At 42.0% G+C, this 288,358-nt stretch overlaps 3 protein-coding genes, 2 long non-coding RNA genes and 1 pseudogene across 8 annotated transcripts; 4 read left to right on the top strand and 2 right to left on the bottom strand.

The window, feature by feature from the left end:
• The first annotated feature begins 464 nt into the window (after window positions 1-464).
• On the top strand, window positions 465-4,312 carry LOC129531722 (uncharacterized). Its single transcript, XR_010129792.1, has 3 exons — window positions 465-528; window positions 1,856-2,001; window positions 4,189-4,312. It is a non-coding gene; the product is annotated as an uncharacterized lncRNA (long non-coding RNA).
• A 44,373-nt stretch (window positions 4,313-48,685) lies between these two features.
• On the bottom strand, window positions 48,686-54,463 carry LOC129531720 (14-3-3 protein beta/alpha-like; annotated as a pseudogene).
• Window positions 54,464-72,755: 18,292 nt separating this feature from the next.
• Window positions 72,756-217,841, top strand: LOC115933254 (ankyrin repeat domain-containing protein 18A). 2 transcript variants are annotated; one of them, XM_055378618.2, is made up of 22 exons: window positions 72,756-73,196; window positions 169,447-169,561; window positions 169,724-169,897; window positions 174,175-174,281; window positions 175,091-175,228; window positions 178,002-178,069; window positions 180,582-180,635; window positions 181,203-181,346; window positions 182,297-182,350; window positions 185,037-185,110; window positions 189,845-190,762; window positions 192,339-192,488; window positions 197,634-197,746; window positions 199,968-200,097; window positions 208,121-208,402; window positions 209,005-209,216; window positions 210,568-210,790; window positions 213,139-213,184; window positions 214,209-214,262; window positions 215,073-215,152; window positions 216,817-216,912; window positions 217,011-217,841. In XM_055378618.2, the coding sequence occupies exons 1-20, from the start codon at window positions 72,991-72,993 to the stop codon at window positions 215,090-215,092; spliced, it is 3,282 nt and encodes a 1,093-aa protein (XP_055234593.2). In that variant the 5' UTR covers window positions 72,756-72,990; the 3' UTR covers window positions 215,093-215,152; window positions 216,817-216,912; window positions 217,011-217,841. The 2 variants fall into 2 exon arrangements, with proteins under 2 accessions (XP_055234593.2, XP_055234587.2); XM_055378612.2 differs by lacking the exons at window positions 215,073-215,152; window positions 216,817-216,912; window positions 217,011-217,841 and having other exon boundaries at window positions 214,209-214,327.
• LOC129531741 (forkhead box protein O1-like) lies at window positions 73,207-120,470 on the top strand. The gene is made up of 2 exons (XM_063695524.1): window positions 73,207-74,621; window positions 118,684-120,470. The coding sequence occupies exon 2, from the start codon at window positions 118,733-118,735 to the stop codon at window positions 119,987-119,989; it is 1,257 nt and encodes a 418-aa protein (XP_063551594.1). The 5' UTR covers window positions 73,207-74,621; window positions 118,684-118,732; the 3' UTR covers window positions 119,990-120,470.
• A 23,806-nt stretch (window positions 217,842-241,647) lies between the features above and the next one.
• LOC115935822 (uncharacterized) lies at window positions 241,648-268,100 on the top strand. Of its 3 annotated transcripts, XR_010129870.1 has the most exons (7): window positions 241,648-243,993; window positions 244,739-247,174; window positions 247,357-247,420; window positions 256,686-256,827; window positions 263,003-263,154; window positions 263,536-263,670; window positions 264,791-268,100. It is a non-coding gene; the product is annotated as an uncharacterized lncRNA (long non-coding RNA). The 3 variants fall into 3 exon arrangements; XR_010129868.1 differs by having other exon boundaries at window positions 241,648-247,174; XR_010129869.1 differs by lacking the exon at window positions 263,003-263,154 and adding an exon at window positions 264,023-264,061 and having other exon boundaries at window positions 241,649-247,174; window positions 264,798-268,100.
• Window positions 268,101-276,478: 8,378 nt separating this feature from the next.
• Window positions 276,479-278,945, bottom strand: LOC101134109 (UDP-N-acetylhexosamine pyrophosphorylase-like). Its single transcript, XM_055378625.2, has one exon. The coding sequence runs from the start codon at window positions 278,533-278,535 to the stop codon at window positions 276,970-276,972; it is 1,566 nt and encodes a 521-aa protein (XP_055234600.2). The 5' UTR covers window positions 278,536-278,945; the 3' UTR covers window positions 276,479-276,969.
• Between the last annotated feature and the right edge of the window lie 9,413 nt (window positions 278,946-288,358).

Here is a 288,358-nt window from a genome sequence, read left to right as displayed (position 1 = left end):
AGGTGATTGGAAGATGGGTCCAGGAGGAAGAACACCGGAAGCAGATTCTTAAAATCTTTATCGAATACCCAAAGCTGTTTTCAGTTTCAAGCTTCTTCTTACCTCAGGACACTTACACATGCTGTTCCCTTCACGTGGGAAGCTCTTGCTGCCCCTCTGATGACAGCATCATATTCTACTATTATACATATAAGTGTAATATAAATAAAATACAAATTATTCCATATCATAAATATAAATTCTTCTCTGAAGCTTTTTTTTTTTTTTTTGAGATGGAGTCTTGCTCTGTCGCCCAGGCTAGAGTGCAGTGGCGCGATCTCCGCTCACCACAAGCTCCGCCTCCCGGGTTCACGCCCTTCTCCTGCCTCAGCCTCCCGAGTAGCTGGGACAACAGGGGCCCGCCACCACACCCGGCTAATTTTTTTGTATTTTTGTAGAGACAGGATTTCACTATGTTAGGCAGGATGGTCTTGATCTCCTGACCTCGTGATCCGCCCGCCTCAGCCTCCCGAAGTGCTGGGATTACAGGTATGAGCCACCGTGGTCAGCCTCTTCTCTGAAGCTTTTTCTAAACTACTCTCTCGCCCCTAATCCTTTGGGTGCCCCAGGAAAACCCAGCTTGCACGGGATCATAGGGACTTTGTAGCTGTGGAGTAAGGGACCAGGTCTCTTTCCAGTCTCCAGCCAGGGCTGAAGCACTTCTCTGAGCAGGAGCTGCCAGCAGGGAGGGAGGGATCTGTTGTGCAGGCATTTGCATCCGCCTGCCTGATGGCGCTCCTAAGATCTGGAAAGTGAGCCACGTTAAGGTAAAAAGCAAACAATTTTGGGTTACATATGTATCCCTTCATAGGATGTACATACATATGCTGAACAAGCTTGCCCTGGACATACCCATTTCCAAATGCAGTGGGCACTTCGTGTGAGCAAAGAGGATCTGTAGAGCAAAAAGCACTGGCTCTGAAGATGGACAGACCTAGGTTCAAATGCCAGCTCCTGCATTTTCAGTGATGGCCACAAGCAGATTCTCTCTCTAGTTTCCTCATCTGAACAGTGAGTGGAGACAGAGCTGTAGTGAGCATCAGATGGCACAGTGTGTAAAGCGTGCCCGGCCCACATCGGGTCCTCGATAGACAGCAGAGGCTCTTGCTATTCTGTGAGGAAGGTTGGAAAGAGCACACAGTTTACTGGGTGTTGGCCATTTGTCATGCATGAGGCTTAGCGCTTTTGTTGATGATGTGCATCTTACACATGCACACACACACACAACTGAAGTAACTGTTAAAGGATAGTTTTTTAAGAAAGCTAAAATAATGAATCATTCAAATATAAAATGAAGATTATCAAATATTTTATTTAACTTATAAATAAGGAAAAAACTAGTAAGATATTACAACTGAGTCAAAAGAAAATTTTAAAAATACATCAGTGAAAAAATTGATATTCGTAGGTAGAGCAATTGCATTCCACTGCACAGAATTTCTTTGGATTTCTCTGTTCATGAACATTTTCATTTCTATAATTTTTCTATAATTTACAAAATTGTCAAATAGCTCAAAGACAGTGAAAAGGGCAAGCCTTAAAATCAGATAATTTGGAAGAGTTACCAGATACCCTTTTTGGTTTTGTCTAATTCAAAATTTTTCATGATGTTTTCTGGCATAGCTATTATTATTCCCATTTGCAGTTGAGGAAACAGACTCAGAATACAAGTGTGTGATGTGTCTACAGTCACCAAAAAAAAAAAAAAAAAAAAGTGTAAATGGCAGTGTCTACATGCAAGCTCATCTTTCTATCACTCCAAACCTAGAGTGGCTTTATTTAAAGAACTGGGATTTGCTTTACTTGTATATTTCAGGGGATGAACAATCAATACATCCGTCGAGAAGTCTTCTGCTGTGGAACTTGTCATGAGCTCAAAAGCTTCTGGGAAAAAGAAATTAGCAAACAGACTTTTTACCGAGAACTGGAGGAAGATTGTCAGGAAAGAAGCGCCCTAAAAAAGTATGTGAATTGTTTCTCTGTTATTACTTTTAAAGTGGATTTTCCAGAGATATGCCAGATATGAAGACTCAGGTAGGGAATTCTCTTTGGTACCCAGTGCTGTAGGAAGGTACATATGCTGTACATGAAAGCATAAATTCTGTGCAGTGACAGGAGGAAATGCGAGCTCTCATGAGGAAATGGGAGCAAGACTTGGAAGGAAGAAGTTCACTGTGCTCACAGGTCCCAGAGGAGGGATAACACATGCATGTCCCACAGGGCCAGAGGGGAAGCTCCTGGTTTTGGTCAGGTGGGAGAAGAGCTAGTGGGAACCTCTTAGCCAGAGTCTTTATTGGGGTTTCTATGAAAAAGGCAAGGCAGTGCAGAGTGTATAATTCAGGACCAGTTAGTTTGAGTCATTCTGGCAGGATTTGGGCTATAGGAGTTGTTTCCAGTTGCCTGGTACCTGGCCCCAGGATAATCAAGTGCAGGGGAAATAGTGGCTCAGTGTATGAGAGTTAGACAAGGAAGTGGCTAGGGCTGCAGACTTGAGATCAGTTGGTCTGGAGATTGGCCAAGCCTTTTGCTATCTCTAAAATAGGGCTAGTCCTAGCAGGGGCAGTCTCTCCCTAGCCAGCAAACTTTGTAAGATGTCAAAACATCATAAAACACAGAAAATAGAAAACATCACCAATACATCCACTCATTCAGTCTTGAGAGTATACCAGGGTTTTTCCACCTCAGCGCTATTGACATTCAGGGCCAAATAATTCTTTGTTGTGGAGGGTTGTTCTGTGCTAAGATGTTTATCAGCATCCTTGGCCTCAAAGCATTAGCTATCTGTAAGATCTCCACACACATTTTGAGAACCAAGGCCACCTGGAGGGCAAAGTCATCCCCGATTGAGAACCAATGACTTACAGATATGGACAAGACTTTTTTTAATATAAAAAATGAAGTTATGTTATTTATGTCTTGATAAACTAAAACAATCTGTTCGCTACCCTTTCTCTGTTACAATCTTTAGCACATGTGGTTACACTAAATTTCAGGGTTAGGTTGATGGATGTGTATATGTGCGAAAAACTAGTGAAATAAAAAGATCCCTCATCTGGGATAATATGTATCAAGATTCTTGGGAGAAGAGTAATGTGGTCTTTCCCTTACTGGCAAGTGAACTTGTTGTTCTATTCCAAGGAGTCTGCTGAGAGATGAAGTTTTGCTTATGTGGGAAGATGTGTCATATGTGTCAGCCTCAGTCTGAATGCCAGGGCCAGCACCTACCCTCACACGTCAAATGCCTTGGAGCAGAAGGATCAGCTCAATTCTTCTGGGCCTGTCCGGGTTCTCTGTCCCTAAAATGGGAGAGGCTAGCCAGGCTGTCTGTTTGCTGGGACGTCCGCTCACAGGTGGAATGGTAGTCATGTGTTCTCCACAGCAGAGCACTGTGATTCCATGTTTCTGTGTCTGCCTATGCATGCTGAGCTGAAAACATGAGTAATTCACATGAGTAAAACTCAAAGTTAATTTTTAAAACAAAATCCTTTCTTAAGCCAGAGAGGACCCTCCTTCCATAACCAGAGAAGAGCTCTGCCAACATTCCAGCCACACTCCTGGTGGCCTAATGGACAAAACTAGGCCTTCCTACATGCTAGAAGAGTCTCATATTAGAGCATCCAATCCTGTAGATTCTCAGGGAAGTGAAGAGAGTCCGTTGTGTGGTCCCCACCATCTTCCGTTCCCCAGTCCTGGCCCACTAGCCCACTGGAAGCCAGATCCCATCTTGAGCCCTGTGCTGTATCTTCCCTTCCAGAAAGCAAAACTTGCAATATGATCTTATTTTTGTCAAGACAGTAAAACTTTTATATATATAGTATGTAAAGGAAAAAGATTAGAAGAAAATATACTAAGATACTGAAAGTGGTTATTTTTGACTAATAAGATGACAGATTGTGTGTGTGTGTGTGTGTGTGTGTGTTCTCCTATTTTTTCCAAAGTTTCTGTGATGATCCTGTGCCATTTTTAAGTAAAAAATAAGTTATAAAAATGGCAATCAATTGCAAATTGTCCATAGAACAAAATGCATTAATTCTCCAGGCTCCCATGTTCCCTAGAAATGACCCCCTCTTCTAAAGTTTGGAGCAGTTTTCTCTACCTTCTATGACTGAAAGAATAAATCTTTGTGCTCATCATGAAACATTTCATCAGTCTCCCCCAGCGAACTGTTTGAAGACATGATTGCAGCAGCCACAGGACTCAAAACCAGGATACCACCAGGAGCTGGGGAAGCGAGGCTCCCTGTGGTCTCTCCTTCAGCCTCGAGGCCACCCACCAGAGCCATCACGCTGATCAATTGTGAATTAAAATTCTCAAAAGCTTTTTTCATTTGGCAAACAATGAATTAAAACCTCGTGGTTTTACTGTGTTTACTGTTATTTTTGCTGAACAAAAAAGCGTTTCATATTTCTGCAGAACAATGTGAAGGCATTAAATGGCACTGTACTGTACACTTACAGTGCTTAAACTGGTACATTTTATGTTATGTATGTGATAATATATATCACAATTTTTAAAAAGAGAGAATGGGTGGAGTTGCAAAAGCCCCATTGCAGGCAGAGGGAGCATCAGGTCCAAGTGTTAGTGAACCGAGAGGAAACCCAGCAGCCAGGACTTGTGTGCTGAGATTTGTGGGGTGGCGTGTGGCCCAAGATGAGACTGGAATTGCAGAACCTGGTTATCGGTCTTTGTCTCAAGGCCAGTGAAAGATTACTGAAAAGCTTTTATTAAGGCAGTGACATAATTTGTGTTAAAAAAAAATATCCCCCTGGACCAGGGTGAGAGTGGTTGGAGGGGCAGTGAATGTGGCTGACCAGGTAGAAAGCTGTCAGAGTTCTTCAGGAGAGAGATGGCTGTCACTTGGAGTAAGGTGCTGGAGTTGAGATGTAGAAAAGTGGGTAGATTTGAGAAAAGTTGGAGAACAAATGGCTGAACTTGTTGATGGGTTGCTGTGGGGGTGAGAGAAGGGACTCGTTGGGGCGGATCTCCATGTTTCTGGGTGGACGGTGGTGCCAGTAACTGGGGCAGGAAGCACAGAGAGAAGGGGTTGGAGGATGGATAAAGGTGCTTGTTTTGGGCATGGTGTTGAGTTTGCGCCTCAGTGAGGTTTGCAGCTACCAGTGGGGGAAGATTCTGTGCACGGGTCGTTGACTCAGGGCTCACTAAGGCCTGCACTAATTTCTGGTGGAGTCTCTGGTGATTCTACCTGCTTATGTACTGCACTGTTTTCTGAGGCATGTCTGTCACGGGACACGTTAGGACTCAGGACCACTCCCGAGAGAAAACAGATGGAACACCCCATCTGCCATGTGCAGCAGCCGGGCCTGCTCCCAGGGCAGCTGACAAAAATTCTCCCTTCTTCTTCTGAAAGGCTGCTCCCAAAGAAACAACACTGGCCTCATGACAGCATCCTGACTGGACTGTCCGTGGCATGTTGGTATTTTAGGCCTGCCAATTAACCGTGTGTCCAACTCTGGGTCCTTTAGACCCCAGGGTGGGCAGCTCTCAGAGCACTTCTGAAACATCGGCTTACGAGGCAGACACTGTGCTGAGTGATTGAAGCTAAATGTTGCTTCAGTTGCAGGGCTTGACTCTCTGGAACAGCTGCCGTTTCATTTAACAATTTTGGAAAATGAAAACATACCAGCTGGGTGTGATGGCTCATGCCTGTAATCCCAGCACTTTGGGAGGTTGAGGCCGGTGGATCACTGAGGTCGGGAGTTCAAGACCAGCCTGACCAACATGGTGAAGCCCTGTCTCTACTAAATACAAAAAATTAGCCAGGCATGATGGTGCGTGCCTGTAGTCCCAGCTATTTGGGAGGCTGAGGCAGGAGAATTGCTTGAACTCGGGAGGCAGAGGTTTCAGTGAGCCGATATTGTGCCATTGCAGTCTAGCCTGGGCAACAAAAGCAAAACTGTGTCTCAAAAAAAAAAAGAAACAAACAAACAAACAAACAAATCATACCCAGTTGAGATCCATCAGAGGCAGAAGTGGCCTTGTATTTGTGAGCTTCTCTCCTCCTCCCTCCCTCCAATTCCTCTGCAATCCCTGGGCCTATCCTAGTGCCATTGTGAAGGAACGTCATTCTTTATTCATGCCCTGCTGCTGAAAGGTGTATAAAGGCTTCGACTGAACAATCAAATATCAAGAAAACAACATTTAGGACATACCACCCAGACCACTAAGCATGTAATAAAAACCTGCAATTAGTCACACATGCCTCGAGGAGTAAACATGGGCTGGAATGAAGGATGGCTTTTTAATTATGCCAACAGATGAAGTCTTCATACTATGTACAGAAGCATTCAGGCCAAATTCTGGGGTAAGTTCAGAAATTTAACCCTCTAAAAGTGGCTGGTCATAATTGATTCAGAACTGGATAAGAATATGAGTTAAATCATTTTTAGCAATGACTCACTCTCACATTTAAGGGTAAACATGTACTGAAAGAAACTTGTTAATCTGTGAAGGTCAACCAAGATGATCTTGATATGTCCTCAAGGAAACACAACATGATATATGTAAGGTTGCATAGAAACAAATATGATAAGCCTGTCTAAGGACAACATTCTGTTTTGAAAATGAAGGTAAGTCGTGCACCCAGAGTATTGGAAAAGGGCTCCAAAGTGAGAATGTGTGGTGTTCTGCAATGCTCCAATTCCACACTCACCAAGCACCATTCTCTTATACATTTGCTCTGCTTGTTGGCTTTGCTGCAGATGGAAGAAGGCATTAACAGGCTGGTACAAGGATTCTGAATTGCCTAATCAAAATATTCCTGACTATAAATTGCTACATTGTAATTTAGATTTATACAAACTCCTTAGGTTAGTGCTGGCCAGGTAGGTATTCTCCAAACTGCTTGGATCTTTCCTATGAGCCCACAGCCTATGGGGTGGCAGGAAGTGTCACACTTGCCAATTAACAGCATTTTACTTTAAATAGAACATTCTGAATTTGAGCATTTGTTCTATTTAGAGCTCCATTTCATATCAGGGCTGGCTTAAATACTCTCTTACATATGGCTCTTAGATGAAAGCTGTCTTTGAGATGGCAGGATCCTATTTTTCTCTTTCTGGACATGGTGTCCCAGAGTATAAGGCTTGTTGGATCATAAAGAATCTGACTAGCCATTGTCCTTATTTCCTGGGAGGCAGACTTTCAATCCTTGGAATTTCCTGAGTCATTTGACTGTCTTAGTTTACCTAACAAGATGACTCAGAATGCGGCTGGTCACCATAAAGACCAGACATGTGATTAGAGGGTTGGGGCTTTAAGCCAGCCTGGCCCCCAAGGAGGGGAGGAGAGCTGAAGGCTGAGTTCACACACATGGCCAATGTTTCAGTGATACCTTCACAGAGAAACTCTGATAAAACCTGGACATTTAAACTCAGTGGCACTTTGTGGTTTGTGAACACATTGACGTATTGGAGGGTGATGCGCCTCCAATATAATAAACCTCCTGCACCTTCCTTTATAATAAAACTGTTATTCCTAAGCATAGTGCTTTCCTGAATTCTGTCAGTCATTCCAGTAAATTAGTAAAACTGAGGGGAGTTATGGGAACCTCCTGATCTTACAGCATTTGGTCAGAAGTGTGGGTGGCATGGGGATCCCAAAACTTGTGGCTGGCATCTGAAATAAGAGCAATCTTGTTGAGTATCCTGCCCTTTAATCTGTGGAGTCTGCTGCTAACTCTGGGTGATTAAAATCAAAATTGCAGGTGATAGCAGTCCAGAAAGGTTACCCTCCTGGCAGGGGAAGAGGCATCAGCGGCCTGCTCAGAGGTCCTGTGGTCCTGGCATGTGTGTGCCATATTTCACAATAAACGGATGAGAGGGGAATGTGTGACACACATCCCTCACGTGAGATTTGTCTCTCTTAACTTCATTTCATACCATGTCTTTTGTCTCTAGAGGCGTATGTGTTTTGAGAAAGACTCATAAATGTGTATACCAGCATTTTCATTTATTGTTATATCATTGAAACGCCTTGTAACTTTTCTAAATAGTTAAAAAGTCAGAATTTCTCAGGTCTGGAAACCATATTTGCAACCATTGGTGTCTGTGCATCCAGTATGTAGCCTGCTATCCAGGATGATGCTGAGCCAAGTGATGTCAGTGCCCTTCTTTGAAAAATTAATCCCAGGATTAATCCTTAAAAGGGACAAGGGACAGATTCATGAACACAGAAGTGCTGCTGTCTCAAGAAACCAATTTCTCTCAACTTTTCATTCAGAGGAGGCAGAGTTGGGGATCAGCCGCCCCCATTTCTACTCCTCTCAGCCTGCTCCACAAAACTGTCAGCTCAGGGTCTGCTGAAGGCCCTTCTGCTCCACCCCTGGGATAGCTGTTCTCCTTGGGGGCCTCTGACAGCAGCTTTCACCTCCCACCTCAGCACTAGTGCAGGTTCCACAACCCTGGCTGCAGGTTAGAATCATCAGGGAGGTTAAATAAAATGCCCATGCTGTCTCCACCATCAGAAATTCTTGCCTCTCAGGCTAGGTGATTCTCCTGGGCTCTGCTGGGTGTGGACTTGCAGAGCACAGTGTCTTGCATTTGCCTGCAACCTGCTAGTTTGATTAACATCTCCAGGAAAGGTGGCTCCATGGCTGTGTCTCCAGATGCATTCTTGGGCCGGGCACCTTATGTCTCACTCTTTACTTTTACAACTAGGAGAAGAGTTGTCATTTTGAAACACTTCATTTAGTTTTGCAGTTCTAATTAAGCATCTCCAGGTTAATATTCTTGAAACAAATAAGTATCTCATTTAATGAGAACTCATACAGTACTAAAGGTTTGAAGCACATTTTCTTTTTTTCAGTCTTTTTATTGTGAAATATGGCACACACATAACAGAAATAGTTTACAAAGCAAAAATATACAATTGAGTGAATTATCAAAAGCAAATATTGGTATACCATCACTTACATTAAAAAAGAAACACAATACGGCTAGCATCCCAGAAATCATGTCCATTCCCCTTCCTTGCCACTAGCCCCTCTTTCCTCATGAAAGGCAGGTAATCACTTCCCTGACGTTTAGGGTAACCACTTCCCTGTTGCTTTTGATTGCCAATCACCAAATATGCATCTCCAAAGTTGAATTTTGTCTTGCGTTTTGTGAATTTCAAATATATGGGACGTATGTGTTGTGTCCAGCTTTTTCTTCTCAATATTTGGAATTCATCCATCTTGCTGCATAGAGCTGTGATCCATTCATCTTCATTGCTGTTTAACATTCCACTGCATGACAAACGATCCACCTCTCCACTCTATTGCTGAATAACATCTGAGCCAGTTCCTGATTACGGTTATTGTAACTCATGGTAACAGTGCTGCTCTGAACACTCTTGCACATGCCTCCTGATGCCCACAGGAACTGCTGGGCCATAGGCCATGTGCAGCATCCTCCACTCCAGTAGACAAAGCTGAGCCATTTTCCAAAGTGGCTGCATTAGTTCACGGTCCCATGCTTCATACTCTCTCCAACATGGGATGTTGCCAGTTGTCCTCACATTAGCTCTCCTGTGGGTGTATATGGCAGCTCTCTGTGTTTTGCCTGGCATTTTCCATTGTCTGTGAGGTTGAACACTCCTGTCTTCCATGGCTACCTGAGTATGCTCCTCTGAAAAGTGTGCATTTGGTTTCTTTGTTCATTCTTCCACTGGGTTATCTGCTCCTGCTTTATGACCCTCAGGACATTCTAGATGCCAGCCTTCTCTGATATATACAGCATCCCCTTCACTGTGAGGCCTGACTCCTCATTCTCCCAATGATGTCTCCACATGAACCAAGGCTCTGATTTTACAGTAGATCAGGTAGATCTTCTTATGCCATCCTCCCCAAATTCCTGTGAAGTAGAATTATTGCCCCATCCCGAAGGTGTGGAAACTGACGTTTAACGCTTACAGAAGTTAGACAATGTGCTAATAAGTGGCAGCCCTGAGATTAGCTCCCAGATCTGCCTGACACCAAAGCCCATGCACTTAATTCCCAGGCTCTACGAATAACAATTGGCTATTTGTATTTGAGTCTTGGTCACAGTCCCAGCAAGCAACCAGTGAAAGCCAGATTTGTAGATTTCTGTTTCTTTATTAGCCACTCTCCCACCCACTGCTCCACAATGGATAGAGGCACATAAACTGTTGACTGCTAATTACTACATATTTGCTTAAAAATTGGAATTCAGTCCTGGGAAAAGTCTTGGAAGAGAAATGTTATCAGGCCATACTTGGTAAAAAGTTAGCTCTTTAATCTCTTTTATTTATTTTTTAACCAAATTTTAGCACCCAAACTCAATCTCTTGGCCTGGTTCTCCCATGCATGACTTGACAGGGGAAAGATGAAACATGGGAATTAAAGTGACCTCTTTGGGTCTCCAGATACGCACTCAGCATCACAGGTAGAGGTGCACAAGGAACCTGGCAGGAACCCTGTCCTGCACTGCACTTGGAAGCATTTTGCTGTCCCGCACGTGGCTGAGTAGGCAGTAGAAGCAAAGAGTGATGTTCACCCATAGTGCGTCATCTCTGTGTACAATGCGGGTCAGTGGAAAATAGAGAGATGGAAAAAGAATCCAGGCAAATGCCTAGCAGAGGAAAGCCACAGTAGAAATATTAATATCAGAATAACAAGAAACATTCCCCAGCCTGCCTGTCAGCCACATTGCTCATTCTTTGGTGCTCACCCAGTGGGAGAGTTCTTGCATTCTAATATATTGTCCAGTGGTCTTTCAAGAAAGGGCTTAAGGATAAAGGAGGGCAACGTGCCCTCCTGACTTGGCCACTTTTCTAGTGCTAGGCCATGAGAAGGTTCAGTTTTGATTTGACCTTGAGGCATCACTATTGGCTCAAGTACAAGGAGGCCTCCCTGGACACCTGTGCCTGGAAATGGACGTGACTCTTAAGGAGACAGTTCCATATTTAGTGCACAGGGGGCGATGCTCTGGGGCATCAAGTACGTGTCTGAAGAGGTAAGAATTTTATCCCTGGGAATAACTGTTCCATATTTTGGTATGGGGGTGGGGGTGGGGGTGGGGGCGGGGGTGGGGGGAAGCAGCCCAGCCAAAACCAAACAAACGCTGTTTAAAATAAGGATCCCTTGCCAGAAGTTCACAGGCAGAGTGTCTTGTGTTTAAGACCACCGCCACGGAGGGGTCCTTCTGAACTGCAGTTTGAGTGCCAACGGCCCCCTCTCTTGTCCACTTGCCTCTTCCTCCCCCAGGAGATCAGGGCGTGTGGGGTCGGGGATGCCAAACACCTCTATTTACTCTTGTTACTCCAGGGCGCACCATTCCAATAAAAAACAACATTCTGAGGCTGAAAAAACAAAAGTGCCCTGAACGCCAGCCCTAAGTAAACCCAGGGGAGAAGAGCAGCCCCGCAGGAAGGCCCCATCCCGGCACTGGGACTGCAGCCCATCCACGAAGAACTCCAGCAGGGCTAAGAGGACAGTGTGGAGGCCAGACACACCCGAGTGCAAACAGAATGCAGAAGAGCTTGCATTCCAGTCAGGAAGACAACAGTCCTCAGACGGGGCAAGGATGGAAAGAGGACACTCTAGACGTTAATGCTAAAATATTAATAGCTAACATTTATTGCAGACTGTTTGTTTCCGGTGCTCTTCAAGCACTTTGCATACGTAATGTTCACAACAGCTGTATGAGGTAGGTGCTTTAGGAAGGAGGGAATGGAGGCTCCGAGAGGTTAAGCTACTTGTCTGAGGTCTCCAGCTCGAGGCACTGCCTGGCACTCTCACCCGGAAGCCTGCAGGCTGGCCGGCCCCAGAGCCCGCCTCCTGCTCTGCACACTGACCACACTGGGCCTTTGGAGAGTCCTGATGCAGATTAGCATGGTAGTGACTCTGAGAAGTCCAGCAGAAAATATTTAAAAATGAAGTTGTTTCTATTCTGTACTCCAGAGTTCGTCCATTTAGTTGATGAGTCATGCTTTGTTTTAAGTGGGGTGATCAGACCTCAGGACACAAAAGCGGGTGAGCCCGCGCCGCCGCAGGCTCTTTGCGCAGGCGCCTGGGAGAAGCGTCTCTCCTGGCTCGGGGGCGGGGTGTCTCTCTGTGCCCGGCTCCGCTCAAGTGTCCCGACGGGGATCAGTCGCTAAGGCCGATGGCAGGGCAGGAAAGATCACTAGATGCAGGCAGGGTCCGGGGGCAGAGGCCTCTGTACTGGGGCCAGTCTCAGTGAATGACTTTTCCCCTGGTATCCAGGAGTTTTAAATTACAAGAGATAGACAACTACAATGATTTAAGAAAAGAAAATTAAAAGATTTAAGAGATAAAGTTGGCTCCAAATCGCTTGGGTCCAGGGACTAAAACTCTGTGTGTCTCTCTTTCATCTCTCTCTCTCTCCCTGAGCTTTGCCTTCCTGTGCTGGCTTCATTCCTGGGTAACACTCTCCCGGGGTGACTGGCAGCAGCTCCAGGCTCCATCATCTTTACTGCCGACCCAGCAATCTCCTTCCCTGTAGCTCCAGCCCAAGCCTGGGCCCTGGCTCTTCCTGGACTCAATTGGGTCAGGGGACCATCCCTGAGCCAATCGCTGGCACTGGGAGGCTGTGGCATTTCAATTGGCCAGGCTTGTATCAAGCACCTGTCCTCACCGCAGGGAAGGTGAGTTGAGTTGGGTGTCGTCCTCCTCGCTAACCGTTACAGTCTGTTGTAAGGGAAAGGGCGGACTAGACACTGGTCAGGCACAACCTACAGTGTCCACAGTGCGGGGACAGGGAGAGGTGGTTGTGTGCTAGGAGCTGTCTATTCTGTGGCTCGCCTTCTGACACAGCAGTTCTACTTTTAGACTTTATCCAAAACAGACAATTGGATAAGCATGTGTGTATGTATACACACAGTGAAAAACCAGAAAGTTGGCCGGGTGCGATGGCTCACGCCTGTAATCCCAGCACCTTGGGAGGCCGAGGCGGGCGGAGCAGGAGGTCAGGAGATGCAGACCATCCTGGCTAACACGGTGAAACCGTCTCTACTAAAAATACGAAAAATTAGCCGGGCGCCTGTAGTCCCAGCTACTCAGGAGGCTGAGGCAGGAGAATGGCGTGAACCCGGAGGCGGAGCTTGCAGTGAGGCGAGATCATGCCACTGCACTCCAGCCTGGGGGACAGAGTGACACTCCGTATAAAAAAGAAAAAAAAAAGAAATATTCTAACAGGGCACACACAACCTTTCTATGTTATCATGTCTGCAATAACATTTTCAAGGAATTCTTTGTAAATTCTAGTAAAGTAGAATATGCTTAAGTTTTGTTAAACTCTGAAATTTTATTAAAGTTTTATTAAAAACGAGTTGTTAAAGCCGGGCGCGGTGGCTCACACCTGTAATCCCAGCACTTTGGGAGGCCGAGATAGGCGGATCACGAGGTCAGGAGATGGAGACCTTCCTGGCTAACACGGTGAAACCCCGTCTCTACTAAAAACACAAAAATATTAGCCGGGCGTGGTGTCGGGCACCTGTAGTCCCAGCTACGCGGGAGGCTGAGGCAGGAGAATGGCGTGAACCCGGGAGGCAGAGCTTGCAGTGAGCCGAGATCGCGCCACTGCCCTCCGGCCTGGGCACAGAGCGAGACTCCGTCTCAAAAAAAAAAAAAAAAATTGTTCAAATAAATCATTCACATCTAAATATTATGCAGCCAACAAAAAATTATGTAGATCTATATGTATCAGTTTTAAGATGTCTACAATATATTACTGAATGGAAAAACAGTAAGGCCTCAGTTTAAAAAAATTATTTATCTTTTTGAGTAGGTTTGACTAGAGAGATGTTAGATAGTTTTCAAAGTATTAGGAGTGTTTATTGCTGGGTGGTGGCAATGTGGGTTATTTTTACATTCTTTCCTTTTCTGAACTTCTACCACAAACATTTTTATAATCAGAAAAAATCAATTTGTTTATTATTTTCAAAGAAAACTCATTATTTTCTAAGCTAATGGGAGAGTCTCAGTGTGGGAGAATCCTATCTTCTTCCCTTAGAATCTGCATGTTTTCAAGGAAAATGTTACAATTGCCCTGGAGCTCCTTCCCCTGCTGTTGCTGCTGCTGCCACTATTGTTGTGATCCTCCTGGGAAGCCTGGCTTTGTGCCTCGTTTGCACTTTAGCACTGCTTCAGTTCTCATGGCGTCTGGGGGAGGTGGCTTAGTGTTGCAAATAATCCTCTGATTTGCCAGACTGTCTTCGGGTGCTGCCCATCTCGTCCGCATGCCTAGGACAGTAAATCTTTTCTAACCAGTATCTCTCTCCCTTTCCCTCTCCCTCACCCCATCTGTAATGTCTCCCGTAGCAAAGCCTCCAAGTGCCATTGTGTCTCCCGGGCTGGGCACGCGCATTTCATCTCCTCTGCACCAAAAACAGCCTGAGGACTTGTGAACTGGTCTGGAAGTCGAGAGCTCTTTTTGATTTCATCATTAAATTGCTTTGCAAAAAGGGACACTTTCTGGTTTAATTTTTTCTGTCAATAATACTGAATCGTGTAGCCGTCCAAAAGAAAGAAGGATCTGTTGTTGCTATTCCTTGTCAAACATAAAGTTATGGTTTAAATTCAGTGAAGTTTTTTGAGCAGCTGAGGTCACCTTTCAGTTGGTAGAATAATTTTGCCATTTTTCAACCTGTGTTTCACACAAGGTTATTAAAGGAAAAGTGCTAACAACTTTGAAATGAGAAGCTGGAAGTTTAAACGTGTTTGTCTTGAGTCATAGCATAAGGCACAATTGCAATGCTTTGCTCTCTGTATCTTATCACTTAGACCACATTCTTATTTTTGTACTTTTACTCACCTTGACCAGAGTAGAGGATCAGATAAACGGTATATTTTCCAAATAAAGCTGTTTGGATCATCATAGTTTTAACAAAGACAATCCCTAACATCTGTAGAGTGCATTCTCCACACTGCTGCCAGGGTTGTTTGACTAAGTCACTAAGACAAGTTCTTAGCACGTTACTTGCTTGCTTTAAAAACCTTTGATGAGCCTCCATTGCCTACGGGATAAAGTCCAAACTCCTTAGCTCAGCATTCAAGGGCCTTCCCCATTTAACCCCAACTTTGCCTCCCTCCACCCCCTACAGGGACAGCACAGAGGCCACTTCCTGGCTTTACACAGCTGGTTCTTGTGTCCGGGATGTCCCTTGACTCTACCTCAAGGCTTGATCTCACCCTCTCTGGGAGACATCCATGCTTCCCCCCAGAGAACCACCATGCTCTTCTGAAAAACTTAACCAAGCAGACACAGTTTATATCATGTTGTCTTCTCCACTAGATTCTGCACCCTCTGGGGAATCAGTTTCCAAGTCTGGCTAAGCATCTTGTCTCCTGGGCAGCGTGATAAAAATACCATCCCTGAGCCCCACACCAGATCAACAGAACTAGAACCTCTGGGAGCAGAGCCCAGGAATCTGTGAATTTAAAGCAGTTTTCCTGGTGATTCTGACTGGCAAGTAGGCCTTGTAACCACTGCCCAGGATGAGTGTGCATTTTCCATGGGCCCAGCCAGGTGACAGCTAGGAGGGAGCAGAGAGAGAAGGAGGAGGCTGAGAGCTCAGGTGCACTGAGGGCCCGCCTTGTGCCAGGTTCTGCTCTGGGAGCTTTGATACCTGCTCATTCAATTTCAACCACCTCAAGAAAGAGATGATGGTATACGTATGACTCCAGATGAGGAAACTCAAGCTCAGGGGGTTTGTCTGAGGTCTCCACTAGTACATAGTGGAACTGTTAACAAAACCGGCTCTGCTTATCTCTTTGGACTCACATTCTTCTTTCTTAGCCCATGTTAAATAAATGCTAGGTAAAATACATGAATATCTGTGTTTGTGGATGCTCTGTGCCTCACTCCCCTGCATTCAGTCAACCTGCAAGATCTATCCATTCTGTTTGCTCACGTCCATTCTCTGTCATGGAGACCTGGGAAACAACCTCCTAATCCATCTCCCACCATCTCCTACCATCTCCCCTCAAATTCATTCTCTCAGCTGTGGTGGAGTGATCATTTAAACTTGCAAATCTGCCAAAGCTACTCTGCTTATGGTACATTTTACTACATATAAGCTTTTCATTTTTCTATAAATAAATGTCTATTTCTGCCTTGATAGCTTTAAGCTTTTCAAACTTAATAATGAGTATTTAAGCAGGCCTTCCCAGCCCTCTAGATTTCTAATGTAAATGACAATCCAGGGGTTACATTTTATAATATATTAAGAGTTTGTACACATTGACATGAAAGACACATCTTAGAAAAATGGGCAATAAAGTAGGCATAAGCGATTCACAGATGAGAAGATTCACCTAATCCACAAACAAATGAAGGGACTCCAATTACTGATGTCACTCAATACCCCTCAGACTACAGAAAATTTAAGCTAGCTATGACACTTAATGCTCTCAGCAACGTGGGGAGAGCATACTCTCGTAAACTGTCTGTTCAAATGGGAATTTCTCCAGCCTTTCTGGAAAGCCCATGTTAAAAGTAAAAATCGCAAATACCATCTTCTAATTTTCCATTCCCTGGAATCTATTTTGTAGTATCAAACCCCTGGGATAAAGGACCTCCAGACAAGAGTATTTACTGCTGCATTGTTCAAATGCAAAACCTGGAAATTATGTGACTGTCTATGTCTAAAAGAATTGTTAACTTTATTACGGAGCATCCACATCATGGGATAATATGGCCCCATTAAAAATGTGAATTGGAATTAAATTGACCTGGGCGCATTTGTATGAGGTATGGTTGAGTGAGGAACACAAAATACACAAAAGAATATGATCCTTTGTAAGATTTTACCCCATGAACACATCCACACAAAGCCTTTTAGATATACAGTGGGTGTGAGTGTGTGTGAGTGTGTATGTGTGTGTTTGTACATGTAGAAAACTAGGTGAGGTTGTTACTGAGACATGAGAGTCACTGACAGTTGAGAGTAGAGGAAAAAGGGAGGGAGTAAGTCCCAACCACAGACACGAAGGAGAAAAGGTTAGCAAAAAATTTTAATGAACCCTGTCGGCGTGCATGATAGGATCATATCTGTACACCTACACGAAGTTACATGCACACGTATATGTGTGTTTGAAAAAATTAACAATGCACACCTAATCAGCTCATTCCTCCACCTGAAACCTGTCAATGGCCTGCTGTTACCCTGTGGTTAGATCCAGAGTTTCTTGTCTGGCTGCGGAGGCCCCTGCACCCCTCCCCCTCCTATGGACTAGTCCTCTCCCCAGTCTCTGGGCTACAGACACATCTCCCCAGGGACCTCGGGTCCCCACCCCCTGACTATCTCCTGCTCCTCTTTGGTTCTTCACACTTGCTTTTGTCCTCTGCCCAAGACATCCTCCCTGATGCATTTTCCTGGATGATTCTTACTTGTTTGTATTTCTTTATTTATTCTATATATGTAGGGTGTACACCATGATGTTCTGATGTACACATGCATAATGAAATGATTAATACCACCTAGACCTCAGCTTAAGCATCCATTTCTCAGGGAGCTTTCCCTTTTCCTTGACCCCCAGATGTGGTTAGCCTTCCTGATGTTCATTCCCATGGCCCTCTGCCCTTGCCAAAGTTCTATTTCTTTTTTCTTTCTTTTTCTTTTCTTTTTTTTTTTTTTTCAGATGGAGTCCCGCTCTGTCGCCCAGGCTGGAGTGCAGTGGCGTGATCTTGGCTCACTGCAAGCTCCGCCTCCCGGGTTTACTTACGCTATTCTCCTACCTCAGCCTTCTGAGTAGCTGGGACTACAGGCACCCGCCACGACGCCCGGCTAATTTTTTGTATTTTTAGTAGACACAGGGTTTCACCGTGTTAGTCAGGATGGTCTGGATCTCCTGACCTCGTGATCTGCCAGCCTTGGCCTCCCAAAATGCTGGGATTACAGGCATGAGCCACCGCGCCCTGCCAGGTCTATTTCTTTATTAGTCTCCACCGTTTCTGAACTTTGTGCAGATTTTCCCAGCTGTAGTTTGCTGCTAATTTGTTGCATCTGAATTAAGTAAGAGCCCATGGCAGGGACCAGTAGGGCACCCTGGATCTCATCACGGTGGGCAGGGTAGAACACTTCAACCCTTCTTGCCACCCGTGGCTCTGTCAGCTGAAATGAGGTCGTTTAGTTTCCTGTGGAAGCAGAAGGAAGCAGTTATGCCAGCGCATCTCAACTGCGAGGGCTGGGATCCCGTCTAGCACCGTCTCAAACTATGCCCCCACTGCACCCTCTGTGTCTCTCTGGCTGTCTGTGCTTCTTGGCCCCCCAGAGCTCCCCGTTTACATCCCTCTGCTGTAGCCTTGCAGGGAGGAACCCGGGCAGTGGAAGCCCCATCATTACTGCCCCCATAGAAGGCCACCTGCCCTGTGATCGTGTTTGGGGCCTGAGAGGAGGCTAACGTGAGGGTGACTTAAAATTCCAGAACGTGTCTGGACACTTGCTGCGCCACCAGAGAACTAACTCAACAAGTGTGACGGGAGTTCACATGGGGGACTTGACGTTGAGGGCGCGGCAACCAAGTTTATCCGCATGCTCTCATTGCAGTTTTCTAATTAAACCCGTTTATGAAGAAAAAGCAACACATTTACAGGAAGAAATAAATTGAGTTCTTTTTCAAGCCATATTGTTAAATTCTTTTTATAATAATAGCTTTATTTCTGCAAGCAGTTACATGTCTGTGTTCACAAAAAGCGGGGAAAGAAGGACAAGATTTTATGACTCTTTTTCCAGGAGACCTGGCAAAGCCAAATTTTCATCAAGGTCATTGCCCTCGGTAAGCCTAGAGAAAACACTTCAAATGTCTCAAGACTTGAAACATTTCAAAATGAGAAGGAAATGTGGAAATATACTAGGCTACACGGGTCTGTGAGACCTGGAGAGTGCTAATTCCAAGAGCTTTTTTATTAAATAGCCCAAGTGTCCTATCCCACTTGCGGTCATCCTGTCCTCTGTGCGGAGGGGATTGAGCAGGATAATAACTCCCATTAGCACTGGGGGAGGTTTCACATGTAAATCCCCTAGCAAATGGAAGCACAAATAGAGAGCGTCCTGTTTAGTAAATCAGCATACCTTGAGTGTTAGTTTTTTCCCCCTAGAAAAGTGGTCGCTTGCTATCTTTGAAGTCGGTGAGGCAGGCAGAGCTCAGTCCGCGGTGTGTGCCGGCTTTTCCTTCTCAACAGGGTTGTCCAGCATCCTCAGCCTCCTCTCCAGCCTCTGCCTCCATTCTTCTCTGAGTCTGCGGAGGGGAAACCGTGCACATGCTCAGTGCATTTGTCTCCAGCTATGCGGGTCGACTGAACCGTGGCTTTTTCTTCTCAAATATATTTTTAAAAGAAACCCATTGTGTGTTCCCCTCCCTGTGTCCATGTGTTCTCATTGTTCAACTCCCACTTATGAGTGAGAACATGTGGTGTTTGGTTTTCTTTTCCTATGTTAAGGGGAGGGAGAGCATTAGGACAAACACCTAATGCATGCGGGGCTTAAAACCTAGATGAGGCCGGGCGCGGTGGCTCACGCCTGTAATCCCAGCACTTTGGGAGGCCGAGGCGGGCGGATCACGAGGTCAGGAGATCGAGACCATCCTGGCTAACACGGTGAAACCCCGTCTCTACTAAAAATACAAAAAAATTAGCCGGGCGTGGTAGTGGGCGCCTGTAGTCCCAGCTACTCGGGAGGCTGAGGCAGGAGAATGGCGTGAACCCGGGAGGTGGAGCTTGCAGTGAGCCGAGATCGCGCCACTGCACTCCAGCCTGGGCGACAAGGCAAGACTCCGTCTCAAAAAAAAAAAAAAAAAAAACCTAGATGAAGGGTTGATAGATGCAGCAAACCACCATGACACATGTATACCTATACATTCTGCACATGTATCCTGGAACTTAAAGTAATAATTTTAAAAACCCAATGCTGCTAGGCACGGCGGCTCACGCATGTAATCCCAGCACTTTGGGAGGCCGAGGCGGGCGGATCACGCACGAGGTCAGGAGATCGAGACCATTCTGGCTAACACGGCAAAACCCCGTCTCTACTAAAAATACAAAAACAAAATTAGCTGGGAGTGGTGGCGGTGCCTGCAGTTCCAGCTACTGGGGAGGCTGAGGTGGGAGAATGGCGTGAATCCGGGAGGTGGAGCTTGCAGTGAGCTGAGATCGTGCCACTGCACTCCAGCCTGGGCAACAGAGTAAGACTCCGTCTCAAAAACAACAACAACAACAACAACAACAACAACAACAACAACAACAACAACAACAAACCAATGCTTTTTACAAATGAATAAAGAAAAAAATGAATAGTCACAAGGGCATAGTCTATGGACAGATGGCTTTATCCCAAATGTAATCCTTCCCAAATTGATAGGTGGATTCCATGTAATGCCAATCAAAATCCCAGCAAGAATTTTCTGTAGCTATCAAGAAGATGATTCCAACTTCTATATGGAAAGGCAAAAGTAGATTAGCCTTAAGAAGTTTGAAGAACACTGTTGAAGGACTCACACTACCTGATTTGAAGCTTAACATAAAGTTACCATCATCAAGGCAGTGAACAAATAGATTATTAGCACAGAATATAATAGAAAGTCCAGAAATAAACGCACAGTAATGTGGCCAGTTGATTTTTGACAAGCGGTTAAGGCTACTCAGTGGAGGATGGATAGGCTTTTTAACAAATGGTGCTGGAACATTATGTATCTATATTCAAACAATGGGCTTGGAATCTGCTACAGTCTGAACGTGTGTGTTTCCCCTCAAATTCATATATCTAATTCCTAACTTCCAAGGGGATGGTATTAAACTCTGCTCGATTATGGGCCCGGGAAAGAATGGGAAGATTCTGGAGTCCTGCTCTGAGGTCCTGGGTTTAGATAATATGCGCATATTACAGGAAAATCAGAATAAACAGAAAAGAATTTTAAAAATTGATTCACTTTCATCTTTCATTCTTATAAATAACGCCCCAACGAGTATAATACCTAATACTCTTTCCACATCCCAGTCTATTTTCCTCGGAGTGGCTCCCAGGTGAAATATTACCACTTAGAAGGTATAAATATTTTGAACGCTGTAGGCACCTATTACCAGATTGGCTTCAGGAAAACTTCTTACTTACAACTCTGCTTAATTATGGGCCCAGGAAAGAATGGAAAGAATCTGGCACACGGGCCTGTTCCTGGGTGGTGCCTGTTGCATAAACACATGAGCAAGCAGGGCCTGAAAGTTGAAATACTGTTAGAGAATGAGGCACATGGGGCAGTACCGTCAAGACATTCACTCTGGGAGGCCGAGGCGGGCAGATCACGAGGTGAGAAGATCGAGACCATCCTGGCTAACATGGTGAAACCCCACCTCTACTAAAAACAAAAAAAAATAAATTAGCTGGGCATGGTGGCGGGCGCCTGTAATCCCAGCTACCCGGGAGGCTGAGGCAGGAGAATCACTTGAACTCGGGAGGCGGAGGTTGCAGTGAGCCGAGATCGCACCACTGCACTCCAGCTTGGGCGACAGACGGAGACTCCGTCTCAAAAATTTGAAAAAGTGATGATTTATTGAGCTTATATGACCTTCTACTTTGATATCCACAGATTAGTAATTTTCATAATTATATTTCTGTATCATGGTTATTAAGTATTTATCCTATATTTTAAGTTGTAATCCACCTCTCCAACCTGGAGAATACCCAGGTTCACAAGCTTTTTTTGTTACACATCTCTGAAAGCCTCTGTAACTAAATCTGCCATCAAATACATGACTTTTGTCACCTAGGATCTTTTAAAGCTCACTAATAAGGGCTGCTGCCTGGGTGTTTCATTGAACTTGATGCACTTAATCTAATGTGGATTCATTCGTTAACAAAAGGGACTGTAACTTTTACTGAGTGTGGTGGCGATGAAAATGCGCCACTCAGATGTAAGGAGCAAAGTTGACTGGTGGCTGCAGCTTCTTTCCGTTTGTATTTGCCTCAGATCAATGCCAAGGCCAAACTTCTTGCAGGCTGCTCTAAGACAGTGACTGGGCATGGCCGTGGTATTAATGCAGGCCCGTCCCAGCAAACTGCAGAACTTCTTTAACAGGTGGCTTTGGCTCACTGACTCCCCATTACTCAGGCCAAAACTTATCAGGGCTGCCCTGCTGTCTTCCCAATCCTAACTCCTTCTTTTTCTCCTTCACGGAGGTCAGACCCGCATCACAGTCTGATGACTTTCCTTCATTTCTCTGGCTTCGTGGTGTGCTGTCGCTGGCTCATAACAGTTCATGACAACCAATTATTAACTTTTCAGGAATTTTATGAGCTAATTTTTAAATGTAGACATTATTAAAAGTAAATTATATAAACTTATAATTAAATTATTTTAAAACAAGGACACTGACTATGCAAAATTCATTACTTCCTAATTATTTTACTACATTTTACAATGTATGCTCTTCAGATTACTTAGGTCTATTTCACCTGTTATGGTGAAAGTACTACATGATGAGGTGTTACTACCAAACACCTCTTCTGAACTTGTTTTCATTGACATCTCATTGGTAGCTTGAAATAGACTGTGGTGGGAATATTTACATCATGGAAGTTGGCAAACACTATAAATCATACATGACTTGATGTATCATTTTGTTCATTGTCTCAACTAAGGTTTGGCCCTAAGGCCAAATCTGGCCAGCTACCCATTTTGTAAATAAGGTTGTATTGAAATATAGCCCTGCCCACTTGTTTACGTATTTTATTTACATATGGCTATGGCTGCTTTCACACTACAGTGGCACAGCTGAAGAGCTGCAATGCAGATCATATGACCTAAAAAGCCAAAAATATTTACTGACTGGTTCCTTTTATGACCCTTGGTCTCGACTTAAAAAAATGATGGACAAAATGTTAACATGGATTAAATTTAGAAGTGTGTGTCATGTCTGTAGCTAATACATTATAAATAGCAAAAAAAATTGAGGAAATATTCTTTCAGTACTAGAAAACTATTATCTTCAGTGACATGACTTCTTTTCTGAATTGGATAGTAATCAAATGTTTACTTGTTCTATGATTTTTTCAAATTATGGTTGAATTGCAACCACCAGTTGGCCCAGATACAAGAGGTTGGCAAAAATGAATAAAATCACATTTCATTATTATTCTCTGTGAGAATCAGGTGACTATATGGGATTTATAATGGGCATTGTGCATTTTCTTATTATTTATAAATTGTGTGCTACACAGCTTTCATATCAGTCAGACTTGTAAACATATGTATGTATATACACAATACATTTTTCCTCCAGAGAGCCAGGTAAACATTCATCAGCACACCAGTTTCCTTCCAATTTTTCATTCACAGGTGCTTCCTCCAAAAAATCTCATACACATCTACTCTCCTCTTGCCCTCTGCTTCTTAGAGGACCTGAGTTAACACATTTGGTATGATGCATTCATTCTAGGAAAAAAAATAGGAATCTGGGGTTCATAATATATTAATTCACTTTTCACAGCAGTTATACACTATTGCCAAATGGTAAGGAATTCAGGTCTCCATCTATCCAAATGTCTTTTAAATCTTGTTTTATGAATATTCAGACACTTTGCTGTTCCTTTTTGGTTGATATCTTTCATTACTGTGTTGCTTCTGTTTATTTTGGGGTTCTCAGTAAACCGGTGAATAAAAATTTATATGTAGGGCTTTCCTTTTGAAGTAGGGAAGGTCCATAGGAGGAAGATAATGCTTAAAACTTGGCTTACAAATTCAGATACATCAGAAGAGCCATATGACTGGCATTAAAGCTCAGAGAGAACATTTTTACCTTCAGCCTAGAAATATTGCCTCACTTTTCAAATTGAGACCAAGTAATGTTTACTATTTCTTGTTCTAGATTCTTCTGATTTGTGGAGGAGTTGTTAATTCCTAGGAGCACAGATTCTCCTTGATAAGTCCGGGGCTTACCTAGAAAGCAGGATGATATTTGTGAGACTCTTAAGTCATAATCATGATGTTATTCCTGGAGTGGGTGCGGACAACTGGATCTATAATTATATTTTTCCTATCTTATGCTAGGCACTAAACATATGTGTCAGTTTGGGTCCTCCAAGAAGCAGATTTGTGGGAAACACCTGCGAAAAGTAAAGAAGGGAGGAAACTGAAGCAGTCAAGAATAGCCTTTAGACTTCAGCGCTGGTCTGACATCTGTGAAAAGAGAGGGGGGAAGTAACGATTGAGTAGGAAGAACCCAACCCACAGCACAGTTCTGAGGAAGCTTGAGCTGGGCTGGTGGGGAGTCCCTGAGCAAATGCTGCCCACAGGGGAGCCATGTCATGCAGGAATTGCCTGGAACTAGCACCCCTGCCACCCTCAGTAATGGGCTGGGAGCGGCCTGGGGGAAGTATGGCTTTGGCTCATACACGATGGTGGATCCAGAAAGGGAGCAGCCGGCACTATCAGTCAACTATGCTCCCAAAGCAAATAATCCTGAAGGTCCTCTGAGTGGGCACTTTTGTGGCTACCACGCTATGTAAAGAAGAGCAATTGAATACTCCCTGTCCTCAAGGAATTTAGAGTTGACTGAATTCTTGATCTCCCATTTCAGATCTCAGTACTCCAATCTTGATCCCTGTGCTTTTACTTTAGTATGAAAAGTCAGATGACGATTTTGCTACACCTACTCCATTCTCGTAGGCAGGAAGCATGCCTTGACAATTGTTTTTTCATAGTGGGAAGAGGCGGGCCTGAGTCTGGTTTCCCTGTGGCCTGCAGCTCACTGGCTGCATCTCTGGTCAAGAGGCAGAGCTCAGTGTGTTCACACAGGCTGACAAGCTTTGGCATACTCATTTGACCAACTCAGTTTACCAGCTGCATTTCCTATCCTTTCAGTTTGAATGAAAAATCTAACTAAAAATGTTCTCCCTGCTTATTCTTTGTAGACTAACTCTTGTCTTATAAAAAGTTTGAAATAGCGATTTCATCTGGCTAGTAGATTCTGAGTCAAATATCTTATTGCCTGAAGCTGAAAACATCCTAATTGATACAATTGATAAGCAGCCTTCAGAGCAAGAGAGAGGTGAGTGGTCTTGGGGTGAGGCTTGATGCACCCTCAGATTTAATGTCTACCTGACACTCTTGAGATCTGCTAAATTATGAAGCAGAATTTTGAAGACCACACTTCTTGCCTGAAAACATTAGTAGTTCATATAAGCACTGTCCAGTTTCTTAGTTATAGCTACTGGCTGGGCACTTAGGTGTCCATAAGACTTATTATCTAAACTGAGATACTTTTGAAAATAAAAGAGACTGTAGTCAATGATTATACCAAACTGATAGGTGTCCATCCAAACTGCCCCAGGCAAACCAGGAGGTATGGTCACACATCATGCCTATACGACACTCGACTCTTCTCGAATTGCCTCGATCAGTTGTTTGCAAACACTTTCTAACTTCTTTGGGGGACTAACCCATCCATGTTCTGTTGCTTTTCTCTATCCAGACTCAGAGAAATTAAAGAAGTACCCAGTTCTGGGGCCACCCACTTGGTCTTGTGATCTCACCCTGGGACCTCTGCCAGATACAGCATATCAGTTCCTAGGAAAAATGGATTGTCTCCATCCCCAGCCTCCTTCTCTGAGTCACTGAACCCACAGGTGTGTGCTTAACACACTTCACCCAGCTCTGGAACAACATCTTGCCAGATTAGCCCAGCAGAGGGAGAGGAACGTAAGACATTACTGGATTTGTTCTCCTGTCAACAAAGGGATTTGGTGGGAAATTTGGAGGTTTTTTGGTCTCTACTGCTCACTCATACATTTAGAACATTTCTTGATTGCATAGTGGATTGGATTTGCCTTTTATAAATGCAGGGTAGAATTTAAAAAGGTCTGTGTGTGACGTGTGTGTGTATGTGTACATTGGAGGGTGGGCATTTGCGTATAGTGGAGTTGGGGGAGGCAGAGCCCACAGGGGTGGAATAGGAACTCGGGGGTCTCTGATATTCATTGGTCTGCAAGTATATGTTGGGAGATTATTACTTTGTTAGGACAATGTTTCAAACTATTTGCTCAGATCAGCGGGGATTTAAGCAAAGGGGGGCTCTGACATTTTGGTTCTAATTTAAAAATTCTAGATTTTTTGTGAAACTTGGTGAACTTGGTTCATGTGGAATGTCTCTTATTCTTTTGACTGGAACTATGAATGAGCCTGATATTCTCATCACCCCACAGCAAACTGGTCCAGTTTGGAAGTGTTTCCAAGCTTTCCAAAATTATCATGTTTTACATTTATTACAGAAAACACTTCAAATGTTATTTATATATTTTTTCTATTTCTGCAAATTTTCACACATACAGAAGCTTTTTAACACTGTTGACCAGTACCTGCATTCAGGGATTTTATTCATAACTGTGTTTTTTAGTGACAAGTTTCCATCTCTATTTTTTTAGACGGAGTCTCGCTCTGTCACCCAGGCTGGAGTGCAGGGGCATGATCATGGCTCACTGCCAGCTCCACCTCCCGGATTCATGCCATTCTCCTGCCTCAGCCTCCCGAGTAGCTGGGACTACAGGCGCCCGCCACCATGCCTGGCTAATTTTTTGTATTTTTAGTAGAGATGGGGTTTCACTGTGTTAGCTAGGATGGTCTCGATCTCCTGACCTCATGATCCACCCACCTCAGCCTCCCAAAGTGGTGGGATCACAGGCGTGAGCCACCGCGCCCGGCCAAGTTTCCATCTCTTAACAAGGACCTCAAAGGAGGCAGAAAGAACCACTCTCCACTGACCTGAGGGATGACAGGGAAAGAGAGAGAGATGGAGAGAGGGAAATGACTCACAAAAAGCATGTTGGTGTCTCTTCACAACTATGTCTAAGCTCATCCATGTGGCTTTGCCTTCTTTTCTTGTAACAGTTTCTTTCACAGAGCAGAAGTTTTAATTTCGATAAAGTCCAACTTACCTGTTTTCTCCCCTCATGGATTATGCTGTCGATGTAGCACAAAAACTCATCATCAAATCCAAAGTCATGCAAATTTTCTCCTGTGTTATCTTCTAGAAGTTTTATACTTTTATGTTTTATATTTAGGCCTATGACCCATTTTGAGTTCAGTTTGTGAAGGGTGTAAGGTCTTTGTCTAGATCCTTTTTTTTTTCTTTTGCATGTGATGTCTAGTTGTTCCACCACCATTTGTTAAAAAGACTGTACCTTTGGGCCAGGTGCGGGATTACACCTGTAATCCCAGCACTTTGGGAGGCCAAGGCTTGTGGATCACTTGAGGTCAGGAGCTCAAGACCAGCCTGGCCAACATGGTAAAACCCTGTCTCTACTAAAAATACAAAAATTAGCCAGACGTGGTGGTAGGCACCTGTAATTCCAGTTACTTAGAAAGCTGAGTTAGGAGAATTGCTCAAACCCAGGAGGCAGATGTTGTAGTAAGCTGAGATCGCATCATTGCACTCCAGCTGGGCAACAAGAGCAAAACTCCATCTCAAACAAAGCAAAACAAAACAAAAACCAAAAACCAAAAAACAAAACTGTCCATTTATCCGTTGAACTGCATTTCTTCTTTGTCAAAAATCAGGTGACTATACATTTACATAGGTCTATTTTGGGGCTCTCTATCCTCTTACATTGACTTATTTGTCTATTCTTTCACCAATACCAGACTCTTGATTACTGTAACTTTAAAATAAGTCTTAAAGTTGGGTAATGTCATTCTTTCTTCTTCTTCAATATTTTATTGATCTATCCACAGATCTTTTGCCATTTCATGTAAACTTTAGAATCAGTATGTTGATATCCACAGAATAATCGGCTGAGATTGTGACTAGAATTGCATTGAATCGGCCGGGTGCGGTGGCTCACGCTTGTAATCCCAGCACTTTGGGAGGCCGAGGCGGGCAGATCATGAGGTCAGGAGATTGAGACCATCCTGGCTAACACGGTGAAACCCTGTCTCTACTAAAAATACAAAAAATTAGCCAGGCTTGGTGGCAGGCCCCTGTAGTCCCAGCTACTGGGGAGGCTGAGGCAGGAGAATGGCGTGAACCCGGGAGGCGGAGCTTGCAGTGAGCCGAGATCACACCACTGCACTCTAGCCTGGGAGACAGAAAGACTCCATCTCAAAAAAAAAAGAATGGCATTGAATCTATAGATTCCCAGATGGGAAAACTGACCTCCTGGCAATATTGAGTCTTCCTATCTACAAACATTAAACATCTCCCCATTTCTTTAGATTTGTTATTTCTTTCATCAGAGTTTTGTAGTTTTCCTTCATATAGATCTGATACCTGGTTTGTTAAGTTATACCTAAGTGTTTCACTTTTTTACTGCTAATGTAATTGGTGTTTTGCTTTTAATTTCAATTGTTTATTGCTGATATATAGGAAACCAACTGACTTTTGGATATTAATCCACATTAAATTTGGTTTAAATTTAAACCAATTAAAGGTTTCGCATCCTGCAACCTGTCTTTAATGATGTATCAGTTCCAGGAGAATTTTTGTTTATTATTTGAGATTTTTCTACTGAATAATGTAGAATAATGTCATTTTTAGACAAAGATAATTTTGGTTTTTTTTTTTCCCAATCTGTATACCTTTTATTTCCTTTTCTTTTCACATTGTATTAACCAGGACTTCAGTATAATGCTGAATAGGAGTGATGAGAGGGGACATCCTGTCCTTATTCCCAATTTTAGAAAGAAAGCATTTAGTTTCTCACCATTAAGTATGATGTTAGCTGTAAACTTTTTGTAGATGTTCTTTATCAGTTTGAGCAATTTTTCCTCTATTCTTAGTTTGCTAAGCGTTTTTAATATAAATGCATGTTAGATTTTGTCAAATGTTTGTTCTGAATCTATTGATATGATCATTTGATCTGATTCTTCTTCAGCTTGTTGATGTGATAGATTGCACTAATTGTTTTCTGAATGTTGAGATTGCATACCTGACATACACCTCACTTGATAGTGGTTTATACACACATATTGTGTTTTTTATATACTATTGGATTCAATTTGTTAATATTTTGTTGAGGATTTTTGCATCTATGTTCATAAGAAATATTTGTCTAGAGTTTTCCTTTCTTGTAATATCTTTATCTGGTTTTGGTATTAGGGTAATGCTGGCCTCATAGAATGAGTTGGGAAGTATTCATTCTACTTTGATTTTCTGGAACAAATTATGAATAACTGATATCATTTATTCCTCAATTGTTTGGTATAATTCACCTTTGAACCCCTCTAAACTTGGTGCTTTCTGTTTTGGAAGTTTGTTAATTATCAATTCGATTTCTGTAGTCCATATAGGCCCATTCAGATCATCTATTTCTCTTTATGTGACTTCTAGTAGGTTCTGTCTTTCAATGAATTGGTTCTTTTCATCTAAGCTATACAATTTATGGGCATAGAATTGTTCATAATATTCATTTATTGTCCATTTAACATTCTTCTGATCAGAAATGATGATCCCTGTTTCATTTCTGGTATTAGTAATTGTGTCTTCTTTCTTTCTTCTTAGCCTGAATTGAGAAATTTTAAGATTATTTTCACATAAAAACATACATGAGCACATTTGCAAAGACATCGCTCAGTTGCTGCAGTGCCAGCTCCACCCTCAGTCTTTCCAGCAGCCTGCAGTTCTGCTCTTTTACAGGAAACTTGAGGAGTACCTAAACATCTGACTCTCTGCGTGTTACATTTCATCGCTCCTCTGAACTAGGGCACTGAGGGAAATTTTTCTACTGAAAGGTACCATCTTAATTTCTTTGCAAATTAGCATAGAAGAGAGAATCTTGCACTTCACACTAATGAGAACAGTGTGTGGTTTTGTGATTTGGGAACCTGGCAAGGCCATGCAAGCTTCTTACTGAGCAGCAGTACCGCACTGCCACCACCAACCCTTAACATCCCCAGCCTCGAAAGTCAAAATAAAAGTCAGAGTGGACAGGTGAGTATTGGGTGGAACGATGAGAAGGGATAGGGGAATCCATCTAGCTCACTGCAGGATGATGAAACAGAGACACAGATTTGAGTGTTATTCAAGGTACCAGGAATTTGACTTATACTTGCTTCCTCTCCACAGAATACTGTGAATACACACAGAGCCTGGGCAGAAACGAGATGTTACACAACCCCCAAGATATTTCTACAAGTCATCTCTCTTATCCATTCTTTCTTTTCATGCCAAAGATAAATCTGTGGCATAAAGTTATATAAACAAGTATTTGAAGGAATTTAAATATCTATTAGTAACAAATGGTCTACATATTATTAATATCCATATGGAAATAGCCATATAAGATTTACATGTAAATGACCACATTTCATCAGTATTATAAGGATTTTATTGATTCATTCATATTATGTTAGAATAATGTGCCTATCTAGCACAATACAATCTGAGCACATTTAATTGAATACATAAACTGAATTTTGTCTTCCAAATCTTAAAGTTCATTGATATATATGACGAAAGCTTACTTATACCATTATCTTGCAACCGTTAGCATAAGGTGATTTTACCTTATCTCAGGGAGTATTCAATTCTGTAACCTCTTTTTTTTAGGTTTTAAAAATAATCTTTATTTTTTTAAGTTACTATGTGCATTATAGGAAACTGAAAAACACAAGAAGCAACGAAAAAGGTCATCCACAATCACAAGCAGTTTACAGTTTAACATGTCCTTCTAGGTCCTGTGTGGGTGTAGATACAAAAGTCAATTTTATGGGACTGAGATCATATAGTATGTATCATGCTTTTTCACACGTCCTGAGTATTTACCAATTCAAAATCTCAAAGCTATGTGAGTATTTTGATAATCAAGAATACACTACACCCACTCAATCTGCTGGAAAAACAGTGTAATCCTGCCTTTCTTGGGCCAAATTTTCATAAAAGACAAAAATTGGCAACACGCCTCTAAATAAAAGCATTGGCAGAGTTTTTATTAAAATACTGCATTCCTTTAGTGCTCACTTTAAAATGAAATATACAGCAATAGAATACACTAAGTATAATGTTTCTAAGAGAATCCATTAGCAGATCTATACTATTCAAATATTAGCAAGGTATGTCTTCATTGAAATACCTAATGTATTCCTATAGTATAGCTAAAAGAGATGCACATACAACAATGGCTATCATCAAAATGTAAATATCGACACATCTGCATACATCTCTCTCTTTATACTTCCTTTTGCCTCTCTGCTGCCAATCTAATGAACAAGTCCTGGCATAAAAAGCTCAGAGACGGTTTAACAATTCCATGTCCAAGTTGCATCTTTTCTATAAATTATAACAAGAAAAAATTTGCAAATTGGCTAATTCCCTAGTTCTACTTTTTACCACACGTTATCACCCCAGGACATTCATAAAGCTTAGATAGTACAAAATAATAAACTTTGTCCAGAATTACACACAGGCATTTTACTAAAAATGCTCATGTAGACCTATGGTTATCATCTAAAACCATCTTCTAGATGTGGAGATACCAGCAAAGACCTCTTTCCTTCATCCTTCCTTTTCTCCCTCTTCCACCATCCCAGTGACTAGGTATAGGACTATGCCTAGCTCCAAGAGGTGGAATAACAAAGGTCACTCCCAGAAGACAGGCCTCCTAAAATGTAACAAAAGAACATTTATAGACGGATTGTTTTACTACATCTATTTTTAACATACTTTGAGCATTAAGACTTGTTTATCTTTTAATATCCACTATTGGCCAGGCGCGGTGGCTCACACCTGTAATCCCAGCACTTTGGGAGGCTGAGGCAGGCGGATCACCTGAGGTCAGGAGTTCAAGACCAGCCCGGCCAACATGGTGAAACACCGAATCTATTAAAAATAACCAAAAAATTAGCCAGGTGTGGTGGTGTGCACCTATAATCCTAGCTACTCAGGAGGCTGAGGCAGGAGAACCACTTGAACCCAGGAGGCAGAGGTTGCAGTGAGCCTAGATCACACCATTGCACTCCAACCTGGGCTACAAGAGCAAAACTCCATCAAAAAAAAAAAAAAAAAAAAAAACACTATTAACTAAAATGCATATAGAACAATGGTTACACCATGTGAACTAATCTAACGCATGGGCACAGAACCCTTCCCTTTGCACACTTCCTCCTCCTACACCCACCATCACCCTATGAACAGTCCAAAGCATCAAGTTTAACCATTCCATTTCCAAATGCAAACACTCTTAAAAAGTAATAAAGAAAATGCTGAAAGGGTGTCACTTTAGCCCTCTACTTCTAACCTATGTTGTGCACTTTTAAACATTTAGAAAGACTAGATGTTTCAAAGAGGACTTAGGTTTTCCACTATATACACAGTAGCATTGAATAAATGGTGCATATACATAACATAGACTGTAATTTGAAAGTGTCTTCTAAATAGGAACATTCTGCCCTAGCACCCCTCCCCTGAACATTTTGGCCTAGAACCCTTCCTGTTCCAACCTCTGTCCACCCTGTGGACAGCTATAAGCCAAATGTATTGTGTAGAAAGGATTCTAACAACCTCTGCCTCCTGGGTTCAAGCAATTCTCCTGCCTCAGCCTCCCAAGTACCTGGGATTACAGGTGCCCGCTGCCATGCCCAGCTAATTTTTGTATTTTTAGTAGAGACAGGGTTTCATCATATTGGTCAGGCTGGTCTTGAACTCCTGACCACAGGTGATCTGCCCACCTCAGCCTCCCAAAGTGCTGGGATTACAGGCGTGCGCCACCGTGCCCTGCCCACTTCTATGTTTTTAACAACAGTCTTCCCTATGAATTTTAACACAAAATGTACTCAGTGTTTTAATTCACTAAATCTACTTTTGTCACACACTGGACCTCTCTAACATCTACAAAGACTAGATGATATAGATTAGGATTGATTTGTCCTCTTATGTACGCTATCTACACAGCACAAAGAAAATGCAGACTTAGATCAAGACCATCCTGGCAAACATGGTGAAACTCCGTCTCTACTAAAAATACAAAAGTTAGCTGGGGGTGGTGGTGCACACCTGTAGTCCCAGCTACTCCGGAGGCTGAGGCAGGAGAATCGCTTGAATACAGGAGGCAGAGGTTGCAGAGAGCCAAGATTGCGCCACTGCACCCCAGCTTGGTGACAGAGCAAGACTTCATCTCAAAAAAAAAAAAAAAAAAAAAAGAGATAATGGTCAATGTGCCTCACCATAAACACACTGGTGAAAAGCCCTTTGTACTTTCTGCTCCTCCTTCCTCCCCAAACGGACACAAATGTAATAATGTGTACGGCTCAGGGAATTGGTTTGCTCAATTTCCAAAAGACAATATTTCACATCAAAAGGATATCTACAAAATGTGTTATTTACCTCTACTTTTAACATACTTTGTGGACTTCTAAACATCTAAAAAGACTAGATGATGTTTTAAATACGATTTGTTTGTCTGTTATATACACAGTAGTGTTGAATAAACTACACACATGTAACAGTGGTTATATCCGAAAGTGTCTTCTCAATAGGAACCTTCTGTCCTAGAATCCTTCATTCCTTTCAAGTCCTCTTCACCACCAACCAGGTGGATATAGGTACATGAGTCACTTAGAGCTGATGTTATTTCACTCCCAAAAGTCCTTTTCAGAAGACAGTCTTTCTATGAATTTTAACAAAGTGTACAACATATGTTAGTTTACTAACTCTCTTTCTGTCATACATTGGCAACCTCTTTACTCTCTAGAGACTCGACTAGATATTATAAAATTAGGACTCATTTGTTCAGTATATACACAATATATACAGTACAGCAAAGGTAAATGAAACGCATGTAACATACAGGCAATGGATTAAGCTGAAATTTTCTTTTTTTTAAACCTTTTTTTAAAAGTTTATTATTATTATACTTTAAGTTTTAGGGTACACGTGCACAACGTGCTAATAAACACCAGCAAAGCAACTTTTGCAATTTCTTTCCTCTCACCACCCTCAACCCAATGAACAATTAGAGAGAGTATACTGTTCGCAGAGGTAGTTCAACAACTCCACTTCCAAATATTATTTCCCATCCATTTTTAAAAAGCTATTTACAAAAAAATGTGATTATACTACTTCTGCTTTTAAATAATCACCTGCCAGGCGCAGTGGCTCACACCTAAAATCCCAGCACTTGGGAGGCTGAGGCGGGTGGATCATTTAAGGTCATGAGTTCAAGGCCAGCCTGGCCAACATGGTGAAACCGCATCTCTACTAAAAATACAAAAATTAGCAGGGTGGTAGTGGCACATGCTTGTAATTCCAGCTACTCGAGAGGCTGAGGCAGGAGAATCATTTGCACCTGGGAGGCGGCGGTTGCAGTGAGCCGAGATCACACCAGTGTACTCCAGTCTGGGTGACAGAGTGAGACCCTGTCTCAAAAATAAAAATAAATAAATAAATAAATAAATAATCAAGCACTTCCACGTATCTGGAAAGATTAGATATTTCATGTAACTTGTCCACCATGTACACAGCACTGTTAAATAAAATTGCACACACATAGCAATGGTTATAATGTGAGGTGTCTTCTAAATATGACCATTTTGGCCTCAAATCATTCTCTCCTCACTTCCTTCTCTCTGCCTTCAATCCAGTGGACAAGTACAGACACATGTAATGCTTAGAGATGAACAAATTTCTATCCAAAAGTAATTTGCAGAAGACAAATTTTCCTATTAATTTCAACACAAGGCATAAAAATATGCTAATTTTCTAAGTTCTTTGTCATACATTGCCAATGTCTTTAACACCTAGAGACTAGATGTTGCAAAATTAGTGCTCATTTTTTCATAACATACACTATATACAGAGGAAAACAAAATGCACAAAACATAGAGAAAAAATGGTGTCTGAAGACGTCCAAGTATGAACACGCTAGCATATTACCTTTTGCAGTTTCTTCCCTCCCACCTCCTCTAAGCCATTGAACAAGTATAGACAGTACTCTACTGCTCACAATGGTGGCTTCACAATTCAATTTCCAAAAGACAGTATTTCCTATCAGTTTTAGCAAAAAGATATTTACAAAGCGCTATGTTGCCACCTCTACATTTAACATATATCAGGCACTTTAAACATCTAGGTAAACTAGATGTTTCAGGTAAGGAGTTAATTTGTCCACTATGTACACAGTAGTCTGGAATAAACTGCACACATGTAACCATAGTTATAATTTGAAAGAGTCTTTGAAATATGGACATTCTGGCCTAGGACCCTTCCCAGCTCCATCAACCCAGTGAGAAAGAATGCTCAGATTTTCAGAAGACAATCTCTCCTAGGAATTTTAAAACAAAATGTACAAAATACATTAGTTCACTAATCTACTTTTGCCATACACTGGCAACCTCTTTAACATCTAGAAAAACTAGATGTAAACTGGACTCGTTTGTCCTTTATATACACTATGTACAGAGATAAGTAAAACAAAATGCACAGACATAGAGATAATGGTTCATCTTGCCTCACTGTGAGCACAGCGGCACAGAGCTCTCTCCACTTCACCCTTCTCCCGACTCCCCTGAACAGGGGCTCAAACGCACTATGTATTATTCAACAGGTGGTTTGGCCATTCTTCCCCAAAAACAACATTTCATATGAATTTTAACAAAAAGATATTTGCAAAACATGTTATTTTACTACCTCTAATTTTAACATATATCAGACACTTCAGAACATCATGGCTACAATGGCAGAGCCCTCTAGGATTCTCAGCAACACCAGGTACAAATCATCTGTTACCAATGAACAACAATGACAAGCCGGCACAACTCACACAATGCCCCTCAAATCCATGGGTGCAATGCACCACCATTAATTAATCTTTATGTTTCATGCTTTGACTAGGGGTCAGCAGGTGCTTTAGCAAAAGAGCTCAGGCTAATTCTAGCCTACTTGAATTAATCCCGATAACACCTACAGGTAACTGGTGTTTCTGGGTCATAAGACAGGCATAGGTCTAGCTTTAGCAGGTAGTTCCAGTTTTTCAAAGCAGTTGGTCCACCCTTTGCCCCGTGCAGCAGCAGTGTGTGAGAGTTCTGTATACTTGGCATCCCTGCCAGAACTCAGCATCATCAGTCTTTTTAATTTTATTCATTCTGTGGAATGTACAGTGATTTTTCATGGTGAGTTTAATTTGCATTTCTCTCATGAGTAATGATATTAAACATATTTCCATATGTTTCTTGCCTATTTTGTATATCCTCTTTGGGGATGTGCCTGTTAATTCTTTTGCCTTAAAAAATTGTCTTTTATTAATTTGAACATGTTCTTTACATACTTAGAACATGAGTCCTTTGTTGGACATATGCATTGTGATTATATTCTCCAAGATTTTGGCTTGTGTTTCCACTCAATAGTGTATATCAAAGAGTAGAATTTCATAATTTTAATGAAGTTCAATTTATCACTTCTTTATTGTTAGTGCTGATGGGTCGTGTCTATGGGAGGAATCTTTGCCTATCCCAAGGTCATGAAGATGTTCTTTTATATTTTCTTCTCAAATCATTGTTTTAACCTTCAACTTAAGATAGTGATCCATGTCAAATTAATTTTTGTAAATGGGCTGAGCTAAGAGCTTATTCCACATTTTCCATATAGATATGCAGTTGATGTAGCATCATTTATTGAAAATAAATTCTTCACTCACTAAATTGCAAGAGTGGCTTTGTGTAGATTCTGTGACTGTTTATGTGCAGTGTATTTCTGGATTCACCAGCCTCTTCCATTCGACTATTTGTTTTTGTGTCAATACCACAGTGTCCTCATTAACAAAGTTTCAGTGCAAATCTTGAAATCTGGCATTGAGAGTTCCTCAACTTTGTTTTTATTCTTTAACATTTGCCTTGACTATTCAAGATCCTTTATAATTCTATACAAATACAAAGCAATGTATTTCTGAACAGGCTACAACTTCATGAGTAAACACAGCCCATTACACTTAGAAAGTGTTTCTCCCTTTGGGTGTTCTAGGGCAGTTTCACGAGAGTGAAATACTCAGGTGGAACACACCTAGAACAGGAGTTAGATGAAAATTGTGGGCAGGACCATCAACAAAGACATGCAGTCCCACAGTTGGGGCTGGGGATGGGGGAACAAGGAAAAGGTCAGGTTGGGGCCAGCCTGAGAAGGATTGGTCCCTGTGGCAGAATCTGCTGGTGCTCTCCAATACCCATTCCTTCCTCTTCTCCCTGGACACAGAGATGGACGACATTTCCCAAGCTCTGTCACTGTTAAGTGGGGCCGTGTGCACAGGTTCTTGGTAATGGCATGTGAGTGGAAGCAACAAGCTCTTTACTGGCTCTTTCCTCATCCCGTGGCTGCATGGAGAGGACTCCCAGTTACAATGTGCCAGAAGCCTATGTCCCTGAGTGGCTGTGCAGAGCAGCACAGATTTTTCATAGGAAGAGACCTGGGGCAAGAAGAAGAGGAGCTGTGAAGTTATTGCAGTGGTCTAGAATGAGGCAATGAGAACCTGCACCCAGGTGGTGGCAGAGGGGATGGAGGGGCCTCCTCCAACCCTTGTTGATTTTATCTAATGTTCCCTGCTTCAAAATATGTTTCTGACAATGATATTTTGTGCAGGGCATAAAACTCATTCAAAATGTTCACATTGGTGACGCTGATTAATTAAAGGGTAATAGAATGAGAAGCACCTTTCAGAAAATATGCAGACAAAAGCAATGATTCTGGTACATAGAGGACAGAAAGGCTTTATTTCACCGTTACCAGGAGTAACCATTTGAGTGTGAGAGCCAAGCCCCAAAGTGGACTCACCTCTCAGATTAAGTTCAGACCCGTTCACCATCACTAACACGGTAAAATGTTATATTTGCTGTTTGTTTTCCCTGCAAACTTAGCCCAACTGGCCCTATTCTACCAGGAAAAGGGGAGCCCAGGCTATTTCCTCTGGGGCTCACTAGAGTCCCCTGCCACCCTTTTGGTTCCTGTCCAAATTTTTCCTAGACCCTCTGTTCTGCTTGCTTCACCCACCACCTCCCATCAGAAAAAAAATCAATAAGATCTTTCTCAGTAAGATATAATGAAGACTTCAGCTTTTACATTCTCACAAAGGACAAAACCTTATAATTGATGAAAGCTATGGGAAGGAACAAATAATTTATAGCATTGCAGTCTTCAGAAAGCCAGACTTGACAAAATTTCTGTGAAACTGGCCCCAGAAGGCCGGGCGCGGTGGCTCACACCTGTAATCCCTGCACTTTGGGAGGCCGAGGAGGGCGAATCATGAGGTCAGGAGATCGAGACCATCCTGGCTAACATGGTGAAACCCTGTCCCTACTAAAAACACAAAAAATTAGCCGGGCGTGGTGGCGGGTGCCTGTAGTCCCAGCTACTCGGGAGGCTGAGGCAGGAGAATGGCATAAACCTGGGAGGTGGAGCCTGCAGTGAGCCGAGATCATGCCACTGCACTCCACTCTGGGTGACAGAGCAAGACTCCGTCTCAAACAAAACAAAACAAAACAAAACAAAATAAAAAAACTGGCCCCAGAAGACACAAGCACAGCCTCGTCTTTGATACCAATGTGAAACATTCTCCATCTTTACCCCTCCAGAGTTCTCTTCCAAGTTGAGTCATTTTGAGAGTGATTAAGCGTACTGGAGTCAGCAGTGTTGCTAATAACTGCTGGAGAAATCAATAAAGGTCCTTGGTGCAGATGGGACACAGCAGCAGCTAAAACTGAGGACAAACTCCAGGGTTTGGAGTCAGTCTGGCCCCTTTGCGTGTGTAATTCGGATGAAATGTTAACTTCACTGCTGTGTGTATGTAAAATGCCGCATTATTTTCTCTAAAACAAATTAACTTTCATTCTGGGCTCTGTCGCACCAGGCTCAAAATACAGTCATGATTGGGACAACCTCCCCGTTCCCTCCTCAAAGTGGAGGGAAGTGCAAGGGATCTGAAGCCCACACGGGCACACACATGCACACACACAGACCTGAGGGTGGTTCTTTTTCATGGAGTTCTGCCATATGCATTTTGTAAAAATGCTGCTTTTTATTTAAAATACATCAGGGACACCACTCTTAGACAAGACATGACCTTGGAGAAGTGTGGGTGGTAGAGCTGTCATCAGTGGGAAGCAGTAAATGGCAGAAGTAGAAAGTGGGGACAACACTGGCCAGGCTGCTGCTGTGTCTTGGGCCAGGCTCCCCTGAGCAGAGAGGAAACAGCATCATGCAATTCCATGCAATGGAATTCCACATGCTGCTCAGTAGTACTTGGATCCTGTCCCCATTGCTTCTAACTACATGACTTTGAACCTGTTTTCACATCCCAAGGTGGGAATAATAATAGTCCCACCTCCTAAGGTTGTTTTGAGTATTAAATAAGAAAAAAGTCACGCCTATAATCCCAGCACTTTGGGAGGTGAGGCAGGTGGATCATTTGAGGTCAGGAGTTCAAGACCAGCCTGACTCCGTCTCTATTAAAAATACAAAAATTAGGTTGGGCATGGTGGCTCACGCCTGTAATCTCAGCACTTTGGGAGGCCGAGGAGGGTGGATCACAAGGTCAGGAGATCGAGACCATCCTGGCTAACACGGTGAAACCCCGTCTCTACTAAAAATACAAAAAAAAAAAAATTAGCCAGGCGTGGTGGCAGAAGACTGTAGTACCAGCTACTTGGGAGGCTGAGGCAGGAAAATTGCTTGAACCCGGGAGGTGGAGTTTGCAGTGAGCCGAGATTGCACCACTGCACTCCAGCCTGGGCAACAGAGTGAGACTCTATCTCAAAAAAAAAAAAAATACAAAAATACAAAAATTAGCTAGGTGTGGTGGCGTGTGCCTGTAATCCCAGCTACTCGAGAGGCTGAGACAGGAAAATTGCTTGAACCTGGGAGGTGGAGCTGGCAGTGAGCCGAGATAGTGCCACTGCACTCCAGCCTGGGCAACAGACCCAGACTGTGTCTCAAAAAAAGAAAAAGAAAAAAAGAAAAGAAAAAGTAAAAAAGAAAAGAAAAGAAAAAGAAAAAGAACGTAATGTGCCTGGAAACAACATGAGCACAAATAAATGTTAGTGCCTGCCCCTTATGGTAATGATATTTTTGGTGTGACAAATACTGGGGTGATTATGGGGACATTAGAGCAGTCTCCTTGAAGTCAAGGCTGTTCTGGAATACTGGGGCCTCTGCAAACCCTTTCTGCTTTCTCCTCTGTCTGCTCTTAAGCCCTCTCTGCAATGAAGAGCTTGATTTCTTTTACCCGCATAATTTCAGAATATACTTCATTTTTCTACATGCTCTGCTTGTTAGAGCCTGTTGCAAATGTCATCAACTTAAAAGAGGTCTGGCAAGTGCCATCCTGGGCTGTATCCCACACGAATAACCCTCTTCATGAAACTGTGCGCACCTCCAATCACCTGAATCTTATTCTCATGATCGTCCTTTTAAACGCTCTGGCTGTGCTGCTGAAAATTGCGGCTCTGAAAGACATACTCAAAATCCCTGCCTAAGAAAACAGTGCATCATTGGGCTTGCATGAAATAAAATCTACAGGTGCTAAACCCTTGCACTTAAGATTCCTCAACAGCTGGCTGAAGGGAACACACCCAGAGTAATTTGCATTTACCTCCTGGATAAACTGTCTAATCAAAAGTACTTTGGTATGAAGCATATTGAAATAGGCTGCATTTGCAGTGGGTGGGGTTGATTTATTCATCTGCCTATGCAACGTATGCTGCTTATGCAGTGCTTTACGACAATCGCAAGTTTGACTGTTCTATTTTTCTCTAGCCGGTGTTCTAGTGGGCTGCTTGCTTTTTATTATCACAGTGCTCAGAGCTGGAGGGTTCACTGTTTCTATGATTGCTGGCTTCGGGGTTAGAATGGCTTTTCTTTTGGTTATTAGTATTACAGAAGATACCATTTATCAAATATGAAGCAATCTTGTGATCTTCTCAAATGCCAACATCATGAAGACCTCAACTAGGAGGTCATGCATGACACCACATGCAAATTTCCTCAACCTTTACCACTCAAAGGACCCACGGTTCACACAACAGAACATTGACTTCTATGGGAGTGTGCTCTAAAGGCAGATTCACAGGCCCCACCCAGGGCGACTGAAGCAGAATGTGCATTTTACAGGATCTGCAGGTGCTTTGTGCACATTAGTGCCTGAGTGGCACCATCCTCAGCCACCCTGGAGTTTGGGACTCTTTTGAGGCATTACTCCAGTGCTTCGACAAACAGGATCCCATTCAATACAGCAACCTAGCAGCAGCTGCTATCCTCCTCATGTCACGTGGCAGGAAAAGGAGGCTCAGCAAGTGACCCGTACGGGGTGGAAAGCACTAACTTTTGGAGGAATTAGAATTCAGTCCAGGCCTCTGAGGGGCTCTCCATCCTGCCTGTGCACCAGAAAGAAACCGTGATTATTTAAAAATCAGTTGCTTCATTCCCTTTGACCCACTGACTTAGAATCTCCTGGGACCATGGTCCTGGTGTCTGTTTTGTTATAAAGTTCCCAGCCTCATGTAGCCAGGCTAGGGGCCTGCATGCAAAATAGTCACCCCATCCAGTCACCCACTGAAGCCCTTGGAAAAAATGAGATGTCAAGCAGCTGCTAACATTGATTTGGCAGCTAACACTGTGGCTGGGGGATTTAAAAGTATACGTCATTGTGTTCGGTTCCCACACAACCCCTACTCTGAGATGTGCAGGAAGGTGACAACAGATAGACATTTCAGCTTTGTGTTCACAGGGCCTGACGCTTAGCAGGTGCTCTGTAAGTGTCTGCTGATGAGTGATGGTCGTCAGTGGCCCCCACCTGACCTGGCCTCCCAGCAGCCCCAGTGCTGTCAGCCACTCCCTATTCCTGAATGTTCTCCTCCCTGTGCCTCTGAAATCGCCCCTCCCCGACCTTTGTCTCTCTGATATAGCCCCACATCATCTAACGTCTTTTTTTGAGACAGAGTTTTGCTCTTGTTGCCCAGGCTGGAGTGCAATGGCATGATCTCGGCTCACTGCAACCTCTGCCTCCTGGGTTCAAGCGATTTTCCTGCCTCAGCCTCCTGAGTAGCTGGGATTACAGGCATGCACCACCATGTCAGCTGATTTTGTATGTTTTTTTTTTTTTTTTTTTTTTTTTTTGAGACGGAGTCTCGCTCTGTCGCCCAGGCTGGAGCACAGTGGCGCGATCTCGTCTCACTGCAAACTCCGCCTCCCGGGTTCATGCCATTCTCCTGCCTCAGCCTCTCCGAGTAGCTGGGACTACAGGCGCCCACCACCACGCCCGGCTAATTTTTTGTATTTTTAGTAGAGACGGGGTTTCACCGTGGTCTCGATCTCTTGACCTCATGATCCATCCGCTTCAGCCTCCCAGAGTGCTGGGATTACAAGTGTGAGCCACCATGCCCGGCCTAATTTTGTATTTTTAGTAGAGACGAGATTTCTCCATGTTGGTCAGGCTGGTCTCGAACTCCTGACCTCAGGTGATCTGCCCACCTTGGTCTCCCAAAGTGCTAGGATTACAGGCGTGAGCCACCGCACCTGGCCTATCATCTACCTTCTTTTAGGCTGCTCCTTCTCTACCCTACATGACATGCAGAGCTCACCAAGACTCAGGCTTGAATCTACACCTCATCACCCTGAACTTTCTTCACAAGGCAACCTGCTGATGTTCCCACTCTTAAATCTCAAACCTACACCTCCGAGCTCAAGACTTAGACATCTTCCTGCATGCACAGGATTTCCAGTAAAGTGACTCGTAGTCTTAGGTTGCTTGTGCATTGTTTCAATGCCAGTCCCTTCAAGACAGAACCCCTGATCTTTCCCCATTAACCTGGTCCTCGTCTCACATTCCTTGACTCCACAAATGGCACCAGTCTATGCAGTGTAGAAGACAGACACCTAAGAATGCTCTGTAACATTCTCTTCCTTTTCTCTCATATTCAACCCATCTCTAAGCTACTACCTGTCAATTTTACCTTCTAAGTGTCTCTCCAACATATCCACCTGGTGTCCATTGTCACCACAGCTCCTGGCCTCTTCCAGGCTACAATCTGCAATCCTCTTGCTTGGACTCCTGCAGGAGCCTTTGAATTCTCTCTACATTCATCTGGCCCCTCCAATCCATTCTCCACACTGCAGTAGGCAGCATCTCCACTGGCACCCAGGCGTTCCCACCCCCTGGCATTCACTCCCTGGTACAATCTCCTCCTGAGTGTGGGCCGTTATCAGGTGACTTGTTTCTATGAATAGAATATTGTAAAAGTGACAGAATGTCACATTTCAGATTAGGTTACAGAAAGAATGTTTTTTCTCTCTCCTGCCTTCCCATTCTGGGGGAAGCAAATTGCCATGTTGTGAGAAGCCTTAGGGAGAGGCCCATGAGACAATGAAGAAATGCCTCCAGCCGGCAGTGAGCAAAGGCCTTAGGTCTGCCAACAGCCACTTGGTGACCTTGAATGTGAATCCTCTCCCTAGGCAATCCTTGAGATAGCTGCAGCTCCCGCTGACACTGGATGGTAACCTCACGGGAGACCCAGAGACAGAGGACCCAGCTAAGCCATGACCAAGTTCCTAGCCCAAAGAACTGTGAGATAATAATATAAGTTGTTCTATACCACTACCCTTTGGGGTAATTTGTTACCCAGCAATAGATAACTGATACACCTATTACACCACACTCTTCTTTACTTCAAGATCACCCATTCTTTAAGAATAAAGACTAAAACCCTTGACACCTAAGGGCCTTTGTGACCTGGACTCTGCTGACCTCTGCACCTCACCTGGCCACTAGGCTCCCCTACTTTCAGGGTTCCAGACATCTCATCTTATGGCAAGTCCTTGAAGAAGTTTAGCTTCCTCTGGACACAGGGCCCTTGCACAGGCCCCTTTGCTTCAGATCCCTTTGACTCAGCAGAAGTGTCACTGCCTATGGGAAGCCTCCCCTGACTCCTCAGGTCTACGCTGGGCTCCATTGATGAATACCCTTATGGATGCCTGTTCCTTGACTTCACAGGGTTGACCTGCTGCCCTCAGTTTGTAATTGTACACTCATGTCTGTGGCTGTTTTACTACAGTCTATCTCCCTCACTAGGCTGTAAATTCCAGAAGAACAAAAAACACGTGGCAAGGCTCATGTCTGTTTAGGTCACCACTGTCTCCCCAGTACCAGGCATATCAAAAGCTCTTAAACAATATCTGACTAAACAATGAGTAGGTCTGGCGTTTGCTATTCTGCCATACAGGAAAGTTTCCCATCTCCCCTTTCCCAGTCCAGACATCCACACTTCTCTGGAGTCATTTCCAAGAACTATGGGGAGGCTGAAGGGGCTGAGGCTAGTCACACAGCTGTGTGAGCCACAGCAAAGGATACGCCTTTGATTCTAAGTACACTGAGCACCTTCCCTGTGCTGGACATTGGGCTTGGTGGTAGGAATACTGCGATGAGCAAAATGGGCTCAGCCCTCGGGCTCACAGGGTTCTAGTCTGGTTGGGGAGAAAAATGATAACCAAATTCTCACACTAATAGCCACAGCAACCCTCCATAATGGCAACATGCAGGAGTTCTGAAAACACATCACGATGGAGCCACACTAATCTAGCAGCAAGGGGTCCCCCTTTTGTAAGTGATCCCCGTCTTTGAACAAAGCCAACGAACTCCACCATTTACATAGGTTTGCTCTTTATTTTTTATTTTTTAGAGACAAGGTCTTGCTCTGTCACCGAGGCTAGAATGCAGTGGCACCATCAGGGCTCACTGTACTCTTGAACTTCTAGGCTCAAGGGATCCTCCCACCTCAGCCAACCAAGTAGCTGGGAACACAGGCACCACCATACCCTGGTAATTTTTATTTTAATTCTTATTTTGTAGAGACAGACTTGCTATGTTGCCCAGGCTGGTCTGAGCTCCTGGCCCCAAGTGATCCTCCCCGCTCAGCCTCCCAAAGTGTTAGGCTTGCAGGCATGAGCCACCATGCCTGGCCTGACTGTTATAAGGCACACCTCGTCAAGACCAGCTCTCGAGATTTCCATCCCTACACTTCACTCTCCCCTCACTTTTCATTCCACATCATTCACAAATGCCATGAGCAATTAAATTGGCATGTTACAGGCAGGGCACATTTGCCTTGTCCTCACCATATATTCACCTGGTAGATTTTAAAGACTCCAAAGAGAGAAAAATATGTATAATGGGGCAAGATCCAAACAAAGTCTTCATACTTTGCAACAATACACAACAGGACACCTAGCTTTGTCTAGTGAATAACTTCCCTAAAATTCATAATCCAAAACCTCTTAATGGGATACCTTTCCACTCAGATTTTAAAACTTGGGCAGCCAATATCATCAAGAAATATGTTTTCTTTTAAATGAACCTAATAGTACAGTAAGTGCAGGAGAGTAAGACGGCTTTCCATCTTCTGTTTTAAATCATAAACTCATATGATGGAAAAAGTAGAAAAATATTTCTTATTTAAAAGTAAAGGGGAAAGCCAGGCATGGTGGCTCATGCCTCTAATCCCAGCACTTTGGGAGGCCAAAGTGGGAGGATCACTTGAGGTCAGGAGTTCGAGACCAGCCTGTTCACCAACATGGTGAAACCCCATCTCTACTAAAAATACAAAAATTAGCCAGGTGTGGTGGTGCATGCTTATAATCCCAGATCCTTGGGAGGCAGAGGCAGGAGAATTGCTTGAACCCAGGAGGCAGAGGCTGCAGTGAGCCTAGATCGTGCCACTGCACTCTAGCCTGGGCAACAGAGGAAGACTCCATTTCAAAAAATAAAATAAAAATAATAAATAAAAGTGAAGAGGATATCCCATTTGCCTTGCTGCAATGCATTGATTGCATGCCTGTATCAAAATATCTCATTACCCCATAAATATATACACCTATTATGTACGCACAAAAATTGAAACTAAATTTTTTAAATGGATGTAAGGAAGTCAAGCCTTTTACTCAACAGGTTAATTGGCTAACATCCACATGTAATAATAGAATATATAATTGAAGCGTTCTAAGTGCCACCTAAAAGGGAAAATTAAAAGTCTCTCTTAACTGATAAAATTTTTATTTCACTTTTGAATTTTTACACTTTTCTTGATTATTCCATGTAAGGTGAAACAATAACTGTTTAAAAGACTTACACACACCTAGTACCTCAATAACCAGGCATTTTTTCTTTTCTTTTCTTTTCTTTTGCTATTCTATTTTCCCAAAAACAGGTATGCTTGCTAGGCAATAGAACCATCACAGAAGCAAACATTAGGCAGAAAACTGGTAAGGAAAAACAAACCTACCAGGTACACAAGACAAGCTTGGGTGCACATTCACTACTCATTTTCCAGCAGCAGGTATTAACCGAAAGCACATTTTTTTGTTCAGCTAGAAAGGAGAGCCGGGCGCGGTGGCTCATGCCTGTAATCCTAGCACTTTGGGAGGCTGAGGAGGGTGGATCACGAGGTCAGGAGAACGAGACCATCCTGGCTAACACGGTGAAACCCCGTCTCTACTAAAAATACAAAAAATTAGCCGGGCGTTTGTGGCGGGCGCCTGTAGTCCCAGCTACTCGGAAGGCTGAGACAGGAGAACGGCGTGAACCCGGGAGGCGGAGCTTGCAGTGAGCCGAGATCGCGCCACTGCGCTCCAGCCTGGGCGACAGAGTGAGACTCCGTCTCAAAAAAAAAAAAAAAAAGAGGGATTTTTAATGTTGTTTTTTCTTTTTCTTTCTTTTTTTTTTTTTTTTTTGAGGTGGAGTCTCACTCTGTCGCCCAGGCTGGAGTGCAGTGGCGCGATCTCGGCTCACTGCAAGCTCCGCCTCCCGGGTTCACGCCGTTCTCCTGTCTCAGCCTTCCGAGTAGCTGGGACTACAGGAGCCCGCCACCACACTCGGCTAATTATTATTTTTTTTTGTATTTTTAGTAGAGACTGTTTTTTCTTTTTTGGTTTAAGTCAGTGCATGAATTTTTCTTTTCTTGTTTCCGCAGATGGACAAACAGATGGACCCTTTAGCCAGGTGGAATGTCAGAGGTGGAGGGGAAACCCTGGGAGACTGATGGGCCTGGATGCTCTCCAGCCTCTCCCCTGCAGTGTCCACACAACTGCCCTGAGTGGTAGCGTCTTGTTTAGGCACTTCTGAGAGCTGAGCTGGATGAGTGCACTTGGGACACTTGGTGACAGGTACTTGCAAGCATGATCAGGGTCAGCCTCAATACAGGCAGAAATCCTGGGTATTTAAAAATACTTTTTTGATTCAGATCATGGTGTGATTGCAGAGCAACACTGTGTTGAGAACTGGAGGAAGGCAGAGCTGTGGTGCGGGCAGCTCTTCTCAACTCTTTAAAGCAAGGTTTGCTCACCAAGGTGCTCACTCATGTCTCTCACCCCTGCCCATATATAGCATTACAAAGTGAACAGGCCAGGTGTGGTGGCTTACGCCTGTAATCCCAGCACTTTGAGAGGCCAAGGCGGGCAGATCACGAGGTCAGGAGATCGAGACCATCCTGGCTAACACAGTGAAACACCATCTCTACTAAAAATACAAAAAAAAAAAAAAAAAAAATTATCCAGGCTTGGTGGTGGGCGCCTGTAGTCCCAGCTACTCGGGAGGCTGAGGCAGGAGAATGGTGTAAACCTGGGAGGTGGAGCTTGCAGTGAGCCGAGATCGCACCACTGCACTCCAGCCTGGGTGACAGAGAAAGACTCTGTCTCAAAAAAAAAAAAAAAAAAAAAAAAGTGAACAAAAGGCCAGGCACAGTGACTCATGCCTGTAATCCCAGCACTTTGGGAGGCCAAGACAGGCAGATCACGAGGTCAGGAGTTCAAGACCAGCCTGAACAACATAGTGAAACCCCATCTCTACTATAAATACAAAATATTAGCTGGGCATGGTGGCACGCACCTGTAATCCCAGCTACTCAGGAGGCTGAGGCAGGAGAATGGCCTGAACCTGGGAGGCGGAGCTTGCAGTGAGCCGAGATCGCGCCACTGCACTCCAGCCTGGGCGACAGAGCAAGACTCCATCTCAAAAAAAAAAAAAAAAAAGATAAATCCCCATCTCTACTAAAAATGCAAAAATTAGGTGGCCTATGGTGTCACGTGCCTGTAATTCCAGCTACTCAGGAGGTTGAGGCGGGAGAATTGCTTGAACCCAGGAGGCAGAGGTTGCAGTGAGCCAAGATTGTGCCACCGAACTCCAGCCTGGGCCGCAGAGGGAGACCCTGTCTCAAAATTAACTAATTAATTAATTAATAAGTAAATAAAATAAAACATAATATAATAATAAATAAAAGCCCCAATCTAGGAAGAACATGAAAACTGAGCATTCCTGAAGTGAAAGGCAATCTCTACAGAACATTCTTCTGTTTTGTTGGAGTCAAGGTCTTGCTATGTTGCCCATGCGGGAGTGCAGTGGCTATTCACAGGGGCAGCCACAGGACACTATGGCCTTAAACTCCTGGGCTCAGGTGATCCTCCTGCCTCAGCCTCCCAAGTATTTGGAACCACAGGTACACACCACCATGCCTGACTCAGAACATTATTCTTAAAGGTATTATCCAGGAATGTGGGGCAAAGGCATGTGGGGGAGGGGACATCTGTGCTGTAATGAGACTGGCTAACACTCAGTGAATGCCGTGTATCTGCTGGGGTTCTGAGCACTTTGTATGCATTATCTTATTAAATTCCTCACACCAAAAAAAAAAAAAAAAAAAAGGAGATACTAGCCAGGAAACAGAAAAGAGCATTCATAAAACAGACAGCATTTCCAGCATTAGCTCAATGTTAACAATGAAAAATTATTCCATTATTGAGGCACAAGTTTCAAATCAGTAACATATTCCTACTGCTGTAGGAAGGGGGGTTTAGTCAGGTGTGTCATATGAGCACCAGAACTTTTCAAGGTGTCACAGCCAGTTATCTGTCACAAGGAATTTCAGCTTCAGGATTTGCAGTTCCTCAGAGGAAGATGCTGTGGACATTTGTGGTCATGAACTTTTTACTGGCAATAGCCCAAACAGGTCCAGTGTCTATAAGCTCTGAACAGGCAGCATCACTGTGAATTACCATTAAACTTGAATGCCAAATGATGGTGTCTCACTCCACATCCCAGCATCACGACATAACCTCTGTAACTTTCTGTACAACTTTACAATGAAATTGTATTTCAGTGACTATTTTAATATTGGATTAAACTTTCCAAAGACTTACATAACATTCAGGTCTATTTTTCTTATCAGTAAGAATTATGCTGAATTACAAAACCCATCACCACAGTGTTCAGCTTTAAGAAAATTAAACACACAGTAATCTTGCCAATGTCAATCAAAACCAAAACTTCAGAATGCCATGGTGTTTATGCAACCAATCTAGGTTTTAGATACAAGTGCCAGCTGTTTATCCCATGAACCATTCTTGCTAGGCTGAGGCTGTGAAAAATCGCAAGACAATGTACAATTCTTTTTTTTTTAATCTCACAAAGGGATTTATGTGGATGGTACAGGGTGACACTGAACAGATTGTGGGGCATGGCAGACACAGTTCTCTCCCTCCCCAGCATCTCCTGCATCTCCCTGGTTTCCCGATGTCCACAGAGTGAGATTGTCCCGAAGTCACTGCATGGTGGGAGTGCTGTCTTTATAGGACTCTTCATTCAGTGTATCCCACTCAGCAATTGCTTCATCAAATGCCATGTTTGCCAGGCTGCAGGCCTTTTCAGGAGAGTTTAGAATCCCGTAGCAAAAGACTGAGAAATTAAGTGCCAGGCCCAGTCAAATTGGGTGTGTTGGCTGCATATCTTTCTTACTAATTTCAGATGTTTCCTGGTAAGCCTGCTGGGAGTTCAACAGTGTGGTTTGTTTATTGTCTCCAGACGCCACCCCAGAAAGATACCTGAAACAATCTCCTTTCATTTTCAAGCAGAACACCTTGCTTTCAGGTTGTGTAGCATGGGGAATAAGAGACTTGTCCAACAGCTCTGGAACCTCATTGCAGATGTCCAGCAGCTCTGCCTCTGTCTTCCATGGTACTCTTTGCCCATCTGCTGCTTCTCATTCCTCCTGTTCTCTGCTCAGTGCTGGAGATGAGAATCCAGGAAGAACAGTGGGCCGCACCGTATTCTTGTAGGCGGCAGAGGGCAGATTGCTGTCTTCAGCTGGGGGCGCATGCCCCTGTGGCATGGCTGCCTTCCCGGCTGCAGCCATATCATCACCGCACTCAGCCTGCTCAGCGGGCCTGGCTTTCTGTACCAGCACACTTTTATCCATTGTCACTTCCAAGCACAGCTCTGAGCTTGGTGACCACTACCTTCCCAAGCTGACTCCTTAGGCCGCTGCAGTGGCTGTGGCAGCGGCAGCTACCCCAGCTCCAAGATCAGTGGTGGCTGCTCCACTTCCCAAAAACAGCCTCTCTTTGATGAGCTACTATCATGTCTTGCCCGGAGCACAGCACATCTGAAAAACTAAATAAAAAATGAGCAGAAACAAATGAGCCCCAAGTTGCCAACTCTCTGGAAAATTCTGAAGACTGCCAGCAGGTGTCATTTCCAGGTGCGAGAAAAATAAAAGTGTCTGGAAAAGGATGGGATGTGGCAATGAGGATGGCGAACTCAAAGGGAACCAGGCATGCCAGGGCAGCTGGTAGCCAAGGCAGGGCGAGGGTGTGGGTGGTTCCTGTGTTCCTCTGAGTCCCTGTCTCACCAATAGGCCACACAGGATGGTCTGCCTCTAAATGTTAATCTCGAGGTGACAAGAGTGGCATTCGGACATCAGAGCACTGATGGTGGGCCATTTCCTGCAAGCCCCACTCACCCCTGCATCTAATAAGCCCCACGGCTCTGGGCTGATGGTCATTCCTAAGTGATCCCAGCTCACTACAGGGAAGGGGTCCACACTCCATCTGTCCTAGAATAGCTGCCACCTCTTGGGCAGCCCAGGCTAGGAACACCCCGCCAGAGTGCACATGTCTGACCATATCATAGTCTGTCATGGTAGGAATAATTGAACTAGCTTTCCTTGGGCCTTTTTTGGATTTTCAGAAAGATTAGGGCATTCCATGTTTTTATTTCCTCCTTTCCCATTTCTCAAATGTGAAATTCAATTCTCTACCCTATGCAGTGTGAATTGTATAATGCAAGCCAACAGCCCCATGTAGTGTACTCCTCTCCAACTTCTGCAAAATGACTCTGTGGCCAGTCCTCCCAGACAAGGAGAGGTGCCAGATATGTGCTTTTATTGCCCTGTCAATCAGACATAAGAAACATGAGGAGAGATGGGAGGATGGCTTGAGCCAGGGAGGTTGAGGCTGCAGTGAGCCATGATTATGCCACTACACTCCAGCCTGGATGACAGAGTGAGACCTAGTCTGGAAAAAAAAAAAAAGAAGAAGAGAAGCATGAGGACCTAATTCATTTTTCAGTGTTAGAATAAATAGCATTTATTTTCTGATAAAATTGCACATAACCCTTGAGCTGTACCCCATGTACCCTTTGTTTCCATGGTTAGCACTAATGGTGGTGGACCACACCTGTTCTGTCCTGAGGCACATCAGGCATTCCCCGGAGCCCCCAGCTCTAGGAGGTGGGTCACAGGGGTCATCACAAGGTCTGCGCTCTGAGAGAGAAAATCCCCCATGGGGAATATCATGATTGACCCCAAATCACCATCGTGCTCAGCTCAGAATGCATTTGAGAGTTCAAGGGGGCACTTTGGGCTAAAGTGAAAGATCCATACTAGAGCCAGATCAAGTCGAAGAGGGATTTTTGTGTCAAGATCCAAGCATGCCTCACCAGGCCTGATGATAATGCTCTGAAGTTATGTTCACTTTCTTATCTCCGTGTGCTGGCTTTACTTCTCTTCGTCTCTTGGTCAGCTGAATTTCTGTGTTTCCTGAACCACAAGGGAGACCTGGCTTTCCACAGCTCCCGGGTTCCCCAGGGCTCTCTCTGTTCTGGGAAGTGAACCCTGGGGCAGGAGTAGGGGAGACAGCGGCAGACAGCACAAAGTTAGGCACTAACTCAGTGCAGAACTCAGCAGAGTGCTAGCCCAGAGTGTTTTCTCTCTCCTTTCACCCCTTAGAGACTCCCACTCCTGGGAACATCACACACCACGGCCTGTCAGGGGGTGGGGAAAAGGGGAGGGAGAGCATTAGCACAAATACCCAATGCACGTGGGGCTTAAAACCTAGATGACGGGTTGATAGGTGCAGCAAACCACCATGGCACATGTATACCTGTGTATATAACAAACCTGCATGTTCAGCACATGTATCCCAGAACTTAAAGTAAAATCTAAAAATAAAAAAAAAAAAAATAAAGACCCGCTTGTGCCATAAATGGTTCCTGCAGTCCACAGGCGTGTAAAGTCGGTGTTTCCTCGGTCCTCTCAGCTTCCCTTTCCTCAGTACCGGCTTCGTTTACTCCTAAGGCCTCTGGGCTTCCCCATCAGAGGGGAAGGTGACCACTCTGATACCAGATCCAATGCCTCCAAGCTCTTGAACCCCCGCAGAAAGGAAAGATGGCCAGAAGCCAAGTGGAAAGCAGGCTTCTTTGGATGCCCTTCATTTTTACCGAAAGCTTATTTTTAAATCATCTTTCGCATTAATCTGAAAGCATAGACTTATAAAGCATCAGGAGAATCATAGGATTTTTCTTACTTTGAAAACTGAAAACAAGCAACATGCAAAACTGGCCAATCAGAGGAGGCTTAAAGAAACGAAATACATCCTGGTTACAGACAAAAAGAATTCCCGAAGATCTCTCACTTTCTGATCTGAGGGGAAGGAAAATGAGCCCCTACAGGTGAGAAAGAGGAGGATGAATTCCCTCCTATATTTCTGCTTTCCTTTCTTTATAACCTAAGCGATACCGTGGTGGTGATTCAGTGGTTGCAGCTGGGCAAAGAGCAACAGCTATCAACAAGAAGCATCTACAACCCTGAAGGAAGAAACTCTTCTCTCTTACCTGAGAATCTATGGTTCCAGGAGTTCAGAGTGAATCTTCACTGCTCTTTTTCTCTGTGTGCTTATACCACATGGCTCTGAACCACAATAGAACTACAGCCCACCGGAGGAATTTGCATATTGAGTCTGACCTAACCGATTGCCATTGAAAACAACAGTAAAAGACATTGTCCTGACGTTTTAAACAAAACCCAGAGTCTCATAAGATAATATCCAAAATATTCAGGATATAATCCAAAATGGTTCAGCATGTAAAGAACAAGGAAAATCTCAACCTGCAAGTGAAAAGACAGTTACACTTCAGAACTAAAAATAAAAACACTGAAATTAAAAATTCACAAGATGATCTCAACAGCAGAATAGAAATGACAAAGGAAAAAGTCCATGAACTTAAAGATGGATCAATAAAAAGTAATCAATATAAGCAACAGAGAGGAAAAACGTTTGAAGAAAAATGAGCATAGCCTTAAGGATCTGTGTAACAATACAATGACACATTTGTGCCATTGGAGTTCTGCAGAGAGAAGCATAAGAACAGAGTAAAAAATATATGAAGCCATGGATCTCTTAATGACAGTAATACATTCCGAGACATGTGTCGTTAGGCAATTTCATCACTGTGTGAACCAGAGTGCACTTCCGCAAACCTAGATGATAAAGTCTACTACACACCTACGCTATATGGTATATCCTGTAGCTCCCAGGCCATATGCCTGCATAGCATGTTACTATACGGAATACTGCCGGCAATTGTATTACAATGGTAAGTGTTTGTATATCCAAACATATCTAAACAGAGAAAAGGTGTAGTAAAAATATGGTAGAAAAGACAAAAAATGGTACACCTATATAGGACACTTACCATGAATGGAGCTTGCAGGACTGGAAGTTGCTCTGGGTGAGTCAGTGTGTGAGTGGTGAGTAAATATGAAGGCCTAGGACATTAATGTACACTACTGCTGACTTTATAAACACAGTACACTCAGACTACACTGAATGTATTTTAATTATTTTCTTTAGGCTGGGTAAAAATTTGACAAAACCATTAATAGAGGTCCCCAAGTATTGGGAAAGTGTTTCAGGAAGTGCAAGCATATGACAGTTAAAATATATGGCAGTGTGGACAGAAAGATGGGTTAGGTGCTTAAGATTTTTATGATAAAGTGTAGGAAGTTGCAAGGTATGACCAGTGATTTCATATCTTGCATCTTGATGTCACATCTTGAAGTGGAGTGGAGAGAAAAGTTATTGGGTCAAAAGAGTCGAGGAACCATGAGTCACTTTACAAGAATTATCAGACTGCCCATGGGGAGCAGTGACAAGAAGCCCAGGGCTACAGGAAAGGAGAGGACTATGATGGACATCAGTGGAGTCACGTTGCATGGTAGCATGAGTCTCAAAAGTCAAAGACGTGTAACAAGGGAGAAGCGAGTGGAAGTGGGGAACGCAGATCTGACTGGCCGGGTGTGGTGGCTCACGCCTGTAATCTTAGCACTTTGGGAGGCCGAGGTGGGCAGATCACGAGGTCAGGAGATCGAGACCATCCTGGCTAACACGGTGAAATCCCGCCTCTACTAAAAATACAAAAAATCAGCCAGGCGTAGTGACGGGCGCCTGTAGTCCCAGCTACTCAGCTGGGGCAGGAGAATGGTGTGAACCTGGGAAACAGAGCTTTCAGTGAGCCGAGATGGTGCCACTGCACTCCAGCCTAGGAGAAGGGAAAAGGACTCTCTTCCCGTAATTCCACATGTGACCCAGGTTCCACGAATATATTACCATGTAGGGAAAAATCAATGGCTATGAACACTTTCTTCTTTAAATGTATAATAAAACAATACTTTTTTTTTTTTTTTAAACAATCTCACTCTGTTGCCCAGGCTGGAGTGCAGTGGCACAATCTCAGCTCACTGCAACATCTGCTTTCCAGGTTCAAGCGAGTCTTCTGCCTCAGCTTCCCGAGTAGCTGGGACTACAGGCGCATGCCACCATGCCAGGCTAATTTTTGTATTTTTAGTAGAGATGGGGTTTCACCATATTGGCCAGGCTGGTCTGAAACTCCTGACCTCATGATCTGCCCACCTTGGCCTCCCGAAGTGCTGGGATTACAGGCATGAGCCACCACATCCGGCCAAAAATACATTTTCTTTCTTCCCTCTTCTTCCACCCAAAGGCACGAATTTGACTTAAGATACATTTTTTTCCTTTATATATTCACATAACTTAAGGAATAGTAAACCAAAGAAGGAAAGAAAGAAACAGAAACTAAGCCAGATAGAAAAATGAGCAACTGGGGTCAGGCTCAGTGGCTCACACCTGTAATCCCAGCACTTTGGGAAGCTGAGGAAGGAGGAACACTTGAGCCGTAGGCAACGTGGCAAAAACCAATTTCTACCAAAAAAGAAAGAAAAAAAATTAGCTGGGTGTGGTGTCACATGACTGTAGTCCCAGCTACTTGGGGGGCTGAGGAGGGATGATTGCCTGAGCACAACAGGTCGAGGCTGCAGTGAGCTGTGATCATGCCATTGCACTCCAGCCTGGGTCACAGAACGAGGCCTTGTCTCAAAACAAAACAAAATGGTGCCAGGCATGGTGGCTCACGCCTGTAATCCCAGCACTTTGGGAGGCCGAGGCGGACGGATCACAAGATCAGGAGTCGGAGACCAGCCTAACCAACATGTTGAAACCCCGTCTTACTAAAAATACAAAAAGTTACCCGGGCATGGTGGTGGGCGCCTGTAATCCCAGCTACTCGGGAGGCTGAGGCAGGAGAATCGCTTGAACCGGGAGGCGGAGGATGCAGTGAGCCGAGATCGCGCCACTGCACTCCAGCCAGGGCGACAGCGAGAGACTCAGTCTCAAAACAAAACAAAACAAAAAATTGTAACTGGAACCCCTCCCCCCGCCCCAAATATCTCAGACCTAACTCCCACTGAGAATAGTTTTGAAATCTGAATATAATGATAACAGAAAAGCAAATCTCTTAAGGTCTAGGAGAATGATAAAAGGCAGACAGGATTTTTAAAGTCAAAAAATCAAGACACAGGCGGCCGGGCGCAGTGGCTCACGCTGTAATCCCAGCACTTTGGGAGGCCGAGGCGGGCAGATCGCGAGGTCAGGAGATTGAGACCATCCTGGCTAACACGGTGAAACCCCGTCTCTATTAAAAATACAAAAAATTAGCTGGGCGTGGTGGCGGGCGTCTGTAGTCCCAGCTACTCTGGGAGCTGAGGCAGGAGCTACTCTGAGGCTGAGACAGGAGAATGGCATGAACCTGGGAGGCGGAGCTTGCAGTGAGCCGAGATTGCGGCACTGCACTCCAGCCTGGGCGACAGAGAGACTCCGCCTCAAAAAAAAAAAAAAAAATAAAAAAAAATTAAAAATTAAAATAAAATCAAGACACAGGCATATCTGCATATCTATTAAGATTATTTTCACATTTTGCAAATCATTTTCCTTTCAGGGGATTTGCTGCTGAGTTTCAGTTTAGGGCATTGCAGTCAAACAGGAATCTGCAGCTCAGATAAAGTGGTTTTGGGAGACAGAGGATATGAGAGCCCCTGAACTGGGCTATCAAGCAGTGAGAGTTTGAAGGACCTATTATCTAGGAAGAATTACAAGAGAGTGAGCCTGACATCTGCCTGGCTTTCGGTTCTTGATAGATTTACCCAATCCTATTTTTTTTCCTAAGATTAGAAGCAAAGGAACCAAATAAAAGAGGTGCTTTCAGTGGTCTAGAAAGCTTAACAGAGCATTTGGAATTGTGGGTCCTGGGAGACAGAGGTGGGAGTTCACGGCCTATCTTTCAAAGGAGATCTGCTTGGAAAAATCACAGTCTCTGGAGTCGTGACTTAAAAAGAGATAAGCACTGGGAAAGTCACTGGGCTGAAATGTAGTCTTGATTCACTCCCTTGACTGGCTGGATCAAGGCGGTCCTTTGACTGTCAGAAGAAAACCAAGTCCTCACTGGAGAAGACAAGAATGCACAGCCAAGCTTGGGAATCAACGCAAACTCGCCTGAAACATCCAGAAACAGCATCCCGTGACCCAACACCAAGAGAGACACAATAAGAAAGGAGCAGGGGCCGGGCGCGGTGGCTCACGCCTGTAATCCCAGCACTTTGGGAGGCCGAGGCAGGCGGATCACGAGGTCAGGAGATCGAGACCATCTTGGTTAACATGGTGAAACCCCGTCTCTACTAAACATACAAAAATTAGCCGGGTGTGGTAGCAGGCGCCTGTAGTCCCAGCTACTCAGGAGGCTGAGGCAGGAGAATGGCGTGAACCCGGGAGGCGGAGCTTGCAGTGAGCCAAGATTGCTCCACTGCACTCCAGCCTGGGCGACGGAGCGAGACTCCGTCTCAAAAAAGAAAAAAAAAAAAAAAAGGGAGCAGGGTATCTGGATACCACTGTTATCAATAATAACAGGAAGTTTAATAGTTAACTATGATTCATGTGTTTTAGAAAAGAAACAAACGATCCAGAAAACTGGAAACCATAATGAATCAAATAGAAATTCAGAATTGAAAATAAATATCTGAAATACAAAATGCATACATATGGGTTGAGTTGGAAGATAGATTAGTAGAAAACATTTTAACTGAAGCAGAAAAAAATTGATAGTATGTACAGAAAATATTTGTGTAATTGAAGTTCCAGAAGAAAGGGAGAGAGGAATTGGGACATAAGCAATATTTTAAGACAATATCACCAAGAATTTCCCCAAACTGACAATAGACAGTAAAAGAGAGATTTAAGAAATTCTACAAAGCAGGCAAATTAATTTAAGAAAAACTTCACCTAGTACATTATAATAAGTATGCAGAAAAACAGGGCAAGGAAAAGATTTTAAAAGCAGCACAAACAAAGAAATGTTATTTTCAAAAGAGAAAATATTAATATAAGGCTGACAGACAGTGTCTCAATACACACAAAGGAGGTAAACAGAATGGCGTCCTTGAAATGTTGGGAAAGTGAAACAAGCTAATAGACAAAAAAGATAATTAAAAAGAAGTTTATTAATCAAAAAGAAAAAGCAACAAAAACCTCTAATTTATCAGTAATTACATTCTAAATAAATAGTAAAACTGATTGGGTGAAAATAAAACAACTCTTTTATACTTACAAGAAAGAAACATTAAGTAGTCATACATAGAATAGTTGAAAGTCAAAGGTTAGAAAAAGATATTCTTTGTAAAGACCAAACAAGAGAAGAAAAACAATGTATAGCTTTATAATCATAAGTCAAAGTTGACATTAATGCAAGATATATTGCTAAAAAGAAAAAAAAAAGAATAACAGCCATCAAAGAGAGTGATATGACAATCCTAAATTTGTAAGCTTTAAATAATAATATATTCTCAAAATGTGTAACACAGAAATTGACCAAACTGCAAACCAAAATAAGAACATTCAACATTATAAAGATTTTAACTTACCTCTCTAAAACTGATGCTCCAGACAAAACAATCAATAGAAATGTCAATTTGAACAACTTGATTACAAACTTGACATACAGAAAGCCCTGCAACCAATACTTACAGAATATAATTTGTTGTAAGTGCATGTGGGACCCTTACCAAAATTGACCGTATTTAAATAAAAAATACTATTTTCTGACAAAGGACTAGGATCTATGCTACAATATATAAAAAGAGCTCTTGATATTTAGAAAGAAGAAAAGAGGATCCTCTCATTAAAGAGGAGGTATAGATGGAAAATAAACATGTGAGACAGTGTTTTAAATCATTAGCGATCAGTTAAATGCACATAACTATTAGAGAAACTTAAAAAAAATGCTGACACCACCAAATGCCTGTTGAGAATACAGAGAATGTGGGGTGCTCACACATTGCTGGTGGGAATGTAAGATGGTACAACCAGTCTGGGGAATAATTTGGTAGATTCCTTAAAAACTAAGCATGTGATTTATACAATGCAGCCATTGCACTCTTGGGCTTTTATCTCTGATAAATGAAGATTTACATTCACACAAAAACCTGCACAGACGTGTCCATAGCAGCTTTAGGTGTCATCTGTCAAAAATAGTATCAGCCCAAATATTCTTAATCAGGTGAATGCTTCAGCAAGCTGTGGTGTATCCACAACATGACATACTTACCCAGCAATAAAAAGGAACAAACTATTGGTATAAACAAGAACTGGGGCAAATCTCCAGGGAATTAAGCCAAGTAAAAAAAGTCGAATCCCAAAATGTTAAACACTATGATTTCATTTGTATGACATTTTTTAACGCAAAATTTAGAGATGGAGACAGATTAGGGGTTGCCAAGGATTAGGGACAGTGGAGGGGGCATTGCAAGGGGGTCGGTGTGATTTTCAAGGCACAGCACCAGAGAATTCTGAGGGGATAGGCTGCCCTGGGTTGACTGTGGTGGTGGATTCAGGAGCTAAGACGTGTGGCATAGTTATAGAGAGCTATGTGCACACATGTACACACAAAATACAAATAAAACACGGAAAGTTTTAACAAGGCTGGTAGATTGTATCAATGTCAATGTCCTGGTTGTTATAGTTTTGCAAAATGTTACCATTGGGGGAAACCAGGTAAAGAATACATGTGATCTCGTTGTATTATTTTGCACTACCTACTGCATGTGTATTTACAATTATTTCAATAAAAATTTCAAGAATTTAAAAATATTAACCATCCCCTACTTGTATTTACACACAATGGGAATTCTATGTAGATACTGAAGTAAACGAAACACTACTACAAACAATAACATGAATATAATTCACTAACATAATGTTGAACAAAATAGTATACATAGGGCGATTTCACTTATAAAAAGGTTTAAAAAAGATATAAAACTAACTTATAGTTTAGCAAGATGGGAGGAAAGAATTGTGACTGGGAGAAGACACAAGAAGGCTTTGAAGGGTGCTGATAATTCTCTTAAGAGTTAATCTGCGTGGTGGTTCACCTTGGAAAAATACGTGGAGCTAGACATTCATGATCTGTGCACTTTTTAGTTTGCTACACTTCAATAAATGTGCATATAGGGAAGAAAGAAAAACATATCATCAAACGAATAAGCAAACAAAACAAGCAAACAAAAAATAACACTCTTGCCAACAAAAACAAATCTTCAGAAAGAAATACATATGCCAGGCACAGTGGCTCATGCCTGTAATTTGGGAGGCTGAGGCAGGCGGGTCACGAAGTCAGGAGTTCTAGACCAGCCTGGCCAACATGGTGAAACCCCATCTCTACTAAAAATACAAAAATTATCCAGGTGTGGTGGCGAGCGCCTGTAGTCCCAGCTACTCAGGAGGCTGAGGCAGAAGGACGACGTGAACCAGGGAGGTGGAGCTTTCAGTGAGCCGAGATAGCGCTACTGCACTCCAGCCTGGGCGAAAGAGCGAGACTCCATCTCAAAAAAAAAAAAAAAAAAAAATTGATTTAGTTACTGCACATCATTCACAGAAATACTTTTCCTTTTTCAATCGGTGTGTAACATTGCACGAGTTATTCCCATGTAATGACGGTTGTTCATCTTCCTTGAAGAATCTGGTACTCTGTGCTGCCTAAGGTGAGAACGTTGGGTTGATAGACAAATCATATGATTGAGGGGTTAAATCATGTGTTCATTTTCCCGAAATTACTTTGCTGAAAGCCAAGCTTCCTATTTGATTAGGGACATTTGTTTTGGTTGAATTGACTTTTTCTTACACATTGTCTATTTCAGCATGCCTTTCTGTCAGCGTGTTGAGTTCAGTCAATAGATTTAGTATTTCTTTTCACTGGCTGACAGCAGCCCCTATGTGACTATTTTCTTTGTGTGACCCAGACTTTAATATGCAGAGGGAGTGTTCAATAAATAATGCCAAATATATTTCAGCTATGCATACTGTTCTTTACAAAATTCTCTTAATGTATAATTACCTATATTTTTAAAAGGAGAATTTGTGATGAAGATACATAATATTTCTAGACTAGACAAAACATTTTGTGAATGAACCCATACAATTTCTCATTGTAGAGATGCTTTCCCTTCGACAGTGCGATGCTGTACAATGCTACAGCAACAGTGCCCATCTCTAGTCACATAGATGGACATTCCCGCAGATTATCTCTCCAGTGTTTCCTCTTCCCCCCATCCCTTAACATCTCTTCCACATTTCCCAATTCTTGTCTCTTTATTGTGCATGCTGGTTAATTATTTCAGAGCTCTGTTCTTCTTCTTCTTTTTTCTTTCTGAGACTGAGTCTTGCTTTGTCACCCAGGCTGGAGTGCAGTGGTGCGATCTCGGCTCACTGCAAGCTGTACCTCCTGGGTTCACACCATTCTCCTGCCTCAGCCTCCCCAATAGCTGGGACTACAGGTGCCCACCACCATGCCCGGCTAATTTTTTTGTATTTTTAGTAGAGACGGGGTTTCACCGTGTTAGCCAGGATGGTCTCGATCTCCTGACCTCGTGATCTGCCCGTCTCGGCCTCCCAAAGTGCTGGGATTACAGGCGTGAGCCACCGCTCCCGGCCATTTCAGAGCTTTCTTCTAATTTGCTGAATCTCTTCATGTACATTTGATCTGCTGTTTCAGAATCCACTAAATTCTTCATTTCTGTAATTCAATTTTCATTCTAAATACTGTTCTTTTTCAATTTTACTTGATAATTTTGATATAAAAAAATAAGTCTCTTACTATTTCCATTTTCCCTGTTATCTCTTTAGACATATAAAGTGTGTTTATATTCTAAATCAAAATTATTTCCAGTTGTTGCATGCGAATGGGGAAGGCTGGGAGAAGTGGGAGGGAAAGAGAAGCAAGGAAGTGCTTAGAAATGATACGTATAGCTGGGCACAGGGGCTCACGCTTGTAATCCCAGCGTGATTTGGGAGGCCGAGGTGGGTGCAGCGCTTGAGCCCAGGAGTTCGAGACCAGCCTAGGTAACACAGGGAGACCCAGTGCCTACACACACACCAAACAAACAAACAAACAAACAAACAAACAAAAGACACAAAAATGAGCAGGGTGTGGTGGCACACTCCTGTGGTCCCAGCTACTGGGGAGGCTAAGGAGGCAGGATCGCTTGAGCCTGGGAAGCAGACATTGCAGTAAGCCAAGATCATGTCACTGTAGTCCAGCCTGGGTGACAGAGCCAAACACTCTCCCCCCATCCTCCCCCCAAAAAAGAAAACAAGAAATATGTTGGTAATCTTGATGGTTGTAATGGTTTCAGAGTTCTATACCAAACTTAAAACTTACCAGATTGAACCTTTTATTATTTATTTAGTAAAACACAGGATCTCATTCTGTCTCCCAGGCAGGATGCGTGGAGTGCAGTGGTGCAATCATGGCTCACAGCAGCCTCGACCTCTCGGGCTCAAGCTATCCTCCCACCTCCACCTCCCAAGTAACTGGGACCACAGGCGCGGGCCACCATGTCCTGCTCATTTTTGTATTTTTTGTAGAGAGGGTTTTTTTCTGTGTTACCCGGGGTGGTCTCAAACTGCTGGACTCAATCAATCATCCTGTGTTGACCTCTCAAAAGTGCTGGGATTACAGCTGTGAGCCACCGCCCCCAGCCTGCACATTTTCAATGTGCGCTTTTCTGTATATGTCAAGTAAACCTCAACAAAATCTCAAAAAAATATTTAGTGCAGATGCTATTAGTCTTGGCAATGTAATCATGGTACAACACTCCAATTAGTCAGTTAGGAAGCAAAAATCCTGAGACACTGCACCCCAAATGGAAAACAGAGATTTTATATGGAATTTGTACAGCACCTAGCTAATTTTACAAAACTATTAATTTTTTTCAGTTTATAATCTCATTTCTATATGCTTGCCTTTTCTATCCTTTTTCTTCTGTATGTTGATATAAACAGAAATCACTGAAGACTTCAGTCTTCTAGGCTAATTCTCTAACTCAGTGTCCTGCACATGTGGCTTATTAATAGTCTTTGTCCATCTTAATGAAAACATAATTTGCAGCAATAATATTGAGATTCACCTGGTGTATTAATATTTTAACAGAAATTTAATGAACTGAATTACAAGCTATCAGGTAAATCAAGTAGGCCACAGGTTCAGTAAAAAGGAAAGCACCTTCTGAAAGTTGATTCTAATACCTGTGAGCATTCACGCTCTGAAATTATAGCTGAGTGCACACTGTGTGCCAGATGCGGTCCTACATGCAGGGATGTACAATGCCCAAGGAACTGCCGGTGCCAGGATCTGGGCTTGTCAAAAGGGGCCTGCAGTGTATGTGAGGAGACCTACCATGGGGGACACACTGGAAAAACCACCAAGATGGTCCAGCGCAATCAGTGAGGCAAATGCATGGGGAGGTGGGGAGCGAGAGCTGCAGAAGGAACAGAGGCTCCATAGGGAGCCCAGAGTGGAGAGAAGTCCCTGGAGGGAGGGGCTATGGAGGTCCTGGTGGAAGAAAGCCTGGGGAGCCCGGTGGGTGTGGATTAGGGTCAGGAAGGGATCAGTGAGTGAAGAGAAGCGTTTCAAGGAGTGAGTGTGATGTGGGTGAGTGTGGGTGTGGGTGGTTTGTGTTTATGTGGCGTATGTGAGTATATATGGAGTGTAGTGGGCTTGGTGTGTGGGTGTGATTTGAGTGTATGTATGGGGTGTCCATGGTGTGTGTGTGGAGTGTGTGGTGTGTGTGTGGTATGTGGGTGTATGGGGGATGTTTGTGGTGTGTGTGTGTGAAATGTGTGTGAGTAGATGGTGAGTGCGATGTGAGGTGTGTGTAAGTGTGCGATGTGTGTGTGGTGTATGTGAGTGGTATATGTGATGACTGTGGTATAAGGACCTGTGGTGTGTGTGTGTGGAAGGTGTGTGTGGTGTGTTTGTGGTATGTTAGTGTGAGTGTATCAGGGATGGCGGTGGTGTGTGTGGTGTCTGTGTATGTGGTGTGTGTGTAGGAGTGGTGTGTGAGAGTTTGTGTGATGTGTGTGGTGTGTGTGATGAGTGTGTGTATGTTCACGGTGTGTGTGTGTGGAATGTGTGTGTTCTATGTGTGGTACGTGAGTGTGAGTGTATAGGGAGTGGTTTTGGTGTGTGTTTTATGCATGTGGTGTGTATGGTGTGTGTGTATGTGGCATGTGTGTGAGTGGAGGTAGTGAGTGTTGTATTTGTGAGAGTGTGCGTGATGTGCATGTGGTGTGTGTGGGGGTGGTATGTGTGGTATGTGTGGTATGAGTATGTGTGTATTGGGGTGTCTATGGTGTGTGTGTGGAATGCATCAGTGCGTGGTATTGTGTAATACCGTGAGTGTGAGTGTATGTGGGAGTGTTTGTGGTGTGTGTGTGATGCATGTGGTGTGTGTATGTGGTGTGTGTGGATGTAGGAAGTGAGTGCGGTGTGTATGAGTTTGATGTGTGTGGTGTGCATGTGGTATGAGTGTGCGTGTATTGGGGTGTTCAGAGTATGTGTGTGGAATGTGTGTTTGGTGTGTGTGTGGTATGTATGTTAGTGTATGTGGTGGGTGTGATGTGTGTGTGGTGTGTGTGGTATTTGTGGTATGAATATGTGTTTGCTGGGGTGTTCATGTGTGTGATGTGTGTAGAATGTATGAGTTTTTGGTGTGTGGTGTGTGAGTGTATGGGGGGTGTTTATGGTGTGTGTGTGTGTGTGTGTGTGTGATGTGTTGTGAGGGAAAGTGTGAAATGTTTTCCTGGGAAAGGAAGATCTTCAGGTAAGAGAACTGTAGCAGGGTTACTGTAGCAGCAGGACAGCAAATAGATCATGAGGTGCGTTAGAGATGGGGAGACCAAAGCAGTTACTACTGGCAAGTTGACCCAGATAACTGAAATCTGCAAAGCTTATGATTGACAGAGGAATTATAGAAAGTCAAAATACACACATGCACAGTACGACTTTCTGATTCTGTACCAGAGGCTTCTTTTCAATATTTTAATTTTGTAACATTATCTTAATAGCACATTATTATTAATAATATTTTGAATAATGAAAATACCCGGTACAAACGTTTTCCCTAAACTATTGCTTATCTTGTGATTCCACCCAAGGTCAAGGACCAGGGTCACATTTCTGTTTCTATACTTCAGGTCAATAGGAGCAATAACAATGGCTAACATTTACAGAAAATCGGCTGGGCCCGCTGGCTCACGCCTGTAATCCCAGCACTTTGGGAGGCCGAGGCGGGCGAATCACGAGGTCAGGAGATTGAGACCATCCTGGCTAACACGGCGAAACCCCGACTCTACTAAAAAAATACAAAAAATTAGCCGGGCATGGTGGTGGGTGCCTGTAGTCCCAGCTACTCGGGAGGCTGAGGGAGGAGAATGGTGTGAACCCAAGAGACAGAGATTGCAGTAAGCCGAGATTGGCCACTGCACTCCAGCCTGGGCGACAGAGTGAGACTCCGTCTCAAAAAAACAAAAAAAATTTGCAGAAAATTTATGTTCCAAATCTTATTTACATATATAAATTAATTTAATCTTCATAACAGTCTATAAGGTAGGTCATTATTATTAGCTGTTTTTAGAGAATAGGAAACTGTGACACAGAGAGGGAAAGTAAATTACTCACTGTCACACCGCATGAAGCTGTGGAATGAGAATTCCAACCCAGACATTCTGCTTGCAGCCACCCCACCCCAATGTCTATCAGAAAATGTGGTTCAGTATTTTGAAAGAATGCTGGTGGATCTTCATTTATATACCTCCACTGTGCCTCTTGTATGTAATTCTGAACATAAAATTAGAAACAATCTTCACCTGAAAATAGAGATATTCCCTCAGCAATAGCATAGGCATGTCATCATGCCCTTGAGCTAGCTAGTCACAAAAATACTTACAGATCACGCAGCAGGTTTTGTAGATAATAATGACCAGCCATGGGCAGACACAGAATTCCCCAGCCCAGACTAGTAAGGTCAAGTCTGCAAGCACAATGGAAGCTCCTTCTTGCTGGGACAGGTGACTGGAAACAAGACCACAGTTCCCACGCCCAGAGGCAGTTGCGACTCAAGTGTGTTTAGTCTCCTGGGCCTGGAGGAGAGTAAAGGGCAGCTCGCTGGGCTGTGATGGCCATCTGCCCACCTGCAGTCTCCGCCCTGATGTGCATGGTCCCTTCCTTCCTAGCCAGACCGTGTTCCAATCACCTAGTTCTAATCAGCCTAGAACCTCTAATCAGTTCTAATCATCTAAGGTGCATCAGATGCTGCTTCAAGTTTCAATTACACTGTATAAACCAGGTTTCTGGAGAATTCCAGCCACACAGTGATCCCAGGCACTCACCCCAAACCCTGCATATGGAACCTGACTCAGATCTATGTTGGATTCACAGTACCCGCCTAGTGATGGCAATTTTGTCCAACAGCACATGCCTCCCCTCTCCAGCTCTTTGCTCTTGGGTAGTCTCCCTGACACCTGGCCTTTGTGTCTACCTCAGGAGCTCCCAGCAGTGCTGGTAACAGGCACCAAGCTTCTGAGTAAAGCCTTGGGCCGTAAGTCATGTCATTCATTTTACTACTGGCGGAAGATAAAACACCAAAAATCAGCCAAAGAACTGTTCCTTGGAGAAGTGGCTCAACATTTGGAAGGGTGAGGTACACTCACAGAAAATTTCATTTTTATTAGGCTTCCCACAAAATATTAATGAAATACTCATAGTGATTCTCCATCTTCCATTTATATTAAAAACAGTATATTTTAAATGTATCAATTTTGGCTGGATGCAGTGGCTGACATCTATAATCCCAGCTCGCATCTATAATCTCAGGCTGAGGCAGGAAGATCGCTTGAGTCCAGGAGTTCAAGACCAGCATAGGCAACAAAGTAAGACCCTTCTGTTAAAAACAAACAAACAAACAAAAATAACCAGCCAGGCATAGTGGCACATGCCTGTGGTCCCAGAGGTTGAGGTGGGAGAATTCCTAAATCCTAGGATGTTGAAGCTACAGTGAGCTATGTTCATACCACTGCACTCCAGCCTCAGTGACATAAATTAAGCCCTTTTTCTTAAAAAAAAAAAAAGAAAGAAAGAAAATGCTGGAAAACAAAATGCTACAACAGAAATGAAGAATGTCCTCAATAGGTTTATCAGTGAACTGAACACGGTCAAGAACAACATCAGTCATCTTGAAGATATGTCAATAGAGACTTCCCAAACTGACATGCAAAGAGAAAACAATGGGAAAAAAGAACAGAATATTCAATAATTGTTGTAGCATGTAGCACATGCACAATGGGATCGCTAGAAAGAGAAGAAAGAGGAAAAAATGCAGATAAGTATTTGAAGTAATACTGACTGAGAATTTTACAACATTACGTGTTGAAACCACAAATACAGGAAGTCCAGAAAAATACCAAAAATATATACCCATATGCAAATTATATTTCAACTTCAGAAAATCAAAGACAGACAAATTGTTGAAAGTGAATGGAATAAAATACTTGATTTACAAAGAAGCAAGAATAGGATTTACATAGGACTTCTTGTCAGAAACCATCCAATCAAAAGAGAGTAAGTTGAAATATTTAGAATGCTGAAAGAACAATATAATCAACTGATATTTTTGTATCTAGTAAAACTATCCTTCAAAAGTGAAGGAGAAAATATACTTTCTCATACAAACAGAAACTGAAGAAATGTGTCACGAGCAGACCTACTTCGTAAAAAATTTCAAAGAAGAGTTTCAGGAAGAAGAAAAATTATAAGAAATTTGGATCTACATAAAGAAGGGAGAGCTTAGAGAAGGAATACATGAAGGTAAAATAAAATCTCTATTTTGCTTACTTTTATATAATCTAATGGATAAGAAGAAGACAATGAAGAAGGAGGAGGAGGAGAAGGAGGAAAAGGAGGAGGAGGAGGAGAAGGGGATGAAGAAGAGGCAGAAAGAGGACGGGAAATGGAGGAGAGGAGACAAATGAGAAACAGAGACAGAAGACAAAAATTACTAGTATCAGAAATGAAAGGTTATCAGTATTGATGCCATGGGCGTTAAAAGGATAATAAATGAATAGTATAAACACTATGTGCTCTCAAATTTGATTACTTGGACAAAATGGATCCATATCTTGAAAGACACAAACTACCAAAACTCCTTTAGTTTGTTCAGGATGCTATACCAAAATGCCATAAACTGGGTGGCTTATAAATACAGAAACTTATTTCTCATAGTTCCAGAGGCTAGGGAATCCAACATCAATTCTAGGCAGCAGCAGATTTCATGTCTGCTGAGGACTCAATTTCTGGCTCATGGAAGCCATCTTTTCAATATGTTCTCACATAACAGAAGGGGTGAGGAACCTTTCTAGAAAAAACCACTAATCCCACCTATGAGGGCTCCATCCTCATGACCTAATCACTTCTCAAAGGACCTCAAATACCATCACATTGAGGATTGGTTTTGGCACATGAATTTTGGGGAGACACAAAAATGTAGTTCATAGAACTTACAAAAGGAGAAATAGATAATTCAAATAACTCTTTATCTAGTATAGAAATATATGAATAATTAACAACCTTCCAAGAAAGAAAGCAACAGGCCTAGATTGTTTCACTAGCGAATTGTATGAAACATTTAAGGAAGAAAAGATACCAATTATTTACAATTGCTACCAGAAAACAGAAGCAAAAGGAACATATCCCAACTCATTTTATGAAGTTCTAATACCAAAAGCAGAAAAAGACATTTAAAGAAAAATGTTCAGACAAATGTCTCTCATCAAAAATTCTCAACAAAATATTAGCATGCTGAATCTAGCAATACGTTGTTGAATTACACACCAAGACCAAGTGAGATTTATTCCAGGTATGCAAGCCTGGCTTAACACAAAATAGTTAAGGCAATCCCTCAGATAACTAGCTAAAGAAGAAAAGTTATTTGATTATATTAATAGATCAAGAAAGCATTTTACGGAATCCAAAGCCCATTCATGGTTAAAACTCTCAGCAAATTAGAAATAGAAGGGAAATTCCTCAACTGATAAAGAACATATACGAAAAGAACACCCTACAGACAATATCATACATAATGTGAAAAATGGGATGTTTTACACAAAAGAAGCAAGGAAATGTTATCCCCTCTCACTGCTCCTATTCAACATCATACTAAAATCCTAGCTAATGGCAATAAGACAAGAAAATAAAATAAAAGGTATACAGATTGGAAAGGGAGCATTAAAATGCCCTTTGCTTGCTGATAACTTGATTTTCTATGTAGAGAATCTCCAAGCATCAGCCAAAACCCCTTCTGGATTATAGCAAGGTTGCACGGTATAAGGTTAATATACAAAATCAATTGCTGTCCTACATCCAGCAATGAACAACGAGAATTTGAAATTAAAAGCCCAATACCATTTTCATTAGCATCAAGAAAATGAAATAGACACAATCTAGCAAAATATGGGCAAGGTCTATGTGAGAAAAACTATAAAATCTGTTGAAAGGGATTAAAGATCTAAATAAATGAAGGGACATCTGTATTCACAAAATAAGACCCAGTGTTGTTAAGATGTCAGTTCTCTTCAATGTGATTTACAAATTCATGACAACTCTCGTGAAAACATGAATAAATTATTGTGTGGAAACTGACAAACTAATTCTAAAGTTTATATAGAAAGACTAACAAGAATAGCCAACAATATTGTGGGGGAGGAACAAAGTTCAAGGACTTGCAAAGTGATCAATGGAACAGAATAGAGAACTCAGAAATAAGAGTGCACAAACACAGTCAATTGATCTTTTACAAAAAGGTAAAGGCAATTCAAGGGAGAAAGGGTAGCTTTTTCAAAAACAGTGATGAATCCATTGCATGTATGTATATATACATATATGCAAAAAAAAAGAATTGAGACACAGACCTTGCTCCTCAAAAATTAACTCGAACGACACATTTTTAAGTTAATAATATTTTAAATTGTCAAACCACAATTGCATACATTTATGGGGTACAATGTGATGCTTGGATATGTGTATAAAATGAGGAATGACTACATCGAGGATAAAATATCCATCACCTCATGGCGTGAACCCAGGAGGCGGAGCTTGCAGTGAGCCGAGACCCTGCCACTGCAGTCCCGCTTGGGCGAAAGAGCAAGACTCTGTCTCAAAAAAATAAATAAATAAACAAATAAATAAATAAAATAAAAAATACCCATCACCTCAATTTTATTTTTTGTGGATATTTGAAATTTACTTTTTGTTATTTAAATATACAGTACATTACTATTGACTATAGTCATCCTACTGTGCAATAGATTTCAAAACGCATTTCTCCGGTTTAACTGAATCTTTGCATCTGTGAACAACTTCCCATTTTTCTCCCCAGCAACACAGCCTCTGGTAAGCATCATTATACTCTCTACTTTTATGAATTCAATTTTTAGACCTAAATTTAAATCCAAAAGCTGTAAAACTTCTGTAAAATAACAAAAGGGATATTTAGGTAACTTTGGGTTTGGCAATTACTTTGTAGATACAACACTAAAGTACATAAAAGACAAATTTCTACCATGAAAGAAGATATTGGTATGAAGTCGTTACAATTAAAAACTTTTGCTCTGGGAAAGGAAATAAGAGAATGGAGAAACAAGCCACAGACGGAGAAAATATTTGCAAAACACCTGTCTGGCATCCAGACCATTAAAAACCACTTACAACTCAACAATAAGAAATCAAACAACCCAATTAGTAAATGGATGAAAGATCTAAAGAGGCTCCCATCAGAGATGGCATATAGAAGGGGAAAAGCTTATGAAAAGATGTTCGCCCTCCCAACGCTTTTCCCTCCCTGCGTCCCTCTCTCCCTCACACACCCTCCGCTGCAGCGGAGTGGGAGCGGGTCAGGGGCGCTACGCGGTGACGGTGACGTGCTGTCTCTCGGGCGAGGCGTGGGATTTAAGCGCATTATAAGCCGTGGGTTCCGGGGAATCCGAGAGGCTGAGCTTGGAGCCCAGACTGACCCGCCTCTCTCATGGTCCCGGCCCACTGCCCTGCAGAGCCCGCCTTACTCTTCCTCTCCACAGGTCTGCTGGCCGCGGCGGGCCTTGGCTCCACCAAGCCTGGTAGGCCCACAAGGAGCTGCATCCAGGAGGAGCCGCCGCCCGGGAACAAGCTACCCGCAGGCTCTGGGGACAACCGCCCGTCTGATGAGCTCGGCTGAGCGTGCACCCAATGTTGAAATCAAGGACGCCTGGATGCTTTTCATGGCAGAGTGACAAAAGTTTACCAACAAGAAGAGGAGCAGGGCTGCTGAAAGGTGCGTTGCCGCGGCGCCAGAATGCGGGATCCTGAGCCCTGCGTGCGAGTCTTCGTGGGGCCGATCGCTGCGAGCCTCGCTTAGGTCCAGCCGCCTCCAGGGAGGGCAATATCCACGAGACGCGGGGAGTGAGGGCGGTGCTGGCCGCACCCCTGGTCCTGGGGCTGCGGGAGCCGTGCTAGCAGGCTGCCTTCCACTGCCGCCTACGCCGGTCGGGTTGCTGCAGCGGTGCCCGCTGCAGGAGCTCCGCGCCTGCTGCTTCTCCGACGTCAGGGCGCCGCCAGGATGACAGGTGCAGGAGGCTCGGCTGTGGGCAGATGTGGTTTCCAGCCCCAGGTCCCGGCGTCCCCTGGCTTCCCAGTCCGCTGTCCTGTGGGCAAGAAGATGAAGAAAGTCACCCCATCAGCAGGTCAGCTGCCCCGCCTGGCAGCCCAGCCAGACAAGGCAACCGAAGTTCATCCTGTCTGAGTTGACTCTGTGCAGGCAGCGGGCCGGCGCCCAGGATGCTGGGGAGCCCTGCACGCCGGAGGCCGACAAGCCGTGGGGCCCAGAGGCGCCACAGGGCGAGAAGGCACCCGCCTCCCAGCGCTTTCACCCCCTGGCCCGCCCGACCCGCTAGGTGTAGCAGTGGCTTCGGCCAAGCCAGGCATTCTGCCCGGCGGCGGCTGCACAGGCGCGAAAACTGAGAACCCCTGCTCAACCCCATCCGGGGTGACTGCCAAGTGCCCATGCCAGCGACCCCGATCCCCCTCCGGTGGAGGAATGGGCGGGAGGCACGGCCTGGGGACCCTCAGGCTGGGCGCGCTGGCGATCCCGAGGCCTACCAGGCCATGCACCTCCAGCCCGCCTGGGCACCCAAGCTGCAGCCGCCTTCTGTGTGCAGGCAGCAGCCTCCAGGCAACCCCCGAGCCCGCCAGCACTCCCCACATCTCAGAACCGGGGCCAGATGTCCCTGTGGCTGCGGCTGAGCTAGGTGGTCTGCCCTGCGGCGGGAACTGGCTCTCAGCCCCATTCCCCGTGGCTGCAGAGGGCCACTGGCTAGAGGTCCCGAGCTTCAGCACAGGAGGAGCCGAGCAGGGGCAGGGCCTGGCGGGCTCTCTGGCCAGGTGCACTCGCGATCCAGAGGCCGCCTAGGCCGTGCTCCACCACCTGGGCGCCCAAGCTGCAGGCGCCCTCTACCTGTTGGCGACAGCTGCCTGGCAACTCCCAAGATGGCTGGCGGTCCCAGCCTGGCAGAACCGGGGCTACATGTCGCCCTGGCTGCGGCCAAGCCAGGCGGCCTGCCCGGCGGCGGCTGCACCGGGACGGGAACCGACCCCCCAGTCCCATCCCCGGTGGCTGCGGAGGGCCCCCATCTCAGCGGCCCCGATCTCTCTTCGGAGGAGGAGCGGGTCGGGAGTCAGGGCCAGGCAGGCCCTCAGGCGGGAAGGGATGCACTCCTGGGATTCCGGGACGTCCCGCGGGAGCCCAGGAGAACCCGCAAGCCAGCGACGCGTGCGCCCGAGCTGCAGGTGCCCCCTGCCGGCCACGAGGGCTTGGGAGCGGCTTCCGGAGTTCCGGCTGGCGCTGAGTTGTAGGCGCGCGCCTAACTGGCATGGCGGGGACTCACTAGGTCTGAGAGTTCGGAGCGCTGAGGTTCAGGCGCGCGCCTAACGGCTTAGCTGGGCTCGCTCGGTCTGAGAGGTCGGAGTCTGCGAGTGTCGCTGCTGAAGGCTGTGGTGGACCGGGCTGGATCGCGGATTCTGAGCTACATTGCGGGTTTGGGGGTGGATCGCGGGTTGCGGGGGGGATCGCGGATTTGGGGCTGAGTGGGGGTGGAAAGGCCACGAGGAGCAGCCGCGGCTCAGGAGCGGGTGGTGGGCGTCTGAGAAGTCGCCACCATGAGGAAGCTCTTCAGCTTCGGGAGACGCCTGGGCCAGGCGCTCCTGAGCTCCATGGACCAAGAGTATGCGGGTCCCGGTTACGACATTCGGGACTGGGAACTGCGGAAGATCCACAGGGCGGCCATCAAGGGCGACGCTGCGGAGGTGGAGCGCTGCCTGACCCGCAGGTTCCGGGACTTGGACGCCCGCGACAGAAAAGACAGGTAGCTCGGGGACTCAGCCCACGGTGGGAGGGGGCCCCAGGCCCGGCTTCCCTGCAGCCCTGCAGCGGGAGGTGGGTTCCTTGAATGGGAAGACTCAGTTTTCTCCAAATGTGAACTGTTTCCATGTTTATCAGTTTTACATAAACTGAATGAAGATATCAAGGTTTTATCATTTTTGCATGACACTTGCTATCTATCTTACCATTGTGATGACATTTAAAAATGTTTATAATGGAGTGAAAAGACTTGCTCCTCTAGATATCAAAATGTGCTATTAATTCCCACAATTAATTATTTACTAACAGCTGAAAACACAGATAAATAAATGGAACAGAACAGGAAATCCAAAAACACTGAAATATATGTAAGATATATGCATAGGGATGGATAATGGTAACGTTTCAGATGAGTAGGAAAGGATGAGTTATTAATAAAAGGCCTGCTGTGTGAAGAAAACTAATGAAACTTTATGTCGCAAAAATGAGTTCCTGATGGAATTCAGACTGAAATTTTTACACATGCAAAATGAGAAAAAGTACCAGAAGAAAACGCAAAGACTTATTTATACAGGTATATTTTCCGTTAACAAAGGCCTTCGTAAGAATGACCTCGCAAGCAGGCATTCTGAAGGTTGATTTAGCAAACTAAAAATTAAAATCCCCTGTGTATCAGAAAAAAATTAACAAAAGATAACACTCGAAAAATATTTCCTATGTATATTTTTACTAATATATAAAAATATATATTCAGATGAAAAGTGTATCTTCATCCTACAGGGAATTTATTCTTTATTATATATAATACACATTACTGATCATATGCATAAGAAATTGTATATATTACTAATATAATATGTTATATATATATATCAGTTATATATATACAGATAAAAAGCACATCTTTATTTTACAGGGAATTCTTTCCAATCAAATCCACAAGAAAAGAATTCTAGAAGTGAGCAAAGCACTTTTTGCAGATTCACAAGTTACTTATGTACATAGGAAAAAATCCTTAGTGTTTCTCATAAGGTAATTTAAGTTAAAAGAGGAGTGAGCCTGTGTTCTATCCACAGTGTTTGTGAGAATGAAGAGCAGTGGTACTTACACTGCTGCTAGAAGTTTAAGTTGCTGATGACTTTTCAAGTGGATAATTTGGAGATAACTAGCACAGTTTTGGGTAACAAATAAGATTGCATTCTGACATGGTGTCATAAATCATATCTAAAAGCCGTGAGGTCACATAGAACTTGTTTATGTAACAGGATAGAACAAGACTCATTGTTCTGAGAATATATTGCTCACTCATTTTATCCTCAGTCACGATGAGTTTTACAGCCTATGTGCAGTATTGATGCCACTGAATAAGCATTTATTTTTGATGAAGATACAACTTTTCTCCTCATGTTCAGTTGAGAGTTTGCAACAAGTAAGACTTTGCATTCTGGAATTTATGTAGATGTATGTGTATAAATACATGTGGTTTTTAAGGCCTGGCAAGCTTAATGAATACTGGTAGAAGATTTTGGCTGTCTTTTAACAGCATTACCACGTGGTTGACCATTTAAATAAGCTGCAGTTTATCTTGATGTAGTGAATGCATTTAATTGGTTATCTTGGCAAAGCACGGTATTCATTGGTTACAAGCATAATTTTCTGAGTTTATATTATTTTTCCTTCTAGATATTTGTGAGCTATTGTTTTTATAGCCTATATTGAAAACATGCTTTTTCTTTTTAAAATGGATTGTAGTATAGAGCTTTGTTAATAAAAAAAATTTAAAATAAAAATGGTAAGGCAGAATGACTTAGTTATTTTTATATTTTCCTGTAAAAACAGCCTCAGTTAAGTGAGCCACAATGAGCCATGATGTATTTCCTCCATCAGGATGGAAAATAAGCCATTTATTATTTCAGGTCTGACTCACAGTGAACCTGCTGACACTGGGATGTTTTAAAATCATAATCATAAGGAACAGGTTAGGGCAGAAACTTGGACGCTGGGCCTAGGATTACCTGCTTATTACAATGTTTTACAACTTGGATGCTTTAGGTTTTCTGGCACAATGTCCTAAACCTCACACACTAAACACCCCCTTGTTGTACAATTATTGCTTGCTGGTTTTAGATGGTGCCAAATAGACAGATGCCTCATCATAATTACCATTTTTTAAAATTTCACTGTTATAGACATATATAAATAGGTTGTTATCTCCTCTCCCTTCCCTCAGTACAGTATGCTCATGCTTCCACAAAAAGCACCCCGGATGTCCTTAGTTAACAAAAAACGGGCAGCTGAGGAGTGAGGGTGTGGCAGGTGGATGCAGCGTGTCCTCAGTGTTGCAGGGTACATAATATTAAATTACATGTGATTGCAAAGGAAAACAGTTACGTCGAATACAGTTGTGAAAATTGTCATAGGGTAATAGATGTGCTTCTTTATCAATACATTAAATAATATTTAGTGGCAGGTCACCATAATTTTGAGGTGGAGATGAATAAACAATATTTTGAGTTTTTGACAGCAACTGTAATGTGAAGGCATCCGATTTCTATTGGTGTCAAAGTCACAGGTACTGCCAATACTGTGATGTGTTGCCTACATTCGTAATTGGAAGAAATGCTAAATTTTAATGAGCGGCTCATAAAAATGTGTTTTTTCCTATCCAAGGTCGTGAATCCCTTGAGTTCTGTCCATGGGCTCCAGGTTAAAATCCTGAGCCTTGAGGAATTTTTTTTCCCCCACCCTGAAGAATTTCTTTAGGCGTGAGTTTGAATATATGCAAATAAAGTTTTCCTTGAAGACAGTGCTATTCTACTGGCCTTGGTTCAAAAATAGGAAGACATGTTTAACTCTTGTTTTTATAGTCAATTCTAATTATCTATAGTCCAGAATTGAAGAAATTTGCCTTCATTTTCCTGAGAAAATCACATACTCCTTTGACATCAAAAGAAGGATGCACTGAAACCTGTATTTTCTATGGTTTTGAGTAAACAGACTTACATTTACAAATACTCATGCATAATTCTATACACATTCTAGGCATATTAATACAGTGTAGACTGATATAAAAAAATTACATCCTTTCCAAAGTAAGTGTATGCCTCTCCTTTGTAAAACAGAAGGAAGAATAAAGAAAGCAAACAAATTAACCTTGTCATGGCAAGCAGAAGAAAAAAGAAGCAGTAGGCTCCCAGTTTGGTATTCTACCCTCCAGATGACTTTATTGCATAATATGTTTTGTCATCCAAACGTAATTTTATTTCAGGTCTACTGAGCTTCAAAAATTACAAATGATAACGATAATTAATTAAATTTGAGTAGTTTTAATGACATTGAGCTGTGTGCTGGAATGGGAAAATGGCACAATTGAAGGACATTTACATTGAATGTCATTGTTTAAAGTTACCCTGATTTGGAGGCCCATTAAAAATACCAAAAGTCATTGTATTTTAACATTTATTTCAGCTGAAGGTTTTAAAACAGCTTTTAAAAATCTTTAGTACCTGCAGTGAAGATACACGTACCCCCTTCCCACCCATCTCTAGGATCCATCATATGAGTTGAAAATTATCTTTAATAAATTAACCATGATCATGACAAATCTTACTTTACTGCTTTGAAGGAAAAAGGAGGCATTTTGTGACGTGACACTGAAAGGATAACATTTGTTGCCACCCTCTTATATAATACCTACCTTAAGAATCAGGAAAAGCCTTGGAGATGACACTTCAATTTGTAGACAATGTTCTTTTCTGAAGAGAATCTGAAAAAAAGATAGTCTGGAGAAATTAATAAAATGTAAAATAGAAAAAGAATAAGGTGATTGATACTTTAACAACAAGCTAATACTCTGAGGGGGTTACATTAGTGACAGACAAGGAGAAATATGCATTTTTGACTTGAAGGATAACACATTGTATCAGTTAGCTTTTGCTCCATAACAAATAACCCCAAAAGTCTCAGTGGCATGCAACTGTATGTATTTATTTCTTGCTCACATGTATGAGATTCCCTGCATCAGCCTACTCCATGTGTCTCACTTTGAGGCCTTGGCTGGAAGGTGAGCGACTAGGGTAAGTTCTTCTCATGGTAGTGTCATGTGCAAGAGGGCAAGCCTGACTGTATGAGTATGTTTCAAGTCTCTGCCAGCATCAGATTCCCTAGCATCCCATTAGCCATAGCATCTCTTGAATCAAGAAGGAGGAAAGTGTACTTTACCGACAAGAGGCCATAGAAATACAATTACCGGGGAGTGAAGAATTGGGACCAATAATTCTGTCCTACCACAAATGCTAAAAATGTTAGCAGCTGAGGGTAGCTTTTGGTTATGAGATTATATGGTGCTGTCTTATTGCCTTTGGCTTTTGTCATTTCCTCTGCCCCAAGAAACACTAGTTCAGTTTTTCATATGGATGTGGACTGAATGTAACACACCATGAGAGACATGTTACTAACAGCTGGGTAAGGGACAAGAAAGAGGGTACGTGAATTGAGGCAAGACTTAAGAGATCTGGGTTCAAAATCTGTTTCAGCAGTGTACCAATTGGGGGAACCCCAGGCAATTCATGTAACCTGTTTCTGTCATGGACCCCTTGTTCTGTAAAATGAAGATACTGGGCTAGCCTGTTTCCTTAGTTCTTTCTACCACTAGAATTGAGGTTTGATTTCTTATCTGTAGATAACAGGTTTCATTTATTGGCACCTCCATTCCCACCTTTGTGTTGGTGTAGGCTCAAGGCAACAGAATGACTTTAGTAGGCAAATGGGGTTAAGTAAAAACATTGAGTGTATAGAGACGTATTACCTATGTGTACAATACTAAATAGTGTGGAGTAATGACTGTCGAATGCTGTGTTTGGGGTTATAGAATCTCCCCTATAGGCTTTAAGCTCCCTGATAACTTTATTTCCCTCCCTCCCTCCCACCCACCTAGTACAGTGCCTGACTTGTAGTAAAGCACTCTAGGAACAAATGGTTGAAGGAAGAAACCCCAAGTGGGAAATTAGTAGGGGAACAATTCCCTAGCCTGAAAGTGTATCCAAGAAGAATGATGGTTTTCTGGTGCTTATATTTATTGCCTAGGATGGACAGCTTTCTGCTTCAGAGGATTGGGAGTGTTCATCCAAGCAAGATTGACATAGACATTTGACCCCTTGCTGTGTCCCCAGCATTTTGCTAGGCGCTCCGGGTGTAGCACGAGGAAGCATGGTTGCAATGCCCTCCGGTTTTTGTCTGGAAGACAGATGTGTAAACAGTTGCACTGTGCCTTCTGTACCAGAGGCCCAACCAAGGCATAGAAGAGCCACGTGGGAGACATAGGGAGATCTCACTTGGAAGAAACCTGGGTCTGGTCTTGATTGAGGAGTGGGGAGAAGTTGGGCAGATGTGCGGGTTTATAGAGAGCTTTCTGGGAAGGGTGAAGTGGCACAATATTTTTTGGGGGCCTAACTACAAAGTCTGAAGGGAAAGGCAGGGTGAGACAAAGCTTCAGAGGCAGACAGGGTTAGATCTGAGAGCATTGCATGATATGACTTTGGTCTTTAGCTGATAGAAAAAGGAAGTTACTGAGGAATTTAAAGCAGGGTCAGGGATGTGATGAGATAGAAATGGCAGTGAGGAAGTTGGATGTGGGAGTTGCAGGGACCTGCAGGCTGCACTATGACTTGGGGAGGATGGAGGGACAGCAGAGGGGCATGAGATGGGCTGACATCTGGCAAGTAGTGTCTAGTATGGACAATCACTCTTACAGCTCTCCTCAGTGGCTTTTGGCACCCTGCCTCTCCCCCAGCCCCACCATAGAAAATAACATGCTGTGCTGTCACTTAAAACCCCCTTTTCATGGCCGGGCGCAGTGGCTTACACCTGGAATCCTGGCATTTTGGGAGGCCGAGGTGGGTGGATCACTTGAGGTCAGGAGTTTGAGGCCAGCCTGGCCAACATGGTGAAACCCCATCTCTACTAAAAATACAAAAATTAGCCAGGTGTAGTGGTGGCACGTGCCTGTAATCCCAGCTACTCAGGAGGCTGAGACAGGAGAATCACTTGAATCCAGGAGGCAGAGGTTGCAGTGAGCTAAGATTGCACCACTGCACTCCAGCCTGGGTGACAGAGTGAGACTCCATCTCAAAAGAAAAGAAAGAAAGAAAGAGAGAGAGAGAGAGAGAGAGAGGGAGGGAGGGAGGGAGGAAGGAAGGAAGGAAGGGAAAGAAACACAGAAAGAAACACAGAAAGAAACAACAGAAAGAAACAGAAAGAAAGAGAAAGAAAGAAAAGAAAGAAAGAAACCATGTTGCTGGTCCCTGAACTAGTCCGTTTTAGGCTATATAGCTCTGGGTGATGAGAGAGATATGGTGTAGTCTGTGTTGAAGAGTGATAGAAACTCAGTTTGGAAAACTGTCAACTTGATAGGTTTAAAACCACCTTGGTCACTAAAGTGGTGGAGGTTATTTTGAGCTTCAATTTTTACATTTGCTTTATCTTGCTAGATAACATTTGGAAAAATTGTTATTCTACAGTATTTTGGTTAAGTAGAACAAGCCTTTCAGTAAATTCCACTACATTATTGTTATAATTTTTTTTTGTCGTCCCAGATTTGTTGATATTTGTATTATTACTTGGTCGATGTACGTTTTCTAGATTATTAGGCTCATACCTACTACTTTTCAATACTTGTCAGCTGATAATCAAGAGGTATGTCTTAGTGGTTAGTGTCAGCAGCATTACTGGTATAATTTGTGGCCTTCTTTCACACACTAGTTTTCCACACCTCCAAGCAGGTTCAGGGCTTACGTAGCTACTGATTCATACGTACTGCTGGCAACTGACTAGAGAGGTGGAAAAGGGAGTACCTTGGGGGTTTAGGGGCTAGAAAAGGTCACCATTGGGTTGGAACCAGGAAAAAACAGAGCGCACACCTATGATGAGCACTGTAGTTTAGGTAGAATTTCAACAGGCTGAGGCTGTATTTTTGGGCCAGATTGAGAGGAGATTCAGGAGGAGGAGCAGCCTGGACAAAGGGGAGGAATTGAGAAGTACAGTGTGGTTGGATTCGTGTGATTGGAGTTAAGGCTGGAGAAGTGGGAGCCATGTCCCCATCATTTCTTTTTGAGAGTAGGGAGCTATCGAGTAGGAAATGTGTGTGTGTAATGCTGACAGTAATACTGTTAGGTTGAAGTTTTAAGCACCAACTGTGAGCGCTGGAGTGCTTAGTATTGTAACAGAGCATCTCCAGGTACTCTGGAATTCTCTCAAAATATCCTGGAATTTTCCTTGATCAGGAAAAAAAAATGATATGGTCAAGCAGTGAATTTTAAGAATTTTATTTTTCTATTTATTTACTCCTATAAACATTTGTTAGTAACTGTGTTTTATTATAGAGTTGCCCACACGGTGTGTGGTTTTGGTGACCAAAAATGAGGACTGGATGACCATTGACTAAAAATATATATTTATATGTATTTTATATATGTCAACATACACATATATATGATATATATCAGGTTTTTAAAAGTAAATGATGAAGAACATCACTAATTTTATTTTATTTTTAGTAAATCAGTAAATCAAATATGTACCAGTTTTTAAATTCTGGAAACAAAGATTCCAGGTTTCTATAGCGTTTAACAAATTATTATTCATAGCAAAATCTGCATTCCTGAGGCTGGTAACTAGAGGAAAGGGTTTGTGTCAAATAGGAACCAATTGAATTTTAGAAAGGATGTTAACATATAGCTGTTTTACTGTCTATAATGTTAAATGAATACACTTTTGGCCTCTGTCTAGAAAAAAATAACATCTTAATCTAGTGTGTGATTCTTATACATAAGACTTTTTAGGGATGACAATAATATTTACAAATAGGTAAAAAAATATAGAGTTGTCTGGTTTAGACTCCTGTTGTCACGGCATGTTTAAAGAAGAAAGCTTCCAGCAGAGAAAGGCTTGTGATGAAGTAGCATCACCTTTCAGTTAGTTCTCTGTAGTATAGATTATGTGTATGTGTCTGTCTGGTCATAGATGCTGGTAGCTAGGTGTCCTTGCCTGATGCCAATATGATTCTGGGCTGAATGCATATTAATCCATTCTAATATAAGTGTAAATAGCACACGGGAAGATAAACCTACCAAGAGAACCACATACAGATCTTATGGTTTATTCCAGAGGCAAGAATAATTAAAAAAAAAAGATCTGACACCAGACTAATTATGAGATAGTTGAGTGCACTCAGTCATATGTATGCTTTAAATAACATGTAGGTACATGCACATACATATACAGTATCACTATCTAGATTTTTCAAAAGATTGACTTGTAAGAACAAGTGACACACATTTAAAGTGTTAATAGTGCTTCTAGGTGGCATGTCTTGTCTTTTTTTTTTTTCCTTAGTGGAAATTGCAAAATTTAGGCTAATTCTGTCACATTCAATATAAATCACACAGTTAAAAAGCCACTCTGTAGTTTTCCCAGTCTTTGTCCCATTTTGGCACATAATTGTTTGGGATAAATTTCTGTGGCGACACCATCATCTGCTCTAGCTAACCTGATCTTTGCTTCCCCAGCACATCACATCAACCCCAGTTCTTAATTCCCTTGACAAAACACACTTCATGATTGTATATGGCACTCTGACTGCTAAAGCTAAGCTCTAGTACAGTAGTTGAGTTATAGTTTTCTTGAAACTCAGTTGTGCTTTTTCAGATGTGTTTGTGCAGTAGTACTTGTTTTCCTAAGAAAAAGTTAGTTATTAAATATGAATGTGAAAATAATTATCTTTAGGAAAAACTAAGTTGAACCCCTTGAAAGACTTAAGCTGCTGATAAATTAGTTGCAGTCAGACCCTGTAAGATTAGGGGAAACCATGAAGAACTCTGTAGTTGGATTGATATGAAAGGGGTTCAGTTGGATTCCTCTTACACTTGAAAGAAACCCAAATTGTAAATCTGTGGTGACAATATACTGTGGGTTTAGGGTTTATAAGAAAGAATGGAAGCCTAGCCAGAGTATCTTGGTTCAAAGGTTTGCTGTACCTCAAGCACAGTTTCCTGTATATTTTTAAGGCAAATGTTTAAGGAATACATATATATGCACACACACGCGTACAGACACACACACATATATAAGGTATACATACTTTTTATTTATAATATATATATATATTTAAAATCCTGTGCTTTAACTCAACCTTTTTTTTTTTTTTTTGAATTCATCTGCCAACTAGGGTCTCCATCTGGTTTGGGTTGGATTGAGATTGGATAACACCTTTCCACCTAATAGCAGCATTAAGAGCATTGACTGCCAAAAGCCATAGCTAACCTACTTTCTTTAGGATACATATTGTTTCTCCTCATTACCCTGTAATAAAATAAGATTTATCTTAAGCATGTCCTGAGAGAAGCCTAAAATGGAAATACACGGTACAGGCATCGTAAGCTGGGAGAGACCTTAAGGACCATTGCCAGCTCCCTGAATTGTAACTGAGGAATTGGCTCCGTCAGATTGAGATCTGCATTAGTGGCCTAGCTGTGGAGTGACGTAGGCAGTGAGTGTATGAGCAGAGCATGTGTGGTGTTCATTCCCATCCATCCATCACTCATCCTACATGAAGTTGCCTCTGGATTGGGACCTTGAACTCTACTAATTTTATGGTAGTGTAACTTGCAGAAGACTTACCAGGTAGGTGAGCTTGGTAGTATGTTTTGTTTTGTTTTGCATTTGGGACCATCTTCACATGTGTCAACTAAGAAGGATTTGCTGCTAACCTATACCTAAATCTCTGACACAAATCCTGGAAAAGCCTTAAATGATTGGCAGGTAGTGTTGAAAGGTGCTGTATCAGGGTTTTGTAAATCATGCCACTAGATAGAATGCATTGTGTTGGAATGAAATTAAAACAACCATTTTAAAAAGTGTAAATGACCTTGGGTAGAAAAACACGAGCATTAAGCTGTATTAGCAGGTGAAGATAAATCTCTCCCCCTTCATGTTTGAAATAATCTTTTACATTGTTTATGTGAATTTCTTTCTTTTTTTCGGGTACATTGATTATGCATCTTCCCCCACCCTCCACATTTAATCCCCTAAGGGATCGGTATTAATGAGTTTTATGCTTTGAATTTTAAAATTTTCTTGCCCTCAAAAGTGAGACTGGGGAAAAAGAGAAAAGACTTTAAACATTTTCTTTGAAAGCTTTTAGTTATCTCATATACCTATTCCTTTTGAAAATTTCTCTGTGGATAGCCGGCCTAGTTTCTTGCAAATGACTAATTTAAATGCCATAGAACATGTTTAGATTCACTGTCACATGGTTGTTCTTGCTACATTTCTTTTGCTCAGATTCATCTTCAGAAAGTGAGGGAGGGGGAAAGCATATTAAGCATATTATTCCTGCAATTAAGGCATAGATTGGCTACTTAATTTGTAGTTAGTAAAAAACTACTGTGATGGAACTCAAAATATTAATAAATTAAGAAAACCAGAATGCTTGTCTTTTGCTTTAGTGATGGGACTAAGGTTTACATGAATCTTTCTATGTCGTGTAGTTTCAGCTAGTGCCTCTTGGCTCTGAAAGCTATGCATATGTAATTTCATTATTATTGATAACATAGGTACCTCTCTAGAGAGTTCTAGTTACTGTATTTTTAAAATGCGAACATTTGAAAATGTAGATACAATTCTATTTTTAAAATTAATAGGTCTGAACTGGGATCTTTGGTGATACTACCATTTCAAAGTATTTATCAAATCAAGACATTAGTGGTAAAACAGTACTAGTACAAAGATGCTTAGGTATTGCTCTATATTTTTCAAAAGAATAACAAAGCAAGAACAACATCTTTTAGAAACATGTGTCTAAAAAGGTGCCAATGTGACCAAAAAACCCATTTCATCACTGAGAATTTTAACAGAAATTTTTTAAAGTATTATATTGCAGGATCAATATTTAGTATATTGGACAATTCAGAAGATTTATTCAGGTTTGCTTGGGGATTGAGAACAAATACGTGTTTAAATCTGTATGTATAATTTAAAAATATTAAAGAAAATTTGAAAAATAGGGAAGAGTCAGCCATATTGTTTTAATTAAACAAAATGACCGCTACTGTTTTAGCAGTGCTTCCACTTTCTTTTCTATGCGTTATCTTTTTGAAGCCACCGGTTAATGTATGTATAAAGCTTGCCAGCTTGTTTTTGATTAACAAAGTTCAGTCAGTGAATAATGTAAAATACTATTATTGACAGCATAACTGGAAAGTGACTTGAGCACATAAAAATCACCTTTAAGTCCAAAGTTAAATTCTTGTTTTTATGTTATTTATTGTTTTCATTTAGAGAAGAGATACGTGCCTCATCTTAGGAATTCTCATTTAATATCCTTCAAAGACTGGGCTTTAATGAACAGATTTGTCATGTGGCAGAAGTTACTGTAGTCTGATGAAAGGGAAGATGGCTGCAAAGAAGAGAAAACGGGTGGTGGGGGGCAATGAGGTATAATAATCTGTGGCTGTGGGATGGTTTTCGACAGACCAGTCATAGCCCAGACTCATGTTTCCAAACATACATTAACTGCAAACCTTGATCTCAGGTTTTATGTTTTTCCATCACTTTTTAGCTTTAATTTGTAGTAGATTGCTTGAGGAAAGACCCCTGTTGATTGGTTGTAATCATCTAAGATTTATGATGATTAGGAAGTCTAAATAAAAGTCTGTTAGATCCAATTTGGACATAAATTTGAATGCCCAGTTTATTGGATTGCCTTGAAATTCTAATTGGTAATATGCAAATCGAGTTAGAGTCTTGACTATCAGAATCACCTTAGGACTAAGTTAGACAGTTTGGAAGCTCCATTAACTCTTTCAGAGTACTGAACTACTATTTAGTCTACCCAAACAGTAATTTACTAAGTTTAGCATACCCAGACAGTAATTTGCAAAGTAATACTTTGAAGATGCTGGAAGGAGTTAATGAAGCTTCTGAAATATTGTGTTTTTTGGGAGAATCTGACTCAGCATTTGCAGTAGTTGGAGTTGAGAAAGGGCGTCTTTAAATTTTGGATGCCTAATTGGCAGGAATTGTTGCTAATGCTACAGTCTTTGATTTTTATCATACTCCTACCCTCTTCCTGTCATGTTGCAGACTCCTTTTACTAATCTGTGTGAGTGCCCCCCAAGGTAAAGCCCCTGTGCACTTCCGTGGTGATGCCTTCTGACTGGTTCAGCCTGTCACCTTGACACACACACAGATGGTTTCTGGAGGCCGATTTAATTCCAGCTATCTTGTTCTTCACCTCTCGTGTCCATTTCTCTCCATCTTTTCTCCTGAGCTTTGGTCTAATTTGTCAACTCAGTGGGGACCAGATGGCTGGCCGTTGCCTTAAACTTGTCTTCCTCTTTGAAATGGGTTTCTCCTGCTGAAGTCATCAGGTTTTGAATAGCACTTACCATCATTTTTTAGGTGAGGATAGCTTTCAGTGCTGGGTCAGTGGGAAAAACTCCAGTTCAACTCTATTGCCTCCACAGTAGAGCATGGAGTTGAAGCTTCTTGGAATTTTCCTCTTTCTCTTCCCCTAGTTGGCTGGAACCATTTCATCATTTCATACTTGGGTCACTACACTGGTCTTTTCATCGGCTTGCTGCCTCCAGTTTCCTCCTTCACTCTGCTGTGGGCAAGGTGACACATCGCTTTAATTATAACATTTCACCTACTGAAGCATCTTCAGACACTCTGCTACTTTGAGGATAAAATCTAAATCCTTTTGCTGGGCATCAAGACCACTCACCATCTGAAAGGCCCATCTTTCCAGCTTCCTTTCCTACAGATTCCTCTACCACCCCTCCGAGGCCGGAGGAGGGGCACTCCCTCCCTTTGAGGTATTTTACACTTTTCTGTGCTCCTAGCAGGGCATCCCTTTTCCGTACCCACCCTATCTAGAACCACTCGATGAAAAAAGCCAGGCTCACAAAGACACATGCCACACAATTCCATTTGTATAAATTTCAATAAACAAACAAAACGAACATAAGTGCTAGTAAGTGACAGTACCTGTGAGTGGTGGTTTCACAGGGTACACGTACAAAACTTCGTCCAGCTGTACACAGCCCATTTGAGCATTTGGCTGTGTGTAAATTAGACCTCAGTAAAACAGTGCCAATCGTGTAAGGCTGTGGTGAGGCTTAAATTATATAGTGTAGTATATAAAATGCTGAGGGCAAGGCCTGGCATGTGGGGGAAATCCCATCTCTTTTAGACAGAAGCAGTCACTCTCACTCTGAATTGTATAGTAGATAAATTCTTCCCTGACAAGACTAACTCTGCAAACAGACCTTGGAAGCTTTTTTTTTTCCAGCGTGTTTTTCACTTGACTTTTATTGCCATGTTTTGTTCAGTTGGTATCTTTGGTTTAATGTGGATATACTTGTTTTTTTTTTCTTGTTTATAGTGTAAATTTTTGATCAATAGAAATAATGGCAGTAGGGTGTGTTGTAGAAAGCTCTTAATGGAATAAGCAATTCTCCCTTCCCCCAAAACATTGTACATATCAAAAAGAACCTTATCTTAAAAGTGTTTCATACAACAAACAAGATTTATTTTCCCAAGTCATCTAGTTACCAGAGAAGCATCCATAAATGGTACTTAGTAGGAAGACATATGACTAAGGAAGACTTTCTTAACTGAGCTGTGAAAATGAAATAATAAACCATTTTGCGAGATGGCAAACTTCAGTGTATATATTAATCACCTGGGGATCTTGTCAGTTCTGATTTAGTAGGTCTGGGCTGAAGCCCAAGGTCCTGCATTTGTAACCAGCTCCTAGTGATGCCAGTGCTGCTGGCCTCAGAACCACACTGGGAGTAGAGCAGAGCTGGGGGTGTATTCAGGTTCAGAGATGGGACATTAGGAAGGGCAAAACAAGAACTTAGCTCATAAAAACCACCCCACAAATTTGGGTGGGTAGTGACCTTGTGAACCACATATACGTAAATATTCCTGAAAGAATCCATTCAAGAAAGTATCAACTTGTCTTTTAAAGTTTTGATGTTGTGTGATTTTTTTTTTATGCTAGTGGAAAAGACTGGTTGATTTCATTAGTTTGTTTTTGTTCATTCGTTTGTTTTTGTTCCCTCTTGCAAATAATATATCAGAAATGGTCATGAATTCAATCAGAATTTTAGGGAAAGAAATTTATTTGTGTGAATGCCCCTTCTTTAAAGAAATAGTAACAACATCAACAAAAAAGCCCCAAAAACTGAACTAAAAAGTACCATCCTGCCCATTTGTTACTGTATTTCATGCATCATACTTGACAAAGTTGCTACCCTGTGCCATATTCCATCTGAAGAGCCAGTTTCGCCGGTGTTCTGTCTGCTCACTTAACCATGAGTAGATTTCCGTTTCCCTCCTCTGAACTGGGGCCTCTTTCATTCGCTTGTTCCCTTTTGCCTATCACAGTCTTGACTTGGTAGAGGATTTTATTCCCTGTCAGTCTTCAACCTCTGTTAGCCTATGATTTGAAACTGAGAAAAGTCCAAGTTGGAAATTGAAAACGAGAGCCCGATTCTCTGAGGCTGGGAAAGCCTCTGAGGACTTGGCCCGAGCACCGCCCGCCACCATAACAGGTTAACAGGAAGAATGTGGCTCTGCCTGCCGGCTCCTGGACACATTCCTTTCTGTTTGGGGACTGAAGTACTGGACACACACATTATTAAATTACTTAATGAAGATGTTGAAGCACACCTCTAATCCCTTTGAAAAGGCCCTTTGAGCTGGAGAAGGGTGTGTGGGCGGTGAGAGAGAGGCGCCTTCACACTGGCGAACAGGGCCCCTTAGAAGCTCCCAGGGTGCGAGTCAGCAGCGTTCCAAGGCTGGCCATTACTTTCTGCCCTGAATTGGCAGAAGAGACTTAGGGGAAAGTTCTTTCTAGGGCAGGACCCTTCACCGAGGGAAGATGTAGGGTTTAGGCTCCAACCTTGACTCAGCATTGCCATTTACCATTTTGGCACAGGACCTTGTTGAAGCCATGACTAAGGGCTTCCAGGTGGTGGGTTGTCCTTTACAGGTCCTGATCACAGTTAGGGATGCAGCTCGGACTGATAAAAATGGGCCTTGGGCTCTGTCAGAAATGTGTGTAGTTGAATTACATAGGTGATTCTGATAATAAAGATGTTTTTGTGTTCCCACTACCCTCTTATTGGGAAGAGGTCTGCCTTAGAAAATAAGAGAACAGGCTCCAAGGCTGGGTGACCAGGAACTCATCTCTGGCAACAAACTCCAATAGCCTTTGTCTTTATCTGTGGTAATAATAATTATAATAGTCCTAATACATTCCGGGGTTATGGTGGTGATTGATTGAGAATGTATAAGGAAAGACTAGATATTAAAGCATTAATCACATGTAACTGTCTGTAAACAGCGGTTTTGTAGTTTTTTGCTTTTAGTAAATAGGCTCCCCCGTGTTTTCAATACTAAACTGACAGCAAAAGAGCAGTCCATTCTTATTAGACCATGCTTGGGGAGATGAGTTGCTGCTGGCTCATGAAGGACACATTCTTCTTGATGTAGGGAGGTGGAATGAGGATTTAGGCGCTGTCTTCCTCCCCTTTGGGGTAGGGTACCTTGCTGTCTTTTGACAGAATGAGGATGAGAGGAGGTGGTAGGAAGGTGGGGGAGGATCAGTGATGAGATGGCACTGGGGACAGTGGAGAGAATGGTTGTGCATATGATTTACGGTCTTTCTTTTCAGTATACTACAGTGCTTAGATGTGTATGCAGAAATCAAGAGTTATCAGTGATGTTTGAAAATTAGATGTTGCTGGCATGGAACTTCCGTTTTCATTGAGAACAGAGCGTGCTTAGTGACATGTATATTTAGTACAGTAAGACAGTTGCAGAAGGATGGCCCTGATGGTGACAGTGATAATTCTAACCCTAGATGCTCACTGGCTGGGCACAAGTACAGGATCTCACTGGAACCTCACCTAGGTATCTGTTGTCCTCCTTTTATAGTTGAGAAACAGAAAGCTTAAGTAATTTGCCCAAGATCATGTAACTAATAACTGGCAGGGATTTGAGTCAGGATCTCCAAAGCTACATCTCTTCCTAAAGCTAGTTTTAAAATTTCATTTCTCATATATGGAGTAGCCCACAAAGGCTGTATGCAAGGTAGTCTTCAGAAAGCTTACATCTTCACCAAGGCACATGAGACTGCAGAAAGAAGCAATGTTAGGCGTTCCTGATAATAATTATCTGCCTGGATGACAGCAGTCCTGCTCTATGGTCACAGACCCCAGCTTTCTGCCAGAACATGGCTCAGGACTCCTGAAAATCATCCCATTCGGGAGCAAGTGGGTTTAATTTCCTTTTCATGAAAGGAAAGATTAGCTTTCATGCAAACACTTGGTCCATTTGGCTATTTAATAAGAAGACTGAAGTCTCATGTTCCATAACTTTATCAGCCTAAAAGTCCCTTTGTTGTATCATAAACACATAGGCTGAAACCCCTGTCCTTCCAACTCAGAGCAAATTCTGTTGTATTAAATAACCATGCCATGTACTGAATGTTTTTACACTTATTTATTGGACTTGACTCCTACCTCCTTCCCGCAAAAAAAAAAATAAAATAAAATAAAATAAAAAATAAAAAAAAAATTAGCTGACATTTCTACAGGGCCTACCACTAACCAGAGGGAAAGAGACTCACATGTCACTGTTTGTAGCCAGCAGTCCAAATTGTGAAATAAACATACTTTGAAATGTGGTCATAAAATACCTCCTGTATTTTATGGCCCACAGAGAAATGACAAATGTTTGAGGTGATATGCTCAGAAGAGCATAGAAGTGATCAGGGTGGGTCATTTTGTTAACTGTTCAAGGATGGAGATTCTGTGTTCAAGGAATCAGAGGAAATTGTGAATTTATTTGAATTTCTGTTACTGTTCACTTGATAATTTTATAGTTGTCTTAGTGGCCCTTCTAACAGAATATGCCCCTTTATGAAATATTACCACCCCTGCCCCGTTTTACCCTGATTTGATCATTATACACTGTATACATGTATCATAGTGTTACTCAGTACTCCATAATTATGTTTAATTATCATGTGTCAGTTTAGATAAAATTGTAGCATGGACCATTGACATCAGTATCACCAGGAAATCTCAGGCCTACCCCCAGACAATACTGAACGAGGATCTGCATTTTGACAGGATAGATAGATCCCTGATGATCCCTTGTATGTTCAAGTATGAGAAGCACTGGTTTTTATGGTACTCAGTCCCCCTCCAACTTACTGGTTAGGCTTATAGAATGGAGGCTTTATTCTTTACAAAGTGTGTCAAGCTCTTTTAAAGCTAGGCTTTAGAGAACAAAAGTCCAAGTGTACCTGTTTAGCATCAGGGCTGTTTTGCCATTTCTAGCAAAGTCTGACTTATTAAACCTCCTAATCGCTCCATCTCAGTTTTTTCTGTTTACGTTGTATTTCATTTGCAATGTGAAGCTATTAGGATGTTCCTTTTCTGAGGGAAAAGGGGGGGGTGGATTCCATCTTAGTTCTCATAAAAGTATAAAAATCAAAACCAAATAAGCATATATAAAGTCTACTGTATGCTGGTGCGGTGGCTCATACCTGTAATCTCAGCACTTTGGGAGGTCAAAGTAGGAGGGTCGCTTGAGCCCAGAAGTTTGAGACTAGTCTGGGCAACATAGTGAGACCTTGTCTCTAGAAAAAATAAAAGAAATTAGCTGGCGTGGTGGCTTGCACCTGTAGTCCTAGCTACTTGGGAGGCTGAGGCAAGAGGATAGCTTGAGCCTAGGAGTTGGAAGCTGCAAGTGAGCCATGGTTGTACCACTGCATTCCAGCCTGGTGTCAGAGCAAGACCCTGTCTCTAAAACAGAATCTCCTGTAGATGGCATGGAGGAGAGAAGCCCGTGTGTATTATTCAGAACCCTCGCTCCCTGACGCCTTCTCCCCTGCCTTCATCTTGTGCTCTTTATTGGAGAAAAGTCTGAGGTGAACGCACAGAAAGGTGCTCCCCACTGTGGCAGGTTGAACGTTTGTTTTTGTTAATTAATGTCCATGCATTCTGCTCTTTCAGTAATTAGATTTAGGTAACCTGGGCCTGTTTCCCATCACTTCCTGGCCTTGTGACTGGGCAAATAACTTTGTCTCCCTGGGCCTCAGTTTCCTTAACCCTGAAATGAAGGGGTTAGATTCCAGCGCTTTGCATTCTCTGGCCAGCTCTTGAGCACCTGCGATTCCTTCCTGCTCTTCAGTTCTTCCTCCATCCTGGCTGACTTTTGCTTGGCTCCCGCTGCCCCCATTGGCCCCCTTAAACTCCAGAAGAGCATAGAAGTGATCAGGTGGGTCTTTTTGTTCACTATCCATTAACTTTTCAAGGAGGGAGATGCTGTGTTTTAGGAGTCAGAGGTGAAATTGTGAGTTTATCTGATTTTCTGTTCACTTGATAATTATATAGTTGACTTGGAAGTGTTTCAAACTGAAGATATTCCTTAATGAAATATGACCTCCCCACTGCCCCATCTTTGGGGAATGGCATTCACCAAATCCTTTCAAATTCAGAGAAATTAGGAAACCTTGGATCATTTTAGTATTAAATTTAGTCTTAAAATTGTGGGTGGTTGTCAAATCAGACCTTGCCTAAGGGGACCTCATTAGGCAGTTCTCTATAATGGTGACAGGGTGGCTTAAAATGTCTTAACTAAATGCGAATTATCTCAGAGCCAAAAGTTGAGCACTTGAAAGCCAATGAAATATCTATTTAAGGAGCACAGAAGGATGTCAGAGAAGGATCCAAAGTCCTGATTTTTTTGTTACATTATATTGGGGTAGATTTACTGCAAGCCAGAGGATTCTTTACGTAATTAACTCCCATTTGAAAAAGTAGCAAACAATAAAACTATTTTTTTCCCTTTACCTTTGGTATAAATAGAACTAAGCCATAGGTTGGTATGTTTAGTAAGTAATAGGTATTAAGTAAGTAATATGTATTACTTACATTTTACCATAGTTGAAGTGTGAACTTGAAATATTTTTAAAGCACAGTCTACAGTGGTAAGAACTTTTCTTTGCTGCAGTTTTAGATTACCTAGGAAGAAAACAGTGACATCCTGGAATGATTGTAAATTGGTGCTTGAAACCCTGGAAGTGAACTGTTTTCCAGTGGCAGGGTGATGTGAGGTTCAATACTTCTCCCCTTTGAGTCTTAGATTTTAAATAGTCTAATTCCAAAATATTTCCTTAGGCTGGACACGGTGGCTCATGCCTGTAATTCTACCACTTTGGGAGGCCATTGTGGGCAGATCACTTGATCCCAGGAGTTCGAGACCAGCCTGGGCAACATAGGGAGACCCTGTCTCTATAAAAAAAACCAACAAAAATTAGCCAGGCGTGGTGACATGTGCCTGTGGTCCCAGCTATTTGGGAGGCTGAGGTGGGGCCATCACCTGAGCCTGGGAGTTTGAGGCTGCAGTAAGCAATGATCACGCCACTGCACTCCAATGTGGGTGACAGAGTGAGACCCTGTCTCAGAAACAAAACAAAACAAAAAAGCCCCCAAAACAAAATGCTTCCCTTTATTCTTGAGGCATAATTGATGTTTAATGGTGTTATAAACATAATTATTATCTTATATAGGCTGTGAAGTGATTGCTTATTGGTTTGGTACTAGAAACTATATACCTTTAATTATGTTTGATCATGTGAGACCCAGAAATGCCCCCTGTACACGCCTTTACCATTTCTTGGGAAGACAATAGGGGCCTGCCATCACTGTGAAGCAATAAAGTGTAAAGGATTGGAAAATAGGGATTGGGATTATTGAAACTGGAAAAAGTGAGGGAGTAATTTAAATTCTGTTTTAGTTATTAAAAGTCTGGTTTCCTGACTGTGCTAAGTATTGCAGAAAGACAAAGTGTGAGACAAAATATTTAGATCTTCAGGAGCTTACATTCAGGACAAGGTTAACCTGATGCTGTAGTTCTGGTTGTGTTCCTCCAAAAGGCAGGAGAGGAGAATTGGAGATACTCAGAAAATGTTTGGGAGGAATGTAGTAATCAGGGCACCCTTCTGGTTTAAGTTGTCTTTTCTGCTTCACTGCTATTCAGAAAGTGAAAAGCTTTGTTCTGGAACTTTGAGATATAGATGGGTCTTTTGCTTTTAATAATTTAAGGTAACTCCTTCAAAGATATTGCAGGCCTAGTTCACAAAACAAATTGTACAGTGAGCTGAGAGCAACTTTCTCTGTCCTGAGTTTTGATGAAGTTGTTTTTTTTAAATCATGATCAGGATACAGGTCCTCAATTAGTTTGTCTGGAATTTAGTAAGCGGAGTGCTGGAGATTGGAGATCAGAGTAGCATGAAGATTGAATAAGATGGGGATTGCACATTCTGGTTTACCCAGTTTGGAAGAGTAATGCATAGGTAATACACAGGTTGTGTTTTTTAAGTCTTGCTGGCACAGACTAGCTAGGATAGGGTTTTTCATCCATCTGGACATCTTGTCATTTAGCTTTTGTATACAACCCTTGAAAATGGGCAGCTGCTGGGTCCACCTTCCTGGATGAGGTTTCTTGCTTCTTTCTTTTGAGATTAACCTGAGCAGGGCTCACCTGAATCAATTATTTCCACAGAAGCTTTCATCTCATGAAAGCGCATTCCACTTTTCATGTCTTCAGGGCAAATACGAATTGCACTTCCACCCTGAAGTCAGAACTGTAAAGGAATTTTAGGTGTTATCAATGTTTGATAAGAAGTGATTACCCTTTCTCTGCAGAGCTGGAACAGCTGAAGCTGGTGTGATCTGGCTGGGAGAAGGCTGTGCTCTGGAATAGTGTCCTTTCCACTGAGTCCCTGACTTGCCTGTTGGCATATGGAGCAGTAATCTTTTCAAAACTCCATTGTGAAGTTGGCTGTGTGTGTGTGTGTGTGTGTGTGTGTGTGTGTGTGTGTGCAAAGGAAATACTTACATACTAAAGGGGAAAGCGGGGGAGGAAAATTCCAGGAAATTGGAAGGTGAGGTTGACATTCCTTATTCTCTTAACGCTTGCTTCTGTTTTTCTTTCTGAAAAACAATGATGACTTAAAATTTGATCCCAGAACCAACTGGCTTTTTATCCATAAGATTACAATTGTGTTTTTTAGACATCCTTTCATAAATATCTAATGAATTTCCTTTTATTATTTGGTGTTAATGACCAAAAGTACCACTAACATAGTGTTTCTCATACTTGCCTGTCATATAAGATACTTGTTAAGAATATTCTGGGACTTCATCTTCCTCTTGTTAAATCAGAATCTACCTGGAATAACATAGTTACCTTATTTTCTTAGAATAGTAGAACTGAAAAGAATCTTACACATGAAAGTAGTTCAGGTGTTCCCAAACCTGGCTCCAGTACCATGACTGTTTTAATAGATTGCCAAGCTGCGCTTCATACCTAGTGAATCATAACATCCGAAGCTTCCTAGAAGAGTCTGACCATTAGACTGGAGTGATAACTACTCACTTATTCGGTTGCCTTCAGGAAAGGGGAATTTATGTGCTTGGTTATTGGGCTGATTAATAGCAGGACAAGAAATCTTATTGTCTCTGTAGATTCATCCAAATAATATCCAAATATATATATAATGTTTGTTTGAGATGGGGTCTCACTTTGCCCCCCTGGCTGGAGTGCAGTGGCACAATCACAGCTCACTGCAGCCTCAACCTACCCGGGCTCAGGTGATCCTCCTACCTCAGCCTCCTGAATAGCTAGGACTATAGACACGTGCCACTGCATCTGGCTTTTTTTTTTTTTTTTTTTTTTTGCATTTTTTGTAGAGATAGAATTTCTCCATGTTGCCCAGGCTGGTCTTGAACTCCTGGGCTCAAGCCATCCGCCTACCTTGACCTCGCAAAGTGCTAGGATTACAGGTGTGAGCCACCATGCCCAGCCCCAAATAATATTTACATTTCAGGTACTGACTAGGTAGGCGAGCGGGGGCAGTTTTGAGATGGGTGAGCAAGGTCTCTCTGCCTTGGAGGTATATGTGGATTGTTATTCAGCCTTTCTCAAGGGATGAGTTTTAGAGAGTGGAATTAGACTCACTTGGGGAGCTTTTTATTAAAAAAAATTCTAATACCCATATAAGACTGCAAACTTAACTGATAAATGTTTGTTCTCACTGCTCCACCAACCTGCCATTCCCCATCTGTCTCCCCCTCTTCAGGGTTCCCTATCCCTGAGACAAAACAATATTGAGATTAGGCCATTAAAACCCCCACAATGGCTTCTACATGTTCAAATAAAGGGAAGAGTCACACCATCTGATCTCACTCACTGTAAATCAAAGGCTAGAAATGATTCAGCTTAGTGAGGAAGGCATGTATAAAGCCCAGATTGTCCAAAAGCTAGGCCTCTTATGCCAGTCAGCCAAGTTGTGAATGCAAAGGGAAAGTTCTTGAAGGAAATCAAAAATGCCATTCCAGTGAAAACACAAATTATAAGAAAGCAAAACAGCCTTATTGCTGATCTGGAGAAAGTTTTAGTGGTTTGTATAGAAGATCAAAACAGTCACAACATTCCTTTAAGCCAAAGCCATGTTCAGAGCAAGGCCATAACTCGTAAATTCTGTGAAGGTTGAGAGAGGTGAGGAAGCTGCAGAAGAAAAGTTTGAAACTAGCAGAGGTTGTTGGTTCATGAGGTGTAAGGAAAGAAGCCATCTCCATAACATGAAAGTACAAAGTGAAGGAGCAGCAAGTTATCCAGAAGATGTAGATAAGACCATTGATGAAGGTGGCCACACTAAACAACAGATTTTCAATGTAGATGAAGTGGCATTCTATTGGAAGAAGATGCCATCTAGGACTTGCATAGCTATAGAGGAGAAGTTAATGCCAAGCTTCAAAGAACAGGTTGTGATTCTCTTATTAGGGGGGTAATGCAGCTGGTGGCTTGAAGTTGAAGCCAGTGCTCATGGACCATTCAGAAAATTCTAGTGCCCTTAAGAAGTATGCTAAATCAACTCTTATCCGTTCTCTGTAAATGGAACAACAAAGCCTGAGTGACAGCACATCTGTTTACAGCATGGCTTACTGAATATTTTAAGCCCACAGTTGAGACCTACTGCTCAGGATGAAAGATTCAAAATATTAAACTGCTCAATGATAATGTACCTCCTCACACAAGAGCTTTGATGGAGATGTACAAGCAGATTAGTGGTGTTTTCTTGTCTGCTAACACAACATCTGTTCTGCAGCCCATGGGTCAAGAAATAATTTTGACTTTCAAGTCTTATTATTTAAGAAATATATTTTATTAGGGCCCAAGTTGCCATAGTGATTCCTCTGATGGATCTGGGCAAAGTGAAATTAAAAATCTTCAAGAAAGGATTTAGCTTTGTAGATGCCATCAAGAAATTTGTGGTTCATGGGAGGAGGTCATAATAGCAATATTAATAGAAATTTGGAAGAAGCTGATTCCAGTCTTCATGGATGACTTGGGAGGGGTTCAAGATTTCAGAAGAGGAAGTAGATGCAGATGTGGTGAAAACATCAAAAGAACTAGAATTAGAAGTGGAGCCTGAAGATGTGATTGAATTGCAGCAATCTCATGATAAAACTTGAACTCATGAGGAGTTGCTTCTTATGGATGAGCAGAGAGAGTGGTTTCTTGAGATGGAATCTACTTCTGGTGAAGATGCTGTGAATGAACATGGTTGAAATGACAATAAAGGCTTTAGAATATTACATAAAGCGGTGGCAGGGTTTGAGAGGATTGACTCTAATTTTGAAAAGTTCTGCTGTGGGTAAAATGCTATCAAACAGCATCACATGCTACAGAGAAATTTTTCATGAAAGAAAGAGTCAATCAATGAGGCAAATTTAATTGTGTTGTTTTAAGAAATTACCAAAGCGATCCCAGCTTTTAGCTACCACCACCCTGATCAGACTGCAGTAATTAACATTGAGGCAAGGCCCTCCAGCAACCGATCACAACTCATTGAAGGCTCAGATGATTATTAGCATATTTTAACAATAAAAGTTTTTAATTAAGATGTGTACTTTTTTAAAAAAATATGGCTATTGCACACTTAATAGGCTACAGTATAATGCATACCTTTATGCACAGGGAAACAAAAATTTGTTTTACTTTATTGTGACATTTGCTTTATTGCGGTATTCTGGAAGTGAACTTGAGGTATCGCTAAGGTAGGCCTGTATTTCATACATGAAGAAAGGCATAGAGGCCAATATAATTAGTACCCATATTCTACCTCTCTGTTTTAGCTATAAATATAATTCCTCCCCTCCTTGCCCCAGAGGTAGCCACTAATTCCAGAGTTTGTGTGTTGAAGGGCACCTTTCCTGCCAGAAGCCCGTACCCTGGCTGTGCTGATAGATGGGGTCCACAAATTCTTTGTAGGATCCCCTTTTTAAAAAAAGTTTACATAAATGTTATCATTTAAGGTAAACACCATTCCGTAACTTGATTTTCTTTAATAAAAGTCAGCATGATATTTTTGAGATGTATTGTTCTTACATGACCAGATATGGCCCCATACTTAATAGTTAAATCAGGAAATTGAAGCCAGACAGCTTGAAAACCTTCTTAATGGAAAAAAATGCAAGAAGTGGGTGGGATAGAGTTTCTGTTGAATTTTTGTATAGAACATTGTCATTTGTGGGAAACTAGTTGATTTGAATTCTATGTTATTTTGAATAGCCTAATAACAGCTTAATGAGGATTAATTGCATGTTGTATGGAAAGTTAATTGTTTTAATTTACTATGGGTGTAGTTACTGCAGTTTGGTTCAAACAGGTGAAAGTTAAGATTTGTAGCATAAAACAGGAAGCAGATGGGGGCTAATTAAAGTTCTGTTGATGATAAAAGGATGACTGATCAAGGAGCGAGCAGCTGGTTTCTCAATTTAAGCACAATTTGTACTATTGTATGAAGACAGCCCTCTGCAAGTTCTCATGAGTATCTTTCAAAGGTGAAGGCATGCGTTCCAGCAACAAGTGTGAAGGCTGTTGTGGCCCTGTTTGTGCTCACTCCCCTTTTTTGCCTTCAAGCAGTGTCACTTCAGGTTTTTCCAAAAAAGGGGGTTAAGGGATCACAAAACCTGGCCAGATTTTCAGTGATGCTCTCTGGACACCTGTTGTGTCCCAGAAAAGTCTAAAGCTCTTTCTGTCTCCAAGAAAAGTGCCCAAGCATTTCATTTCCTTTTGTAGTTTTTCTTACTTATCTCAACTCCGTCTCTTGGCAGGCTTTCCAATGTTGTTGCCCTGACCATAACCCAAGAAGGCCCACATCTAGCTAGCGGAAGCGCCGGGTATTTAAGTGTGTAGGCGAAGGCTAAGCAGTGCTGTAGATACTTTCCTGGAGCCTCACCTTGTTCTTCAGGGTCTTTGAGCTTCTGGCCATGAGATGTTAGGGACTTGAACTTATTTTGCTTGATTGTGTCCTGGATGACTTTCACCTTCAAATGACAGCATCTTTTGTTGCTACTGCTAATAGTGATTGTGTAAACATTAAGGACAAGTGTCCTCTATGTGTTTTGCTTAAGGAACATGCCAGCACTGGGTTTTCTTTGAATGTGTGCAGGGAGGTGACATGAGGTCAGATGAGGTGTGCCTTGCTTGGAGCCAGGGGCTAGACATTTGCTTGAGATTTTGTGCCCATAATATCTAATATTTATAAGTGCTTTGTAGGATTATCTCATTTTAGTCCTTAAAAAATGCTTTGGAGTGGAAGTTGTTTATCCCCATTTTGTAGATGAGGAGATTGAAGCCTGGAGAGGTAAAGTGACTCAGCCAAGGTCTCACATTTGCTAAGTGCCAGTACTGGATGTAGATTCCAGGTTTGTGTGACAACAAGCCCATGCTCCTCAGCCACTAGTTTTGTGTAAAATTGTTGTTCTCTTTCCCCCTCTCCTGCTTAAGGAAAGATATATTGTTTCCTGGAAAAACAAAAATGTTAGCATATAGTTTGCAAACTACAACTTACTATTTGGTTATGCAGGTGTGTGTGTGTTGTATAAACATTACATATATTTCACTTGGATATATTCCACTTGATAGGAACTGCTTTGTTTTTGAATGAATATATGAGAAAGGAAAATGCCTGGGTTTTTGTTTGTTACCCCAATGTAGCAACATTATGAAAGGTAAAATGCTCTTTCTTTAACAGCAGCAGCAAAAAAGACAACATGCAAAGGTAATCTACAAAGTAAAAAGCCCCATTATATTCACCACCTGGAAGCAACATTATTATATTCATCAAAATTGTCTTGTAAAAGTAATTGACCATACAGAGCTCGTATAATTGGTAATAAAGAGCACCCTGTATTTTAGTTGCAAATAGTGTGCAATAGGTTTCACGGGTGTCATGATTGATGTTCATTGTCAGGTGTTGTAAATAAACTTTCCAATCCCAGATGGTGTTTTTGCCTAGTTAGGTTCTACACTGATCCCACCACATATTACACTAATGGGGAAACCTTGTGTACAGGTTCCTCATCTTCCAAGCTCTATTGTGGTGACCCTAGAAACTGCCTATGTGCTCACATCATGGCTCCTAACAGCATGAGGAGGAGTGTCACAGCCAAGGCTAGAGTGTTTTCCTGGCCTGGGAGAAGTCTTAGGATTGTACCGCCCCCGCCCCCTTTTTTTTTCATTCTGCTGCCTTCTCAGCAGTCAACTTCAGAATCACTCTTCTCCTGTCTTCTTTTCCCCTTCTTTGCTTGTTCCTTCGTATACCTTGCTTGTCTTTTTACAGAAGCATTTAAGGAGATGGAAAAGATTTGGCCCATTCTTCTCCTGTCATAACTCTGCCTGTGTATTTTTGAAGATGATGTTGACTGTTGGGGAATGGGATGTAGGAGAAAGAGGTCTACTGTGGGTCTTGCTTCGCACGGGGTAATCCGACCTGGCGTGGATTGTCTGGTCTCCTCCTTCATCCATCAAAGAGTAAGGCATGGTTCAATTACTTCTAGCAGCAAGTCCCACAGAACACCTGGGCTTTCTGAGCTACCTAGGGCAGGTGTGTTATTTGGTAGGAAGTTTGGGCAGCACTGGGGCTTTCAGTGAGAGCCCCTCCTTCTACCTTGGCATAATCATAAAATCTCACCAATACGCAGCCCTTTATGCTTTTTGAAGCACTTATACCCATTACAATTCTGTGGGGCATTTGGGACAGACATTGTTTTCCTACTTTATAGACAAGAAAGCTTAGACGTAAAGGATGTAAAATGTGTCCAGTCAGAAAGATAGAGCCAGACTTAGATTTTCTTCCTCATTACCACCGTCTTGCCATTAGATCAGCATTTTCCAAAATGTGTGCTGCTGAACATCAGTTTCATGGTATAGTCTGTCAAGAAGCGTGGGCAAAGAAATGTGTATGTGTGTGGAGGGGTGTGCATGTGCATGCATGTGATCCCACCAACAAGACAAAACAAAGTCTAAGGGAACAGTTTTGCTCTTGTTTGTTTTGTGTTGTTTTGTGTACTCAAGGCTCTAAAAAACTGTGCAGTTAGGAATCCTGTTTAATTCTGTGTGGCCAGAGTATCCCAAAGGTATTTTTTCAGTGAATTCAAATCACCCTAAAAGGAACCATTATTTTGTAGAGCACATGCCGAAGAATGCTTTAGTAGGCCATAGTGTGCTGCTTTGTCCTGAAGCTACTTTGGAGGTGCTACAGGAGACCTCAATGGTTAGAGGAAAATTTGATCTTCAGGGAACTTGCAGGGAAGAGTCCAGAGGATGCTGATGCACAGTCAGTGGCTGGGGATGCTTTGGGAATAAAGACTGTCCCAAAGGTGGAGTGGGATGGGAGGCTGGCTGCAGGGAATCTTTGTCATAATGTCACTATAAGCACCATGCCTCCAGGATTTCATACCGAGTAGGAATTTAACCAGAATGCACAAAAGTTCTCAATCTACAGGATCAGCATTCTAGGACCAGTTGTCAGCTTTGTTAGGTAAAGCTCCATGAACTGTAGCCTGAGTGACAGCTGCAGAGTTTATTGGCTTAGGGATGGACTTAAGAAATTTGGACCCAGTACAGCCAGCATGCTGCTGCATCTTGGCCTGAAGTTTGACAAGGCACATTCCCTGAGTGAGGCCATCTGCATCAACCCCCGCTCCACTGCCCTTTCTTTAGTACTTAATGTTCAACTTTGCGTGCAATTTTGCTTTTACTAGATGGCAATTGAGGGAAGGGTGGAAGAGAAGTTGGTGGTAAAGGTGCCAGTCAGTGGGCACATTCTGCATCCATGTTCTTAATCAGCTCTTCTGTCTTTTAGCAGAAATAGAACTTGATAAAACTCTTTTATTTTGAAGTAAGTTTGTTCCAGCCAAGCAGAAAGGATAAATTATTTTGCATTGATATCTGAAACTAAGGAAGCAAGTCTAACCTCCTAAGAACTGGTCATGGATATCACCCTTGATCTATCTTTTCTCCTCTTCTGTTCATTCTGTTTCATTCCGTTATGTTCTGCTTGGCTCTGTTCTGTTCTAGGCATTGAGTATAGATCAAAAAGTTCATGTATAATATTTTTAAATCCCGATGACAAAAACTTTAGATTAATGGAGGTGATTAGTTTACTTAGTTTGGGCTGGTGAGGAGAATAAAATGATCCTAGTAGGAGGAGTGGCTGGAAGAAGTGCTATGAAATAGGAAAAGTTAATAACCTAAGGTGTGGTGTTCCTGTCTGCAGGTATCTGTTAGCTATCCTCCATAAAGTGGTTTTATGTGCTTCCAAAGTGGACAGAGTATTAGACTCTGTGACCCATTCTACAAAATATTTGAACTGTCTGCTAAGGTTTCTTTGTTTGCTAGTAACTGTGAGTTTTAGACCCTGTCTTAAGTTGCATCGCACACACTTGGTTTGTAACAGGAAGGAAAGGAAGCAGTTAGAGGTCAGGGCATCTGGCTGGTGGAAGAAGAAAGGAGGATGGGATCTGTTGAGGGTAAGGTTAACATCACATAAAATGTTTATAATCGAATTCTGTTGTGGGGAGTGCTCATCAACCTTTTAAAAGTTTTCAAGACTTGGACCACTTGTCTTCTAGTATGCGTGTGGGCGGGGGGGTAATCATGCCTTTCACATTGAGGAGGAGGGGTGGGTGGGTGGGGGGAGTCTGATGCCACTGCAGCTTATCCTCATGCCCCTGCAGTACCCCACAGCCTTGGCCCTGAATCTCCTGTGCATCCACCAGGGTACTGACTAATGCATGAGTATTTTGTTGCAGCTTTATCCATGTTTGTGTGGAACAATCCATGGTTACATTGTAGGCCATTATTTCCTTTAATTTCCTTTTAGCTGTTCAAAACAACCTGAAAGATGTTATAGTTGAGCCTAGACAATGACATCAAGGAACAAAAATAAACCTTCAAAATGTAAGAACCAAATTTGTATGCCAAATCTTGTGAATGATGGACAAAATGTATGAAAGCAGTCAGCTTCATGGAGGGAGACTTTTAAAATCTGTTTTCAAAACAAATGGTCCTGGCCCCAGCATCCTGCCCTCCTTTGGCTATGAAAATATCAGATTATGCCGTAAGTTTGAAAACAATCAAGTATCCTTCAAGTCATGAGACAGAAGCCAAAGCTTGAATCAAAAACCCTGTCATTTTCAGCGAGGGAGACAGGGAGGAGGGCCTGAAGGTAACTTGTTTCTGGAGGCCCTTCTCTCAGCACTAGCTGCAGCAGCTTCCTGTTAGGTGGGAGAAGTACCACAGCCAAGGACAGCAGCTCCTGGAGATGCTTTTACTTATCAAGAGCAATGTAGATGTATGCAAAAATACAGACACCCACACACAGTTACATTTGTGGATAATCAGAAATATCTTTCTGCTTTCCCAGCAGAGCCCAAACTCTCCTCCTATCATCCAGGTGGGAAGACAGGTTTGGCGCTTTGCTCTAGGTTCTGCATTATAACTTTACTCTGTTGTCCTCTGATCTTCCACTGGCTGTCCTGTGAGTTGCATGTAGGGTAAAAAACATGCTGCTGTGTTAAGGCCCCACCCACCGTACCTCCTCTCTCTCTCTCCTCCCTTTCTGTGTCTAAAACTCATACATGGCCATACTGACCTCTTCTCTTTTCTCCAGACATACCTTACTAGTGTTTTTAAAAAAGTTTCCTCACAAACACTAATAGCTCATATTTATCGGACATTCTGCACAGTGGTCAGTAAGTACTGTTAGTATTTCCTTCTTGCAGACAAGGGAACCAAGCCCAAAGATCGCGAGCCATTTATCCAAGAGCACTCAGGCCGTAACTGGGTTTGAACTGGGCCAGTCTGGTTCTAGCACACATGTTCTGCACCACCACATAGTTTGTCTGTCAACATTGGTTCATGCTCTGCCCTACCTCAAGAATTCCCATCCCCTTTTATCTAGCAATCCAAGTCGTCCTTTGCTTCACGTCCCAATTCCAGCGTAGGGCCTTTCCTTTCTTGTTTTGTGTGTGCTGCACCTTAACGTTTCTGTGTTGTCAGCCTTCCGTACATATGTGTAAGACCATGGGAGGCAGGGAGAGCCTTGAGCCTTAATGCCTACTTGTTATTTCCACAGTATACAGTAGGGGCTTAGTAAATAATTGTTCATTGAAAATTACATTGATCGGTATTGATTTGACCAAATCAAAAGATCCTAATTTATGTTATTGAAATGTGAATGGAAATAAATTAACTTCTGAAATTGTCAGTTGATTGAAATACTTTACATTAGGTAGGCCCACTTTAGCTAGGCGTTGCTCAGGCTCCCGATTAAGTTTGCCTAGATTTTCCAGTGACAAAAATGAAGATAAAAATTGATCTTTGGTTTGTATTCCCAATAAAAATAACTGACACAAGGTCCTTTGAGACCCTTCCTCCTTGGTGCCCTTCACTCCACCTACCCCCACCCCTGGCAAGTGCTCTAACACTGACTTGGGCAGGATGAACCGGACATGTTCTGTTCCAGTCCTGATTCTCTGAATGGTCCCTTATTTATTTATTTTTGTCACCCAGGCTAGAGTGCATTGTTGTGAACTTGGCTCATTCCAGGCTCAACTTCCTGGGCTCAAGCTATCCTCCTGCCTCTGCCCTCTGTGTTGCTGGGACTACAAATGTGCACCACCACGCCTAATTTTTTGATTTTTTTTTTTTTAATGTAGAGACAGCATGGTCTCATTGTGTTGCCCAGGCTGGTCTTAAACTCCTGTGCTCAAGCAATCCTCCCTTCTTTGCCTCCGAAAGTGCTGGGATTACCGGTGTGAGCCAACATGCCTGGCCCAAATGGTCCTTTTAAAGTCTGTCATATATTTCTGTCAGAGACTTCATGAAGATAGACCTCAATATATTGGATAACCATTTTAGTCTTCAAAGTAGGTATAAATTAAGCTAGGAATAGCAAGCAATTTTCGAACAAAATATTTCTTTAAAAGAGTTTTCTAGGTTTGGCTATTTATTATGTGTGATAGATTTTTTAAATGATTAAAATGTGAAACTTTTCTTTTTGGGGGTGGTAGGGTACCACTGAAGAATGATTGTTTTACACTTTGTTCAGTCAACAGCAGTTCTAAGTCATCCATTGCAATCGTAACTAGGCTGTCAGAATTTAGCTAAATTAGTTTTCTCAGTAATCAAAATGAAAATAAATTGAAATACCAGAGACTACATGTTGGTTCAGAGAAAAGTGATCTTTGAGAGTTGAAATGCTGAAGTAATCTGTTAGACTGACCTTACTGCTCATCTCTTTGTTATATAAGTATCTGTGACAGTAGAGCCAATAATTTCTAATAAAAACCTTGCATTTTGTTCTAGAATATCATGAGTTTATAGAATAATTCTCGAATATGCTTGAAATTGGTAGCATTCTTCACATGTATAATCTGTTTTATGTTTTCCAAACATGTTCTCATTTAATCTTCACAATGCACCATTGAGTTATATGGTACAGAGACACCAGGGCATCATACAGCTCAGATTCACACGCTCAGTAATGATCTAACTTGGACACAGACATACACGCCCTGACTTCTAGTACTCTTCCTACTGGACCATATTGGCAACTTCGTAGTTTTAAGAGAAGTAGAGAAAAGGCATCTCCAAATGTGCTAATACATACATTGTGGTGGAAAACTAGCAGCAGGTCAGAGTATCCTTTTTTAAAATTTTTTATTTTACTTTAAGTCCTGGGATACATGTGCAGAGTATCCTTGAATAGTAGCTTGGAAGAGATAAAAAAACATTTGTGCTTGTGTGCAAGATTCTAGCCACAATAGTTGATACTCAGTTCCCTTTTGGAGGAAATTGAAAGTGAAAACGCTGAAACAATGAGGACTAAAATTCCAAAGAGGAGTTTAAGGTGTACCATCGCAAATTATTGGCTCGTGTGGGAGGTTCTAATTTTCTGTTGGTTTGAATCATCCTAAAAAATGGTTCATTTAATCATTCATTCCTTCTGCCTTTGCTAGTTTGCCCAAAGTTATTAAGATAAACTGTATATAATTATCTTTGTGTTTTCATCCTCAAACACAAATGTGTATTGTGCATAGCCAGTGTGTTTTAAAAGATCAAGACTTTTCTTAAAATGATGTCGATAACTTCCAAAGGCAACTGTGAGGTTTTTTTGTTTTGTTTGTTTGTTTGTCGTTTTCTTTTGTTTTGGTCTTTGGAGGTTTATAAAGATAGTCTTGTCTTAATGTATGACAACAATATCATCCATGTTTCCAAAAAAGACATGATTTGAACTGCAGCATTAGAATAAAACATTTAATATTTAATACAAGGAACACTGTCCATATGGTAAGGTTTGCTTAGTGATTCAAGTGGGGACCCTCAGGTGGTTCAGGGATCCCTTTTGTCCTACCTGACATTCTCCCTTCTCTATGGAGCCCAAAGAATTCCTAGTGGGATGACCTCAAGTCATCTAAATGTGGTTCCAGGGCAGACTCAACTTGGAGCCTTCCAGAATTCCTTTAGCCCAGGAGTGATCTTGGGGAAGCACATTCTTCCTGGGCTGGCTTGCTTTGACCTGAGACTGCATTTAAGCTGAAAGTCCTCGCGGGCACCTCTGACACAGATGTGCCCACATCTGGTGGAGTGCCAGTGGCTGCGCAGTGGTGAAAGCTGCTCTGCAGGCTTCTTTTCTGCTCAGTGGGTGCTAAGTTTTCAAACAGACATGAACATGCAGCTCTCAGCACAGGTGCTTCCACTGGGGTGGAAATTTGGCCTCACAAATAAACAAAATGTAGGCTTCATTCATGTTAGGTGTGTGCTGATGGGGATGTGTGGCTTTAGTGTGGGCACATTGAGGAGGGCCAGGAGGAGTCGTGGAGGCTTTTTAGGTATGTTAATGAAAGCAGCATTACTGAAACATTTATGTGAGCTGCTTTTGGAGTCCCCAAACACGCCTGGGCTTCTGGTGATGCTGAGGGAGCAGCAGTTTGTGAGGAGGACCATGTCTTTTGTATTATTTAGAAGGAAGGTGTGGACAGCAGGGCTGTTGTGCAGCAGACCTACTGTGTCTTAGAGTGTAATTGTGCTCTGCCTCCTCAGGTGGATCCCTGATGTCTGTGGGAAGCTGGGCCACAGCCCTGACTTGGGCTCAATCTCTGTGGTGGTGAGAGTTTCTCTTTAGCATAAACCTGGGCCCAGATAGTTTTGCTATTATTGGGTCAACCCGTTTGGGAAGCTATTTGATTTGAGACAACCTTTGAATAATATTTGGGTGGTATATAAACAAACAGTATATATTCAGCAGTCTCGAGTCGTTGTTGCATTAGGCTTCCTAGACAGAATAATGGGCAAGCTGGTGTCAAGATTCTATGTAAACCCTACAGGAAAACCCAATATTGCAGGTAGTGTAATTCAGAGTGTTACACTTTATTGCAGTTTTGCTGTTGTTTTTGTAATCTGGATTATCATATCTAGGTCCCAAAATAGGAGAAAAAACACATAAATCTAGACTTGGTACTCTGTTTACTAAGAATTCTTAGTAAACAGACTATGCGAAAAAACACATAAATCTAGACTTTGTACTCTGTTTACTAAGAATTCTTAGTAAACAGACTATGCATCCAATAGATAAATTCTTCCCTAGATTTTCCAGATAGCAAACATATTTAGGATAAAAACAGTTCTACATAGTATATGCTATGGGTGGGATATTGTCCTAGGGATTTTAATCTGTCAAAGTTTCAGTGTTCTTGCTTCTGAATTTATATCCATAAAGTTTTTCACTGGCTTCTGTAAACAATTCGGGAACATACCTTGAATATACATTTACCTAGCATGAACAGTATTAACAGGTTCATCAATGTAACGCTGACAAAATACTTTAAAATTCACTTTAGTCCTTTAAAATTTTAGAAAGCTTTAAAATGGATCAAAGTATTGGTATGGCTATGCTTTATTTTATGCCTAATTTAAATTCTTCATCAGAAGAGAGTAGATCCTAATGCGTTCTTTGTTTTTGGTTTTAACTTTGTTGTGCCTTAGTCTTCTGGTAGCCAAGTAGATAAGGTAGTTAATTGCGTTATAATGCTGTGCGTTTATAGGACCACTGCAGATTAGAAAAATTGTATGGCCTATAAAACAGACAAAGATTTTCATTAGGAACAGCAGAATTACTTCAGCGTCAAATGAGTTTCCTCTTAATATTCTCCTATGGTGGGGCCTTTTGCATCTGAGACAGCCATTAGGCAGAAGCAGCAAAAAGCATGGGTATTCCAGTAGTTAATTCAGTCGAAGTTTCAGGAAGGCCCCTTTAGGTCACTGATGGGCAAGATGGGGGAGTTGTGGCTGTCTGCTGTGGATTTGGCAGTACCTGGCCTCTGTGCCTCCCTGGGGAGGAGCTGGTGAGTGGGTTAAAGGGTCCCCAGGGGTAACTGCAGGCTGCATCAAAACTAAATCAATCCTAGGGGAAACAAGCTCCACTTTGAAATCCTTGGTAGCCTACAGATCTCTTTTTTTATTTATTTTTTTATTGTACTTTAAGTTCTAGGGTACATGTGCACAATGTGCAGGTTTGTTACATAGGTATACATGTGCCATGTTAGTGTGCTGCACCCATTTACTCGTCATTTACATTAGGTATATCTCCTAATGCTATCCCTCCCCCTTCCCCCACCCCATGACAGGCCCCAGTGTGTGATGTTCCCCATCCGCCTACAGATCTCTTCAAACAAGGCATTTAGAAGAATTTTAGCTAGATGAAATTTAGTCTCTGGATATCCACTACAGGGACCTTATTAGCTAGGGTTGATGACATTCATTTGAGAGCTGGCCTTGTTTGGGTTGTGTGGTATCATTAAACCCAAGCGTATGACAGTGTGAGATAGTTTCTGTTTTCCAGGCTTTGCTTAAACAGGGGTCCACATTAGCACCTGATACAGAGGGGTTATAGAAGGAAAGTGATTAAGATGAATGCCTTGTGATCTGGAGCTGGTGTCTAAGGGGATTGCTCGTTTCTGCCTCACCTGGATAGTTTTGGGATTTGTCTTTTTGGGGTAGTTTGTTTCTGATAGTGCATAGAGCCCATAGTATTGAATGGTACAGGAGACTTCCATTTCACTTCCTGAAAATTAAAGGGCTTTGCCCTTCCTTTCACAAAACTGTAGCTTCCTTTAATACAGGGTTCTCATGTGGGACACAGTGAAATTTTATAATGCTGCTTTTTAATTACTACCTTCTGAAATGCAAAAGCTTTGGTATGGTGTAATATCATTAAGTACATTTTCTGTTCTGTCCCTGAAGGGGTTTTCTTCAATCCTAAATGTATGAGGTTATTGGCTGAAATGTTACTCTGAAATATTTAGACCTTTGGCTAATAAAGATCAGAGAAACCAGAGAGCATCCTCCGTTGTAAAGCTTTCTGCCCCCGGTCTTGTGGGCTAGTGGTGGCCCCCTTCTTCCTTCTTTGTTCCTCAATACCATAGTCCCATTTACTTGTAACGCACCTCTTTTCTCCTGTATTACATTCTTATACTCCTTGACCTCCTCACCTCTTAGGGGTCTTTTTTTTTTTTTTTTTTTTTTGGAGACAGAGTCTTGCTCTGTTGCCGGGCTGGAGTGCAGTGGCGCGATCTTGGCTCACTGCAACCTCTGCCTCCCGAGTTCAAGCAATTTTCTTGCCTCAGCCTCCGAAGTAGCTGGGATTACAGGCACGTGCCACCGCACCCGGCCAATTTTTGTATTTTTAGTAGAGGCGGGGTTTCACCATGTTGGCCAGGATGGTCTCCATCTCTTCACCCTCGTGATCTGCCTGCCTCGGCCTCCCAAAGTGCTGTGATTACAGGCATGAGCCACTGCACCTGGCCTAGGGGCTCTTTTAGAGTTTGTTTTCCATAAAGTAAATAGTCATGGGTGACTAGTGTTTGTGAAGAGATGAGAAGGAACATCATTCTAATAATCACCATCCTGGATATAATTTGTCATCAGTCCAGGTGCAGTGGTGCAGGCCTGTAATCACAGCACTTTGGGAGGCTGAGGTGGGAGGATCAGTTGAGGCTAGGAGTTGGAGACCAGCATGGGCAGCATAGCAAAACCCAATCTATTTACAAAATTGTTTAAAATTAAAAATTAATCTATTATCAGACAACTGCTGTATCTCCCTTAACTTGAACAACATCCTGGACACACGTGTTCTGACATAGGTCACCTCAAAAACCGACAGAATATGCTAGTTAAATGCTCAAATTCTTTCATTTAAAATTTTCTTAACAGGGAGAAAACACAATTTTTCTGTAAATGAAGGATTGCAGCTCAGTTGTGAGGACATTGGAAATAAGCCTGAGAAAGGCTGGCTGCCTTGAAACAGGAAGTTTGTGATGAGTGACTTTTAATCAAGTTACAACCATTCATAATGGCTTAAAAAATTGTTGTTTATGTATTCTTTCACTTCCTAAAACAAAATAGCCAGTGTTTATTGTCTTTGTGTCAGGTGATGCACCTGGCAACTTCATGTATATCATGTATATCATGCCATCCGTACATGTAACTGTTTTACAGATGTGAAAACAGGCTTAGTGATGAGATCCAGGACTTACTCAGAAGGGCCCAGCAGTAACTCTGTCTCCAGAGCCGGCACCTCTGGTTCTGCCTCACAGTGTATTTCCCAAGTCCATGAAGCTTCTCCTGACACCTATGAGTTCTTCCATTTGTCTTTTTAGTACTATTTGACATGCAAGCATAATCTCCTACATTCCTTTTGCAGTGGATAGTCGTATTTTCCCTTCCTTTGGAATGACTGACTAGAGTTAGAGATAAAGCTGTGTAGAACTAAATTTGTGTCTATAGCGGTTTGAGACCATAGGTAAGGATTGGCTTGGCTAGGGGAGGAATATTGCATGTTCTTGGTACTTGTTTTACATTTCTTCCAGTACTAAAGCTCCATGTGGTTCTATTTTTTGTAAATGAACACCCATAAGTTTCCCATCTGCGTTGTAATCTCTCTGAACTTTGTTTCCCTAACATAAACAAGAGTGTTAGACCATATGACCTTCGAAGTACCTTCCGGTTTTACCAGGCCGCGAGTCTCTGTCCACAGCCCTGGGATCAGTGGAGATGCTTTAAGACCTCTGCACAGTGGGGGTAGCAGTGGGGGGTATAGTGGTCTTTGAGGATATTCAGGCAAGAAGGAAACGATTCTGGGAAATGAACCAGCCTTATGGAAGGATCTAGGGTGTAAGCGTGTAGATTAGCTATTCTCAGCAGATCTTGTGTTAAACACTTTGTAACATTGATTTACATACTGTCTATTGCTAACGTGTGTCTACTGACAACTCTTGTAAAAAAGGGGTTGGCAAAAGGTCATGTTTTCTTTCTGTTTGCAAACAAAATGGATTATTTTTAAAAGTTGTTGTTTTATTAGTAACTCTTAATGGGAACTCTGTTGAATAGATTTTCCTACTTCAGTTTGTTTTCACTTGTGGAAGTGCAGGAAGAGCTGGTGTAAAAGAGAGGAAGGAGGAGGAGGGAATAAAGGCCATGCCGGGAGCCTGCATAACAATTGCACACATTGAGAAAGTTCACAGAAATTAGATTAAATGCTTTGGAAAAATCTAGTTTGTCTAGCATTTTGAAAGAATTTCTAGAATTTCTGGGACAATGAGTTCATTTAATCATATGTTCCAGTTTCTGAGTGTGAAGTTCTTTTTGTTGGATTTGGTGGCTGTTGCTCACACCTTCACGCGGGGTGGTGGGCAGTTCTAGGTAGCTGGGGGTCTCTGGGGACCTTTCCGCTTTCCCTGTGAGTCCCCACAGGTTTTCCCTAGGATGATGCTCACATCTGAAATGCACGCTTCAGCTGCTATGGATTCCTGCCATAAAGAAGAACCCACTAGAATAAAAGCAAATCACATTGTGTAATTTTTTTTTTTTTTTAAGACGGAGTCTTGCTCTGTTGCCCAGGCTAGAGTGCAGTGGTGCGATCTCGGCTCACTGCAACCTCTGCCTCCCAGGTTCAAGTGATTTTCCTGCATCAGTCTCCCGAGTACCTGGGACTACAGGTGCCCGCCACCATGCCCAGCTAATTTTTGTATCTTTAGTAGAGATGGGGTTTCACCATATTGCTCAGGCTGGTCTTGAACTCCTGATCTTGTGATCTGCCCTCCTCAGCCTCCCAGAGTGCCAGGATTACAGGTGTGAGACACCACGCCCGCTCACATTGTGTAAATTTATCACCTGTTAAGGCAGAAAATGAGCTTTGTAAACTAGTAAGCAGAATTATTTCTGCTCCCTCAAGGTGCACACAAGTAACCTCAGCCTTAAGTATGTTCCTTTGATTCTTCTTAACAGTGGTGAAGCCAAGGGGATAGTTTTTTCAGCCAGCAGTGGGGTTGCAGGTAGAATCACAGAGCTTTGCTTTGAGCCCTAACTGGACAGATCATTTTCTGAGTCTTAATTTTTCCTTTTCCATTTCTAAAGTGAAGCCAGTAATACCCACCTTATAGGGCTGTTGCAAGGATGGAATGAGATGTATTGACAGCAGTAAACTATAAAATACATAGTTTATATAATAAACTGTAAAATAAATATAAAAATATAAAACACGGGGTATGAAGGCCATCTAAGGGTTTCATGAGCAAGGTGTATTCAGCCTTAAGTTGAGGTTTTGCATTATTTTTGGTTAAATATAAAGACCAGGGTAATCATAGAACTGCCAAGCAGAAAGAAATGTAGAATGTAGCAGTGGTGTGGAGACCCCTGGCTGACAGGTGGTGGTCTTCATATAGGCTGAGGGACAGGCTAGATGCATGTCAACTGGCAGCTCAGGTTGGAAGACAGGAGTTGGGGATGTGAGAGTCCAGGCCAGGGTGAAGAGAAGTGGCTGGGAAGGCAGCCAGGCTCAGCTCTTAGGAGGCAGAGAGCTGCAAGCAGAAGGTGGGACCAGGTCTCTTTTTTCAACCCAGTCTTGAGGGATGGGGGCAAAGTCAACCTAGACTTGATTTAGAGCTAGTTCTGCTCACTTGATCATCTTTATTGGGGCCTTCAGGCTCCTAGAAGGCTACTGTGATAGACTGACTAGTGGTCTGTAAATGGTTTTTATTAAAAAAATCACATGCCCTTTTTGATAAAACATGTATTTGTTTATACACTTTAAATATATTGTGTATATTATGTAATACATTCACAAATAAGAATTTTAAAAGAATGAGATAAAAAAGTTAAAGTAGGCCAGGCGCGGTGGCTCACGCCTGTAATCCCAGCGCTTTGTGGAGACTGAGGCAGGCAGATCACGAGGTCAGGAGTTCGAGACCAGCCTGGCCAACATGGTGAAACCCCGCCTGTACTGAAAATACAAATAATTAGCCAGGCGTGGTGACAGGTGCCTGTAATCCCAGCTACTCAGGAGGCTGAGGCAGGAGAATCACTTGAACCTGGGAGGCAGAGGTTGCAGTGAGCCAAGATCAAGCCACTGCACTCCAGCCTGGGCAACAGAGTGAGACTCTGTCTTTAAAAAAAAAAAATAAATAAAGTCAATGAAAGTTGTAGAGATTTCATCCTGCACTTCAGTGGCTGATGATTGCCTTAGACAGTGGGTCTGGGAGCATCCTGGGGAGGGCATGTGTCCTCAGGGGTCTCTGGGGACCAGCCTCAGCACCTCACTTCTTCCAGCCACAGAGACAGAACATCAGAACCATCCTTCATGGAGCTCCCCAATTGGCCTGTTGAGGTCCCTGCTCTGCCAACCCCTGCTGCTGCTCTGCACATGCTGGCTGTGTCCAGAGCTCAGAGGCCCCTGGCCCCAGCAATGTGTGATGCCTGCACATGTGGCTTGGCTGCAGCACCTTGAGAAGACTTAAATATTCTAGTGACATTGGCTGACCAGGGCACTGACAGCCTCACCTTAGTATTTGAATCAGTTCTGAGGCAATATCTAGTGTCAAGAGAAAAATGAACTGTTTTTCCCAAACCAGTCATCTTTCCAGTAATTAACATATAAAAAAGCCTCATGTTAAGTGAGAGCAGTGCAGCATGTGGTTATAAAGAAATAAGACTAATGTTTATGACATACATAGGTCTATAAAACACAGACATATGTTATTTTATGGATGCTATTATGCCAGTAGTGATAACAGTAACATTAGCTAATAGAGATTAAGGTAAGCCTTTCCACGCATACTATCTCATTTAATCTTTGCACCAACCTTGTAAATGTAGGAAATACTAATCTGTTCAACAGATACTTGAGTGCCCATATGGTGTTGGTGCTATGAGGATACAGTGTACAAGAAGACAGATAAAGGTCCCTGTGCTCACTTGAGCAGCTCACAGTGTAGTGGGAAGTCAGGCATGCCCCCCCACCGCCCCAGGGATCAGACATAGTGGAATCATAAAGAGGGGTGAGTAAGTAAGGTCCCATGTTAGAGCTGCAGGATGGGATGAGGTCATCAAGAAATGCTTCTGGAGGGGACAGTTGGGCTGAGACAGAAGCTGGGGCATGGAGGGCAGGGTGGCAGCCTTTGGAGAGAAAAGGTCCGTGTTCCTGGACAGTCTGTGGGTTGTGTCATCCTATTAAGTGGCTCTTTACGTGTACTTATTTTCTCCCCAGGTAGATCAAAAGCTTCTGGAGGGCATGTTCTGTGTCTCATTCCTTCATGTCTTTCACTACTCCTTCCACAAAATAGTTTCCAGTAAATGTTAGTTGACATGAATTGGTACTCAAATAGATGGTTAAAAGATGTGTAGTGTGTAAGACACCATATCTTCCTTGTAATTTTTTTGGGGGTCAAGCAACAAACAGTTATTGAGGCTATGATATTAGAAATTAAAGACAAGCTTTAGCCCATTTGCTCTTTAAGGAACTCAGAATCTGAACATAGAACAGCCAGCAGAGCAGGTTGAACAAGCAAGTACACCATGTTGGGGTTCCCCGACTCCCCCATCTGTGCAGCTCATTGGGTCAGGCTTCCCAGGAAGCACATGCTGCACTGCTTGGGGTGGCCAGGCATGCAGATGGCAGATGGGGTGTGTGCAGAGGCTTGTGAGTGGGGCTGCAGAGAAACAAGCTAGTGGAGAGGAGATTGGCTGGCTTGTGTTTCTCTAGTGCCGTCATGTAGAAACGCTGGATTTGGGCAAGTGATTGGCAGGGCATGAACCTCTGTCCTGACATCCTTCCTCTGTCCTCAGGTAATATTTGTTGAGAGTTCAAGGGCATAATATTTCAGAGCCCAGCAGTCCCACGCGGCTCTGCTGCGAAGTCCTTCTGGTGAACTGCTCTTCCATCCAGCCTCTCCTGTGGCCAGTAGGGGAGTGCAGACACAACGTCGTTAATAGCAACACATTTTTACAAAATTTACCTTTTCAAACCCCACCCCCTAGAAACCGTAGCTTCTTTAATGTCCCGCTGGCTGTGTGAAAAACAGGAATTTATGTAACAAGTCCTGCACAGCAAACCTTTTCCTGTTCAGAAAAAATTTTAATTGTTGGCAAAGTTAGGAGACAGCTCTGTTACTCAAAGAGCGACCTGAAATGTCCTCTTAGAAAAATATGTAATATGATGTTTTGATAAGTAGGAGACTGCTGTGGCTTTTTTTTTTAAGTCTAAATTAGTATATGTCCCACCTGAGTTAGTGAACGCTTCTTGAATGTTTTAAAGATTTCCTTATTATGTCTCCTGCAGTCTTTTTAAAAATGACCCCCAGCTGGGCTTGCCAGTGATCTGACAGGCTTATCATGATTGTTAGAGAGCTTCACCCCCTCTCCCCAAGTCAATGCAACAACCGGGAAGCTTCTATCTGGGAAGATCTTTCTTCCCCCTTTATCATTAACTAAATGTGACAGGGACAGGAGTCAAGCTTCCTCTCCTCCAGAGATTTCATCGGAGCTTATCTGTGTGTCTATTGTGTTCAAAGAACAAAACTGTCATGATGGAACATTGTGCAAATGCCTGGACTTCCAGTGTATAGAAAATGTCAGGGTCAGACTGCAGGGCTGCATTCCAGTGCTACCCCCAGTGCGGGCCTGCTGATCTTAAGGAGGAATTAAGAACTCGGTTCGGCTGGGGTTGGTGGGTACAGCAGACAAGGCTGTGGCTCTGTGAGCATGCATGTGTGTGTGTGGCGCCTTCCCATAGGAATTTGGGGATCTTAGGGGAATGAAATAGGATGGGAGGAAAATGTACTCCCTGGCCTCTTTTAGGGATTCTTGTACCGACTGTAAGCCCCTGGCCCTCCTCACAGCGTGTCTCGAGGTGAGGGTAGATCTTGGGTGCGGAGGAAGGCGGGGATTCTTGGGAACAGGAGACAGTCACTGCCATCACCACACACCTGCTCCGCTCCAGCCGGGAATCTGGGGCTCTGGTGGTGTCTTCCCTGCTCTCACACTTCACTGTATGCTCTGGCAGGAGGGCTTGTCACGTAGCTGCTGTGTTGAAATCTTTAGGCGGAATGCAGTACAGAGAGTCAGAGGGCGTTTTGAAATGTGGATTTCTCAGCCCTGACTGCTGGGCCTTACCCTGACTTTTGCATCTGCCTTTAGAAAGTGAGACCCCTCCATTTTCTCTCTTCTACCACTTTTTAATGAGAGAAGACTTCTCTCCCAGTTCGTGTTGGAGCCAGGCCTCATCCTGCTGTGCAGAGGCTCTGCTCAGGCGCAGTGGTTGGCACTCGGGCCCGGGCGTCCCATGTCAATGGCATGAGGATGTGGGCGCTGTGGCTGCACCCCTGGGTAACCACAAATCCAGCCAGAGCCTTTTTGTGGTTGAGAAGAGGGGCCGCAGAGATGCAGGGGGCATGGTCAGCTGAGCCTTGCATCCAGTTGGCAGAGGAGGCCAAGAAAGCTGGGAGACTGTGCACATTCCAGGGTCTTAGGGCACCCAGAATCCCACTCCTTGGGAGCAGACCTCTGAGGAAAGAGGCTGCTGAATGAACAAGGTGTAGTGGCTGTGTGCCCTGTACTGTGCTGGGGGCCAGAAGCTATAAGATAAGGCCCTTCCTCCTGGGGAGCTCACAGTGTTTCCCTCGTCTCCTTTTCCACGTGTCTCACGGACTCCCCGGAACGCCATCTTACCATGTGTTGTAGAGGAGGTGAATCAAACCATGGCTTTCTCATCTGCAGCCTGGCTCTGGTGTTTCTGCTGAAACTTGGAGAGACTACCTCTGGCCCCTTTCACCATATATTTGCAGTTGTGGGTTTGTATCTGTACTACTTCTAAGCTCCTATACATACCACACTGAATAGGAATAGAGAAGCAGGACTTTGGGGGTGCAGGATACCACTATTCTAAGTTGGGGTCTAATATTCCCTTCATGGTAACTGCTTACATGCCAGGCACCACTGAGCATTTTTATGTATCTCATGTAGTACATGTAACAACCCTGATAAGGCTCTGTAATTTATCCCTGCTTTACAGGTGAGGAAACTTAAGACACATTAGGGGCTAGGCAGCTTCCCAAGGTCACCTAGGTAAGTAAGTAGCAGAGCCACCCAGGAAGTACTCAAAAGAAAAATTGTTGGTTTTTCTTCCCTAGTTGGCCTAGGGATGATAAACATGGCATGATTAGTTATGAAGCTGCGGTAGCTTGAGTGTTAGAGCTCTTTGCATTCTCTGTCATTTCTTCCCATCCCAGGTTGTCTGTTTGGACAGTGTAGCCCCTGGCTACGTGGAGGTGTGTCATGGAGTTAGTTGGTGCATCCTGCTCATACTACTGGTCATTGGTAGAACTGGAGGGTAGGGGCACTACTTAAATTAAAAAAAAATTTCTTTTGGCAGGTCAGCTTTCTCAAATACAAAAGCAATGACTCTGTTTTCCTTACATTCACTTGTATTTGCTTAATGGGCTTTAAAGGTGTGAATGAATCCAAGTCTTATTAATTTGTGGGCCTTTAATTCTTGATCAGCTCTATATTTCTATATTCTTCTTCTTTTTTTTTTTTTTTTTGGCGACAGAGTGTTTAACTCTTGTCGCCCAGGCTGGAGTGATCTCAGCTCACCGCAGTCTCCTTCTCCTGCCTCAGCCTGCCAAGTAGCTGGGATTACTGGCGCCTGCCACCACACCCGACTAATTTTTGTATTTTTAGTAGACATGGGGTTTCACCATGTTGGCTAGGCTGGTCTTGAACTCCTGACCTCAGGTGATCTGCCTGCCTTGGCCTCCTACAGTGCTGGGATTATAGGTGTGAACCACCATGCCTGGCCTATATTCTATATATTCTATATATTCTCTATTCTTTTGTCTTTTTTGTTTCTGTAAGTATGTGGGCCCAGTAATATAAAACTTCTTTATGTAAATGGCACAGGTTCAAACTGAAGAGAATTGGCAGTAGTTTTAAGGATAGTAGAATGGAAGGGGTTTTTGATAGCACTTTGATACAGAGTACTATTGTAACTAAGCAAAATTTAAGTGGTTATTAAAACCAATTCCTTTGATTTTTCCATAAAATATAGCTGTATAAAAGAAGGTATTTACAATACTTTTTATTAAATTTTGTCCCTTCATTAAATTAAGATATAGAATTTTTTTTTTTTTTTTTTTTTGAGACCGAGTCTCACTCTGTCTCCCAGGCTGGAGTGCAGTGGCACGATCTCGCCTCACTCTAAGCTCCGCCTCCCAGGTTCACGCCATTCTCCTGCCCCAGCCTCCCGAGTAGCTGGGACTACAGGTTTGCACCACCACGCCTGGCTAATTTTTTGTATTTTTAGTAGAGATGGGGTTTCACTGTGTTAGCCAGGATGCTCTTGATCTCCTGATCTCATGATCCGCCTGCCTGGGCCTCGCAAAGTGCTAGGATTACAGGCGTGAGCCACCGCACCCAGCCACAGATATTGTTTTTAAGATAAGATACTATTTATTCCTGTGCTATTTGAGATCTTTTATAGTGGCTTCAGAGCCAGTAGGACTGTTCAGATGGAAATCTGTAGCACACACTCTTAAGATTTTTTACTTGTTTTCCATGTAATACATGTAGAATAGGAAGTTTTGCAAGCAGAGAAGTATTGTACTTCTAATAAGATGTTTTGCCTTACGGAATTCAATTCATCATAATCTGTCCCTACACAGCAAGTTCATTCGTGTGCAGAATGAAGGAACTGGAAAAAGTTCTTGGTGGATGCTCAATCCAGAGGGTGGCAAGAGCGGGAAATCTCCTAGGAGAAGAGCTGCATCCATGGACAACAACAGTAAATTTGCTAAGAGCCGAAGCAGAGCTGCCAAGAAGAAAGCATCTCTCCAGTCTGGCCAGGAGGGTGCTGGGGACAGCCCTGGATCACAGTTTTCCAAATGGCCTGCAAGCCCTGGCTCTCACAGCAATGATGACTTTGATAACTGGAGTACATTTCGCCCTCGAACTAGCTCAAATGCTAGTACTATTAGTGGGAGACTCTCACCCATTATGACCGAACAGGATGATCTTGGAGAAGGGGATGTGCATTCTATGGTGTACCCGCCATCTGCTGCAAAGATGACCTCTACTTTACCCAGTCTGTCTGAGATAAGCAATCCCGAAAACATGGAAAATCTTTTGGATAATCTCAACCTTCTCTCATCACCAACATCATTAACTGTTTCGACCCAGTCCTCACCTGGCACCATGATGCGGCAGACGCCGTGCTACTCGTTTGCGCCACCAAACACCAGTTTGAATTCACCCAGCCCAAACTGCCAAAAATATACATATGGCCAATCCAGCATGAGCCCTTTGCCCCAGATGCCTATACAAACACTTCAGGACAATAAGTCGAGTTATGGAGGTATGAGTCAGTATAACTGTGTGCCTGGACTCTTGAAGGAGTTGCTGACTTCTGACTCTCCTCCCCATAATGACATTATGACACCAGTTGATCCTGGGGTAGCCCAGCCCAACAGCCGGGTTCTGGGCCAGAACGTCATGATGGGCCCTAATTCGGTCATGTCAACCTATGGCAGCCAGGCATCTCATAACAAAATGATGAATCCCAGCTCCCATACCCACCCTGGACATGCTCAGCAGACATCTGCAGTTAACGGGCATCCCCTGCCCCACACGGTAAGCACCATGCCCCACACCTCGGGTATGAACCGCCTGACCCAAGTGAAGACACCTGTACAAGTGCCTCTGCCCCACCCCATGCAGATGAGTGCCCTTGGGGGCTACTCCTCCATGAGCAGCTGCAATGGCTATGGCAGAATGGGCCTTCTCCACCAGGAGAAGCTCCCAAGTGACTTGGATGGCATGTTCATTGAGCGCTTAGACTGTGACATGGAATCCATCATTCAGAATGACCTCATGGATGGAGATACATTGGATTTTAACTTTGACAATGTGTTGCCCAACCAAAGCTTCCCACACAGTGTCAAGACAATGACACATAGCTGGGTGTCAGGCTGAGGGTTAGTGAGCAGGTAAGTTCACCCCAATATCAAAAGACCTTTTGAAAAATAGAACTTAAAAGCGAGGAACACAGTAACTTGCCATGGTTAGCACATCTTTGATGTCAACTGACTGCCCCTTGCAGAGAGGGATCTTTTATCATTCATTCTCTGTCCTTTTTGCAGCTTACAGTTTTCCTTCTGAGCTTACACAGAAGGAAGCTTCCTTTAACTGCTTTAAAAATTTCTTTTTGACAGTTCGATGGCTGCATCTTTTTTAGTAGCTCTTCAATAAATGAATACATTTGATATAAATCAAATGCTGAAGGGTTTTTTGTAAAGTAGAATTTTCCCCATTGAATGATTTTAGAGCTGTTTGAGAAAGCTCTAGCTTTTTGCCCCTAAGTATGTCTGTCACTCTTAACATGTTAAGTTGAATTGATTTTAATTTGGCTATATTTTCATTGTGTGTGTATGTGTGTGTGCGTATGTATGTGTTTTTTCCTAGGCTACACTTAGAAGTACTTCAGATTGTCTGACAGCAGGAACTGAGAGAAGCAGTCCAAAGATGTCTTTCACCAACTCCCTTTTAGTTTTCTTGGTTAAAACAAACAAACAAACAAAAAAACCCTCTTTTTTTCCTTTCGTCAGACTTGGCAGCAAAGACATTTTTCCTGTACAGGATGTTTGCCCAATGTGTGCAGGTTATGTGCTGCTGTAGATAAGGACTGTGCCATTGGAAATTTCATTACAATGAAGTGCCAAACTCACTACACCATATAATTGCAGAAAAGATTTTCAGATCCTGGTGTGCTTTCAAGTTTTGTATATAAGCAGTAGATACAGATTGTATTTGTGTGTGTTTTTGGTTTTTCTAAATATCCAATTGGTCCAAGGAAAGTTTGTACTCTTTTTGTAATACTGTGATGGGTCTCATGTCTTGATAAGTTAAACTTTTGTTGGTACTACCTGTTTTCTGTGGAACTGACGGATCACAAAGAACTGAATCTCCATTCTGCATCTCCATTGAACAGCCTTGGACCTGTTCACGTTGCCACAGAATTCACATGAGAACCAAGTAGCCTGTTATCAATCTGCTCAATTAATGGACTTGTTAAACTTTTGGAAAAAAAAGATTAAATGCCAGCTTTGTACAGGTCTTTTCTATTTTTTTTGTTTATTTTGTTATTTGCAAATTTGTACAAACATTTAAATGGTTCTAATTTCCAGATAAATGATTTTTGATGTTATTGTTGGGACTTAAGAACATTTTTGGAATAGATATTGAACTGTAATAATGTTTTCTTAAAACTAGAGTCTACTTTGTTACATAGTCGGCTTGTAAATTTTGTGGAACCACAGGTATTTGGGGCAGCATTCATAATTTTCATTTTGTATTCTAACTGGATTAGTACTAATTTTATACATGCTTAACTGGTTTGTACACTTTGGGATGCTACTTAGTGATGTTTGTGACTAATCTTAAATCATTGTAATTAGTACTTGCATGTTCAACGTTTCAGGCCCTGTTTGGGCAGGAAAGTGATGTATAGTTATGGACACTTTGCGTTTCTTATTTAGGATAACTTAATATGTTTTTATGTATGTATTTTAAAGAAATTTCATCTGCTTCTACTGAACTATGCGTACTGCATAGCATCAAGTCTTCTCTAGAGACCTCTGTAGTCCTGGGAGGCCTCATAATGTTTGTAGATCAGAAAAGGGAGATCTGCATCTAAAGCAATGGTCCTTTGTCAAACGAGGGATTTTGATCCACTTCACCATTTTGAGTTGAGCTTTAGCAAAAGTTTCCCTTCATAATTCTTTGCTCTTGTTTCAGTCCAGGTGGAGGTTGGTTTTGTAGTTCTGCCTTGAGGAATTATGTCAACACTCATACTTCATCCCATTCTCCCTTCTGCCCTGCAGATTAGATTACTTAGCACACTGTGGAAGTTTAAGTGGAAGGAGGGAATTTAAAAATGGGACTTGAGTGGTTTGTAGAATTTGTGTTCATAAGTTCAGATGGGTAGCAAATGGAATAGAACTTACTTAAAAATTGGGGAGATTTATTTGAAAACCAGCTGTAAGTTGTGCATTGAGATTATGTTAAAAGCCTTGGCTTAAGAATTTGAAAATTTCTTTAGCCTGTAGCAACCTAAACTGTAATTCCTATCATTATGTTTTATTACTTTCCAATTACCTGTAACTGACAGACCAAATTAACTGGCTTTGTGTCCTATTTAGTCCATCAGTATTTGCAAGTCATGTGGAAAGCCCAAAGTCATCACAATGAAGAGAACAGGTGCACAGCACTGTTCCTCTTGTGTTCTTGAGAAGGATCTAATTTTTCTGTATATAGCCCACATCACACTTGCTTTGTCTTGTATGTTAATTGCATCTTCATTGGCTTGGTATTTCCTAAATGTTTAACAAGAACACAAGTGTTCCTGATAAGATTTCCTACAGTAAGCCAGCTCTATTGTAAGCTTCCCACTGTGATGATCTTTTTTTGAAGATTCATTGAACAGCCACCACTCTATCATCCTCATTTTGGGGCACTCCAAGACATAGCTGGTTTTAGAAACCCAAGTTCCTCTGAGCACAGCCTCCCGGGTATGTAACTGAACTTGGTGCCAAAGTACTTGTGTACTCATTTCTATTACTACGTACTGTCACTTTCCTCCCATGCCATTACTGCATCATAATACAAGGAACCTCAGAGCCCCCATTTGTTCATTAAAGAGGCAGCTACAGCCAAAATCACTGTTAAAATCTTACTACTTCATAGAGTAGCTCTTAGGAAAATGTATCTTCCTCCTGAGTCTGGATAATTATACCTCCCCCAAGTCCCCATTGTGTGTTGAAATCCTGTCATGAATCCTTGGTAGCTCTCTGAGAACAGTGAAGTCCAGGGAAAGGCATCTGGTCTGTCTGGAAAGCAAACATTATGTGGCCTCTGGTAGTTTTTTTCCTGTAAGAATACTGACTTTCTGGAGTAATGAGTATATATCAGTTATTGTACATGATTGCTTTGTGAAATGTGCAAATGATATCACCTATGCAGCCTTGTTTGATTTATTTTCTCTGGTTTGTACTGTTATTAAAAGCATATTGTATTATAGAGCTATTCAGATATTTTAAATATAAAGATGTATTGTTTCCGTAATATAGACGTATGGAGTATATTTAGGTAATAGATGTATTACTTGGAAAGTTCTGCTTTGACAAACTGACAAAGTCTAAATGAGCACATGTATCCCAGTGAGCAGTAAATCAATGGAACATCCCAAGAAGAGGATAAGGACACTTAAAATGGAAATCATTCTCCAACGATATACAAATTGGACTTGTTCAACTGCTGGATATATGCTACCAATAACCCCAGCCCCAACTTAAAATTCTTACATTCAAGCTCCTAAGAGTTCTTAATTTATAACTAATTTTAAAAGAGAAGTTTCTTTTCTGGTTTTAGTTTGGGAATAATCATTCATTAAAAAAAAGTATTGTGGTTTATGTGAACAGACCAGCCTGGCATTACAGTTGGCCTCTCCTTGAGGTGGGCATAGCCTGGCAGTGTGGCCAGGGGTGGCCATGTAAGTCCCATCAGGATGTAGTCATGCCTCCTGCATTTCGCTACCCGAGTTTAGTAACAGTGCAGATTCCACGTTCTTGTTCCGATACTCTGAGAAGTGCCTGATGATGTTGATGTACTTAGAGACACAAGAACAATCTTTGCTATAATTGTATAAAGCCATAAATGTACATAAATTATGTTTAAATGGCTTGGTGTCTTTCTTTTCTAATTATGCAGAATAAGCTCTTTATTAGGAATTTTTTTGTGCAGCTATTAAATACTTGAGTTAAGTCTTGTCAGCCACAATGTTGTCATTGGTTCAGATCTGGTATTCCCTTTGGAGGAAAAGGGGAACAGCCCCTCTGGGACCAAACCATAGTCCCCTGAGATGGGGAACAAGTACAATCCTTGATAACAATCCTGGAATACTTCATCTTTGGAATGTCTGAAAGTACATCCGGTTCAGTAATTACTAGGCATATTAAGTCTTATGTCAGAACAGACTCTGCTAAAGGTAAAAACACCTTGAGGGCAAGTTAGGAGGGTCTGGCTAGGAGGTCACAGAGCAGATGCGGTGGATGGAGTGGCAGAACCCCATGGCTAAGGTCATAAGTGCTCCTCCAGTCACTACTGCACACCTTGCTGAAGGGGGAGGATCAGCCCTCCTTTAAGTGGCTGTAGGTGGGAAGTTTATGTTTGCTCTTTTCAGAAGATGTCTGAGGAATGAGCCAGGATTAGATTAAGATGGTTAAGATGCATTTTAAAATCATTGTGAAGCCCACTTTCTCCTAACTTCTGACTTTCTGACCAGACAAGTGAATGAGCTGGAGAAGCAAGGAAAAATATTATTCTGTTTATCTGTGTAGACACTGAGGGTCCATCCCACTTTCAGAGTATTTTAAAATTTACCCACTTTTGGAAGTGGAAACCCTTTCTTTAAAAGACGTGATAGCCAGAAGCCCAATGTATAGAAGAGATGAAAGTATCTACCCCCATCCCCTGGGGCTCATGCACAGTTCAGTGTGAAAACTGTAGATGTAGTCCAAATGAGGAAAAACCCCTTGCTTATACCCTGGAACTCTAACCAGCTAGCCTTTCATAACTCTGCACATATATACAAAACTGCACATCCAATGTCATTACTTGAGGCCAGTTTCCAAGTTTTACATTAATTGATAAGCAACATATAGCAGGAAGGTTTCCCTGGGAGACCTCATAGGAGGAGCTCAGTGTTAGACTTTGTAGCCGGACAGGCTTCCTTCCTTGGACAGTTATCTAGGCCCTTGATGTGACCAGAGCTGATAGTAGAATCAGGATGTGTACCTAGGCTTGTTTCTTGATCTGTGAATCAGCCACACTGGAAGACCTTTGCCTTGGCTGTTGTTTCTCCATGTTTCAGGTGACCTATAACAATGACACTACACTGGTTGGTGGGTTAGGTAAGGTAGGTGGAGGGCCGTTCCGCTGGATATACCACGTTTAAAAGTGGCAGTCTCTGAAGCAGACATCATCACGTACACATCAAACCTTGTATCATCTAGTAGTGCTCATTCTGGGCCCAGGTGTATGAAGGTATATTCCTGGTAGGTTTCCTTATTACAGTTTGTTGTTTTGGTATAAAAGTTGCTTTGGTGAGAAATAGTTTAATACTTAAATTACACCAGTTACATTTATTGAGAAAATTATTGGGAAAAAGCGGATTGGGTTACAAGTCCACTTTTCAAATCATAGACTCTGGGGTGTTTTTTAGTTTAAGTAACTAGAAAAAAATGGAATTTCCAGTGGACTGGAAAGGGAGGTAACTATATGCAGGGATAAAGGAGAAGAACAAGTAGTCCTGGGTGGTGGTGGGTAATACATCAGGAAACCAGACGTGAAGTGGAGCCGTAGGCCTTGGGAGGAAGCTATGGAGTGTCGTGGGGGCATCCGAAAGCTAGAGAGCTTTTGAAGCCAACGGGGAGAGGGGGCTTTCTGTTCAAGTGCTTGGCTTTGGTGATGTGGCTGTGAGAGGAGGGAACTCTGTACTGAGAAGGCATTCACCTGTTAGAAGAAGCAAAGTAAAACAGTTGGGGCCAGCTTTTCTTCCTTGACTGGTGGCAGGACACTTTTCCACCCCTAGGCCCTGGCCCCCTTATTTCCACGAACTCCAAGGCTGAAGGAAATTTCCTGCCTTTAGTACCTTACTTACGCCATATCTCCCCAAAGTGACTCTTGTTTTCTTGGAAGCCACTGGTGGAAAGTAGAGATTTACATCCTTCAGGAAGAAGGTCGCTTGTTATTTGTCCTTTACATATTAACTTCTGTGAGCTTAAATCCCCGAACAAGCAACTTTGAGAAAGAATTCCTACAAAAACATATTGCAGATGGCAGCATAGGAGCCCTGCTGTGTTCTTGTAGTTGCTAGAGTTTCTGCAAACATACTTGGCTTGTAAAGTACTAAAATTGCTGCCCAAGTCAGATGACCTTAGATGAGACAGCTGCTTAGAATAAGGCTCACATTTTAAACCAGATTTTTCTCCCCTGATGAATTGGGATAGAGAGGAGGTCCATTTGCAGTTTAGCACTTGGTCCCAGAATAAGCCAGAGATGCCCACTTCTTAGTCTGTGCTGGTGTCAGGGACACTTGCAGTGTTTGCAGAGTGGGAAGCTCTGATGCTTGGGCAGCAATTTCCCCACAGGTAAATTGAGGATACCTTCTGTTACCTGCCTCACAGGTTTGATAGGAGATTAGAGCGATGAGGTAATGTCTGCGAATGGTTTCCTGTGTCAGGGAGAAAGCCTGCACAGCTGAGTGGTGTCATCTTAGGTAATAGTAGGCCTTGGGATGTTTCTGTAGTGGGGCTTCTGACAGCATCTCCCTGCAGGATAAGTGAGAGAACTATTTGGTTCATCCCCAATGTTTTTCTGTTTTTTGTTTGTTTTGTTTTGTTTTGTTTTGTTTTGTTTTGTTTGAGACAAAGTCTCACTCTGTCACCCGGGCTGGAATGCAGTGGCGCAATCTCCACTCACTGCAACCTCCACCTCCATGGTTTGGTTGATTGTCATGCTCCAGCCTCCCGAGTAGCTGGGACTACAGGCATGCACCACCACACCTGGCTAATTTTTGTATTTTTAGTAGTGATGGTGTTTCACCATGTTGGCCAGGATGGTCTCAAACTCCTGCCTGCCTTGGCCTCCCAAGTGATCTGCCTGCCTTGGCCTCCCAAAGTGCTGGGATTACAGGCATGAGCCTCCGTGCCCGGCCGCCAGTGTTTTTCTGCTTTCATATTTGCTGTGTTTTGTTTCTTAAGCAGGAGAGTGTAGACAGTTTACAGGGCCATTTCCAAGAGTGAGTAGGCCTGTTTTCCTTCAGCAACTCTAAAGTATTATCAGTAGTAAAACTGTAAACCTATATCTGCCCAATAAAAACTGGTATTGATATTTATTCCCCAAGGAGTTCCCCAACATGGACCCGTACTAAGGAAATTTACAGACATCTAAGCTTTCTTGACCTTGACCTCATCCCAGTCTAGAATAGACTCTGTGGGACTCCATCTGTAAGATAGGGAGAGAGGAGAGGAGAGGAAAAGCCTGAGGTCGATGGGGCCACAGTAGTGTGTGTTGCAGCCCAGTCACCTGGTCCACAAAAATGAATGGTTAAACTTGCAGAAGTTTTGTGAGCCAATTTTAAATACCTTCATTATCAACAAGTCAGATAAACTATTATATTTAAAAACAAAGATAGTAAGTCCTCAAAACTCTTCACTTTGTAATTATTGTATTCATGTTAGTCTTGTCCACCATCGAGGTTGTTGCCAGCGACTGTGTTGCATGGTGAGGATGCTGTGTAATGGTGTGCTACCATAACTGACCCCAGGTGTGTCTGCTCACTGCTTGAAAGCCAGATTTGAGAGACAAGTGTTGGTGGGAGGAAAAGCAGGATTAATTGGAAAGCCAGCAAACCGAGAAGATGGGGAACTAGCCTTCTAAAGTACCATCTTCAGACAGTACAAATTTTAGGCTCTTTTTATGTTAAGGGCAGAAGGAAGGGGAGGGGATTGAGATCAAGAGGTAACAGATAACCACCGACATCTGGGTGCCAGCAAGCGTGCAAGGAACTTCTTTGTCCTTGGTCAGGTCACAACGCTCCTATAAATCTTTAACAAAAACATAGTTGTTTACATACTTCTCCTTTAATCCCAGAGTTAGTTTTTAAAACTACATGATTGCTGTTTTTGCATATTAATAGTACTCTAAAATTATCCTTGCCTATGTGCAGAAATGGGTAAGGGCCACTTAAACCAAAATGGAGTTAGTTATGTTAGCTCTTGTGCTGTTTCACTGTTACACTGCTGCTGTGCTGACACTAAGCAGAGTTTCAGCTTCACTAATATAATTTGGGTGAGAGTGAGAAATGGTTTAACAGTTAAATCACATCAGTTGATTGAGAAAGTAAATCTGAGAAAAAAAATGCATTGGGATGCAAGTCCATTTGTCAAGTCCTGGTTGGATTGCCACCATATGTTGGCTACGGATAAAAGTTGACCATAAAAATCAGTGAAAGAATTCTGTGAGAATCAATTGACCTAATATAATTTACAATAGAGAGTATTGTATGTTTTATTATTTGTAAATTGTTACTCATCTTTTATATCAGTAAATTCTTAATTTATGTACGTATATACAGGCACACGTTATTTCCCCACAGAGCAGGTTGTTAAACATTGGCCAACACATCACCAACTGGGTGTATGAAGGCATTAAAGGACTAATGATTTTGGTGACAATAACAGGCAGAATGGGAGTCAGGGAAAGATAGAATAGGAGGTTGAGGGAGGGTCTGGGGTGAGGTCATGGCAGCAGGTGTCTGAGAAGCTGTGAAGTCCAGGGCCCTAGAGTAGAAGAGGTTAGGGGATGATAGGGCCTCAAGATTGAATGTAGCATGCAAATTAGATTTCAGAGCTAACCAAGGGACTTGGGGTGGAGAGGAGTCACATTTAAGTGCCAGTGCCTTTAATTTGGGGGAGAAGTGCAGAACCAGTAGCTGCTAGATGTCAGTGACTGGGAAGGGCACACAGCAGGTTAGGCTGATGCTGTAAGCATGGATACAGCTTTTAACATGAGGGTGCAAGAGGAAGATTCTGGAACTGGAAAAGGAATGCAAAGGATGCCAGTTCTGCTTTTTAGACTCATTTTTGATGGGAGGAATTATACCTGCATACTGGGGTTACTGTGGAAATTAAATAACCTGAGTTAACCCCCTATGGTAGTGCTTGGCATATAGAAAGGGCTCACAAAATAAGAGCAATCAAATGTTCTGATTTGCTTAGGAAAAGGTGTTGTCCCAGCACAGTTATGGTTAAGTTCCTCTTGTTACTCAGTGTTCAGGTTTGGGTGATTAATTATATGTTCACCCTATTAACAAATGACTGCTTTTTAATTACTCCCTGGAACCCTCACCTCACAATGGACATACCAAGAGCACCCAGTGGGTGAGATGACTCAGAGGCCCCCTGGAAGAATCTTTCACAGGCTGGAGGGTTATTCTTCTAAAGGAATGTTAGCCTGGTGTTTCAGCATAAACTTGAATCTATGACACATACTACCATCTGAATGTTTGTGTACCTCCACCGCCCCATTTAAATGTTGCAAATGTTGAAATCCTGACCCTTGTGGTGATGGTGTTAGGAGGTGGGGCCTTTGGGAGGTAGTTCGGTCATGAGAGTGGAGCCCTCATGAATGGGATTAGTGCCCTCACAAAAGAAACCCAAAAGAGGTACCTAGCTCTAGGTACCTCTTCCTAGAAAGTGCCATCTGTGAACCAGGAAAGGGAGAGGCCTTGGTCTTGGATTTCCCAGCCTCTAAAACAGGGAAATAAATTTCTGTGGTTTCTAAGCCACCTGGATTATGGTATTTTATTATAGCAGCCTGAAGGTACTCAGACAGCATGCAAGGTCCTTCCCAACCAATCTTTGCCTTTGCATCTCCACCATATGCACCAGTCACACTCCATTCCCTTTTATGCTTCCAGCCTTTTTGCATGCTGGAAGGTCTGTTTATCCGGAATGTCTGTTTATCTGGAATGTCTTTCTCCTCCCTTCCTTATCAAAGTCCAGCTCAAAGCCTTCCCCTATCATTAAAGTCCACCCCAACCCCTAGTGTCAGAGTAGTTACACAGGTGAACTGGAAGCATTTAAGACTCCTTTCCCAAATATAGCCTTCTGGCTGTGTTTAGCCCTGGCTAAATACTAACAATTCTCCTGAGGCAGCCCTGTAGCCATCCTAACAAGAAGTTTGCAGCCAGGCCTGCCTGACTTTGGGTCATTAACAGCCTTCCACTGAGCCTGAAGCAACTGGCCAGTGCAGTTGACCACTGGACACAGCCAAAGACATTCTTCTTTGGTGAGCCAGCCCACATCTGCCAACATTCCACCAAATTAAAAGCAGACCAAGAACCCCCAAGTATTTTGACAAGTCTGGAGCTGCTATTACTTCAACCGAGGCAAGTACAATGGCAAGAGAGAAAGGTATGGGCAATGATGAAATGTCTAAAAGGGATTATTGGCCTGCCCTCCAGCCAGCCATCTCCAGGGCTGCAGAATCCTTTCTTTACATATAGATTTTTCTCTGGGCTCCAGGGACAGAGTCAGCCCTTTCACTTAGCTCCTACTTCCAAAATTGCCATTAACAAGACTGAAATGCCAGTTTATCTACATTCCCCCAGAAAGGGTTGCATGTCTGTAGACACAGCTAGGATATGCTCATCTTGGGACAGTTATAGTCTCTGAGTTTGTTCGTTTATTTTTTAACAAGACAACTGGACACCCTTAATTAAATAGATATGTGATTTGTTTTCAAGCCACCTCATCTGAGAAGGACACCACAGTGTTATTTGTAGTTTTTGCCTCGGTTGTGTGATGGGGGTGTGTCTCCATCTCTCCCCAGCCTAATGGGATTGGATAAAATATGTGGATTTCATGTTCTGACTTTTAAAAAAAATTTAATTTGAAACACTTGAAATATTCAAATATTTTTGAAATATTTTAGAATTAAATATTATTTTGAAAGGAAAATAATTAATTCTCCTTTGCAAGACAGAAAAGTTTTTCCTGTTTTATTTCCCTACACCTACCAAAACAATGTCTTGGTGAAAAGGAGGACCTCCTGAGGTCAAGCAATTCTGTTTAGAAATAATTGGAAGTCGTGATAAAACATACCCTGAATTGGTTGGGCACAGTGGCTCACGCCTGTAGTCCCAGCACTTTGTGAGGCAGAGGCAGGCGGATCACTTGAGGTCAGGAGTTCCAGACCAGCCTGGCCAACATGGCAAAACCCTGTCTCTACCAAAAATATGAAAATTAGCCAGGCGTGGTGGTGCATGCCTATAATCCTAGCTACTCAGGAGGCTGAAGCAGGAGAATTGCTTGAACTCGGGAGGCAGAGGTTGTAGTGAGCTGAGATCGCACCAGTGCACTCCAGCCTCGGCATCAGAGCGAGACTCCATCTCAAAACAAAAACAAAAACAAACAAAAAACCCGCCAAAAAACCTGAATAGAAAACTTCATGTGTACTTGTAAACACATCTTCTGAGACTCAAAAGTTCTTAGAGCCCTATGAGCTATATTTTTTAAATCAATATTATCTGTAAGTTTCTAGTTCCCCTCTGACTCCATTTTTCTGTCTTCAATAATTGTTATTCCATTAAAAACATGGCTATAATTTTCAAAATCCTGGATAGGACTGGCTGGAAGCATTTAACAGCTGTATGGAATCTCATCTAACCATCATGTGCCTTTTTTTTGGAAACAACAATCTGAGCAATTGTCCTTGTCTTTTGTAAGAAAATCACATGATTAAAAAAATAGATGACTAGCAATACTGTTGTCACTTGGTTACTGGCAGGAGTAGGGAGAGGGAGGAAGACATAGGAAAAATGCTTTCTTGGATCCCTCAGCCACACCAATCTGCAAACCTTTCTGGAGTAAATAATTTCCTTTGTCATTTCTGGATAACTAAAAAAAGACTTCGGAATGTTTCCAGGCCTGGGCATTCTATCATGTAATACTTCCAGCGTTTGAGTTACCTTTCCTTGCTCAAAGAGTTGGCTCAAAACTCAGCCATGTTCCCCCCTGCTGGATCTGAGTGTTGGGGAGACTGCTATGAATTGTATGAATGAAAGTTCCGTGTTTGTTACGGACAATAATGGCCCCTCTGGGATTAGAAGACATTTGAATCAGCTCCCAAAGGTGCTGCTTTGACCTTAGTAAGCATTCTGAAACCAAGCTTCCCACTGCCTCCAATGTGTCATCCAGAAAGAGAGCTGCAGGCTTACCCCTGACAGAGAGGTGCCTGTCATCTTGTAGACTATAGAGAATAGAGGCCCCATATATGAAATGTTTGGAAGCAGCAAGGCTGGACATTGACCAGCATAAAGCAAGTGTTGGAATTTGTTGTTTCTCTGCAAAATAAGCTGATTTTTTTTCCCAGGGTACTTCTAAGACTTGTAGAAGAAAAACTATGATTAAGAAAAGTGGATGGATTATTAAGAAAGGCTTTTTATTCAAAAAGTTTTGTGATTTTAATAGCGCTTTGCATTTATAATACCTTCCATCCAAGGATACCAGCCACCTCTGCCAACGCTAATTCCTCAGCCTCTCTTTGAATTAAAAAGAGTAGAGCAAACCTATTCACTGTGGACCATGCAGAAGTGAAAAGTGAGTCCCCTGGGTGAGGGGAGTTTAGTTACCCAAGACCCTGAGGGAACCTGTTGTAAGGGAACTTCAGAGATGAGACTTTCTCAAAATGTGAGCTACTAACCGTTGGCAACAGAATTACTTGGAAAGATTTGTAAAAAATGCAAATTCCAGAACCTCTGAGAAGCAGAAACAGAATCGTGGATCGGGGTGTGATGGTGGAGAAATCTATATTTTAATTATTCCGGGTGATTTTTATGAACACTGAAATTTGAGAACTGCTCTTAGACTACAGAAATGCTGTAATATTTTCTGCCATTCATTCATTCAATAATTACATTTACCTACTGAGTATCCGCTGTGTAGCAGGCCCTATGCAACATGCTGGGGACATCCTATGTGGTGATCGGGACAGACGCACTGTCTTCCCTCGTGAGGCTTGCAGTCTTCTGCTGCTCTTTAGTGTGTAGTGTGGGTTAGCAGAAAGATGTCATGAAGTATTCTGTAAAAATAGGCTCCTTGGATCAAATAAATACTGGGCTGATAGCAGGCCATGAAACTGAAAATCCCATCATTCATCAGAGGCTTTTCCCTGCCTAATCTACTGTGGGTGCTGCATAAGTGAGTTGGACAGCCTGCCCTCCTGCTCCAGGAGCTTGCGCATCTGGGCCTGGTTTGGCCTCTCCTCTGGTCTTGCCAGCACAAGGATCAATCCCTGAATAACACTGTGGAGTGGCATTGAAACCGTTTGAGCGAAAGGCAGATCTGGAAACCGGCTTATTTGATCCAGGGGGACCACATGGCTGAGTTAAATGCATCCAGGTCTGAGGAAAATAACAACCCAGCCCCCGCGGACGGTCTGTTTTCCATTGGAAATGGGCCTCTCTTTTCTTAAAGCTGCGAAGGAGAAGCAACTCCTCTTGCAAGATCTTTGAGGGAGCATAAGCTAGACCCAGTTGTTGGTGCTGGGATGAGCTTCCCATACTCCAGGCTGGGCGGACACCACCTTGCTCCAGGCCAACTCCAGGGCAGAGGCAGCTCCAGGGCAACTTCCAAACCCCTGGTGAGGGAGCAGCATCCCAGGTCGGAGCCGCCTGGGGCAGGGCCAGACACTCCATGATGATAACACTTTGACACTTCATTTGGGTGGTGTCCTCAGGCCGAGCTCTGTTTCATGCTAGAAACGCTGAGGAACACTTGAAGGAGGATGCCTTGATTTTTTGTATGTTGTTTGTAAAGTGTTCCCCCAAAGTGGACATAAATCAATCTCTGTTGCAAAAAGAATCAAGGATCATATCCAATACAATCTGACCTTTCCTGATGCCTCAGGGACATCATTAGGAACATCTGTGATGGCGCAGAGTTGGTGTTCAGTGATGTCCTCAGGGCTGTGGAGGTCGCTCCTGTTTTTGGACTCTGCCCTACCCACTTCCCTTGCCTTCTCTCTCTCCTCTCTCCCCTTCCTTCCCTCCCTTTCTGCCTTCCTTCCTCTCTTCCTCCCTCAATCCTTCCAACTCCCTACTCTCTCTCTGTCTCTCACTTATTCTTTATCATGGAAAATTTGAAACATAAAAAAAAGGTAGAAAGAATTAAAAATATAATAAAGCCCCATGAGTTCTTCTTCTTCTTTTTTTTTTTTTTTTTTTTTTTTTTGAGACAGAATTTCGCTCTTGTTGCCAAGGCTGGAGTGCAGTGGTGTGATCTTGGCTCACTGCAACCTCCGCCTCCCTGGTTCAAGCGATTCTCCTGCCTCAGCCTCCTGAGTAGCTGGGATTACAGGCATGTGCCACCACACCTGGCTAATTTTTTGTATTTTTAATAGAGACAGGGTTTCTCCATGTTGGTTAGGCTGTTCTTGAACTCCTGACCTCAGGTGATCCACCTGCCTTGGCCTCCCAAAGTGCTGGGAGTTCTCCTTACTTGGGTTGAATAATTATCAGCTCATGGCTAAACTTGCTTCATACACAGTCAAGCGTCGCTTACCAACAGGGATGTGTTCTGAGAAATGTATGGTTAAGCAAATCTGTTGTTACGTGGACATCATAGAGTGCACTTGGACAAATCTAGATGGTATAGCCTACTACACACCTGGGGTATAATGGTACGGCCTGTGGCTCCTAGGCTACACACCTGTACAGCATATTACTGTACTGAATACTGTAGGCAACTATAGCACAGTGGTATTTGTTATCTAAACATATCTAAACATAGCATAGAAAAGGTACAGTAAAAATATGGTATAAAAGACAAAAATGGTACACCTCTATAGGGCACTTAACATGCATGGAGCTTGCAGGACCAGCAGTTGCTCTGGTGAGTGAGTGAGTGAGTGGTGAGTGAATGTGAAGGCCCAAGATATTACTGTATACGTCTGGAGACTTGATAGATGCTGTGCACTTAGGCTACGCTACATTTATACCAGATAGTTTCCCGCTTCAATAATAAATTAACCTTAGCTTACTGTACCTTTATTAACTTTACATTTTTTTTGGCTTTTTGACTCTTTTAACAACACTTAACGCATACATTGTATAGCTGTCTAAAATACTTTCTTTGTATCCTTATTCTATAAGGTTTTTTCTATTCTTAAATTGTTTAGTTTTTTTACTTTTTTTTTTGGGTGGAGACAAGTTCTCGCTACATTACCCAAGTTGGTCCTGAACTCCTGGCCTCAAGCAATCCTCCTGTCTTGGCCTCCTAAGGTGTTGGGATTACAAGTGTGAGCCACTGTACCTGGCCTATATTTTTACTTTTTAAATGTTTTTGTTAAAAACGAAGACACAAACACACACATTAGCCTAGGCCTTCACAGGGTCAGGATCATCAATATCACTGTCTTTCGTCTCCACATCTTGTCCCACTGGAAGGTCTGCAGGGGCAATTACATGCATAGAGCTGTCATCTCCTATTATGATAACAAGGCCTTCTTCTGGATACCTCCTGCAGGACCTGCCTGAGGCTGTCTTACAGTTAACATTATATATATATATAGATAGATAGATATATATATAGATATATATATATATAGAAGGAGTACACTCTAAAATAACCATAAAAAACAGTAACATGCTCATTTATTATCATTATCAAGGATTATGTATTGTACCTAATTGTATGTGCTGTATTTTGTATGACTGGCAGTGCGGTAGGTTGGTTCATACAAGCATCACCACAAACACACAAGTATGCATTGCTCTAGGACAGTACAACAGCTACCATGTTACCAGGTGATAGACAATGTTCAGCTCTATTATCATGTAAGATCACTGTCATGTGTGGTCCATCTCTGACCAAAACGTTATGCAGTACGTGACTGTATCCTCATCCTCAATAATCCTTGGTTATTATTCTAGAATTTCAAATAAATGGAATCATATCATTTACTATGTACATTTTTTTTGCTCCTGGCTTCTTTTACTTGAGTATTATTTTTGAAATTCGTTCATGTTGTTGCTTGTATCAATAATTTGGTCCTTTTTATTTATTTTTATTATTATTGTTTTGAGATGAAGTCCCATTCTGTTGCCCAGGTTGGGTACAAGGGTGCGAACTCAGCTCACTGCAAGCTCTGCCCCCCGGGTTCAAGGGATTCTCCTGCCTCAGCCTCCCAAATAGCTGGGATTACAGGCATGCACCACCATACCCAGCTAATTTTCTTATTTTTAGTATAGACTAAAATTTTTCTTATTTTTAGTCTATACTAAAAATTTTCTTATTTTTAGTATAGACTATGTTGGCCAGGCTGGTCTCAAACTCCTGACCTCAAGTGATCCACTCACCTCAGCCTCCCAAAGTGCTGGGATTACAGGCGTGAGCCACCATGCCCAGCTAGGTCCTTTTTATTTTTAAGTAGTATTGCAATGTGTAGATATACCAGTTGGTTTATCCATTCTTCTGTTGATAGACATCTGGGCTATTTCCAATTTTTGACTATTATGGATAAAGGTGCTATACACACTTTTGTACACATTTTTTTTGTGGGCATTATATTTTCATTTCTCTTGAGTGGGATACTTAGGCATGTGATTGCAGGATCATAGGTATATTCAATTTTTTAAGAAAATGCCAAATGGTTTTCCAAAGTGGCTGTACCAGTTTACACTACCACCAGCAATGCATGGAGTTCTGGTTGTTCCATGTCCTCTCCAAAATCTGGTATTTTTCATCTTGTTAATTTTAGCTATTTTAGTGTTTGTAGTGGTATCTTATTATGATTTTAACTTGCATTTCCCTGATGATTATGATGGTGAATGCTTTTTCATGTGCTTATTGACCATTTGTATGTCTTGTGAAGTGTCTATTCAAGTATTTTATCCATGTTTAAATTGCAATGTCTTTTTATTATTTTATTATTTTTTGTCTTTTTATTGAGTTGTAGGAGGTCTGTATATATTCTGCATATAAGCTATAGGAATGTATGTGTATATAAGTATATAATATCTTTGTACATGATATAGATTAGATATAATATGTATTCAGACACAAGTGTTGCACGTATTTTCTCCTAATGTTACCTATTTTCTTGAGTGCCTTTTGATGAACAATTTTAAATTTTGATGAAGTTCAATTTATTACTTTTTTCTTTTGCGATTTGTGCTGTGTCTTCATCAAGAAATCTTTACTTTCCCCTGTATTCTCTTATGTTTTCTTCTAATGACATTGTGTTTATATATGTGCACAGAAACTAAAAAAAGCAACAAGAAAAGCATAACCACAAAACGCAGCATAATACATAAAGAATAAAATTTCTTAATATTATCAAATACCCAGGTAGCACAACGTTCACATTTTCTCACTTACTTTTTAGGTTTTTCTTATGATTTGTTAATACAAATTAGAATCCAGATAACATCCATATTATAATACACTGCTTTTTTTTTTTTTTTTTTTTTCTGAGACAGACTCTTATTCTGTCATCCAGGCTGGAGTGCAGTGGTGCAATCCCGGCTCACTGCAACCTCCACCTTCCAGGTTCAAGCAATTCTCCTGCCTTAGCCTCCCGAGTAGCTGGGATTACAGGTGCACGCCTGGCTAATTTTTTTGTATTTTTAGTAGAGACAGGGTTTCACCATGTTGGCCAGGCTGGTCTTGAACTCCTGACCTCGTGATCTGCCTGCCTCGGCCTCCCAAAGTGCTGGGATTACAGGCGTGAGCCACTATGCCTGGCAATACATTGCTTTTTTGGATATGTATTCTAAGAGTCTTTCTTAGTGTATAGGTCACCCCCATTTTTTTTTTGGTACTGTTTTTAAGAAACTGTGTCATTTGTAGTGTGTCTCATAGTTTGGACTTTGCTGATTTTATCCTCATGGTGCCATTAGTATATTTCTCTGCCCCTGTGTAACCTGAAAACTAGATCTAGAGGCTTGGTCATATTTAGGTCCAGTCTTTTTTTTCTTTTTTTTTCTTTCTTTTTTGGAGATGGAGTCTTGCTCTTGTCACCCAGGCTGGAGTGCAATGGTAACCTCTCAGCTCACTGCAACCTCCGCCTCCCAGGTTCAAGCGATTCTCCTGCCTCAGCCTCCTGAGTAGCTGGGATTACAGGCACCTGCCACTACACCCAGCTAATTGATGTATTTTTAGTAGAGACAGGGTTTCGCCATGTTGGTCAGGCTGGTCTCGAACTCCTGACTTCAGGTGATCCACCCGCCTTGGCCTCCCGAGTGCTGGGATTATAGGCGTGAGCCACTGCGCCCAGCCTAGGTCCAGTCTTTGTCAAGAATACTTTATAGTATTCTGTGACTAGACAGGGTGGGAAGCACATGATGTCCACTTGCCTTTTGTATGATATTAGCAGCCATTGATGACCATTGTTACTGTTGTTATTTCATGAAGATTACAAAATGGTGATATTCTAATTCTACCATTTCTTCTTCTTTTTTTTTGTTTGAGACAGAGTCTTGTTCTGTCTCCCAGGCTGGAGAGCACTGGCGTGATCTCAGCTCACTGCAACCTCTGCCTCCTGGGTTCCAGCTTCAAGCGATTCTCGTGCCTCAGCCTCCCAAGTAGCTGGGACTACAGGCACATGCCAGCACACCCAGCTAATTTTTGTATTTTGAATAGAGATGGGTGTCCACCATGTTGGCCAGGCTGGTCTCGAACTCTTGACCTCAGGTGATCCGCCTGCCTCAGTCAAAGTGCTGGGATTACAGGCATGAGCCACCATGCCTGGCCCAGTTCTACCATTTCTTGTACATTCATTAGCTGAAAACTTTTGTGGTTATAATTCCTTGAAATGACTATTTGGATGCCCTATCCTCTATCTTGAATAGCTCCAGGAATGCCAGGAATAATTTCTAGAGTTATTTATCTGCTTTGTATTGCTAGTTTTTAAGTTTTCCGCACAGTGTTAGGCTACAGTTGTTGCTTACAAGAAAAATAATCATTATGTTCTGAGCACTCTGGGGGCAGGGTCTAACTGAAGCACTCATCAGATCCTCTGAGCTGGAAATTATTATTCATAGACACTATGGCTTTTCCACATAAGGTGACAGATTTATCAAACAATCTCTGATCTTCTGTACGGGTTTCTTCCACACCGTTGTCTCCAGTATGGATATGTGGAAGATTTTCCTCTCCTTTAACTTTTTAGGTTTGAAAATATTTCTACCATTAAATGCCTTTTGCTGTGTGAAATAATATGAACCCAGGATAAACATTCAAATAATAGGATGTTGACTATTCCCATTAAAGTTGAAAGAGGAGGCCCATAGCTACAGCATGAGTCATCTCCACTCTGGCCGCTTACTGCGTCAAGTCAGGAATTTAAACAGATCCTTTGCCCCTCACAAAGGCTCCGTTTCCTCCTCAGTAGAATGGGAAGAAATAATACTGGGTCATGACTTTGTGCCATAGAGGTGTTTCCCACTATAGACCAACTGGAGACAGCTTGGGCAGATGCTGGGGTCTGAAACCTTTTCCAAATAAATATAGGAGAACCACATTAGAGGGAACACACCCTCCCTGGTGAGATTCCCCATTTTACCTTCTTCGTGGCTTAGTGTCTTCTAAAAGGAAATGATCTAAGTGACTAGATGTGTGAAGGAAATTATTAAACAGAATACTCAAAATTGGCCTTGACATGAGAGAAGAAAGTGTTTAGGGTTTGAAAGACTGATGAGTTTATGCGACATACTAGTCCCTTTCGCAGGAACAGATACTTTTCAGCTGGTTCATAGGCAGGTTTGCATTCTCTCTTGATTGGAGGAGGAGGGGGATTATTTCTTGTATATTAGGCTGCTTATGGCTTCTGCTTCCTAGCCCTTGATTCTCTTTCACAATTATCTTCCACAAGCCAGCAGTTTCTATTCCTTTGCACATTTAACTCAGCTATAAGATGATCTGTTTCCCCTCAAAACCCCACCAAAGATTGCTGTTGATTTTCTCAAAGATACAGATACTTTCAGTAAATGTTGACCAGTCTCTGTTGTTTTGAGCTGGAGAGTCAATTTTACACAGAGTGACTGTGCATCCCAGTTTTCCCAGGACAAACTTACGCTTGTTGCCTACTGTAGTTATTAATAGTACCCTCTTTCACTTTCAAAAGTGTCCTGGTTTGAATGACAAATCACGTGGACACCCTGTTTGTACACAATAGTTACCCGTTACTTTTCTTCTATTGCATAAGAGGGAAATGGAAGATCACCCTTAAAATATCACAGTAATAATTGCCATAGAAAGATCTACTGATGAATGGTAAGTTAGAGGGCAAAAGGGAGAAATAGGATATCTACATAATCAAAGCATCTCCAAATCTACAAAGCATCTCCCCTCAAATATTTTCTAATTATAAAGGGGGAAAAGAATGAGATTACAGTGGAAGAACCTGGAAGATACCACTTTTGCCAAATGATCAAGATTATCATCACCAGTGGTAAGATAAATCGACATCATGTACTTTTTTTTTTGAGGCAGGGTCTCACTCTGTTGCCCAGGCTGGAGTGCAGTGGTGCCATCTCAGCTCACTGCAACCTCCACCTCCCAGGCTCAAGCGATTCTCGTGCCTCAGCCTCCCTAGTAGCTGGGATTACAGGCACATGCCACCACGCCTGGCTAATTTTTGTATTTTTAGTAGAGACAGGGTTTCACCATGTCGGACAGGCTGGTCTTGAACTCCTGGCCTCAAATGATCCACCCTACTTGGCCTCCCAAAGTGTTGGGATTACAGGCGTGAGCCACGGCGCCTGGCCTGTATATCCATATTGTACCTGCAATAATATAGCACACTGTGTTTCATGTATTACATAACCTGTATATTGCTTAAAGTATGGTTTCTGCGTTCTGGAAGTTAGGGAAAGGTAAAAAGACCAATGCCTTTTTAGTTGTGCAAACTTGAGTACCAGCTCTGTCCATTATTAGCCATTTGCCTTTGAGGAAATTATTTAAGCTCTTGGGCCTCAGTTTCCTCATATACTTTCTTATATGATGCACTGAGAAGGGCACGTCACCTCTGTGGGAATCTTGCCAGAAATGTATAACCTCAGTTTAATGGTGAGAAAACACATCAGACAAACCCAAGTTAAGGGATATCCTACAAAATATCTGACTAGGACTCTTACAAATTGTCAAGGTCCTGAAGGACAAGAAAACACAGAGGAACTGTCTCAGCTTGCAGGGCACATGAGGATAAATGCAGCAAAGGATCCTGGATTGGATCTTGAAACAGAAAAAGAAGACATTAGTGGAGAATCTGGTGAAATCCAAGTATAGGTAACAGTATCATACCAGAGTTAATTTCTTGGTTTTGATTATTGTACTATCAGTATGTAAGTCATTAACAGTAGGAGAAGCTGGATGAAGGGTATGTAAAAACTCTCTTTCCTACTTTTTTTTTCCCAAGAGACAGAGTCTCACTCTGTTGCCCCAGCTGGAGTTCAGTGTCGCTGTCATGGCTCACGGCAGACTCAAACTCCTGCACTCAATGGATTCTCCTGCCCCAGCCTCCCAAGTATCTGGCATTACAGGTACGCACCACCACACCCAATAATCTTTTTTTTTTTTTTTTTTGAGAGGGAGTCTCCCTCTGTTGCCCAGGCTGGAATGCAGTGGCGTGATCTCAACTCGCTGCAATCTCTGCCTCCTGGGTTCAAGCAATTCTCCTGCCTCAGCCTCCCAAGTAGCTGGGACTACAGGAGCCCACCACCACACTTGGATGATTTTTGTATTTTTAGTAGAAATGGGGTTTCACCATGTTGGCCAGGCTGGTCTCGAACTCCTGACCTCAGATGATCTGCCTGCCTCAGCTTCCCAAAGTGCTAGGATTACAGGCATGAATCACCACGCCTGGCCCCAATAATCTTTTTTATATATATTATTATTATTATTATACTTTAAGTTCTAGGGTACATGTGCACAATGTGTGGGTTTGTTACATATGTTTACATGTGCCATATTGGTATGCTGCACCCACCCAATAATCTTTCTATTTTAATTTTTTTGTAGAGATGGGAGTCTCTCTATGTTGGCCAGGCTGGTCTCTAACTCCTGGGCTCAAGAGATCCTCTGGTCTTGGCCTCCCAAAGTGCCAGGATTACAAGCATAAGCCCCCGTGCCAGCTCTTTTAAAAATCAGGAAAGCACAGGAAAAGAGTGAGTGGGTACGCTTGGCTGGAAGTCAAGGGCCTGGCACGGGGTTGGGGAGCCAGGCTCTTCATGGCAGCGGGGCTGTGGGGAGCTGGATGGCTGGACTGAGGTTACTGAGAGCCCTCCTCAGCTGAGCGGCAGGGGATTTACCCATCAAAGTAATCAGGGACAGAGTCTGAACCTGTCCCCATTGGCTCAAGATAATTAAAAGGGGATGGAAAAAATGTTGTCTTTTAAAGGGCTTTGGGAGGTTGAGGCCTTCGCAGGAGAATGGCCAGGAGACTAGTGTGTGCAAAGAGGCAGGTGGATGATCCCATCCTACAGGGGCATTTATTTTGTGGACACTGGGGTCACCTGGGAAGCAGGTCTGGCCTCAGTTCTCCGGCCTGGGGCACTGTTTGTTCTGTGTCTCGCTTGTGGAATAAAGAGGATTCCTGTTTCAGTGAGGAACCACACCTGCTCAGAGGGAAAATACTCTGCTTGTCAGAATCTTTCACTTTCTGTGAACCAGCTCCTTGGCTTGATAGGGTCACAGGGCCCAGGAGTGGTCAAGGAAGCTTCTGTGAATGTATTGAACGTCAAGAGTGTCCAGGGGGATGTGTGGTGTTTGGCCCAATTCCTGTCATTGCCAGTGGAAATGCCATCTCTGGAGCTTGCCCCAGGTGTTTGTGAAGCAGGTTGGGATTCGGAGCTGAACGCTCCTCTAAAGATATGTGCTGGCTTCTTATGTCATGGCTAGACAGCCCCTGCTGGGCCTGTTTGCTGTCCCTTTCTCTTTGCCCCTGAGTTGTGTCAGGAGATTTGAGGAACTTCTGACTCATCTTAGCAAGTGGCTATGGCCTTTTTGCAAAAAGCTGTGTCCCAAGGGAAGAGGCAAATGTGACCCAGGTAGGTGCCAGCAGTCACATGGCTTGCAGGGATGACAAGCTCAAACAGGACTTGATGGCTGAGTGTGATGGAAACCATAACACATGATTCTTGGGAGCAGGTCTGTGCTGGCTGGCAGGATATTTGGCTCTGTTTGTGTTTGAACAGTCTGACAACAGCCATAAAGCCTAGCAGCTGTGAGGTATTTCAGGTACCGGAGGACTTTTGGACTTAGGTTAACCTTGGGGTCTTGGGAGTAGAACTTTAGCTTTGAATAATTTAAGGGCTTGGCCTGTAACCTCACGCCTGTAACCCCAGCACTTTGGGAGGCCAAGGTGGGCGGATCACTTGAGGTCAGGAATTAGAGACCAGCCTGGGAAACATAGCGAAACCCCCTCTCTACAAAAAAAAAAAAAAAAAAAGTAAAAAAGAAAAAAAAAGAGCCAGGTGTGGGGGCACATGCCTGTGGTCTTAGCTACTTGGGAGCTGAGGAAGGAGGATTGTGTGAGCCCAGGAGGTCCAGGCTACAGTGAGCCATGATTGTGCCACTGCACTCCGGCCTGGGTGACAAAGCAAGACCCTGTCTCACACACACAAAAAATAAATAAAAAAATAAAAAAAGGAAGCAGTGAGACAGCTCTTACTTAGAAAAGGAACCCTTAAGCCCTCTGCATATTCAGTTCTGGAGACTCTGCTAAGAGCAGCCCTTCCATTCATTAATTTCCTGAAGAAATGGATTTAGATATATTGCTGTATTTTTTTCTTCCAGAAGTTGATCCCTAGATGCCAGATAAACATCCCCTTGATCTTCTGGGAGCCTAAGGTTTTTACTTGGTCCCATGGGATGCAATAGGGCTAAGGCCTTCATGGAAAGTTGGAAGTCAAACTCGGGAGGGAGATTAGCCCAGCCTCAGCGACCCCTCCTCTTTGGACCTGTGATAGAGAGTAATGAAATCCAGGGATTAGTACCTAAAATATCGTGTGCTGGCATGAGCGCGGGCTCTGGGCCTTTCTGGGTCCCAGGCTGGGAGCTGGCTGAGGCGCTGGAGAGGAGCAGTAAGGAGGGTTGGCATCTGGGTGGACCCGATGTCAGGCCTGGCCCGCGCACCCACCAGTTATGTAACCCTGGGCAAATGTCCTCCCTGAGCTGAGCCTTTCTTTCCTCATGGACTAAACAAGGTAAGACGACCTTGTTTTCCAGATGGTGTGGGGCCGGAACAGCACAGGGAGTGTCGGCACCCAGCTTGGCGCTGGCGTTAGCGTCCGCAGCTCTGCGGCTGGGCTTTCTGCTCATCTCCTCCAAGGAGATCTTAGGGTCTTCATTTTGAAAAGGGGAGATGGAGGGGAGCTGCTGGGCTCGGGTGCGGAGGTGGTGGTTTCGTGCGTGGGCGCGAGGCCGGCTTTGGCAGCCCTTTCCGTGCCCTTTCCATGGTGCCAGGCCGGTTCTGGAGGTGACAGGGCTGACCGGCCTGTGTGGGCTCGAGAGACGGCCGCAGCCCTTTGAAGCTCTTTTAAACTTCTTCATCATTTCAGAATCATCACTGGAAAATTCTGTTCGTCAGATGTGTGCCCTGCCAGGTCATCTGGCAGCTCAAATGCTCTATTTTTTTATTTTTATTTTTAACATTTTTTGAGACGAAGTCTCGCTCTGTCACCCAGGCTGGAGTGCAGTGGCACGATCTCGGCTCACTGCAACCTCCGCCTCCCGGGTTCAAGCGATTCTCCTGCCTCAGCCTCCTGAGTAGCTGGGATTACAGGCATGTGCCACCACGCCCAGCTAATTTTTGTATTTTTAGTAGAGATGGGATTTCACCATTTTGGTCAAGCCGGTCTTGACCAGCTTGACCTGACTTCGTGATCCGCCCACCTTGGCCTCCCAAAGTGCTGGGATTACAGGCATGAGGCACCGTGCCCGGCCTATTTTTAATTTTTTTTGGCCAGTGAAACACGCTGCAAGTCCCCCTTTTGTTCAGTCTCCTTGTGCAAGCCTTGGTGTTAGAAGCAACCATAGCCACTGGTTTGCGTTGAAATCTTAGATGCCAAACTTTACTGCATTACCTCATTTAATCACTGCATCTATCCTGCAAGGAAGGTGTTTTTATTCCTGTTTTCCTGAAGAGGAGTCTGGGATTGGAAAGGTTAAGCATTTACTTAAGCTTGCTGAACACAGCCCATCTGTCCAACCCCGAAGGCCACGTTCTTTACCACTATGCTATGTTGCGTCACTCAGATAAATCCAGAGAATGTGTTCAGCATTTTCTTTGGCTCTGTGTCCAGAGCAAGCGACTGATATCCACACTCACATATGAAAAAACCTGTTACTCACCTGACAGGTGTCACTTTCAATTTTTAGGAAGTGCCTTTTTTGTTTAACAGCTTTATTGAAGTATAATTTACATATCATAAATTCGCCCATTTTTAGTGTAAACTTAAATAACATGACTCGTGAATATGTAAGCTTTGATGTTCATGCAACCATTTATTTATTTATTTATTTTTGAGACGGAGTCTTGTTCTGTTGCCCAGGCTGAAGTGCAGTGGCGCGATCTCGGCTCGCTGCAACCTTGACCTCCTGGGTTCAAGCAATTCTTCAGCCTCAGCCTCTCTAGCAGCTGAGACTACAGGCACACGCCACCACACCTGGCTAATTTTTTATATTTTTAGTAGAGACGGAGTTTCACCATGTTGGCCAGGTTGGTCTCGAACTCCTGGCCTCAAGTGATCCACCCGCCTCGGCCTCCCAAAGTGTTGGGATTACAGGTGTGAGCCACCTCGCCCAGCCGTGTGCAGCAATGTAAAGTATTTTCTTTAAAAATAAGCCGTTTAATGGATCTGATTTCACTGGGTTGACTATTATAAATGGTGGTGGGATGCCAAGGCACAGTCTGTGTGCAGCACCACAGTGGTCACAAACCGTGACTAAAACACCTCCAGATCCTTGCTCAGCATGTCCTCTCCCATGTGTGGGTCATATCCTTGTGTTGGTGGTTGGTTTCCATTTCCTTTGCAACATCCCAGGGATGGGAGGCAGCAGTTCCACGCTCTGTATGGGTTTGAAGATGCGGGATGTAAGTTATGGTTATTTGGTTTTTATATTATTATAAAAATTTATTTATTATTATTTATATGCCATCTATTTCCACACATCAATTGTGTTAATAGCAAAGGTAGAAAGCTGAGAGCTAAATAATTAAGAGAGAGCAAAGTAATTAATTAAAAGGCTTTCTCTCTTCCTTACTGTTTCTCTTTTCTTTTTTTCAAATTGTCTTTTAATGCTCTACTATTATTTATTTATTTATTTATTTTTGAGACGGAGTTTTGCTCTGTCACCCAGGCTGGAGTGCGGCAAAGCAATTCTTCTGCCTCAGCCTCCCGAGTAGCTGGGACCACAGGCCATGCCACCATGCCTGGCTAATTTTTGTATTTTTATTAGAGACAGGGTTTCACCATGTTGGCCAGGCTGGTCTTGAACTCCTGACCTCAGATGTTCTGCGTGCCTTGGCCTCCCGAAGTGCTGGAATTACAGCTGTGAGCCACCGCGCCCAGCCGCTCCACTTTTTATTATGGAACATTTCGAATGTGCACAAATGTAGAATAGTGTAATAATGCCTGTGTGCTCATTACCTTTTGTCCCCATCACCTCCACACCAGAATGTTTGGAAACAAATGCTTTGAATTATCTGCAAATATTTGTAAATACTTCAGTATTTGTCTTTGAAAGATAAGAAGTATTTTAAAAAGCCCACAATATGATAATGCCTTAAAAATCAACAATAATTCCTTATTGTTCATTAGTCTTCATATTTCCCTGATAGCCTGACACAGTTTTATTGAGGTATAATTTACAAGCTGTAAACTTCACCCATTGTAAATATACCGTTTGATTGTTAGTAATTTTTTTTTCTTTGAGACATAATCTTGCTCTGTCTCCAGGCTGGAGTGCAGTGGTGCAATCTCGGCTAACTGTAACCTCTGCCTCCCGGGTTCAAGCCATTCTCCTGCCTCAGCCTCCCCAGTAGCTGGGACTACAAGTGTGCGCCACCATACCCAGGTAATTTTTCTATTTTTAGTAGAGACGTCATTTCACCATGCTGGCCAGGATGGTCTCCATCTCTTGACCTTGTGATCCACCCTCCTCGGCCTCCCAAAGTGTTGGGATTACAAGTGTGAGCCACCACGCCGGCCTATTGTTAGTAAATTTAAACAGTCGTGCAAACATCGCCACAATCCAGCTTTAGAGCACTTATGTATTTTAAATGGTTTGTTTGCATCAGAATTTTATTAGGGCTCGTGTGCTGTGATTGGTTGTCTTTTCAGTCTCTTTTAATCTATTGGTTTGCCCTCTCATTTTTCCATGCTTTTTTTTTCAGTGTAGAAATGTGTCTTTGTCTTTAGAATTTCCAAAAGTCTAGATTTTGTCAACTGCACCATTGTAGTGCTATTTAACATGTCCCTCTGCCCCTTATTTCCTGTAAATTGGGTTTGGAGGCTCGATCAGATTGAGGTTAAATTTTTTTTTTAGCACATACATCATAGAGGGTGTTGTGTACTTCAGATAGGATGCCATGTTGTGTGATTATTTCTCTCTTCTGGATGTTAGCAGTCTTTGATAATTATTGCCCAAATTCATTATTTCATTAGGGTTGTAAAATTGTAAAATTGTGATTTTCTTTTCTTTTTCTTTCTTTTTTTCCTTTTTTTTTTTTTTGAGATGGAGTCTCGCCCTGTTGCCCAGGCTGCAGTGCAGTGGTACGATCTCAGCTCACTGCAATCTCCACTTCCTGGCTTCAAGTGATTCTCCTGCCTCAGCCTCCCAAGTAGCCACCATGCCTGGCTAGTTTTTGTTTTTTGTGTTTAGTAGAGACAGGGTTTTGCCATGTTGGCCAGGCTGGTTTTGAATTCCTGACCTCATGATCCACCGGCCTCGGCCTCCCAAAGTGCTAAGATTACAGGCTTGAGCCACCACGCCCAGCCCAAAATGGTGATTTTCTAATTTCACCTTTCCTTCTTGCTTTATTACCTGGATCATTTCTCTAAAGATAAACTTCTCCTTTTAAACCATTCAGTTATTCTAACATTTAATTTGAATATGTAAGGCAAGATGAATGTTTAATTCTACCATTTTTCAAAATAATGAGTTGATTTCCCAGCATCGTTCCAAGGCAACCAGTGGGTTTTGTTTTGTTTTTTAGTGTCATTATAAAGCCAGAGATTTAAGCATACTGAAAATGTTTCAGTCGATTGTGGTTATTATTCTTTTTGATGCTTACTTAGTTGTTCCATCTTTGACCAGTGGGAATCTAGTCAAGTTGGTGGCACCTCAGTTCTTTTGGACATGATGCTAGTAGTTTTTGGTAGTTTCTTTTCTTTGTGGTTAGACAAACATTTCATGACTTATCTGGTACATTTTGTATCACAGATCTAGAATCGATCACTTCTTCAAGAAGCATTGGTTCTTTTCAGTGGAAAATTGTATTAGAGACCACAGCTTGGGTGCTAGCGGGCTCATAAATACTGGGTAGGTCATTTTTCACTAGGACTTTTAGTAGACAAAGTTAAAAAAATGTTTAAGATCAAATACAGCAGTTGTTTATACTGTTACTTTCGATTCCAATTCAGGACCATAAGTTTTTATTTAGCCTAATTGATCTTACATTTGTATCCTAGTCCTCCACTCTGAATGTTCTCATTTTCAACCACACCAATATGATCACTTATTTACTTGATCAGCACACACAGAAGTCTTAGAAAAACTATACGAGTACTACTACAAACAATATGCTTACTGAAAACAGTTTTTTCCCAGGATCTTCTACTAGGGAGTGTACAGAAAGTTTTTTTGTGTTTGTTTTTTAAATTTAGAAATGGGGGGTCTCACTGTTGCCCAGGCTGGACTTAAACTCCTGGGCTCAAGGGATCTTCCTGCCTCAGCCTGAAGTAGCTGAGACTACAGGTGCGTGCCACCATGCCCAGCAACAACGCTGAGTTTTAGGTCATTAAAGATAAATGTTTCAGTGTTTGCTTTAGTTCACTTTCAACTTTTAGGAAGTGCCTTTTTTGTTTAACAGCTTTATTGAGGCATAATTTATATATCATAAATTCCCCCATTTTAAGTTTAAGTTAAATAACTATTAATAAACTTAATAGAGTGGTACAACCATCACCAGAATTAGATTTTGAACATTTCCATTGCCCCCAAAAGCACCCAGCACCATTTGTTGAAAAGGCCATCTTTTTCCAATGGAATTGCCTTGGTGTTTTTGTTGAAAATTAATTGAACATAAGCGTAGGATTTCTTGACTCTTAATTTACCTTCATTCATGTTTAGTCCTATTTTTACACCAACCTATCTTGGTTACTACAGTTTCATAATAAGTTTTGAAAATGGGAGATGTAAGTCTTCAACTTTGTTATTTTTCAGTGTTGTTTTGGGTACTCTAGATCCTTTGCATTTCCATATAAGTTTTTAAATCAGCTTGACAATTTCTGCAAAAGCGTCTGCTGGGATTTCTGCTAGGGTTTGCATTGAATCTGAGATGACTAGGTAGTGTTGCCATCTTCACAATATTGAGTCTTCCTATCCATGAGCATGTAATGCCTCTCCATTTATTTAGACCTTCTTTAATTTCTCTCAGCAATATTTCATAGTTTTAGTGTACACATCTTGAACTTTCTTGCTAAATTTATTCCTATTTTATTCATTTTTCATGCTAGTGTGAATATAACAGTTTTTTTAGTTTTATTTTCAGATGGTTCCTAGTATATAGAAATACAACTGACTTTTGTATATTGATCATATTCTGTGACCTTGGTGAACTTGTTTATAAAATCTAGTAGGGGTGTGTGTGTGTGTGTGTGTGTGTGTGTGTGTGCGTGTGTGTGTGTATTCCTCAGAATTCTATACAGGACTGTATTGACTATGAAAAACAGTTTTACCTCTTCCTCCCCAGCGTACATGCCTTTAATTTCTTTCCTTCTGTACCCTTCTCGGCTGCCCTCCTCTCCTCCTCCCTCCTTCTCTATCTGTTTGCCTCATTACACTGGTTAAAACCTCTAGTACAAAGTTGAGAAGACAGTACAGAGAGCTTCCATATACCCCACACCCTGTTTTCCCTGTTATTAACACCTTACATTCGCGTAGCACATTTGTTATAATTAGTGAACTAATATTGGTATACTATTAGTATCATTAGCTGAAGTCCAAACTTTATTCAGATTTTGTTAGCTTTTACCTAAAGTACATTTTCTGTTCCAGGATCCCATTCAGCATATCATATGACCTATATTTGTTTTTATTTATTTATTTATTTTGAGATGGAGTTTTGCTCTTGTTGCCCAGGCTGGAGTGCAATGGCTTGATCTCGGCTCACCGCAACCTCTGTCTCCCCGGTTCAAGCAATTCTCCTGCCTCAGCCTCCCGAGTAGCTGGGATTACAGGCATGCGCCACCATGCCCGGCTAATTTTGTATTTTTAGTAGAGACAGGGTTTCTCCATGTTGGTCAGGCTGGTCTCAAACTCCTGACCTCAGGTGATCTGCCCGCCTCGGCCTCCCAAAGTGCTGAGATTACAGCCATGAGCCACTGTGCCCAGCCTCATACGACCTTTAGTTGCCATGTCCCCTTAGCCTCCTCTTGACTGCGACAGTTTCTCAGACTTTGTTTTCAAGACGTTGACAGCTTTGAAGAGCACGAGTAAGGTTGTAAAATGTTATTCACTTGGGAGTTGTCTGATGTTTTTCTCATGTTTAGACTGGGATTATGGGTTTGGAGAGGAAAACCACAGAAGTAAAGTGCCATTCTCATCACATCATATCAAGGGTATGTACTAGCAACAGGAATTATCACTGTTGATTTTGACCTTGGTGACCTAACTGAGATAGTGTTTGTCAGGCTTTTCTACGGTAAAGCTACTCTTCCCACCCCCCCTGTTTTCTATACTGTCTTCTTTAGAAGGAGGTCACTCTGTACAGTCCACACATAAGGAGTGGAGAGTGATGCTCCATGTCTTTAAGGGTGGAATATCTACATAAGTTATTATTAAATTATTCTGCATAGGAGATTTCTCTCTTCTCTCCATTTATTCATTTAGTCATTTATCTATATTAGAATGGACTGATAGATATTTCTTTTATACTTTGGATTATAATCAGTACTATTTTATTTATTTTGTTGCTCAAATTATTTCAGCTTTGGCTGTTGGGAGCTCTTTCACTTGGCTTCTATGTCCCTTTGACATACCCCAGTCATTTTTTTAAAAGCACTTCCTTACTCAATGGCACTATAAAATGTCCAGGTTCATCTCATCTATTTCCTGCTCCAGTTCTACAATCAGCCATTTTTCTAAGAAGTAATGGTTCTATTTATTGGAGAATGGTATTAGAAACCAATACCTAGGCAATAGGTGTGCTTACTGATTCTGGTGTGTTATTACTTTTCTCAGCTGACAAAGCAAGGAAATACATGTGTATACTAACCAGTGTATATAAGAACATCTATTAAATAATTCTTTATGTAACCACGTGTTCATATTAAGCTAAACATGGATTCATACACACCTCTCCAACTCTAGCCATTACCACACACACAGATCATTCCAGCGTCCTCCTGTTGCTTGTCTGTAATCTCCCACTACACCAGCCATCCATTTGCTTATTCATTTCCAGTATACATGCATAGCACTATCAGAATTGTTAACCAGCATGCATGTGGGAAGCAACTTTATCAGCCAGAATACAGTGCTTATGTGTAGTTTCTTTGCTGTTAGTCTTACAGATTCCACTCATTCCCAAAGTTTTTTAGGACGACAACTTTTTCCCACATCTACTTCAGTGAGGTCATTTGATGCATTTTTAATACAGTTAGATTCTTTTGTCACTTACTGCATTCCATCCAAGAATTCCCCAGGCTCCTAAATGATATTTTAAAAATTTCATACCTTGGCCGGGCGCGGTGGCTCACGCCTGTAATCCCAGCACTTTGGGAGGCCGAGGCGGGCGGATCACGAGGTCAGGAGATCGAGACCATCCTGGCTAACACAGTGAAACCCCGTCTCTACTAAAAAATACAAAAAATTAGCCGGGCGTGGTGGCGGGCGCCTGTAGTCCCAGCTACGCGGGAGGCTGAGGCAGGAGAATGGCGTGAACCCGGGAGGTGGAGCTTGCAGTGAGCCGAGATCGCGCCACTGCACTCCAGCCTGGGCGACAGAGCGAGACTCCATCTCAAAAAAAAAAAAAAAAAAAAAATTTCATACCTTAAGGCTTATTCTTTGTGCTGTTAAGTTCAGTGGGTCTTGATAAATGCAGTGATGTATCCACAATTACAGTGTCATACAGAGTAGTTTCACCACTCTAAAAACAAAATCTCCTGTGCAACACCTATTAATCCCTCCTTTCCTACACTAAACCTCTGGTAACCCCTCATCTTTTTTTTTCTTTTTCTTTTTTTTTTTGGAGATGGACGGAGTTTTGCTCTTGCTGCCCAGGCTGGGGGGCAATGGTGCAATCTTGGCTCACTGCAACCTCCACTTCCCGAGTTCAAGCGATTCTCCTGCCTCAGCCTCTCAAGTAGCTGGGATTACAGGCGTGTGCCACCATGCCTGGCTAATTTTTCTAATATTAGTAGAGACGGGGTTTCACCATGTTGGCCAGCTGGTCTCGAACTCCTGACCTCAGGTGATCCATCCACCTCTGCTTCCCAAAGTGCTGGGATTACAGGCATGAGCCACCACGCTCAGCCAACCACTAATCTTTTTATTGCATTTATAGATTTGCCTTTTCCAAACTAGCTTCTTTCACTTGACAATATGCACTTAAGATTTGTCCATGTCTTTTTGTAGCTTGATATCTCATTTCTTTTCAGTGCTGAATAATATTCCATTGCATGGATATGCAAAAGTTTGTTTATGCACTCACTATTCAAAGACATACTGGATGCTTCCAGTTTATGGTGATTATGAACAAAGCTGCTATAAACATTCACATGCACATTTTTGTGTGGATATAAGTTGTCTTCATTTTTTTTGAGACAACGTCTCACTCTGTCACCCAGGCTGTAGTGCAGTGGTGTGATCTCAGCTCACTACAACCTCCACCTCCTGGGTTCAAGTGATTCTCGTTCCTCAGCCTCCCGAGTAGCTGAGACTACAGGCATGTGCCACCACGCCTGGCTAATTTTTGTGTTTTTAGTAGAGATGGGGTTTCACCATGTTAGCCAGGCTGGCCTTGAACTCCTGGGCTCAGACAATCCACCCACCTCTGCCTCCCAAATTGCTGGGACTACAGGTGTGGGCCATTGTGTGAATATAAGTTTCCAAATCGGTTTGGTAAATGTCTAGAAGTGCAGTTGCTGGATTGTTGGGTAAGACTATGTTTGGATTTTTAAGAACTTGCCCAACTATCTTTGAAAGTGTCTGTTCCATTTTGCATTCCTAGCAGCAATGAATGAGAGTGCCTATTGCTCACATGCTCATCAACAATTAGTTCAGTTTTTTTTCTAATTTTAGCTATTCTAATAAGTATGTGGTAGTATTTTGTTTTAATTTCCAATGCCCTTATGACAAGTGATGTTTATAATTTTTTCACTTGCTGATTTTTCATGTATATATTTACTTTAGTGGGGAGTCTGTTCAGATTTTTTGCCATTTTAAAAATTGGGCTGTTTAGTTTCTTATTGTTCAGTTTTAAGAGTTCTTTGTATGTTTGCATGCAAGACTGTTATCAGATATGTGTTTTACAAATATTTTTTCCTAGTCTGTGGCATGGGTTTCACTTGTCTTAACAGTGTCTTTTGAAGAACAGAAGTTTTTTGTTTTTGTTTTTGTTTTTCAGACAGAGTCTCAGTCTGTTGGCCAGGCTAGACTGCAGTGGTGTGATCTCGGTTCACTGCAACCTCCACATCCCAGGTTCAAGCGATTCTCCTGCCTCAGGCTCCCAAGTAGCTGGGATTACAGGCACACGCCACCATGCCCAGCTAATTTTTGTATTTTTAGTATAGACGGGGTTTCACCATGTTTGCCAGGATGGTCTCGAACACCTGACCTTGTGATCTGCCCACCTCGGCCTCCTAAAGTGCTGGGATTACAGGCGTGAGCCACTGTGCCGGCCTAGAACAGAAGTTTTTAACTTTAAAAATGTCTAATTTATTATTTTTTCCCCATGGATCATGCTTTTAGTGTTGTATCTAAAAACTCATTGCCAAAATCAAGATCACCTAGACTATTTCTATGTTTCCTTCTAGATTTTTTTTAGTTTCATTTTAGATACAGGTCTCTGATTTTGAGTTAATTTTCATGAAAGGTATTAGATCTAGGTCCACGTTTTTGCATATGGATGTTCATTTTTTTCCAGCGCCATTTGGCAAAAAGACTATCCTTTCTCTACTGAACTGCCTTTGCTCCTTTGTCAAAGATCAGTTGGTTATGTTTGTGTTAATCTGTTTCTGGGCTCTCTATTCTGTTCTATTGATCTATGTTTCTGCTCTTTTGCCAATACCATGCTGTCTTCATTACTGTAGCTTTAAAGTAATGTTGAAATCAGGTTGTGTGAGTTTTCCCAATTAGTCTTCCTTCTAGGTTTTTGCCTTTTTAAAATGTATTTTATTTTATTTTGAGACAGAGTCTCACTCTGTCACCCAGGCTGGAGTGCAGTGGCATGATCTCGGCTCACTGCAACCTCTGCCTCCCGGGCTTAAGCAATCCTCCTACTTCAGCCCCTCGGGTACCTGGGACCACAGGTGCATGCCACCACGCCTGGGTAATTTTTTGTATTTTTGGTAGAGAAGGGGTTTCACCATGTTCCCCATGCTGGTCTTGAGCTCCTGAGCTCAAGTGATTCACCCGCCTTGGCTTCCTAAAGTGGTGGGATTACAGGCATAAGCCACCCACTTTGCCCAGCCAGGTCTTTGCCTTTCCATATAAACTTTGGAATCATTATGTCAACATCTACAAAGTAGCTTACTGGGAATTTTTGATTGGGATTGCATTAAATCTATAGATCATGTTTGGAAGAATTGACATCTTAACAATATTGAGTCTTCCAATCTGTGAACATGGAATCTCTCCATTTATTTTTCTCTTTGATTTCTTTCATCACAGTTTTATAGTTTTGTGCATATAGACTATGTACATATTTTGTTAGAGTTATACATAAATTTTCTTTTTTTTAGCACTATTGTAAATTGTATTGTTTTTTTAACTTCAAATTATGATTTTTTAATTGCTGGTATAGAAAAACAATGGACTTTTCTATAGTAAGTCTGCAAACTTGCTATTTTAGCTTGTTAGTCCTAAGAGATTTTTAGTGATTCTTTGGGATTTTCTATATAGACAATTATGTCATCTGTGAACAAAGACAGTTTTATTTCCTTCTTCATATTCTACGTACCTTTTCTTTCTTTTTCCTGTCTTATTGCACTAGCTAAGTCTTCTAGTACAATGCTGATTATGAGTAATGAGAAAGGACACCCTTACCTTGTTCCCAAGGTACTTAGAGGAAAGTGTCTAGTTTTTCATCATTAAATATAATAGCTGCAGGATTTTTGAGGGTTTTTTTTTTTATCAAGTTGAGGTAGTTTCTCTCTGTTCCCAGTTTGCTGAGAGTTTTAAAAATCATGAGTGAGTGTTGGGTTTTGTCAAATGACTTTTATCCATCAATTAATAAAATCTTATGATTTTTCTTCTTTAGTCTGTTAATATGGTAAATTACATTGATTGAGTTTTGAATGTTGAACCAGCCTTGCATATCTGGAGGAAGAAGTCCCACTTGGCCATGGTTTATAATCCTTTTTATACATTGTTGAATTCAATTTACTAATGTTTTATTGAGGATTTTTGCATCTGTGTTCATGGGAGATACTGGTCTGTATCTGGTAATCTGTATTCCTTTCTGGTAATATATTTTTTTCATTAAATTTTTTTTATTGACAATAATAATTATACGTATTTATGGGCTACATATTGATGTTGCAATACATATAATATATAATGATCCAGTCAGGGTAATTAGCATTCCATTATCTCAAAGATCATTTCCTTGTATTGGGAACATTCAATATCCTCCTTCTAGCTATTTTAAACTATATATTATTGTTAACTATAGTCATCCTACAGTGTTAGAGAATACTAGAACTTATTCCTCCTTAAGGTAATGTTGACTTCTTAGAATGAGTTAGGAAGTGTTCTCTCTGCTTCAATTTTTCTGGAAGAGATTGTGGAGAATTAATATCATTTCTTCCTGACATGTTTGGTAGAATTCACCATCTGGGCCTAGTGCTTTCTTTGTAGAAGGTTATTAATTATTTATTCAATTTATCTTATAGATATAAACGTATTCAGATTATCTGTTTCTCCTTTGTGAAATATGATAGTTTGTGTCTTTAAGGAATTGGTACATTTCATCTAAGTTATCAAGTTTGTGGGCATAAAATTTTTCATAACATTCCTTTATTGTCCTTTTAATTTCCATGGCATTAATAGTGACAATTCTTACCATTTTTAAATGGACTTCTAAATTTTATCATTAGTAGTTGTAAAGAATTAACTTTCTATATATTGCAAAATGTATTGCTTTTGCTGAAAAATTAAATGATTATATATTTTCTTAAAATGTATCTAATGGGCCAGGTGTGGTGGCTCACGCCTGTAATCCCAGCACTTTTGGAGGCCAGGGCGGGCAGGTCACAAGGTCAGGAGATCTAGACCATCCTGGCCAATGGTGAAACCCCGTGTCTACTAAAAATACAAAAATTAGCTGGGCGTGGTGGCATGTGCCTGTAGTCCCAGCTACTCAGGAGGCCGAGGCAAGAGAATCCCTTGAACCCAGGAGGCGGAGGTTGCAGTGAGCTGAGATCGCACCACTGCGCTCCAGCCTAGTGACAAAGCGAGACTCCTTCTCAAAAAAAAAAAAGTATCTAATGGAATCTAAATGTCATATTAATTTAATATCTACCATCATCTATTTATCTATTTATTTAAAAAGCTCAGAAACAAGGTCATCTTTATTGGAAATATTACATCAGTTTTCTTTTATTTTACTTTAAACTGATAAATAAAATTATATCTAGTTATCGTGTACAACATGATTTGAAACATGTATACATTGTGGAATGGCTCAGTTGAGCTAATTAAAATATGCATTATCTCACATACTTACCATTTTCAGTGGTGAGAACACCTAACATCATCCCATTTTCTCTCCGAACTTGTATTTCCATTTTACTCCTCCCCCAGATTTTTATCTTAATATAACTTATATTTATGCTTAGAAACCTTAATAATTTCTTGTAACATAAAAAGCACAATTTCATTGGAAATGCATCTTGTTATGAAATAGTCTAGGTCTCCCTTTTAAATCATAGTTAGTTCATATACCCATGGCTGAGTATGACTTACTGCTTGAATGATGCAAGGCTCAACACCAATTATATTACTATCTTGGTTTTTGTAGATGGAAGTCCTAAAGAAATCTTGTCTGCATCCCTAAGAAGATAAGCATGGAAAGTTTCTGTTAGAGCAGTGTTACTCAAGTCTCTGAATTCCTTCTGAGTTAAACGCCAGAAATCACTTGGTGATCTTTCATGAAAATTATTTTTAGGTATCTATCATGAATAACTCTATTAGAGACTCCTTTCATTTTGTTGAAAGTAATGAGTTAGAAACTACTTGAATTGCAAAAAGATATTTTATTAGTCATCAGAGTCATTGCACTTTCTCAAAAACAACCTCAACATTCAAATAAACCTTTGCCAGTCACCCTGGAGGTTTTGCACAGACAATGCATCATTGTAAGATTTGAAATGAGGGTCAGGTAAATATTTCTTCTGTAAAGTGGGAAAAGGATCTATTATGAAAGCAGGGGTGAGAAATGGGAGCTTGTAAGATACTTGACCGTAGTGATACTTAAATTTAGGAATGAATGCAGGCAGAGCTTGAGGCTCATGAAAATTATTTCCCTTAAACTACGTAAGTGCCCAGGTACTCCCTGGAAAGATTTTGTGAACCGAGGAGCAAGCACCCTGTTTTGAAGACCCATCTATGGAAAAGGCAGGAAGGCATCCTTGATAAGATGGCATTTGATAATAGACCTGAAGGAAATGCAGGTGAAACCATGTAGCTACTGGGGGAAGAGAAATCCAGGCAGAAGAAACCTCAAGGGCAAAAACACTGAGGCAGGAGTGGTCTTGGAATGTTCTGGAAACAGCGAGAAGACGAGTGTTGGTTGTAGCAGACTGAATAAGGGAAAGAGTGGTAGAATATGAGGTCAGAGAGATAAGCAGCAGCATGTTAGGTTTTGGAGTCCAAGGTAGAAATTTGGGATTATATTATGAGTGAGATGAGAAGAACGACTTTCCACTGGAGGGTTTTGAGTTTGGGGGTGACATGACCTGGCTTTAATTTTAAAAGGCTCACTCTGGCTGCTGTGTTACTTAGTACATGGAAATATTGTTGCCTTTATCATTTCTGGGTAGTTTTGCTGACATTCTTTTTCTGGGTTCACAACTGTGATGGCAGTTTTAGCTGTGCAGGATTATGAAAATGATCTGACTGCTGAGGAATTTGGAATATCAGTTTGGCCTGGGTGTGGTTCTCTTCTGCTTTGTGGGCTCAGAACTCTTGTATTCCAAAGGAAGCCATCTTCTTTCTGGCTGCCAGCCCATTGCACTTGAGCCATAAATGTTGGGGTTTGGGCACCAGATAACTGTAGTAGGGTCTCGGCTGATGACCTGCAGAAGCAGATCATGGCATTATAGAAGCTATTGTAGGTCAGTTCCCAGGAAACACACTGAAACTCAGATTTGTGGGTGAGAAGTTTATTGGGGAGTGCTCTTTTGAACATTACCTGTAAGGAGTAAGGAAAGCAGTAGTGCGCAGAGGGGAGTACTGGGCTCTGATACAGTTGCAGCAGAGCCCCTGACCATCCTAAAGAGGGATGGCCTTTTAGAATTCTCTCAAATGAAGCATGAGGCCTGGGCCTTAACACCTTCCACATCAACTAGTCAATGGTTGTGGGTGGGCCCTGGAAAAGGGATGTGCTTGGGCCAAGAGTCATTCTTGGGGAGAAACTTAACTGTGAGCCATCAGCTGCCAAGACTCCAGGCAACCTGGGAAATGAGTGTCTCAGTCTTGAAGGGGTGTCTGGGTGGCACACCATGGTAATTCACTACTGATGATTAACTGGAAGATCCCTTTAAAGATCATCACCAACACCTCGACACCAGGCACCACCATTTCAAAGCTAAAGAAACTGAGGCCTGGGAGTGTACAAATGTTGTTTATCCTTGCATCATCTTCTCATGTGTTAATTACAAAACACAAAAATGACGTCAACACGTATGCCTTATTTTCTAAAGGAGGGAGAGTATAAAACTGATTGTTAATTTTTTAAAGTATTTGCAAATATCAACTGATTGCCATTATTGTTGGTGCTGCATATACTGTTTTTATTTTTTAAGAAACAGTTCTTTTACTTCAGAACAACTGCATGGACTGTTAAGGTGATCACCAAGTTCACGTCACACCTGTTCCACGCACATTCTGTTTCCCTCGTTGGTGCACACAGTCTTCACTACAAGGAAAATCCACTCTGTGCCTACAGCAAGAATAGGAATCAATTCTTAATGCTGAAATAATTTCGACTCACATGAAGTACACTGCTTGGATGCTGTAGTTTGATTTGCTTGGGTGGTTCTGTCTTCCTACATTCATTGTGAAAGAAATCTCTTAGACCACCCAGCAATCATGTTCCTGTATTTACAAAATATTTTTTACATAAAAGAAATTGCACAGGACTAAAACAACCAAATTTTGTAATATGTGGACCAGATTCAAACCAACTATAAGAAGACATTTTGGAGACAACTGGGGAAAAATCAAACACATTAAGGAATTATTACTTTTCTTAAGAGTGATAGTGGACTTGCGGTCATGTTAAATTTAAGTCATTATGTATTAGGGTCAATATTGAAATGTTTATAGGTGAAATGATTTGAGGTCTGGGATTACCTAAAATATTCCAGAAAATAGGAGGAATAGATGAAACAAGAATGGTAAAATGCTGATGGTAGTTGAAGGTGGGTTATGGCACAGGGGGGTTAACTTTTACCATTCTCTTAACTTTGGTGTGTATTTTAAAATTTCCATAATAAAAAGTTAAAAAAACCCCACATTTTTTCATGTCTGGTTTTAAAACTTTTATTTTACTGGATGGAAGCTAAGAAAATGGGTTGTCTAGCCTAATTTTGAACTTCTGGCAGTATAACTGTCCCAGATTAGGGAAGAGGCACAGCCCAGCCTGCAAAAATGCCCGGCTGGACCTCATGTGATCACACCCATTCGCCACGGCAGGCAGTGTCACCTCCTCTGGGTCTCATGGTGAATAACCGCAGCACGGCTGAGAAGGGTGAGCTGACAGAACAGGTAGGCCTTGGTTCAAACCTGGAGCCCACCTTTCTTTAGCCTCTGTGATCTTACACTTCATGTGAGCTCTCTCAATCTCATTTATAAACTGGGACTTGTTTGAGGGTTAGAAGTGATGCAGAGAAGGTATCTAGTGCATAGTTGATATCCAACACAATGGTAGTCATTATTGATAAAAAGCTGTCTGTTCTCCTCTCCTGGGAAATAGTCCTGCTTTGTCTCCAGGTTGTAGAAGTTTTCTCTGAGAGTTTATCTTGGTCCGGGAGGAACAAGTCCCTATCTCTAGATTTCATTCATGGGGTCCCATGTCACCCTGAACCTTCTACCTTTTAATGCTTGTCTGCAAGTTTATTTATAGTCCGTCTTTTGGACTTGGGCTAAGAATTTGTAATATATGTGAAACACGAGGATTTGAGAGGAAGCCTAACCCTTATACAAAAATCAATTCAAGATGGATTAAAGATTTAAACGTTAGACCTAAAAGCAGAAAAACCCTAGAAGAAAACCTAGGCATTACCATTCAGGACATAGGCGTGGGCAAGGACTTCATGTCCAAAACACCAAAAGCAATGGCAACAAAAGACAAAATTGACAAATGGGATCTAATTAAACTAAAGAGCTTCTGCACAGCAAAAGAAACTACCATCAGAGTGAACAGGCAACCTACAACATGGGAGAAAATTTTCGCAACCTACTCATCTGACAAAGGGCTAATATCCAGAATCTACAATGAACTCAAACAAATTTACAAGAAAAAAACAAACAACCCCTTCAAAAAGTGGGCGAAGGACATGAACAGACACTTCACAAAAGAAGACATTTATGCAGCCAAAAAACACATGAAAAAATGCTCATCATCACTGGCCATCAGAGAAATGCAAATCAAAACCACTATGAGATATCATCTCACACCAGTTAGAATGGCGATCATTAAAAAGTCAGGAAACAACAGGTGCTGGAGAGGATGTGGAGAAATAGGAACACTTTTACACTGTTGGTGGGACTGTAAACTAGTTCAACCATTGTGGAAGTCGGTGTGGCGATTCCTCAGGGATCTAGAACTAGAAATACCATTTGACCCAGCCATCCCATTACTGGGTATATACCCAAAGGACTATAAATCATGCTGCTATAAAGACACATGCACACGTATGTTTATTGCGGCATTATTCACAATAGCAAAGACTTGGAACCAACCCAAATGTCCAACAATGATAGACTGGATTAAGAAAATGTGGCACATATACACCATGGAATACTATGCAGCCATAAAAAATGATGAGTTCATGTCCTTTGTAGGGACATGGATGAAACTGGAAACCATCATTCTCAGTAAACTATCGCAAGAACAAAAAACCAAACACCGCATATTCTCACTCATAGGTGGGAATTGAACAATGAGATCACATGGACACAGGAAGGGGAATATCACACTCTGGGGACTGTTGTGGGGTGGGGGGAGGGGGGAGGGATAGCATTGGGAGATATACCTAATGCTAGATGACGAGTTAGTGGGTGCAGCACACCAGAATGGCACATGTATACATATGTAACTAACCTGCACAATGTGCACATGTACCCTAAAACTTAAAGTGTAATAAAAAAAAAAAAAAAAAAAGAAATATATTTCATAAAAAAAAAAAAAAAAAAAAAAAAAAAATAAAATGTCTCTAAGAAATCTTTTTATTGTTGGGCAGCTCTGGTATTTTTTATTCCTTTGTGATTTGCTGCCCTGAAGCAAACATGGCTAATCAAATAAGAGTCACCTACAGATCCTGATTCCTTGGCCAGGCCTCCATCCCCTAAAATGGGGAAATTGCTCCCTGGTGCTAAGTGGAGGCAAATTAATAATAATAAATTGCATTAATACTTTTCAATAGCATTTTAATTAAACTTTTTTAGTAACAGTATGAAAATCTGCCTTATTCTTTTATATACTGTTTTATTAATCTACTCCATGAGCACTTTTTCAGTTTTCAAATGTATGTATTTATCATTTCATTTGATTTATTCTAACAACATGCCTGTGAACTAGAGAGGTGGAAACAGTATCACTTGGAGACAGAGAAGGCCAAGGTGAAGGACTTCATTCCAAACATAGGGTCTCACTTCCACCCAGAGTGCTGTCCCTTAATTAGACCCAGGTTTTTCTGTGGGCAGATTACATTCTACCCATTGATCTTAAAGTCACGCCAGGTTAATTTCCCAGTTGACAACTGCCACCTGCTCCCTCCCTATGGGGATTTCCCAAGGGGAACGTGGCCAGCCCTGACTCAGCCAGCCCACACCTCGCCTAGACTTCCAGCAGCCACCCTTCACCCACCTTGATCACACTTGAAGGAAATCAAAAGTAACACCTTCTTGGGAAAGGGCTGGGGCCTCTCGCCGGAGATGGTGCTGCCTCCCACTCAGCAGCTGCTGTCTTGTCCATTTAGACTCACAGATGGGGTTGAGTCTCAGAAGCCTCTATGTGGATCAGAACTGGGGTGGGGGAATCTGAGGGAAGAGGCTCATTTCCTGGTGCTCTGTGGGAGTGACAGACTTTGAGTCTTGCAACAATCCTTCACTTCTTTGTTTGAGGATAGCAACAAAGAAAGAAGACAACACTTGTTCTTCTTCCATGGAGTCCACAATAGGTTTCTGAAGGCAGACATTTTAGCAGATATCCTTTCATTGTCTAGCAATGCTTCCTTGTCATTACCAGTTTGAGCTGGATATTCATAAGAGCTACCATTTACTGAGCAGAAGCCATGCGCCGGGCACCATGCTGAACGAGACAGTCTGAGCCCCAGGGAATACAGTTGTGAATAAAGCTTTCCTGAAGCTTACAATTTACTGGGTTATGGCTACTGAACAACTGCTTAAGTTGAATGATTAGAAGGGGATGCAGGGTTTGGAAGGGGAAGTCCAGGGTGCTTCAGGAGTCTATAGCTGACATTATTTGATTTAATCCCGACAGTAGCTCTAGGAAGTAGTATCACTATTTCTCATTTTTCGGACAAGACAACAGAGGCTGAGAAGTTTGAGTACATTTCTCATTCAAAGGAAAGTGCTGGGATTTGACTTGGTGAGCTTCTACTCTGTACTCAATGCTCATACACAGAAACAAAACTACTCACCAATGTTGGAAGTGTACCTCTTCTGTAAGTTTAAATTTGGACAGATCATTGTTCGATTAGAAGATCAAAGGTTCTTACCTCTATGGAGAGGCTTCAGGGGGTTGTGAAACCCCTGAAACTGTATGCAAATTTCAGTGAGTATCTGCATGTGTCTCCTGGGGAGAAAGTCCCTAGGTCACACCATGTTCTTTGAGGATCAATGACACCAAAATGTTAATAACCACTGCATTGGCTCATGTATGCATGACTGCAACTGACTTTGTTCTCAGCCCACTCAGCAGGCAGCTGAACAAGCCCAGTGCAAAAAGAGGTTAGTGGGTGTTTGTTGGTCCCCACATTTTTACAAGTTGTCGATGGTGATGGCTGAGGGTCTGTTCACCTCTCAGCCTTGCTCCTTCCCCTCACCTGCCAAGCCGTCTGGTTGGGATAGGTAGGACAGGTGGTGTGGGCCTCTTCTGGGGCACCAAGAGCCTTCTCCCAATATACCTCTCCGAAGGGTCCAGTTGTGCCATAGAAGCCAGTATTTCAGATTTTTAGACATTATATTAGTTTCCTGGGCTGCTGTAACAAAGTACAACAAACTGGGTGGCTTAAAACAATAGAAATGCATTCTCTCACAGTTCTGGAGGCCAGAAGTCTGAAATCAAAGTGTCTAAAGGCTCTAGGGAAGAATCCTTTCTTGCCTGTCCCTAGCTTCTGGTGTTGCGGGCAATCCTTAGTATTCCTCAGCTGCGTCACTCCAATTTCCATCTCTTCATGCAGCTGTCTTTTCTCTGTCTCTGTGTCTTTCATGATCTTTTTATAAAGATACCAGTCATTGGACTTAGGGTCCCCCCAGTCCAGTATGATCCCATCTTAACTAACATCTGCAAAGACCCTCTTTCCAAATAAGGTCACCTTCTGAGGTTGGGGGGAAGCAAATTTTGGGACTACACTATTCAATCCAATACTGATATAGTCTTCCACCTTGTCTTCTGTTAACAAAATAAGTGCTTCTCAGTAAAAGAACAATAACCTCAGAAGCCTTGTCAGTGGTTTATGTAGGAGTGTAAATGAATTTATCAGGTATTTTTCCAAAGGCAGGTTCTGCTTGGGCAAGTAGATATGCAGTTCCTAGGTAGCTGGATGGGAAGAGGTAAACTCCTAGCAGGGGAGGGCAGCTGGCTAGGAGGCTGGAGACACTAAAGACAAATTTTCTTCACTTTATAGTGTTCCTAGGTTGGCTCTTGATGTAGAATTCATTCATTATTTTGATGTAAAATTCATTCATTTAGTGACCCATTCATTCATTCTAAAAATATAGAATGTTTGATGTGTTAAGACATTTTTTTTTTTTTTTGATGGAGTTTTGCTCTTATCGCCCTGGCTGGAGTACAATGGCGTGATCTCGGCTCACTGCAACCTCTGCCTCCCAGGTTCAAGGGATTCTCCTGCCTCAACCTCCCAAGTAGCTGGGATTACAGGCATGCGCCACCATGCCTGGCTTATTTCGTATTTTTAGTGCAGATGGGGTTTCTCCATGTTGGTCAGGCTGGTCTCGAACTCCCGACCTCAGGTGATCCACCCCCCTTGGCCTCCCAAAATGCTGGGATTATGGGCATGAGCCACCATGCCCTGCCTGATGTGTTAAGAAATTTTAAGGGCAAACAAAATGAATCAGTTACGGCCCCTGCCCTTAATGAACCTGCAATCTCACAGGGGAAAGGAATGGGCATGGACTACCAGTATGCAGGTCAGAAAGTGAGGAGTGTTCCCTGTCCATAACACTTAGAGCCCTGCTGGCGAGAAGCAGTGAGAATGCTGTGCATATATCTACCCTAGGGTAGATCAGAAAAGGTCTGATGAAAGTGGAGATACTGGAACTGGGTTTTCAAGGATGGATATGATGGAAACATGGAGAAGTAGGAGAGAGACAAGTGGAATCACAGAACAAAGACACTTGTGTGGGAGATCAGGAGACATGAATGGGAAATGGCATAGCTTGGCTGGAGTGTCATGAACATGAAGCATCTGGATTGTGGGGGCTTTGACTGCCAGGCTAAGGAAGTCAGGCTCTAGATTATTATTATTTTTTTTTTTTTTTTTGAGAAAGAGTCTCACTGTTCCCCAGGCTGGAGTACAGTGGCATGATAAAAGTTCACTGCCTCTTGGGTTCAAGCAATTCTCCTGCCTCAGACTCCTGAGTAGCTGGGACTACAGGCATGCACCACCATGCCCAGCTAATTTTTTGTATTTTTAATAGAGATGGGGTTTCTGCCATGTTGGCCAGGCTGGTCTCAAACTCCTGGCCTCAAGTTATCTGCCCGCTTCGGCCTCCCAAAGTGCTGGGATTACAGGGATGAGCCACTGTGCCCAGCCTGGGCTCTAGATTTTAATGCTGGGGCCATGAGGGGCTCTGAAAGAGACTGAGCTGTGAAAGGCAGGATTAGAATGGTGTTTAAGAAGGCTAACTGGGTGGGGTGTGGTGGCTTATGCCTATAATCACAGCACTTTGGGAGATGGAGGTGAGAGGATCCCTTGAGCCTAGGAGTTCGAGTCTAGCCTGGGCAACAAAATGAGGACTCTGTCTCTATGAAATTTTTTAAAAATTTAGCTGGGTATGGTGGTGCACACCTGTGGTCCCAGCTACATGGGAGGCTGAGGTGGGAGGATCCTTGAGCCCAGGAGGTTGAGGCTGCAGTGAGCAATAATGGCACCACTGCACTTCAGCCTGATCGACAGAGCAGGACCCTGTCTCAAAAAGAAAAAAAAAAAAAGAAGAAGGCTAAGAAGGCTAACTGGAGAGCAGAACATGTCATGGGAAGAAGAAATGGGTACAGGAAACCAGTTAGGCCACAGCAAGAGGGGACCAGCACTGGAAGTTGGATAGAGCCACGTGATTCGGGCAAGAATGGAGAAGTCAGCACGAAACAAAATATATAGTGAGGGCAGGGCAGGGCAACTCATTGGATGGGGCCTAGTGGTTTTTTTTTTTTTTAAGTTAGAAATGTTTATTAACCTAACATTTATTTTTAGTCATTTTTTTGCTATGCAATATTTTATACACACAAAGGAACATAGGTAATGTATATGTAAGTTAGGAAGTGTAATAGTCAAATGAGCACCGTCGAACTTAGCATTCACTACCTGTGGGCCTGACCTCATCTGCTGCCCTACACTGAATTTGTTATTGATCATTCTCTTGCTTTTTTCTCATAATTTTACCATATATGTTTGTATCCCTAAAACATATGGAGGGAGATATCACCTCCTGTGGATGACACCTGGGAGGTATTTCAGAGGTACTAGATTAACCTTCTTCTCTCTGTTCCAGCCCTGCCCCGAAGAGCAGCTGCTGCCTGACAGTGACTTGAGGGCAGGCCCCATAGTAACACATTCTGTGGCAGGAGGTTCTGTCAGATGATGGTGACTTACAGATTAGAGACTTTTTAAGGTGTGACGGAGAAGCTGAAGATTTATACTTCAGAGAATAGCTTACTTTCTCCTGGCGTAGGGGAGGACACTCTCCCAGTCACATGGCTCTGTAATATTCACTCCAAAACGTGGTGGCTTAAAAACATTTATTTTGCTCACAAATCTTCAGTCTGGGCAAGGATAGCTTGTTGCTATTCCACTTAGTATTGAATAGGGTGGCTTGAAGGCTGAAGTTGGAGTCCTCTGAAGGCTCACTCACTCATATGTCTGGTGACTGGGCTGGGAAGACACAAAGAGTTGGGGGCTGGAACAGCTGGGGCTCCTTGGCACTCTCTATGTGCTGTCTCCATATTGTCTCTCCCTCATAGTAGCTTTGAGGGCCAAATGTCTTACATGGTGGCTAATGAATACGAGTTCATATGTCCCAAGAGAAGGAGATCCAAATGGAAGCTGTATTACCTTTGATATCCTAACCTCAGAGATCATATAGCCATACTTTATTGGTAGAGGAGTTACAAAGTTCCACTCACGTCCAAAGGGAGGGAACATAGACCCCATTTCTTGATGCCAAACTTACACACACAATTTTAGTAGGTTCTCAGGAGGAATCTGCGGTAATACTATGTGTAGACAATGTTTTTCACATGGTAAGAATGGATCCATTTATAAAATTTCTAGTAAAAATTTATTATTAATGGAATAAATTTTGGGAAGAGAAATATGACTCCTGAAGAGATAAAAATAATTTCTCACTATTTTTTATCATTATTATTGTGAGGGTTTGAACTTTTAGCTTCTTCAGAAGTAAAAAGGGAATCTTTTTATCTGTGCTTGCAGATTTTATGTATATACTTTATTATGTATATATGTTTTTCTTATGTATAGATTCATTACATATAGGCAAACAATGATAGATTAATCATTTCATTATAGTTGTAGTCTTATCAAAATAACAAATAGCAAATATTATTACTATCACAAAAATATTGGTATATAGAAGTTGTATTTAAAAATATTGAGCTCCCCAACTGTATTCTGTCAATCCATTTATTCATCAAACATAACTCGAATATGTTATGTAGCAGACATTTTGCACTATCTCTCAGGACCCTTCCATACTTAAAAACTTTATGTTTACCTGTTCTGCCTGAGCAAGATGAGAGATTTAAAATAGGAATAGTAGAACTTAATCTCACTGAAGCTTTTCCTCCCACCTTTCAAGCAAAAGCCTTTCTGAAGGTAGAAAACAATAAGAGATAACCTTTAACTGCCCTTTTGAAAATTTATCAGTCTTAAATACTAATATTAATCATTGGAAAGTCTGATTTGCATATATTCTGTAAATCTAAGTGTTGACTAAAATGAGCCATACCTGTTCATCTCAATCATGAGTTTCCTTTAGCTTCACGTTTCTTTTTGTTTGTTTGTTTGTTTTTTCGATTTGCGACAGAGTCTCACTCTGTCGCCTAGGCTAGAGTGCAGTGGCATGATGTCAGCTGACTGCAACCTCTGCTGCCAAGGTTCAAGTGATTATCCTGCCTCAGCCTCCTGAGTAGCTGGGATTACAGGTGCCTGCCACCGCACCCAGCTAGTTTTTGTAGTTTTAGTAGAGACAGAGTTTCACTATGTTGGCCAGGCTGGTCTTGAACTCCTGACCTAGAGATCCACCTGCCTTGGCCTCCCAAAGTGCTGGGATCACAGGCGTGAGCCACCATGCCCGGCCAGCTTCACGTTTTTAAAAATCAAAGTAAGAAGTAATTTGTTTAAAAAATATGTTGTTATTTCAGTGCTCTTTCCCCATGGTACTTTGAGGAATTAAAATGTATTTAAGTGTCAATTCGATTCCTAGAATTGCCCTAGACCTGCTGTGTATACAGTATTCTACTTAATGTAAGACCTCATGGATTGTGTGATACCCTACTATTTTCTATATTAATAAGATGATTTTTAAATGCTACCAATTATAAATGCTACCATATAAAAATTATGAATTATAAATACCGCTCCAATATCAGATATGCTAAAATGTGACCTAATCTTTAAATCATCCTGCAAAATAGCAATAATTGTATCATTTTACTTAATTAAAATATTTTTGTTAAATACTAGTAATATAATTATAACATCTGGCTGGGTGCATGGCTCACACCTGTCATTCCAGAACTTTGGAAGACTGAGGTGGGAAGTTCCCATGATGCTAGGAGTTTGAGACCAGCCTGGGCAACAAGGTGACATTCCTACTCTACAAAAAAAATTTAAAAATTAGCTGATCATGCTGGTGCACTCCTGTGGTCCCAGCTATTCAGGAGGCTGGGGCAAGAGGTTTGCTTGAGCCTACAAGTGCCAGGCTGCAGTGAGGTATAAATACACCATTGCACTCCAGCCTGGGCAACAGAGCAAGACCCTGTCTCAACAAACAAAAGTCTAACAGTTATTGAGTTGTTGCTTGTTCTGGAAACAGTTCTAAATGCTTTGCATAGATTTTCATTTAAGCGTCACAATGGTGTCCTGTGAGCTAGCTGCTGTGGTCATCTTTATTAATGAGGAAATTCAGGCACAGAAAGGCTAAGCAATAGCTGGTACGTGACCGAGTTCAAAGTAGAACTCAAGCCCTAGTTGAGCTGAATCCAAATACCAAGCTCATTCTATCCAAATAGGCTGCTGTTTCATTAAGGTAAGGAGCAGTAAGAGCTAATAAATATTGTGCTTTCTTCAAAAGAAAATTATTTGTTTTGAAGGCAGTGGAATAACATGCCATTCAATGTTTACAATTACATGAACCATTGTCGGTTTTGAGATATTGCACTACATTTCCTGAAAACCCCTCTCGCTCTCCTAGGACTGTTCTACATTTGGCCTGTGCCCATGGCCGTGTGGAAGTGGTCACTCTCTTGCTGCACAGAAGATGCCAGATCGACATCTGTGACAGACTAAACAGGACACCTTTAATGAAGGTATATAGTAGCCAACTCTTTCAGCATGAAATGGATTTGATTTAAATACATAGAATTAAAATGAATTTGTCTCATTTAAATATAGCTAGTTGGTGAAACCTGTGGAATATGTATTTTGAATTCTTAGAATTTATAGCCTAGTTTTTTATCTAACACTAATAGGCTGTACACGGCCAGGAAGAGGCTTGTGCCATTATTCTCCTGAAATGTGGCGCCAATCCAAACATTAAGGATATCTACGGCAACACTGCTCTCCATTATGCCATGTATAATGAAGGGACTTCACTGGCAGAAAGACTGCTTTCCCACCATGCAAATATTGAAGCACTAAACAAGGTACAGATCAATCAACTTTCTTTTCAAAATGTTTGTTTTAATATTGACATAAGTAAGAGTCAATTTTTCATATTTGGAACTCAAGTATTCCTGAATGAAAATGTTTTGAAATAACTTAATTGTCTAAAATTTTACTTTAAATATTGATACTTTTAAAGAAGCATTAGAGGGCACAGCTATTTTAGTGCACTTATGGGAAGTATTTGTGAATTTGTTAAGGTAAAACTTCTTCTTTTCAAGTATTTGTTTCCTACCCCAGGTGTATTTTTTTTCTAATTAGTGTAAAAACATCACAGGAAAAAAATTACCCTGGAAATAGGCTTTATCCTAAAACTCAAAACTAAAGCAACTTACAATAAATGGAAGTCTTGCTGCTGCTGACGGTTTTCTAACAAAATGGATGTATCTTTCATGAGCAAGGTTTAGCAGGGAAAAATAGAAAGGGAAAAGGAGAGCAATCAAAAACATGCAGGTCACTTGGAAATTAGGTAATGAGGGAAAATGCCAAGAAGAGGTTTTGTTTTTTAGTTTGTCGTTTTTCCAGTTTATGTATTGAGACAAAGCGCTCTTCAGCTTTGGGGTAATCATTTTTGGTTTGGTAAAAAGAGTGACTGAAACTTGCCTAAAGATTAATTTTTAGAGGACTCTGAGGAAACCAGATTGGCAGTGAATATACGGTGATGAAGTGAGAAACACTTCAGCAAAGGGTGGAACAAATTAGTAACTGACTTATTACCCATCCCGGCAAAAACTGCCACTTAGATAAGAGTCTAAACTCTCCTTTCAAATCTAGAATATCTTGATGGGAAGGTGGGAGATAAGCAGCTTATAAATAGCAAAATCAACTGGGATTTTGAGTTTACTTGTCCCTGATATACCCACACCCAGGAAAATTAACTGGAATTTTAATACATAACTCTATCTCATACTCCTCTCTGGCCACATCCCAAGCTGATAAAGGATATTGGCCATGTGGGTGAGAGATGAAACTGAAGTGATTGTCTGCTGCAGTAATTCTCAGCTAGAATTGTGCATTACAATGACCTGGGGAAATTTTGTTAAAAGTCTACAAGTGTAGGCTTTCCCCTGAGGATTTTGATGTAATAGATCTAATAAGTTCTGAACATGTATGGTTAAAAATATTTTCTTGAAGCCATGCACTGTGGCATGTTCCCGTAGTCCCAGCTACTCAGGAGGCTGAGGTGGGAGGATTGCTTGAGCCTAGGAGTTTAAGTCCAGCCTGAGGCGGGCAGATCACGAGCTCAGGAGATGGAGACCATCCTGGCTAACACGGTGAAACCCCGTCTCTACTAAAAATACATAGTAAGACTCTTGTCTCTTACCACAACAAAAGCAACAACAACAACAACAACAACAACAAAAACCTCAGTGTTCGAATACACTCCTGATTAAGAAGCACAGAATAGATAAGTGCAGGATATAAATTCCTGTATGTCAAAGACATAAGAAATCTCTAAAAGAGTTGGCATTTGATAGGTGCTACTTTCTTCAAAGTTCTCTTTTCCAATAACATTAAACTGACTTATCTGTCTTTCTCTACGTTTGTGACTGGGAAGTGAAAGGGAATATCATTGGCAATATCGCTCAGCTTACAGAATAACACTTTTTGCTTCCCACCATGAATCACTCACTGCCATTCAGACAGTCTTTAGCAATTTACTTGTGGGTAATCTTTCAATAAGTAGAGACTGACCCTTTCACAATTTCATGTTCCTTTGTCACCTTTCAAGTGATTATGTGTCAGCAAATGTTCATTACAAGTGAGATTTTCTCAATTAGATCAGTAGCAAATATTGAACCTTTTTTTTTCAGTTGCAGTTGTATTAGGGACAATCTCAGTATGCCTATTAAGTTTATAGAGCTTTGGCATTATCAGGATGTCAGTTTTAAACACTGAAATCCTTGAAGTCAGTGAGAATACAATAGGAATTCTTTTAATAATTTAGTTTCAGCATTCCTATGAACTAATTGTCCATTTGGTGAACAATCTGGGAAAATTATATGCACATAGATTGCAAATGAATAAATGTTGGGAAAATTCTTGAGGTGGATATTATGAGTGTTAACAGCAATTTTTATTATGTATATATCAGGGCCTGAGTTTTTTTATTAAACATATGATACTAGACAAAGAAAAAGTTCCACATGCAAATACTTGGTTTATACACAATCATTTAGCAACACATTCATAGCAAATATAAAAACACAAGAGCTATAGTCTAAATGTGGCATATAGATTTGTTCTTTGCCTCTTTGAATTGAGTCGACATGTAAACTTTAGTGGACTCATGCAGAAGTCTGGACCTCAGGCTTAAGAAACAAATCTGGTGTCCCTGAACCACATCACTGCTTGGTCTGCTGCGCAGAGGTTGCCCTGTGTAGGAGGCACATATTCTCCAGTTTGCTACTGTGCCCACCTGAGTACTTCACTTACTTAGGTAACTTCCTTCATCCTTATAAGTATTTGAGTTTACAACTCCTTTTTTATAGTATATTTTCATAAAGATTTCAAGGTTTTCAAGACAGCATATATTGGTTCATAATATATAGTCTATAGTTTATATAAATCCCTCAATTATAGAGTTGAATTTTAGAATTCAGAAGTTTTTTTAACTCTTTTTTTATATCTATACCACAAAGAGTCATCTGCTCATAAGAATGCCTAGAAGCCCTTTTAGGTTATTCCTGCTGAGAAGTGGATAGATTATGAATATTGCAGACATTATATCTTTCTTCTCAGCAATGTCCCTTACAAATGCAAGTGACGGCCGGGTGCAATGGCTCACACCTGTAATCCCAGCACTTTGGGAGGCTGAGGCAGGCAGATCACGAGGTCAGGAGATGGAGACCATCCTGGCTAACACGGTGAACCCTAACTCTACTAAAAATACAAAAAGTTAGCCAGGTGTGGTGGCAGGTGCCTGTAGTTCCAGCTACTTGGGAGGCTGAGGCAGGAGAATGGCATGAACTCGGGAGGTGGGGCTTGCAGTGAGCAGAGATCATGCCACTGCACTGCAGCCTGGGCGACAGTGTGAGACCCCATTTCCAAAAAAAAAAAAAAAAGAAAAAAGTGCAAGTGACTTATTGGCTCTTATTATGCTAGAAACAAGCCCTATACATCAGTATTAGAACTTTTTTTGATAAGCCATTGTATTTTTATTTCTGATTTATATTTTGCCTAAAGTAAAAAAATAATGTTAAATAGCAATTTAAATGGAAATCAATACAAATAGATTTAAAAAGTAAAGTTGCATTAACGTCCCAGGATTATCATTATAATTGAGAATAGAATTTCTTACTGAGCTTTGCTTTCTAATATTTATTTTCAAAAAGTTTTAACCGGTCTCTCTTACACAGAACATACTGAGCTTTCTAATAGTTAAGATAAAAATCTATCCTCTTGCATTAGGAGAAATCCCATGGAGTATTTAATAATAAGGAAAATAAGTGCATTTGAAGCCAATCTCTCTTAATTCAGAGCTCATTTCCTTAGTGGCCCCTTTGGATCAGGAGTGCCTGACATTGGCATCCTGAGACCACTGATAGACATAAATCAAGCAAGTTTGTGCCACCCAGAGGAAACCTCCACTTGTATTGGGAAGCTCTGGCAACTGTATCCCTGAAACTCTAGTTCCTAAAATGTTAATGTTTGCCACAAAAAGTATTGTCAAACTGAGATTAGGCAAAGTTCAAGGGATTTCTAGATTGCTGGCCATGTAACATAGTTTTTAATACTTCTCAAATGCAGATGATCATGGAATCTTTTTGTTGGGGTACAGTTCTTTCGGTAAAACAACTACTCTTTGAAATATAGTTTAAGAAACACTTCTCTAGAGGTAATAATTTAGATCATTAATTTATTTTAAAAACTTAAAGCATTCGCTACTATGTCTTAGGTTTTAGGGTTATAGAGAAAAAAGATACAGCCCTTGGCCTCGAGAATCTCTTGGTTTCAGTGGGAAACAATGAAATAATTACAATGGACTGTGCTAAATGCTGTGATGGAAGCAAGGATTTTGGGGACTGGTAAATAAAGTGAGTTTTGGAGATGACTGAAGTTAATGTGGGGAGGCAGAGGAGGGGTGTTTCAAGGCAGTGTGTGGGAAAGCACAGAGGAGTGAAAGGGACGGGACTGCTTTGCATTTACTTTCTCTCTATATTGCATGTTTAAGTTCATAGCATCTTGTAGAAGATTTTTAGTTCAGTGGAGAAATATGTAATTTTGTGAATTATAAATTGTTTTTGCTTTCTTACAGGAGGGAAACACTCCACTTTTGTTTGCTATAAATTCCAGGAGACAGCATATGGTGGAATTTTTATTGAAGAACCAGGCAAATATACATGCCGTTGACAATTTCAAAAGGTGCAGTAGTTTTTGTTTTTTGTTTTCTTTTTTCCTAAAAACCTGAGTGTTCTAGAGCGGTAACAGTCACTCAAGTCAGAAATGTTAATAAGATTAAACTTATAATTATTGGCATATAGTAAAAAGTAACACGAATAATCAGGTAGAAAAGAAGTTATTTGGACTAAGCAACACAAAAAACAGTATATAGTAGGATTCATCTTCTCTTATAGACTGTTGTTTGCAATTTGATGTTTTTGGTCCTGTAATCTTATATTAGCTAAAGGGGTTTGTATTTTATTAATTTTATGAAGTGTAGACTTTAACTTTCAGTTTACAACTACTACTATTACCATTATTATTATTATTATTATTATTATTATAGTTGTTGCTGTTGTTGTTGATGCTGTTGTTATCAGCCTGCAGATAGCTCTCACTTATTTGATCCCTAGCTGACTTTGAATTACAATATAATTCAAAGCAATGGGAAAGCAATGGGAAAATCTTCACCTAAATCTTTGCCCACTTTAGATAAGTGACCTCAGCACAGTTTCTTGGCCATCAAAGGACTATAAATTAGCAATTTGTATTACGTCATGTCGCAATGGGACACGAAGCTTGCTTGTTGTCCCTGTCTTTTAGCCTTGGTGGTAATTTAAGAAGATGAACACTTGAGCACCCAAGATGCTTATACACATAAGCTAGTACATGTAAATGGTTATTATGTCTGTCCTGACAGGCAAAATATGAAATTGGTAAAGTGTATCCAATTTGCTAATTAAATATCTTCACCAAAGTTCTTGAGTGCTGTTATTTCTTTATTATTTTAGAACAGCCCTCATACTTGCAGTACAGCATAACTTGTCAAGTATCGTCACCCTCCTGCTTCAACAAAATATACGTATCTCTTCTCAAGACATGTTTGGCCAAACTGCCGAGGATTATGCTTTTTGTTCTGATTTGAGAAGGTATGTGCTTATATTAAAAGACCGGTTAATACTAAATTAAGGTTTAAAATAATTGTAACTATTGCATCTTATACATTAGGTGACAGTTCATAGTTTGGTTGAGGTAGCTTGGAATGGCAACAAGTTAGTCCACTTTTTAGCCAGAAATCACACAGAAAGCTAGACTAGTTAGAAGTAGCAATGAGTGCAAGATTCTTTCTGGACTTTTAAAGACCTTTATCCCTAGGAATCTCAGTGTTGTTCATTTTATTCCAAGTATAACTCATATGTGAGATAGAAATAATGTCCATCTTTTACTTTTTCTTTCTTTCTTCCTTTTTTTTTTTTTTTTTTTTGAGACAAGATCTCACTATGTTGCTCATGTTCCTGAGCTCAAGTGATTCTCCTGCCTCGGCCTCGCAAACTGCTAGCCACCATGCCTGGCCTGACTTTTCTAATTAGTTATTGGGTCTTGAAATGTCCACTTTAGCAGAAAATCTTGTATTATCCCCTAGGGCTACCTCCTATGCCTTCCTCCTTTGAATTTTTCAAAAAGCTAAGGGGTTCCCTAAGCCCAAGGAAGACAATCTTGCTTTACAAGTCAGAAGAAGAGGGGAAAAGGCCATTCTAGTCATTCTGTTGTTTCCATTGATTCACTTGCTGTATTGCTGCCATTGTAACTGGTCCTGCAATCTGGTAATGATTGACTTTTGCCACCAGGATGCCCTTACTGATTCTTCATGGTGACTCATACACAGAGTCCACAGCTACAGTGTATTGTTTTGCTTTGTTTTGTTTTTTTCAAGATGGAGTCTTGCTCAGTCGCCCAGGCTGGAGTGCAGTGGCACAATCTTGGCTCACTGCAAGCTCCCCCTCCTGGGTTCACGCTATTCTCCTGCCTCAGCCTCCCGAGTAACTGGGACTACAGGCGCCTGCCACCATCCCTGGCTAATTTTTTTTGTATTTTTAGTGGTGATGGGGTTTCACCATGTTAGCCAGGATGGTCTCGATCTCCTGACCTTGTGATCCACCCGCCTCGGCCTCCTAAAGTGCTGTGATTACAGGCGTGAGCCACCGCGCCCGGCCCACAGCTACAGTGTTTTTTAGTTCATGTACATAGGCTCAGCCATTGTTCCCAGCACCCTGCTCTGGCAGCGAGGCCTCCTGGCTCTACCCACACACATAGTGAGTAAATTGACCTTCCCCCAACACTAAAAATCTTATTTGTAGCCCACCTTTTGGCTAAGCTTAGCCTATACCTTCATGGTATGTTATCCTTTGAGACCAGTGTCCATTTTTTCTCTAGCAAATATTAGTTGGGATTGTACTCAACAGCTAGGGATGTTCAAATAATGTTGCAGGAAGAGAACAGAGGTCTCTTTGCCTTTTGTTATCACATCTGTACCTTGAGGCTTTTTTCTGACCTGTGTACATTATCCTTCAGTAGAGTAATGGGGACCAACTTGGAGTTGGCCCCTCAAGTAATGTGTTTCCATAATAATGAAAATCTCTTATATTTATGTGAGATTATATTACATATAGATTATGTAATCTATATATTATATAATTATTATATAATGTATATAATTATATTATTTTTATATTTATGTTATTTTAAATTTTCATTTATAGTTTATAGTTTATATTTTTATTTTTATATTATTATAAATATATATAGTTATATAGTTATAGATTATATAATCTATATATATTATATAGTTATAGATTATATAATCTATATATATTATATAATTATATATTATATAATCTCTTATAATGAAAATCATTATAAAAGTATTCATGTAAGGTGATCTGTGAAATGAGAACAGAGCTGAGTAGCACACGGGATGTTACATGCAAATATGTTGTTAGTACATGACTTGGAAATGAGGAAACATCAACTTGCATCTGGAACTGAAAAACAATACAAGCACGGCTTTGTCTTGTACGTCAGTTGGAGAGGACCAAGAAGATGCAGCCTCTAACACAGACCTGCTGGCTCTGAGTTTGAGGAGGTAGAGAAGGAATGGTAGTTGTCCCAGCCAGGTTTTGACACCTATTAGTTTTCTGCCCTTGGTGTGATTGATGAGTTCAGTAATAGGGGAAAATTAGAGTATATGTTTTAATGAGATAATAATATATTTGTATATAAATTTAGTTACAAGTTATGAACTAGCTAAAATGCTCTGAACTACAAGCCACAATAAATAGAACTAATAACCAAAATTAGCACTTAATAACATTCTCTGAAAACTGTGACATTCAAATATTAGAAACTATGGAAAAACACTCATCAGGTTTTATTTGAGATTCCAAAATGGTTTCAGCAATGCAGTTCAAGAATAAATTTTTCCATTGCTTTACTATTTCTCTGAGCATTTAAACATGTTTTCTCATTGCATCCTCCTAATGACCTAGTGAAGTCAAGTAGTAAAACCTTTATTTTTTAGAAGAAGCCATGGAGGCTAAGAGAAGCAACTGGTCTGAAAACAAAATACCTATTGGTTACAGAGCGAGGACTTACTGTGAATGCAGGACAGTTTCCAGGCTGTTAAGCTAACTAGAATTAATTTACTGAGCTATGCTTTTCTCAGTTTATGAGTACTTCCTGTTTTTCTTGTTTAATTAGAAGCTTAATAAGCTTATAGAGCTTAAAATTTTAAAGTGTATTGGACATTAGATTTCTGATATTAGCTCTGATATTGTGTGAAATGCTTTAAGAATTTAATCTGTTTGGCAAATATTTTTCATATCACTATTAAAATACTAATTTTATTACATTTATTATGCATAGCATCCGACAACAAATTTTGGAACATAAAAATAAGATGCTTAAAAATCATCTTCGAAATGACAATCAAGGTAAGACTTCTGATAGTAAATTTCTCATTTCCCTTGGTGATCTTACTGATTTTAAAAAAGCAAAATTACAGGCCAGGCATGGTGGCTCACACCTGTAATCCCAGCACTTTGGGAGGCCGAGGCGGGTGGATCACCTGAGGTCAGGATTTTGAGACCAGCCTGGCTAACATGGTGAAACCCCATGTCTACTAAAAATACAAAAATTAGCTGAGCATCATGGCGGGCGCCTGTAATCCCAGCTACTCGGGAGGCTGAGGCAGGAGAATCACTTGAACCCGGGAAGTGGAGGTTGCAGTGAGCTGAGATTGCACCACTGCACTCCAGCCTGGATGGAAGAGCAAGACTCTATCTCCAAAGAAAACAAAAAAAGTGAGATTACATATTTTTAATCATAAAAGAGCAGTTTAAAATATATATGTTTATATATAAATTAATTTTTTAAATTTAATTTCTTTAGTTTAGAATTCAGAGTTATTTAGGAATTTGTAGCTAATTCTCAATCTCAAACAGTATTGTCTGAAAAAATTCATTTACCTACTTATAATCCTTGAAATTCTACATATTTTTGTATTATTATAAATAAGAAATTAGATTAAGTTAATATGTTGCAATTTCCTCTATAATTACATTGTTACGAATTGGACTTGTTATGCAAATGGATCTTCTATTTAATTTTTATAGTAAATGGTTTACATTTAGTAAATAAATATTAATTCCAGTTGATTCTTGAATATTGTGGGGGTTAGGGACTGTGATCCCTGTGGAGTTGAAAATCTGAGTATAACTTTGACTCCTTCCAACCGTAACTACTAATAACCTACCATTGACTGGAAACTTTACTGATAACATGAACAGTCAGTGAACACGTATTTGTATGTGTTGCATTATTATATACTATGCTTTTAGAATAAAGGAAGCTAGACAAATGAAGCTGTTATAAAGAAAATCATAGAAAAGAAAAAAATATACTTACTATTCATAAACATAAGCGAATCCTCCCCAAAGTCTTCATCTTTATCATCTTCAGGTTGATTAGGCTGAGGAGGAAGAAAATGGTTGGTTTTGCTGTCTCTGGGTTGCAGAAGCAGAAGAAAAATCTGCATATAAGTGGACCCCTGCAGTTCAAACTCTTGTTGTTCAAGGGTCAACTGCATTACACAGGAATTTGTGTCACTAAGAACGTAACTGTCTTTAGAACTAGGAATTCAACAATCCCTTTCTGATACCATAAACAAATGGCAATAAGAACCATAAAACTGAGCTAATGTGCACCCATACAAATAGGAGATTATTTCTGAAGATACCTACTGAATGCAGAAGACAGAAAGGTAATTCCTTTCCAAGAAGCAGAAGTTATGTTACATATTCTTATACAAACAAGGTCTATTTTTAATTTATTCACCATAAGTTGGAACCTCATGAGATATATTCACTTCTTAGAACAAGCTGTGTTTTTTTATGTGCTGGATAATTATCATAATAATAGTAATTTTATTGGAACAAGATAATCTGTTACCAGGCTGGGCGTGGTGGCTCATGTGTAATCCCAGCACATGGGAGGCCAAGGAAGGCAGATCACTTGAGGTCAGGAGTTTGAGACCAGCCTGACCAACATGGTGAAACCCTATCTCTACTAAAAGTACAAAAATTAGCCAGGCATGGGGGTGGGCACCTGTATTCCCAACTACTCTGGAGGCTGAGGCAGAAGAATTGCTTGAACCCAGGAGGTGGAGATTGCAGTGAGCTGGAATGCACCACTGCACTCCAGCCTGGGTGACAGAGCAAGATTCCATCTCAAAAAAAAACATACTCTGTTAAGATTAGGCAAGAGATAATCATAATAAATGTTCCAATAGCCAAACTCTAGGCTCCAAAAATTATAATAAAATTATAAAAATGGTTCACAATAGCAAAAATGTAACACCTAATGCATTGTACAATCTGAACTGTATAAAGACACCGTTAATTTAGTACATAATTGTCAAACCACTTCTATAAGTTAGGTTTGGCAAATTGCAGGAGACAAAGATGGAATTGACATAGTTTTTGTCTTTAAGGTGCTCATAATAGAATATAGATAACTATTTAATTTTTGTGTTTTTTCAACAGAGTTTTTAAGAAAAATATTGTAATTCATTCAAATACTTGTCCACTTAAATAATAACTATCATGTATCTGTTACAGAGTAAGCATTTTTCCAATGTTACAAAATACATTTAAAAAATACAGTTGGGAGATTGTTATTACCACTGTTATTTATTTTATTTACTACCTGAAATAGTGCTTACTGTGTGTCCAATGTCATCTGGGAGCTTATAGTTATTATTTATTACATATGTATCACGTTCAGTATGTGCCAGGCAGGTTTACGTTTGTGGCGATGAATGCAGTCTTCTAAAATGTGGGTAGGATTTAGGGTAAGCGTGCAGAGTGAGTGGAACTTTGCCAGGTAAGGAGGCAGAGGGATGATGCTTGGCAGAAAGAGTATCTAACAAGCTTGCATGTTTGACAGAAGCAGCAGCCATGAAGAATGAAAGTTTTAAAACACAAGGAACAAGTTCAAAAGGTAGGACACCTGAGTGAACTTTGTAGAGTTGATGAGCAGTTCAAATTTACTAGTGCAAAAAAAAATATATGGAGTGCTTGGTGATGAGGTGAAAATAGCTTATAGTTATTATTTATTATACTTAGTATGTGTCAGTGAAGGCAAGCTTAGGAAAGACTTTGTTGTTGTTTTACCTGTGTCTAGAAACAAGTTCAATAAAAGACTTCTAATAGTATAGAAATGAGTAGATCTTATCCTGTAGGCCAGGGGAAACTTCTGAGGTAGAATGCTTTTGGCTGCAAATACTGGAAGACCTAACAGTGGCCAAAACCATAAGAGCCAGACTTGTTTTTGTTGTCCAGTGATATTGTTGGATTCCACTTGTTCCTCTTTCAGCTATGCTGTTGGCAGTGTCTTGTTCATGTCTCCCTTCATGGTTGGCTACTTAGCAACAGCTCCAAACACCATGTTCTCACAAGACAGTATCTAAAGGCTGGAAGGGCTGCTTTTCTTCACATGTGTCTTTTAAATTGGGAGAAAATTCAGAAGCATGCAGGGGACTTTTTGTAAATTTTTTTTTTCCTTCAGGGGATGTAGTCTCACTCTATCACCAGTCTGGAGTCCAGTGGCATGATCTCAGATCACTGCAGCCTTCACCTCCCAGGTTCAAGCAATTCTCCTGCCTCAGCCTCCTGAGGAGCTGGGACAACAGGCACATGCGACCACGCCCAGGTAATTTTTGTAATTTTTGTATTTTTAGTAGAGACAGGGTTTTACCATGTTGGCCAGGATGGTCTCAGTCTCTTGACCTCGTGATCCGCCTGCCTCGGCCTCCCAAAGTGCTGGGATTACAGAGATGAGCCACCGTGCTCAGCCCTTTCTGTAATATTTTATTAGCTGGGTCACACCACATGCTCATTCCTAAACCAGGCACTGGGAAAGCAAATGTAGTTATATGATTAGCTTAGAATAATCACTTATGTTTTGAAGATGAGGAGGGGTATTGGGATAATAAATATCCACATAGATTTGTGATTCTCCAGCAAGAAACAACAAGGAACTGCTCTTGGGTAGGGAGCCAACAGTGTTTGCTCTAGAAATTCATTGGAAAATTGTAAGCAGGGGACGCATTAGATTCAATTTGAGATTTAGGGCATTCTGTTCAGGGTATAAAGCTGGGATTGGCAAGCTTTCTCTGTAAAGGGCCAAATAGGAAATATTTTAGGCCATGTGGTCTCTCTCTCTCTCTTTTTCAAGAACAATTTAAGCAGCTGAAGGCCATGTGGTCTCTGTCATAGCTACTCAACCCTGCCATTGTAGTGTGAAAGCCATCATAGGTAGCATGTCAGTGAATAGGCATGACTGTACTCTCATAAAACTTCATTGAGAAAAAACATATGGTAGGCAGGATTTGGCCTGTGGTCTGCAGTGTACTGACCCATTTTGTAGAGGATAGATGGAGGATAGATGTCACCTGGGAGCGTATAGTTATTATTTACTGTGTATTTAGTATGTTCATTAGATGCCATTCACTTTTAAATTTGCGGTGATGAGTGCAAGCTTCTAAAAAAATGGGTAGGATTTAGGGTAAGCATGCAGAGTAAGTGAAACTTTGCCAGGTAAGGAGGCAGAGGGATGATGTTTTCCAGAAGGAATATCTAACAAGTTTGCATGTTTGACAGAAACAGCAGCTATGAAGCCTGCAAATTTGAAAAAAAGAAAAGAACGTGCAAAAGGTAAGACACTTGAGTATCTCTACTCTTAACCATGCAAAGAGACTGGGAGACAAGGGAAGCTTCAGCCGTAGTTAATAGTATAGTTTCCTTGTCACAAATCCATGGAGTACATCAGTCTATTACAAGGTTTTCACCCATCCATGATAAAATAAAATGATGGAGCTCCAGTTTATTCATTTGGAAATATTGGTGTTGCTGGGGACGGTGGCTCCTGCCTGTAATGAGTCAGTGTTGGAGGCTGAGATAGAAGCATCCCTTGAGGCTTGGAGGTCCAGCAGCCTGGGCAACATCGCCAGACCCCGTGACTATTTTTTCAAAAACTGTAACTGGGTGTGGTGTTCTGCACCTGTAATTCCAGCTACCTGGGAGGCCGAAGCAGGAGAATTACTTCAGCCTAGAACTTTGAGCCTGCAGTTAGCTGTGATAGCAACATTATACTGTAGCCTGGGTGGCAGAGTGAGACCCCATCTCTCAGAAAATTCAAGTCAAATAAGATAAGACACAATAAAATAAAATGTTGGTGTTTTTCTTGGAATTATGCTTTTCTTTTTTTTATTTTTTTAAATTTTTTATTATACTTTAAGTTTTAGGGTACATGTGCACAATGTGCAGATTAGTTACATATGTATATATGTGCCATGCTGGTGCGCTGCACCCACTAACTCGTCATCTAGCATTAGGTATATCTCCCAATGCTATCCCTCCCCCCTCCCCCCACCCCACCACAGTCCCCAGAGTGTGATATTCCCCTTCCTGTGTCCATGTGATCTTATTGTTCAATTCCCACCCATGAGTGAGAATATGCGGTGTTTGGTTTTTTGTTCTTGCGATAGTTTACTGAGAATGATGATTTCCAATTTCATCCATGTCCCTACAAAGGACATGAACTCATCATTTTTTATGGCTGCATAGTATTCCATGGTGTATATGTGCCACATTTTCTTAATCCAGTCTATCATTGTTGGACATTTAGGTTGGTTCCAAGTCTTTGCTATTGTGAATAAGGCCGCAATAAACATACGTGTGCATGTGTCTTTATAGCAGCATGATTTATAGTCCTTTGGGTATATACCCAGTAATGGGATGGCTGGGTCAAATGGTATTTCCAGTTCTAGATCCCTGAGGAATCGCCACACTGACTTCCACAATGGTTGAACTAGTTTACAGTCCCACCAACAGTGTAAAAGTGTTCCTATTTCTCCACATCCTCTCCAGCACCTGTTGTTTCCTGACTTTTTAATGATTGCCATTCTAACTGGTGTGAGGAATTATGCTTTTCTAATTTGTTTTGCTTTTTTAAAAAATTTAAGAAATGACAATAATAGTTGGTTTACGTAAGGCTTTCAGAAACTGGCTTCTGCCCAAATCTCCATCTGCAGCCCTTTCTCTTTCTGCCCCTTTTTCTGGCATTACTGAGCTGCTGGTGATGCTCCTGTCACCATCCTTCTCATGTAAACAAAAACATACGCTCTGGGAGGCTTCTCTCCCTCTCTTGCCGCTGCCTGGCATGTGCTATCTTTCCTGCCCTCTGCCTCTTTTAATCTGGTGAATCTCACTGTCTAAGTCTCAGCTCAGGCATGATCTCTAGAAAAGCCATCCCTGACAACTTTTATTCTCATTCTTTAAACACCTGTGCCTACCACTTAGCAGGAACTCAATAAATATTTAGTAAAACAAAGACTGTCTACACAAAGATGATTGCTACAGTCTAGCAACAAAGGGGATAGACATGCAAAGACCTGATGTGCAGCTCAGATGGTGAAGTGACACTAGAAAAATTCAAAAAGTACTAAGGGAGCCCCAAGAAAGGAGACACCTGTGTACGTGGAGAAGATAGCCAGATTCAGGGAGGACTTCACATAGAATTTTGAGCCTTTTTTCCTTTTTTTTTTTTTTTCTGTTTTTGGAAACAAGTTTTTACTCTGACACCCAGGGTGGAGTGCAATTGCGTGATCGAGACTCACTGCAAACTGAAACTCCTGGGCTTAAGGGATCCTCTTGCCTCAACCTCTTAAGTACCTGGGACTATAGGCACAGACCACTATGCCTGGCAAATTTTCTATAGAGTCAGGGTTTCACTATGGTCTCTGGGCTGGTCTTAAACTCCTGGCTTCAAGCAGTTATCCCACCTGGGCCTTCCAAAGTGCTGGGATTACAGGTGTGAGCTACGTGCCCAGCCTACATTCTGAGTCTTAAAACACAAAAATAAATTCCTCAGAATTGTAGAGGAAAATATTTCAGATGTAAAAAACAGGGTGTACACTATAAAGGTATAACAGTAACAAAAATTTTGCAAATTATTAGTAAATAACATGCTTAGCATGTTGTTAAAAAGATACTATTATGAAGCAGAGAATAGTAAAGTGTTACTTTATATGTTTTTACTGTATTTTTAAATTTTGTTTTGTTTCCAGTAGTTTTTTTTTATATTGGGTGGAATAATTTTTGGGTGACCCTGAGACTTTTGCATGGCTTGAACCTGCTGATATCTAGTGTCTCCCCAAGTGGTTTGTTAAAGTTTTAGATAATTAGAAATGTTTCTTAAAAATGTAAATATTCCAATAAACATTAAGCTTCATTTAAACTCTCAATTTATAAAAGAAAAGTGTGTGTTGTTCTGTATCAATTTTTATAAAGATTATAGTCTTTAAGTCATTCATTTTAACTAAACATATGGATTTGTCAGCAGAACACAACCTAAAAGTGGCTTCAGAGGAAAAGCAAGAAAGGCTCGAAAGAAGTGAAAATAAACAGCCACAGGTATGTAACAATTTAAATTTCTGGTTTAATGTTGGTTTGTTTTTCTTTAATAACATAGCATAGTCCAAATGAAGTGACCTTTTAGACTATCCTTTTAGAATCCAACAGAGCATAATTTCATGTTGAATTTTAAAATATTTTAGCCTGTTATAAAATGTAAAATATTCTTATAGTCTATAGTAACTCATAGCTATCTGTACCCTTGGAATTGGGGCCAGAAATTTCCAGAACTCTCTTTGCTCTTTTATTTTTATAATCTTCTTCATGATAAAGAAGGTAACATCAAAAATTGAGTTGTATTGCTAAGCAAGAGAAATGATGAGCAAGTGAACGGTGATGGCCACTGAGTTCACCTCATGTGAAAGGAGTCATCATTCCCAGTGCTTCAAACTGCAATTTTATGTTGCCAGTCACCAGTGCTGAGGTTAAAGACTTCTTCTGTTTTTTGGTTTCTGGTTGCCTTCAGTGTCTATGTTCAGGGAGAAGATGGGGTCATAAAAGCAATCCAACTGCCTATTGAGAGAATTATGCTTTCCAGAATGGGACTTTGGTGTCAGGGTGCAAACAATAACTTTCTTGTTTTAACATAAGTAGAAAATGCTATTAAAATTTGTAAAGCACTGTCACTAGTGGAGCTTAGAATATATCAGACCTGGATATAAGCAGATAACCTATCTAGATAACACTAGCATATTACAGTATAGCATTTGAAGTAGAATCTAAAAGTTTTCTTCCCTTTCTGATTGGTATTCATTTTGGCTTCTAATAATTTAGCATTTGCCTACTCTTTAATTAATCCTAGAAATATGAATTCACTGTAGGGGTTCACTATTTAGGGTATGCTGAGGTAAAAATCTTTTCAAGAGAGAAAGTCTTTAGATACTACATATCATCTGTGAACCTATTTCTGTCAGATTTAATTGATAATGAATTAAGTTTACTCCAAAGAAACAGTGAGAGTTAAGCTTCCTGGTTCACGTTTTTCCCCTATATTAAGCCAAGGGAAATTATTTTTACTTCTTAGTTATAATCCAGCAACTTAGGAGTAGTAAAACATAGATTAAGTTTCACAGTTCAGTTTTAATTATTTTCTATTTTTTCTTTGTTCATACTTAATTTAGAATAAAGTTAATTTTAAAACACACACGCTGTCAGAAAAGACATCTGAGAAACAATTTAGAATAAAGTTAATTTTAAAACATGCACCCTGTCAGAAAAGACATTCGAGAAACAAAAGAAGCAAATTAATTTTCCACTTTTGCACCTGCAAAAAAATGTATCAAGAACCAGAACTGAGTAAGAATTGTAATAAAGAGGATATATCTGTATATTCAGGACTTCCTTTAAAATTCATTACAATTCTGGGCATGGTAGCTCACACCTGTAATCCCAGCACTTTGGGAGGCTCAGGCAGGCAGATCATCTGAGGTCAGCAGTTCGAGACCAGCCTGACCAACATGGAGAAACCCCATCTCTACTAAAAATACAAAATTAGCTGGGTGTGGTGGCGCATGCCTGTAATCCCAGCTACTCGGGAGGCTGAGGCAGGAGAATTGCTTGAACCTGGGAGGCAGAGGTTGTGTTGAGCCAAGATCATGCCATTGCACTCCAGCCTGGGCAACAAGAGTGAAAGTCCATCTCAAAAAAAAAAAAAAAAAAATCATTACAAAAAAGTTCAACTGAAGATTGGTGAAAGTTTTGAAAAATCCAGAATTACTGTTTGTCCTGAGGAAGAGCTCTTACATTGTAACTCTAAAGAGGGACAAACTTAAAGGGAGTTCCCCGTAATCTGATGAATCCTATCCCTGATGGTGAGGAAGCAGATGCACCTGGAGTGTCTAACTCTGTGCTATTCCAGGCATTGGCTGAACAGGAGCCCATCTCACTCAGGTCTTTTCATTGCATTTATACTCTGGGTCCCTCCAACACACTTGCCAGTCATCTTCTAAGCTTTATTCAAATGAAAATAGATCAGACTGTAAAAATTATAACAAACCAGACATGTAGCCTGTTTCTCACAGAGATGAAGAAGAAAGAGAATTATTGTAATGATACAGAAATTGAAAAATTAAGGAACCCAGTAGTTATGGCTGAAATGAAAAAAGACCAAGAGTTTGATATGCAAATACGAGAAAATATAACCCAAAATACCACAGATTGGAAATTAGTCATTAGACATTGGCCTCAGTCTGTAGATCCAAAAAGTCTTTTTGATTTGTGGTTTGCTCACTCCAAAGAATGGAAGCATGTGATACGAATAGAAAGCTACAGTATTTCTGCTACTGCAGACACTTAAAAAGCCAAAAACCAATACAGCGCTTGTTCCACAAGCCATATGGAACTTAGAAGCTCTTCTAAAGCTTAGAAGGTGTTTGGCAAGTGTGTTTCAGGGACCCACATATGACAGTCCCACTGCTAATATCTATAAAAGCATGAAACCTGAATTAGAAAATGTGAGTTATTCTCCACCACATAGTGGCAGAACATCAAAAGCATGTCTAGAAGAAGACTTACAGCAAGATATGCAAAGGCTTAAGAATGACATAGGCTTGCTATAAGTAGAGTTCCTGGCTTTGAAGAAAAAAAGTTCAACTATAAAAGAGGTTCCCTTGCTGCTTCTCTTATTATAAGTTATCTGATCCGTTCTGGTTTTCTACTCAAGAAAATCTCATGTGTATAGTTACAGTGGGGTTATCTAAATGTGTAATTATGTGTCAAAGTAGATTAGTGCTGCTGTCTAAATGACGGTTCTGGAAAACATTCTCATAATCTTTGTTCATTCATCAACCTAAGTCTCACTGTGAGTTTTCCAAGTGGCATATGGGCTGGGAAAATTATTTAGCCATATACCATGTGACCTTCTGAACCGGATAAGCATAAGGGAAATTGCTAAAGAAATAATGTCTAGATTCTTTTTTCTATATTCTATACATATAGAAAAAATGTAAATATGGATTACATTTATTTAAGTGATAAAATGGTAATACAGTGGGAGGGAAGCAATGACTGAGAAGGCACATGAAAATGTATCTGACCTTGAGAGTAGCAACCAATATTCCCAGCCAAACCAGTCTGTTTAATGTGCTTTCATGCATGCAAGTTTATCTGTTTGACTCAAACTGTTTAAACTTATAATTCCATCATGGCCACTTTAAATGTTTTTGGAAACAAATACACATACTTTCACATATTTAAGAAAATCACCACTCTCCAATGTTTCTGCTGAATCAGACTTTTACATGATGTTGTTTAATAAAATATGGTAGGTTTTGACATGTATGATTTTATCATATAAGTAGCGTAACTCCTCAGCCAAAAATTTAGCATTTGACTCTATAGTAGAAGGCTGAGTCCTGTACATTATGTTCTAAAGATAGACAAAAATCTAGAGATTTTCTTCTTTCAAAGTAAAAGCAGATGAGGCCTCCCACCACCCTCTGAGCCATTAAATTGTTTTGCCATAGTCACACTTTTAATTTTTTTGATGAATTTGATGTATTTATCTTGTAATTGATGTAATTCAGCAATATGTAACTGTATCTTCCCTTTTGGTGCCACGAAATGCTAGGCAATGCCACCTTAGGAGCTTTGGGCGAGTTACTTAATATTTCTTGGTTTTACTTCCATTATCAAGTAGATAATGGGGCTAGAGTGGACAGCTATACTGTGTATCTTCCAGCTATAAACTTCTGTGGTGATTGAATGTACATTTTAGGAACATCTCATTTTCCAGGATTCCACACTAGAAACTCAGCAGTTTCACTCGGCTCCTTGTGTTGTGGCAAACTTTGGTTCCTCTATTTCAGTGAGCACCTTCACTTTTTTGATATCCCAGGAACCAAATGAAAAAATAAGGAGAAAAGGCAGTGGGGAAAAGAATATCTTAGTGCAGAAAGGGAAAGCTTCTTTTCTGTTTCTGAAGCCCCACAAGGTCACATCCTCTCAATCTGGCTATTTCATGGAGAATCCAGGTGACAACGGCAGAAGACACACTTTATGCCTGTGTCTTTTTGTTTCTCTGTTTTTGTGTTGATATATTTACACCACAGAGGTAACTGTGATCTGACGGAGAACTAGAAGTAGAGTCAGAAGCCCTGAGGAAAATCCTGCAGCTTGCTTATATTTTTAACCTGTCTTTTTTAAGGATTGTGATAACTAAATAAGTTCATCAATGTACGTATGTAGAAGTGCTTAGTACAATGTCTAGATTTATGATTTAGTAAATGGAATTCTTAGAACTAAAAAATGTTGAGTCAAATCACAATAGAATATGATCAGGGAAACAGAGCTTTTAAAACTTTGAGAGATTTTATCTGTCCAAATAGATGTGGAGGTAAAGCTCTTACTATAGGGTGGTGTCTGGGTTAGATATCAGAGTATAAATGCAATTTCCTTTTTCCAAGATTTTAATTTAGTCAAATTTTTTAACAACTTTATGCTTTGAGTTTGTTGTAATTCAGAGAAAGGCTTTTCCAATTCTGATATTCTTAAAAATTCTCTAGAGTGTGTGTGTGTGTGTATTTTATGGATTCATTGACTTCAAATATATTTTTGAATTTTTGAAATGTATGTTCTCTAAGGTTCAATGTTTTGCTTCAGCTTTTTCTCCAGTTGGATATCCACTTACAGCAACTTTTAATTGCATGAATGTATAGGTTGCTCTTTCACTTCAGAAATAACCATCATAGATTATTTTATTGAGTGCTAACTAAAAATTTGTTTTGTTTTATTTAGGATTCTCAAAGTTATGGAAAAAAGAAGGATGCGATGTATGGAAATTTTATGTTGAAGAGAGACATTGCCATGCTCAAAGAGGAATTATATGCAATAAAAAATGACAGTCTCAGAAAGGAAAAGAAATATATTCAGGAAATTAAAAGCATTACAGAAATAAATGCTAACTTTGAAAAGAGTGTAAGACTCAATGAAGAAATGATAACAAAAAAAGTGGCCCGGTATTCGCAACAGCTTAATGATCTGAAAGCTGAGAATGCAAGGCTGAATTCAGAATTGGAGAAGGAAAAACACAACAAAGAAAGACTAGAAGCTGAAATTGAATCCCTCCATTCTAGCCTGGCCACTGCTATAAATGAGTACAATGAAATTGTGGAAAGAAAAGACCTAGAACTAGTTTTATGGCGAGCAGATGATGTTTCTAGACATGAAAAAATGGATTCTAGTATTTCTCAACTAACAGATAAGAATGAGTTGCTTACTGAACAGGTCCATAAAGCTCGGGTGAAGTTCAATACCTTAAAAGGTAAGCTCCGTGAGACAAGAGATGCTCTCAGGGAAAAGACATTGGCTTTAGGAAGTGTACAGCTGGACCTAAAGCAAGCGCAGCATCGAATAAAGGAAATGAAGCAGATGCATCCAAATGGGGAAGCTAAAGAAAGTCAATCCATTGGAAAGCAGAACTCTTTAGAGGAGAGAATACGTCAACAAGAACTTGAAAATCTCTTACTTGAACGACAACTAGAGGATGCTCGTAAGGAAGGCAATAATAAAGAGATAGTCATTAATATCCACAGAGACTGTCTTGAGAATGGAAAGGAAGATCTTCTAGAAGAAAGAAATAAGGAGTTAATGAATGAATATAATTATTTAAAAGAAAAACTGATTCAGTATGAAAAAGAAAAAGCAGAAAGAGAAGTAAGTATGAAGAAAACTATAACCTTCTGGAAAGAAAATTTAAACATTTCATTGTGGCTATATGTTGAACCTAGTTCAATATAAAAATAAATAGATGAAAATGTGTTTACCATTCTGTATAATTCCATTTACATGAATCATCCAGGAAATACATGTATAGGGACAGAAAGATGATTAATGTTTGTGTAGGCCTGGGGCTGGAAGCAGGTCGTGACTGCTAATGGGCATTAGGGATTGTCCTGGAGTGATGAAAATGTTCTAAAGTTGGATTGTAGAGATGGTTGCACAACACAGTAAATTTACTAAAAATCTTTGAACTGTTTGTTAAAACAGATAAATTCTATAAATCATATTTCAACAAAGCTGTTTGAATAAAAATCATATTTCAACGAAGCTGTTTTAGTAAACCAAAAAAGTGTTTACTGTATCAGCTTGGAAACATACTTTGTTTCCAGGAGATAAAAGGTAGAGCTGACAGATGCTTTCCTTTGAGTAAAGACATTATGTCACCTATGAAATGTTAGTAGATGCAGAGCAATGCTGATAAGGTGTGCAGTCTTAGACTACTGAAATAAGAAATGTAACGTCTTCATGTTGCCGCATTTTAAGAGCATAATGAAGCAGGTAAGTGGAAATGCTTGTACCTGAAATGCATATTTTGAAATTCAGATTCAATTAAGTGAGCCGCTTTGACACTTCATTCTAGATTTTCCAGATGAACTGAAGTGTGTTGCTGTGTCTTGTGATGCTTTTCCTTCAGTGGCTCTCTCTTTTATGTATTTTAGTTGGTATAACTTTGTTTTGATTCATACCAACGTGACTTAAGTCTGAAAATATGTCAGTCTCACATTATGTATTTTTCTGACCACTTAGTATTTTAAAGACTTCTGCTTGTTATAAAATCACAATTTGGAATAAATGTGGTAAATTTTAGCAAAAAAAAATATTTGATTTCCACTGGCAGGTATTTATAATTTACTGTGAATATTTTTATGAGTAATTAGCTCATAATTTACATTTTAAGTCTCAATGACTATCATTTGGATATAATTCTTTCCAGTACAAAGATACTTTTAGCTGTCTGTGATTTATGAGTTTGACATTGGATCCCCATTTTCAGACTAATGAGGGGTGGCAGAGTTCACGGAGAGTGGGATTGAAGTTTGTATGGGACAGAGTTGTAAGAGCTGAGGTCAGGGAGGGAGGTAGAGGCCATGTTACCTAGGGCCTTGAAGGCTGTTGGAATTTTACTTTTATTCTGTGGTAGGAATCCGTTGGAAAGATTTCAACAGGCGACTGAATATGTGAGGAACTCAGGTTGAGTTGAGGGTCTAAGGTGAATGAATAGCGGGCTGGATCAATCTGTCATGTAAGAGAATACCAATTTGGCAGGAATATAACACCTTCTATGTCCCTCACTGAATTCAGTAATAAAGAAGAAAGCGTACATATGAGGAAAAGAAAGTGAATCTGTGTGTGTGGTAATAATTTTCAAAGTATGTATGCTAGAGTTAAATATTAACATAATTTAATAATAAGGCACTTTATAAAATTGGTAACAAAAATATTTTGTCAGGTGATTGTGAGAGAATGTCAAGAAGAACTGGTCGATCACCTTAAAAAAATTTCAATATCAGAGTCTCCACTGGAAGGTACATCACATTGTCATATTAATTTGGATGAGACGTGGACTTCAAAGAAGAAATTATTTCAAGTAGAAATTCAAGTATGTATGGAATTTAACATGTAGACAGTTAATATGTAGCTGGTTGAATAATATAAAGTGTCTTAGGATACTAATTTCAGTGGACAGCTTGATTTTGTATTTTCATTATAATTGATCATTACCATTTTATTATCTTTATAACGTACTTACTTCTTCAACTCTGGCTCTTGTTCTGCCATTTTGAAATAATAGTTGCATATGTTTTCTCTTATAATATCTACTCTTGGGAAAGTTGAGAATAATACATCATTCCTCGTAGAAAATTGACTTTTTTCCTGTTAAACAGTATTTTTAGATAATTTCCTTAACTCCTTGGTGAGGCAAGCCAGATTAAGTCAGAAGAGAATGTTTAATGGAATATTCCAGCAAGTTGTCTTATTTCTTCACTTTTGTGAATGGACACAGCAGCTGTGCGTATTCATTTCTTGGATTCTAGGTTAACTTGTACAGAAAGGCCATCATACTGTTCTTTGAAATGCACATGTTTTAGGTTAATTTACAAACTACTTGAAAAGTTAGGCATTGCCTTCATCTTCCTTTCATTTAAAATATACTGTAATGGCGTAGAAATACTCAGATCTAATAGAGTATGTACATCCAAAATAGAGAGCTCAGAAAATTATCTGGATCCTACCATGGGATTTTAAAAACAGTTTCTCTGAGAGATAATTCACATGTCAGACAGTTCAACCATTTAAAATGTACAACTCAGTGTCTGTTAGTATATTCACAGTGCTGCGTGGTCATCAGCATAATCAATGCTAGAACATTTTCACCACTCTGAAAAGCAACCCTACATCTCTTAGCCATGACTGCAACCCCACTCCATGTCTCTCCACCTACCCCAGTTGTAGGCAACCACCATCCACTTTTGTCTCCACATATTTGCATGGTCTGCATATTTAAATACATAGAGTCATACAATATGAAGTCCTTTCTGACTGGCTCTTTCACTTAACAGAATGTTTTCAGAATTTTATCCATGTCATAGCACATATCAGTAGTTTATTCCTTCTTATTGTCAAATAATAGTCTATTTCATAGCTACACCAGTTTTCCATTCATTCATCAGCTGATGGACCTTTAGGTTGTTTCCACTTTTTGGCTATTATGAAAACAGCTGTTGCGAACATTCATTTACAGGTTATTGTATGGACATATGTTTTTATTTCCCTGCCATTGGACTCTATCCTCAGAGTTAATTGGGCAGATGTCAGCACCAGTTTTACCCATGCTGTCTTTCCTGCCTTCTCAGTTCCTGCTCATCTAGCCTCATTCATTCAGACCTGGCAGGCAATTTCCTCTTCTTGAAGCTTTCTCTGACTGTTCTCTCACTGACCTTACATCTCAGCACTTATTGCCCAGTCTGCAGAACAACTTAGCCCTTAATTTGACATGGCTTTTAATTTTTAATGGAAGATAATTTTGTCTTAACATAAATTTGCTTAAAGGGAAAATAATATATGACATGAATGTCACCTATCCTTGTATAAATTGAAAATATTAGCTTGGCAACTTTCAGCATAGAACAAAATATACCCTACCAATTACTTCTTTGAGACATTAACACAGTAAATCTTTTATTCTAAGTGTATTTTTAGCAATTAAATATGAAATTAAAACCAATTAGTCTAATAGAGGAGAATTGTTCAATCAAATGCTCATCTTTTTCTCAGTATGAAAAAAGAATCTAAATTTGCCTTCCTTCACTATGTAGCCAAAACTGTATTTCTGGATGGTTACCAGTTTGTCAGCTGAATAGTTCTGGCTGCAGCTTGTCTGATGAAGGACAGCACAGCTCCTTAATCCGAGCACTCAGCAGAGTACTCGTGAAGGCAGTGCCACAGCAACAGCTGCTGGGAGGGAATTGATTCAGAAGACTTGATTTAGCAATAGAGTCCAGGGTTTTCAGCTCCGTGGCTCAGCCTGTCTCTGCTGGTCATGTCGGTTATGTACTACTCAATCCAGGAGGTGCTGTTTCCATTGTAGTACATACATGACTGTTGCCCACTGAGTCACACAGAGAGAAGAGTAAGCTATAAATGATACACTCCCCATTTGCTGCCACTTTCAGTGGTGTGAAGAATGATTCAGTGCATCTATAGGAGGCCACTTCCATTGGAATGCCACCTCCCTAACACATACAATGGTCAAGAGATAAAAAACAGTGAAAATTATCATGCTAATAGCAAATATTGTCTGTAGCTCACTATGTACATGTACTCTTCTAAGTGCTTCTAAGCAAATCTTACCTGTAGTTCACCATGCACCACATACTCTTCTAAGTGCTTCATGTCACTCCCTGGTTTAAGCTTCCCAACATCCCAGTGAAGTAGATGGTATTATTCTCTCCATTTCATAGATAAAGAACTGGAGACACAGAAAATTAATTTGCTCAAGGTCGCACGGCTAGTATCTGGTAGATCTGGAATTCAGACCCAGCCCTTCTGGCTTCTGTGTAGAACTGCCTCTCAAACCATTCCATGGAACACCTGGTTGGTGAGGTGGCTCATGCCAGTAATTCTAGCACTTGGGGAAGCTGAGGCAAGAACAGTGCTTGAGCCCAGGAATTTGATACCAGCCAGAGCAATATAAGTGAGACCCTGACTCTACAAAAAAAAAAAAAAAAAATTAAACAGCTGGGGCATGGTGGTGCATGCCTGTAATCCCAGCTACGTTGGAGGATGTGGTAGGAGGGTTGCTTGAGCTCAGAATATCAAGGCTGCAGTGAGCGGTGATCAAGCCACTGCACTCCAGCCTGGGTAACAGAGCAAGCTCTGTCTCATAAATAAAACGTTTTGTATAGATTCCCATAGAATTGAGTTAGACATCAGGCATAGAATTATTAGCCACTTTGATGTCTACCTTGGGAGTAAAACATATAATAAGCGGCAACTTTAAATCATCTCAATCAATAGCCTCTAACTTCTCCAGAAGGTTCTTATTTCATGAATTCCTAAGCAGGGGACTACCTGGATTAAGACATTTGGTGGACACCATTCTGAGATGAAGAATCTCGATCAGGAAGAAGGGAGATCTCTACTTGACTGGAGCTTCCCAATGACATAGTTGAGTGTCCCCCAAAAGAAACTTTAGAACAAGATGTTCATCATGCCATATCTCTATGGAAAAGGAAATTCTTTAAAAGAAAACAAAGGCAAACAATTGATAATCTGTTTCTCATGGGAAAGTTTTCATTATAAAAGAAAAAAGGGCTGGGCGCCGTGGCTCACATCTGTAATCCCAACACTTTGGGAGGCTGAGGTGGGTGGATTACCTGAGGTCAGAAGTACAAGAAGAGCCTGGCCAACATGGTGAAACCCTGTCTCTACTAAAAATACAAAAATTAGCTGGTGGTGTGCAACTGTAGCCCCAGCTACTTGGGAGGCTGAGGCAGGAGAATCACTTGAACCCAGGAGGTGGAAGTTGCAGTGAGCCGACATGGCACCACTGCACTCTAGCCTGGATGACAGAGTGTGACTCCATCTCAAAAATAAATAAATAAATAAATAAGAAAAAGAAAAAGAAAAAACGGACAAAATATACTGGTCCAAAAAAGAAGAGAGAGGAGAGAGAGAGAGAGAGAAAGAAAGAGAGAAAGAAAGAAGGAAAAAGAAAGAAAGAAAGAAAGAGAGAAAGAAAGAAAGAAAGAAAGAAAGAAAAAGAAAGAACAAAGCAAAGTATACTGGTGAATATCCTAAGGGTGAGACAGCCCCCCTTCAAGATTAGAAAATAACAGTGTACTCAAAGTAACATCCATAAGAATCAACATAAAATAGACAAGATTCACTATCTACAAATGTAATCTGCACCAGGTAGCAAATGTATAAGTGTGTGGTTGAGAATATTGTCTATAACATGTGTACTAGAGGGAAGAGGCCTCAGTAAAAAGGTCACAGCTGGAAATTTATATTAGGGAATCCAGGTTACCGTTTTGAGATATTAGGAGTTCTGAGAGAATTTGAAAAGAGGAGTAGCAGCCAGGCATGGTGGCTCACGCCTGTAATTCCAGCACTTTGGGAGGCCGAGGAGGGCAGATCATGTGGTAAGGAGTTCGATACCAGCGTGGCCAACATTGTGAAACACCATCTCTGCTAAAAATACAAACAATTAGCTGGGTGAGGTGGTGTTGCAGAACCAGGAGGACCAGAGAGAGACCTTGGGGTGTACACAGGAGGATATCTTTATCGAGTGTCCTCAGACCCAGCGGACTCAACATCTGACAAACTGGGCCCAGAACAAAGACAGCACTTGACTTTTATACACACTTCAAAAATGGGGTGGGCTAGCTTGAAGCAGGCTTACAGTTACAGTGGTGTGAAAGCACGGATACAGAGGCAGAACAATTAATTAAATTGTGACAGGTTCATAACTTAGGATTACACATGACCTTTGCCAAGCAACCCAGATGTCTGTTACCTAGGTTTTGCTCTAAAGAGCCATGCACTGGTTTATCTCAAGTTTCAATATAAAACCACAATAAGTGATGAAAAATAGATCTCTGGATGAGACCCTGTGTCATAGAGTCCAATGGAAGGGGAGAAACAGGATAATAGAAAAGCCACAAAAAGTAGACAAAAGTTATTATTTGTGTATTATAGAAAAAATAAACTTTGTTTAAAGAGAAATGGTTAATAGGGAAAAACTGAAACCTACAGGTGAATACTTACAGAGAATGACAGTATTTAGCTCAGCCTGAAGATAGATGAGGATAAAAAATGTAATGGGAACTAGATAAGAGTTTTCTAAAAATCATCTTAGTAAGATGTAATTTAACTTGGAATATCTTAAACTATTAATGACAATGTTTCTAGAGCATCTTTAAAAACTAAAATGTAAATATAACTACTCTTAATGTATCTTACTAACCCTTAGTACTTTATGTGTAAAAACTCTCATTTTTAACAAACATTTTTGGCAGTTTAAATTTCAGAAAAGGTAATGATGAAAGTGTGAATCTTTTTTAGCTGTTTTAAGAAAATGACTAGTTTTGAAATCTCGTTATTGGCATCAGTTTTGTAAAATGCACTTTATACAACCGCCTAAATACATATTATTATTCATCAACTTATGAGAAATAATATTTTTAAGATAGAAGAGGGTCTCTAGATTTTACAAAAATAATTTTAAACACTTTTTTTCAAGCCTGAAGAAAAACATGAAGAATTCAGAAAACTTTTTGAATTAATATCATTACTGAACTATACTGCGGATCAAATAAGAAAGAAAAATCGTGAATTAGAAGAAGAGGCAACTGGGTATGGTTTTCATATTGTAGAACATTTTAACCATTTAGTAATTGATTTAACTCTAACTTTACTTGACTAAAATTTTGATACAAATTCATTTTATGTCTTCATTTTCATAATTAAATGAATTCTGTCTTAAAATGTATTTCAGAAACTCACAACACAACTTTATAGGCATGTGAGCAGGAGTCCATGACCCTTGGACTTTTTTGTTGGAATTATTAAAAAAATCAAATTTCAGTATAAAAACACAATAAGTGATGAAAAATAGATCTCTGGATGCGACCATGTGTCATAGAGTCCAATGGAAGGGGAGAAATGGGGTGGGAGTCAGCTGAGCTGCTGGGGTGAGGTTGGGATGAAAAAATTTATATTAAAAATATGTGAAAAAAACACAATCTGAAATTTTTTTGAATGCCAAAACATTACGCCTATTTTTATTTATTTATTTATTTATCTTTTGAGACAGAGTCTGGCTCTGTCACCCAGGCTGGAGTGCAATGACGAGGTCTCGGCTCACTGCAACCTCTGCCACCTGGGTTCAAGTGATTCTCTTGCCTCAGCCTCCTGAGTAGCTATGATTACACGTGTGCACCACCCTGCACACCTGTATTTTTGTATTTTTAGTAGAGATGGGGTTTCACTGTGTTGGTCAGGCTGGTCTCGAACTTCTGACCTCATGATCCACCTGCCTCAGCCTCCCAAAGTTGGCATGAGCCACTGCGCTTAGCAACATATTCTTTAATGATTTTGAAAACAATAATGACAATGCTTTGGACATGTAATGTCAAGTGCACTTTTCATTATCTAGTTTGAATTTTTATATCTGAAGATATTTTTGCTGTATTTGGTCATCTTTTCTTCCTTTTGTAATATTCTTCTCTGCTGCATTCAAATTTTTTAAAGACCTATTTGTGTCCTTCTTTAACATCAAAATTTATCCTGATATATAGCTTGTATTTTGTTTCTGCTTGTTTGTTTTTCTTTTAGATATAACACATATCATGGAAATTTACTCATTTTACATGGGTACCTCCATTGTATACATGAAGTATACATCTTATTAAACTTCTGTTTTACAGAAATAAATTTTATATATAAAAAAGTATAACCTAAAGAAAAAGAGTAAAATGAGCATTCATGTTTTGATCACAGACTTTTTTTTAAAAAATGGAATGTGTCTTTGAAGCCCTGAACACAGCTACTTTTCCATGTATTTACTGAGCACTTAAGTTGGTTTTCTGATTCTAATCAACATTTTTCTGCCATTGTCTTTCTCTACATGGTTTTGTATCTTTCATTTTGTTGACATTATGTCAGTAAAGATCTCTAGATCTCTTCTTCAAAGTCTTTAAATCATCACATATCTCTCTCCACCTTTCCTTTTTTCTAAAACTGCCTGTTTTCTTTTTCTCCTCAATTCAGACATTAAAGATGTTTTCTTCTCTTTTTCTACATTGAATAATGTCCTTGTGCTTTTTGGGTGTACTTTTTTTTCTTCTTATAGACTGTGGTCAACGGATATCAAAATGTATTTTTGTGTCTTTTTCAAACATATATGTGTTTTACTTTTTAAAAACCTTGGTTACTCATCTCTCGGTTATGCCTTATATTTACTAATACATTATTTCATCTTAGCATAGAAAAATGGATATGAATAGTTTATTTATAAAAAACTGTATGGTTAGGCCAGGTGTGGTGGCTCATGCCTATAATCCCAGCAATTTGGGAGGCCAAGGCAGGTGGATCATTTGAGGTCAGGAGTTCAAAACCAGCCTGACCAACATGGTGAACCCCATCTCTACTAAAAATACAAAATTAGCCAGGCATGGTGGCACATGCCTGTAATCCCAGCTTACTTGGGAGGCTGAGGCAGGAGAATCACTTGAACCCAGAAAGCAGAAGTTGCAGTGAGCCGTGATCACGCCATCACACTTCAGCCTGAGCAACAAGAGTGAAGTTCCATCTCAAAAACAAACAAACAAACAAACAAAACTGTATGGCTATTATCACTTTACCTGCTATATATACCATAAAATTGTTCTTCATATTATTTATATAAGATTATAATTTCATAGAGAATGCTTTCAAACTATGTTCAGTTGAAACTGAAAGGATCATAGTTTATAGATTTGTTTCTTTGATATGCCATAACATAATATCTGTTTAAACAATTATTAAATATTTACTCTTAAAAATATTTGACTTACTAGTTCTTACATTTCTGTAGATATAAGAAATGCCTAGAAATGACAATAAATATGTTAAATGCATTTGCAAATGAAGACTTCGGTTGCCATGGAGACTTAAATACAGACCAACTGAAAATGGATATTCTGTTTAAGAAGCTAAAACAGAAGGTAATTTAAAAAAATTATTATTTTATCTTAAGGTCTAGATTACATGTGTGAGAGGTACAGGTTTGTTACATAGGTAAATGTGTGCCATGATGGTTTGCTGCACGTATCAATCCATCACCTAGGTATTAAGCCCCATAGGCATTAGCTATTAATCTTGATGCTCTCCCTCCTGACCCCAACAAGGCCCAGTGTTTGTTGTTCCCTTCCCTGAGTCCATGTGTTCTCATCATTCAGCTCCCACTTATAAGTGAGAAGATGCAGTGTTTGGTTTTTTGTTCCTGCGTTGGTTTGCTGAGGATAACAGCTCCGAGTTCATCCATGTCCCTGCAAAAAGCATGATCTCATTCATTTGTATGGCTCCATAGTATTCCATGATGTATATACACCACATTTTTTTATCCTGTCTATCATTGATGGACATCTGGGTTGATTCCATGTCTTTGCTATTGTGAATAGTGCTGCAATGAACATACAAATACATGTATCTTTATAATACAATAATTTATATTTAAACATAAGGTAATTTTAAATCAGTTTGGGGATTAAAATTATGTAATTTGGAGAAATATTAATGATGGATAAACCCAAATTCAGCCAAAATACATCTAAGGAGGTTGATTCTGAGCCAGTATGGTGACTGTGGCCCTGGATTGCCCAATCTCAAGAGCTCTTGAGAATGCTTCATGAGACAGTCACATTACAGTTTGGTTTTCTACATTTCCAGCAGACAGAGTTGTAGGGAAAATCATAAATCAATATGAGAAAGACATACATTGGCTCAGCCTAAAAGTGGGACATCAAAAAGGAGGGGCTAACAAGTCATGGGTGGGTTTTAAGGATTCTTTAGGTGACGATAAAGAAAATCTGTTGTCTAAAACTGGAAATAGGTATAAAGGAAGGCCTTAATTAAGATAAGGTCATTATGGAGGTTAAGGTTCTTATTATGTAGATGAAGCCTCCCAGCTGGCAGCCCTCAGAGAAAATAGAGGGTAAATATATCTTTTCAGACTTGAAATGCATCAGGATCTTAGTTAATCTTCCCTAGATCTGGGAAGACCTAGAAGGGGAGAGATTGGGCTACATTAATGAAGACTTCTTACAGATGCAAATTCCCCCACAGAAGGCAGCTTTGTACTGCCATTTCAATCTCTTGGCCCTGCAACAGCCATTTCAAAATATGTCAAAAAATATATATTTGGGGGTAAAATAACTTTGATTTTTTTCAGCTTCTTCTCTCTGTGATGCTGTACCAGAATCAGTTTAGAAAGTAAACCACATTATAAGAGTTAATAAAACCCATCTGATGAGATTTGATTGTTTGAAGGGTGTGATTCCCAGACCCTTTAGATAGAAATTGGGGCAAAAGAATACAAGGTCTTGCTCCTCAATATAAATCTCTCAGTGCTTTAAGCAGTGAAAGATTTTTCATTTAATTTTACAGACTTGATACTAATAGAAAGATACTTTAAAATATATGTATGTATATATTTTTCCTTACAAAAGATGTGCTGTTGATTCTCTTATGTCTTGAACCCTGGCCAGTGATCTGAAATGAAGCAGCCCATGTCTCCAGATCACTAGTACCAAATAAATTTTGGGGTGTAACAGGTTTATTGAGAAGTAATTAACACACCATGCAATTCACTCATTTAAAATATACAAGTCATTCAATTTTAGTATTTTCAGAGTTATGTAATCATCATTACATCAATTTTAGAACACTTTCATCACTCTAAAAACAAACCCCACATCATGTAGCTATCTTCACTAGTTTTCCCGTCCTCCCTCAGCCCTAGGGAACCACCCACCTTCTTTGTATAGATTTGCATATAAGCCTCTGAAATAAAAAGCAAGTGGTCGACTGGGACTGGCTTATTTCACTTAGCATAATTTTTCATGCTGCGTCTGTGCTGTAGCAGGTATTGATGCAGGGCTTTCGCTCCTTAGTTCAGCTAAATCTGGGTTCTTCTCTCGTGACCAGGAAAAATTAGCCATGTGGACCCATTGAAGGGTGAGAAGGACAGAATTTATTAAGTGAAAGGGAAGCTCTCAGCAAAGAGAGGGGTCCTGCAAACAGGTTTCCACCTCACAATTGAATACCAGGACCAGCACACATGAGCTGAAGAGGCCAGGCTCCTCCTCTGCATAAGGCGTGAATTCTTGGTGGCTCCACCCCAACCCCCCAGTGCATGTGGGCCTCCAGTCTGCTGCTGGCATGTCCAGGCAAGCCCCTGTGCAGGTTCCCTTATCTGCACCGGATATTTTATCTGGTGTAGACACTTGTGGGCTTGGAGATTCTCTGGGGACCCTTCCATATCTGCCTAAGCATTTTGCTGTCTCCTGCTTCTATCAGTATCAGTACTAAATTTCTTCTTATTGCTGAGTAATATTCCATTGTATGGATACATTAAACATTTTATGTAACCATTCATGAGGTGATGGACCTTTGGGTTCTTTCCACTTTTTGACTCTTATTAATAATGCTGCTGTAGGCCAGGTGTGTTGGCTCACACCTGTAATCCCAGCACTTTGGGAGGGTGGGTGGATCACGAGGTCAGGAGTTCAAGAGCATCCTGGCCAACATGGTGAAACCCTGTCTCTACTAAAAATTCAAAAATTAGCTGGGCATGGTGGTGTGTGCCTGTAATCCCAGCTACTCAGGAGACTGAGGCAGGAGAATTGCTTGAACCCGGACCCAGGAGGCAGAGGTTGCAGTGAGCTGAGATCACGCCACTGCACTCCAGCCTAGGCTATGGAACAAGACTCCGTCTCAAAAAAAATATAGTAATAATGCTGCTGTAAACATGTATGTATGAGTTTTTGTGCTTGCATATGTTTTTATTTTTCTGGAGTATATACTTATGACTGGAATTTCTGGGTCATACAGTAACTGCATGCTTAACCTTTTGAGGAGCTGACAGTTTGTTTTCCAAAGTGGCTGCACCACTTTACATCCCCAGCAGCATTGGATAAGGGCCTTAATTTCTTTACATTTTTCCTAACACTTATTTTCTCTTTTTTATTGAACAAAGATTTGGTCCTGTGGTGTGAAGTGATACCACAAGGTGGTTTTGATTTACATTTTCCTAATGACTAATTACATTAAGCATCTATTAATGTGCTTATTATCCATCTTTATATCTTCTTTGCAGAAATATCTATTCAAATTCTTTGCCCATTTGTTAAATTGGGTTATCTTGTTATTTATGAATGGCAAGGGTTCTTTATATATCCTATATATGTAAGTCCCTTATCAGATATACGCTTTTCAAATACTTTCTTCTAGTCAGTATCTTACCTTTTCACTTCTTGATACTGTCTTCTCAGGCACAGCAGTTTTCAATTTTGAAGCCCATTGAATCCATTTTTCCTTTGGAGTCACAGCTAAGAAAACACTGCCAAATGCAGTCACAAAGATTTATGCCAATGTTTTCTTCTGAGAGTTTTATAGTTTTAGCTGTTACAGTTAACTGTTTTGAGTTAATTTTTAAATATGGTATTAGGTGAGAGTCCAGCTTTATAATTTTTTTTGCACATGGATACCCAGTTGTTCCAATATCATTTATTGAAAAGACTATTTTTTCCCGTTCTGTTTTTTTGTTACCTTGTATAAAATCAATTGACTGTAAATGTGCAGGTTTATTTTTAGATTATCAATTCTTAGTTTATGTCTATTCTTAGTTTATGTCTATTCTTATACGAGGACCAAATTGAATTTACTGAGAAAATTTTTTCAATCATGTTGCATATTACCAGTTGTCTTATGTCATAATAAAAATTAAATGTAGTAGAATATCTTTAACTTCACCTTTTGTGTCTCAAAGGAGTCTGTGGCCAGCTTATACCTTACTCTAAGACATGATGGCAAGTCAGGCTTACAAGACACACTATTTCTTTTTTTCTCCATTTAAACCTTTAGTCTCTTATCCAGTGCCTCCCTCTATAGTTTCATTTTCAGTAAATTTTGGTCGCAGTATCTGCTGAAATAGTCTACTATTTAGTGCCTTATGTTTTACTAACTCATTATAATTCATAGAATCATCCATAGATGTTTACCATCCAGGAAGGAGGAGTTTAAGTTTGAGCTGCCAGCTTTCCTCAGTGGAAATCAAGTGAAGTCATCATCTTTCAGTTCACAGATCCTCTTTCCACCTGGCATCTTGTTCTGTTGTGTAACACTGTGGCTAATCCTTTTCTTGGTGCAGATCTTGCATTCTCAGAAACCACGGTTTCTGTATTGACCTCCTTTTACTGAAACAGAGATGCACAGCTCTGCTTTCTAGCTCAGTAGAGGATTCTTGGAATAAAAAGTTTAACTCATTCCAAGAAAAAGTTTTAGGAGCACAGCATTTAAAAATCAGGTAATATTCAGGCAATTTATCAGAGGCAAATAGTAGATTAGTATTTTGAATTTCAAAATTTCAGAGCCAAGTTGTGTGCTATAGAGAAGCATTGATGGGATGGTCTTAACTTCTCCATGCAAACAAACGTGAAGTAAGGTAAAGGAGAAATTGCATTTGATGTCTTAACACTCAAAGTATGCTGTGTTTATTTTACTTCTGTGAAGAGTAAAAGTCATTCCATAATGTTCTCCTTATTTCCTCATTGAGAAAAAAGAAAATGAAAATCGAATACTAGATTGATTAATAAATACTCAGAGCTTCTTCTTTTAGAATTTTCATTAATTGAAATCAGATAAATGTCTGATTTTGGTTATGTAACCAAGTATTTCCAGTTGTTTTTCAAATCATATGTCCTCTTGCTTTACAGTCTTATTTCCTAACTTGAGGGGAAATTGTAAGGAGACACCCTTGCCTTATTATCAGAGTTCATAATTGAAGGGGGTTTTAGGAAAAGTTCCTCCTCAGCAGCTTATATCTCTCTCCTGGTTATCTGCTGCTTCTCAATAATGTTTGTCATCAACAAATTAATCTGAACATTTATTAGATCCTACTTTAAAGGAGACTCTTTTCTGCTACCTAAGTTGTTTCCTGTTGTCTCTTTTTAAAACTTGTTTTTCTAACAATTACCCAGAGTTTTGTGGCTTGAAAGAAAAACATTTATTTTGTTCATGAACCTGTGGTTTGGAAAAAGATTGGCCAGGACAGCTTGTCTCTGCTCCCCTCAGGTTCTCTAGGAAGTTGGAGAAATTGAATCATCTGAAGCTTTGCTCACCCATATGTTTGATGGTTGATGCTGGCCATTGGCTGGAACCTCGGCTGGGGCAGGCAGCATGAACACCGACACTGGCACTCCCAGGCTGTCTTTGTGGACTGATCTCTCTCACAATCTGGGGGCTGAGTTCGAAGGGAAAGCAGTCTGAGATAGGGAAGCTACATGGTATCCCTTTTACTGCATTCTATTCATTAGGAGAAGGCCATCAGTAAGGATGGCCCATATTCTATTCTTTTAATGGGATGAATATAGATTCTTTTTTGTTTTAATTGACATGTATATACATAATTATGGGCTATAGGGTGACATTTTGATAAATTTATATAGTGCATAATGATCAGGCTAACTAGCATATTTACTACTTCTTACTACTTCAATCATTTTTCATTTCTTTGAATTGTGAACATTCAAAATCTTCTAGCTTTTTAAAAATATTCAATAAATCATAGTTAACCATATTCACTCTATAATGCCACAACAACAGAACTCATTCCTCTTATCTAACTGTAATTCTGTATCCATTAACCAGACTCCCCTCTCCTACTTCTATGAGCATTTTTGTCGTTAAGAGACAGGGTCTTGCTAGTGTAGTCTGGGCTCTGGGCAACTGTAGAGTCATCCAGGCTAGAGACAGTGATTTGATCATAGCTCACTGCAGCCTCAACCTCTTGGGCCCATGTGATCCTCTGACCTCACCCTCCTGAGCAGCTAGGATTATGGGCGTGCACCATTGCACCTGTCTGATTTTTTACTTTGTAGAGATGTCTCTCTATGTTGTTCAGGCTGCTCTGGAACTTTTGGCTTCAAGTGATTCTCCTGCCTCGGTCTTTCAAAGTGCTAGGAAATTACGGGCATCAGCCATGTTGCCCAGCCCTCAATTTCTCTTTAGCTCCCACACATGAGTGAGAATGTGCAGTATTTATCTTTCTGTGTCTGCACTTAACATAATATCCTCCAGACTGATCCACGTGGCTACAAGTAAGAGGATTTCATTTTTTTTATATGGTGAGTATTCCATTGTTTATGTGTACCACAATTTTTTTGTCCATTCATTTGTTGATGGACATGTAGGTTGATTTTATACATTCGCTGTTGTGAATAGTGCTACAATAAACATATGAGGACAAGTATCCTTGTGATCTATTGTTTTCTTTTCTATTGCCTGAATACCCAGTAGTGGGGTTGCTGGATCGCTCGGCAGTTGCATTGTTCATTTTTTGAGAAAGCCTCATGTTGTTTTCTATAGTAGCTGCACTAATTTACCTTCCCAAGAACAGCATGTAAGAGTTTACTGTTCTCTGAAACCTCACCAGCACTTTTTTGTGTGTTTTCTATGATAGCCATTTATTGAAATGGAGCAAGATTATATCACATTGTAGGTTTGATTTGTATTTCCCTGATGATTAGTGATACTGAACATTTTAAAATGTATTTGTTCACCATTTGTATTTCTTTTTTTTCTCTTAAAACAAAGGAGAAATATCTAATCGGATCTTTTGCCTAGTTTTGAACTCAGATTATTTTTGTTTACTGTCAGGGTGTTTGAGTTCCTTGTGTACTTTGGATATTTGTCTTGTGTATTTGGATATTTTGGATGAATCACTTGAAAATGTTTTCTTCCATTCTACAGGTTTTCTCTTCACTCAGTTGTAGTACCATTTGTCTATCATTTGTTTGTTGCCTATGCTTCTGATGTCTTACCTATACAAATCTTTGTGCAGACTAATGTCCTGAAGCATTTTCCCTATGTTTACTTATAATAGTTTGATAATTTTGGGCCTTACATTTCAGTCTTCAATCGATTCTGAGTTTATTTTGCTATATGGTGCTATATAGATAGGAAGCTAGTATCATTCTTCATATGGGTAGTTTCCCAGTGCTATTCATTTGAAGAGGGTGTCCTTTCCCCAATGTATGTTCTTGGCACCTTATTCCAAAATAAGTTGGCTGTAAATATGTGGATTTGTTTCTGGGTGCTGTATTCTATGGCCTTTACCCCAAGAATCATTACTTCTTAAAATGCAATTCAAATTAGCATGAAACATTTGCAGTTTAGGGAAAGGCTTATGGCATCAGAATCCTTATTTACGGGATTCATTATTTTGTGTTTTTTTGAGATATGGTCTTTGTCTATCGTCCAGGAAGAAGTGCAGTGATGTGGTCATAATTCACTGCAGCCCTGAACTCTGGGTACAAGCCATCCTTTTGCCTCAGTCTCCCAACTAGCTGGGTCTACAGGCCTGAGCCACCATGCCTGGCTAATTTTTTTAATTTGTTTTTTTGTAGAGATGGGGGTCTCACTATGTTGCTCTGGCTGATCTCAAATTCCTGGCCTCCAGTGATCTTTCTGCCACAGCCTCCTAAAGTGCTGAGATTACAAGCATGAGCCACCATGCCTAGCGTAGAGTATTATATTATTTTCAAAGACTTATTCTGAGAGCCATTTATTGACTTTGGCCTAAATAACTCAATATGATATCTCTGAAAGTTTTTTTGACAAATTTTGGGGAATGATGATGAGGGAAGAGGGTTAGACACTTTTTACTAAGAGATAACTTAGTGCCATTTAAGGAGGAACAAAAATGAATTATCAGAAAAATAAAAGTAAAAGCAAGTGCAAAAGTCCTGTGGCAAAGATGATGACAGTAAAGCACATTTTTGTGACTCATGGTAGCTTTAACTTTGTTCTTAAAATTCTGAGTAATTTAAGGGTTCACATTTGAAGAATCTACTACATTATAGATAACATTTTATTTCAAGTCAATGCATTTCAAAATTTGCTATTGGTTTTGTATTAGATTATTCTCAGCCTACTTCATTATCAAGCTCTATTATTTTCTTAATGCAGTTTAATGATCTTGTGGCCGAGAAAGAAGCTGTGTCTTCAAAATGTGTCAATTTGGCCAAAGACAATGAAGTTCTTCATCAGGAGTTATTATCTATGAGAAAAGTACAAGAGAAATGTGAAAAACTTGAGAAGGATAAAAAGATGTTGGAAGAAGAAGTATTAAATCTTAAGACACATATGGAAAAAGATATGGTAGAACTTGGTAAACTACAAGAATATAAATCGGAGCTGGATGAAAGGGCAGTGCAGGAAATAGAAAAATTAGAAGAAATCCATTTACAGGTTAGTTTTTAAAATCAGGTAAGTTTATCTGTAATGGGCTTTCATTTATTTCACTGCAAACTATATTTTGGATATGTATATATTGTGTTTCCTCTGCCTCTCTTACAGCAATTTCCTTTGTAGAGTTCTAGAAAAAAAGTGACTTTTTTCCTTTTAAATATTTAAATTTCCATTATTATTATAACAAAATCAATCTTTCAAAGTAATGATTCTCACTATAGAGTAAAAGGGGGAATTTGATGATTAAGACCAGTTGGCATAAGAGAAAACTGTGATTTAGAAATTATATGATACTTTTGAATTGGTCTTAAGCTACGTTGTTCATTGTTCACTTTTTAAAATTATAAATGGATTCTGTTACTTTTTATAGGACAAGATTACATTAATACTAACATAAGTATGATTTCAAATTTTTTTAAATCAGACAATTCTGAATTCAGTTATTAGTTTTGTTGATATTGCTGATAAATATTTTAAGCTTCAGCCTCTTTTCAACGTACTCAAAATTGCTCTTCGAATCACTGATTCAAAATGAAAGGCAACAAACCTATGGTAATTAACTTATAATTGTTTTAAAAGTGTATTCTTTTCATTTGTTTTAGAAACAAGCACAATATGAAAAACAATTAGAGCAGTTAAACAAGGATAATATGGCTTCACTAAAAAAGAAGGAACTCATACTTAAAGATGTGGAATGTAAATTCTCCAAAATGAAAACTGCTTATGAAGAGGTTACAACTGAATTAGAAGAATTTAAGGAAGCCTTTGCAGCAGCACTGAAAGCTAACAATTCCATGTCAAAAAAATTAACGAAGTAAGTCAAAACATACACTCATAGAAAATGAATTCAGCTCATTAATTTGTTTTAAAAGCATAATTTTTAGTGAGATGGCTTCAGGAGATCAGTAGGAAGTGAATGCTAATTTGATAAAGTAATTTTGGAAAATAATGTTAGTAAATAATCCTACCTTTAAAATGTTCATCAAGGATAGTTTCTGTCTCTTCTCTTTTTTTGTTTTTGTGTGGCTTTTTTCCCCTGAAAAGTCTCATGTAGTTAACCTGACCTGTTAGTTTTTTTCACTAAGTCTTTTTGAAGCTTTATGATCAATAAAGTGATCTTGTTATAAAATTACTTGTCAGAATTTCCCTAAATGGGAATATTAATGAGTTTAATTTATTTTTTGGTAGATCACAACCTAAACCCAAAGTGTCAAGTGATACTGCTACTCTGGGCACATCCTGGCACTCAGGCAGGGACTGTTTTTGATTGTGATCTTTAGTATTATCACTAGGGGGTGCCTCAAGAAAGACTATTTGTGTAACATTTTCAAGGTGTTACATAAAGGCATCCTTGTGAAAGAGGGAATAATTATCACAGGAATGAAAAGAAGGGTAATCCACAAGGGTTCAAAAATAACACCTTGTTCAGCCTGAAGGGCTGTGTGGAAGGCAGAAAGAACAAGCCCCACCTCCAGTGCCTTGGTCACAGTGTTGAGGGCTAATTGCCTTCAGAGATGCTTTAGTTCTTTTTGATCACCAACCAACCAGTCTACTTCTCCCCCAGGAGTTGTTGCTCTGAGTTATTCCTCAGTGCCAAATACTTAAGTGTTCTTAGAGAATGGGTGAAATGTACAAGGTGAAACCTGAAACTGGTTTACTAAACACAAGTATTTCTAGATTATTTTTGTTCATTTTAGTTTTCTTAATCTACATTATTTAAGGAGTACAACATGATGTTTTCATATAATTATGTATAGTGAAGTAGTTCTTATAGTCAAGCAAATTAACATAATCATTTTCCCACATAGTTACCCTTTAAATACAAGTATATCTAAAGGAATCTTTAGAATCTTATAAGTAGAGCTATTTTAGAAGGCAGCTAGGTTACCTGTTGAGCCGTACATCACTGATAGCCATTTCTCTTCCCTGTCCACTTTGAACTGCTTGTTCAGTAGAAATCACCTTAGAAACACATATACTTATTTAGAATGATTTTAAAATTACCGTTACTTACAAGAGGTATGCTCTCACACATCTTCGTGTGAAAACACTGTTTAATGGGTAATTTGGTTTACTCTCAGGGCAACTTTTTAAAAAATGCAAGTCATTAAGAATCATTCAAGGAAAAATGAAATACTAAGCATTTGTCTTTGCTCTCTTTACAGATCGGATAAGAAAATAGCAGTGATCAGCACCAAGCTCTTTACGGAGAAACAGCGGATGAAATATTTTCTCAGCACTCTTCCTACAAGGCCAGACCCAGAGTTACCTTGTGTTGAAAATCTTAATAGTATAGGACTTGACAGAAAATATATTCCCAAAACGGCCATAAGAATTCCTACTTCAAACCCACAGCCTTCAAATAACTGCAAGAACTCCTTGGCTGAGGTTAGTCATATGACCATTTCTCTTTTGGGTTTCATTTCTCTAATATAATTCTTGTTTATAATTTGATGAAATATTGAGTTGTTCTGTTGGCTTACGCATGTTAAGTAAAGATTATAATTAGCTGTGTTAACACAGAAAGGAAATGGAAACTTTACATTTTTTAATTCCCTGGAGCTCTCATTTTCAAGAGACACCCATTTGCTAACTTTATTCAATAAATGTGGTTAAACTGACACATTTAAAATTTCTTTAAAAGCTGCATTTAAGTTAGGTTTTAGAAAATGCATGTTATTGCCTAATAACTGATGGTATACTTTGAAATGCTTTGTCTTACTCTACTTGATTGTAGTTAGTCTGTGGTTCATATCACTTTTTTTTTTTTTTGAGATGGTGTCTTGCTCTGTTGCCTAGGCTAGAGTGCAGTGGCATGATCTCAGCTCATTGCAACCTCTGCCTCCTGGGTTCAAGTGATTCTCCTGCCTCAGCCTCCCAAGTAGCTGGGACTACAGGTGTCTGCCACCACACCTGGCTAATTTTTGTATTTTTAGTAGAGATGGGATTTCACCATATTGGCCAGGCAGGTCTCAAACTCTTGACCTTGTTATCCACCCACCTCAGCCTCCCAAAGTGCTGGGATTACAGGGGTGAGCCTCTGTGCCCAGCCCATACCACTTTTAAAGTTTCTTTGCACCAACTTAACTCTTTCCACCCATAATCACAAGTGAATGACAGGCAACCAAAGACTTAACAACATATAGATATTTATTATTTAATAGAACCCCAAATAAATGCATTTTATGAATTAAATGAACAAAACACTGAAAGGTTCATTTCCATTTTTCTGTTAAAAGCTTTGTGCTTGGCCAGGTGTGGTGGCTCACGCCTGTAATCCCAGCATTTTGGGAGGCCGAGGCAGGCAGATCACCTGAGGACAGGAGTTTGATACCAGTCTGGCCAACATGATGAAACCCCGTCTCTACTAAAACCACAAAAATTAGCCAGGTGTGGTGGCAGGCACCTGTAATCCCACATGCAGCAACCCCATTACTATACTAGGGTTATACCTAAAGGAAAATATAAATCATTGTAACAAAAAGATGCATGCACATGTATGTTCATTGCAGCACTATTCACAATAGCAAAGACATGGAGTCAATCCAGGTGCACCCAAGGTAGATTGAAAATCCAAGGTAGATTGGAAAATTCCATATATACCAAATACTATGCAGCCATGAAAAAAACAAAATCGTGTCCTTTGCAGCAACATGGATACAGCTGGAATCCACTATCCTAAGGAAACTAACACAGAAACAGAAACCAAATATCTTGTTTGCTCTCGTATGTGGGAGCTACACATCAGGTGCCCATTGACATAAACATGGGAACAATAGACACCAGGAAATAAGAATGGGGAGGGACAGAGTGGGCCAGGGTTGAAAAACTGCTTCTTCGGTCCTATGCTCACTACCTGTGTGATGGGTTCAATTGTACTCCAAACCTCAGCATTCCTCAATATACTTTTGGAAGAAACTTACACAGGTACCACTTTAATTTAGAATACAAACTAGAAAAAAAAAAGAAAACTTTACTGTACATATTTTTTTCAGTAAGTAAAGAATATAAATTTCTTTTTAAGAAAAAATTTATTTAAGTAAAAAATGGATTAAACTTTTGTAAAGGACAGAGTTTTGCTAAGAATTTCAAAGCAATGCATTCATTCATTGCAAAATGTGACTTTAATTGTTTAACCTTTTTTTTTCTTTTTTTTGAGATGGAGTTTCGCTCTGTCACTAGGCTGGAGTGCCATGGCACGATCTCGGCTCACTGCAACCTCCACCTCCTGGGTTCAAGCCATTTTCCTGCCTCAGCCTCCCGAGTAGCTGGGACTAGAGGCATGCACCACCACACCCAGCTAATTTTTGTATTTTTAGTAGAGATAGGGTTTCATCATGTTGGCCAGGATGGTCTCGATCTCTTGACTTTGTGATCTGCCCACATTTGCCTCCCAAAGTGCTGGGACTACAGGCATGAGCTGCCGTGCCCGGCCATTGTTTAACCTTTGTACAAATAAAACACCACCTTTCTAAAATTATGTATATACAATAGACCAATATTATCTTTGTCAGATTACTCTAAACAGCATTACACAGATACATCCTCTATTATCTAAACTTAGAATAAGTAGAAATTTTACTTTACTTAATGTGGTTAATTTTCTATTTAAGCAAACTTTGTGTTATGTCTAGTCACTAAAAATACTAAGGGCCACATTTTGTAATATATTAATCTCATGATAATATTTCTTGTTTAACTTAAACATTATTATTATTATTTTTTACTTATTTTAGATGGAGCTGGACCGTGTAGAACAAATAATTACAGGAACAAAGAAAAGTATGTTGCCAAAATGTATTAATTAAATTTAGGTTTATTTTAGTAATAAAGTGTAAATAGCAAATGGCATTCCTTTTCATTGTTGGGTTAGTAGATACTATGTTCAGTATCTTTTTCTTACACACATCTAATGAAAGATGTGAAAACAAAAACTTTCACAGTGAAGAGTATACTTATGCATCGTTAATTCATCATGTTCCATAGCTTAAAAAATTCCCAAGAAGTGGATCCATCTCTTTTTTACCAGCTCTACAATTTCTTCACTTTTGCCATCCTCATGGAACTGTCAGCTAGCACACTGAAACGATTCTCCAAAAACAAAGGCATCAATTGGCTTACATCTGTTCTCAGGAAAAGTTCCAAAAATTTCACCATGAAATAAAAACACCCACATCAATGTAATTCTTGTCAGGTTACTCAGCCTTGTCTCTCACCACTTACTGCATTCTGCCCTTTGCTCTAGCACCAAAGTGGACAGAATAGAACTCTGCAGGGCTCTTTGTTACCTCAGGATCTTTGCCTTCGCCTCTTCCCTCTATCTGGCAAGATTTTCCTCATCCTTCAGTCATCAACCTATGTATCCCCTCCACCAGAAAGCCCATGATATTGACACAAAAGTGGGATAGACGTCCCTTCTGTATGTTCCAATAGTGCCCTGCTGTATACCTGTCATGGTATCTATGACTCTATATGGACATTACCTGCCTGTCTTTTAGGTTATAGCATATGACTATTGGGAGGTGGACCATGCCATCTTCATCTTGTAATTCCAGTGCTGGCTCTAGTACCTTAGCACGTGGCTGTTGAGTACATGAATGAAGAATGAAAAAGCTGTGATATTTAACCACAATTGGAATGAACGCCATGTGTAAATGATTTAATAGTAATTTTGTATTGTAATTGCACATACATATTTCTCATTCTTATTAACTCTGATAACGTTCTCAACTCCACATTTTAAACTTACACTTTGTTAACTGAAATGTTTTAGGTAAAGAACATAATCCTTTCTTTTTCTTTCCAGGTTTTGCTATTTTGGGCACTTGCTCCCGTCTACTTTCTTTTGTAGAATCCACTGGTAAGCCACATCTAATGAAGAGATTATTTAACCATAAAATCTTAAGGAAAAGTTGTATGATTTAAAAGATCATAAAACTTTATTACTGGGCTATTTACATGAAATTTTAATTGTTTCTCATGAAATATAAAACATCATAATCTTTACTAAAGTAGAATATTTTCATGTCATATATGGTGTATATTTATATGTTATTTTAAATGATGTTTTTAGCCTCCTTGAGTTTTAAGTGGATCTTGCAAATGAACACCAGTGTTATTGAGTTTGGCCTACTCAAATTGCCTGAATGTCAGCTGTTTAAACAGCCAAACAACCAAGTCTTCATTGATACTTTAGTAAAGCTCATCGAGGGCTTCTTTGCATTTTACAGTTTTTATTACCATATATAGTAGGAGACTTACAGAGTATCTGCCAGGTTTGTCCATACTAGTGTTATGGTTTTCTTCTTGTAGTTCAATCGTATTTTGTGTGGAGATACTTTGAAGCTCTGTAAATATCTGGTTACTCCTCAAAACCCACCTAGATTTAGCATTTCATGGATGACTTGTGTTTGAACAAGTATTACTGTGATGGTTGCCAGATGATTGTTTTTCTTATTTTCTTCTTTGTTCTACATGGAGAAATAAAAGCAATAAATAAAGGAGAAGGGAAAATCATGATTCTAGTGCTCCAGTTCCCCAAGATTAGGCCAGTGGTAGACATTTCAAGCTGACTTTATGTCTTTTTGAATTGTCCCCGTTACTCTGTCAGCGCTTTTTTACTTTCTGGCACAAGGTGTTCTAAACTAATGTTGTATTTTCTCTGTGGCAGCACCGAGGAAGCAGAGGTGAGCCCTTCCCATCATGCACTCACTAGTCCCCAACAGAAGAACCGCTGTTGCATCCACTGAGGTACCAAGAAACTAGCAAAGGGCCTTCTAGCTCTCTGGGGACAGCCCTCATGTGGTCCCTGGCTCAGCCTCAAGGGTTCTTGATTAGTCTCCCTGCAGTCTCTGTGCTGTGTCTCTAGATCGGGGCTCTTCAGGAAGGGCCCTGGGAGACCCAGCAGCACAGGATGTCTTGTCTGCGAAATGTCCCTCCCTTCCTCCCACTCTGACACTCAGGAATAGGGAAGATGGCATGTCCAGGCAGTGCCAGGCCACCTCATTGTCTCCTTTGAGATGGTCCCAGAGGGCCTTGCGGGGTGAGTGTGAAGCTGGGTACCTGGAGCCTGAGGCTGACTCCCTCCCTGTGTCTTGGAGGAGAGGCCTTGCGGCCCAAGAAAACCCCCTGGGCCTGACCCCTGGGCACACATGCAGGGAGGGAGGGTCTGTGGGCTGATGACAGCATTGTAATGAGACTTTGAACACAGCTGCTCAAGGGCCTTGTCAGTGGACCATGGTCAGAGATGACCTAGCCATCAGGACCTGGCCAGTTGGGACCTGATCAGCAGGGACCTGGTTAGCGGTGGCCGCCTCAGTGAAGGCCTCACCCAGTGGGTACCTTGTGACCTAGTCATTGGAAGCCTAGTCAGTGGGGACCTGGTCAGTGGTGCTCTTATAAGTGGGTCCTGATTGGTTGGAACATAAACAATAAAAAACTGGTCGGTGGGGTGTATTCAGTGTATTAGGGGTCTGGTCAGTGTGGGGCGTTAGTGGCTTGGAGCCTGGTCAGAGGGGGCTCAGTCAGCTGGGGACTGATCCATGGAGAATTATTCAATGGGGGTGAGGTGAGCAGCAACCTGGTAAATTGTGGTCTTGTCAGTGGGAACCCAGTCAGTGGGGACCAGGTCAGTGGGAAATTGGTCAGTGGGGTCTGGTCCATGAGGCCTACTAATGGGGGCCTGGTTAGGGAGACATGGTCCGTGGGGACTTGGTCAGTGGGGCCTGGTCAATGGGGGAGTGCTCATTAGGGGCCTCGTTGGGGCCACCTGGTCAGTAGGAACCTGGCCAGTTAGCCGATGTGTGACCTCAGGCAGGGGGTTTGTCTGTGGAGCCTCTTTGCCTCCATCTGTAGGGAAGGTGAGTCAGGGCACCCTGGAGGGTGCCTGGAAAGAGAACATGAGAAGATGTGTTGAATTCAGCACTGCTTGGCAGACCTCCAACTTTACACACGACCTGGGTTCCATCTAGAGAGGGTGCCAGCCCTCTCTGCTCTGCTCGGCGCCCCTCCTCTGTCTGCATCCCCAGGACCACCCTTGGTGGAGAGGGAAGAAATTGGGGAGCACCTGTGGGAGGCTCTAATCCTGGCCCTGGGCCCTGGTGGTGACAGTGATGAGGACCTGGGTGCACCTGTGAGTGGAGCAGCTAGGCCTGGCCAGAGAAGCAAGACAAACAAACACACCCATATGTACACACACACACGCATACACAAACACAATGCATGCACACATGTCAGTTCAGGGGATAGACGACACCGACTCTGGGCCCTCTTGACCCAAGCAGGCTCCCGTTGTGGTGGGTTGTGTCACCCCACAATGTCACTCTTGCTGAGTCCCCATCGCCTCTGTGTTGTGGAGCAGTTAGAGACACACAGCAGTCTCTGTGAGTGGCTCTGCATGAAGGATTGTTTTCTAGGTGAAAGGCACATCTCAACACAGCTGACTGATCGGACTCAGATGAGTGGGATCTGCTCTCTTCTCTTCCTCCTGGCTTGGGGACAGTCGCTATCAGGTGGGTGGTTTTGGTCTCTGGGCAGCTACTGAGGGTAATACCTGAGCACTCACTGGGTGCCTGTTCTGTGCTGACAGTCATCTCATTCATCCTTGCAGCAATTCCATTCTGCATCTCCTCTGGACACCCCCAGGACCACCAGGACAACCCCATCATGGCCCTGTCACCAGGCCCAGTCTGGCTCCGTGATAACCAAGATGCAGGTCCAGAGACAACCGCCCTACTTGGTTCCTGCATCTGACCCCCCTTGGTGGGTAGTGACCAGCACAACATGGAAGAAGCCAGGGCAGCATGCAGCCAGCTGCCCTGCAGCCCCAGATGGCACCTGGGCCTCGGGAAGTCATTCTCAAAGGGGAAGCTGGAAACTTTGATGTCCCTGGAGGGAAGGGTGAACTTGGCACCCGAACAACCCTGGCAGCCAGCAGCATCTTGTCATCCAACTTGTGGGACAGAGGCACCCTGCTGGGGAACGAGATCCATACCTAAAGGGTCCTGGCCCAGTTGGACCTCATCCTGGGCCCTGGGAGGGGAGGGGCACTATGGGCCCCCCAGCAGCAGTCAGCATTACCACCCTGGGGACTCAGCCTTCTGTGGCCCTGGCCAGAGTTAGAGTTTGGCCCAAGACAGGACAAGCTCACTCAGAGCAGGGTGTCAGTACCCAGGACCTGTGCATGCCAGGCAAGGCCAAGCTGGCTCAAAGAGCAACCAGCCACCTCTGCAAGGGTGTGCCTGGAGCAGATGGACCAGCCACCAGCCTCACCCACTCAAGGAATCAGGGGTGGCCAGGTTCCCACAGCCTGAGGGGCTGCCACTTGACAGCTGATGAAGTGGAGGCCTGAGGAAAAGCAGATGGCACTGGGGCCCTACCTCCAGGGCAGAATAACTGATTTACCCTGACTGGCAGCGAGTGAGGTTGGTGGCTGGTACACCTGCTCATGGCACACCCTTGCAGAGGTGGCTGGTTGCTCTTTGAGCCAGCTTGGCCTTGCCTGGCATGCACAGGCCTCAATGCAACCACTGTGCTGCAGATGGAGCCACATAGAGGAAATGAGCAGCAGGCTCAGGAGCAGGCTGTGCGCTGCCTTTGGGGCTCCAGTCCATGCATGAGGGCTCCTACAGCACTGTGGGCTTCTTGGGTGCCAAGAGGCAGACCGCAGGCCATCTTGAGAAGGACTCCATGTTCAAGTGCAGAAAGGGCCCAATCTGGTGGATGAACCACATGGCCAGCTTCTGGGTGCAGGCACAGTGCCACATCTTCCATCACTTCCTGATGTGCCACACCAGCACTGAAGAGACAGCCTGAAGACAGGGCAAGAGGAAGGCTGAGAAGGATGGGGTGGATGAGGTGGTGAATTCCAGCTTCTTCCTGACCCTGAGCCCACCCCCAAGGTGGCCCTCAACCTTTAAGAGTGGGAGAGCAAAATTGATGGCTTTGAGTGCTTCACCAAGAAGATGGACCACAGGGCACTCAGCTCAACTTCTCAGCCAATGAGTTGACATGCAAGCAGATTATGGTGACGGGCTTTAAGAAAGAGCATCAGAAGGTGGCCAGCTCTTCAGCCTCAGCCGGGTCTTGGAGCTGGACCAGGCCATCACTTCACCAGAGATGCCTTCAACACCGTCAGTGAGCTCTTTGCCAATCAGCCCAGCCAGGAACTGGACCCAGTCACCGGCCTGTTAGTGCTGTCTCTGGGACACCAGGTCATCATCCCGGACATCATCCACATACACAAAGAAGCTCTTACCAAAGTCATGGAGAGCAGGCAACATGTGGCAGAAGGGAAGACAGAGATGCAGAGGCTGATGACATCAGAATCACAGGAACAGGATTTCTTTGGACACTGTGGCTGAAATTCACCACTTCCATCCAATTCCAGTGAGAAACATGGACTCACACATGCAGCATTTCTTGCAACAAGAGATACTATTTTTTCAAAAGGTCACCCAGGAATTGATAGTGTTGAATGACTAGATACTCGATTGTGCACTGTTTCCAGTTCAAGGATGCTTTCTACAGCAGAATAATAACACTAGCAAAGAGATAGTGCCAGGTATTGGCGGTAGTACAAGGATGGCTTTGTTCTCAATTGAAACTCGGCTGAACATAGAATTGTGTAGGAAACAGTTAATATGGTGATAGAATAGAAACAGTAGCAAACATGACCTAAACCGTGCTATGAATTCCTACACTACCATTGTAACTTTTGGAAGAATGATACCACTTACTTTATTGCTTTTTGAAGTATGAATATTTTCGTGTATATGCTGTAGACCTCAAACCCTGTGAAGAGTCTCAAAGAAGCTGGCTGGATAAAGCCTGCTGTGGATGTCTTTATATTCAAAGATTGGTGATGCAATTTGAATATGTGTCCTCACCAAATCTCAAGTTGAATTGTATTTCCTAACGTTGAAGGTGGATCCTGGTCTAAGGTGATTGAATCCTGAAGGCAAATTTCTCATGAATGGTTTAGCACCATCCCCTTGCTACTGTCCTCACAATCATGAGTGACTTCTCATGAGACCTGGTCATTGAAAACTCTATGTCACCTCCCTACTCTGCATGTTTTCCTCTTGCCGTGTGAGACAACTCACTCTTTCTTTTGCCTTGCACAAAGATTGAAAGATTTCTGAGGCCTCCCAGAAGCAGAAGCCCTGTGCTTCCTGTCCACCCTGCAGAACCATGAGCCAATTAAACCTCTTTTTCATAATGAATCATACAGAAAATGGCAAATGAGGACTGGAGCATTGCTATAAAGATACCTGAAAATGTGGAAGCAGCTTTGGAACTAGGTAACGGACAGAGGTTGGAAGAGTTTGGAGGGCTCAGAAGAAGACAGATGAGAAGGTTTGGACCATCTTAGAGACTGTTTAAATGGTTGTGACCAAAATCCTGACAGAAGCATGGACAGTGAAGGCTAGGCTGAGGAGGTCTCAGATAGAAATAAGAAGCTTTCTGGAAAATGTCTTCCTTTTGGATATGGAAAGCTTACACAATGCCTGTACCACCACTGTACCTTAGAAGCAGTGATCTTGCATTTTATTTCAGAGGCTTATAGGCAAAAGAGGCTGCAGCCTTGACTCAGATGAGACTTTGGACTTTGTAACTTTGAGTTAATGCTGAAATGAGTTAAGACTCATGCTGGCAAGGCATGATTGTATTTTGCAATGTGAAAAGGACAAGAGATTTGTGGGGTCAGGGACAGAATAATATGGTTTGTTTCTATATCCCTATCAAAACCCATGTGGAATTATACTCCCTAACGTTAGAGGTGGGGCCTAGGTGGAAAAAGATTTAGTCATAAAATGGTGCAGGTAGATCCTCCACAAATGATAAAGCACCATCCCCTTGATGCTGTCCTCCTGATAGCGAGTGAGTTTTCATGTGATCTGGTTGTTTAACAGGCTGTGGAACCTCTTTCCTCACTCTGTCTTCCTCCTACTCCTGCCATAGGAGACAGCTCATTGTCCCTTGGCCTTCTGGTATAATTAGGAGGCTCCCTGACTCCTCCCAGAAACAAAAGACACTATGCTTCCTTCACAGCCTGCAGAACCCTGAGTCAATGAAACCTCTTTTATTTAGGATAATACAGAAAATTAGAACTGCAGAGAGGAGCTGTGAAATGTCTTCAAGGCCTTTTTCCATTTGTCTTGGCCATTAGCACAGGGCTTCTTTATATGCAAATTTCTGAAGTCTTCTTGAATGTGCCCCCTTAAATCGGGTTTTGTGTTATTACTACATAGCCAACCTGCTATAGAGATACCTGAAAAAGTAGAAGCAGGTTCAGAAGTGGATAACAAACAAAGATTGGGAGGGTTTGCAGGGATTGGAAAATGACAAAAAGATGAGGGCCTGGTGGGAGTGATTTAATCACGGATGGGAGGCGGGTGGGGTGGAAGGAAAAATAGGTGGGCAGGGTGGGGAGGAGTAGGCTGGCTGTAGGGTGGTGGAAGGGTGGGGTGTAGTGGGAGTGGGGAGTCACCTGCTGCAGAGGCACAGCCTCATGGACAACCTCTACTAGGGCAGTGCACCTGTGGCTTTGCAAGTTTTAGCCCCCACGGCTGCTCTCATGGACTGGGCTACTGTTGAGTGCCTGTAGCTTTTCCACAGTGGGGGTGCAAGCTGTTGGTGGGTCTATGAATCTGGCCCTGCCTCTGCAGCAGGCATCTGCCTGGAAACAGTGGGAGGTGGAGGTGGGGGTTGCGGGGGCAGATCCTTCACCAGTGGTTAAGCACCATCTTCTTGATGCTGACCTTGTGATACTGAGTTCTCATGAGATCTGGTTGTATAACAGCGTGGGCTCCTCTTTCCTCTCTCAGTCTTGCTTCTACTGCTGCCACATGAAGCATTTCCTTGCCCCTTGGCCTTCTGGTATGATTGGGAGGCTTCCTGAGTCCTCCCAGAAGCAGAAGCCACTATGCTTCCTTTACAGCCTGCAGAACCATAAGCCAATTACACCTCTTTCTTTATGATTGTACACAAAATTAGTGCTGTGAAGTGGAGCTATGAAATGCCTTCAAGGCCTTTTCCCCATTGTGTTGGTAACCAGTACTCAGCTGCTTTTCATGAAGATATCTGAAGCCTTTGTGAATTTTTCCCCTGAAAATGGACTTTTCTTCTTTTACCACATTACCAGGCTGTGACAAAGATATCTGAGAATGTAGAAGCAGGTTCAGAAGTGGGTAAAAAAGAGAGGTCAGGAGAGTTGGGAACGCTTAGAAGACAGCATGATGAGGAAAAATTTGGACCACTGAAAATAATTGTTAAATACTTGTGATCAGAAGGCTGACAGAAAGATGGACAGTGAAGGCCAGAATTAAAAGGTCTCAGATGAAAATGAGGAACATCTTGTGAACAGGAGCCAAGGTTACATTTGATTGGCCTTAGCCCTGGAGATCTCTGAAGCTGTGAACATGGGGGTAACAATTTAGGATGTATCTGGTGGAATGAGCATCTAGGCAGCATAGCTCAAGAGGTGTCCTCTCTACATCCAACAGCCTGTGTTCTTATGTGTGACCTAAGAAATTACCTCAAGTTGCAACTTCTATTTAAATGAGAAGTAGAGCTCAAAAATTTGAAAAATTTGCAGCCTAGCCAAGTGGTCAAAAAGGAAAGCTGATTTTCAGGGGGAAAATTCAAGAGCACTTAAAGTATTTGCATAAAAAAAGAGCCCAGTGCAAATAGCCAAGACTATGGGGAAAAGGCCTTGAAGGCATTTCAGAGAACTTTGCAGCAGCCCTTGCTGTCATAGGCCCTGGGGACGAGGAGAGAATTGTTTCCTGGGCCAGCTCCATGGCCTGGCTGCTGTGTGCATCCTCAGGACACTGCTGCCTGCATCCCTGCAGGTCCGGCTCCAGCCATGGCTGAAAGATGCACAGGTTCAGCTTGGGTCACTGCTTCAGAGGTGGCTCCAAGCGTTGATGGCTTCCACATAGTGTTAAGCCAGGAGGTGCACAGAGCAAGAGACTAGAGGCTTGGGAGCCTCTGTCTAGACTCCAGAGGATGTACAGAAAAGCCTGGGTGTCCAGGCAGAAGCCTTTCCAAGAGGCAGAGCCTCATGGGAAACCTTTACTAGGGCAGGAAAGAAGGGATGTATCAGGTTGAAGCCCTCACACAGGGAGGCACCATCCTTCAAACCCCAGATTCATAGACCCACCAACAGCTTGTCCCCTCAATGTGGGAAAGCTACAGACACTCAACACCAGCCCCGTCCATGAGGGCAGCTGCGGGGACTGATCACTGCAAACCCACAGGTGGAGATCTGCCCAAAGCCTTTGGAGCCCAGCCCTCACACTCCTGTGCCGTGGATGTGGGACAAGGATTCCAAAAGGATGACTTTGGAGCTGTAGGATTGAATGACTGGCCTACTGGGTTTTGGACGTTCATGTATCCTGTGAGTCCCATCGGTGTTTTGTTTTTGTTTCTGGCAATTTTTCTTTTGTTGGCTGGGAATGCTAACCCATTGCCTGTACAATCATTGTACCTTGGAAGTAGTTAACTTGCTTTATAATTCAGAGACTCATGGGTGGAAGGGACTGTATCCTTGTCTCAGATGAAACTTTGGGCTTTACACCTTTGAGTAAATGCTGGAATGAGTTAAGATTTGGGGACTGTAGGAGAGGCATCATTGTATTTTGCAATGTGAGAAAGACAGATTTGCAGGGGCAGGCACAGAATAATATGATCTGGCTCTGTGTCCCACTGAAGTGGAGTTGTAATGGGAAATGTTAAAGGTGGGGGGCGGGTGGAAGGTGATTTAATCATGGTGGAGAGTGGAGGTTGGAAGGTGGGGGTGGTGGGGCGAATTGGGGAAAATTATGGTGGGGTTGGGGGTGAAAGGTGGGTGGGGAGCAGATCCTTCACAAATGCTTAAACACTATCTCCTTAATACTGTCCTTGTGATAGTTCTCTTCATGATTTTGTGGCGGTGAGATTGAATGAATACTGTTCTGCTGGGTTTTGGATGTGCATTGGGCCTGTGGTCCCATTTGTGTTATTTTCTGGGAAATTTCTTCCCCTTGGATTAAGACAGCTTACCCAATACCTGTGTCATCATTGTACCTTTAAAGAAATGAACTCTGTTTTAACTTCAGAGACTCATAGGCATAAGAGACTGTAGCCTTGTCTCGGATGAGACTTTGAACTTTTTATATTTGAGTTAATGCTGGAATGAGTTAAGGATTTTGGAAACTCTTGAAAAGGCATGATTGTATTTTACCCTGTGAGAAAGACATGAGACTTGGAAGGGCCAAGTTTGGAATACTATGGTTTGGCTGTGTTTCCCTAGAAAAACTCATGTGGAAGTGTAATCCTGAATTTTGGAGGTGAAGCCTGGTGGGAGGTGATTTAATCCTGGATGGGAGGAGGGTGGGGGTGTAAGGAAAAAGGGGCGGGGAGGGTGGGGAGGAGTAGGCTGGCCATAGGGTGGTGGGTAGTAGGAAGGGGGAGTAGCCTGCTGCAGAGGCAGAGGCTCATGGAAAACCTCTACTAGGACAGTGCCCCTGTGGCTTTGCAGGCTTTAGCCCCGTGGGTGCTCTCATGGGCTGGGCTGTTGTTTAGTGCCTGTACCTTTTCCATACTGAGAGTATGAGCTGTTGTTGGGTCTATGAATCTGGGGTCTGGAGGATGGTGGCCTCCTGCATAGGGGCTCCAAGCCCATATTTTCCTTCTGCACTGCCCTAGTAGAGGTTTTCCAAGAGGCTCTGCCTCTGCAGCAGGCTTCTGCCTGGCAACAGTGGGGTGTGGAAGTGTGTTGGGGGGTGGATCTTTCACCAATAGTTAAGCACCATCTTCTTGATGCTGACCTTGTGATACTGAGTTCTCATGAGATCTGGTTGTATAACAGGCTGTGACACCTCTTTCCTCTCTCTGTCTTGCTCCTACTCTGGCCATATGCAACATTTTATTGCTGCTTGTCCTTCTGGTATAATTGAGAGGCTTCCTGAGTCCTCCCAGAAGCAGAAGTTACTATGCTTTCTTTACAGCCTACTGCAGAACTATAAGCCAATTAAACCCCTTTTTGTTATGATCTTACAGAAAATTAGTACTGCGAATTGAAGCTATGAAATGTCTTCAATGACTTTTCCCCATCACATTGGCTATTAATACTGGTCATCCTTTTAATGCAAATATCTGAAGCCTTCTTGAAGTTTGCCCCTGAAAATGGACTATTTTTCCTTCTACATTGCCAGGCTGTGACAAAGATAGCTGAAAATATAGAAGCAGGTTCAGAAGTGGCTAACAGCCAGAGGTCGGAGAGTTTGGAGGACTTGGAAGAAGACAGGAAGATGAAGGAAAGTTTGGACCATTGTAGAGACTTGTTAAATACTTGTGATTAAAATGCTGACAGAAGGAGGGACAGTGAAGGCCAGGCTTATGAGGTCTCAGATGAAAATGAGGAACTTACTGGGAACAGGAGCCAAGGTTACTTTTGTTTTACTGTAACAAAGAACATGGCTGCAGGGTGACCTTGCCCTGGAGATCTGTGAAACTTTAAACTTGAGGTTGATGATTCAGGGTGTATCTGGTGGAATGAACATCTAGGCAGCAAATCTCAAGACGTGCCCTCTCTGTGTTAAACAGCCTGTGTCTTTATGTGTGACCGAGGAAATGACCTCAAGTTGCAACTTATATTTAAATGACAAGCAGAGCTCAAAAGTTTGGAACATTTGCAGCCTGGCCAAGTGGTCAAAACAAAAGCTGATTTTCAGAGGGAAAATTCATGACGGCTTTAAAAATTTGCATAAAATGAAGGCCAGTGCTAATAGCCAAGCAATGGGGGAGAAAGCCTTGGAGGCATTTCAGAGATGTTTGCAGTAGCCCTTGCTGTCACAGGCCCTGGGACCTAGGAGAAAAGAATGGTTTCCTGGGCCATCCCCATGGCTCTGCTGCCGTGTGCAGCCTGAGGATACTGCTGCCTGCATCCTTGCAACTCCAGCTCCAGCCTTGTCTCAAAGACACACAGGTACAGCTTGGGACACCGCTTCAGAAGGTGCAAGCTATAAGCCTTGGTGGCTTCCACACAGTGTTAAGCAGTGGGTGCACAGAGCACTAGTTCAGAGGCTTGAGATCCTCCATATATATTTTGGAAGATATATGAAAGTGCCTGGGTGTCCAGACAGAAGGCTGCCAAAAAGGCAAGAGCCTCATGGGAAACGTCTACTAGGGCAGTGCGGAAGGAAAATATGGGGTTGGAGCCCTCACACTGGAGGCCACCATCATGAAGACCCCAGATTCATAGACCCACCAAGAGCTTTGCACCCTCCACGGGTTAAAAACCCCAGGCACTCAACACCAGCACAGCCCATGAGCGCAGCTGCACAGGCTGAACACTGCAAAGCCACAGGTGAGCTGCCCAAGGCCTTGGGAGCCCAGCCCTCACGCCCTTGTGCCCTGGATGTGGGACAAGGATTAAAAAAGGATGACTTTTGAGCTGTGGGTTTGAATAACTGTCCTGCTGGGTTTTGGACTTTTCATGGAGCCTGTAAGTCCCATTTATGTTTTGTTCTCTCAGGCAAAAATCTTCCTTTTGGCTGGGAACTCTTAATGCCTGGACAATCATTGTACCTTGAAAGTAGTTAACTTGTTTGTATTTCAGAGGCTCAGGGGCAGAAGAGACTGCCTTTTCTCAGATGAGACTTTGGGCTTTGGACATTTGAGTAAATGCTGGAATGAGTTAAGACCTTGTGGGACTGTAGGTAAGGCATCATTGTATTTTGCAAAGTGAGAAGTACATGAGATTGGGGGAGGCAGGGACAGAATAAGATTTGGCTTTGTGTCCCTACAGAAACTCATTTGGAATTGTAATTGGAAATGTTAAAAGTGGGGCCAGGTGGAAGGTGATTTAATCATGGAGGGCAGTGGGGGTTGGAAGGTGGGGATTGGGGAGGATGGGGGGATTATGGTGGGGGATTATGAGGGGTGAAAGGTGGGTGTTGGGGAGGATCCCTCACAAATGGTTAAACACCATCTCCTTAATGCTTTCCTCATGATGGTGAGTTCTCGTGATGATTCTGGAGCTGTAAGATTGAATAGATACTGTCCTGCTTGGTTTTGGACTTGTACTGGGCCTGTGATCCCATTTGTGTTACTTTCCTGACAAATATCTTCCCTTTGGATTGAGAAAATTTACCCAATGCCTGTACCATCATCGTACCTTGAAAAAAAGAACTCCCTTTTAAATTCAGGGACTCATAGGCAAAAGGGACTGTAGACTTTTCTCACATGAGATGTTGAACCTTTTACATTTGTGTTAATGGTGGAATGAGTTAAGGCTTTTGGCAACTTTTGAAAAGGCAAGATTGTATTTTACTCGCTGAGAAGGATATGATATTCGGGGGATCAGGGTCAGAATAATATGGTTTGGCTGTGTGTCTCTACCAAAACACATGGGAAATTGTAATTCCAAATGTTGCAGGTGTGGCCTGGTGGGAGGTGATTTATTCCTGTACTTGAGAGGGGTGGAGTTGGAAGTAAACAGAAGTGGGTAAGGTCGGAAGAGTAGGTTGGCTGTAGGGTGGTGTGAGGGTGGTAGGTAGTAGGAAGGGGGAGTAGCCTGCTACAGAGGCAGAGGCTCATGGAAAACCTCTACTAGGGCAGTGCACCTGTGGCTTTGCAGGCTTTAGCCCCCATGGCTGCTCTCATGGACTGGGCTGGTGTTGAGTGCCTGTAGCTTTTCCATACTGAGGGTGGGAGCTTTTGGTGGGTCTATGACTCTAGGGTCTGGAGGATGGTGGTATCCCGCATGGGGGCTCCAAACCCATATTTTCCTTCTGCACTGCCCTAGTAGAGGTTTTCCAAGAGGCTCTGCCTCTGCAGCAGGCTTCTGCCTGGCAACAGTGGGGTGTGGAAGTGTGTTGGGGGGTGGATCTTTCACCAATAGTTAAGCACCATCTTCTTGATGCTGACCTTGTGATACTGAGTTCTCATGAGATCTGGTTGTATAACAGACTGTGGCATCTTTGCTCTGTCTTGCTTCTACTCCTGGAATATGAAACATTTCATTGCCGCTTGGCCTTCTGGTATAAATGGGAGGCTTCCTGAGTCCTCCTAAAAGCAGAAACCACTATGCTTTCCTTACAGCCTCCAGAACTGTGAGTCAATTCAACCTCTTTTCTTTATGTACATGCAGAAAATCAGTGCTGTGAAGTGAAGCTATGAAATGCCTTCAAGGCCTTTTCCCCAATCTTTTGACTGGTAGCACTGGGCTTCTTTGATGCTAATATCTGAAGCCTTCTTGAAGTTTTCCCCTGATAATGGACTTTTCTTCTTTTACCACATTGCCAGGCTGTGACAAAGATAGCTGAAAATGTAGAAGCAGGTTCAGAATTCAGTAATGGCCAGAGATTAGAGCGTTTGGAGAGCTTGGAAGAAGACAGGAAGATGAGGGAAAGTTTGGACCATTGTAATGACTTGTTAGTTGTGATTAAAAGGCTGACAGAAGGATGGACAGTGAAGGCCAGGCTTAGAAGGTCTCAGATGAAAATGAGAAACTTACTGGGAACAGGGGCCAAGGTTTTGTTGTTTTGCCTTAGCAAAGAATTTGACTGCACAGTGTCCCTGCTCTGGAGATCTGGGAAACTTTGAACTTGAGGGTGAAGATTTAGGGTCTATCTGGTGGAATGAACTTCTAAGCAGCAAAGCTCAAGAGTTGTCCTGGCTACGTTGAACAGCCTGTGGTATTATGTGTGACCAAAGAAATGACCTTGAATTGAAACTTATATTTAAATGAGAAGCAGAGCTTAATCCTTTGGAAAATTTGCAACCTGGCAAAGTGGTCAAAAAGAAAAGCTGAATTTCAGGGAGAAAATTCCAGAAGCCTTTGGATATTTGCATAAAAAAGGAGCCCAGTGCTAATAATTCAAGACAATGGGAAAAAAGGCCTTGAAGGCATTTCAAAGACCTTTGTAGCAGCCCTTGTTGTCACTGGCCCTGGGGCTTAGGAAAAAAGAATGTTTTTTCTAGGCCAGCCCTATGGCCCCACTGCTATGTGCAGCCTCAGGACACTGCTGCCTGCACCCCTACACCTTCATCTCCAGCTCCAGCCATGGCTGAAAGATGCACAGGTACAGCTTGGGTCACTGCTTCAGGGGTGCAAGCTCCAAGCCTTTGTGGCTTCCACATAGTGTTAAGCCAGCAGGTGCACACAGCACAAAACTAGAGGCTTTGGAGCCTTTGTCTAGACTCCAGAGCATGTATGGGAAAGCCTGGGTGTCCAGGCAGAAGCTTTTCCAATGGGCAGAGCCTCATGGTAAACCTTTACTCGGGCATTGCAGAACAAGCATATAGGGTTGGAGCCCCCATACAGGGAGGCACCATTTTCCAGACCCCAGATTCATAGACCCACCAACAGCTTGCACTCTTAGTGTTGAAAAGCTATTGGCACTCAACAGCAGCCCAGCCATTGAGGGCAGCTTTGGGGAAAGACGTTGCCATGCCACAGGTTCTGAGCTGCCCAAAGCCTTGGGAGCCCAGCCATCTCACCACCCTGTGCTCTGGATGTGAGATGTAGTTTCAAAAAAGATTATTTGGAGCTGTAGGATAGAATGAATGGCCTGCTAGGTTTTTGACTTGCATGGAGTCTGTAAGTCCCATCTGTGTTTTGCACTTCTTTCTGGCAAAATTCTTCTTTTTGTCAGGGAATGCTTACCCAATGCCTGGACAAGCATTGTACCTTGGAAGTAGTTAACTTGCTTTGTATTTCAGAGGCTCAGGGATAGAAGGGACGGTAGCCTTGTCTCAGATGAGACTTTGGGCTTTGGACATTTGAGTAAATGCTGGGATGAGTTAAGACTTTGGGGGGCTGTAGAGAAGGCATCATTGTATCTTGCAGTGTGAGAAGGACATGAGATTTGGGGGGCCAGGGGCAGAATAATATGATTTGGCTCTGTGCCTCTACCAAAACTCATGTGTAATTGTAATGGGGAATGTTAAAGCTGGGGCTTGGTGGAAGGTGATTTATTCATGGTGGACAGTGGGCGTTGGAAGTGTGGGTGTGAGAAGAATGGGGGTTCATGGTGGGGGTGGTCGTGAAACATGGAGATGGGGGCAGATCCTTCACAAATGGTTAAACGCTATCTCCTTAATCCTGTCTGTGTGATAGTGAGTTCTCATGATAAATGAATACTCTCCTGCTGGCTTCTGGGCTTGCATTGGGCCTGTGTCCCAATTGTGTTATTTTTCTGGGAAAATCTTCCCTTTGGATTGAGAAAGCTTACCCATCACTGTAACTTGAAAGTAACTTGAAAGAAAAGAACTCCCATTTCCCTTCATGGACTCATAGGCAGAAGGGACTGTAGCATTGTCCTGGATGAAACTTGAACTTATTACATTTGAGTTACTGCTGGAATGAGTTAAGACTTTTGGAAACTTTTCAAAAGGCACGTTTGTATTTTGCTCTGTGAGAAGGACATGAGATTAGGGGGTCTCAGGGTCAGAATAATATGGTTTGGCTGTGTTTACCTACAAAAACTCATGGGGAATTGTGCTCCCGAATGTTGGAAGTGCAGCCTGGTGGGAGGTGATAGAACCATAAATGGGAGATTGGTGGGGGTGGAAGGAAAAACAAGTGTGTAGGGTCGGGAGGTGTAGGCTGGCAGTAGGGTGGTGGGAGGTTGGGGGGTAGTAGGAAGGGGGAGTAGCCTCCTGCAGAGGCAGAGGCTCATGGAAAACCTCTACTAGGAAGTGCACCTGTGGCTTTGCAGGATTTAGCCCCATGGCTGCTCTCATGGGCTGGTCTGTTCTTGTGTGCCTGTAGCTTTTCCACACTGAGAATGTGAGGTGTTGGTGGGTCTATGAATCTGGGGTCTGGAGGATGGTGGCCTCCTGCATGGGGGCTCCAAGCCCATATTTTCCTTCTGCACTGCCCTCGTAAGGTTTTGCAAGAGGCTCTGCCTCTGCAACAGGCTTCTGCCTGGAAACAGTGGGGGGTGGGGTGGTGGTAGGGGGTGGATCTTTCACCAATGGTTAAACACCATCTTCTTGATGCTGACCTTGTGATACTGAGTTCCAATGAGATCTCATTGTATAACAGTGTGGAACCTTCTCCTCTCTCTGTCTTGCTCCTACTTCTGCCATATAAAATGTCCCATTGCTGCTTGGTCTTCTGGTATGATTGGGAGGCTTCCTGATTCCTCCTAGGAGCAGGAGCCTCTATGACTCTTTTAAAGCCTGCAGAGCCATGAGCCAGTTCAACATCTTTTCTTTATGATCTTACAGAAAATTAGTGCTCTGAAGTGGAGGTATAAAATGCCTTCAAGGTCTTTTCCTTCTTGTCTTGGTAATCAGCTCTCAGCTTCTTTTCATGCAAATATCTGTAGCCTGCATGAATTTTCCCCCTGTAAATAGACTTTTCTTCTTTTACCACACTGACAGGCTGCAACAAAGAGAGCTGAAAATGTAGAAGCAGGTTGAGAATTGTGTAACAGCCAGAGGTTGGAGAGTTTGGAGGACTTGGAAGAAGACAGGAAGATGAGGGAAAGTCTGGACCATTGTAGAGACTTGTTAAATAGTTATAATTAAAAGGGTGACAGAAGGATGGATAGTAAAGGCCAGGCTTAGAAGGTCTCAGATGAAAATGAGGAGTTTACTGGGAACAGGAGCCAAGGTTACATTTGTTTTGCTTTAGCAAAGAATGTCACTGCACTGCCCCTAACCTGGAGATCTGTGAAACTTTGCACTTGAGGGTGATGGTTTCAGGTGTATCCGGCAGAATGAACTTTTGGCAGCAAAGCTCAAGAGGTGTCCTGTCTGTGTCCTGGTCTTCTGTGTGACCAAATAAATGACCTCAGTTAGAAACATATTTAAATGAGAAGCAGAGCTTAAAAGTTTGAAAAATTTGCAGCCTGGTCAAGTGGTCAAAAAGAAAAGCTGATTTTCAGTGGGAAAATTCAAGACAGCTTCAGAAGCTTGCATAAAATGGAGCCCAGTGCTAACAGCCAAGACAACAGGGAAAAGGCCTTGAAGGCATTTCAGAGACCTTTGCAGCAGCCCTTGCTGTACAGGCCCTGAAGCCTAGGACAGAAGAATGGTTTTCTAGGACAGAATGGTTTCCTGGCCCAGCCCCATGGTCCCCTGCTGTGTGTAGCCTCAGGACACAGCTGCCTACATCCCTGTAGCTCCTGCTGCAGCCATGGCTGAAAGATGCACAGGTACAGCTTGGGTCACTGCTTCAGGGGTGCAAGCTCCAAGCCTTGGTGGCTTCCACATAGTGTTAAGTCAGCAGGTGCACAGAGCACAAGACTAGAAACTTCGGAGTCTTCATCTTCTAGACTCCAGAGTATGTATGGAAAATCCTGGGTTTCCAGGAGAAGCTTTTCCAACAGACAGAGCCTCATGGTAAACCTCTACAAGGATGGTATAGAAGGAACATATACGGTGGGAGCCCCCACACTGGGAGGCACCATTCTCCAGACCCCAGATTCATAGACCCACCAACAGCTTGCACCCTTAGTGTTGAAAAGCTACTGGCACTCAACAGCAGCCCAGCCCATGAGGGCAGCTTTGGGGAAAGACCTTGCCATACCACAGGTGCTGAGCTGCCCAAGGCTTTGGGAGACCAGCCATCAAACCACCCTCTGCTCTGGATGTGGGATGTAGATTCAAAAAATATGACTTGGAGCTCTATGATGGAATGACTGGCCTGCTGGGTTTTTGACTTGCATGGGGTCTGTAAGTCCCATCTGTGTTTTGTGCTTCTTTCTGGCAAATTTCTTCCTTTTGGCTGGGAATGCTTACCCAATGCCTGGACAAGCATTGTACCTTGAAAGTAGTTAACTTGCTTTGTATTTCAGAGGCTCAGGGATAGAAGGGACTGCAGCCTTGTCTCAGATGAGACTTTGGGCTTTGGACATTTGAGTAAATGCTGGAATGAGTTAAGACTTTGGGGGACTGTAGAGAAGGCATCACTGTATTTTGCAAAGTGAAAGTAACATGAGATTTGGAAGGCCAGGGGCAGAACAATATGATTTGTCTCTGTGCCCCAACCAAAACTCATGTAGAATTGTGATGGGGAATGTTAAAAGTGGTGCTTGGTAGATGGTGAATTAATCATGGCAGACAGTTGGGATTGGAAGTGAGGGTGTGGTAAGTTTGGGGGGTTTATGCTGGGGGTGGGGGTGAAAGATGGGGCTGGGGGGGCAGATCTTTCACAAATGGTTAAACAGTATCTCCTTTTAAACAGTCTGTGTGAAAGTGAGTTCTCGTGATGAATGCGTACATACTCTCCTGGCTTTTGGACTTGCATTGGACCTGTGTCCCAATTGTGTTATTTTTCTGGAAAATTTCTTCCCATTGGACTGAGAAAGCTTACCCAATGCCTGTACCATCATTGTATCATGAAAGAGACGCACTCCCTTTTACATTCAGGGACTCAGAAGCAGAAGGGACTGCAACCTCGTGTTGAATGAGACTTTAATCTCTTTACATTTGAGTTACTGCTGGAATGAGTTAAGACTTTTGGAAACTTCTGAAAAGCCTTGTTTGTATTTTACTCTGTGAGAAGGACATGAGATTCAGGGGTGTCAGGGTCAGAGTAATATGGTTTGGTGGTGTTTTCCTACAAAAGATCATGGGAAATTGTATTCCTGAATGTTGGAGGTGGGGCCTGGTGGGAGGTGATTGAATCATGGGTGGGAGGGGGTTGCGGGTAGAAGGAAAAAGAAGTGGGTAGGGTGGGGAGGAGTAGGTTGGCAGTAAACTGGTGAGAGGGTGGTGGGTAGTAGGATGTGGGAGTAGCCTCCTGCAGAGGCAGAGCCTCATGGAAAACCTCTACTAGGGCGGTGCACCTGTGGCTTTGCAGGGTTTAGTCCCTTGGCGGCTCTCATGGGTTGGGCTGGTGTTGAGTGCCTGTAGCTTTTCCATACTGAGGGTGCGAGCTGTTGGTGGGTCTATAAATCTGGGGTCTGGAGGATGGTAACCTCCTGTGTGGGGGCTCCAAGCCCATATTTTCCTTCTGCACTGCCCTAGTAGAGGTTTTCCAAGAGGCTCTGGCTCTGCAACAGGCTTCTACCTGGAAACAGTGGTGGGGTGGGGGTGTTGGGGGGGACAGATCTTTCACCAATGATTAAGCATCATCTTCTTGATGCTGATTTTGTCATAGTGAGTTGTCATGAGATCTGGTTGTATAACAGGGTGTTATACCTCTTTCCTCCTTCTGTCTTGCTCCTACTTCTACCATATGAAACATCCCATTGCCGCTTGTTCTTCTGGTATGATTGGGAGGCTTCCTGATTCCTCCCAGAAGCAGAGGCCTCTATGATTCCTTTAAAGCCTGCAGAACCATGAGCCAGTTCAACCTCTTTTCTTTATGATCTTACAGAAAATTAGTGCTTGGAAGTGGAGCTATGAAACGCCTTCAAAGCCTTTTTCTTATTGTCTTGGCAATCAGCACTCAGCTTCTCTTCATGCAGATATCGGATCCCTTTGTGAATTTTTCCCCTGAAAATGGACATTTCTTCTTTTTACCGCATTGATAGGCTGCAATAAGGATGGATAAAAATGTAAAAGCAGGATCACAAGAGGGTAAGAGCCAGAGGTTGGAAAGTTTGGAGGCCTTGGAAGAAGTCAGGAAGATGAAGGGAAGTTTTGACCATTGTAGAGACTTGTTAAATAGTTATAATTAAAAGGGTGACAGAAGGATGGACAGTGAAGGCCAGGCTTACAAGGTCTCAGATGACAATGAGGAATTTACTGAAAAGAGGAGCCAAGGTTACTTTGGTTTTGCCTTAGCAAAGAACGTCGCTGCATGATGCCCCTAACCTGGAGACCTATGAAACTTTGAACTTGAGGGTGATGATTTAGGGTGTATCTAAATCATAGGCATGAACTTTTGGCAGCAAAGCTCAAGAGGTATCTTGTCTGTGTACAAAAGCCTGTGGTCTTCGGTGTGACCAAATAAATGATCTCAAGTAGAAACTTATATTTAAACGAGAAGCAGAACTTAAAAGTTTGGAAAATTTGCAGCCTGGCCAAGTGGTCAAAAAGAAAACCTGATTTTCAGTGGGAAAATCTAAGAGAGCTTTAGAAATTTGTATAAAATGGAGTCCAGTGCTAATAGCCAAGACAATGGGAAAAAGGCCTTGAAGGCATTTCAGAGACCTTTGCAGCAGCCCTTGCTGTCACAGGCCCTAAGGCCTGAGAGAGAAGAATGTTCTTCTGGGCCAGCTGCAAGGCTCCACTGCTGTGCTCAGCCACAGCACACTGCTGCCTGCATCCCTGCAGCTCCAGCTCCAGCCATGGCTGAAAGATGCACAGGCACAGCTTGGGTCACTGCTTCAGGGGTACAAGATGGAAGCCTTGGTGGCTTCTACATAGTGTTAAGCCAGCAGGTGCACAGAGCAAAAGAGGAGAGCCTTGGGAGCCTTCATCTAGACTCCAGAGCATGTACAGAAAAACCTGGGTTTCCAGGCAGAAGCTTTTCCAAGAGGCAGACCCTCATGGGAAAACTTTTCTAGGGCATTACAGAAGGAACATATTAAGTTGGAACCCCCACACATGGAGGCACCATTCTGCAAACCCAGATTCATAGAGCTACCAACAGCTTGCACCCTCAGTGTGGAAAGCTACAAGTGCTCAACACTAGCCCAGCCCATGAGGGCAGCTGTGGGGGAAAGACCCTGCAAAGCCACAGGTGCATAGCTACCCAAGGCCTTGGGAGCCCAGCCATCACAACCCTGTGTTCTGGATGTGGGATTTGGATTGAAAAGTGATGATTTGGAGCTGTACAATGGAATGACTGGCCTGCTGGGTTTTTGACTTGCATCGGATCTGTAAGTCTCATCTGTATTTTGAGCTTCTTTCTGGCAAAGTTTTTTCTTTTGGCTGGGAATTCATACCCAATGCCTGTACAATCATTGTACCTTGAAAGTAATTAACTTACTTTGTATTTCAGAGGCTCAGAGGCAGAAGGGACTGCAGCCCTGTGTCAGATAAGACTTTGGGCTTTGGATACTTCAGTAAAGGCTGGAATGACTTAAGACTTTGGGGGACTGTAGAGAAGGCATCATTGTATTTTGCAGTGTGTCAAAGATATGAGATTTGGGGGAACTAGGGTCAGAATAATATGATTTGGTTCTGTGTCCCTACCGATACTCACGTGGAATTGTAATGGGGAATGTGAAAGTTGGGGCCTGGTGGAAGGTGATTTAATCATGGTGAAGCATGGGTGTTGGAGGTACGGGTGTGGGGAGAATGGTGGAAATTATTTTGGGAGTGGGGTCAAAAGATGAGGATGGGGGATGGATCCTTCACAAATGGTTAAACACTATCTCCTTAATGCTGTCCACATGATAGTGAGTTCTCTTGATGATTATGGAGCTTTAAGACTGAGTGAATACTGTCCTCCTGGGTTTGGACTTGCATTTGTGTTATTTTTCTGGGAAATTTATTCCCTTTGGATTGAGAAATCTTACCCAATGCCTGTACTATCATTGCACCTTGAAAGAAAAGAAATCCCTTTTGAATTCAGGGACTCATAGGCAGAAGAGAAGATAGCCTTGTCTCAGATGAGACTTTGAAGTTTTTAAATTTGGAACGAGTTAAGACTTTTGGAAAATTTTGAAAAGGCAGGACTGTATTTTGCTCTGTGAGAAAAGCATGAGATTCTGGGGTATCAGGATCAGAATAATATGGTTTGGCTGTGTGTCCCTGTGAAACTCATGTGGAATTGTAATCCCAAATGCTGAAGGTGGGGCCTAGGGGAGGGGATTTAATCATGGATGGGAGGGGGTTGGGGGTGGAAGGAGAAAGGGTGGGTAGGGTGGGGAGGAATGGGTTGGCTGTAGGGTGGTGGGAGGGTGGTGGGTAGTAGGAAGGGGGAGTAACCTGCTGCAGAGGCAGTGGCTGATGGAAAACCTCTGCTAGGACAGTGCACCTGTGACTTTACAGGGTTTAGCCCCTGTGGCTGCTCTCATGGAGTGGGCTGGTGTTGTCTACCCATAGCTTTTTCACACTGAGGCTGTGAGCTGTTGCTGGGTCTATGGATCTGGGGTCTGGAGGTTGGTGGCCATCTGCGTGGGGGCTCCAAGCCCATATTTTCCTTCCACATTTCCCTAGTAGAGGTTTTCCAAGAGGATCTGCCTCTGCATCAGGCTTCTGCCTGGAAACAGTGGGAGTTGGGGGTGGGGGGCAAATCCTTCACCAATGGTTAAGCACCACCTTTTTGATGCTGACCTTGTGAGTTCTCATGAGATCTGCTTGTATAATAGGGCATGGCACCTCTTTCCTCTCTCTGTCTTGCTCCTACTCCTGCCACGTGAATCATCTCATTGCCCCTTGACATTCTGGTATGATTGGGAGGCTTCCTGAGTCCTCCCAGATTCAGAAGCCAGTATGTTTCCTTACAGCCTGAAGAATCATGAGGTTCTTTATGATCACAGAGAAAATTAGTACTGGGCAGTGGATGTATGAAATGTCTTCAAGGCCTTTTCCCTATTGTCTTGGGAGTCGGTACTCAGCTTCTTTTCATTCAAGTATCTGAGGGCTTCTTGAATTTTCTCCCTGAAAATGGACTTGTCTTCCTTTACCACATTGCCAGGCTGCAACAAAGACAGCTGATAATGTAGAAGCAGGTTCAGAAGGGGGTGGCAGACAGAGATCAGGAGAGTTTGGAGGGCTTTGAAGTCAGGAAAATGAGGAAAAGTTTGGATCTTTGTAAAGAATTGTTAACTACTTGTGATCAGAAGGCTGACAGGAAAATGGCCAGTGAAAACCAGACTTGGAAGGTCTCAGATAAAAATGAGGAACTTACTGGGAACAGAAGCCAAGGTTACTTTTGTTTTGCTGTAGCAAAGAACATGGCTGCATGGTGACCCTGCCCTGGAGATCTGTGAAACTTTAAACTTGAGGGTGATGATGCAGTGCATATCTGGTGGAATGAACTTCTAGGAAGCAAAGCTCAAGAGGTGTCTTGTCTGCATCGAACAGCCTGTGCTCTGATGTGTGACTGAGAAAATGACCTCTGGATGGGACTTACATTAAATGAGTCCCAACTCTTATATTAAATGAGAAACAGGACTCAAAAGTTTGGAAAATTTGCAGCCTGGCCAAGTGGTCAAAAAGAAAAGCTGATTTTCAGGGGGAAAATTCAGGAAGGCTTCAGAAACGTGCATGAAAAGGAGCCCAGTGCTAATAGCCAAGGCAATAGGGAAAAGCCCTTGAAGGCATTTCGGAGACCTTTGCAGCAGCCCTTGCTGTCACAAGCCCTGGGCCCTAGGAGAGAGGAATTGTTTCCTGGGCCAGTCCTGTGACCCCCTCTATGTGCAGCCTCAGGGCACTGCTGCCTGTGTCCCTGCAGCTCCAGCTCCAGCCATGGCTGAAAATGCACAGATGCAGCTTGGGTCACTGCTTCAGAGGGTGCAAGCTAGAAGCCTTGGTAACTTCCTCATAGTGTTAAGCCACTAGGTGGATGGATCATGAGACTAGAGGCTTGGGAGTCTTTTTGTAGACTTTGGAAGATGTATGGAAATGCCTGGGTGACCAGACAAAAGCATCCCAAAAATGCAGAGCCTCATAAGAAACTTCTACTAGGGCAGTGCAGAAGGAAAATATGGGGTTGGAGCCCCCACACTGGAGGCCACCGTCATGCAGACCCCAGATTCAAAGACCCACCAACAGCTTGTACCATCAGTCAGGAAAAGCTGTAGGCACTCAACACCCGCCTAGTCCATGGGGTCAGCTGTGGGGCATAAACCCTGCAAAGCCACAGGTGCAGGGCTGCCCAAGGCCTTCAGAGCCCAGCCCTCATGTCCCTGTGCCCTGGATGTGGGACAAAGTTTCAAAAAGTGTGATTTTGGAACTGTAGGATTGAATGACTGGCCTTCTGGGTTTGGAGTTTCATGGGGCCTGTAAGTCCTGTATGTGTTTTGTTCTTTCTGGCAAAATTCTTCCTTTCAGTTGAGAATGCTTACCCATTGCCTGCAGAAGCATTGTACCTTGGAAGCAGTTAACTTGCTTTATAGTTCAGAGGCTCATGTGCCTAAGGGACTATAGCCTTGTGTCAGATGAGACTTTAAGCTTTGGACATTTGTATAAATGCTGGAATGATACAAGATTTGGGGGGACTGTAGGGAAGGCATCATTGTATTTTGCAATGTGAGAAGGACATGAGATTTGGGAGCCAGGGACGGAATAATAAAGGTGGGGCCTGGTGGAGGGTGATTTAATCATAGTGGAGAGTGCGGGTTGGAAGGTGGGGGGTAGGGAGAATGAGGGGATTATGGAGGGGGTGAGGGGTGAATAGTGGTGGTGGGGGGTGGATCCTTCACAAATGATTAAACACCATCTCCTTATTGCTGTGCTTATGATAGTGAGTTCTCTTCATGATTTTGGAGCTGTGAGATTGAATGGATACTGGCCTCCTGGGTTTTGGACTTGCATTGGGTGTGTGGTTCTATTTGTGGTTTTTTCCTGGGAAATTTCTTCCCTTTGAATTGAGAAAGCTTACCCAATGCCTGTACCATCATTGTACCCTGAAAGAAAAGAACATCCTTTTAAATTCAGGGACTCATATGTGCAAGGGACTGTAGACTTGTCTCAGACGAGATGTTGAACTTTTTACATTTGAGTTAATGCTGGAATGAGTTAAGACTTTTGGAAACTTTTGAAAAGGCATGAATGTATTTTGCTCTGTGAGAAGGACATGAGATTCTGGGGTATCAGGGTCAGAATAATATGGTTTGGCTGTGTTTCTTTTCCAAAACTCCTGTGACTTGTACTCCTTAATTTTGGAGGTGGGGCCTGGTGGGAGGTGATTTAATCATGGCAGAAGGGGGTTGGGGTTGGAAGGAAAAGGGGTTGGTAGGGTGGGAAGTAGGTTGGCAGTAGGGTGGTGGGAGGGTGGTGGATAGTAGGAAGGGGGAGTAGTCTGCTTCAGAGGCAGAGGCTCATGGGAAACCTCTGCTAGGGCAGTGCACCTGCAGCTTTGCAGGCTTCAGCCCTCATGTCTGCTCTCATGGGCTAGGCTGGTGTGGAGTGCATGTAGCTTTTCCATACTGAGGATGTGAAATGTTGGTGGGCTTATGAATCTGGGGTCTGGAGGATGGTGACCTCCTATGTGGGGGCTCCAAGCCCATATTTCCCTTCTGCACTGCCATGGTAGAAGTTTCCCAGGAGGCTCTGCCTCTGCAGGAGGCTTCTGCCTGCAAACAGTGGGCGGTGGTGTGGGTGGTGTTTCCCTCACCAGTGGTTAATCTTCTTGATGCTGATCTCCTGATAGTGAGTTCTCATGAGATTTGGTTGTATAACAGGATGTGGCACCTCCTTTCTCTCTCTGTCTTGCTGCTACTCCTGCCATATGAAATATCTCATTGTCGCTTGTCCTTCTGGTATGGTTATGAGGGCCCTGATCAGTGTGGGCCTCATCAGTGGACCTAGTCAGCTGGGACTTGGTCAGTGAGGCCTATTTATTGGGGGCGTGGTCAGCAGGGGTCTGCTTAGAGAGGGTCTCATTAGGGGGACCTAGTAGTGGGGTCTTGGTGAGTGGGGACCTAGTGGCAGCCACTTGTTTGGTGTCTGGTCGGTGTAAAACTAGGCTGCAGGACTTTGTCAATGGAGACCTGGTCAGCTGGGGCTTAGTGGTGGCCTTGTCAGCATGGGCCAGGTCACTGGTGACCAGCCCAAGGGGTGCTATTCAGTGGAGGCCTGGTCACATGGGACCTAGTCAGCAGGGCCTGCTGGCCATGTCTTCATCAGTGAGGCCCTTGTCAGTGGGGCCCTGGTCAGCGCAGCCTGGTCAGTGGAACCTAATCAGTGAGGGCCTGTTCAGAGAGAGCGCATTCTGTGGTGGCTTTTGTAGCACTGGTCTGTGGGGTAACCTGGCCAGCAGGGATCTGAGCAGTGGGTGCCTATTCAGTGGGGCCTACTCACTAGGGTCACAGTCAGGGGCATCTGGTCACCTATGGCCTGGTTAATAGGGGCCTGGTCAGTGGCAGCCTGTTCCCTGGAGGCCTGGTCAGTGGAGCCTCATCTATGGTGCCAGGCAATGGGGTCATGATCAGTGGAACCTGGTCAGTGAGGCCCTGGTCAGTAAGAACCTGGTCAGTGAGGCCTAGTCAGTAAGGACCTGGTCAGTGAGGCCCTGGTCAGTAAGGTCCTGGTCAGTGGGGTCCTGGACACTGTGGGCCTAGCAGCAAGGGCCTCATTAGTGGGGCCTGGTCATGGGGTTCTAATCAGTGAGGGTGTTGTCAGGGAGGACCTGATGTGTGGGATATGGCCAGCAGGGACCTGGACCTGGTCAGCGGGGGCTGCTGAGCACTGCTGGGAGATGTCAGGTGCAATGCACGTTATTGAGGGCCCTGTGGACAGTTGGGATGGCCCAGTAGTGCCCAAAGGCCCAGTCAAAACTGGACAAAGCAGGTGTTTGGATGGACCTGGGAGATCTTGCTCAGAGATTCCAACAGGACAAAGGGAAAGGAAGGGCCACAGTGGCCGGATAGATGGTCACAGTCTATGGGCTGCACAGGATGGAGGAAGCCAGGGAACAGGCAGGGTGGGCAGCAGGGTGCAGGGAGAGGCAGGTGCATGCTGGGAGGTCAGACCCCGTGAGGGCTGTGGGGGCGTCAGGTGGGGTGGGCTCCAGGTGCACCCTCAGTGCACTGGGCAGGTCTCAGCCCAGGCTCCCTGGACCCCAGCCGGGTGATGTGGTCATTCCCTGGGGGACTGCTGTCAGGCACCGGGCACCCACCATGGGCAGCACTGTCTCATCTCAGGACTGGACTTTCTCAGATCCTGCAGAGGGCACAGCCTCCGGCCCAGGAGGGGCAGCCCCATGGTGCAGCTGGAGCTCTCCATTGGCCTGGAGTGTCCCCTGCCAGCCCTGCACTCCCTCTTCTCCTGGGTCCCACTTTTCCAGTGTCAGGAAGCAGAGGGGCTCCATCCTCCCTTCGTTATGTGTCTCCTGGGCTGAAACTTGCAGCGGACTGGGACAGGGATGGTGCTTCCCTCAGGCCCATTTAGGGAGGGGACTGGCTCCCAGCCTGGCACAGGTCCTCAGCTCTGCCTTGGTTGCCTTAGAGTGACATGGATCAGTCAGTGCCCTGAAGGTAGAGCTAAGAGACTGTCCTTGCTGTGTGGGAGGCTGGTCTAGGGATGGAGGACTTAACGGGTCCTCCCAGTCTGTCAGGCCTGGACAGTATTGTCCTGTCTCAGGATGCAGAAAGTCCAGTCCTGGGATGGGACGGTGCTGCCCAGGGTGGGTGGCTGGGACCTGACAGCAGTCCCCCAGGGAGTGACCACATCACCCAGCCGGGGTCCAGGGAGCCTGGCCTGAGACCTGCCCAGTGCATTGAGGGTGCACCTGGAGCCCACCCCACCTGATGCCCCCACAGCCCTCGCAGGGTCTGACCTCCCAGCATGCACCTGCCTCTCCCTGCACCCCAGATGTCCACCCTACCTGTTCCCTGACTTCCTCCATCCTGTCCAGCAGGATGGGCTGGACAGTGGGACAGCCTGTGTGCACATTTTGTGGCAAGTAGGAGTGACACACCATCCCTGGGAGGCACCATGGTTCCTGCCAAATCCAACCCCAGAACTCTGTCCCTGAGGTGGTTTTACCAAAACCCAAAACCCAGAATTGTGCTTGTGGCTCAGGGGTCAGCACCTGCTAGTACCAGGACACTACTGGGAGGCTGAGACCTGACCGAAGCCCATGGTGTCTGTGGCCTGAGGACAGGGTGTGTTGGGGCCATAAGTCCCGGCCACCAATGGCCATTGGGTCCTAGGGCCTCAGCCCCAGTGTTTGCCCTTCCCTGGCTCTGGCTCCTTCTGGTTCAGTCCCATTAGGGCCCTGGAGCCCAAGACCCAGCACCCAGGGTCCCCTCCAGGAATACTGGCGGCTTGGCTTCCTTTATCATGTTTCATCTGAGAGCAAAAATGTCAGAACGGATGCACAGAAAAATGGCCCAAATTGTTTAATAACTAGAAGAAATATAGGAGCAGCAAGAGGGTAATGTGGAGAGGGGAGGGCCTCCATGACCGGTGTCTGCAGAGCCAGGGGTACAGGCACCCAGTGTTGTGGCCTGGCACCACCGGCCTCTCAGAGCATGGGTGGCACACTGTCCTTACCCGGAGGACAGCAGGCCTGATCACCAGCTTTTCTACCTGTCCCTGTAAGCATCACATTGCTAGAAGAAAATCTCATGCCAGAGCTTGGACCATCCCTAGCTTGGGGGTTAGGGGTTGTCTTTTGGAGACCTAAATGAAAAAATAGGTCCAGATCAGAGTTCCTGATGCAGAGCACTCACCCACTCTTTGAATCGTGGGAGGGGAGGCCTGGTTTTAGATAAACTTAACCTCTTTGAGGAACCACAGAACCCAAGACTGGAAACCTTCAGAATCTTCTGGCCCCCAACCCTCCCTGGGGACCGCTGTGGCCTGTCTCACCAGAGCACTCTTCTGTCTGTAGATGTCTCAGCTGCTCTATAAGGGAGTCCCATTTCAGGTGTGGGGCTGGGCATGGTCACTCCTGCTGGATGTCTACAAGGTGGAAACTAAGGACCTAGGAAAATGCCAGATACAGCCTTTCCACCCTCATCCAGAGCAGGACAAACAGGCCAGGTGGTGTCAGGAGCCCAGGTCTCCAGCTGGAGGGAACGTCAACCCTGCAGTGGGAGCAGGGGCCCATCGCACATCCTAGGCACAGATGATAATGTAGGCACTGTAGGTAAGCTGGGCTTGGTACCCTTCCCTGGCTTCAGAAAGAAGCCAACAAGGAGCATTTTGCAGAATGAAACCTTTCTTTCCAGAAGCACTGCTGACTGTAAATGGTTGCCGTTTGTGGCAGTGAGCATTTTGTCCATTCTGAGGTTGGATTGGTTTCTGCTTTTGGCCTTGCCCTGCCCTACAGACCATAAAGGAGAACAGCAAGAAGCCCCCAGCAAACATCCACAGATGGCCCTGGACATCAGCCACATTCTGAGGAACATGTCATGTTCTGGGAGGGCTAAGGCATCGAGTAAGGCCTACGGGGCTGGAGGATCCCAGGCAAGGTGGGGCAATCCAGAGCCATGGGGGCTTCCCATGGGAATTGGGAGGTCCCAAGGGAGAGTCAGAGGTTCCACAGGAGGAGTCAGAGAGTCACCAAGGGCTCTCCTGGCCCAAGGAGCAGTCAACACCATGGACTGAACACTTGCTGGGCTCCAACCCCTGGGCCAGGCTGCCCATGTGGGGCCAGGAGGCAGCTCAGAGTGGGAGGCAGAGAGAGAAGTGTGCTCAGAGGGCACCTGTATCTGGATGTAATGTGGTCCTGAGACTCTGGCTGGGAAGTGCTTCCAGGGTATCATATGTGTTATGCAGCTACTTCCTCTCCCCAGCCTTACCCTGTAGGAATTCTAGTGACTATGTTGCCACCATCTTGGAGCTCCATGCCCTCATAGTGTAATGGCACCAGCAGATCTGCCTGTGCACAGACTTCCTGTACTACCTCACTCCTGAGGGGAGATGCTTCTGCAGGGCCTGCGACCTGGTGCTCAACTTTAGACACCATCATCCTGGAGTGGCACTGCACCCTCACTAGCCAGGGTGTTGACGTCCTCAAGGCCAAGGCCACATTCAAGACTTTGGACTTCATTGATGCACTTGTGCCGAGCAAGGTGGGCATCTCTGGGATCTTAATTCAGGAGGTAGAATGCAGCTTGAGATCAAGTGTCTGATCAAAGAACTTGAACTTGATCTGGAGGGCTCTGGGGAGCCATGGAAGGTTCTGGATAAAGGAGGGACAGTCAGCCACGTTTTAGAGATGACTGCGGAAGGCTTCCTGGAAGGAGTGAACAATAGCCAGGAGACCAGGGAGGGAGCTTGTGGGGCAGGTCTGGAGATGGCAAGGGAGGGATCCCGCTTGGATGAAAAGTCTTCAGGGACCATCTCAGGTTACACTCAGGTGCCCTCTGAGTTAGTGTGTTCTAAGTAAGGGGTTCTAAGCCTCCTATTGTGGCTCATCCCTGACAGTGTCAGCACCAGCTCCCCTAACCCCACAGCTCAGGGTCCACTTTGCTTCTGCATCCTGCATGTTCCTTTTCCTGCTGAAAAGCAGATTCCCCAATGAGCAGCAGAATCCTGTTTCTCCCTGTAGGCCCCTCTGCTCCTTATAAGTGGTGTTTTGTGGGATTCCTCCCTTGGTTTTGGATGAGAACACCCTTTCCCATTCCACAGGGATTGTTTCTGTGGACCTTATCCCAGGTTTTCCCCTGGTCGGGCACCGGGCAGGTGGGGGTGGTGGGACCAACTCTTTAGAACCAGCAATGCCAAACAGATCCCACTCAGGGGAAGTCCATGCTAAGTGTCATGGGTCCTATGGAATTTTCTGAAGCTTTCCTTTTCTCCCCCACCTTCAACCAGCTTATCTGATCTTCTGGGATCTCTACTAGGATGCTGGCAGCCCAGCCAGCTGGTCTGGCCCTGGACGTGCCTTCAGGGGCTGGGTATGCTTCATGACCTGTGTTGTGGTGAGTGGTAAGCAGCACCTGCTTCTAGCTTCACTGTTGGGCCAGATTTCATCCCCACCATGGCTCTTCATTGTGGCTGCTTTCTGCTCCTTCCATGGACCCTGCGTGGAATTGCCCCATGTTTCTGTTTGGGCACCACTGAGGAAGGAAGCATGAAGGACGCACAGGTCAGGCCATTCTGTTGCCCACCTCGTGCTGGGTCTTTACTCCTGGGATGGCTTCAGGGGCAGCTCCTTTTCCATGCCTCCCCCCACCCCACATCTCTCAGGTTGCTGCTCAAAGGTCACGTCTTGGAGGGGTCTCTCCCTGTCACTGTGTTTGGAACAGCTCCCTCAGTTTCTTTCTAGCTCATCTCACTCTGGTAATGTCTTTCATTACCATCACCATCTGACCTGGTCTTACGACCTGTTAGCTTCCTTCATCAGACATGAGCACCAGGATGGCAGGGGCCTCATCTGTCTTGTTCCTCCTGTGGCCTGGGTCCTAGCACCATGTCTGGTACAGTGTAGGTGCTCAAGGGAAGTTTACTGTTGAAGAACTGTCTACCTGGGAGAGGTTACTGTTAGTCTAACCTGCACTATTTGGTAAACCCCTTGCTGTTTTGCAGATCCTGGTTGGAGTAAAACATTCCATGGGAACTCGGGCTGTGAGAAACGTCCTAACCACCTGACTGCAGAAACATCACATCCTGCTGGGCAAAGGCCCAACAGCCTGACTTCAGGAACATCCTTATCATCTTCTACTGAGCAGCAAGCTATACTGTCCAGAGCCCTCCCTCCCAGCCCCATGATTACCCCAGCCTGTGAGCGGCAGTGGGCGCTGACACTAAGCTGGTTTCCCCCTCCGCAGGGTTTTGCTAGTAATAAACCTGTGTTGCTGTTGAAGCGGCCAGTCTCTGTGTGTGTGTGTGTGTGTGTGTGTGTGTGTGTGTGTGTGTGTGTGTGTCTTTAACTCTTGCCTTGCCTTCAAATCCTTACAATAACTCCACTTCTCCATTTTATCATGGAGGATACGGGACTCAAGGAGAGCAAGTAACTTACCCAGAATTACACAGCCAGTGAGTCACAGAGTCTGAACTAGAACTCAGTTCAGCTGAATCCAGAACTCCCATCTTCCTGAGAGTGCAGGAAACGAAAGGTGGATATGCAGCTGGTGAGCAGCCCACATGCTTTTTCTAGGAGACCCCAAGGTGGGCTCCTGGGAATTATGTCTTCATGGTCACAAAAGAAGGACTGCTCACCTGTGCTGTGCATCAGCTAAGTAAGTGTCCCCACTGTCCCAAATCTGCATTTATTTTTATTATTTTATTTATTTATTTTAGTTTGAGATAATGTCTCACTCTGTTCCCCAGGCTGGAGTGCAGTGGTGTGATCTCAGCTCACTGCAACCTCCACCTCCTGGATTCAAGCTATTCTCCTGCCTCAGCCCCTGAGTAGCTGGGACTACAGACGTATGTCCAGCTAATTTTTGTACTTTTAGTAGAGAGGGACTTTTACTATGTTGGCCAGGCTAGTCTTGAACTCCTGACCTCAAATGATCCACCCACCTCAGCCTCCCAAAGTGCTGGGATTACAGGCATGAGCTACTGTGCCAAGCCTCAAATCCTCACTTCTTTTCAAAGTTTTTTTTTTTTTTTTTTTGAGATGAAGTCTCACTTTTGTCACCCAGGCTGGAGTGCAATGGTGTGATCTTGGCTCACTGCAGCCTCCACCTTCCGTGTTCAAGCAATTCTCCTGCCTTAGCCTCCTGAGTAGCTGAGATTACAGGTGTGCACCACCACGCTTGGCTAATTTTTGTATTTTTAGTAGAGATGGGGTTTCAACCATGTTGGCCAGGCTGGTCTCGAACTCCTGGTGTCAAGTGATCCACCCGCCTCGGCCTCCCAAAGTGCTAGGATTACAGATGTGAGCCACCACACCCCACCTGAAGAAGCATTTTAAATTTCAGTGAAGGTCTCTGAATTGGGGAGAATGAAAACACACAGAGGTTTGGGATGAAAGTGGGCATGATGGGGAAGCAGAGGGGCTTTCCCCTAGTGTGTTTCTCTTCTCTGTGGAGAGTGATGAAAACAAGAGGGACATGAGGGGTGGGAACTGGAAGACTCTTCACTGCTAGATTTGCCACAAATGGGTGCAGAAACTTTCCTCATTATCCATAAATTTCAGTTTTTTCATTCGTAAATGTTAATGCTGGGAACAGATCATCTCTTAGGTTCCATTTAGAGCCCATAGAGCCCAATGGTGAAGGGCCTGGTCCCAGGAGGCATGCTGAACAGAGGCTGATCCTGTGCTGAGCAGATGCTGATACTGTGCCTTTCAGGTTACTCCAGGTGGGTCAGTGGGAAAACTTCACTTCATTGACAAGGCCTTAATTGTTGGGACCTTGTCAGACACCCCTTTGCAGACAGTGTCACTGAGACTGCAGTTGCGATGATAATCACAGCTGGCGTGGGGAGGTCTGTTCCAGGATCCTTCCCTATATCTGGGGACCTTCTCTGTTATTCCCCTCCAGGCCCCTGCTCTCAAAGGCTCCATGTGTGTGAGGAAGCGGCTGCAGAACAGCAGAATTCCCTTTGGTAAGAGCCTCCCCTTTCCAAGTCTCTGTGCATGAGGAATGCACAAAACGGGGACGTGCTCCAGTGAGTTATAACAGTGTATTAAGTTACTGTTATTTTGTGGTTGTTGAGGATCATGATGGTATATTAGCTAACATGTCTTAGCCAGACACGCTCTTTGGCATTTTATGTATATAGTACTGTATCAATTCTCACACGTCTATTACAGTAGCTGTAATTATAGTCCCCCTCTTAAAGATAAAGAAAATGAAATTCTGATTCAGAATATTGCTTGAAGTCCACAGTGGGTAAGTAACAGAGCCTGGTTATAATCCTAGTGAATTTGAGTAGTTTTAAATAAACACCTTATTATGGAAGTTTCTTTCTGGCATCCATGGTTTCTGATGTCACGGGAATTGTCCTCATATAGGGAATAGAGCATTTCTCTCTGGTTTTTTCGAGTTTTCGGAAATCTGGTCATGGTGTATCTGGACATGGATTCATTTGGACACGACCTCTTAGTGGTTATCTTATCTCCTTGAATTTATGTATTTCACCATGTTTGTGATGTTTTTTGCCATTATTTGTTCAAAAATGTTTTCAGTCAGTCCTGTCCTTTTTTTTTTTTTTTTTTTTTGAGACGGAGTTTTCCTCTGTCGCCCAGGTTGGAGTGCAGTGGCATGATCTCAGCTCACTGCAACCTCTGCCTCCCAGGACCAAGTGATTCTCCTGCCTCAGCCTCCCAAGTAGCTGGGATTACAGTCACCTGCCACCATGCCCAGCTAATTTTTGTATTTTAGTAGAGACGGGGTTTCACCATGTTGGCCAGGCTGGTCTCAAACTCCTGACCTCAAGCGATCCACCTGCCTCGGCCTTCCAAAGTACTGGGATTACAGGCATGAGCCACTGCGCCCGGCAAGTACTCCTTTCTTTTCTCCATCTGGGAGCCAATCATTTGAAAGTTAGACCTTTTGTTATTTTCCCACAGGTCTCTGAGGCTGCATTCACTTTTCTCCATTGTGTTTTGTCTCCTCTATTCTAACAGGACAATTTCTATTAAACTTGTCTTCAAGATCCCTGATCTTTCCTCTGTCATCTCCATTCTCTTGAGTCTGTCCAGTGCAATTTATTTCTATTAGTTTTTTCACTTCTAAAATTTTCATTTAGTTCTTCCTGGTATCTTTCATTTCTTTGCCATGAATTCGTATTTTCCCCTTGTTCCAAGTATGCCTGTAATTGCTTGTTGGAGCACTGTTGTGATAGCTACTTTAAAATCCTCATCACGTAATACCAACATCTGTCTCATCTCAATGTTGGTGCCTAAAGATTGTATTTTCTTGTGCAAGTTTATTGTTTTATAGTCCTTGGTATAATGAATAGCTTTGGACTGTATCCTGAATGTGCTGAGTATTAGTATACATCATGAGACTGGATACTCTTCACACCTGCTATTTCAACAGAGAGTCCTCAGACAACAACAGAGAGTGCTTAGCTTCATAATACAGCTCAGTGCACTTTTTGGGCTGTGGTTCAGCTCTCCCTTGATCTTTAAATGCTTTGCAGTGATGCTCATGCTTTCCCCACTTGCCTGCTTCCCAGAGCCTCATCTCACACCTGTGTGAGTTCAGACCAGTGCTAAATTCTCACACATTCTGCTGTGTTGTTTCTGGTCCCTTTCAGGCACAGACTGCTCAGATTTCTGCCCAGAAATTCACGCACACATCGTGGAATTGTCCTCGGTTTTCAGGAGGAATATCACCCACTCAGAGAGGTTTTCCCCAGGCCCTTGTCTAAAGTTGATTCTTCTAGTCCTTTCCATTGCTTCATATAATATTTTCATATTTATCACAACTTTATTCTATGTTTCCTTACTTGTTACTAGTCTATCTTTTCACTCCCCCCCCAATAAAATATTAACTACGTAGAGATAGGGATTTTTTAAACTAATTATTCAGGACCTAACACAATGCTGGACAAATATGCATATATTTCAAGAAATTTGTACAATGTCTGCACTACAGTAACTGCTCTGTATACATTACCTTGTTCAGCACAGTTTTTCTAATGCTAAGTATACAATTTTAAATTTTCATTTTAACTTTCTTTTCTCAGAAGAAAATTTATTCATATTAACTAAATATTTAAAATCACTCTTGATGGATATATAATATTCTATTATAACTAATATTTTACTGATATAACGAGTAAGCCCTTGAACCGTAGATTTATTGAGCAAATATTTAATAGGCTTTAAATCTAGCTGGGACTATTTTGGGTAATTAAAGAGACATATAAGACTCCTTTCTTTGCTGGGTGCAGTGGCTCATGACTGTAATCCCAGCACTTTGGGAGGCTGAGGCAGGCGGATCACTTGAGGTCAGGAGTTTGAGACCAGCCTAGCCAACATGGTGAAACCCCGTCTCTACTAAAAAGACAAAAAAATTAGCTGGGTGTGGTGGTGAGCACTTATAATCCCAGCTACTGTGGAGGCTGAGGCAGGAGAATCGCTTGAACCCAGGAAGAGGAGGTTGCAGTGAGCCACTGCACTCCAGCCTGGGCAATGGAAGGAAACTCTATCTCAAAAAAAAAAAAAAGAGAAAGAAAAGAAAAGACTCCTTTCTTCAAATAGCTTACATTCTAGTTGAGGGAAGGAGTTAATAAGTAAACAAATCAATAAATAGATTAACAAGATAATCCAGTGCATGACAATTGATGTGGGAAATTAGAGTAAGGATACGGAGAGTGACTAGGGAGGTGGATTATTGGGTACTTGAGACAAAGATGAGTTTCAGGAGAGAAAAATCAGACATGTCAGAAGTCCAGGAAAGGACCTTTCAGAAACTAGTCTCTGAGCAGCACGCCTTCTTTTGTTCAAGAAAGGGTACGAAGCACAGTGTCGCTAGAGTGCAGGAGCAGAACAGAGGAAGCAGAGGGGTGGCGCCACCAGGCTTTGTTTTGGTCAAGGAATCTCTTGTATTCTAATTGAAACTGGAAGCCCTTGGTGACATCTGATGCATGTCACGGTACTTCATTTTTATTGCTGTGTAGTATTCTGTTGTATGAATACCCCAATATGCATATACCTGTTCTAGATTTGATAGGCATTTGATAATTCTGGGGTTTGGGCTATTGTGAATAACTCCACTGTGAACATTATTGTTCATGACTCTTGGACATAAGTACCCACTTCCTTTCAGTGTATGCCTAAGAGTGATTTGCTAGGTCATAAGATGTGCACGTATGTGTGTATATTTTTGTGTGGGTTTATCTTTAGTAGGAACTGCCAAAATATTTTTTAAGTGACTCAAACAATTTATCCTTTTACCAACAATGCAAGACAGTTCCAGTTGATCCAAATTCTTGCCAAACTCAGTATTTTAGGCCTTTTAAATTTGAGACATGATGGTAGGTGTATAGTGGCATTATTGTTTCATTTACATTTATCACGTGACTAATGATGTTGAGGACTTTTTTATACGATTAGTATGCACGCAGATATCCTCTTTTGTGAAATAGATTTTCAAGTATTTTGTCTATTTTTATTTGGGTATCTTGTCTTTTTGAATTGATTTCTAGGAGTTCTTTATATATTTTGGATATTAGTATCATCGAATATATGTATTACGCATATCTTCTCTCTGTTTCTGGATTCCTTTTATAAAAGATAATTATAGTAAAATCTGCATTCTGTGAAAAGTACGCTCGTAATGTACATTCCAGTGTGTTTTGATAAATATTTACATCCATTCAAAATGTAGAAAAGTTCCATTACTACAGAAATTTCCTTTGTGTCCCTGTCAGTCACCATGCAAAAAATCATACTGCTGTTGCGATTTCTATGACTGTGTATTTGGCTGTTCTTGAACTTTATATATAGATGAAGTCATACACGGTATGTACTTGAGTATGTCTGGCTTATTTTATTCGGCATAGTATTTCTGGTAGTCAGCCATGCTATTGCATGTATCACAATGTGTTTTTTTTTTTTTTTTTTGGTCACCTGCATGTAAAGTAAATGTATTCTTTTATTGGTGAGTAGGATTCCATTGTAGGAATATGCCACAGTCACTTTATTCATTATCCCTTGATGAATTTATGGTTTATTTCCAGTTTTGCTTATTACTAAGAGCAACTATAAATATTCTAGTACAAGAATTTTTATGATTTTTTTTCACTTTGCTGTGAGGAATTACCTAAAGGAATTACCTAAGTGGAATTGCTCTATTATGAATTAAGTGTGTGTTAAAGAAACTGTAAAAAGTTTTCTAAGTGGCTGTGTGACCCTCCTCCAGGCAGGACTTTAGAGTTCCAGTTGTTCCACGTCATCTCCGGCGTGCTGGGTTCTCAGGCCTTCATCTCAGCCTTTCTAGTGGGTGTGTGGTGCTTTCTCATTGCACTGGGGACTTTGACTGCATTTTTTGCTGTTTGACTCCTGACAGCTTTTCAGCCTCACCCTTCCCTCTTCCCCCTGTGCCCCACATGTGGGCAGACAAGAAATGCTGCTACTCCTTTCCTTTGGTGCCCACAGAAAGGAGATTCAGCCCATGCAAGTCCTTGCCCTCATGTGAGGCCTCTCACCCCAGACCACCCCTAACCACAGTAAAATCCTGGGGCAGTCTCTTTTTCTTGCTCCTTCAAGTCATTTTGAATCTGCTGGAGAGGCCTGCCCTGGGCTCCCCAGAGAATTCAGTTATGTCGGCAGTGAACATTTTTGTATCTCCTGGTGTGTGTGGCATCGTCAGTCTCAACATCTGGGCCAAATTTTGAGTGGAGGTCCCTCCTGCTTTTTCGGGGTGACCATGGCACTCACTGTGGTTTAATATGTTTCCCTGATGATTGGTACCATTGGGCACTTTTCCATACACTTCCATTCCTGTGTGAGGGTCTGTTCAAGCCATTTTCCCATTTATTTGGGTTTCTTGTCTTTTTTAAATTTAAAAATGTTTGTTAATTCAGTCAAAATAACAATAAATCACATTTACAAAATTACCTTTTTTAATGAAAAAACTATATTTCCCAAAACAGAAATTGCATTGACAAGTTGTGTTATTTTACATTCTTACACATCTCCTAAATGTCTGTTTCAATGGAAAATAGCTGACTTCTCATATCTACTTCTGCATTCATTATTATTATTATTAATATTTGAGACAGAGTATCACCCTTCACCCAGGCTGGAGTGCAGTGGTGCCTCCTCGGTTCACCGCAACACCTGCCTCCCGGGTTCAAGTGATTCTCATGCCTCAGCCTCCTGAGTAGCTGGGATTACAGGTGTGGGCCACTATGCCCAGCTAAGTTTTTATATTTTAGTAGAGATGGGGTTTCACCATGTTGGCCAGGCTGGTCTCGAACTCCTGGCCTCAAAGTGATCTACCCACTTCAGCCTCCCAAAGTGCTGGGATTACAGGCATGAGCCACTGCGCCTGGCCTATTATGTTTTGACATGTGGTTTTGATTGAGGTATATGAAGAAAATCTCACTTCACATAGACCTTTAGTGGGAAAATGGAGTTTAACAGACTTTCCTGAGGATTTTCCTCTCCGATGCCAGACCAGACTCAACAGGTGATAGTTTTTGAAAGTTAGTTGCAATGTGGAATCTGAAATCTTGTCAGTGAACTTTTTGTATACTTGTACATTAATATCCATTGGTTATCTTGGACTTTGGCTCTATTTTCATTGACAAATTTGAAAATATTTTATTACTGAACTATGCAGAATTTTCAAATATTGACATTTCATACACTATCCGTAAATCACATTCATTCATTTCACCACCGATCTCCTTAGAAACATTAAGTAATCAGAACTTTTGAAGCTCACCTTCTGAATACTTAATGATTCCAAAGTTTTCCAAAGTTCTAATTTTTGCTTGAAAACATGAATTCTGTTACTGGCAACAGTAATGGACTTGCATCCTTCATTTTCAAGACAGCTTCTGCTAACTATTCTAGTCTGAAAAATCGGTTTGTCCACCCATCATTCTTTCAAGCCAAATGCTGTTCCATGCAGCTGGTCCTGCACAGCCTCCCGAGCACTGTGCCTTGAGACAACCATCATGCTACAACACGGAGCAGCAATGCTTTGTGGACTCCATGCATTTCATCACTCCGAACACTAAAGAGGCATTTTTTTATAGGGGCAGGATGAAGAAGATTAATAAAGTTAACTATATTTAGTGCCTTGTTTTCAGGAAATTCTTTTTTTTTTTTTGAGATGGAATCTCACTCTGTCACCCAGGCTGGAGTGCAGTGGCACGATCTTGGCTCACTGCAACCTCCGCCTCCCGGGTTCAAGCAATTCTCTGCCTCAGCCACCCTAGCAGCTGGGATTACAGGTGTCCGCCACCACACCCAGCTAATTTTTGTATTTTTAGTAGAGATGGAGTTTCACCATCTTGTCCAGGCTGGTCTTGAACTCCTGACCTTGTGATCCACCAGCCTCAGCCTCCCAAAGTGCTAAGATTACAGGCGTGAGCCACCGTGCCCGGCCGTCCAGGACATTCTTAAGGGAAATTGCCTTTTTTTCTTTTAACCCCCAGTGTGTGGCAGGGAAGAATGCTACCACTACTAATTTGGTGCTGGTTCCCCTGCCTTGATCTGTGCCCTAGTGCCAGCCATTTTCTGTCATGGCTATTGCACCCACAGTGCAAATATAAACAAAGTTGTTCCAGAAGAACCATGAGATTCAATAAAGTTATTCAACTCTGAATATTTATCACCACTTACATTTGCTGCTGAGCATTCACATTTAAAAAAATCCTTTGAAGAATAGTGGGTGCTGATACAAGTCCAGCCAGGTCTGTAGATTTGCTCATTTGTTCGGTGAAAGTCAAATTCTATAAACAAGATACCAGCTCAAACCATATGTTTGCAGTTGAGTCTTTAACTTGATGAGTCAGAGTAACATCGGAAGTGGCACTGCCCTGATTTTTCCTGATGTTTCACCCAGTCGGCATTCAGCAGTGTCAGCTACTCAAGAGAAACTGTGCACATTAAATATGTGCAGTTCCTTGTGTATCAATTGTAACTCAATCATGCTGTGAAAAATAAATTTTAAGAAGAGTTTTTACTGTTTCTGCTTCTGTGTGAGCTTCTCCAGCCAAAGCACTATGATAATTTACCCTGTAAGAGACTTCAGTGACTTCCATTTCAAGTTAGAAAAACTGGAACAATTTTTCGCTTTTGAAGAGCTCATAGTACATACATTTAAAATATTTCATTTTTGTCTTTAAACACTGAATGATTAGTCTCAAATGTTACCTGACTTTTTTAAGTGATAATTTATTTTTTGATTCTTGATACAAATTATTTAACAAATATCAGGCCAGGCACAGTGGTTCATGCCTGTAATCCCAGCACTTTGGAAGGCCGAGGTGGGCAGATCACCTGAGGATGGGAGTTCGAGACCAGCCTGACCAATAAGGAGAAACCGCGTCTCTACTAAAAATACAAAAAAAATTAGCCAGGCATGGTGGCACAAGTCCGTAATCCCAGCTACTCGGGAGGCTGAGGCAGGAGAATCTCTTTAACCCAGGAGGCAGAGGTTGTGGTGAGCCGAGATCATGCCATTGCACTCCAGCTTGGGCAACAAGAGCAAAACTCCGTCTAAAAAAAAACAAAAAAACAAAAAAAACTATATATATGTGTGTATATATATATGTGTGTATATATATATATATCAGTATTGCAGCTACAGTGTATTCTTTATCTCTGTTACTTGCATTTTTATTTTCTTCTTTTAAAATTTATTTTATTTTATGCTTTTAGAGATGAGGTCTTTCTGTGTTGCCAAGCTGGTCTTGAACTCCTGGGGTCAAGTAATCCTCCCACTTTGGCCTCCCAAAGTGCTGAGATTACAGATGTGAGAAACCACACCTGGCCCATTTTTATTTTCTTCATGGTGCTTTTGCCTTTAGATGAACAGAAGATTTTCAAATTTTCAAGTCCTATTTATAATTTTTGAGCAGTTAGTGCTCTTTTAATGTTATAAAGCTGTTTCCCTTCTACCTTTTAGAAGTGCTTAAATTATGTTGGGCCTAAAGCTACCTCTTTTTGAATTTTAAATTTGAATCAAAAGGTCTCTCCATACATAGTGAACTGGAACAGGTTGTAACCGACTCTTGTGCCAAAGGCTGCCAGCTGTTCAAACCACGTTCAAATAAGGCACATGCCAAACTGTAACCAGTCCAATTCTGTATCTCTCTTTTGTTTTCTGTAGATCACTTTCTTTATTCTGTCCACAAATCCTCTCCCACCATGCAGCAGCAAGGGAGTCGGTTCAGGGGCTGCCTGATTTGCAAATCGTTCTTGGCACAGTTAAATTCTCTTCAAATTAATTTGCCTGAAGTTTTTCTTCCAACAAAACTTAAAAGATGTATGTTTTATGCTTAGGTCTCTAATCAATCTCTAATTTTAAGTATGGTATGAAGCAGTAGTTCAGGTCCATTTCTTTCTGTAAGTTTATTCAGTTTCCCCAGAAAAATTATTGATAAGAATCTTATTTCCCCCATTCAATTGCCTTACTACTTTTAACAAAAAACAGCCTACTATGTATGTGTGAGTCTGTGGATTCTCTCTTCTGTCCCATTTTTCCATTTGTCGGCTTTGCATGAGCAGACAACTATCACACTGTTGGGATTACTGAAGTTATCCCAAGTTTTTGAATCTTTATATAAATGTTAGGACCGATGTTTTAATTTGTACAAAAATGCGTGTTGGGATTTTGATGAGAAACTACATTGAATCTATAGATCGACCTTGTGCAAATTGAAATTTTAACGATATCCAGTACCTGATCTTTGTAAATAGTGTATCCTTCCATTGATTTGTTGTTGTTGTTGTTGTTATTTTTTGAGACAGAGTTTCACTCTTGTCCCCCAGACTGGAGTGCAATGACGTGATCTTGGCTCGCTGCAACCTGTGCCTCCCGGGTTCACGCGATTCTCCTGCCTCAGCCTCCTGAGTAGCTGAGATTACAGGCGCCCGCCACCATGCCCGCCTAATTTTCGTATTTTTAGTAGAGACGGGGTTTCACCATGTTGGCCAGACTGGTCTCAAACTCCTGACCTCAAGTGATCCACCTGCCTCGGCCTCCCAATTTGCTGGGATTACAGGCGTGAGCCACCGCACCCACCATTTTGTGGTCTTTATCTGAGAAATGTTTGTAGTTTTCAGTGTATGTGTTTTGCATGTTATTTGTTAAATTTATTCCTAAGTGTTTTATACTTTCAATGCTATTTATTTCATTTTGCAAATGGGTGTTGCTCTTTTTTTTTTTTTTTTGAGACTGAGTCCTGCTCTGTCGCCCAGGCTGGAGTGCAGTGGCGCAATCTCCGCTCACTGCAAGCTTCGCCTCCCGAGTTCCCGCCATTCTCCTGCCTCAGCCTCCCAAGCAGCTGGGACTACAGGCGCCCGCCAGCACACCCAGGTAATTTTTTGTATTTTTAGTAGAGACGGGGTTTCAGCGCGTTAGCCAGGACGGTCTCGCTCTCCTGACCTTGTGATCCGCCCGCCCCGGCCTCCCAAAGTGCTGGGATTACAGGCTTGAGTCACCGCACCCGGCTGGGTGTTGCTCTTTAATAAAACACAATTGATTTTAAATGCAAAACTTTTATACTCCAAACTTGTTTAATTAATTCACTAGTTCATGTAGATTTTTGTAGATTTCTTTGTTTTTCATATACACAGTCAAGCTATCTGCAAATGCAGATGGTCTTCTTACTTTCTAAACTATCTTAGTATTTTATTTCATCTTTTTTCCTCATTGCACTGCCTAGGAGCTCCAATACAATGTGGAATAGAAGTATTGGGAATAGAAATCCTCCTCCTGTTGCCAATTTTAGGAAGGACATATACAATAATTCATTATTAATTATAATATTAGCTGCACTGGGTTTCTTTGCAGACTTTTAAAAATATTGGGGAAATGTATTTGCTTGAAAGTTTATTATCATTAATGGGTATTGAATCTCATCAAATTGTTTCTTTGTACAACAGTTCAGATGATCATGTACTTTTTCTCTTTTATTCTATAAATGTGATTAATTCTTTGGATTTATTTTTAAATACTAAAGCAACATTGCATTCCTGGGATAAATCCCCCTTGGTCATGATATACCTTTATATATCTTTTACCTTTTGCATATGTTTGTGTCTTTTATGGTGATGATGGTTTCTGGATGTATACTTACCCAAACTAATCAGGATGTATATGTTTTCTTTTTGGAAAGGTTTTTCATTATGAACTCTCTTTAACATATATAGAGCTACTTAGCTTTCTCTTCTATGTCAGGTTAATGAATTGTGGCTTTCAAGAAATTTATTTTATCAGTTATTTAATATATTGGCATAAAGTTACTCATAATATCTTATTATAATTTTTAATATCTCTGGGAATTGCACTTATGCCCCATTTTATTCCAGGTATTAATAATTTGTGCTTTATTTTTAGGGATTTATTCACTTTAATTTCTTTTTAAATGTTCAAATTTTGGTTTTAATTTTCTCTATTGAGTTTTTTCCTGTTTTACTGAATTCTTTTCCTTTCTTTACTAGTGCATTACTTCTATTTATTTTTAGTTTATTTCTTCTTTTTCTAGCATCTTAAGTGAATCATTAAGTTTAATAATTTATTGTTTAAGCATTTTTCATTCAGTACTTCCTTAGATAGATCTCTTATTTTTTGTCATTTGTTTTCATAATTGTTTAGTTCAATAAGTTTCCTGATGTCCATTGTAATTTCTTCTAGTAACCATGGATTATTTAGAAGTGTGTAATTTAATCGTAATGTTTGGTGATTTTTCTCAGTACCTGATTTCTAACTTATTTATTTATTTATCTGTCTATTTATTTTTGAAAGAGTCTTGCTCTGTCATCCAGGCTGGAGTGCAGTGGCACGACCTCGGCTCACTGCAACCTCCACCTCCTGGGTTCAAGCAATTCTCCTGCCTTAACCTCCTGAGTAGCTGGGATTACAGGCGCCTGCCACCACACCCAGCTAATTTTTGTATTTTTAGTAGAGATGGGATTTCGCCATGATGGCCAGGCTGGTCTCAACACCTGACCTCAGTGATGCACCTGTCTTGGCCTCCCAAAGTACTGTGATTACAGGTGTGAGCCACCGCACCTGGCCCTGATTTCTAATTTATTATAATACTATTGTGCTCACATAAGATATTTCATATGGGTTTTTGTAATTTAAAAAATTAAGCCACTTTATTGAGGCATCATTGACATATAAAAAGCAATACATATTTAATGTATACATCCTGATGAGTTTGGATAAATATACATCCAGAAACCATCATCACCCTCAAAGACATAAATATATCCATCACCTCCCAAATTTCCTCCCACCTCCTTTATTCTTATTTGTTTTTGTATGGCTTTAATATTTTAAAGTATATTGAAATTTATTTTTATTTCCCAGAACTCTGCCATTTTTACTCTGCCATTTTGTGGTGTAATACTCTATAAATGTCAGTTCAGTCAATTTGACTTGTTCAGATCTTTTACGTTCTTACAGTTTTTTTAGTATTTCATTAATTACTGAGATAATGGCATTGAAACATCCAACTATGATGTGTGTTGATACAGTTTTTTATTTAGTTCTGACAGATATTGCTCACCACATTTTGAAGCTGCTACAGATAAATGCACATTTAGAACTGCTGTGACTTTTTGATGAATTGACAGTTTTATCATTAGGAAGTCTCTTTCTCTGGCATTTCCGGTTTCTTCAAGTGTATTTTATTTGAAATGAATATAGTCACACAAGCTTTATTATGTTTAGTGTTGTGCATATCTGTGTCTATCTATTCAAATTGTATATGTTTTAGTACATATGTAGGTCTTGCTTTATATTTATAATGTCTGTATTTTATTTATTTAGTTTATTTACATATAGTATAATTACTAATATAGTTTAGTTTAAATCTATCATCTTACTATTCATTTTCTCTTTGCTCCATCTGATCATGTCCCAGCAATTCATGTCCACTCATGTCTTTTGCTTTGTTTTTATTTTTTGGTAAGATTTTCTTCACTGTTTTTAAAAGCATATAGACACACACACACACACACATACACACACACACACACCTGATGTTAACCAATTATCTATGAACAGGTTACTAATATTTTTCAGATTTATTATATGCATTTTGACTTACATTATTTTCATCATGCAAAAGTTCTTTAGGTCAATTTTTAACAACCCTTTTCTTATTTTATATGAACTTTTTATCCTGGAAACATTACCCTTGATGCTAGTTAAGTAATTCTCACATATTTTCTTCTAACCATCTCTTGCATAATTCTAGATAACTACATAAAGAGCTTTCTGATTTTAAAACACATGAAATTGTTGGCCAGGCGCAGTGGCTCACACCTGTAATCCTGGCACTTAGGGAGGCTGAGATGGGTGAATCACCTGAGGTGAAGAGTTCGAGTCCAGCCTGGCTCTTATGGTGAAACCCCGTCTCTACTAAAAATACAAAAGGTAGCTGGATGTGGTGGCACATGCCTGTAATCCCAGCTACTTGGGAGGTGGAGGCAGAAGAATTGCTTGAATCGAGGAGGCAGAGGTTGCACTGAGCTGAGATCATGCCACTGCACTCCAGCCTGGGCAACAGAGCAAGACTTTGTCTCCAAAAAATAAAAATAAAAATAAATAAATAAATACGTGAAATTGTATTGTTTCATTTATTGATACACTCTGTGTACTCAACCCATAATTAATGGGTTGCTCTAGTCTTTTGCTACTACAGAAAATGAATGAATATTCATTCATTGCAGTGAAAAGTTTATTACAGTGAATAACTTTTTAAATAAAAATTTTACACATATACAAGTATACTTAGAGGATAAATTTGTGAATATGAAACAGCTGACTGAAATGGTAAGAAAAAATGTACCTTTTGTAGGAAATGTTATGAAAGTACCTTATACCCAACAACTCTACCAACAGAAATGAATAACTACCTTTTTTTAAGAAATCAGTCTTATTATGTTGCCCATAAATTTTTTAATTAAAATTTTAATCTTAGTCATTCTAATTGTCAAAGAAATGGAATTGAAATTTTGATGTGCATTTATCCCATTATAAATATGTATGAAAATATGTTCATCTAAGCCATTGTATTTTCTTTTTCTGTGAACTGTAACCTCATACCCTTTGCACATTGTTTTCTATTGGGTTTTTGTTTTATATCTTGATCGTTTTTAGAACCCAAAAATATTGAAATTCGCCCTTTGTATCTGGTAAGAATTGCAGATTTTCCATTTTTCTCTTACCATTTATCATTTGAATTTGTTCATTGTTTCTTCTACTTACGAATGAAGTTCACTAATGAATATTCTAGTGCCAGAACATTTCAGCTAATTAACAGAGGAGAAATAGTATGATTAGAAAATCACTACTTTGTAACTCTAATGAGGACTATGTCTAGGCAATGAATGTGAATGGATACCAAGTATTTAACAGGTTGACGAGGAACCTGTATAACAGATGACTCAGGCTGATAATACTTGGACGCAATAATCAATTTTGATATCACTAAACAGATATTGTGCTTTCTGTTTTGATGCAAATGGAAGTACACAGTACTATAGTGAAATATTCTCAATAAAACAAAAATGAAATATATCAAATCTGTAGATACAGTTAAAAGTTCATGCAAAATATAGAGGATGGAGATACAAGTAAAGTGAAACCATAAGGAAACCGTCTGTCAAATCCAGATTATGAAAAATTTGGTAGGCCAGGCACAATGGTTCATCCCTGTAATCCCAGCAGTTTGGGAAGCTAAGGCAGAAGGATTGCTGGAGCCAGGAGTTCAAGACCAGCTTGGGCAACATAGTGAGACCCTCTCTCTACAAAAAATTTAAAATCTAGCCAGATGTGGTTGCTGACACCTGTAGTCCCAGCTACTTAGGAGGCTGAGGAGGGGGGATCACTTGAGGTTACAGTGAGCTATGATCACACCACTGTACTCCAGTCTGGGTGACACAGCAAAACTCTGTTCTAAAAAATGAAAAACTAAAAAAGAGAAAAAAGGAAAAATCTATAGTAATAGTGACATGATCTCTTCAATTTTTAAACATAATAACAAAAAAGGGGGGGCAGCCCTCTCAGAGGAATAAGTAGCAGATTTATTGTTTGACCATCGACAATTGTCAAAGGGGAAGAAAATAAACAACTGTGTCCAGGTTTTGAAAAACAGACAGTACAGACTACAGTTCCTTTTATTTATTTATTTTCTTTCTTTCCTTTATTTATTGGAGACAGAATCTTTCCCTTTGGCCCAGGCTGGAGTGCAGTGGCTCCATCACAGCTCACCATAGCCTTGACCTCCCAGGTCCGAACAATCTTCCCACCTCAGCCTCCTGAGTAGCTGGGACTACAGGCACACACCACCACATGTGGCTAATTTTTTGTAGAGACAGAATCTCACTATGTTGGCCAGGCTGAATGACTATAATTCTCAAGTGAAGGGAACAGAGCCATGAGCCAGGAAATGGAGCCCAAACGTAGAGCAGAGATCTTGCTGGGTGATGAAACCTATTGGGGCTTTTGAAGTGGCTGGATTTTATGTGGAAAGTCACCAGAGAGGAAAGAGTGGGGCAGGAAAGGAGCCCCAGGATTGCATGCAGGTCATGTGATGTCCTGGTTGTACACTAAGCTGAACTTGCACAAGGACACAAGGCAAGACCCTGAGAGCCCAGAGAGGATAAATAAGGGGCTGGAGCAAAAGGGAGAGGGGCACTTGGGGGCTGAATGGAGAATTCTAGATTGCACTGCTCCCAGATAGAGTTCAAGCAGTCAGAACAGAGACCATGCATGACTCTTTCTTTATATTTCCCATTGTTACAGTGTTTGTTCTTGTGTATAGTGTGAGAAACTGATCCGACGTTTTCAAATGGCTATGCCATTGGAAAAATAAATGGCTACATCATTTACTTAAAAAGTCCCCTTTTTAGCCCAGTGATTTGAGATATGAACTTTTTATGATTTACTAATTTTCCATAATATTTGGATTTGTGTGCTTGATTTTAGTTCTATCTCATTCATCTATTTGTTTAGTCGTGGGCCATTATTATTGTTTTAATTACACAGTCTTTGCAGTTGTTTTAATATGTGGTGATGTTAATCCCCCTCATTTCTCTTGATACTATTTTTCTACCCTTGTGATTATTTTTCCATATGAACTTCAATATCAACTTGTCTAGATCCAAAAACCCAACCAAAAAAAACTACTGTTGTTATCTCAGTTGGGATTGCATTGACTTCATATGCTAAATTACCGGAGAACTGACATACTGATGATATTGAGGCATTCTATCCAAATGTCTCTGTATCTGTTCAAGACACTTTTATGTTTTTTAGAAATGTTTTACAGTGTTTTTTTGGTGTGTGTGTTGTTGTTTTTTGTATTTGAGACAGGGTCTTGCCCTGTCTCCCAAGCTGGAGTGTAATGGCATGAAACAGCATCCTGCAATCTCAACTTCCTGGGCTCAAGCAACCCTCCTGCCTAAGCCTTCCTAGTAGCTGGGACCACAGGCATGCACCACCATGCCCAGTTAATTTTTTTTATTTTTTGTAGAGACAAGGGTCTCACTTTGTTGCCCAGGTTAGTCTCAAACTCCCAAGCTCAAGCTATCCTCCTGTTTTGGCCTCCCAAAGCATTGGGATTACAGGCGTGAACCACAATTCCTGGCCTACAGTTTTCTTCTTACGGGCTTTGTACATTTCTTGGTAAGTTTATTCCTAAGTATGTTTTATTGCCATTGTAAATGTAGTTGTCTCTGCCCTTATAGCTTCTGATTGTAATTTGTATGTGTGAAGGCTATTTATTTTTGTACAATTGTCTTCAAATTTTTAATATGTATTTTAAATTGCTTTGCCAAAGATATCAACACTTAATCCCCATTAGCATTATAGGAAAATTTATTATCTTACTGGACCTTTTCATTTTTGAAGCAGATTAATTTGGAAACTTTTACAAATTGATGAGCAAAATTATTTGTTTCCATTTGAATTGATTTAATAACTGAAAAAGTTATTTTTCATGTTTTTATCACTTATAAACCTTCTATAAATTATCTTTAATTTCTCTTTTCCACTTTTCTGTTTCAGCCTCCTGGTATTTTTAAGGAAATGTAAGAGTGTGAATCAGGTACTGATGGTTTTGACTTCATTATGATCAGCATCTTTGGCTTCCATCAGAGTAGACACTGAACGTTTTCATCCAACCGGATCATGAGTGCATTAGTGAGTATTTATTTAGTTCATAATACATGTTCCTGCCACACTCCACTGTAATTTGTTTCAGACTGACTAACATAATGAGAAATCTTACCAAATATAAATGGCACTGCAGATCAAAACCCACTTGATTTTTCTCATTTTATTCTGGGTTCTAGAGAGAGACTAATTATTACTGCCAAAATAAATGTGTGTCATAAGTGAAGGCTTATTCGCTATGGAAATATTCATTATTTCCTATTGGCCTAAATCACACCCCAAAATTACCTGTGAACATTGAGAGAGATAATTGGTTACCATGGAATTTTCCAACATGATGTTTAATACAGTTCTATTCCTTTCGTATTCCCTTTTAAAGGAACTACATAAGAGATGAAATCCTTTCTCCCTGGGACATGTATCCTTTTGGGTTCTGCTTGTAGTTTACATTTTAATTTGATGTTTTTCAGTCTTTTCAGGCTGAAACATAATATTTGTATCATTCTGAGAGCCTATAACACCATGCTTTCCAGCAATACAATTATGGAAATTTTTTTCCTCTCTCATATTGACATTGGGATTTGGAGGAACTTACTGCTACTCCTGATGCCTATTTACACCTTTTTGATATGTCCCCAGCAGAAGAAGCCCATGGGCTGGCTTTTCCTTCACTTGTCTGTTGCTAATACGATGACACTTCTCCGCAAAGTTATTCCATTGGCAGTAAAATCTTTCAATATTAAAAATCTTTTGAATTATACTGGATGTAGGGAATTTGAATTTGTATATAGAGTATCTTGGGGACTTCCCCTGTGTACAACATACCTCCTAAGCATGGTGCAGGCCCTCCGTGGGAGCCCCAGCAAATCCAGGTGGGCGTAGCTGAAAGAGAAAATGCTCAAAACACCACTATGCTTTTCTTAAACTCTGGGTCATCAACAGTCTCATCTACGTCAGGCTTGTGCCATTTGTTGACACTATCAAATATGGCAGTGTCACCAAGAATCTCTCCATAAAAATGTGTTTAGCTACACCACACATGGGTAACGCAATTGCCATCTCTCATACGAGTTATCACACTCCAGGACTTAATTTTTCTGGTTCTCATGAGTTGGGCCAGTGGCTACTTTGTGATTTTCCTTCACAGACACCAGAAAAATAATCAACATCTTCACAACAATGGCTGTTCCTCTAGAGCCTCCCATGAGACCGGAACCATCACAACTGCGCTGCTGCTTATGATTTGCTTCATTGTATTTAATGTGAACAACTCGTGCCACAGCATTTACCTAAGTATGGTGAAGAAAAGGGATCAGTTGTGGACCGTCTCAGACTTGATTTCCTCATGTTACCCCATTTTTTGGTCCATTTTTGCTCATTGGTAGAGAAAGTCATATCCTGAATTCAAAATCTATGAAGTGGAGAAAGTCATCTTATCCCATAGATGTGCCAAAGTAAACTTTCACCAATATAAACTTCTTCCAAAACAACATTCTATAAAGAGTTGGTATTCTGAAGAAATGATGGGATTTAGGTCTGAAAAATGAGATATTTCTCAGTTCACTGCACGAAATATAATCTAATGACCTTTACCTTCAGTAAAGACAATATTGCATAGCTTAGTATTTAATGTTTGTATACATAGATATAATCATTTAATAGACAGGTAGATAATTTTTCATGTCAGATGTCATAATGGACTTCTTGCAACTAGTCATTCAATATCTGTATTTTTCTTACTTTAATTACTCTGTGTTCAGCATGAAAAATCATTTCAAAAGGAGATCAGGCACTCCAGGAAGAAGAGCATCACTCCCCACCTCTAAACTGTGGGCTTCACATAATGACATCCTACCAAGAACTCAGTATAGCAAAGGAGGAAAAAGAGTAACTTCACATTGGAGAAACCTAACAAACACTGTCTCAGCCAGGTGATCAAGGCCAGTGTGAGCATTGATCAGTCAAGTTGAAAGTGTGTATCATACGACAGGATGAGAATGGCATTTTACCTTGACATGTTCCCTCCCAAAACTAATAATCCCACTACATCAGACAAACCTCAGTTGAGAAACAGTTTCCAAAAACACCTGACTAGTACCCCCTAAAACCATCAAGGTCATCAAAAACAATGTAGGCCTGAGAAAGGATCACAGCCGGGAAGAACCTAAGGACTCAGTGTCCTGTGGTATCCTGATATGGAATCCTGGAACAGAAAAGGACATTAAGTAAAAACCAAGGAAATAGAAATAAAGTATAAACTTAATAACGTATCAATATTGATTCAATAATTGTGACAAATGTAACATAGTAATGTAAGACATTAAAATGGGGAAAATTGGGTATGGTGCAGAGGAGAACTCTGTGTATTCTATTTGCAACTCTTCTGTAAATTTAAACCTATTTGAAAATTAAAAATTTATTTTTTAAAAAGAAAACTAAGAAACCTATATACTTAAATTTGAGGAAACAAAAATTACTTTCCTTGCCTAAAGTATGTGTTCTACATTTTAGGATTTACCTGAGATCCTAATGAATAGACTTTTTTAATGTATACAATCTTATGTCACTAATTTAAATGTAAATATTTAAGAGTTTAAAGGTTCAGTCTATTAATTTTATTAACTTGGCCCTTGAAGAAGACTCATATAAGAAAGAGGATGTTTTGACTTAAATTATTTCTGTATAAAGCACTCTTTGATGAGGACAGTACACACTTCATATAATAACCAGCACAAAATAAAATTCCAGATAAATATTCATACTATCAAGCATGTAAGAAAAAAACAATGCAGGCTTTTGCTTAATATGCTAAAACTTTCTAAGATTTCCCAGAGCCAAGCACATTTGTCTGAAGTTCAGTTTTTAAAAGTTATTTTAACTCTGTCCCCAGCTGACATGGTTGATGAGTTGGAAATGTCATAAATGAAGTCATATTTCAGCAAGTACAGTAGGAACGGAAGAGATAAAGGTCACAGCAATTTTAGTGATGAAAATTTAACTTCATTTAGTACTGTGTCTCAAGTGTTAAGCTAAGATAGAAATACTGTTGGTTCATCAACATAACAGCATTTTGGTTCCCTGACCCTCTGCTATGTAAACAGCCCTCCCATCTTGCACAAATGCATGCACCCGTGTAAATCTAGAGAAGAGAAGATGATGGTGGTTGCTACGGGTGAGTTGGAGATTTGAGTCTCAGAATTTGGGTACAGGGACTCCTGGTTTTTAAAAGAATGGATTGGGGGAGAAAATTTGAATTTTTAGTCTCTTTTTGTAATACTTCAGGATCTTAAATTCTAATGTCATAAACCCAACTTGAATTAACTTGGGTAAAAGATGACTTTGTTGACTCACAAAAGTCAGAGGAAGAACACAGAGCAGCTATAATGTAGGAGGGTGACAAAATAATTTTGGTTAAAACTAGAGCTAGATATCGGCTGTTGTTATTTCCCAGCTTTACTTCATTTTTTTAATGATACAATATTCTACACTCCCAGGAAGAAGTTCCAGTTGGCCCCTGATGGAGAAGTGCTCATGTGAGGTCCATCTAGCTGTAGACAGGGAATAAATTCATGTGAGAATCTATTACACCAGCAGGAACCATTTTGGTCAGGTGGAAAATTACCAGATGGGGCTTACCATCTCACAGAGAAAGTGTCTTGGGGTGATGTTCAGGTGATATACAGGCAATGTCTAATTTAGAACTTAGTAGAAAAATTGGCCAGGCACAGTGGCTCACGCCTGTAATCCCAACACTTTGGGAGACTGAAGCTGGTGTATTACTTGAGGTCAGGAGTTCAACACCAGCCTGGCCAACATGGTGAAACCCTGTGTCTACTAAAAATACAGAAATTAGCCAGGCATGATTACGGGTACCTGTAATCCCAGCTACTTGGGAGGCTGAGCTGGAAGAATCACTTGAACCCGGGAGGCGGAGGTTGCAGTGAGCCGAGATCACGCCACTGCACTCCAGCTTGAGAGACTCCATCTGAAAAAGAAAAATCAGAGGCTAACCCATATGACAACTTTGTCTTATTGGAGCTATTGATGAATGTCTGAGTTTTGACATACTTCAGCAATGATGGAGATATTGCTGCACTAACAGTGTAAGTTGAAGGCCCTATGACATACTTTGAAGGGAATAGTTCCTTTCTCCAGTTCAGACCATTTTACTTGAGTCAGTCAAGTGCATACACAAGGGGTTTTACAGAAATAAAAATAATTTCATTTATGTACTCACAATATACTTATTAAGTTGTTGACATACTTGAGGCCTGCTCTAGGAACTGGTGATACAATGATGAACAAGATAGGTTGTGTCCTTTTCCACATGAAGAACATATTTTAGTTGGTGAAACAGACAATAAAAAAGGAAAACCTATGTGCGTTGTAGAGATTGTGACAACTTTTACATGAAAACAAAAATACAGAAACTGTAAAAGAAAAGGGAAAGGATTTCGCTATAAAACATTAGATACCTTTGAGGGACTAAAACAACTCAAATCGACTAAGAAAATTTATTCACAGTTCATATGTATGATAAAAAAAACTCTTCCAAGCTGATGAAAAGTCAAAAATCCATTTGAAAAACTGCAAATTATGTGACTAGCACCCAAATATACAGATACATAAAAGCAAATATTGACAGATCCAAAGGGAGAAATTGAGTGCAAAACCATAATAGTAGGAGACTTCAATTCTCCACTTGTAATAATAGAATATCCAGGCAGAAGAGCAATACAGAAACAGCTGACTTGATCAATGCTATATTCTGAATGGATCCAACAGACACATACAGAACTTCCCACATAATAGCAGAATACACATTCTTCCCAAATGCCCACAAAACTTTCCTAGGATCACATTAGGTCACAAATCAAATCTTAACTAATTTTAAAAAGTTGCAAATCAGCCAGGCGCGGTGGCTCAGGCCTGCAATCCCAGCACTTTGGGAGGCTGAGGCAGGTGGATCACAAGGTCAGGAGTTCGAGTCCAGCCTGGCCAATATGGTGAAACCCCGTGTCTACTAAGAAAATGCAAAAATTAGCTGGGCATGGTGGCATGTGCCTGTAGTCCCAGCTCCTCAGGAGGCTGAGGCAGGAGAATCGCTTGAACCTGGGAGGCAGAGGTTGCAGTGAGCCAACATTGTGCCAATGCACTCCAGCCTGGACAACAGAGTAAGACTCCATCTCAAAAAAAAAAAAAAGGTTGAAAATCATACCGAGTATCTTTTCCTACCACAATGGAAGAAAATTAGAAACCAATAATGGTAAGAAAACAGGAAAATTCACAAATAGATGGAAACTAAATAATACACTCTTGAGCTACCAGTGGGTCAAAGAGAAAATGAAAAGGAAACTTAAAAAATATCTCAAGATAAACGAAAATGTTTAAATGAATGATGTTGAATCTCAGCTGCTTGCCTGACACTGGAATTAAACTTAATAGGTAGTCTATGAAGCAGACTTCACTGCCTGCCCACTTATCTAAGTGACTGAGTGACTAACTTTATCACCAGTCATTTCTGACCTGATGGTCAGGATGACAGGCCGCTGGGTTGTGTAACCCACCCAGCCAGAGAAGTCAGGGGGTGTTGTCAGAGCAAGTTGCTGCCTGTGCTGCTGCTTCATGCCTGGGCTCCTCTGCATTCCAGATCCATGCCCATCCGCTCGCTTAAGCACACTTACAGATGCTAGGATCAGGTAACCAGCAAATAAATATTCTGAGATGCCTCCAGCCCTTTCCTAACCTAAGAACCATCAGTGACCTGCAGAGAGTCCATGAGCCACCGAGTTTGTGGGTGTGTGCATGTTGCTGTGGTGAGAGCTTATGGTTTCCATCAGATTCTTGATGTCATTGCTAACTTAAATGTCCCAAAATTGTCAAAAAAACACTACTTAAAAGAGACTCCCCCGCAAAAAATGCTCATGAATATCATAATCTATTCAAAATCCATTTCACAGCCACTGCACTGTACTCTGCTGCTCTTTGGGGTCAAATGAGGGGGAGAAAGAGCAGGATTCTGAGTTGACCCCCGAGCTCCACTTGGAGCTCTGTTGTTCGGGGCGGCCTCTGATTCTCGTTATTCCCACTCAGTGTCCAGAAGTGGAGGTATGGGCTGAAGTCTTCCAGAGAAAACCCAGGAGAGCCTGACAGCCTGTCTTGCTGATGGCCCCCTTATTCCAGCTGACTGTGACTTCTCCCTTCATGACAGATACTCTTCATTCTCAACTCGGGGAAAAGGACCCTGATAGGACACCATCCTGTCGGAGCTAACAGATGTGCACCTTTGAGAATGATCGTTGAGAAGATAATTTAGATAGATTTCTGTCTCTGAAAAAGTCCGTTCATTTGTGTTGTAGAATTACACTCATGTGTTTGTGCTCTGCATAGCAGTGCGTGCATCCTATAGTCTTTTCACAGAAGTATGTCTGTAAAAACATAGAGTGTAATTTCTGAGCACATAGACACTGAGTAAACTCAGTGTATGATTTAATAACATTTACTCTTTACTAAATGAAACTTGTTACTCATTTTTAAATGTAATACTTTTTGTAAGAAGCAAGTATGAATATGAGAATCAACTTGACCTGTTTCACTGGATAGCACCAACTCAGGATGCTCACACAGGAGCCGCGGAAGGAATCCTTTACCTCTTTCTTCTCCTAACCCCCCAAAACAAAAACTGATTCTTTTCCATTTTTGCCTCTTAGGTACCTAACATTTTTCCTTCCTTCTCTTTATCCCTGAGGCCATCATCTTATTCCAGCAACCTCAGGACTTATTTCAGAAGCCCCTTAACTGCTTCTAATCTTAATTCTTTCAGTCCACTGTTTTGCACAACAGCCACAGTGATTCTAAAAGGCTCAATACCTGTGACTACCACTCTGCTGATGACAGTATCATACCAAGCTACCTGCACTCAAAAACAGCTATCAAAATTGACAACATATGACACAACTGTTTTCAAGCATTGCACACAGCAAGCGTTTGGGGACAGTGATCCTTGAGGGAAGAGAAATGCATGATTTTGGTCCCTCTATCCTCTGTCTCTTTGCCTTATGGACACTTTCCTGCTGTGGCACAATGAGATTAAGTTCAAATGGAGCAATGGTCTTGCTGAGCTGCTGAAGGAATTTGAATCTGGGTCAGGATTAAGAAATGGAATCTCTAGTATGTGGGAAGGAGAGGTGTGGCAAAAGCTTGTTTGGAATTTGTGCTGTTTTTACTCACAACACTTTGGACACCAAATGTGTGGCGGGTTTTCTCACACCAACCAATTATCCAACTCTCCAGACACCAAACACCTGTCCAGTGACTCAGTTCACTTCTGACACTAAGCTCCCAGAGTCAGCGTCAGACTCCACAGGAAATGAACTCAGTCCCACAGGTGCCCCCTCACTTCAGATGCCAGTTGCAAGTACTGAGTCCCCAGGTAACCCACATTTCTGTCCAGCGTGGCTACAAAGTCAGGCGATTCCCAAAGCACTGCACCCTTTCAGGTGTGGTAACTCGCTGGAATGGCTCACAGAACTCAGGAAAACACTTTACTTAAGGCTTACTGGTTTATTCCAAAAGATACAACTCAGGAACAGCCAGATGGAAGAGATGCATAGGGCAAGGGATAGGGGGGTTCTGTGGAGCTTCCATGCCTCCCCAGGCATGCCACCCTCTCAGCAGCTCAGGGTGTCTGTTTGTCATCCCAGAAGCTCTCTGAATATCATTGTTTGAGCATTTATAGAGAGTTCAATCTTTAGCACCCCTTATCCCTTCCCTGGAGGTTGGACATTAGGGCAGAAAGTTCCAACTCTCTAACAACTTGGTCTTTCTACTAACTAGTCCCATGCTGAGGCTGTCTTGGGGTTCACCCTAAGTCACCTTATTACCATAAGCTCAGGTGTGATGAAAAGGGGTTTGTTATGAATGACATAAGACACTCCTGTCACTTGGGATATTCCAAGAGTTTAGGAGCACTGTGTCAAGAGCTGGGGACAAAGAGCAGATATATATTTTTGTATTATATCACAGATTTCAACATGTAATAGTGAGCAAGAGCAAGTCTAATTACACAGGCTGAGGCTTCCTGAGCCTAGCAGAGGTCATCTGCTTGGTCTGAGAGGTATGTGAGCACTTCTGGCTACTCAGAGAGGAGAGACCTTAAGGAACACCTTGGCATTTCAATGAAACTATAGAAGAGTGAAGACTACATCTTAGCAAAAGGACCGTGCCCTAAGATTAAGCTTAATGCCATCATAAACCCAGCCTATCAGAGTATGAACAAATACCGACAAAAAGGATTTCCAGTAACTCAACTGACTGCCTGAACAAAACTCAAGGTCCTAGAGATGAATAAAAACATAATCCAGAAACCACATAACATCGCATCCCCACTGTCCAGCATCCGGTCATGAACCAGTAGACCTGAGAACCTGGACAATGGAATTCAAAATCCCAGGAGGAAGTACCCATAAAAATACCTGAGAGGATACAGATCTTGGAATTAGCAGACAGATTTTGAAGGAGGTATTTTGAGTTTACGGACTTAAATATTATCATAAGGAGTGAGCAGATGGGAAATTTCAGCAAACTAAAAACTATTTTTTTAAAAAAGGAAATCCTTGGCCGGGAGTGGTGGCTCATGCCTGTAATCCCAGCACTTTGGGAGGCCGAGGCGGGCGGATCACGAGGTCCAGAGATCAAGACCATCCTAGCTAATACGGTGAAACTCCATCTCTACTAAAAATACAAAAAATTAGCTGGGCGTGGTGGTGGGCGCCTGTAGTCCCAGCTACTCGGGAGGCTGAGGCAGGAGAATGGCGTGAACCCAGGAGGCGGAGCTTGCAGGGAGCCGAGATCGTGCCACTGCACTCCAGCCTGGACGACAGAGCGAGACTCCGTCTCAAAAAAAAAAAAAAAAAAAAAGGGGGAAATCCTTGAACTTTAAAGCTGAGTATTTGGAATGAAACATTACTGAATGGTTTATTTGTGAACTTGAAGATAAATCCATGGAAAGTATCCAAACTGAAAATTGGAGAAAAGAATAGATTGGACAAATGTGAACAGAGCCTCAGTGATCTGTAGGGAAGCACTAATTTCACAAATTATGAAACCTATGTGTAATGAGACACAGGGGAAGGACTAATGGCAAAATCTTTGAAAAAATAATGGCTAAAGATTCTCAAAATATAGTGGGAAATACCACCTTATAGGTCCAAGAAGCGCAGTAAAACCCAAAGAAGGTAAATATGAGGAAAACCATATCTAGGCAGAACATAGAGAAACTTTTGACAACCAGAAAGAAAAGGAAAACTTAAATACTGCAAGAGGGACTAAAAGGCAAGTTACACCATGGAGAACGCCATACAAATGACAGCAGGCTTCTCATCAGAAACAGTGGATGCCCGGCTATGAGGGAATGATGTCTTCAAATGATGAAATTTTTTAAAAGTATAAACCCAGAATTCTCTATCAAGGAAATTATATCTCAAAAGTGAGGATGAAATAAAAACATTTAAATAAATAAAAACTAAGATATTTCATTGCCAGCAGATTTGCACTAAAAACAAAAGACTGAGATAGTTTTTCAATCTGAAGAGAAGTCATATCACACAGCAACTTGGATACATAGGAATGAAGGAAGAGCATTAGAAATAGTGAATATATGGATAGATTTTTTGTAAGACTACATTTTTCTTAGCTTTTTTGAAAGACAGTTTAAGGCACAAATGACAGGATTATATCCATCATATGGGGATTATTAATATGTAGCTATAAAATATATCACAACAATGACAAAAAGGACAGTAAATAAGTGGAATTCTATTGTTGAAAGGCTCTTAATGTGAAGTGGTCCAATTTTAACTCTAAATAGATTGCGATAAACTGAGGGTACATATTGTAATCCCTAGCATAGCCACTAAAAAATGCAATGAAATATAATAAAAATCCAATAAAATAATAAAAATGGAATACTAAAAAATATTTGATTAATCCAAAAGATGGCAAGAAAAGTGAAACAGAGGCCCAAATGAAAAACAAACAAAACACAGGGGGCAACTAGAAAATGAATTTTTAGGTGGTAATCTTACACTTAATCATATCAAAAATTGTATTCATACTGAAGTGGGGACTGGGCATTAACAACTGGTTATTTCAAGAGATAAAAGGTGATATATCACAATCTTAATACAGGTTAATTTCTCCAGGGAATGCAATCATCATAAAGATCTTTATACCTAATAAGAGAACTTCAAAATACACGATACAAAAACTGAAAGAACAAAAACAAAACATAGACAAATCCACAATGTTGCTTGGAGATTTAACAAGTGTCATAGCGACATCTGTCAACTACAGTAAACTATAGTGCCCTGTGTTGGTTAATTTTATATGTCAACTTAACTGGGCCACAATGTACCCAGTTGTTTGGTCAAACGCTATTCTGGGCATTTCTGCAAGGGTGTTTTTGGGTGAGATAAACATTTAAATTGATTGACTGAGTGAAGCAGATTGCCCTTCCTGATGTGGGTGGGCCCCATCCAATCAGTGAGAGGCCTGAGGAGAACCAGAAGGCTGACCCACCCCCAAGTAAGGGAGGATTTCTGCTATCTAATGACCTTCAAAGAAAGACAGTGGCTTTCTTTATTTCCTGCCTTTGGACTCAAACTGAAACATTGGCTCTTAGGATATTGACGCTGCTGGCCTGTAGACTGGAACTATACCATTGGCTCTTCTGGTTCTTGGGCCTTAAGACTCAGACTGGAACTACACCATCAGGTCTTCTAGGTCTCCAGCCTGCCAACTCACCCTGCAGATCTTGGTACTCTCCAGCCTCCATAATTGCATGAGCCAACTCCAAATAAGTAAATAAATAATAGATAAGTAACCAAAAATTAGACAAATATCAGTTAAGTAAATATACATGTACACACACATATACAGAAATCACAGATGCACAAACACACATACATACACACATATCCTATTGTGCTTTTCTAGAGAACCCTGACTAACACATGCCCAGTTGCTTCAGCAAACACCAGTCTAGATGTTGTGGGGAAGGTATTTTTTAGATGTGATAAACATCGTTTGAGGCTTTGAGTAAAGGACATTACATTCCACCCTCCATAGTATGGCGGGCCTCATCCAATCAGTGGGAAGCCTAAAGAGAAAAGATTGAGGTCCCCCTGAGGAGAAAGGAGTTCTGCCTCCAGACTACCTTCAGATTCAAGACTGCAACATATACATGCACATCATAATGGTTCTATTTCACTCAACAATGCTAATCCAAAGTTTGCTACCAAGAATAACTCTACAGGAACAAAATCTTAAGAATAAATTTTCTGGATTGGCTCTGAGGTTTCTGGAATTGGTTCTCTAATCTGATTAGATTTAAAGACATCAATTACTCTATTTCCATTAGTGAAGACAGCACTGGCATGATCTGGCAATAGAGACACATACAATGTCACCATTAGATACTCTTAATCAAAAGCTCATAAAAGGCAAGCTACTGGGTGACCATATATTTAATATGTTATAATATTTTTGTCGAACTAATGAATAGAATAAAATTTGCTAATTGCTTCTAATTGCATTGGGGAAAGAAAAGGATGAGCTCAGGGATTCAGTACAAAGTGTGACCCATGAGGAGGTTCACTACAGATGGATAGATTGCAAAAAATTTCTCCCATTCTGTAGGTTGTCTGTTCACTCTGATGATAGTTTCTTTTGCTGTGCAGAGGCTCTTTAGTTTAATTAGATCCCATTTGTCAATTTTTGGTTTTGTTGCAATTGCTTTTTGCATCTTCGTCACAAAATGTCCTGAATGGTATTGCCTAGATTTTTCTTCCTGGGTTTTATAGTTTCAAGTTTTACATTTAAGTCTTTAATCCACCTTGAGTTCATTTTGTAAGGAAGGGTCCAGTTTCAATTTCCTGCATATGACTAGCCAGTTCTCCTAGCACTATTTATTAAATAAGGAATCCTTTTCCCACTGCTTATTCTGGTCAGGTTTGTCAAAGATCAGATGGTTGTAGGTGCGCAGTCTTCTTTCTGTGCTCTCTATTCTATTGCATTGGTCTATGTGTCTGTTCTTGCACCAGTATGATGCTGTTTTGGTTACTGTAGCCTTGTAGTATAGTTTGAAGTCAGATAGCATGATGCCTTCAGCTTTGTTCTTTTGCTTAGGATTGTCTTGGCTATTGGGGCCCTTTTTTGGATTGTCTTGGCTATTGGGGCCCTTTTTTGGTTCCATATGAATTTTAAAATAGTTTTTTTATAATTCTATGAAGAATTTTAATGGTAGTTTAATGGGAATAGTATAGAATCTATACATTGCTTTGGGCAGTATGACCATTTTCAAGATATTGATTCTTCCTATCCAGGAGCATGGATTTTTTTTCCATTTCTTTTTGTCATTTCTGGTTTCCTGGAGCAGTGGTTTGTACTTCTCCTTGAAGATGTCCTTCTCTTCCCTTGTTAGCTGTCTTCCTAGGTATTTTATTCTTTTTGTGGCAATTGTGAATGGGAGTTTATTCATTATTTGGCTCTCTGCTTGCCTGTTTTTGGTGTACAGGAGTAATTGTGACTTTTGCACATTGATTTTGTATCCTGAGACTTTGCTGAAGTGGCTTATCAGCTTAAGAAGCTTTTGGGCTGAGACAATTGGGGTTTTCTAGATATAGGATCATATCATCTGCAAGCAAAGATAGTTTTACTTCCTCTCTTCCTATTTGAATACCCTTTATTTCTTTCTCTTGCCTGATTGCCCTGGCCAGAACTTCCAATACTACGTTGAATAGGAGTGGTGAAAGAGAGTATCCTTGTTTTGTGCCAGTTTTCTTTTTTTTTTTTTCCAGAGACAAGAAGATACATTTATTTCACTGCCCAATTATTTTCTTAAAAAAGCTTAATGTTTGATAAAATAAAACAAACTTTTAGTACCATAGAAACCTTTCAACATGTACAATGACATATTATTACTATGTACAACTTCAAAAACAAATGCTTCCAGCTCCAAGTAAACTGATGTTGAACATCCTGCCTATATTTCAGCTGTACGAAATTTCCTGGATGGCCAATGGTCTCCTTGGCTTGGAAAAAATTATATAAATAAGACCTTCAATGAGTTGGGAATCATAAAAATGCTGTCTGAAATTCAGTCATCTGGATCTTGGGAAGTTTGCAATAGCTGTAAGAGTTCAACAAGCAAAATAAAACCCTGTGGATATTTAAACTTCAGTTGTCCAAGACGTCTTGTAGGTTCACAGTTGGTCTATCAAAAATAAAAGCTATTCCTATCGTGGCAAACAAAACTTGGTATCTGGTTCAAATACCATTTTTCACCAGCTCATGAACTCCATTCTCATCGATGATTAGAGGTGCATGGAATTCTTTATCTGCCACATAACTTTCTAATCCTTCTCCAGCATAGGAGATAAGAGGAGAGATTTCACACTGGATTGGTACATCATTGGCATCCTTCAAGTTGTGATTGACATCAGCTGTGATGGTCTCTGACTTCCCATTTGTAGCACGGGGAATTGCTGGAAGGCGAGAGCCATTTTCATCTATGAAATGGCCCCCTGCATTGAGGACCCAGCAATGATGAAGGGACATCAAAGCATGCCTTGCAGTAGTAGGGTTGTCTTTCCCATTCTGACTATCAGCATTCTTTAGTGGGGAAAACTCATCTTCTTGCAATACTTCATATACCACAAACTTCTTTGCAAACTGGAAGATGTCAAAGACAAATTTTTCCATCTTTATTCCATTGGGTTTGTCTGGCTTAATTAACTGTCCTTGGGTATCCACACAAGGAATCTTCTTTTGAGCCACATGGTGCTGCAACTGAGGTTCATAAATATTGACAACATTTCTCAGAAATGGTACAGTGAAGAAATGGTTGGCAATGTTCCCCGCATTGAACAGCAATCGTCCATCTGAGCTTCGTTTTTGAGCTGTTGCCAGGGAAATTTCACTATATTCTACCACCTGGTAAACTCCATCCACTCGGCAAACCACTCCAACTGGTTCTGTAGGGTTCGTTTTCTCTACCACCTTTGCTCCACAGTCTGCTCCTTTCTGAATGCAAAATCCAATGAACCGTGGGTCTGCCACTTTTACTAATATGTTGTCAACACAATAGACATGAATGCTCCAAATGCCTCTTTGCTCCATATCCTCCACAATATTCTGGGCTGCAAGTGCCCGATAAAGACCACCATTCCCATCTGGAGCCATAGAAACTTTGTTCTTCTCTTCCAAAATAATTTTCCCATCAAAACTCATGGCGGGGAGCATTCCTTGCTGAAAAAAGATTACATTCTCTTTTTTTAAACCAAAGTACTTGTGCTTGGTGAAGAACTCCTTTGTAGATTCCATTGTTCTGCCACTGGTCGTTATATACCATGGAATAATGCATTTGTTGCCATAATATTTTTCAGCAACCTGCTGTAGCTTCAGGATACGCTCTGCTTGAATCTGAAAAAGTGTCTTACGGGATGGCAAACCAACATCATACATCCCCTTAGGATATGCAACGCCGAGTCTTGTCCCCTGCCCACCAGCTAGAAGAAGAACTGCTACTTTATTCTGAGAAATCTGGAAAAGTCCTTCACTTTCCCAGGCCTGGAGCTGATCTTGATCCCTTGTAGCACTGCCTAATACCTCTCGAGGCACAGGTTCCATTCGTGCATCCACATTCTTTTGGTGAGAAGACTGGTTAAAACCTTCAATGGCCTTTTGGAAAAAGAAGTTCAGCTCCTCAAAGTTCATGGCCTGGAGCTCTATATAAAGTTCTACCTGTTGGGCTTCTTCAAGCTCATTCCAGAAACGTAGTAGGTGCTCTTGCCCAGCTTTGGACAACGTGAGTTTGAGGTCATTAATGTTCATAATGCTCTAATAGCCAAGCTTTGTAGAAATAGGGGTGTAATGTATGTACCTGTAAACCTGATTTCAGATTTCATAAACCATGTAGAAGTAAGTGTAGCACAGCGACAGGCCAAAGTTCAAGCAGCCATATGTTCAGCATACGTGTGCTCAGCCCTCCAATACCATCCTTCTGCTTTCTCGGCGCGACCGCCGCTGTGCCCGTCTCCAGCTCCTTCCGCGCGGCCACTCATCGGCGTCCCGCGCCCGCTCCGAATATATACCGTCATCCGGGGGACCGCGGCGGCGGGGCAGGCCGGGAGCGGGGGCCAAGGAGAGCGCCAGCCCCGGCCACCCCGCCCCTCTCGCCACGACTAGTGGCTGCCGGCGCCTGGAGGAGTGGAAGCCGACCGCCCAGACACGTCAGCGCCGGGAGCGCAGACGACGACCTTGTGCCAATTTTCAAGGGGAATGCTTCCAGCTTTTGCCCATTCAGTATGATATTGGCTGTGGGTCTGTCATATATGGCTCTTATTATTTTGAAGTATGTTCTTTCAATACGTAGTTCACTGAAAGTTTTTAACATGAAGGGATGTTGAATTTTATCAAAGGCCTTTTCTGCATCTATTGAGATAATCATGTGGTTTTTGTCTTTAGTTCTGTTTACGTGATGAATCACATTTATGGATTTGTGTATGTTGAACCAATCTTGCATTCTGGGGATGAGGCCAACTTGATTGTGGTGGATAAGGTTTTTGATGTGCTTCTGGATTTGGTTTGCCAATATTTTATTGAGGATTATTGCACCAATGTTCATTGAATATACTGACCTGAAGTTTTCTTTTTCTGCTGTATCTCTGCTAAGTTTTGGTATCAGGATGATGCTGGCCTCATAAAATGCATTAGGGAGGAGTCTCTCCTTTTCAACTATTTGGAACAGATTCAGGAGAAACGATACCAGCTTTTTTTGTACCTCTGCTAGAATTCAACTGTGACTCCATCCGGTCCTGGGCTTTTTTTGATTGGTAGGCTATTTATTACTGCCTGAATTTTAGAACTCATTATTGGTTTATTCAGGGATTCAATTTCTTCCTAGTTCAGTCTTGGGAGGCTGTATGAGTCCAGGAATTTATCCATTTCTTCTAGATTTTCTAGTTTATGCACATAGAGGTGTTTATAGGATTCTCTGATGGTTGTATTTCCGTGGGGTCAGTGATGATATCTTTCTTATCATTTCTGATTATATTTATTGAATCTTCTCTCATTTCTTCATTAGTCTAGCTAGTGGTCTATTTTATTAATTTAAAAAAAGCAGCTCCTGGATTCATTGATTTTTTTGAAGGATTTTTTTGTGTGTTTCTGTCTCCTTCAGTTCAGCTTGGATCTTGGTTATTTCTTGTCTTTTGCTAGCTTTGGGGTTTGTTTGCACTTGGTTCTCTAGTTCTTTTTGTTGTGATGTTAGGTTGTTAGCTTGAGATCTTTCTAGCTTTTTGATGTGGGCATTTAGTGCTATAAATTTCCCCTTGACACTGCTTTAGCTGCATCCCAGAGATTCTGGTACATTGTATCTTAGTTCTCAATAGTTTCAAAGAACTTCTTGATTTCTGCCTTAATTTCATTAATCAACAAGAGTCATTTAGGAGCGGGTTGTTTGATTTCCAGGTAGTTGTGTGATTTTGAGTAAATTTCTTAATCTTGAATTCTAATTTGATTGCACTGTGGTCTGAGAGAATGTTTGTTATGATTTCATTTCTTTCACATTTGCTGAGGAGTGTTTTACTCCTGATTATGTGGTCAATTTTAGAGTAAATGCCATGTGGTAATGAGAATAATGTATATTCTGTTGTTTCTGGGTGAAGAATTCTGTAAATATCTGTCAGGTCCACTTGATCCAAAGCTGAGTTCAGGTCCTGAATATCTTTGTTAATTTTCTGTGCTCTCTTAACTAATATGGTTAAATCTTCATTGAGACCATTGACAAACATGGAGTTAAGTGCTACTTAAGTGGCATCAGTCTGTTCTTTTGAGAAACCAGAATTTTATTTAAATATTACTTTCTAGTTTATTGGAATAACCATGAACTAGTCTGCCTTCTCTTTGAGCACAAGCCAAAATTTTATTCCAATCTACTGGCTTTGGAAAAGCCACGAGAGTAACTTTAATTAATGTGTCAACCAATTATTTGGCTTTTTCTATATCTTGGAGCAAATTTTGATTTAAATCATCAGAAGAGGCCAAATGTGAGTGGTGTGTGCCTATAGTCCCAGCTACGCAGGGGACTGAGGTGGGAGGATCATTGAACTCAGGAGTTCAAAACCAGCCTGAGCAACATAGTGAATCACCATATCTAAATAAATAAATAAATAAATAATCAGAAGGATTTTCCCATCCTGCCAATTTTTACCCAATGTCTCTCTCCTCCTGGTCCCACCAGCAAATGTATCAGCTGATAGAAATTGAAAACTCTAGGACATAACTTGTACAGACCGTCGAGAATTCCTCGGCAAATCTGAGAGGTCCTCAGTCACCTTGGCAAATCATTTGGCTGTTGTATCACAGGCAACTCAGAACTGGACCAGAGTGTAAGACGCCATCAGTAAATTCTCTTTTTTATTTGGGGAGTATTGGAAGGGGTATGTAGGAATTGGGACAGGGGTAGGGAAGGCCATCGTAGGGGTTGCTAGTCTAAGTTTTGGTTCAGCTGTTTTAGGTGGCTGTAAAGGGGAGGGAATAGGAATGTCGGAGTTCTGCCGGCGGGGCATATGACGAGGTTGAGCGTGAATGTTCTCCTGAAGATTTGATTTGATTTGGTTATTATTTTTTGTGACAGTGTCTTACTATATTTAGCCCAGGCTAGACTTGAACTCCTAGGCTCAGTGATCCCCCCGCCTCAGTCTCCTGAGTTGCTGGGATTGCAGGAACATGCGTGCCCAGTCTCCTGAAGATTTTTATTTAAATGCTCGTTTTCTTTTACTAATTTAGAAACAGTGTCTTGGGAAAACTCTTTTAGATTTCATGGTCTTTTTTATGTGTATCCCTTCTGAATGCTAATTAAAGTATGCTTCCCATGCATTCTGAGAAGTGCAAACCTTTTTATTTCCAAGATGTTATCTTAAAAATATACATATATATATATATATATATATATGTTTGGAAAGGTCAAATGAGCCTCCAAGGGGCCACTGTAATTCCAAACTCTGGTCCTTGTCTTTACAAACTGTGAATAGGTTTTTCCTGACCCACTGATGCAAAAGGATTCTTCTACTAACAATTAAAGAATTCTTTGTTTACAAAATAATCTGGCAAACAATTTATGTAATCTAAATAAGTTTCTATCAGTGTGAGCCCTTGCTCTCTTGGGTGGTACAGTTTCTGATTGGTACCCAGGTTGCAGCCCACATTCCTGAGTAAACACTTATTGGCCTGATCGGCTAATTCCTCCTTTTTATTAGTGGAGAAGCCATGAGACTTCATCCTCCGTGGCTCTGGTGGTCTCTTCCACATCTGTGAGATACTCACTAAAAGCTGGTTGCACTTTGAGATCTAGGCACCTGCTGGAACCTGGAGCCACAATCTTCATTCATGCTAAAGAACTCCTGTCTTGGTGGAGGTATTTGCCTTTGTTTGAGTTTCTTGGTAGGGCTCTCCATCTTTTTCCTTGCTCTTGCTTTGTTTTAAGTTCTGACTAGGTGAGAATGGGAGCCTCTGCTTCCAAGCAAATTGAAAGTCCCCCCTGTCCAGAGACTCCAACTGGTTACATGTTTAAACATGATGGCCCTCTTCTTGTTCGTTTTATCTAAATGACACAATTTCACTAACCAGAGTTTGGAGTTACAGTGGCCCGTTGGAGGCCTTGTATAATGTGTTGTATACTGTTAAGAGCACAGCTGCTGGTGAAGAAAGTGTTTCTCACAGTTCCTTTGTGGGCCTCAGAGTTCCCCAGCAGTTCAGTATGGAGTCAGCCCTGATGACAGGACTCCCTGATGTCAAGCCTGCAAGGGTGCTAAGCTCACGCTAGTCAGGCCTCTCTAAGCCCTTAAGGTACCAACCTGGGGCTCTGACCTTGGCCTGCTTATTCAAGACTCTGTTGAGTCAAATTAGGCAAAATTCCCACCACTACCAAGGTCTCTGATCACCCTTGATACCTAATCAAATTCCTCAGCCCCTACCCTCAATATCGTTATCATCCCGGCCCGCCCTTAGGAGGCCGCAGCGGCCCGACAGATCCAGCTGTGGCTTGCAGGCGCCTCCCTGCTGCGGGCTGGGCCTGGCTCCTGCCCCTGCAGGGGCCATGCTCCCCGGGGCCGGTGGATGAACCAGGAAAGTGGGGAAACCCCCAGCACTCCCTGCCCGGAGCCAGACAGCAGCGTTAGCACCCTCTGTTCCCTGGGGCTGTGTGACCTTGAGCGGCCCTGCACCCCCTCTGGGCCTGGGCCATCAGTTCTGACCCCACAAACGACGGCCTGGGGTTCTGGGGAGCTTCTTGCTGAGGGGGGTCTGGCTTTCGTGGCTCGGCGCTGGATCGCCGAGATAGGCGGCGCGGCGCAGCCTGGACGCCCTGGCTCCACCCACAGCTCTGAGACCTCCCGCGAGCTCTTACCCTTTCCGCGCCTCCGTTTCCTCACCTGTAAAATGGAGATAATGTCACCACGCACTCAGCCCTAGCCACTTCATTGCTGTTACTGCTACCATTACTGCTGCTATGTCATTTTTTGATGGCACGGCCCTTAGGGAAGGGGATCAAGGGAAAAACCGGTACCTTCCCGCAGGAGTTGGGCTGGGCACAGCCCTGAACCATGGAGGTCACCCACCCTGAGGTCGGGACCTGGGTTCCCTTCCTATCCACTGGGGGTCCCAGTCGTTGTCTTCATCTCTCCAGTTCCCAGCCCTTCACAGTGGGCACCTCTCTGCCTGTGAGGGAGGCCTCAGCCAGCCCCTAATCCCCTCTCCAAAAAAAAAAAAAAAAAAAAAAAAAGGCTGCGTAGCCAGTATTTACAGACGCTAAGTTGCTTATTAAAAATTATCCCATTGAGTCCTACCAAGCAGGTAATTTACTGTACCCATTTCTCAGATGAGGAAACTGAGGCACTGAGGTTTGTCAGAGCCAGCACGTAAACCAGCCATTCGGCCTGAGTGACAGGCCGGTGCAGTGCTCTGCGGCTTAGTCTGCTCTGAGCGCCTGCCGGATCCTCACAGTGATCCTGGTTTGTACCCCCGCCCACAGTGGCTCGGCTGGCCCGTCTATGGGAACCCCTGAGGCTGTCCGCGCATCCCGAAGTGTGACCTTCCAGGCCCACAGGGTGGCTGGCGCTGCGCTTCTTCGTGGCCCGCGACAGTGCGGCCACTTTTATCGGCCAGTGGCGCACTGATCTGGGCGAACCCGAAATGCTGCGAGCTGGCGAGGGAGACACTGGGCCTCTGCACCCGGTCAGCTCCCCAAGATAAAGGCCTCGGAGGGGAAGTTCCGCGTGGGAGACTCCGGCCTGTTGGTCTCTGTGCGGGTGCCCTGGAGCCGCGTGACGGCGCGCGTGGGTGTGGCGACCCGCTGGAGCGCTACCTGGACAGTCAGGACCCGCGCCGCCGCTCCTCCACCACCCACCGCCAGCCCCCATCGAGGGTCCGCACCCTGTGCCCGCAGAGGGTGTCGCCCACCCCTAGCCCCTGCCCTGGTAGCCTGGTCCCCGCGAGAGAGCGCCGGCGCTCCGGACCCTAGGTGACCCCTATTGGCTTACAAAGCATAAAGCAGGGGCCGAGGCTCCCAGGCCCTGGGATCAGCTGCCCGCCGCATCCCCGCTCCTACTCTGAGGACAGTGACTCCTCAGCTTTCTCAGCGCAGAGCCGCCCCCTTGGTGCCCGCAGCGAGGATGAGGCACTAGGCCGGGAGGAAGAGACCCAGACGGGGGCTGACCACCACCACCTGGCCTCTCCGAGACGGCCCCCTGCCCCGCGCAGCCAGTCCCGGGACGGGCTGGATCCGAGTCGGCCCCGGGGAGCTCCAGGAGAGAGGGGAGCCCAGCTGCGGCCCTCAGCCCTGCCCGGTGGGCGCAGGAGCAGACTGGGCGCAAGGATGGAGATGGGCAGCATTCGTGGGAGCCACAGGGCAGGGGCAGCGGGGCTCGGGCAGGAGCACCCCTGGGCTCTCCGTGCCCACCGCCCTGAAGCACCCTGGCTTTCCCAGTCCAACCCCAGTTTAGAGTTTAGCACCACACCCGCCAGCCTCTTCCGCACACACCAAAGCAGCTGCTCTGACGCCTGGACAAGGAGTTTCTGGCCAATGCCGGGACCCATAAGGCTGTTGCTGGCAGGACCCCCACTGGACCAGCCCCTAACCGGGCTCCAGCCCCAGACCCTCCAGCTCCTGACTCGGCCTACGGATCCTCCAGTTCCTCCTTTTCATCCCTTATTCTCTTATGTGGCAAACGTGGCCAACCTGGGGACTCTGGCCTTAAGACCAATGGGCTGCCCGGCCCGCTGTCAAGCCCTTCCCAGCTCCTCCTCCGATGAAGGAAAGCTCTGCCCTGGCATGGGAGGGGCTACTAGATGCACCTGGGAGCCCCCTGACTGGTCCAGAACACTCGAGGACCTGAGCACTGGGTAGGATGGACACACAGCCAGACTGCAAACCCGCAGGCATCCCCATGCTTTCCCCCCGGTTCCTCCAGACCCACAGAGTTGGGGGGTGCGGGGGGAAGGGGAAGGGAGCTTGCATGCCTCCAGCCAGGTTCCTGGACCAGCCCAGCTGCCCCCAAACCCTATCCCTTCTCCTTTTCGTTTGTGGCCTTAACCCCCTCTGCATCAGGGGGCCCTCTCTGCCTCTTGCGTTCCTGACCTCATGGGACCAGACTCCTCAGGAATGTCACAATGGGACCTCTATTGTACACTACAGTTGGGGGATGAGCTTTGCTATTTAATTACTAATATTATTGAATGCCTTAGAGGAGGGCAGAGCAGCCTGATATCCTGAGGACACGTGGCCCAGCAGAGCCTCTGAACAGTAAAGTTTCGCTCCAGCCAAAATGAGAGCGAGAATCTATTAAGTTAGTTTAACCAGAACCCCCCTTATCCCTGATGCTTCCTCTTAGTAATTTTGTGTCCAGTGACCCCTGTCCCTTGGCCATAAATTCCTACTTGTACTTGTTCTATTTGGAATAGAGCCCAGTTCTGTACTGATGTCTCTTTTCCCCTACTGAGACAGTTTCTGAATAAAATTTGCCTTTGCTGCTTTAACTTCTGTCTGACACTGGTTTTGTTTGACAATAGTCTGCCCTGCCCCATGATCTTGCCTCGGCCATCAGTCTGAATTCAAAACATTCTCCACAGCTAGGAAAGGCAGCACAGGGGGGTTTTCTTCCACAGGAGGAGAGAGCTTTCAGGAACGGCCTTGAACAACAGAGATCACGAATGCCTTCCCCCTTCCTGGACCTTCCAGATACTAGGATTTTGTTTTTTCTCTCATTATTGCAAAGTCAGTGTGTCCTTTTCAGCAATCATAACTTTACATTTTTGAAATCATACCTTACTTTCATTCAGACATGTCATCAGGAAGGATTGTCTGGAAAAGGAATAAAAACATTGTCACGGGAAAACATTATTATGCAATTTAAGTAAAAAGACATGCCATGTTCAGAAATTAGGACGAAATCTTGAATTTAAAAAAAAATTCAAGGCCGGGTGCAGTGGCTCACGCCTGTAATCTCAGCACTTTGGGAGGCCGAGGCGGATCACGAGGTCACAAGATCTAGACCATTCTGGCTAACATGGTGAAACCCTGTCTCTACTAAAAATACAAAAAATTAGCCGGGCGTGGTGGCGGGCACCTACATGTAGTACCAGCTACTTGGGAGGCTGAGGCAGGAGAATGGCGTGAACCCAGGAGGTGGAGTTTGCAGTGAGCAGAGATGGCGCCACTGCACTCCAGCCTGGGCAACAGAGCCAGACTCCATCTCAAAAAAAAAAAAAAAAAATTCAAAATGGGTTTACACGGATCAGCTTGCTTTACTGAAGTGCGTACACCAGGAGAAACATAAGGAAGGCTGTTGTTGCAAGCTGCAAGTAATCCAGAAAGCCAAATAAACTAATCAACAGACAGCAGCAAGACCCCCAAAGGGGGTCAAGAGTCCAATCTGCCAGGAGTGGGCAGGGAGTTCAGAGTTCCTGTGATGTGTCCACCCTAACCTTGTTTGGGGCAGAAATCACAAGTTTAGGAATGAAACTAGTTTTTGGGTCAGACATATGAGGCTGATCAGAAGCGTGATTGCAGATGGTCCCATAAGAGAACAAGCCCTTTCTTGTGGGCATTTGTGTGTGATGCACACAGTCTAGCCAGCATCCATGATGTTTTCATAGTTTGGGATCCCATGCAGGCATGTCCTAATCTGCAATGATACCAGAGTCTGAGTTCTGTTTATTGTGCCTATAGAGTTTTTCGTTCAGCACGGTTTGTGCTGAGGCTGAAAGAGCCAGCAGCAGATAGTATAAGGTTTCATCTCAGAGTCAGGTCCAGGCAATTAGGATCTGTGAGTTAGGATTCCCCACAAAAAGCCAACAGCTTTTGTTCCGCTGTAGCAAAGCCAAAGCCCTGAAGAGTGAGAAAGCAGTGTTGCTGGTCCCAGTGATGGGCAAGGCTTTCCTAAGCCCTGTTTGGCTTGTTATTTGCTGAGTCCAAATGGACCCACTCAAAAATATGCTCAGAGGCCAGAAAATTATCAGCCTCTAAGGCGCAGGCATCTGATCTTACAAGAGCTCATTAGGAACTAAAAACTAATATTTAAAATTCTAAAAGTGTATCTCCAATTAGAGACTGCCTGTCTTTTCATATTGTCTCCCTTTTATCAGAGGCTCCCATAGGTGAAAATCATAGTAAAAATTGTCAGTTATAGAAATTATTTTCCTTTTAATACTCAAAAACTTGCATTTCAATTCCCTCACCAGCTGCAGCAAGCAAGGCAGTTGTATACCATCCTGGGTTTTGTTTGCTTTTGGCAGCTTTCCTGATCAGGATGATTCCTCCAATGTTTATGAAATTACAAGCATAGAATATGTTTTTTATCATCTATCTAGATGCAGTAGCCATAAGACACAAAGCCAGCTTTTAAAAACTCCCTTTCATTTCAAGTTTTTAAAATTTTCCATTCCATTGCAAGTTTACGCAAACCTCCAACAGTGCAATTGGCATTTGAGAGTTAACATGGAATGGGGGATGGGAGGCTCTCGCAACATCTGAAATGGGTTTTTCTTTTCTTTCTTCTTCTTTTTTTTTTCTTGTTTTTAGAAGTTTTTCTTTTTTCCAGTTTATCTAATGCTTTGCCCCAGCCCTAGTACCTAATTTAACTTTTTGTAGAAGAGAACAACACAAACTTTTAGCATTTTAGGTCCACCTGAAATTCACCTTTGGGAATGCTTGGGCCCCTTCTTTTCCTACCTGGAGGGAAAAATAAAAACCTAAGGCAACACCTGGGCTTTTTGTTTTTTTCCCAACTGGCAGGTGTTTACCAATTTACTCTTCCACTGCCAGGATTTGAAAGAACACAGGCTTTCCACGCAAGTTTCCCTTTAGAGGTTGGAGAATGTGCTGTGCACTGTTGAGTATTTGACGCTACACTGTTTTGTATTTATCTTTTCTTAATAAATATATGTAATGTAAAATTTTCCATTATAAGTATTTTGAGTTATAATTCAGTGGCATTAACGACATTTACAATGTTGTACAGCCATCACTGCTATCTATTTCCAAAATTTTTTCAAGAATGACTACACCCCAGATCTGAAGCTATTCTGGAGCAAAAACACACATCAGGATGGCACTTCCATCACTCACATACACACACGCTGCAGACCCCAGCTTCTA

The sequence above is a fragment of the Gorilla gorilla genome, chromosome 12 (genome assembly GCF_029281585.2).
Source record: "Gorilla gorilla gorilla isolate KB3781 chromosome 12, NHGRI_mGorGor1-v2.1_pri, whole genome shotgun sequence".
In the NCBI taxonomy this organism is placed as follows: Eukaryota; Metazoa; Chordata; class Mammalia; order Primates; family Hominidae; genus Gorilla; species Gorilla gorilla.
Note: the sequence above shows the minus strand (reverse complement) of the source record. Positions and strands in the feature narration are given on the sequence as shown.

What these genes read in the sequence shown, in the direction of transcription:
- LOC115933254 (XM_055378612.2), top strand. Translation starts at nt 72,991, where the DNA reads ATGAGGAAGCTCTTCAGCTTCGGGAGACGCCTGGGCCAGGCGCTCCTG. An exon ending in GTGAAAATAAACAGCCACAG is followed by an intron (nt 185,111 to 189,844) that starts GTATGTAACAAT and finishes TGTTTTATTTAG; the next exon opens with GATTCTCAAAGTTATGGAAA. An exon ending in TAGAAGAAATCCATTTACAG is followed by an intron (nt 208,403 to 209,004) that starts GTTAGTTTTTAA and finishes CATTTGTTTTAG; the next exon opens with AAACAAGCACAATATGAAAA.
- LOC129531741 (XM_063695524.1), top strand. Translation starts at nt 118,733, where the DNA reads ATGCTCAATCCAGAGGGTGGCAAGAGCGGGAAATCTCCTAGGAGAAGA.
- LOC101134109 (XM_055378625.2), bottom strand. Translation starts at nt 278,535, where the DNA reads ATGAACATTAATGACCTCAAACTCACGTTGTCCAAAGCTGGGCAAGAG.